The 288,358-nt window shown below is 43.8% G+C and overlaps 1 protein-coding gene across 3 annotated transcripts; it reads left to right on the top strand.

Annotated features, from left to right (window-relative positions):
- The first annotated feature begins 162,712 nt into the window (after window positions 1–162,712).
- On the top strand, window positions 162,713–280,478 carry TECRL (trans-2,3-enoyl-CoA reductase like). Of its 3 annotated transcripts, none has more exons than XM_050948310.1 (12): window positions 162,713–162,978; window positions 187,193–187,244; window positions 232,131–232,175; window positions 236,466–236,554; window positions 259,370–259,485; window positions 261,668–261,773; window positions 263,965–264,037; window positions 266,276–266,319; window positions 272,125–272,182; window positions 275,937–276,022; window positions 277,111–277,156; window positions 280,311–280,478. In XM_050948310.1, exons 1-12 carry the CDS (start codon window positions 162,745–162,747, stop codon window positions 280,436–280,438), a joined length of 1,077 nt encoding a protein of 358 aa, XP_050804267.1. In that variant the 5' UTR covers window positions 162,713–162,744; the 3' UTR covers window positions 280,439–280,478. The 3 variants fall into 3 exon arrangements, with proteins under 3 accessions (XP_050804267.1, XP_050804266.1, XP_050804268.1); XM_050948309.1 differs by having other exon boundaries at window positions 236,466–236,569; XM_050948311.1 differs by lacking the exon at window positions 232,131–232,175 and having other exon boundaries at window positions 236,466–236,569.
- The last annotated feature ends 7,880 nt before the right edge of the window (window positions 280,479–288,358 follow it).

The following is a 288,358-nucleotide window of genomic DNA, read 5'->3' as shown; positions in this document are numbered from 1 at the left end:
GTGGGATTTTCAAAAGAGCTCATCGCACTGGGTCACAAGGGCTGAGCAGTTTTGAAAATTAGACTCTTATGTGGGTGCCCAGATGGAAGCTGAACTCTTCTAAAAATCTGGCCCTTTGTGCTTTTGATTGGTACGCCCTTCCTGCTACCAATTATCTTCCCAAACCAGAGCACTTAATAAGTTTCTGATTTCTTCCCCCATCCCTCCCCCCAAAATAATCCTATTATGCAATAAAAGAGTGAGGGCTCTTAATTCTACAAATGGAAGAAATCATAGAGAGCTACTCACTAAACTACTGATGGTCTCATTTTATTGTTTCACCAATTAACTAAGCCGGCGAGCCTTTCGTGTATGAGCTGTGATAAACTCTGTTTGACACAGTGCTGTCAGGCACCATCATTTCCAATGAAAAGTGACAGTCCTAAGATTAAACTATTATTTCCTTAAAAAGACAGGAAGCCACATTTACTTATAATTAGTGTGCAGACTTTGACGGGCCAGACATTTGTAGCACAACTTCAAATTACCACAAAAAATAGACTTATTAACTGCAGATTAATATTTATGAATTGGCCGAGTGGCTAAATTTGACTTCCTTTAGTGAAGGATATTTCCATGAAGGAATAGTTGTAGTCTTTCATGGAAGATTATTTAAAACAAAACTTCTGGCTTCTTGTACCTATTTTGTTTGACACATTTATAAATTCTGTTTATCCAGAGAGAGACAAGGGAAATGAAGTAATATCTTTTATTGGACCAACTCCTGTTGGTGAGCGAGACAAGTGTTCAAGCTATACAGAGCTCTTCTTCAGGTCTGGGAAAGGTGCCAATGGAAGATATTACCTCACCCACCTTATCTCTGTAATATCCTGGGACCAACACGACCACACCAACACTACAAACAATGCGGTTGTCCAGAGGCAGGAACAACTGTGTAGTTTAATTGGAATAATTTAGTGATACAATTTCAAAAGCATTCAGTTTCCGCTAAGAACCATGGCTTAGGACACTGAGCTTATTTCAGAATCCAAGCGGGAGCTGAGAGCTTTGGAAAACCTGGTTCCAGTGCTAGGTGTCATGTGATTTTGAAAATCTCTGTGCGAGAACAGTGTGGGTAGCAGGGAGGAGGAATGGTCCCGGGGTTAAAATACTAACCTGGGAGAGCTTGGTTCAAGTCTCTGGATTCCTGTGTGACCTCAGTAAAGTCTCAGATCTCTGGAGCTACAGAGGAACTAAGGTGTTTAAATTCAACTTTTAGATTCTGCTGAGATCCTCAACACCTTCCTCCCCCCTTCTGTGAATTCCTAAATGCCCAAATTCCCTCAGCACAGCACTTATGTTTCTCCTGGCAGGCATGTGCAAGACCACCTGCGTGCTGAGCTGCATGGTGCCCGCATTCACACCTAAGCTCCTGTGGGATTCACAAAGTAGGTGTTGCCCTGCCTATCTCCCATCACATCTATTAGAACATCCGCCACACAAGGTAGAAAGTGGTGAACGGTGTGTATGTGTGTGTATCCCAACCACAGTGATTACAATGCTCCTCTGCAATGTGGGAGAGAGAGACTTCTTGGAGCAGGGATTTGATCCTGACTCTCTCATCCTGGCTGAGATGATTTAGTTGGGCATTGGTCCTGCTTTGAGCAGGGGGTTGGACTAGATGACCTCCTGAGGTCCCTTCCACCCTGCTATTCTATGGTTCTGTGATCCCAGATGAGTGCCCCAACCAGGGGATTAGAAAATTAGAAAGACATTATCTCTCCAGCTCAATTTAATGTTTTTATTTATTTCACAGGTACAAGTGAGAGAGACCCACATCAGAACAGCCTGTAGTTTGGATTCTAACTATTTTGGGTGGGAGCGTGTTGGCAGTAGGCCCAACTTTCTCAGCATCTCCTGCCAGCTAGCTTAGATGGTTTCCTGCTCAGCTAGCTGGCTTCTGAGTGTCCCAATAATTCTTAGGTGCCAACTCTTCACTGGGAATGAGGGCACCTAAGAATCAGGTGTTGCAATGCCTAATCCCCCCTTAGGGACTTTGCCAGGTTGGGTCAACTGAGTGCTCTAGCCATGCTGTTCCAAAGAAAGTGTGTTACAAAGATTTGCACAGTGTGGTGATTGTAATACATTCACGGTTTTCCTTCTTCAGTCACTATGATGAGCCTCTGTTTGAGAATAAATGGAAAATGCATCTTCTCTAACCCAATCACACCATGGGGATATGATACCAGGTGCTATGCCTGTAAATTCCTCAGTTAACCATGCTAATTCCTGAAACAATGCCAAGGACAGGGGGTCAGCAAGGTGCAGTTATCCATTTTAAATTAGCGATTGAATCCAGGAATGAAGAATGTTTGCAGAAGCAAGTTTCAAAGGAGCCCAGGTGGCAATAATTAATTCTTAATTTCATCCCTTCATCAGTCTGACCTGGCTGAAAAGAAATCCTCTAAAAGAGAGAAAAACCATTAGCTATTCTTGTAAAGTGCCTCTTATGAGATAAACTGTAATGGAGAAAGGCAGAATAACTGTTTATTCTGATAACCTTTAGATTCATCACTCTGGGTCATATATTTAATTTAGCCGCTTTTGGAGTCAGTGCTAAAGAGGGAAGGGCAGGTAGGTGTATGCAGAATTCCCTGAAGAAACACGTGGATTTAGCAGTTGAAGGCAGAGAAAATGACATGACTATCACAGAAAGATCTCTGGTCAGATGCCAGGGTGGTGTGAGTCCACATACACCCTTTGACTTCAATCACACTAGGAAGATCTGAGGACCTGGCTCTTGATTTGTTTGTTGACTTTCAATGGGAAGTAGGTTCACAAATCACGTAGGTACTTTTGAAAAATGTACCCATTGACCTTAGTGTAAATAATTTTCATGCCCCAGCACTCAACTGACGCTGACTTTGGATCTGCTATGTTTGGTTTCGGGAACATCCATTTTCTAGTTTCAGCCTCTCTATCACGGAAGCTATATATAAATTTGTCAGTAGAGAGGAAAGACGAGCCAGGGATGCTACATTAGGGGCATTGGCTCATAGAAGAACTTGCTGAACATGTAGTTCTGAAAATCAAATGCAAAAGGGTAATTTATATTGCTTAAACTGGAAGCTCTTTGAGGCAGGGGCCATCTTTTGTGTGGGGGGGGGTTCCATTGTGCTAGGTATTCTATACACACACACACACAATCTCTGACTGGAGCCTCTCAGTGCTATTACAGGACAAGTAATAAGAATAATCAAAGATTTAAATACAGTGGGCAAGTGACCAGTGGAAATATGATCCCACTTACTCCGTTGTGTAAAACAGGTCCCCTGGGAGCAGATTTTTAAAGGTGTTTAGGCTCAAAAAGATGCTGCTGGTGGCCTAGTGGGATTTCTTTTCTTTTAAAGCACTTTAGCTGCCTAAAGTGCTTTAAAAATCTGGCCTGTGGCATCTTGAAATAGGGGGCCAGATTCTTTCTTGTACCAACATTTGCTCAGTGAAGATTGAGGGTGAGCATCAGGGTGCTGTAATCGATTCTGCAACTCCTGCCCTAGCCCAAGTGTAGGTTAGACACCCTCTCTGCAGGACCATAAATCTATCAGTTAAAAATTGCCCTAGTGTTGACTTCAATAGGACATTCGAGTGCTAACTGTGAAGCAGGTGCACCAGCCTTTGTAGGACTGAGGCTGTACTATACCACATCCTCCAGAGATGTGTCTGAGGTTGAACAGAAGATGGTCTGATGCTTATTTTTTTGAGAAATATCAGATGAACATGTAATTTAGGAGACTGTATCATGCATTCTGTGGGGCAGAATTAATTTGGTATTTTCAGGAATGAATTAAGGATATCCACTAACATAGGCACATCCTACACTGTGGCTCCACACCACATATCAGAGCCCAAATGAATGGGGCAGTTCTCAGCCCACAGAGCTATCATTTCAGGCTGTCCGCAGATTCAGGCAGGTCCCTGTTAAACTTATTTTACATTGTCAAGCTTGTGTTTGTATCCAGGTGGGTGTGACGGGGCATGACTCAACTCTGTGGTGCCTCCTGCTGGCCATCCTGGGAATTAACTCTGGTTTGCTGGTGCACCTTCATCTAGTGGCATCTCACCATCATCTCTTCTATCATCAGGACCTGTGACATTCTCAGGACCATGGTGTCCTCTTCTGCACACAGCCCTCTGGCTGTGCCCTACTCAGTTCTCTCTCTTTCCCTCCCAGGGTGGGGGAAGGCAACTGTCCTCTGCCCAGCCACTTGCCTCATTGGCAGGCTGCAGTCCAGGGTCTAGCCTCCTGCGTCAGTGGCAACAGGGGCAAAAGAGGGTGCAGGCAGATATGCACTGCATCGCCTCCAACCCCAACTGTCTGTTTCCCTGGCCATCTTCCCCACAGCCCTAACACCTTTCTCTGCCCTTGTAACAAGGCCTCCATCTGGCAGTGGTTGGCCAGGAGCTCACTCATGCTCCCCTGACCCGCTCAGCACTGCTCTATGGTACCGTGTTTTCTCCCTTCTTCAGGGCAGCCAGTCTTCCCTCCTCAAACTCCAGGGAGTGACTGAAGCTGCTCTGGTCAGCAGCCCATTTTAAAAGGCCCAGCCTTGCCCTGATTGGCTGTCTCTAAGAGCCCTTTCCTAATTGGCTGTCTCCTGCGCAACCTCCCTGGGGATGCTTTAACTCCTCTTCTGCCAGTACAGGGAAGACACCCCACCACAGTGGGTTACAGACTTCTTTGTTTTAAAATGAAAGCTGAGATTCTAATCTCAAAGCTTGACTCCAGGAGCTGGGCCATAAGCACGGGACTATCTTGTTTTATGACTTAATTCAACCTTCAATGTTTGTATCAAAGAGTTTAACTGCCCGGGAGTATGAAGCTTGGTTGACTCGCCAATAATTGGCAATAGCATATATAATCCATAATGTGGATCTATTTGATTAGAATCCATTGTCACTCCCTTTCACGTACACTTTAGACACTGTGAAGGAGAGTTTCTTTGCTGCAAACCTTAGAAACTAAAAGTGCATCTTATTATGACAATTCTATCCAAAAAATAGTTATACCTAGGCTTGGTAGAATTCAGTTTGTATTTTTTTTTTAATTTTCATAAATCGTTTTAAAGCATTTATTTCTATTTGTTTCAATTTAAATTTTCAAAGTGCTGGAAAATTGTTAGACAATGATTTAATGACAGACACGGAGATTCAAAAAGTTAAAGCTTTATAAACATTAAAACACAAATTGTCAAAATATACAAAGTAAGTATCCTTAAACTCAGTTCTCAAGCAGCATTTTACTTACTTTGCCTATCTGTAAATTTCAATTATGGATGGAAATATTTTTGTCAGTGGTCTGGGAATGATGAAATCAACACCTACCAGCATTTTCTGATAAAAATCTAATCCTCCAACCCTAGATGTATGTGCCCTCTATACAGTTAGTGAGCCATATAATGGTATATAAAGGATTGAGAACATTCTCCATACGTCTACAGATTTGATAAAGTTGTTGTTCATTGCAAACTCCTCCCCGACTGCAGATCTTAGCCCCTTACAAAGTGCACAACAGAGCTACTCCAAAATATTTGAAACCCACAATTGACACAAGTTATGCTCAAAATTTGGAATTCAGTAAAAATCAGGTGGAAACTTTCCACATACCCTTTTTTGTGCAGACATTTGCAGATATTTTTTGACCAGCTCTATAGCTGGTCAATTATTTTTTTTCAAAACACTGATGAATTTTTGGTTGTTGAAATTTTGGATTTTGATGGGAGGAAAAAGTCAGCATTTATTATCAAAAGTTCATGCCATTTTTCAACCAGCTCTAGTGCACAGGAATCTTTTTCTTTCATTCTTTAGCATCTAGATTGGGTCAGGAACAGAGACAAAGGATCCTGAAGAGCTTTTGTTTAAGACACTGATGCACATTACAAGTTTCAGTTTCTTCTCTCTGTCTCCTTTTTTTTTTTCAGTACTCAGAGATGGTAGTTATGCCCAGCATGCCAATCTTTAGCTGTGTGCTTTAAAAGATTAATGGAAAAAAATCCATGCAAAATCTTTCTACTCATGCACACGCTTTGATTTTTTTTGAAAGCTCATAATTCTGTCATGTTACCAATTTGCATTAGAATACTCAATGGAATTTCTCCTCTCTTAAGACTACTTTGATACCAAATTCCATCTCTTTACGCTAGTTTGTTTCTGCCCTGTACAAAAAGATTAGAAGGTTGTGGGGTTGTTTTTGTTTGCTTGTTTTAATAATGTATCTGTTTCACTCTCCTTTTTCCCAAAGCTGTCTGAACAGGCTTTGGTGAAACTGTCAAAGAAAATTTACCCTTTGGAGAGGTGTGGGGGACGTAAGCCTGGAAAATTTCAGCAAGTTTAGGACATCTGCGTAGGTTCAAATCCTGCATAGATGGATATGTGTGCTTATCTCTACACGCTGTGTAGTCCCATTGAAAGCAAGGGTGACATTTCTCAAAGGTTAATATGCATATGCAAAAGTTTTTGCATGCATTTTTCACTAATCTTGAAAGCAATGAGTCAACTCACAATTCACCAAGTTAAGCACGTGCATGAATCTTTGCAGGATTAAGATGTTTAGATAATAAAATCTTTTGGGCAAGAACTGATGTGTGTGTAAGGTTCCTAGCACAAATGGACCCTCATCCCCAATCAGCACTTGTAGGTGCTACCACAATACAAATAATAGTAAGGAGAATATGTGACTGACAGCAGATGAGATAGAGTAATAATATCACATGGCCAATCTTAGCTAAAGGGGAGTTTCTGTTCCTGATATAATAACCCCCCAGAAAGGTAGCTTCTTAGTGCTATAGTTGGAGAAGTAGTCCAAATCTCTGCAGTCAGTAGTGGCTAGGAAGCAAATGCCTCCCACACATGAACTCCTGAATGTTCCTTTCATTATGGATCCCTGAGTTGTCTGGCTCCATCTTTAATTAATTAAACGTGGAAGCCATTTTGTCCATGATTGGGCCAGCATCAAAACACCCCTGGGCTGAGTCGCTGCAAACAGCAGTTCAATCCTATCTCTCTTTTCCTCCACCCTTCTCTTGGGTAACTCAGGTCACTAATTATCTGCAGTGTTTCTGATGACAGAACAGAACTCACACAGCTCTCTTTACAAGTGGCTGTTTTCACAGCTTTAGTTTATTTAGTGGGCTTTCCAAGAAAGTGGTGCTTTCTGCTGACTCCACACTGCCATGTTGTCTGTCATCTTGCACTGGCTACACTTTGTAACTCCATGTTTTAAAAGCAGGCATTAAAAGAGCACATTGCTGATAAAAGTGTTAGGCCTGGTGTTCGATAGCAAAAATATTTTGCTGCTAATTAGGGAAGTTCGTTAATATCCTGATAATTAGTAAAGATCCTCAGCTGGAATAAAGTGGCATAGCACCACTGAAGTCAATAGATCCATACGGATTTAAAGCCACCGAGGCTCTGGCCCATTGATTTAAATGGAACTATGGTGGGTCTGGTTGGGCAGGAAGCAGTGTGCATAGGTCTGGTGCTTAATCTGGATGATACTAAATCCTTGGTGATTACCATCAAGCAGCCTCCAGGGCCAGGTTACAACCAGCTCACTGTTAACCTGTCCAGATGGGACGTCCAACAGGTGGCATTTGTCAAATACTTGGGAAGCGTCATAGACAGCACTGGACATCTATAGAGCAGCAGCTGTAAGGATGTCATGACCTCAAGCTTCCTACAAAGCTGTGGGTCTATAAATCTATAGAGATACCAATTCTACTGTAAGGCAGTGAGACATGGGTGCTGAGGAAGAGTGAAGAACACCAGACTGACATTTTCGATTCTCATTTTCCATATCAGCTGATCCATGTTAACTGGCAGGACAAGCTCAGCAATGAGTATATTTGTAGCAGAATCCAGCAACTGCCTCCATCAGCCCTGGTTTGCTTTCAGCTTCTTTCTTGTTAGGGACATATTAGGAGGGAAGACCAATGAATTACAAAGAGTGTTTACCAAGAGAGGCTGCTATGGGCCAGTGAACGCATGATCACTAAGTGCTTCAGTGGTGCAATAAGATTGTCAGTGTTGGACGTCAGGTGGTCTGGATGGATGCGCAGTTTAAGGACAATGATAGAGATCGTTCTGGGTGCGTTCTGGGTGTCACTCAATGTGCAAAGAGGTTAAGTCCACTACGATTTGCAACAATGATGATTTACACCAGCTTAGGATCTGGCCCCCTGTATGTATTGAAACTAGTAGGCAATTCCTCCTCTTCCTACGTTTAGAAGATTTCACATTTTACTACAGTGTTTAGCACTCCAGTAACAGGTGTCATACAGGAGGTCAGACTAAATGGTCACAGTGGTCCTCTTTGGCCTTAGAATCTATGACAGGCTTCTTCTGGCTCCCACTGAAGTCAATGGGAAAACTTGACTTTATTGGGAGCAAGAGATGGCCTAATAAATGCTAAATTGCCTATTAACATAACACGCTGGGCCAGAGTCTGAGCTGGCACATAGTGATGTAGTGCCATTGAAGCCATTAGAAGCGGATGTGACAAAAGGAGAAGCAATTAATAGTGGCTATTATTATTATTATTATTATTTGTGTGTGTGTACAAGGCTCACTGATCTCAATAGAATCTGGGGCATGCTCAGTGCCTGAAAATCAGGCCGTGTATTCGGGGTGGAATTTTCATAAGTGCCTAACTAATTTAGGCGCACAGGTCCCATTGGCTATTGAAGGGATTTATGTGGCTAAATGGTGTAGGCGCTTTTGAAAATCTCACCGTTAGATACCTGAATATGGATTTAAGTGTACAACATTATGCTGACAAGTTGAAAAATACTGGCCTTTTGGTGATATTTTCAGAAGCACCAAAATGATTTAGTAGCCTAAGTTCTATTTCCAAAGAGGCTTTAAGCATTTACTAACCCAATTCCCATTGAAGGTGACTGGGACTTAGGTTTCCAAGTTCCTAAATCACTTTTGAAAAATGTTAGAAATCCTTTATTCATAAATCTATCTTCAGCCAAGGGACGGAGACAAATTTTTGTCGATATCAGAAATATCATTAGAAAGTGTGTAAAAAAGCAACCACGTTATAGTCACTGTGTAAAAACAAACTTAAACTACTGCAACTTAAATCAGTGGTTCTCAAGCAGCAGTACACGTACCCCTGGGATACTCAGAGGTCTTCCAGGGCATACATCAACTCATCTACATATTTGCCTAATTTTACAACAGGCTACATAAAAAAAAGCATTAGCCAAGTCAGTACAAACTAAAATTTCATACAGGCAATGACTTGTTTGTACTGCTCTATATACGATACACTGAAATGTAAGTACAATATTTATATTCCAGTTGATTTATGTTATAATTATATGGTAAAATGGAGAAAATCAGCAATGTGTCAGTACTAGCATGCTGTGGCACTTTTGTATTTTTATGTCTGATTTTTGTAAGCAAATACTTCTTAAGTGATGTGAAACTGGGGGGCAGGGGTGAAAGTAACTTAAAGGACTTACTGGTACGCCGGAGTTCTGAGTGGGAGCGTGGCCTCAACCAGAAGAGGTGGGGCCTTTCACGGTTGAAAGGACCTGGGGCTCTGGCTGTGGCTGGGAGCCTCATGGCCTTTAAATCACCGCAGAGCTACCAGCTGTAGTGGTGGCTGGGAGCCCCTGGGCTCAGAGGCGAATTAAAGGGCCCGAGGCTCCAGCCGCCATGGAGCTCTTGGCCCTTTAAATCACTACAGGATCCCTGCCGCCGCTACCTCAGGACTCCTCCTCCTCCTCTTCACACTACCTCCTCCACTGTGGGGAGCCCCGGGCCCTTTAAATCACTGCAGGAGCTCTGGCAGCAGGACTCAGGCAGCACTTTAAAGGGCCGGGAGCTTCCTGCAGGGGCTGGAGCTCCGGGACTTTTAAATCCCCGCCTGAGCCCAGCTGCCGGAGCTCCAGCAGTGATTTAAAGGGCCCGGGGCTCCCCACAGCAGCTGGAGCTGTACCAGCTTACTTTCACCTCTGCTTGTGGGTAGGAAAGAAAAATCAGAGTCCTGAAGGGGGTACAGTAGTTTGGAAAGGTTGAGAGCCACTGACTTAAATACTGATGAACACAGATTTTAAGGATAGACTGAGCGGAACAATAATATGTGACTATGGTGACCAATCACATAGCACAAATAGCATCTATTTCAGACGAATAGTCAGAGCAAACACTTCCTCGGCTGTGGTTAGGCTGAAATATGGTTGCCTAAAACACTCGCTGAATAATGTAGAATAAGAAAAAATAACAAAATCAGTTTGTAAACAGTGTGGAGTAAAGGTGTAGTTGGATCGAGAGAAGAAAGGGCTAAAGGAGATAAATTGTTCATTACAAACAGCTCACCCATTATTGCTATTAGTGTGATACAGAGATACAGCAGGGCCCTGGTGCACTAGACAGCATACAGAGGTAAGAGAGGGGAAACAGAAGTGCAGAGAGCCTAAGTGACTTGCCCACAGTCATCCAGGATGTTAATGTCAGAGCTAGGAATAGAATGCAGATCTCCTGAGTTACAGTTCAGTGTCTTAGTCACTTTCTCTCAAACTTAGCTTTCTTTAAAAAAATAAAACTAAAAAATATGCAGAGTGAAGAGTTTGCCGATTACTCTGATGGGATGACTAGGACAATACCATTCTGCAGAGCCGTGCTCTTCTAAAACTCAGAAGACTGATTAGAACAAAAGTTCCTGTAGTATATTTTTGTGGTGCCATTTGTTATCCTGCACTGTTTGACACAGTGTAGTATATTGCACCTATAAATCAGCTGCAGCAAATTATTTAATGATGCATTAACTGTAGAATTCCACATATATTACAGTTCTTTAGCCAATGCTGAATGCTTTTTCAATAGCTTAATCCATCCCAAAAGTAGTGAAGCAGGCATATTCATCCATCATGCTAGCAAACATAGTTTTCTCGTTTGCTCTTTTTATTTTATTAAAACCCTCAATCTACAGGCACAGCACTAAATAACTATCCCAAGAACCATTTCACCACACAGCATTCCTACCTCTTTCCTCATCTTTGCCTTACAGGGATCTCTCTCTTAGAATCATAGAATATCAAGGTTGGAAGGGACCTTAGGAGGTCATCTAGTCCAACCCCCTGCTCAAAGCAGGACCAGTCCCCAACTAAATCATCCCAGCCAGGGCTTTGTCAAGCCTGACCTTAAAAACCTCTAAGGATGGAGATTCCACCACCTTCCTAGGGAACCCATTCCAGTGCTTCACCACCCTCCTAGTGAAAAAGTTTTTCCTAATATCCAACGTAACCCCCTCCCCCACACACTGCAAATTCATAGATTCTAGGGTCAGAAGGGACGAATATGATCATCTAGTCCGACCCCCTGCACAAAGCAGGCCACAGAACCCTACCTATCCACTTCTATAACAAATCCCTAACCTACGCCTGAGTTATTGAAGTCTTCAAATTGTGGTCTGAAGACCTCAAGCTGCAGAGAATCCACCAGCAAGTGACCCATGCCCCACGCTGCAGGGGAAGGCGAAAAACCTCCAGGGCCTCTGCCAATCTGCCCTGGAGGAAAATTCCTTCCCGATCCCAAATATGGCGATCAGCTAAACCCTGAGCATGTGGGCAAGACTCACCAGCCAGCACTCAGGAAAGAATTCTCTGCAGTAACTCCGATCCCATCCCATCCAACATCCCATCACCAACCACGGGGCATACTTATCTGGCAATAATCAAAGATCAATTGTCAAAATTAGGCTCTCCCATCATACCATCCCTTCCATAAACTTATCAAGCTTAATCTTAAAGCCAGATATGTCTTTTGCCCCCACTACTCCCCTTGGAAGGCTGTTCCAGAACTTCACTCCTCTAATGGTTAGAAACCTTCGTCTAATTTCAAGTCTAAACTTCCTAGTGTCCAGTTTACACCCATTCGTTCTTGTGTCTACATTGGTACTAAACTTAAATAATTCCTCTCCCTCCCTAATATTAATCCCTCTGATATATTTATAAAGAGCAAGCATATCCCCCCTCAACCTTCTTTTGGCTAGACTAAACAAGCCAAGCTCTTTGAGTCTCCTTTCATATGACAGGTTTTCCATTCCTCAGATCATCTTAGTAGCCCGTCTCTGAACCTGTTGCAGTTTGAATTCATCCTTCTTAAACATGGGAGACCAGAACTGCACACAGTATTCCAGGTGGGGTCTCACTAGCGCCTTATATAACGGTACTAACACCTCCTTATCTTTGCTGGAAATACCTCGCCTAATGCATCCTAAAACCGCATTCGCTTCTTTAACGGCCATATCACATTGGCGGCTCATAGTCATCCTGTGATCTACCAATACCCCAAGGTCCTTCTCCTCTGTTGCTTCCAACTGATGCGTCCCCAATCTATATCTAAAGTTCTTAGATATTTTGAGACCATTACTCCTTGTTCTATCATCTGGTACCACTGAGAACAGTCTAAATCTATCCTCTTTGGAACCCCCTTTCAAATAATCAAAAGCAGCTATCAAATCCCCCCTCATTCTTCTCTTCTGCAGACTAAATAATCCCAGTTCCCTCATCTTCTCCTCATAAGTCATGTGCTCCAGCCTCCTAATGATTTTTGTTGCCCTCTGCTGGACTCTCTTATTTTTCCTCATCCTTCTTGTAGTGTGAGGCCCAAAACTGGACACAGTACTCCAGATGAGGCCTCGCTAATGTCGAATAAAGGGGAATTATCATGTCCCTTGATCTGCTCGCAATGCCCCTACTTATACAGACCAATAAGCTTCTTGTCGACAAAGGCACACTGTTGACTCATATCCAGCTTCTCATCCACTGTAACCCCTAGGTCCTTTTCTGCAGAACTGTTGCTTAGCCACTTGGTCCCTAGTCTGTAGCAGTGCATGGGATTCTTCTGTCCTACCGGCAGGACTCTGCCTTTTCACTTTTTTTCTGATAGATCTAGAGGATAGTGTGTATAGTATATTTAAGCCAATTCAGTATTTAGTTGTGCAGTTGGTTTGTAACCACTGGCTGGATTCTGCTTTCATGAGGATATGGTCTTCTAGGTAAGATACAGGATTCAACATCAGAATATCTGGGTTTGGTGCCCATCTCTGCTTCTGGTGACCTGGGGCAAGTTGAAGAACTTCTCTGGGTTCCATATAAAATGAGAATAATAATACTTCCTTTTGTCTTGTCTATTGAGATTATAAATGCTGGGGGGTATACAATGCCTATACCCAGCATAGGTGCTAGTTGCTAATGGAATATAATGCTGGGTCTGCCCAAGGACACTGCCAAACTGATGGGGAGGAGCAACAAGTGAGGAAGAAGGCATGATGATGGACCCCCGCCCTAACCCCCCTGGGATCCCACCCCCTGATCCAACCCACCCTGCTCCCTGTCCCCTGACTGCCCTGATACCTATCCACCCCCCAGCCCCTAACAGACCCCGGGAATCCCATGCCCCATCCAACCCCCCTTGCTCCCTGACTGCCCCCTCTAGAGACCTCCGCCCCTAACCACCCTCCCAGGATCCCATCCCCCCATCCAACTCACCTTGCTCCCTGTCCCCTGACTTCCCCCTTCCCCCTTATCCAACACCCCCCCCGGCCCCGGACCCCTTACCATAAGGCTCCCCGCTCATCTGGAGCCCCGCCGCCACGTGCAATGCTCTGGGGGGCAGTGCGGGACTGCGCATGGCAGCAGGGCTCCAGATGAGTGGAGAGCGTCTTTCCCTCCCATGGAGCCAAACGCTGCCCTGCAGAAGTGCGCAGCCCTGGTCCTCAGAGCTCTGCGCGCACAGCGGCAGGGTGCTGGGGGAAGGTGGGGGAGGGGCCGGCTCTTGCTGCACTCGGCCCGGCCCTCCAGCCCAGGAGCACGGACCCTGCGGCTTGCTGCATCGGCTGGATTTTTAATGGCATACTGGGGTCCCAGCAGACCCCAGCGTGCCATTAAAAATTGGCTCGCAGTGCCATCTTTGGCTCGTGTGCCATAGGTTGCTGACCCCTGCTCTAAAACTTTATGGAATCTTTAAATACTATGGAAAAAACAGTATTCTGTATTACGAATTAGTTGTGGTAGCACCTGCAGGTCCCAGGTGTGATTACAGCCTCATAGTTCTAAGTTCTGTAGGAATATGTAGACCTTGTCTAAATACAAACATTGATATCCTTTACTGATACAAGAATAGTTCAAGAGGCACAAACCCCTTTAGTGTAGACACAATTACAGGTATAAAGGTGCTTTTATTTGTATAGTTTATTCACCTGTGGGAAATGATATATTCAATTATAATAGTTATAGTGTTAGAAAAGTTATGTATAGACCAGGCCCTACTAAGCGATTGTCCTGGCCTTGAAACCCTAATGATCTAAATAAACAAGAGATGCAACAGATAGGAAGGGAAATAGCTGCACAGGGGGTGAAATGACTTGCAGATTGATGGAAGATCCAGGAGGAGAACCCAGTCAAACTTTTCCCTTGCTCAGTACCCTGCCCCCTGGGCCAAGCTACAGATCCAATATGGCTTTTAGAATCATGTGTATATAGAAACCTATCAGTTGGATCCTGATGAAATTCTATAGTACTGTGCCATAAGGGATTATTGAGATGTTTCATGCAATGTCTAATGCTTCAGGTACTGCACTGTCACGCAGCTCTGCACTTCACTACACCCCTGAAGGTGCATGTTAATCATCAGTATCTGATATTCAGAATCTTCTCTCCATGCTCCTTCAAAGCACCTTTAGCTCCCCACAACTGCCATTTAAAGCAGCTTCCATCCCAGGGAACAGTGTGGGGAATAAAATCTACCATCGGTGATGATGGATCTCTGCACCGATATTTGTCATCACCGGCACAGAGAGGATAACTCACCTGTGGTTACTCCACTTGGCAGCTGTCTCTCCTCTCCTGACTCGTGACGATAAATATTGGCATGGCAGAATCGAGCCATCCGGTAGTCTTTCCGCACAATGGGAAGTGCTTTGTGTTAATATCAAAATACATATCTCCCTTGAACTGTTTTTTCTTTCATTGCTAATATCCCAAACTCATTTTGTTTTGCATTTTCTCTTGCTTTTATTTATTATTGAACATGACCTCCTAGTGCAATGCTGAGGCTAAAAGGGCTAATGCAACCCTCAGATATATACACGAGAATAGCAAGTAAGGAGTAGAGAGGTTATTTTACCTGTGTTTTCAGTCCTGGTGGAATAGGAGGTCTAGACCTAGTGTCCACAGTTCAAAAGGGATGTTAATAAATTGGAGAGGATTCAAAGAAGAGCCACGAGGATGCTTAAAAGTATTGGAAAACATGCCTGATAGTGAGAGACTCAGGGAGCTCAATCTGTTTATTTTATCAAAGCGAAGGTTAAGGTATGACTAGATCACAGTTTATAATTATCTACATTTGAGAATAGGCTCTTCAGTTTAGCTGACAATGGTCTCACGTGATTCAGTGGCTGGAAGTTGAAGCTAGACAAAGCTTGAATGGAAGCAAAGTTTGCATTTTTAATGCTGAGAGTAATTTTTCATGGGAAAAACTTACCAAGGGCTGTACCAATTCTCCATCCCTGGACATTTTTAAATCAAGATGGGACATTTTTCTGAAAGATCTGCTCTAGTTCACACAGGAATTATTTTGGGGAAATCCTATGGCAAGCGTTATGCAACAGGTCAGACTAGATCATAATGGTCCCTACTGATTTATAATCTATCAATTATCATGTTTTCTGATTTAGGAAAGAGTAGAGTTCATCTCTCCAGCAATCGTCACAGGTCTGCAGCGTCTCATTAGGCCGGTGCTCCAGAGCATTAATTTGACAAATTGCATCACTCTGGGCAGTCAGTGTGGTCCAGAGGATAGATAAATGGACCAAGATTCAGGAGGGCTGGATTACATTCTCTACCACTGACCAGCTGCGTGATTTTTGGGGAAGCCACTTCATCGCTTTGTACTTCTGTTTCTCCCCCTTGACCACCCTTTTCCTGCTTGATCTGTTTTGGATTGTAAGGTCTTTGGGGACAGGACTCTCTTTTACCACATTTGTACAGATCCAGGAGCGGCGCCAGGGTTTTTGGTGCCTTAGATGGGGGTCCTTCTGTGCTCCCGGTCGGCGGCAATTCAGCGGCGGGGGGGCCTTCTGCGCTCCGGGTCTTCGGGGCACTTCAGCGGCGGGTCCTAGAGCGAGTGAAGGACTCGCCGCAGAATTGCTGCCGAAGACCCAGGAGTGCGGAAGGACCCCCCACCGCCGAATTACCACTGAGGGCGGCAAAATGCCTCCCCTCAAATCCTGGCGCCCTAGGCAACCTCCTAGGTCTCCTGAATGGAAGCGCCGGCCCTGTACAGATCCCAACAGAATGACCTCAGTAAGTACAGTGTGGATTCCTGTAACTTTCTTTCTTCAACAGCCTCTTCCTTTTCTGGTCATCTGAAATCTCCTGATCAATCTATTTGGAAGTTATAATCTATCCAGTCACTTTTCCAGTGCAATGTTGTCACTCATTCAGTGTATCCAGCCTCACTACTCTGCTGTGACAGCATCAGCAATTTAAATGCTATTTATATAATTCACAGCGAACTGGTCCCTTTGGACCCAGACTGTGTCAATTGTCTCTGTGAAAATGCATCAGTTCAGGCTTAAAATGAACAGTTTTCAGTACAGTTTGGATGCAGAGTGATCTGGTAGTCTTTTAAACTGCAATTAAGCATATCACAGAACAAACTGATTAGCTGTGTCCGAGAAGAACATGCAGGTAGTGCATATGACCTTCCTGCTGGAAGAAAAACAAAGGCTTAACCAACCAACCAATCAGACAAAAATCAAATAATTATAAACCTGAAATCTCCATTTCCATCACATCTTCTTTTCATAACGTTCCTTACCACTCTTCACAAATGCACTTTGCTTCAGTCAGTCACATGCTGACATCTCAAACAGAGCGACTGTAATGGTGCTGAGTGTGAGTCATAAAAAAATGATTAGATTGTACAAGACCCAACATGTTGGGTGTGACTGAATTCTGATTTTCTACAATTGAAATCCTCTTCACAATTCCATAGGGAATAAAGGATATTAAGCTAGATTGTCTGGCAGGTTTTTTTTAGGATTTGACTTATTTGAAAGGTAGGTGTCCTATAAAGTAGGTTCTTACTGCTTACAGTTTGCAAGCTACTCCTCTGCTAGGATGTCCCAGATCATGTTGAACCAGTTTCCCAGAATGCTAACAAATTGATGGATTTGTAGCAAAAAGCAAGCAGTTGTCAAACAGGGACGTAGATGCAGATCAACGTACTGGAGAGGAGGGTATCTTATGCCTAGACATAGATTTTTTAAGGCCTGAAGGGAACAGTATGATCATCTAGTCTGACCTCCTTAATGCACAATGCACTTTATGGCACTGGAAAATCCCAGCGAGTTTGGTGTACATATGTGTGTAAAAATGATGACAAGGCCAACGTGGTTTTTTTTTCTATCTTCCCAAATTCCCAATAAAGAATCTGACAATGGGAAAAGGTTTCTGATGCTGCTTTATATAACTCATTGTTAACCTGGTTTTAAATCCTGTTTACACCTAATTTTTTTCTCTCTCCGTAATAACCAAATTACAACTTTGAATGCATTACTGAAGGCTTAATATTGTTTAGCCTTTGGATCTTCTTTTTGCAGAAGCTCGGCTTTTTCCATGTGATCAAGATCAATCACTTGCATGGATTGAGGCCTTATTATTAAGAGGATCTTTTAAATGGTTAATGGGATTTATGTACATTTCTTGTTTCTGTACTGATGGTTTTTCATGTTTATGAATTGTCTGTCATTCTAAATATTTGAGCGGCTGGAACTCTTGGGTTTCAATCCTTCTGGTTCCTTTGAGCATGGTGAGTAAGCCAATGGACATTACCAGGGTTGCTTGTGTGCTTTCAGTCAAGTGCATGGGTAAGTGGCTGAGGGATTGGAGTTCTGCTTTGAAGGTTGTCTCGTCATCAGTTAGGCAAAAATCGCTAAGTCTGAAAGTATTTACGGATGTGTGAACAAAAGGGTGACAGTCCCCCAAAGTTCTGAGAGCTGGTGTGCTCTAGTGATTACGCCACTCGACTCAGGGCCCGGAGATTTGAGTGCTGGTCCCAGGTCTCTCGCTGACCTGCTGTGTGGCTTTGGGCAAATCACTTGGCCTCTCAGTGCTTCTGTCTTTTTTCCTTTAGCTCTTGGAGACAGGACCTGTCTCTTGCTCAATATACGTACAAGGAATGGTGCAGAGGGTCTTTTGCTGGCCTTGTGAGCTACACAGGGGTTGTGTATGGGGAATGTGTTGAGGAAACAGTTTCTGCAAACACCCCATGTAGGGTGACTAGACAGCAAGTGTGAAAAATAGGGACAGGGGTGGGGGGTAATAGGAGCCTATATAAGAAAAAGACCCAAAAATCGTTACTGTCCCTGTAAAATCAGGACATCTGGTCACCCTAGCCCCGTGTTGGCCAACATGGAAAGCAGTGATGGGAGTGGGCTCATGTTTGTATGGGCCCAGTGCTTTATATGCAGTGCTTTTTGTCCCTTCTCCACTAGCGCTGATCTCTAGGGGGCCAGTCCACCTCTGCAACCTTTTCAAGCTCTGTGAGTTTGAATACTCTGATTTGACGTGCGAGACACAGATTTCCTTATGGGTGTTCTTAGTCATGTGGATAAAGTTGTGTCTTTTAACATTCAAATAGCCTGAGACGGGCAAGGCCCTGTTCACTCCAGTCTTCGCATGAGAGATATGTATGTTTTAAACTGTTGCCCCAAGCTCCCTTGCCTACCTGGAGCTCAAAAGGCATCCCCCACAAAGGAGAATGTGAGCCCTGTTGGTGCTGTCCTCCCTATTGTTTTATGCCCTGTTTCTTACGGTCTTGGTGGGCACTTCGGAGCAATATGGGCTTCAGAGATCCCATCACTTATTTTTCATCCCCGTCAAGAAAGAGCCAAGCTAGGTCAGCCCAGAGCCCTGCTGAGGGAAAGCTAAGCTGGAGGATTCCAGCAGAGCCTAGTGGCGTAGTCGACCCCGCTGTAAGAGAGCCAAGTTCATGGAGCACAGTCTTTCCCTGAGAGCACACAATAATATTTTAAATGTCTGCTAGAGCTGGCTAATGTGTTTTTGCTTGTTTGCTTGCTTGCTTTTTTGTTTAAAAACAAAAAGAAGACCAAAAAATTCTTTTCTACCAAAATCAAAATGTTCTCACACACATCTCATTTGGGTTGAAATCTTCTGGTTTTCCATTAGAAAACGAGAAGCCAGAAGGCATTTTTTCAATTATTTTTGAACCCCCCTTCTCAGTTTTCAAGTGATTTTTTCATTGAAAAACAGAAAAATGTTCTCAGCAAACTTAAAAACATAAGCATGTTAAAAACTGTCCTGGATGAATAAATGGCATTTGTCACAAAGCTGTGACATCTGCACTATAGCCTGAGAGTGACATCAAACGTGGGTGGAGCTTATTTTGTGGTAAAAGCTTGGAAGGTCAAACAACTGCCTTCCTCTTGACCTTCCCCAGCCACATTTGACTCTTATCAACTCCTTTTGATCAAGTAGCTCTCTGCAGCCCACCAGCCAGTGCTTCAAGGACGGTCACTTGGAATCTGCTGGCAAAAGCCATTAGTTGAAATTGCTTGATGCGAATAGTTCTTCTATTCTATAGGATTCTGTGTGTCCCCTTTCCACATGCTCCTCTCCTATCTAATGGGGTCATTTCTAACCTGACAATTCAGGTGCCTCATCTCAGCTGAGCATATTTTGCAATGTGTCACTGAATTGGTAATTCATCTCCTCCTTGTCCTTTTCACTGGGTATGGAACATTTAATAATTGACACTTTACACAGCCAGTATTAAATCATTTTGGCAGCAGTCTTTCATTTATTGGTCTCCACACAATCATAGCTCTCTCTCTCTCTGTGTTTGGCGGGTGGAGGTGGGGGTAAGCCAAATCTGTGCCATCTGAAGAAATGAGATTTTGCAGCACACTGAAGTGACAAAAGGCCCTTGGGTCTGTTCTTCTCTAGGGAAAGTCTTACATGACACAAGAATGTCCAGCAGCAGGTTCAAAAATTCTGGGCCAGATTCTCTGCTGGTGTAAATCATCTTCACTTTACTTAGCTACGCTGATTTACACCAGCCAAGGATCACTCATTTCAGCAGGAGCCCAAGCCTTGTTTTCCCACCACCAGTTAAGAAGCAGTCAAGTCCAAGAGGACCAACAGAGCATCTGAAAGCCTTAGCCAGAGTTAGTTCTGAAGGCAGCAGGGAATCTGAGCCTCACCAAGGGGGGAGCTCAAGGAGCTGTCCAGACATGCATTAGAACATCATGAACACCTTCACACCAGGTATGCTTAGCCCTGCCTCAGCATGGGGATACGGACTAGATGACCTGTTGACATCCTTCCAGGTCTCCATGTTTATGACTCGATCATCTCCAGTGGTGGAATTTAGACGATTACCAACATTTCCTCCCGCCTCCACAGTTACTATATTTTTTTATTCTGTAAGACAAAAGGTTTATGTTCTGGCATATGTAGACTGGCTTTGCTGGCTTATGTTGAATTTTCAGACCATAGTGGTAGCTCCTGTCCTACATTACATGTTCTCAATAGAGCTGGTTTAAAAAATATGACCAAAACAATGGCTCAAAGAAAAATGGAGTTTGAATATTGAATATTCAATGGCATTTTTGCTCTGTCAGTGTTTCAGTTTTTGAAAACTAAAAACTTCTTGGGTTGGATTTTGGGATAGAAGGGCTCCTCCCTCTTTCCACTTTCTTCCCTGTTTTATATTAGGAAAAATGGGCTGGGGTGTGGGAGGAGGGAGAATAGAAAAGGAAGGAAAAGATGAAGAAAGATTTTTTTTCACTTCCGCTACCTTTTTCTACCCTTCCTCCCCCTCCCTTTTTCAGTGGTAAAGAACATTAACTATTGTGAGGTGGGAGAGGGAATTCCCATGAAAATCAAAACCCTAAATGTTTTTTTTTAAGTGAATTGAAAATTGCAAGGCTAAGCAAATGGGAATGAATATTTCAGTTGTTGAAAACTGAAAATGTTTTTGTTTTAATGAAACTTCCCCCAAGTTTCAATAAATACCAATGGAAATTTTCACCAGAAAAATTCCATTGAATCAAAAAACCATGTTTCATTTAAGAAAACAGTGATTTATTTATTTTTTTTGGTGACCAGATGTAGTGGTGAGGCTGATGTGGTAATACGGAATTCCAGAGCCTTAGTTCAGGGGATTCCAGTCTACGTTCTGTCAGCAGGTATGTCTCGTCCCCTGCTGTCACCAGACAGACACGCTGTCACAACAGCACCAGGCATACTGTGTCACTTTATTGGTAGCGATACAGATGGCTCACTCTGAGCCTGTCATGAGTGAGGCTGTATCTCTGTCTTTTTCTCTCTTGCTAGAGAGGCACATAGCCTGTGTATATGTGTGTCTTTAGACCTACATGTGGCTTCTCTATCTCACTAGTTTGTATCTTTTGCTCTCACTAGATTGACAAGAAAATGTCTTTTTTTTCCCCTTGTCATTCGAAAGTCACAAAAATCCACCCACTGCTAAACAGGCAAACAGCCCTGGACATATCTCCTCTCCCATACATACAAAATGTTAATTCAGTTCAATACAATGAGACTTTGTTGACATTAGAAGCTCTGCAAGTGTTACCAAAGAGTTAAAAAAACAAACAGATCCTCGAGGTATATGTCGGGGGTGGGGATAAGGACAACTCACTCAGCATAGGGTAACAGACTGTATTTGGGATCTGATCGCACATGTTCATTTCATTACTGTCTGTTCCCGATCTCATGGCAGGTTGTCAAGGAAGGCAGTTCTTCCTAGTGGACAGAGACTGAACTATTAAATAGAAGATCTTGGTTTTAAGCCCAGTTCTGCCCCAGCTTGACAAATGACCTTCGCTAAGTTACTTCATCTCTCTGTGCATCAGTTTCCCCATCTGTAAAATGGGCATAATGATATTGCCCTCCTTTGTAAAATGCTTTGAGATCTACTGATGAACATGAGCTAGTGCAATGCCACATCTCCTTCTCTCTCTCTCTCACACACGCACTCTCTCTCTCTCTCTATATATATATATATATAAGGTAAAAGGAACGTCAGTGGAATTGGCAATAGCTCTGAAACTAAAACGATATATCTATATAACAAACTCATTAGCCAGAACTCAATCTGATTCTGGATTCACTTGCAACTCTGAATATGCTAGAGCTGATTATTCCTCAAATATCTTTGGCTTGCCAAAGTGCATTCATTTTATTACTGGGAAAGTTACCATTTGAATCTTCCATCTCTAGTGAAAGACATAGTTTGACTTTATAGTCTTGCAAATATGAAGATTTGTTTTCTCTCACATATTGATAGAAGCTGCTTTGGTCAATATTCACTGTTTGGTTTAAAAACCAAAAAGTCTTGATTTTCATTTCAGTAGATTCAGACAGCTGCTTGTACTCATTGCACTGTAGAAGCACAAGAATAGCATAACGCTGCCTAGGCAGAGGAAGAAGAATTATTATTTGTATTACTGTAGAGTCTCAGGGCCCCATTGTGCTAGAAAGACAGCTCCTGAGCTAAAGAGCTTATGGTAGAAACAGGCAAGAGTGAGGCCAGGTACGAGGGGAAGGAGAGGTGAAAAGACTTGCCCAAAATCACACAGCAGAAATAGGAGTAGAATCCTCCCCCCCTCTATTTTTTATTTCTAAGCCCTATTGGACCACGCAGCCAGGGGACTCCCATGTCTGAACAGGAAGTGAAGTCATAACCCCATTCACCTTGGTGTACTATGGGAGGGGCATACTGGCTCTTGCTCTTCTGCCCTCATCTTTCTAGAGCTGAAATAGATGCACTGCAAACACATTCATTCCATCAGGAGCCCTTTCCTGTGCTGTGGGAAAACGAACATTCATTTGGCCTGGCATAAATTTGCATTTCTCAACATGCGGAAAACAAACAAACACGCTACCTTATTAATTGGTGCTGCCACACAAATGTGCAGGACAGATATTCTCCCCCACCACATCCCCCCAACCCCTTTATCAAGCTCTCCCAAGTATTTTTGGAAGGAAAATTTAGAGTGATTATTACCATCAGTTTTTAAAATGATTTAAAAAATGAAAAGCGGAAATATTTTGGCCAAAACCCTGCAATGCCCGTATTCTGAAATGGCCCCACATTTGTAGTTCAGCTCTGTCATGTTCCCATTCACCTCTGTTAGTGAGGCCCCCTGGTTGGACTACAACCCCCATGATAAACCATGTTTTCCCCTCTTGGTGAAAAAAGGCCAGGCATGATGGCACTCACACAACCACAGCACAACAAGGAAGATGCAGTCTGACCAGGGAGTCCAGCCAGGGCTGGCCTTACCATGAGGCAAACTGAAGTGGCTGCCTCAGGTGATAGACTGAGGGGGCGCCGCTAGGCCCCAGAGTGTAGAAAATTGTGTCTGGTGCTGGTGCATATGTATTCTCTCTGCTCTAGATGCACAGAGATGGTGGAGTGCTGTGCTGGAGGAAGGAGGGCACAAGAGACATAACAGAGAGGCAGGAGAAAAGGTAAATGGGGATAACAGAAAGCAGCAGGAGCTGCAGGGAGAGAGAGGAGGAGGAGCCTCTTATGTACGTCTCTAGCACCCGCAGGAGCCTGGACTGATACACACCAGCTTCTCAGGGAGCTTCCTGTTTTCTGCTGCTTCTCTGAACCCACTTGAGGAGAACAGACAGTCAACTGAAGTAGTAGGAGCCAGTTAGGCCCTTACGACGCTGATATCTTCCCTCAGTCAGGCCCTGCTACCAGCCTGCTTATTTGTCCCTGCAATGGTGACTGTCAGAGAGCATTTTCTAGAATTTATTAACATTGATGATACTACAGGAGCTGGTGTGACAAATGTGCTTCTTAAAAAGCTGGAAGATATGGGAATTGCAATAGCTGACATGGGAGGTCAGGGCTACGATAATGGTACCAAGATGAGAGGAAAGAACAGAGAAGCGCAGACATGGATCCGAGAGTTAAACCCTTGAGCTTTTTCATCCCATGCAGTTCTCATTCATTGAACTTGGTGATCAGTGATGCAGCATCAGCTTCTAATGAGGCTGCTGAATTTTTTAATGTAATTCAAAGCATCTATGTATTTTTCTCTGCATCACCTCATCAATGGCAAATTTTGAAGCAACATCTGGGAACATCCTCTCTGACACTGAAACCACTGAGTGCCACATGATGGGAAAGTCGAGTGGAGGCAATAAAGCCTATCGAACACCAACTTGGGAATATAGATGATGCCATAGTTACCATTATGGAGGATAATGCTATGACAGGAACTGTTCATGGGAGAATAGTGGCAGAGGGAAATGGAATCACCAGAAACATACATAACTTCAAATTTCTGTGTGGCTTAGTGTTGTGGCATGACATACTATTTGAAATAAATGTTGTAAGCAAGAGACTTCAAGGTGTTGACCTTGATATATCTGGAATAATGGAACAACTGGACAAAGCAAAGTCTCATCTACAGTCTTACTGTCAGATGAGGGATTTCAAAACATTCTGAAGAGTGCACAGAAGTTGGCAGAGGAACTTCACACTGAAGCTATTTTCCCACCCATTCAAGAATATAAGAGTCTCCGAAGAAGAAGACGGCATATTGATTTACGAGGCACAGGATAATCCCATAAGAGACCCCAAACAACAATTTAAAGTTCAATTCTTTAACCAGATGCTAGATTGTGCAATACAGTTAGTTGAATGTTTCATGCAGCTCAAGGAACACAGCAGTATATTTTAGATGTTGTATGATATTCCAAAACTCCTCACTATACCTGAAGAAGACCTACACCAGCAATGCAGGGCACTAGAGATAGTGTTGACACATGATGACGTGCGATATTGATGCGAGTGATTTAGGTGATGAACTGAAAGCCCTTTCAAGATACATTTCAGCAGGATCAACTCCAAAGGCTGTTCTGGAATATATGTGCACAAATAAGATGACACCCTCTTTCCAAATGCTTTTGTTGCTCTGTGCATACTTCTAACACTTCTGTAACAGTTGCCAGTGGAGAACACAGCTTCTCCAAGATGAAGTTAATAAAAACACATCTATGCTCCACAATGACACAGGAGAAGCTGGCTGGCCTTGCAACCATCTCAATAGAGCATGAGCTGGCCCAGACTGTGGATTTTCAGCAGGAAGCCATTCAAGTCTTTGCAACCGAGAAGGCATGGAAAACACCACTTTGATTATTCAAACAGATAAAAATGCCAGTGTTTACTATACAGACAAGAAAAGTTAAATTTGCTGTTCAGGTGTTTGAATGTCAAGTGTTACTTACATTTTTTGAACAAGGCATTTTAAGTTATTAGTTCTCCTGTATTGGGTAGGTAGCAGAGCAGCACCATGAGAGGAGTAGAACAAGAAGAATGCAGAATTGAGACCTTTCAAAGTTTTGGCCAAAACGAAGGGGCATGAGGGCGTCATTTGAGCTCCTTGCCTCAGGAGCCACAATGTTGTGGGCAGGCCCTGAGTCCAACCCACAGAGGAGAATGGATGTAGGAGGCAATCAAATGACAACTCCCAAAAGGAACCAATGCAGAATTTCCGAATCAAAACATTTTATCAAAACATTTTTGGTTTTGGCCAAAAACTGAAAACTTTTCCATTTTCAGGCATTCAGATTTTTTATGAAAATTTAAAAACTCTGTGCAAAAAAAAAAAAAAAGTTGAAAACCAAGTTTTCCATCGAAAAAGGTTTTGACAGATTTTTTTCATCAATCCTAGATCTCATGCACCCTCTAATATACACCAGCTGAGGATCTGGCTCATATTTATTTTTTTCAACCCAGCTGAGGCTCCAGGCAACTCCCAGGGGATTTTGGAAAATTGCATACTGGCTGAGTTAGAGATAGAATGTAACCATGTGAAGTTAGTTCTGGTCATTTGCTGAAGTTCAACATGTGATGCCAGAGTCCTTCAGAAAACAAACAATCTACACTCAGAACTGGCGTGTGCTTAAATTGCATTGTAAGAAAGTCTTTTGAATCCTTGCAGTGTAGGCAGTCTAGGGAAAGGGCTCTTTTTTGGTCAGGTTATTAACACCGATGGAGAGTGGGTGCCTCATTCTTTTTCTCTTTTGCACTGTAAAGCAAGGACTTGATTTGCCATGGCCCCATGTATTTTAACAACCCCTTGTGTCAAAAGCACGATCAAAGTCTTAATGAATATCCATTGTGTGAGCGAGCACGCCTTACCTGTTAGAGCAAATCACTGGCTTTGGCGTTAGCATGCAAATCTTGATTTATGACCACTGTCATCACCTCGTTAAGCTGAGACTGTGATAAAGGGGCCCAGAACAACCTTTGTTTGCTGTGCTGGTTTGGATTATCTTCCTTCCTTTCGTGTGCACGTGTGCACTGAGATTCTTGTCCCAGGCATTTATTTTGTCTTCACCACTCAATGGCTATTGCTGGATCAAAATACTTACATCTCTTTTAGGACCCTCAGCTGCCACCCGCGTGGCATTTAGATGACCTTAGCTTCATTGGTATTCAGTTAGTGTCAGAGACATGCTTGCCTCAGCTGTTTGGGCCTTGGTGAGCAGGTGGAAAAATGACCAGTTGAAAATGAGTTGTTAAGACCATTACAGCGAAAAGATTGATGCAATTAATTTTTCATTATGTACAGTGTCTGCGGATTGTAATCAGTTTGGATTGTTCCTCCTCTGAGACACAAATAAAATGCAAATGGCTTTAGAATGAAAGGAAATGTTCTTTATGATGTACAGTGCTATTCAGAGCTGCAAATGGCTTGGAATAAATAGGAATTGTGAGCATTATGCGATGACTCTGCCTAGGAGAATCTAATATAAGTTTTGGTGTGGAAAAACCTCAGCTGCATTTGCCCATCAAGTGGACATTCTACCCATCAAGCCACAGCGCAAGGCTATTTAATAGTATTAATACCAAGCTCTTACTGGTAGATCGCAAAGAATGTTACAAAAGTGGTCTTTAGCAGAGGCAGAGAGAGGGGAAGTGACTTGTCCAAGGGCAACCAGCCAGTGGCCAAGCCACAACAAGAAGCCAGGACTTGTAGCCCAGCACACTGTCCACTAGGTCACACCTTTAATAAGGAAGGCATAAGGGTTTGGTTTAGAAAAACCCACTATGCAAATTGTTATGGTGGATGAAATAACCATATTACACTAGAACCTCACCAGAAACAACCTTTTGCCCAGCTAGACACGAGCAAGCCCTCGTTTATAAATCCCCAAAGATACATGGCCTATGAGACTGTCTTTCCTTTCAGCTTGTCTCCACTGCTGCTGCCACACGGAGGCCAGTCATATTGCAAACACCGCGCCTGGGGATGGCCTCCTGATGTACCACACCTGTGTCTTTGGTAGGGCTAGGGCACTGGACAACTCCTCGGGAGACCCATGCTCTGTTCCTGGCAATGCCACTGACCTGCTGTGTATCTGAGCACTGCAACAGCTTTCCCAGCCGCATGTGTGAAGAGAACGAAGCAGGCCCCTGGTTTTGCCGCAGCTCTGAGTCCCCAGGAGGTAGCCTAAAGCAAGTCGGATGCGAATATAGGCAATGAGGTTTTCCCCAGAGCTCGATAGGTTGGGAGGGCTGGAGACCAAAAGTAGGACAGGAATCCTTTGACTCCCAACAAAGAGAAAACAAGGGCGAGGATGTAAGCAGCAGGCATTAGCCGGGGTATTGGGAATGGATGTAGCTCAGCTGGAAGATGGTGCAGATATTGTATGGCGCAAGCAAGCAAGAATACATGGTAATTAGATGCAGTGGGTAAATCAAATGACCGGTGAGGCTGGGAGGGTGGGAATAAGGCAATATCCCCCTAGTAAAATAGCACAGCGAAACCATACATGTCAAAGTCATAAGGGATAATAAACCCCAGTTAGCTCCTGTCATCCCTGGGGTGCAGGGAATATTCAAAGTGGAGCTCCTAGAGACAGCCACAGGCTCAGGTAGTCTTGTAGGGTGGGAGCTGGATAGAGCCCCTAGCAGCTTCTTTCAAATCTTATTCTGCTGTCCTGGTTGCTGTAAGGGGAAGGGGAGAAGGACCAGCACATTAGTATCCCAGTAATGAGAAAGAGGAAGTGAAGACAATAGACAGCATTCTCTCTGCTTTGGGTGAAAGCTAAAGTGACCCCAGTATATGCAAGTTTTACTCACAGGCCCAGGGTCATATAATGTACGAGCATCCCAGGAATTTATTGCAGGCTGCCTGACAAGTCCTACTTTTTCATTTCACTGGTGAAAACGTTTGGAGTTTTCTTGTTTTGTTCAAGACATAGTGCTATCCTGGGTAAAAATTGCTCTGTGCCTACCAGGAACAGCCACTCCAATGGCATTAGTTCTTTACTGTGAGGAACGCAGAGAGAAGTCAGTCCAATGAACATAGACGCTATCAGAGCTGCTGTTTTGCTCAAACTGAATGTTAATGACACTTGTTCGATGTTGTGCCAGAAACTCATTCACCTCCACGCCTTCTCCCATGCTGTCCTTCAGACGTAACCAGGGCACCTGTAAATATCCACAAAATCTTCTTCAAATCTCGCCTTAAAATCTCCTCTGGGGTGATGCCTTCAAGAAACTTGTCAATGCTTAGGAAGTTGGTGTGCTGAGACCAACAGCTTCCATGCTGACCAGTAACATCTCATTATTTCCTTTTGCTGCCCTGTTTGCTTGTTGCATTCACCCATTGTCTTACACTTTGTAAGCTCGGTGAGGCAGAGACAGATTTTTTTGTTAGTACGGGGCCTAAGACAAAGAGGCCCTGGTCTCTGGGCGCTATTGGAATACAAATTCATTATTATTGGGATTATAACATTGAATTAATAGAAAAAAAAATTCCTCCACTCTGACAATATGCCTGTGTCAGCTCACAAGGTGGCACTGGTGACTCTTTTGGATAGGTATTTTATGACCCTAATAAATGCAGTCGCAAAAGTGTCCTTTTTTTATTTGGAAAATATGGTTTCTAACCTTAGGTCCCAATCCAGCAAACTTCATGTGCTTAACTTTATTCATAATCCTGTTTACGGCAGCAGGTGCACTCATGTGAATAAGGTCACATGCCGGATTGCAGGATTTGGGGCCTTCGTTTGTTCTTTTTTTAATGAGGAATTAGCCTAGTGTTTTGGCCTAAGAGCTGACAGCTACAACTATGTTTTGGGAAATAATGATGGGTGAGGTCAAGTGACCCGTCACGTTGCCAGTTCTGTGTGATCTAAGCAGTGTTTGATCATGCATGTGGTACACACAGGGTGGGATGTCCAGAAGGGCTCAGAATTGACCTAACATGGCTCCAATTGAAGTCAAAGGTAATGGTATTAGTGTCAGTGGGGGAAGAGTTAGGCCAATGTGCTTTAGAAAAATCACACCCAAAATGCACCCAGGTTTTTCTCTTCTGCCCGTTTGAAGGCACTTTGGGTTTTTAGCAGTGTGTGACTTTGGGCTTGTCTATGCTGGCGGCAGCATGTAGGGTATGTGTAGCACACCACAGTGAAAAGCAGGCTGTGTCCACACTGTGATGTGTTGCTACACGGGGTAGTGAAAGATTTCGGTAGTGGGGAGTCTCATGGGGCACATAGACCCTATGAGGGCCCGGCAACCAAGGAGTTAATGCAGGTACTGCCAGCCCATGCTTTTTAGCAGCCTCACAGCAGCTGGAAGAATAAAGGAACTGAGAAGCAGAGGGACCAGGGCAGCTGCCAGAGAAACAAGCAGGCCAGAGAAAGAAGGTCCTGCCAGTGAACTGGTGCAAAGTTGCCCTACGGTGACGACATGAAGAAGGGACTATCTGGCTGCAGAAGTCTACAGCACCAAGGGAGGAGTGAAGGGTACAAATTCTGCCTTCCTGGGCTGTGGGCCACGAGCTGCAACCCAGTGGAGTGGGGGGAGGCCTGGATTTCCCCACTGCTCCCTTAACAGAGATTTTAGAGTCAAAGGAGGGGCCAGGCCCCTTAAGGACAAGGACAAGTGAACCCCCTCCCCAAACATCAGAGGAAGTCCGTACACCACAGTGAGATTAACCTCCTTGCCTCCAGAATAGGACTACAGAGACTCAGCTGAGAAGAGCAGACTGACTGCCCCACCAATCTGAGTAAATTCTGCCTGATGCCATGTCTGACCAAAGGGGGGCAATGATGCCCTGGGTCACCAGCCCACATGGAAGCAACAGGGACAGGCTTTGGCAGCAGGGAACTGCTGGATCCTTTCACCACCCTCTGTGCCTTTCCAGAGTCCTTTCCCGCAGCAGGGAATGGCCCAGTAGTAGGGATCCTGCGGAACACGACACTGCTAAAACTAGCAGTGTTGATGTAGGAGGCACTGCTTGGGTGCGCAGAGAGCTGGATAGGGTACATACCCTAAGCAGGTTTCTACTCTGCTCATCGAGGCAATTCCTCGTCACCTACACTGCTATTTATACCCATGCTGGCGGACGAGCAGTGTATGAACCCCACGCAGAGCCAAAAGTGTCAGCATAACCTTTGGAAAAAAAGCCAGCGACCTCCCCCCCACCCCACCCACAAACACACAGAACCCAACAACCCAGAGCATTTCACTGCAGAATTTGGAGCCAGAGGGGAACTTCTTATTAGGAATTTGATTGTTCCTGTACTCTTTATTTAATATTTTATTAAATGACTGTATTTTGACTTCTCTGATTGCATTCTCTGGGCCTGATCCAACAGCCCACGACTGTCAATGGGAGTCTTTCAATTGACTTCAAGAGGTTTTGGCTCAGAACTTGCCTTCTGAAATGCCTGCTAGCTGCATGGCTACTTTTAAAAAACCCACCGTTATAGAGGCTCAAATGTCACATGTCCTCAAATGAAACAAACACACACAAAAGTGAGACAACCCTGGCTAAACAGAGTAAAAGAGGCTATGAGGAACAGACATCTTTTCAAAATTGGAAGTCAAATGCTACTGAGAACATAGAAAGACGCATGAACTCTGGTGCATGAACTTGAGTGTAAAAGTCTAATTTTAAAGAGAACAAAAAAGAGTTTGAAGAGCAACCAGCAAAAGACACAAACTAATAGACACTTTTTAAAGCACATCAGCTGCAGGAAGCCGGGACACTGGACGATCGAGGTGCTAAAGGAGCACCAAGGGAAAACAAGGCCATTGCCGAGAAGCTACATTAATTCTTTGTATTCATCTTCACTGCCGAGGATGTCAGGGAGATTCTCACATCTCAGCTATTCTTCTGAGGTGATAGTTCTGAGGAACTGTCCAAGCCTGAGATGTCTATAGAGGTGGTTTCAGAATAAATTGATAAATTAAACAGTGATAAGTCACCCAGGACCAGATGGTATTCACCCAAGAGTTCTGAAGGGACTCAAATATGATATTGCAGAACTGCCACCTCTGGTATGTAACCTATTGTTTAAATCAGCCCCTGTACCAGAGACTGGAGGATAGCTAATATAACAGTGATTTTTAAAAAAAAGCTCCAGCGGCGGTCCTGGCAATTACAGGCTTATAAGCCTATCCTCAGTACCAGGCAAAATTGGTTGAAACTATGTGTCTGAGAATTCTGTTCTTCACTATAGATGAAAATGATATGTTGGGGGAACAGTCGATGTGACTTTAGTAAAGGGAAACCTTGACTCGCCAATCTATTAGAAATCTTTGAGGGGGTCAACAAATATGTGACCCAGTGGATATAGTGTACTTGGACTTTCAGAAAGCCTTTGACAAGGTTCCTCACCAAAAACCGTCAAACAAAGTAAGCAGTCATGGGATAAAAGGGAAGAGCCTCTCATGTTTAAAAGACAGGAAACAAAGGGTAGGAATAAATGGTCTGTATATACAGGGCCAGCGCTTCCATTTAGGTGACCTAGGCGGTCGCCTAGGGCAACAGGATTTGGAGGGGCGGCATTTTGCTCTGGTGGACCTCCCGCAGGCATGCCTGCGGGAAGTTCACCGGAGCCGCGGGACCAGCAGACCCTCCGCAGGGGCACCTGTGGGAGGTCCACTGGAGCCGCGGGACTGGCGAGCGGCAGAGCACCCCCCGTGGCGTGCCGCCGTGCTTGGGGCAGCGAAATGGCTAGAGCTGGCCCTGTGCCTAGGGCGCCAAAAACCCTGGCACCGCTCCTGTGTATATACAGGGCCCCTCAAGGATCTGTACTGGTACCAGTGCTGTTCAACACACATTTGTAAATGATCTGGAAAAAGTAACCAGTGAGGTAGCAAAGTTTGCAGACCATACAAAACTATTCAAGATAGTTAAGTCCAAAGCAGACTGTGAAGAGTTACAAATGGATCTCACAAAACTGGGTGACTGAGCAACACAATGGCAGATGAAATTCAGTGTTGATAACTGCAAAGTAACGCACACTGGAAAACATAATCCCAACTATACATACAAAATGGTGGAGTCTAAATTTAGCTGTTACCACTCAAGAAAGATCCTGCAGTCATCGTGGATAGTCCTCTGAAAAACAGCTGCTCGGTGTTCAGTGGCAGTCAAAAAAGCTAACAGAATGTTAGGAACCATTAGGAAAGGTATAGATAATAAGATTGAAAATATCATAATGCCACCATATAAATCCCACCCCTTGAATACTATGTGCAGTCTTGTCACTCAATGTCAAAAGAGATATTTAGAATTGGAAAAACTACAGAGAAGGGCAACAAAATTGGTTTGGGGCTCCCTAGAAATTAAAAAAAAAACTTGGCTTGTTCAGCTTGGAAAAGAGCTGATTAAGGAGGAATGTGATAGAGGTCTATAAAATCCAGAATCCTGTGGAGAAAGTGAGTTAGGAAATGTTCTTTACCCTTTCACATAACACAAGAACCTGGTGTCACCCAATGAAATTAATAGGCAACCGATTTAAAACTACATAAGGGAGTATTTCTTCACACAACACACAATCAACCAGTGGAACTCATTACCAAGCAATGTTTTGAAGGCCAAAAGTATAACTGGGTTAAAAAAAAATAGAGATATTCATGGAGGATTCGTCCATCAATGGCTATTATCTAAGGTGATCAGCGATGCAACCTCACCATCTGACTGCCAGGAGGTAGGACTGGATGACAGAGGACTGATCACTTGATAATTGCTCTGTTCTGTTTATTCCCTCCAAAGTATCTGACACTGTCTGCTGTTGGAAGGAAGGATACGGAGCTAGATGTACCTTTGTCCTGACCTACTGTGGCTGTTACGTTAACTTAAGGGCCAGATTTCCCAAAGAGCCCAGCATCAGCATCCACTGTAATGAGTTCTGAGCATTGTTTTTTTTTAAAAACCTAGCACAGCTGTCACTACAGTCAACAGCTGTTTTCATATTGACTTCAATGGGAGCAGAGTTACGTCAGCAGGGAATGGTTTTATAAATCACTTGGTAGGGGTGAAATCCTGGTTCCATTGAAGTCAGTGGGAGCTTTGTCATTAACTTCAGAGGAGCCAGGATTTCACTGTAGGTGTCTAGCACAATGAAGCTGCTATCTAGAGCAGAGCCTTTGGAAGCTACAACAGTATAAAATAGAAACACTAAACTAAATCTTTAAAAGTGAGGGAGCTATGGATACCTGTAAACAGTGTTGTAAATCGTCTTACTCTTTTACATTTTCTACCAAGGGAGACCATTTTCACTCATTTAAAGTAACATAGTATATAAAACAGCATCTCTGTTCTGCTTCCTTGTATGGCGTAGCCAATTGTTCAATTGAACAAAGTGTCTCCTGGATATTTAAGAAATAGAATCTGCATAATTATGGAATTCATACTGACTGCACACAGAAGACGCTCTCTTCACGTTGCACGGGCAGGATATGTAACATCCAGCAAATTGTGAAGAAATGCATGTTCAGAAAAGGGCTGGGCAGCTCTGAACCAAATTAAACTATTACTGGCTGGGAGGCTGGGAAGAAAGGCTCTGTCAACCGAGGGCAAACCAGGGCTGTGAAGTGTAACCAAGTCCCACCTATGACCTGCAAAGTCATCAGTCTATCAGCACGACCCCAGCCCTTTTCTTTATGAGCTGATTTTAATGGGTTTTTTAAAGCACACCTTTGACCTCATCTGAACATTCCCCCCCCTTCCATGTTTTCTGCCCTCATTTTGCCCTTCAGAACCTTGTTTTGTCGTGTCCCGGTCTCCACTAGAGAGACATCTTAGCGCAGCCATTCCTAAGTGCAGTTATATTTGCTGATGTGCCATTTTAACAAGGGGCATTGTTAAAATGAAGTTCTTTAGTATGTAGCAGGTACAGCACATTTGGATATTACCACCCTAGAGCAACCTTCCTCCTTCTAATATATTTCCTCGCAGTATATAATATATATTTCCTATACAATAGGAAACTATCCTATTGTATGGTCCCGGCTTTGAATCACTCACGCGTTAAGGGCTAGAGATAGTTGGGAATTGTCTGTCTGCTAGAGGGTGGCCTGCCCAGTAGGCTGGAGAGCCTGTGGCTAAGCCAGCCCTGACTACAGGATGAGCTCCCCTTTAGAGGAACCAGGTGGTTCCAATATAAAAAGAGTCAGGTTAATCACTGATAGGGGACAGAGCCAGGCAGGGGGCAAGAAGGCTCTTGCCAGGCTCTGAGTCTCTAGGGAAAACTCAGAGCAAGAGAGTTAGTTTTGTTTTCAAAAGGGGACTGGAGAGCCATGTCTCTCGGATGGTTTAGACACAAGTCCTGCATCTTGGCAAGAGGTTAGACTAGATGACCCTTGCGGTCCCTTCTAACCCGTTCCCAGGATTCTAAGGAAAGCCCTCTAGGCAGGGAGAGACCCTGCTCAAGCAGGAGAGAGTCCGGGAAATCCAGACAGGAAATAAAGAGGTCCAGGGAACACTGAAATATGAGTAAAGGAGCAGACCTTGCTGTGCAGTATAGGGCCCTGGGCTGGAATCCAGATTAGAGGGTGAGTTTGGGTTCCACTACTGGCCCTGAGGAGGGGGCATACAAGCCCTCCCCAATGGTTGCTGAGTCCAGCAAGGGGGCAGCAGATTGAGTAGAGGATTGTTGGAGGAAGAGCCCCAGAGAGGGAGGAAGGATTTGTATTTCTATTAAAGACAGTTTGGGACTTCTAGTCTGGACAACTGTGACCTCTGAAGGTGTAGACAAAAGACTGTGACCTCCTTGGAGGGCTGAGTTACTGTCAGAGAAACCTCCACAAGGCCCAAGTGACCACTGGTAAGGGACTAGCCCAGTGAGAGAGCTGCAATGCCATGCCTCCCACAAGGGGGTGCCTAGTGGTGAATGGACTCTGTTACACTGTCAGAGTGTCTTCTCTCAATGGAAAATCCAATTTCTGTAAATTGGAATTTTTTCTGTGTTGCCAAACTTTTTTAAATGTCCATTGGGAAAATCTAACAGAAATGTTCATTTTTGGGTAGGGTCAATCCCTAACTGAAATACTTTGTTTTGTCATGCTGAATCAAAACCTTTAGTTTTGGATCAGTTTGGCAGCTGTCTGATTCTGCCTAAGCCACTGCCATGATCCATGGGAATTGAAGTCTGGGTGCCACATGCCTCTGTGGACTGGGATCCCTAGGTGAACTACATCTCCAATAAGAACAGGAGTACTTGTGGCACCTTAGAGACTCACACATTTATTTGAGCATAAGCTTTCGTGGGCTACAGCCCACTTCATCGAATGAAAGCTTATGCTCAGATAAATGTGTTTAGTCTCTAAGGTGCCACAAGTACTCCTGTTCTTTTTGTGGATACAGACTAACATGGCTGCTACTCTGAAATCTAGCTCTCCAGTGATGCACTTAGGTCTCTCCTCTGGTAGAACTAGCACAGTGCATGACAGGGAGTGTCATGACCATTGTGCATCATGGGACTTTTAAGAACATAAGAACATAAGAACGGCCATACCGGGTCAGACCAAGGGTCCATCTAGCCCAATATCTGTCTACCCACAGTGGCCAATGCCAGGTGCCCCAAAAGGAGTGAAGCTAACAGGCAATGATCAAGTGATCTCTCTCCTGCCATCCATCTCCATCCTCTGATGAACAGAGGCTAGGGACACCATTCTTTACCCTTCCTGGCTAATAGCCATTTATGGACTTAGCCACCATGAATTTATCCAGTTCCCTTTTAAACATTGTTATAGTCCCAGCCTTCACAACCTCCTCAGGTAAGGAGTTCCACAAGTTGACTGTGTGCTGTGTGAAGAAGAACTTCCTTTTATTTGTTTTAAACCTGCTACCTATTAATTTCATTTGGCCACCCCTAGTTCTTGTTTTATGGGAATAAGTAAATAACTTTTCCTTATCCACTTTCTCAACATCACTCATGATTTTATATACCTCTATCATATCCCCCCTTAGTCTCCTCTTTTCCAAGCTGAAGAGGCCTAGCCTCTTTAATTTTTCCTCATATGGAAAGATTTAGACTAATCAGGAAGCTAGGTAACTGAACTACAGGTCACATGAAACACCATGGTAGCTCAGGAAGATACAGTTCTGTGTCAAATCAAGGTGAAACAAAACTTCTCTGCATTTCCAAATCTACATTTCCTGAAAGTTCTGTGAAAATGTTTGCTATTTTGACTTTGCAGCCCAAATTGGGATAAAAACAAATGTTGAAATATTGGAATTTTCTATGGTACAGGAGTTCTGAAGTTTGTTTAGCTCTGTTAAAGGACAAACGCAAATAGACAAATTAGTACTAAGGAGAACAAGAAAAATCACTTTATATGCAATTTACTGTGGGCTACTTGAAAGAAATACACTTTTAAGAAGACTTAAATATGGAGACTTGTCTGACTTTTTCTATGAAAATCTATGTTTCGTGTTTTCAAGAGGTTAGGCTAGACAATCATAATGGTCCCTTCTGGCCTTAAACTCTATTGGTGAAATCCTGGCGCCATTGAAATCAATGGGAAGTTTGTATTGACTTCAATGTGGTCAGGATTTCATCCGGTGACTATGTTTTCAAGAGCACTTTGGTTTGTTGGGGACTATTGATTTGATTGGATTTGGCCTCACTTAGTTTTATTCCACTCCTGGGTATAAAGCAGAAAGTTGAGAGGTCTCTATAGGAATGTGTGGTGAAGAAATTAAAACAGACCTCAAGGAGCTGGTCCTCAGGTGGTGCAAAATAAAGTCAATGGAACTATATTGAATTGCACCAGCAGAAGATCTGTCCCAGATAATATTTTTTCCAAGAGACGTGTCAATGTCCCAGACAGTCAGCAGCACAAGCAGAGAAACCATGCTGTCTGCCTGAGACCAGATAGCTGGCTGTTTTAAAGGAGAGTGTCTTCATTGATATTTCCATCAATACACAAGGGGTAGGACCCATCTATGTCACAATCCATAAACAGTTTTTACGAACAAAGACTAGAACATATAAAGTATCCAGCATTGTTATACTCTTTATTTACATTGCTAGGAAGCAGCCAAACCACCTTTCGGTTTTGTAATGAACTTTTTCTAATCATTTGTTCTCTCTGCTTTTCCCTTGGACATGTTTCTATGGCACTCAGGAATCACGTCAATAATGTCAGGATACATCAAATCACAGTACAGCTATTAAGAATAAGTGTGCTAAGAAGCTACTCAGGCTTCAATTAGGCAAGCAATTAGTAATAAGTTTGGGGCACCATCCGCAGCACATGTGGGGGGGGTTGTTCTTTTTGCAGGAGTGACAATTTGTGAAGCTAAACAGGCAGTATAAAGAGCAATAAGAATGTGTGGCCTGGCTTTCATTGATAATACTTGAATGAGCAGAGGTCCCCTCTGTTGAGCAAAGACAGCAGCAAAAGGTGTTTCTTCCATAGAGTTTCATTTGCTCATCTCCATGCTAAGAGGTTTCAGAGGGGTAGCCGTGTTAGTCTGTATCAGCAAAAAAAAAAACCAACCAACCAACCAACCAAAAAACGAGGAGCCCTTGTGGCACCTTAGAGACTAACAAATTTACTTGGGCATAAGCTTTCATCGGTTAGAACCCACATCTGATGAAGTGGGCTGCAGCCCATGAAAGCTTATGCCCAAGTAAATTTGTTAGTCTCTAAGGTGCCACAAGGACACCTTGTTTTTTTTTTGGTTTCCCTTGCTAAGAGTTTACTATTTAAAGCAATTGAAGCAATAAGCAATAGGTTGCGGTGGTCACTGAGGCTGGTCAGAAACTTTTAGTTGACATTGATTCTCAATGAAAAATACCCTTTTGTGGTGAAAATCAAAACTTGTAGAAAAAAAATAATTAAAATTTTGGCCAAAACGCTTATTTCAGAGAGTGGGGTTGAATATGTCAACGTATCCTGTTTGAGTGTTTGGGAATATAATATTTCAATTTTTCATATCAAAATTACTTTTAAAGAAGTATTGTATATTAAAAACAAAAATATCAAAATCAGGAATGAAATGTTTTGATTTTTATCAAAAATGATTTTTTAATTTTTGTTCTGATAGTAATTTCAATTTATTTTGTCTTCTTCCACTTTGAATTCACAGAATTTCCCATGAGATGGAAAATCTTATTCCCATCCAGCTCAAACAGAGACATTATCTTGAGTCTAACTTGATGTAACAACTTGAGCAGCTTGATCCATATTTATTGAATAGGAAATTCAGTGTCTTTGGAGGGGTTTCCAACATTGCAGTTAGCTGGTGGCCCAGTCCTGGTTTCTGCCATTTGGTATGCAGAAATTTTTCAGATGGTAAAACCACTCCTCACACTGGTTAGCAGGGACATCCAAGAGTAGCCCCATTTATTTCAACAAAAGAGATCACGCAGAGGGATGTGGAAGAAATGAACGCCACTCTCAGGTTGGAAGCAACAAAATCAGACACAGCTTTATTCAAACAATTGCAAGGGCAGAATACAGATGGTAGAGAGCATCTCTGCCTCAGTTTCTCCAAAGTTCAAGCAAAATCACACAAGCATTTATACCTATTTGTGACGTGCATTCATTAAAAACATCTGCCTTTTATTTAGGCTATTTGCTATCTATTCCAGTATTTTCTCACTTTCTCTTCTCAAAACATTGTTATCTCAAGGCTAGGTCACGCTGACTATTCTGCTGTTTTCCACTCGCTTCTGACGTGAGCCCTGCTTCTACAAGTCTCGCAATATTAGGCTAAGACTTAGCTCAACAGTTGCTCTGTCTCTGACACTTAAATGGCTGCACTAAAACCCTCTCTTTCTTTCCCTGCTTCCACAGGGAGGATGACCTTGTGGTTAAGGACCCGGATGGCGACTCAGGAAACCTGACTTCTATTCTTGGCTCTGCAAGAGTCTTCCTGGATGGTATGGACAAGTCACTTAGTCTCTCTGTTTTTCACACCCCTATTTGGGAAAAAAATGAGACACTAGTATTCCCTTTGTCGGTTTTATCAATTTACATTGCAAGCTTTTTGTGTATGTAGATTGTCAAGCATAACGGGGCCCCAATGTCTCTGGGGGCTTTAGGTGCAACGGTATGACAATCAGTGCTATAAAAGTAATTTTGGGAGTAACTACTCACCAATGTAAGTAAGGAGTTTACAGTATGTCCATTGATGAATATCACAGGTAAACAATTGGCATCCTACCCATTGTTTGCTTGCAAAGATGATACATTCTGTATGCAAGCTTACCAGTTCGTCTCCCAAGTCACATGGTCTTGTGGCTTGTCCCTGATTGGATGACTTAAACTTTAACAGGAGACTAGTGAAAGAATAGCAAAGATCAAATAATGTACATCCAGTAGAAATTCATGAGACTTTGCTGGTCTGTGAATAATTCGGCCACCGATCTATTTGTGACTAATGAACGGCAGGATCCCAGGTATACCAGTCCATTAAATTGGAGCTATTTGTTCATGAACCTGCGCTTTCTTTATAGGCCTGATGCTTTGTCCGTTCCAGTCAATGTCAAAACTCCCACTGATCTCAATGGTGTAGAACCTGGTTCTATCTGATGCGTTCTAGTAACTATTCACTACCCAGAAGATTATCAATAACGGGTATTGCGAAGTCCTTCTGCAGCTGGGCAGTAGTTATGGTGGCCAAACTCTATGCAAGTGTTACTTGTGGAAGTCAGTGGTGTTATGCCAGCTGAAAACGTGGTTCTGTACATATCCTGAAGCGCTCAGCACTGTTTTTTGAAAATCTCCTGCCCCCACCTCCTGTATTTTGTACTGTGGGTTTTTGAATGAATCCCTGTTAAAATTGAGTATTAGCAGCACAGTAGACATCAGGCCAATAATCATATGCTTGGCGGGCTAACAAGCCTTGGAAACAAATTGTCAGAGGTGAAGTATGTGCTAAAAGTAACTAACCTGAGCGGTTAACAGAGACTCGTTCTCATCATAGCAATTTCAGTGGGGGCAAAGCAACATTAATTGTTTGTCTAGAAAGGTGGGAGGCCTCTAGTCCTTGCTTAGTCTGTGTCTGAAATAAGCTCATCTGAGATCAGTGCACATGTAGTAGATTGTGTTGCAGTGTCTGTAACAGTTTAATCAGACTAGGTTCGGCACTCTCTCAGCAAACAGAAATGATTCTTCAAAATCCGTGGGAGGTGACTACGCTGCATACGTTACCTGCGCTTCCCTCAGGTCCATGCTGGATAGACACACACAGGTTTGCTATTGCTCAGTCTAACTCTCCCTGACACTTGTTCATTCGCCCATTGTGCTTTCTCAGATTAAGGGCCTCATCTCTATTTGTCTGTCACAATATTTCCCAATCAGCAGCATGGTGCGGACAGTTCCAAAGGGGTTGAACAATAATTATGCATAAGTGATGGGTGTAGATGGCCCAAATACTTAATGCCTCCTCTGTATTCCATTTGCCTGCTGCCTATCCCATGCCGCGTGGATTAGTTTGCTATGGTCTGCTGGTGCCTTTCTATCCAGACAAAACATCCCTGCAGGAGAAATGGATCGAATACCTTTGTTCCACAACAGGCCAGAGGACCTGGCCACAGAATTCTTATTCATTCTTTTTCTTTATAAATGTCTGTGAAATCTGTTAAATAATTGTCTTTGCCATTTCAGTGAAAGGTTATTGCAAAGCTTATTAGCTGCAAGTGGCCTCTTTCTGGTACATGCGGTTCTCATGGGAAACACAGTAGGATTTTCAAAAGAACCTAAGGGTACAGTGTCTACACTGCAGTAGGGGAAATTTTCAAAAGCATCATAGTGATTTAGGAGCACAAGTGACTTGCGCTTCTAAATCACATGGTGCTTTTGAAACTTTTTCTTAGCGAGAACGGATAGTTGTGAAGGAAGTAGAGGTGCTTGGTAAGGGTTACTGATCTGTGCTGGCATTGCTGAAGAGTCATTAATGCTGCTAGCACTGCTGTTCTTAGGGCTCGCAGAGCGTGCCGCTGGCTGACTCAGCAGACCTCAATGTTGTTCATAAAGGGAGATAACAGGCTCAGTTTGGTGGCGATGGCGCTTGGCCAGGTTTATTGTTGACAAAGCACAGTCCTAGTGCCCACAGGAGCTACAGGTACATTAACACATGGATGCCTGTGCCAAGGTACCAGTTCAGTCAACATTACCGTGATGCTGTCCCCTAGACAGGCCGACTCCAGGTTTTCTGCCACCCCAAGCAGCACTCTTCGGCAGCAATTCAACAGCGGGTCCTTCGCTCCGAGAGGGACTGAGGGTCTCACCGCTGAATTGCCGCCGAAGACCCAGACGTGCTGCCCCAATAGCGGCCGGAGGGCTGCCCCTTGGTATTGACTGCCCCAAGCACCTGCTTCTTTAGCTAATGCCTGGAGCCGGCCCTGCCCCTAGACCAGTACAAAGATGCCCATCCTCTGACTTCTCCTCTTTATACATTGATACAACCTAGTTATGGGTTACACTCCAGATGTTATTAGTTACCACCCTTATACTGTGTTTGAACAAAACACTCTTATCCAGTATCCTGTTGTCTCCTCCTTATTTTTATGAGGGGTTGATGTGTTCCTGTGCAATCTCTTCGGAAGGCATTTATGTAGTTACTTGAGAGCTGCGTGGTTTTGTACCATCCTCTTCAGTCCGGTATTTGCTTACTTCATTAGGTGACACCTACTGTGTTGCTATTCTGCCAAGGACAGGCCTACTCTGGTTTACAGCCTTCGGTTCACACTGCTCGCTATCCTTAGGGCCCCAGCAAGGCCTACAATCTGGACTATGAGAGGTGAGCAAACGGCTGCAACACAGGTAGGTACTGTCACAAGGCCACTGGTAGTGAGTCAATAAGGCTGAATGGGTCTGGATATCTGAACGATAGAGCAACCATCATGGAGACATTCCCCAAGATGACCTGGCTAGCCAACTGGGAAAACCAGTCTGAGGCAGCAGGAGGACTTCGCACCAAAGCTCCGTAACAAGGGTATGGAAACTGGGCTCAGGCTCACAGAAAAGGCGGGGACCTTCAAAAAGCTCAGCTACTCTAAGAAAACAGGGAACCCACTAGTGGGAGACAAAATGAGACCAGTCTGCATCCCAGAAGCTCCTTAGCTTCCAAAAAGAATAGAAGTCCATTCTACTCCTGTAAATTATGAGGAAATCCACTCTAATTTAGCTTGTAGGCAAGTGCGATATCAGATGAGGCTACATATGCCTGTCAGCTCTTTGTTGTTTTAAAATCCCCTTTTCTCTAATGCTTTGCTAAATGAAAATACACCAAATTAAGGGTCTTTTGGTCACTATAACAGTGGTTACAGGCTCAGAAAGGGAGAAAACCCAGCTGGACCTGCAGGGTGATAGGCAGTTGGAATACTAAGGGTAATATAACCAGAGCCTGGTCTAAGAGGGGGAGAATTGCAGGAGTCCACCCTTAGGCAAGGGAGGCCAAGAGGCAAGGTGGGTGCCATTCAGAGAGACTGGAAAGAGGGCACAGGTGCAGCTTGCTCTGTAACCCTGACAATACGGACAGGCAATTTGTGTTAATGTTAAATGTAAGAACAGCTAAGGATGGGGAAAATAGCCCAACCTTGATAATACAGTATTTCCCTGATGTGAGGCAGTGTGTTCAGGGGCTAGAGCACTGGACTGGGACTCTGGAGACCTGGCTCCTATTCTTGGTTCTGCCACTGGGTTGCTGGATGACCTTGGGCAAGTCTCATAGTCACTACACTCCCCCTGCAGTGTCTGCGCTGAGAAGTTACAACACAGCACTTTGGTGTGCACTGTTTTCACACCCGTGGTCCAAACCCTGGAGCAGAGTAGACGTAGATTTAGTTAAGTGCCTGTGGGACAAATGTTCCTATTAAACAGCTTTAATTTATACCCTGCAGGCTAACTAGAAAGACTGAAGACCCTCCAGTTTGTGGTGCCTTCAGTTTAGACATGTAGATGGAGCTCACTGAGGGGAAAAAAAATACAAAAATTCTTGTTTTTTGTTAACTTATTTCTCCTGGCTTAATCAGTGTGTGGGAGTGTTGCTGTTTGCAGCACAACTGCCTTTGCTGTACTAGTTGACTAAATAGAGGGCTTCAGTCCAGGGCTGGAATCCTTTGTAAGTGACTTCAGATGAAGGATTTTGAGCAAGAAGAAACTGGAGGGGGAGAGGGCCCTGTCGAAAGTCCACTGAAGTCAGTGGGAGGCTCTCCATTGACTTTGCTGGGCTTTGGATCAAACCCATAAATTGTATAATTATTCATAATAATTCGTGTTATCATAGCACGTAGGAATCCCTTGTGCTAGGCACTGTACAAGCTCAGAAGAAAAAGACAGTTCCTTCTCCAAAGAGCTTACAATCCAAGTACAAAATAGAGACAACAGATGTATAGGCAGAATATGGGGTGATACAAGGAAAAGATGAGACAATAACTCATAAGACAATGGATTCAATAATAAACTCTAGTGTTCTTACATGCTTCACAGCACCATGCACACCAATGATCTCCATAAATAGTTGCATTGATCAGAATATGGGGTTTCATCAAAATCATAATGTTTTTTTCATGTGAATGTGTTAATTTCAATGACGTTTTCTGTTTTTGTTTTTTTTTTAAATCAGAAACATTTGAAATAAAACTTTGCACTCTGTATCAACGTTTCAAAATGTCAAAAATGTTCATGGTTAGAAAGAAGCTACATCATTTCCATTCAAAATGTTGATTTTTTTTTTCATTCTGACATTTCTGAATGTAGGGTTTGTTTTGGAGTTGTTCTTGCTAAAAATGTTCAGTGTTTCAACTTTTTGGGAAAAAAAGTCAAAATATTGGAATTTCCTGTGAAATGGCAACCCTGTTTTCCCAACAGCTCTGCTAAATCATAATCACTTTGCTGGGATTTCTTATTAAAATATTGGAATCGTTTACAATTTGATGCATGTCAGTTTACATGTTGAGCAGTATCTTGTCTGATTGCTAGGAAAATGCCTTGCTTTACTGTATTTTTTTTTCTTTTAAAGATTAAAACAGATCTTGCTCATGTGGAAAGGAAATTCTGAAAGAGTCCCTGATTCAACCAGATAATTAAGCAGACATCTAACTTTAGGCATGTGAATATCCCCGCTGAAATCAATGCTGAATTAGGATCTCAGAATATAGATATAACCTCTTATCTGAATCTACATGAAATAGCTAGTCTTTAGCCAGGGTTCTCTCTCTCTTTATTATTAGACCATCACAAAAATTGTATGTGGGTTTGTACTTAGTCAAGTAACGGATCATAAATCCTAACTTCCATTATAGGATATTACATATAAAGTACTAAAGATTCTAAACACCCATCACACGGCTTTTTTCCAGCTTTGCCTGTGGAAGTGGCGCCCTCTAGTGAAATAAAGTGGAAATTCATGATCTGTATTGCCCAGACCTACCCGGCAAGTTAACTTGTCTACAACTCTAGAGGGATATTTGTTACATCCAATAGATTTCTAAGACACCAGATTACTTCCTTGAGACTTGCAGCACATGTGTGATGTATATTTTAAGTGACAAATCTATACATGGTTTTTATGATGTAAGAACCCTCCACGTTGGTTTCAGTGGCCACAGAAGTTTTATGCATTACAGTGACAGATGAATAAATTAAAAAACCAAGCTGTGCAATCAGTAAATTCTCCATGGCATGAATTTTATCAAACATCAGATCACATATTTCTGTGGGCCATAGGGGCAAGATTTTCAAAAAAGCTCAGCATCCAGTAATTCCCACTGTTTCCAAAGAGTTTCTGCTTTTTGAACATCTGGCTACTTATTTAGATGCTGAGCTCTTCAGAAAAACAGTCTGGGTAGTACCTGTTCCTCTGCTGGTATAAATTAGCAGTGCTTCATTGAAGTGCATGGACCAAATCCAAAGGTGGTGTAACTTGACCTAGCTCTATTGATGTCCCTGGAGTGATGCTGAGGATCTGGTGCTATATCTGGACAATACCACAAAACACTGGCTTGGATAATAGTAGCCAAACTACATTTGACAGGAAAATAAAGCAGAGAAAAATGGCTCCAGGCTGTTATATGTAACCAATAGCCCTATGGGATGAGTTTGATCTAGAATGAGCATTAGCAAAGTATGTCATGAGCCAAAGGCCAGGGTATATTTAGAACAAACATAACCCAGCATAGCATAGCATACAGCAGCCCAGGATATTAGTGTTATGATTCAGTGTCAAATAAATGAAGATTCTGGGCCCCATCCTCCTGTCAGGCAAGTCCCTGTCGAAATTCCAGCTGGCATCACAGACCTGGAATCCAATCCTCATTGCTGCTGCCTCTCTCTCTTATACAAAAGGGTGTGAGTATATGGGAAATGTGCAGGGGAAAGCCATCACACAGCCAGCTTGGTCCTCAGGCTTGCTGTTTCTGCTGCATAGCCATCTAATCTCCTGGTACTTTTCTGCATTGTTCAGTGTGGAAGAGAAGTAGTAGAGGTGACTGTGAAGAAAAGGGGAGATGCTTGCCTTATGCACCACCCAGCAGCAGTCATCTTTGTAGGGCTCCAGAGGAAAAGGAAGGTACACATTTATGGCACACCCTTATCAAAACACTCGAGGCAGCGTGATGTAATGCAGTATTTCCCAAAGTTTTCAGATCAGAATCATAGAAGATGTGAGTTGGAGGAGACTGCAGGAGGTCATCTAGTTCAACCCTCTGCTCAGAGCAGGACCAACCCCAGCTCCAACTTGAATAAGAGCAACCCCTTATTCAAAGTCAAACATTTTCATGACACCCACCTTACATTTACCTTCGGAGTCAAAAATACATCTATGAAAACATTGATAAGCCTGTACAATTTATTGGTATGTATTTTGGGAGGTTGATAGTAAGGGTCAGAGTGTGCAGTGTGTGTGGGAATTAGATTTTCTTTCCCTTAAATTATAATATTTTTTTCTATACCCTACCAACCCTAGAACTCAGAAGATCTGGGTTCTACCCCTGGCTCTTACACCAGCCTGCTGTGTGACGGTGGGCAAATCACTTCACTTCTCTTTCCCCTCCCATCTTTTTTACTTGTCTGTTTAGATCGTAGAAGTTGTTTCTGAGTAAATGTTCATACAATAGGGCTCTGATCTCCAGGGGCGAGTCTCTGTGTTACCATAATATAAATAATAATAAAAACACTGAATTTTCTTCAGTTAGTCTTTATGGATAGTGCAACCCTAAGATGTACCTAACCCTTAAATTTAACAGTATTTGTGCTTAAGATATTAAAACAAATTTAAAGAAATGACCTGATCCTTACACTGGTTAAAGAGGTAAAATATTCTTAGATTTTTTTTTTTCTTTCCTACAAGTAGCTAATGCTAACATTGAACAATAGAGAAATGAAGATGTCAGTGGTTTCTCTCTAGTTTTTTTTTTAATGGCCTTTAAATCTAATTGCACTTTTTTGAAATCTGAAAATGAACTCAGCTTTGATATTGTCGATAGTAGGCCTCAAGTTTTGTGAGAGAGACATTGGCTGAAGACACCTTCATTCTGAAAACACAAAAACATTTTAGAAGCTGTCAGCAGCTGTGAAAAAAATAGATGTATTTATTCATAAATTTATGTGACATCAGCATTCATTCCAGCTGTTCTCACTGTGATCTGTTTGTGAGCTTTCTTTGCAAAACATCAAAATGTTTCCCTTAGAAGGCAAACATGAGATGGCATGCTCACGAGAGGTTCAGCATGTCCCTGTTAGTAGCAGAAAAACTTTCACTTGGTCCACCTACCTCTCCAAAGGGATGAGGTTTACAAGATGGGTGCAACAGCATTGGACATCCACCATGCATTCTGGGATACAGGAAGTCTTGGAGGACGTCTTGTACCTGGATTGCTCCAGCCTCTCACTGAGCTCCTGCTAGGTTCACCTGGCAACCAGCTAATGGCAGATCTAGTTGGGGTCCAGGGATGCAATTGCACCGAGATATATCTGGCCCAGGTGTGCACTCACACAGCAGGGCCACCTGGGGAAGAGGTGAAAGGGGCAGTTTACCCTGCCCCACCCCCTATTTCAGAGGGTCCCAAACCCAGGGACGCCATTTAGGTGGCAGGAGGCTGGGCATTGGGCAGGAGGAGGCTCAGAGCAGCCTCAGCAACAGCAGCACCTGAGGAGGCTTCACCTTCTTCAGGCTCCTTCCTGAGAGCCTGGGGCTGAGGATTTTCAGTGGCTGCAGCTGGGGAATGGGCTCTGTCTTGGGTCTCATATTCCCATGCAGCCCCTGGACTCCCTGATGGATGTTGTCCCCCCACCATTTGAAATCTGAAATGGAGCCCCTGCTCCACCCATAGAATTCGAGTGAGTGGGAAGGGACAGGGTACTCACTGAATTGGAGGTTACATCCCTCCCTGTGGCCGTCTTGACCAATTGATCAATCCTTGGTCTTCCCTCACCACATGGCAAAAAGGTTCCTGAAAGGCATCTCAAGACTATATCTGCTGGTCAAGGATCTGAACTTGGTCCTCTCAGAGCTGACGGATGCTCCCTTTGCAGCTATGTGCTGTGGCCTCTTAGCAATCACATCTGCCAGGGGAGATAGGGAACTGCAGGCTCTGATGGCAGAGCCACCTTATACTGCCATCTATTGTGACAAAGTATTCATGAGATTGCACCCTAGATTTCTTCCCGAAGTGGTGTCAGACTTCCACACCAATGAACTCATCCACTTCCCTGTGTTCTTTCCCAAGCCTTGTTCTGGAAGGGCGGAAGAGAGGCTGCACACGCTGGATGTGTGCAGAGACATACTGTTCTATCTGGATAGAACACAGTCCTTCCAGAAATCACCCAGACTCTGTCTGGTCCATGTGGAGGGAGTCAAAAAATATCAAACTGGATTGCCCAATGCATCAGGCCATGTTACCAGCTAGTAGGCATGCAGCTGCCTAGCTGAGTATGTGCTTACTCTACCGATAGGCAGTCTGCCTCTGTGGCCTCTCCAGGAACCTTTCTGTTCAGGGTATTTGCAGAGCAGTGACCCAATTGTCCATACACACATTCCTGAAACTACAGCACAGATGCAGGCAGCCTGGGACAATGGGAGATCCATATTACAAACCATATTCACAGGCTCTCCTCACACCTGCCCACTGTGAGTCACCAGCTGTGGAATATGTATACGGACTGGCACACGACGAAGTTACTTACCTGTACAATAACTGGCGTTCTTTGAGAGGTGTAGTCTGTGCACCTGTTTCACACCTCACTCACCTTCCCTCTTACTTTGACGTCCTGATGGCATGATATCTCATGGTGATGAAGGAACTGGGTATGATGGGGTGACCCTACCCCTTACGCACTCGCAGAGCTCAGGATGAAGGGAAAGGCACATATGCTTCCTCCATAGATACTTCTGATTTAGAAGATACTTTGAGGTATGTGCACTGGACATGCATTCACCAACTATGGAACATGTTTACTGATGGTACAGCTCAAAGACATTCAGTCACTGTACAGGTAAGTTACCTCTTTTTAAGGGTAACATTTTCAAAAAAAAAAACAGTAAGGGAATGAAGTGTCTAATTCCTATTGAAAGTCAATGGGAGTTGGGTTATTAACTCCTTCGAGCAATAAACTCAAGATTTTCCAAAGTGATTAGTGATTTTGGGGTGGAAGCTGAATGACAAACTTAACATCTTATGGGGCCCTGGCCTTCAGGAAGAGCTGAGCACCTGACCTCTCAAAATCAGGACCCTTTAAAGGATTATAAATGGGGCACCCCAAATCACTTCCGAAGATTGTGGCTTAAGGGACCGATCCAATGTCCACTGAAGTCAATGGAAAGACTCACCTTCCAGGGGCTTTGGATCAGACCCTAAGATCTAACCCTAAATGCAATGAAGTTTTCTTTCTTTTCAGAGGGTAAGAAACAGCTGAAATGAAATGGAAGGGGGAGAACATCAGCCAGAGATTCACAGTTAAATAGAGCCCATTTTGCAGATGCTAGGGTTAAGGTGCATTGCAATCAGTGCAGCTGCCATGTTTTCCTCTAATTGTCATCCCTGTTGTTCTTTTATATTCAGCCCATATGTTGTAAGAAGAAGTGAAGAGACAATTTCATATCGGCTAATTATGATGTTGATGTTATTAATTTAGACTAAGGATAATAATAAGATAGTGTGCACGAAGAAAGAATTCATTATGGAATTAATAGCTCTGATTAGGGGCAACACATGAGATAAGGTTTACATACCATTTAAGAAACAATTAGTTTTGATGGCTATTCGGCAGCTTAAGACATGGAAATCTGGAGTGTGAGTTTTACATTTCTCCCCCGCCTCCATTCATATGCTAAGTCCTCTGGTAAACATCACTTGTGCAAAAGAAAATTGAAATCAGCGGATTGAAGCAAAGCTGGCTAATGAGGTATTATTGATACAGGCTGTAGATGTGCCAATTATTCCTGCCTTCAGTTTGGAAATGATTTCACAAGCAACACTACAAAAATGGGTTTTACAAAGTCAGTTTGAATCTTTCAGTTGTTGTTGGCTTTTCCCCTAGTAGACATGGAAAGGGTTTGATGGTAGTTATCTTTTTTTATGGACACTTGCCCTTTCTTTATATTTCCATTCTCTCGAGTGCTCTCTGGTAGAACAGCACCCTCACTATGTGGAGCACCTGTTTCCAATTCATTGGCTGTACGGGAAACTGAACATGGTTTCATGTCCCTGGATCTTACGTGGCTTTGTTCTTGTTTCCACTAAATTCTTCATGAGGAAGCCAGGGAAAAGTGTCTCTCTCATGCAGGACAGAGAGTGCGCGTTGTGGGTGGGCTCAGCATTGGCCTCATTCTGTGCCTGAAGAAGTCAGTGTGAGTTTTTTTTACCAGGGACTTCAATGGGAGCCCAGTTAGGTCACTGCTGAGTGCTTGTGAAAAATCCCATCCAAAAACCAGGCTCCTCAATCTCAGGAGAGCTCAGGCGTTCCCGGCGTGTTCTGAGTCCACCCCATGCTAGCACAGAAAGGGTTAATTGGAGTGATGGTACCTAGCCAGACATGGAAAGGGGCCATCCCCTTACTGAGGAGTTCCACACTGGGGAGGAGCTGGGGGATAGAACAAAGACAGGAAGCTTGGGGCAGAGCAGGGCTGCATGGTAGGGTGACCAGAGGTCCTGATTTTATAGGGACCATCCCAATTTTTGGGTCTTCTTTTTATATAGGCTCCTATTACCCCTCACCTCCCGTCTCGATTTTTCACACCTGCTGTCTGGTCACCCTACGGCAGGGGGAGCCAGGAATTCTGCAGTCCCTCTCTGGGATTTAGGGGAGATGAAGAGCCCAAGCAGGGGTTTAGCTGAAGCCCAAGAGAGGGATAAAAGGCCACACCTGAACACAGCAGCTCAGGGAGATAGTGGGGCGGGGGGAAGGAGGGTCCTGAATATAGACAGACCTCACCTGGTAACTGCAGGTTCCCTGCTCTGGAAGCCAGAGGGTGGTAGGAAACTGGCCCTGAGAGAAGGACGATGGAGCCCGTGAAAGAAATTTATGAGGACACCAGAATCCTGATGAAAGGACTTTGGATTTTGTTACCCTGGAAGGGATGGACTTAAACAGGACCAGGCTGGAGGGCCCAGTTAGACGAAGAGAGATCACTGCAGGGCCAGAGTGACTGTGGGTAGCGGGTGCTAGAAAGGAGAGAGCCTGCTATGCCATGCCCAGCCATGAAGAGGCGCTCCAGCAGTGAGTCCTTCCCAGTCCCTCACTGGGATCTTTGCCTGCTGTTGTAAATTGGCTCTGAGCAGAATATTTATGCACGAGATTTACCTTCTTCTTTCCATGAGTTTTGTCTACCACCAAATGCCACTTAGTTCATATCTGGAACCAATGGCAGTTATTCAAGTTCACTGAGCAAAGCATATTGTTGCTTCTTTTCCTGACACCAGCATTATCCCTCTGCCAAGCAGGAGCTGAATTCTGAGGCCTTGCAAATTGGCTTCAGAGTGGAGAAGAAATAAGTGATGCACCCCAACCACTCCTGGAACGAGATGGTCAAGCAGCATTCAGTGCACTCCCTTCCTTCAGTTATCTCCTCTATTCAACATGCCCCAGGGAGCAAATTTGCCTCAAGAACCACTCAAATCAGAGTGCAAGGCAAAAAGAAAACTCTCCTGCTGCTCACACAGCTCACTCTCCCCTAAAGTTGCCTATTTCATAACCCAAAAACTCAGAACACAGTATGTCTTCCTATGAATCAAAACTTGCTCGCACGCTAAGGGGAAAGTGTTTGGAGTATTATCGGTAACAGCACCACCCGGTGCCACCTGTCATAACACTAATATGGGCCTGATCCATAGATCACTGAATTCAGTAAGAATCTTTCCAGTGACTTGAAGGGCCCTTAATGTATTTTCTAGAGTTGTTTATTGCTCTGAGTATGGCTCATTAACTTAAATTCATATAAAATACCAAGCTTTTAAAATCACAGTTTGTTCACCTATATGGCCATATCCTTCCATTACCAGGAATAGCTTCTGGAAACATGATAAGAAGAAAATACATAGTTGGGAAAGATATCAACCATAACCACATTCAGAATAAAGAGTAAGGCCTTGGGCTTCTAAGGCTCTTTGCTCCTGTCCCCTAGAACGCAGGCAGCCCTTTCTATAGCAGTTTATGGACCGGCCACTTCCGATTTACTTTCTACTGTAAAAAAATAAAGACCCTAAGCCTGCCACTGGCAGCGCACCTCTGAAGCCAACAATCTACATCAGCAGAGTAAACTGTGGGACTGGGGCCAAAATTTGCAATACTGAATATTCCCCAATAGTGAGCCAAATTCTTCTTTCATTTCCTTCAGTGGAAAACCCTGAAGTCAATGGAGTGGCTGTGGAATTTGCATCAGTGGAACGGAGAGCAGAAGCTGGCTTGCAATTAAATGACTATGAAGCATAATCATCCGATGCTCCTAGTCCAACCCTCAGGAGAAGGTCCTGTAGAAGACATCCCTTGGGAGGGACTTAGTAGTGCTTCACTCATGCAGCACGTTGCGGCTGACTTAGAGCAAAGAACATGGCAGAGAAGCAATGACCAATAGCAGTGCAGGCTGTGGCTAATTTATGTCAACAACCTTCCCTCCTCCTCTTCCCCCACACCATTATATAACAGCAGGCAGCACTGCAGCTGGATACCCAGGTAATAAAAATTACCTGGATGATCAATAGGCTTTCCCGTCTAGTAGGGCTTTGAAGCCTCTGCTGTCATGCTTTCTGCTATAATTAGGCCTTGAAGAACTTAAAATGGTTAACGACTGTGAAATTGCACGTCTGCAGAGACAATGCACATCTAGAATAAGCACACACGGTTCAGCTGCCTCCGGAGCCCCACGTGCAGGACTTCAAATAGCGTTTTCACAGTGAACATGAAGCCGGTTCTTTGACATGCTAATGCCCGTCTTGGCCGTGCCTGACATCCAGACTTGCTGGTGTAATGACAAACTTCAAAGGGCCGAGGACGCACTTCCCAGTTACTGGGGTTTTGCTGGTGGGGAGGAAGTGTAGTCTCAGAGCAGCAGGCAGAGCGCTCGGGACCGCCCCATCGCAATCTCACCTTCTCATATTGAGTCAAAGTAGGAATGGGGAAGGGGGGAGAGAACAACCCGACAAACTCATAAGTGCCTGCTCTTGAGATCAAATGGGCTGGCATGTTTGATGATGCAAATTGTCTGAGTGCAAGAGCAGCTGCTTTGTATATATATTAGAAAAAGACAGCTCTTGGGGCACGAGGTAGGTGGGAAGATGTGTGAAAACTTAATCAATTTCTCCTGACAATTGGCTTTCTCAGAGCTATGGAATGCAATAGGGAATAACTGGAAGTTTCTTTTGTTTGTTTCCCTCTCACACCGAATCTTTTTTTTTTCCCCCACATCCGTTCTACTGTTTTACCAGCAAGGAAATGAAATCTTTTCTCCGTATCAGCACTAGCTGTCCTGTACCACAACAGAATGAATCAGACGTGGAGATGAATTCAGATTTGCAAGCAGCTCAAACCTCCAAAAAACCTCATCTAAAATCAGTGTGGACCTTCCTAGGCACAGACAATGTGAACCTAGAATCATAGAATCATAGAATATCAGGGTTGGAAGGGACCTCAGGAGGTCATCTAGTCCAACCCCCTGCTCAAAGCAGGACCAATCTCCAACTAAATCATTCCAGCCAAGGCTTTGTCAAGCCTGACCTTAAAAACCTCTAAGGAAGGAGATTCCACCACCTCCCTAGGTAACCCATTCCAGTGCTTCACCATTCTCTGAGTGAAAAAGTTTTTCCTAATATTCAACCTAAACCTCCCCCACTGCAACTTGAGACCATTGCTCCTTGTTCTGTCATCTGCTACCACTGAGAACAGTCTAGATCCATCCTCTTTGGAACCCCCCTTCAGGTAGTTGAAAGCAGCCATCAAATCCCCCCTCATTCTTCCCTTCTGCAGATTAAACAATCCCAGTTCCCTCAGCCTCTCCTCTTAAGTCATGTGCTCCAGCCCCCTAATCATTTTTGTTGCCCTCTGCTGGACTCTTTCCAATTTTTCCATATCTTTCTTGTAGTGTTGGGCCCAAAACTGGACACAGTACTCCAGATGAGGCCTCACCAATGTCGAATAGAGGGGAATGATCACATCCCTTGATCTGCTGGCAATGCCCCTACTTATACAGCCCAAAATGCCATTAGCCTTCTTGGCAACAAGGGCGCACAGTTGACTCATATCCAGCTTCTCATCCACTGTAACCCTGAGGTCCTTTTCTGCAGAATTTGATTAATAATTCAATATTACGGTGGCAGGCAAAGGCCCAGTTAGCTTGGTATTGTACAAACACACAGTAAGAGCCTACACTATAAAAGGACAAAGCTGTGCTATTACCCTCATTTTGCAGGTGAAGTTCAGAGAGTATGTGATGCAGGTTAGCAGTAGGGTGACCAGACAGCAAGTGTGAAAAATCGGGACAGGGAGTGGGGGGTAGGGAGTAATAGGAGCCTATATAAGAAAAAGATCTAAAAATCGGGACATCTGGTCACCCTAGTTAGCAGGCTGTGAGAGATAGAGATTAAACACAGATTTTCTGAAGCCAACTTCACTCTCATAACCACCAGGCTCTCTCTTCATTGGCACAAACTATGTCTTACCCTCGACTACACTAGAGTATCCTGACTGGAGCAGCAACATTGAGAGTTGACTTGGGCCTGTTCTCAGGGAAGAAAGGAGTCTTTTTCCCATTCTCTGCCTCTCTTCCCACATTGCATTGTATTTAACATGCACACAAAGGAAAACAACAAATTTTTACTCATGCACTAGCATATGTACATCCTGCAGCCTGGATTTCAGGTAGGAACAGAAAGTTTTCCTTTTATTGCTCACAAAGGTGAACATAGAAATGGCCACGTTGTGTCAGACCAATGGTCCATCTTGCCCATTGTCCTGTCTTCTGACTGTGGCTAGTCCCAGATGCTTCAAAAGGAAAAGGCACTTATTGAGTAACCCATTCCCTGTCGTCCAGTCCCAGCTTCTGGCAGTTAGAGGTTTAGGGACACCCAGAGCATGGAGTTGCATCCTTGACCATCTTGGCTAATAGCCATTGATGGACCCATCCTCCATGAACTAACCTAAGTCTTTTTTGAACCCTGTTATGCTTTTGGCCTTCACAAAATCCCCTGGCAATGAGTTCCACAGGTTGACTGAGTTATGTGAAGAAGTGCTTCCTTTTGTTTGTTTTAAACCTGCTGCCTGTTCATGTCATTGGTGACCCCTGGCTCTTGTGAACAAATACACACATTATTGCTAGCTAAAAATACTGCACATTATTCAGCATAGGGAGGTGCCTTCATCAAGATATTGTATGTGTAGGATATAGACCCTCTCCTGGAGTAGAGAGGAAGAGCTGCTTCAGAACAGACTGTTGGCATGTATATTTCTGAGCCTGTCATTTTTTGTTATGCTGCTTCCAGTTTCTCCTTGCTTTATACAAAGGCCCAGATCTTCAGCTCGCGTAAATTGTCACAGCTCCATTGTCTTTAACTGAACTACAGTGTTTTGCACAAAACGGAGATCAGTTGTGTTTTGTGCCATGCAAATGCAAGGCAGCGTTATGTCAAGGGCTGTGGTCTGGATTTCACAAAGCTAAACCATGACTGCACTATAAGCAGTACTGGATTACGGTTATACTATACCAGAAAAGCACTCCTGAAGTGGATCCACCTACATTGGCAAATCTGTCTTTGTAGCGGTATGCCAGAACAGCACCCCGCAAGTGAAAGGATCTAGACCAATAAACGTGCAGTGCTGCCAGTGTCCTTGCATTGACACCAGGGACTTCTGCTGTGGTCGGCTAGGGATTATGCTGACGGAAACCTGTTGTGTAGCGTGAGGACATGGCTGCTCACTTTTCTTGTTAATTTCCTAACCCCCTTCAGAAATAAAATGCAAAAAAAAAGTCCTCCTGAAAAAAAAAATATTTGTATTACCATAGCTGATGGAGTGTTTCCTCCACACGTGCCCTGAAAGGATTAAAGCAGATGGAGAAGGAGGCTAAGTCACCCAGCAGGCCACAACGGAGAGAAATCAGGTGTCTTGAGTAATCCCCTGCCAGAATGAGGGAGCCCAGCTGAGGAGGAATGAGAAGAGCTGGACATTTAAAGGCAGGAACTTAGCAAAAGAAAGCAGGAGGGCTGCTGGGAAAGTCTGCAGTCACCCTTGGGTGAAGGAAAGCTGCGGAGACACAGAGCCTGCAGTTAATCCCTGGGATGAAGGAGTAGTGAAGCTGGCAATCCCGGGGTGGTGGTGTTCCCGATGGTACGAAAGTCTTCAAGCTCTAGAGGGGAACATAGCTTGGCTGCTGACTACAGTATCCATGAGCTGGATCCCAGAATAGAAGGTGGGCCTGGATTCCCCTGCCAGCCACTGAGGGAGTGGCACCATGGGGCAGAGAGTGGGGAGACTGCTGAAGATTGCGGAGAAAGATGTTGCCATCTTGGAAGGAGAAAATGTGTCTAGTGAGCTGGCCTGAGGGCTGAGTCACGAAGGAGAAGCTGCAGCTCCTGGAGGGAGAGGGGCTGCAGACAGAGAGAGGGACAGCATGATGGCATGCAACTGCAAGCTGGGGCGTTGACCTGGAGGGATATTCCCAAGAGTGACCAGGAGGAGGCGCCATCCTAGGGATGAGTGAACATCCCTGTCACACCATAGCCCATAGAAGCTCTAGTCATGGACCACAGCTCCATTGCTCTAGGTGCTGTATAGACACAGAACAGAAAGATGGTCTGTCCCCCAAGGGACAGAGGACTTAGGCTGTTCCTCTGGTTTGAATAGTCTTGTGGTTCAGGCACAGGGCTGGGAATGAAGAGATAAGAGTACACTTCCCAGTTCTGCCCAAAGTATCAAGTGTGAGCCTGGTTAGACCCTTAATCTTTCTTTGTGCCTTGGTTTCCCCATCTGTAAATTATGTGAAAAATACTTCTCTACCACACGAGTATGATGAGGCTGCATTTAGGGCATTCTCTTACTATGGTGCTGAGAGGCAGACTACTGCCTACCAGTAACGAGACCAAGGATGACCCAGTGGTTAGGGGGCTACCTTATGACCCGGGTTTAATGCCCTCCTCTTCCAGTTCTTCATGTGTTACTTTGGACAAGCCACTTAGGTCCAGATCCACAAAGGTGTATTGTTGCCTACTTCCCACTAATTTCAATGGGAGCTAGGCACCTTAATATCTTTGGAGACCTGGGCCTCAGAATTGTGGGCTTCCATTCCCCATGTGTAAAAAGGAGATATAGTATTTCCCAACTTCACAGGAATGTTGTGAGGATCAACACATTAATGACTTTGTGGTGCTCAGGTGCGATGGTAATGGCAGACAGGTAAGTTCCTTAGATAACAAAATATGTATTACCACAAAGGCTTTAAAGACATGATCAAAGATTATCTCAGGCAGGTTGTAGCAAAAATGTAATATTGCTTGAGAACTGCTAGTGTATGTCATGTAACTAAAGATTGTACCAGAAGGTGTACGAACAAGGGGCCAGAATTAAGGCTGTGCTCTCAACCTTTATAACCTTGAATGAATATGTCATGCAGCTGGACCTTTGGAGAGGGTGAGGGCTGTACTAAGTTTTGAAATGTTATGATCACTTAACATTTTAAAACCCTAAACTATTCTTAGATTCTATTACCATTTGTGTGATGAATCCATATGTGTATTTTTACAAAGTGCAAAAAGCACTCTTTAGAAACACAGTATCAAAACTACCCTTGGTATCTCTGGGGGAGCATGTCTTACATATTCCCAGTCCACACTAATTCCTCCCCTCAATCCCCCCCCGCCCCGCAAAAGTGCTTTGAATCAGCAGTGCTTGCATCAATTCCTGGCACATGTGTACTGCACTACAGCCCTTTACTAAATGCTGTCACTGCCATTTTTAATTAAATCTCACTATGAACAAAACAACCAATGATAGAACAGCCACGTGACACCTCGCACCCCTAACACACACAGTATCCAGTCAGTTGGGTTGTTTGCATTATTTCAACTGTTGACAAAGAAGAGGCCAGGTCCATGCTCCAGATCCATCCATTGATGTTGATATATGCCAATTCACAATACAGACCTGATCCCACACCAAGGGAGTTATACCCTTGACTTCAATGAAAACAGGATTGAAGCCCCAAATGAGAATTTGGCACCCCATCTCTGTGTGCAAATGTAGGTTATCTTGCAAAGAATCTCTTGGACCATTCCTTTATAAAGGCCTGAGAGTGGACATCAAGGGCTATGGCCTATTAGTCGAACTGAAGCGAGATTAAATGAGAAGCAGAGCTGTGCAAAACCTTTCCTGGTAGAAATATGGCTAATACTTACAAACGTGTGTGTAAACTTAGGTAGTGAAACTGTTTTTTGGTCCCCTAAATAAATGATTGATTGATAGTTCTCAGTGACTGGACAATAAATAAGGTATTGGGGAGGGGTAGCTCAGTGGGCTGAGCATTAGACTGTTAAACCCAGGGTTGTGAGTTCAAGCTTTGAGGGGGCCATTTAGGGAACTTGGGTAAAGATCTGTCTGGGGATTGGTCCTACTTTGAGCAGGGGGTTGGATTAGATACCTCCTGAGGTCCCTTTCAACTCTGATATTCTACAAGTTCCTGATTTTCAGCTCCCACCTGGGCACCAAAATAATTGGCCAGATTTTCAAAAGACCTCAGGACCTAGCATTTCCTATTGATCTCTTTTGAAAATCTGGCCAGTTATTTAGGTGCCCAAATGGCAGCTGAGCACTCTTTGAAAATTTGGTCTATACTGCAAACAATCCATATCATCTGCTCCCAACAGGCATACATTATAATAGGCTTTTTTATCTCATGATCACATATTCTATTGTAACATCATTCAGTATTGTCCTACATTCTACAATTTAGATCCATATGGACAGTTTAATCTTCCAGAGAGTGTTAGAAAGTCAAAGGACACTGAAAATAATATAAGGATATAATATGCTACATCTGTGTATTTAAGGGCTTGGTTGTGCCTTGGACTGCATGGCTGTGGAAGGGTGTAAGCAACTAACCTGTGGAACTCATTGTCATGGGAAGTTGTGATGTTGTAACTGTGTTCAAGAAAGAAATGGATAAATTCAGTGAGGAAAGGTCCATCAATAGCTATTAGCCAAGATGGTCAGGATTGTAATCCCATGCTCAGGACAACCCTAAACCTCTGACTGTCAGAATCTGGACATGGAAGAAAGGGATGGATTACTCTAAAGTTGCCCATTCCTGTACTCTCCCCCTGAAGTTCTGGTATGGGCCATTGTTGGAGACAGGATACTGGGTAAGGCAGAGCACAGTCTGACCCAGCGTGATGGCTCTTATGTTCTGATGAAGAATAACCCACCCTTTACACTCCTGAATTGCTTGTCTGGATAGCTGAGCAGGTGGATGGAGAATTGGCAGAGTCTTGGCGCTACAGTACCCAGCCAGCAGAGCTGAGCTAGCTTTAAAGCCATCATCTATTGTTGCTGTTATGGACCAGTGGTTAATTACAACCCCTTTCCTGGAGCAAGGAGGGAATCCTACCCCCGCTCCGTCATGCAGCATTACCGACTCTCACCCTTTTAGCACAAGCGTCACAACATTGGGTGTTTTTTTTTAATACTTCAGGAGTCAAGTGAGTACATGAAAATCCCAGCTTGCTTTTTCATTTGTTTACTTTTGAAGGCCTGACTCCACGTTGTAACCCTTGGGCCTGGCAATATTGATTATGGGCTCGACCGTGCTTTTCGGCACAGCTCTGAGCAAGGGGCAGCTTCTAAACAGCATCAGCCAGGAGTAGCATAAGGGTGGCACTGTGGTTCCGAGACATCCTCGGGAGTCAGTCTCCTCCTCACACATGGAAGGTAATTTGCTCCTGGCCTCTAGCTGCCACTTAAGCAACACTGGCCAGTGAGTAGGGTGACCAGATGTCCTGATTTTATAGGGACAGTCCCAATTTTGGGGTCTTTTTTTATATAGGCTCCTATTACACCCCCCCCCGTCCCGATTTTTCACACTTGCTGTCTGGTCACCCTACCGGCGAGTCAGGGGGCTGGAGCCAGGACAGCTGTATACTCATCTGCATCAGGATCCAAGTGACCCATGTGAGGCCGGATTCATACCTTCCCTGCTCCCTAGTACAGGGGCAAAGTCTGACTCTCATAGTCCAGCCAATAAGTAATAATTCTTGTATTCAGCTAATTAAGTGCGTGGATTAGGCCCATTAATTTCAGTGGAGCTATGCTGATTTACACCAGCTGGCCTCTTATGCCTCAAAAGATTCCACATGAATAAAAGGTTAGATTAGCCCTCCACACACACACACAAGCGAGCACAGTGGTATCTTCCTTGGGAAGAATTTAATGGGGTGGTTTGTTTGTTTTTAATCTCAAGGTGACTTAGTGCCTGTTTTTCACTAATGAGAAGTGGAGGCCTTACTTCAATAGCTTTTATTAGTGTCAAAACATAGGCAACAATCAATTTTTGTAATTGACTAGAGAACATAATTTACCCTGTAGTCTGCTTGGAAATGATGCTCTTTATTAGGAAAAGGGGAGGAATGGGAAGGAATGACTGGAAGCGGGATTGGAGAAGGCCTTTCATGCACTATGAAACAAGCTGTCTGGAGTGGAGGGCAACAGCCTGTTAGACGTTGTTAAACTTTCCCTCTGTGCACTTTGAAAGAAACTGGCCCAACCCTCTCTGTGGCGTGAAACCAGCTAGCAGGCCAGGCTCTGGCCTGATCTCATGGAGGCTAAGTCCAAGTCTCCGATGTATGTGGGAAGCCCTCCCGGGGCAGCTGCATAGAGCCTGTGTGGCCACTAAAGTGCGACACTTAAGCCTAGGCCTGCCCACACTGGAGACTGGCATCAGGAAGGCAATTGCAGATCCAATGGCTCCCTATACTTGAGGCCTTGGCCAAAGCCCATTGACAGCAAGGTCTGTGGGAGGAAGGGGGATCCCCCTGGATTGAACGGGTCTGTTATGCCAAAGAGACCAGTCCAGCATTGGAGCAGTCAGCCTGGGCAGAAAATGGCACCCATCAAAGTAAAAACTTCCCAGAAGGTTACAACCCCACACCCACCCTGGCAATCCCCCGGGTACATCACAGGACAGGACAGAGACCAGGTTGCAAGAAGGGCTACCCAGAGTGGGGATTGAAGTGGGATGGGATGGAAATCTGTTCTATCCCTGGTTTTGTTAGCACAGTGCGTATTAACTGTCAAACAGGCCACCTCTTGACTGACTGATTTCTAGAGGAGAGGGAAGGCGTGGTTCACAGTAGATTGCAGGAGTATCTGAAAGCAGGGAATAAATTGTCCCTGCACATTTAACTAGCATCAGCTTCGCAGTGTTTAAATTGCAGATACCATATTATTGGCACGTCCCGTGCTGTGCAGCTTTAACATTGCACCTTGCTCCTGAGTTACTTCTTGCTAATGATGCCGTGAATGCATGCAGTTAATGAGCGAGAGAGCGACTTTACACACAGTGGTGAGCCCAGGGGTGCTGTGTCGAGAGTTACATCCCAGCAGTAGCCACGTATCTTAGCGCCTCTTGAACACAAAATTCCTCCCTGGCATTGAGGAGCGGGGTGATACTTTACTACTGCCTTATTACAAAACGAGCACCCGAAACCTCAGTCCGGCTCCTCCCCTGTGCCTGTGCTGGCTCAGGAGGAGTCTGATCGCTTAGCCCATTCCCTACACCTCCCACAGTGTTTTCTCCTGGAAGTAAGTAGATGAATGTCTTACTTACTCTTACCCCCTTGGGCCTCAAGACTGGTGAAAAATGCATATTATTGATTAAATGACTAAAATGAAAAATCCCTCCAAAAATTAATTTTGGGTCAACCGAAAATATTTTTTTTCTTTTCTTAAAAAATTAAAATGTTTGGGGTTAAATGAAGAAGTATTTTTGTTTGGACTGGACACGAGTTTGTTATGTTGATCCCAGTTTGTTTTTGTTTTTTAAACAACTGAATACAGCAAAATTTCTAAATAAAATTCAAAACATTTAGAAAATGTCACAACAAAGTTTGTTGGGGGAAGGTTCAGTCTCTCCCCCACCCCCACTTAACTTTTTTAACAAATCTATTAGCTGAATTTGACCCAACTTCTTGAACAGTTTTGGCCAAGTCACAATTGCTTTTATTTATTTATTTATTTTTGGCAAATAAGTTATTTGTCCAAATACACCACTCAGTTCTGGTTCTTGTTTCCCCCTTGCTCAGGACCACAGTCTGAGTCAAGATCTAGCTCTTTTCCAGTTCAGGGCTCAGTTCTGGCGCATGTACATTGAACGACTTGGGAGATAAGATATTGTACAATATGGGTGAGGGCAGCAGAATCAGGCCTTCTGTGTTAATTGAATGTGTATTACATGAAGGGCCTGATTCTGCATTCTTAATGCATCCAAAGCTCCCAGTGAAGTCAGTTCCAGCTCCTGATTTGCATCCATCAAAACCCAGTAACTTTGACACTGTTTCTACGTAGTCAACAAACATGCAGGTGTGCGCCGAGCACTGCAAGGATGTAATTTAAAACAAACCAAAACGTGACTGAAACGACTTAATCAACCTGAAGAGAGTAAAACCATGACTAATTTAATTTTGAAATCTGTGATTAATGCATTTCTCAGTTGTAAACAATGTACCAATTTAATACAATCCTAAACTGTGTCTTGACTGTCTTAAATAGCATTCAGTTGTTGCTCTGTAAACACACACTTAAAATGTCACATGAATTTAGTATGTCATGAAGGATAATAGACATCTCTAACATCAAGGGGCCTGATTCTCACTCCCTCCTAGTATAACTTCAGATCTTCTGCTGATGTAAGTTCACTTCAATGAAGCTACCCCAATTTAAACCAGCTGAGAGCCTGACCCAATGATTTCCAGAGTTATAATGGAATATTTTAGTTTTTGTTTTGAATGTCTTCCTTCAAAAATATATACATAAAATAGAGCTGGTTAAAAACTGGAGTTTCCATCCCATTGCAAATTCCCTTATTCTGACACTTGTTCTGGGCCTGGATTTTTCACAGAACAGGAATTTCTGAAATGCTCCAGTCCAGAGATGTTGCAACATTGCCTCCTGCCCAGAGTCTGCTCCGGGTTCCCTAGCCAACTACACCTCACAAGATGTACTTCTTGTAAGATGCGTGTAGTGACCAAAAAAGGGCATTACGGTACGATGTGGCATAACTTACTTTCTTTGGTATGATGTTTGAAAAGCAATAGGCTGAGATTATAATTGAGTCTTGAGATTTGAAAGCCATTCTAATTGTAAGCGGGGGAATGGTCTCGCTATTGTGGGGAACTTTCCTGGCTTCTGCACTACCACGGTGAAGTGGGCTAGCGAAAGGATCTGAGTCTTTGCTCCCACTTCCTTTCCCCAGAGGCCTCCCTGCCCTTGAGGACTCCCCTTCCACTCTCCTGTCTGGCAGAGTCCCCGTAACCCCAACAAGGCTGGAGCCAGGATTCCTGAGGGGCTCAACCCCCAACCCTGCTGTGGTCACCTAGGACAGGGGCTAGGGTGTCCTCACTCCGGGGTACTCTCTTTGCACTGTGCACCTCCCTGATCCACTGATCACATCATACAATTTAAAGCAAATACAAGTTATTTAATTAACAATTAATTTTAAAAAAGAATAAGGAAAAATGGGAAAGGTTAAAGGAAAACACATCACCCCACTCTGTGGCAGGGACCATCACAAACAGTGTCTCTGGACATCAGGGCACTTCACAGTCTGTTCCTTGTAGGTCCCAGGCCTCCTTCTCAGGCCCTGGCTGTGCTGTAGGGACGCTGCAGGTTGGACACTTGCTCTGGCGGTGGCCACACACTCTCTCATTCTCTGGGTGGCAGGACCCTTCTCCCCAGTGTCACCCCCACTCTGTCAGGGTTATGATCCCCCTCCAAGTCTGGCCTGCAGAGCCTCTTGGCTGAGGCATCTCTCTATGCTGGGCCCCCTGTCCAGGGTCCCCCTTGCTCTCCCCAGCTGCTCACCACACCCAGCTCCGGACTGCTCCAGCCCCAGCTCCACACTGCCTCAGCACGGCTGCTGCTGCTGCTCTGCCTCCAGCTCCCTGGCCTGCTTCTCTGGCCTCTCTGGCTCCAGTTGCTACAGCTCTGCTCCCAGGGCAGGTCTGCTCTGCAGGCTGCTTCTGTGACTCTCTCTCAGCTCTCACCTACTTCCTGGGCTGCTTGTCTGGCCCCTCTGGCTCTGGTGGCTGCAGCTCCCCTCCCAGGGCAGGTCTATCTCTGGGCTGTGCTCTGGCTTTTTGGGCTGCAGCTCTGCTCCCAGCAGCTTAGCTTGGGCCCCTACTCTCACCTTAGCTCGGCCCCACTCTGTCTGACCCAGGCAATTCCAGCTCATACGGAGGACGGGACCCACCCTGGCCTTCCGTCTCCTTGATTAGCCTGCCTGCCCTGTCAATTAGGCTGACCTGGAGCATTGGCCTCTCGCCATTGTTCCTGGAGACTGTCAGTCTCAGGGTCCTGATTTGCCATCGATCCCTCCCTTTTAGTGCTGGGAGCTAGCAACCAAAACACCCCCACTGAATGTTAGTAAGGGGATAACAGTCCCTGTACATAATGCTTCCGGGGTAGCTAGGTGGATCCCCGTTATGCCACCATTTTAAGTGTGAATGGGGCAGTGTTGCATAGTTTGTACCTCACCAAAGTTGCAATTTGGTGATTCATTATTTTTAAAAAAAATTTTCCGTTGGTGGAGAAGATACCACACCTTCTGCGTGTTGTCTGAGCACAGTTGAGTGCAGTCTGCTGCCTACAAGGAAGGCAGAATCCTAGGACGACTTCTATTGGATCTTCAATCAGGTCTTTTTTTGCGACATCACAAGGAGTACACAACTCAAACCAGAGAGGGCTGGTATGTTTTCCATTGGCCTGTAATGTTGTCTCATGTATCCACAAAGACGTCTTGTAGTGCAAGGAGTCAGTGTCTTGAGTTCACAGAATTGTTACAATTGTTGGATAGGCCCTCAGTGTTGAACTGCATGCTTTGTATTGAGGACCTTATTTGAAGGAAGGTTTGGTCCTGACAAGGGCCATTATTGCCATTGCTTTTTTGACTGGAAGGTCCTTTAAGGGTCTCCGATCACTGGTTTGATGACATTCATCACACTTTCGCACATAGAGGGTGATTGCATGAAGGCTGTCATCTCCTCCCCTGGGGGTGTAACTAAGACACACCAATAGAAGCAGTCTTGTGTGGCCACTTTGGGGAGTGGGAGGATAGAAGTCTTCAGCATTGTCTTGGTGAGGATAGGCTTGTTGGAGATGTCCTGGGTGACCACGTGGGCAGTTCATTATCACACAAAGGGGAGGAAACATTGACACCAATGTCCATGGGTTCAGAGCTGGGTTGGCACCATGGGGCTGCTGAAGGTGGTGTGTTGGAAACACAGTTGGGAGCAGGGCTTGGTCCTCAGTGACTTGCGAGTAAGTCTGAAGCGTAGATAACTAGAATTGCTATTAGAAGCCATACAGCTGGTACAATCATAACCAGAAGCATCATGTTACGAAATCCTGGGCCAAGTCCTCAGCTGATGTGAAGTGGGTACCTCTATTGAAATTAGTGGAGCTATGCCACTTAGCACTAATGAAGGAACTGGCCCTCTCATTTTAGCTAGTCTGATGGCTACTTTGAACGTTTTCTTAGGACAGTAGAGAGACGAGGGATAAGACAATATCTTTTATTGGACCAACTTCTGTTGGTGAGAGAGAGAAGCTTTTGAGCAACACAAAGCTCTTCTTCACGTCTGGGAAAGGTACTCATTGTCACAGCTAAAAACAAGGTTGAACAGATCATTTATTAGAAGTAGTTTGCACATATTATAGGGGACCATTGAAGGTGATGTAGCCTGTTAACATCCCATAGTCATAGGACAAAAGGGGAGTTAGTGGGTTACAGATTGTTGTAATAAACCATAAATCCAGTGTCTTTATTAAGACCATGATTTTTAGTATCTAGCAGAGTTATGAATTTAAGCTCTCAGGCTCCTCTTTTGAAAGTGCTGTGCAGATTTCCTTTGAGGATGGTGAGCTCAGATACAGAGTGATCACTTTGTGAAAAGTGTTCACCCACAGGTGACAGGGTGTTTTTGTTTTTTATCATTTTTCTGTGAGTTAATTTGAGAGCGCAAGGATTGTCTGGTTTTACCCCATAGTTGTTATTGCAGCTTTAATGCTCAGAATGCTGTGACAGTCACGTGTAGGAACCACGTGTCTAGAAAGGGGGGTTGATCATTGTAGCAGTGGAGATGTCTCCAGGTTTTCCGTAAGTTGTTCTGGCAGCATCTGTTGCCGCTTTGAGTTGGTGTATCCTGGTCTGTGGGGAGCTTGCTTCTGTTGATGAGCATGGAGAAGTTGGGGGGTTGTTTGAAGGCCAGAAGAAGGGGTTCAGGAAAGATTTCTTTCAGGATAGGATTCCCGTTGAGCGTGAGTATAGTTATTTGATACCCCATATGAGCTCCAGTGTGGAATGGTAGGTGACAACTAGTGGTGTGCAGTTAAAGGAGGTTTTATTCCTGTATTGAAGCAGGTTCTCTTGAGGGTATTTTGGTGACTCATTCCATAATGCAATCTACTTCTCTGCTAGAGTGTCCTTGTTTGATGAAAGCAGTTTTAAGTGTGTTAAGGTGTCTATCCCGGACTTTCTTCTTGAAGTATTTTCTGTTGTATCTGAGTTCCTGGCTGTATTATACGATTTATTGGTGTGTTTGGGATGGCTACTGGATCTAGGAAGGTAGGTGTGGTGATTTGTGGGTTTCTTGTATACAGTTGTCCGTAGAGTTCCATTGTTGAAGCAAACCATGGTGTCTAGGAAGATGATTCTAGTATGGGTCTGTTCCAGAGAGAGTTTAATGGACCACTGGGGGTTTTTAAAGTTGTGGTGGAAATCTGAGGGAGTTTGTCCTCTGTGCAGAGGATGAAAATATTGTTGATGTGGCTCACATATACCATTGGTTTTGTGGTGCATTCGGACAGTAGTTATTTTTTCAGCAGCTACAGTGTGCAATGGAATAAATACCATTAAGCATCCACTTACATCTACATGAAGATTTATTTCTTAAATTTAAAGGGGGGAAAAGACTTGACTGTGGGATTTTAATAGCCCACTTGTTTTTGGTATCTACCTTCTACTTTACCTGGTTGCTAAGTGCATGGCAATAATAAATGAAGATAGATAACCCAGGGGGAACATAATTGCACTGTAGAATAGTTCAGCCAAACTTTATTTTTCAAGCAGTTACAGATAAAGCTTCTAAACTTAATATGACCTAGAAACTGCAAATTACCCACAACTCCCAGCAGCCCTAATTAGTGGGTGAAACTGAGCATTTTACCGCAACCTTCAAATCATCTCTTTGAATTCACTCTTTGCTTCTGCATCTCCCGAGTTTCCCCAAGTGTTTCGCTTGTCTCATTTCATATAGTTAATGAAACAACTCAATCAAGGAGCCGACTTCGTACGTGAGCAGATTTAACCTGAATTCCGAAGGGCTGCACTTGAAAATAACTTCTCTACTCTTTGCCTTCCTCCTTTTAAAGCTGGGCATTGGGTCTTCTTTTAACTATTACAGGTTTGTCAGGTCTGAAAAGCTGCATCCTCCTTTTTCCTCAAGGGGATACTTTCCGTCTGACACCTCAGATGGAATCCACAAGAGCAGTTATGTAAAAATGGGAGCCCCAAGTGATTCAAACCTAATGGCCACAGAGTCGACTCTTGAGTTTCATTGCTCTTCTGCAACCCCACCTTGTGTGATGTGGAACCTTGCTTCATGCCTTGTGTCAGATCGTGTGTCTAAGGTGCAATTCACACTTGTCATCATGGCAATGGCTGTGGAATGGAAACACATTTCCAACTATGTTTCTGTAAAACAAATGACACCAAAAAACTGTAAGCAAGAATTTTAGCCCTGGGAATAATAAAATCATGCTTAGCAAACATTTTCTTTCAGGTCAGTTTGACCCAGATCAGCATATCTGGTTTTATCGAATTGATCCAAACTGGTTCATTTTTCAATGGGTTAAAAAAAACTCCCAAACATCAAACAGTGCACCCACCTTGTTCAGCTGGGCCTGTTTTTCACTGTGGGAAACATAGTTCTCTAGGGATCCCAACTCACAGAAGACAATAGGGGACCAAATGCAGCTTCATGTTGATCTGAATTGAAAAGGGAATCTTGAGTCAAATGAACAAATGAAATGTTGAGATTTTAGGAATGTTAAATTTTTTTTGCTAGAAAATGTCAAGTCCAAACAGACAGACAGCTTTGTGTTGATGGCCTATCAAGGACACTTAGCTCTCACAATGGGCCACAGAAGAAATTCATTCTGCCCGCAGAGCTCTTCCTGTGGACGCTGCAGCAAGAATGTGGGCAATGGATACCCGCTGTGAGTCATCAAGCCATGGAAGGACATGTGCTATGCTCATGTGGCCCTGGACTCCATCTTGGACCAGTAACTTTCCATTCACCTGGGCTGTGAGCTTTGTTTGAGACAGTAAATTTCCATGCACATGGCAGAGGGTATAAAATACCCCTGAGATCTCAAATTTTTTTTTTGCCTCTTTCCTGCCCTGATTCTCTGGACTGTGGATTTACAACTTAAAAGAGCATATTGGACAATGGACAGAGGCCTTCCAGTCTTTTGGAAGTTACCAGAGAGACTTTACAAGCCAGCAGTCTATAACATCACTGCTACAAACCTGGTCTAAGGACTTCACAATTATTTGTATGTATATGATCTATTAATCATTATTAACTCTCTTCTTTTTTTTCCTTATTACTAAAGAATTGGTATCAGCATGATTAGTGGGTAAGATCTGAGTTATATACTGACCTGGCTAAATGCCTGAAGTTGGTCACTATAGACCTGGGCTTTGCCCCATTTAACTCTTTCTTCCAAGCTTGACACCTCTTGCGGGTGTAGCAGAGTGGACGGCTCTCTTCAATCCCTTTTTGGTCAGCGTGGAGTCTGCCCACCTCATTACACCCATTTTCTAGCTAAGATCATAATATCTATTGATCATTTATTAACCCTTTATAAACTAGTTACACGCACCCTTTGACTGGTTAAAGGAACAAGATGACTCTCACCACACATTCCTCCTATCCATCCTTCACAACAGTGCTCCACTACTCAGTCATCCCCTCTCCTTCTACCCCAAGGAACAAGGTGTCCTGTAGGGACTCCACTTCCTTGTGGGTGGAAGAAGGGATGGGATGGAATTGGCTGGCTTACAAGGACAATGTCCTTCAGCTGGACATGAGTCCCAACAACTCTTCTCTCTGTCTTCTAGAGGAGCGTACAAGAGAGAAGGAAACTGCTACAAGTGCTGCAGCTACAAAACAAAGGAACAAAAATTACATTTTATAAAAGTGACAAACTAATGAAAATACCCAAATCCTGCTCCTGACATCCTTGAGCATAGCAGACCCAAGCCTCCCTCCACCATGGCATCTTCATGGATGGTGTGAGGGCACTGTAGGAAATTACATTTTATGTGTAAGTGTGGAGCCTGGTGCATGACAAAAGCACTGAGAGCATCCTATAAGATTGTTTTGTAGCCACTTACCCAGTCTGGCTTCAGGCTAGTTGTTGCTGCCTCAGTTTCCCCTCACTCAGGTTCGATCTACCTACCTTCTGGCCTGGTTTAGGTGCTTCAGTGACTTGGCTCTCTAGCTAACCCATTAAATAAAAACTCCACCCCTTCTAAGAGATCTCAGAACACATCCACTAACAACCAGCCCTCCAATACAAAGAGTCCATCACCCCAGTGTCAGCCATGACCCAGCCCGTCCTTCCTGAGGATCTGTCTTTGCTTTTCAGCCCCTCCTCAGCTCCCTTGAGTCTTTCCATGCTCTCTCCCAAGCAGCAACAACCAGAACTTCCTACCCAGAGTATCCCATCTTTCTCTCTGGTTTGCCATGGGCTTATCTCTACCTCAGGAGACCAGGCATGTCATATAGCTAAATGAGGCATGTCACTCTTATTCTCTCCAGCTGGGAAGATGAGCTAGGTGCATCACAGGTGGGGCTGAACCATTCTTCCCTTTGTGACCCATCCCCTGCAACAAGTTAAAAATTTGAGCAAGTGCAAATGGTCACTCAGTACTATAGATATTATACAACTGCTCCAGGGGCTGACTCGGGTGTGGGGAAAGAGGTGCACAAAGCCACAGACCTTGCAACTCTCTGTGGGAGTGCTGTGTGTGCACATGGGGAGCAGGAATAACACGGGTGCACTGCACCATTGCAGCATGCCCTGGTTGCGTCACATGAATGCTAGTCATGGTGGTGGTGCCATTCTCAAGTGTAGGCAAGGGCTAGCTCTCTCATTTCCGCTTCACGTTTCCATATAGTAGCCTACAAGTATATTCCTTTCCAGCATCTCCCTCTCCAGTACCTCAGGCCTGGGTTCCATGTCTATAACCACCAGAGTGTGCAGCCTACTGGTGATTTAGACTCTGGGGCCCAAGATAGTTTGTGACAAGAGCTGTAGTTCTGGATAACAACATGTTCTCCGAGGTTGGGAGTTGATAACGACATAGTTATAATCTTCTGCCTCCAGTCTAACAAAACCCACAGCCAGATGAATTATTATAGAAATCTACGCAGGAGCAGAGATCGGCACTGGCCCTGACTTTACATCACCTGAAACAAATTTCTCCATAAAAGAGATGCCAGGTGTCTGCAGTGCATCCCTCCGACAGATAATAGGCAGTCTTTACGTGATGCCACTTGAGCGGGTGCCAGTGCCTTGCTGCTTTTTGCATGCAAATCTCCATCTCCCATCCCCACCTCTGTATATGTGTAGGCCTCTCCCAGGCCAATTAACTGCGAGAAGTGTAAGTGCCACAAGGCTATAAGCCCTGTGATGACCACTGTGTGCAGTGGCTCCTTTAGGATCGGACCCTCCTGGAAGCAGGCAGGCCAGTGAGATGATAACAAGGTCACTATGAGGCAGTTCCTTTAGCAGGATGGAGGCCTGTGTGACTCCCCAAGGACTCAGTGAGTCATTAGAGCCCCCCAGGAATGCTGGTGTCTCATGGGAAATAGCAAAGCTTTCCCTGCTATTCCGCCCAACTCTATGGAGGGTCAGTCTTGAATGGTGAGACTGAATGCATCGTCTGGGTAGCCACTGAGGTCAAAGCAACAGCCGCTCTTCTAGGTACTCTGACCTTACTTCATCCAGCCAGCCAGGAAGAGGAGGCAATGGTACAGGAATAGAGGGCAAGACCATAGGATTGAGACTGCGTCTCTCCTACTGTAGCCTTGGCACCCCATCCTGTCCCTGTTCAAAGTGACTGGAAGACTTTCATTGTCTTCAACGGAAGCAAGAGCTGGACTCTGATGAAAAATTTCACAGCTTTGTGAGTAGTCTGGAGTCCCTCAGAGGGGCTGGAGGTTGAGGAAACTCTCTGGACTTAGGTAGACTTCCTCTTGCAGGACCTTGTCCTGGCCAAGGGACCCATGATTACACTCTCCGCTCCAGAATGTGATGAGTGAACAGAGAGTATTTCCTTCTCTGCAGTAACTTTTGTATTCTTGAAGCCCAGTTGGTCACTCATTCTGCCCTAGTTCTCCCCCCTCACCCCGCCACCTCCAATTTGGTAAAGAAATAAATGGAGGGGGAAGGAAGGGGTCAAGGCTCCAGGCCAGGGGTGAAAGTCATTTAAGGGACTTACAGGTATGCAGGGCAGCCAAGGTCCTCAGCAAGGTGTCTGTGTGTGGGGGGAGCAGAGCGGGATCTCAGCAAGAAGGGGAGGGGCCGGCTTAATTTCACCTCTGTTCCTGCGATGAAATACTGATCCCACTTGTTGGTATGGGACCAGAATTTCACCTCTGGGGGATGTAGCAAAATCTCCCTAGGTGATACATTTTGGTGAATCCTGGATACTCTGTGGGCTTTTCCCACGTGGAATTTGACCTTTTAATCTCTCTCTTTTTTAACAAAAGTGTGGCTGTGTCTAGCTGAATTTTCATGTGTAATAACTCCCAAATAACTCCTCAGAGATGCTTTGGGCTTCCTGCAAATCCCCATGAGCAACAGAACTAGGAGCCATAAATACACACTCCATTGAAATTACTGAATGTGTTTGTGTTCCTGCTGCTGCACAACCCAGGAAGTGAAGCACTCGAATTGTTACTGTACCAAGCCTGCCACCTAGTGGTGACTGAGGACTTCTGCACTCCACCCATTGCCACAGTGAAAAATGTTTGGCAAACATACAGTAAGTACTAAAGAACTCCGTATAAGACCATTTCTCAATACTGACATTGTGAGGAGAACTTTTTCTCTGCTTTATTGAGTTGGCACACCCTTTTCAGCTTTTTTTAAATGAGAAACTGTAATGAAAGGGTTAATGCGACGTGCAAAGGCCAATTGGCCGCTGGAGGGATGAGTCCCAGCTGGGAGAGGAGCTGAGTGGTTAGTATAAATGCGTCTGTTGCAGAAAAGGGCTATAAACATAAAGACTGAAGTGCTACTCCAAAGTTCTGAGCGTCTCAGTGGAGCACTTGTATTTAGACTATTAACTGGTCACGGTGGGTCGAATGACAATTTGTATCTGTTGGCTAGACACAAAGGTGGGTTATGTAACACAGGTAAGGTTAAAGAACCTAGCTGATCACCTGAAATGGGAATGCAAAAAAAAACTCTTTGTGAAGAATTTTGATGCCTTAAGGCAGGCCTGCACAGTATGCGGCCTGCACAGGCTCACTGTGCAGCCCGCGGCAGGATTCAAAAGGCTCTGAGCTGCCCGCAGTGGCAGGGAGCCCAGAGTCATTTAAATCTCAGCCGCGGCAGGGATTCAAAAGGCTCTGCGCTGCCCACAGCGGCAGGGCGCCCAGAGCCATTTAAATCCCAGCTGCGGCTGCGATTCAAAGGGCTCTGAGCTGCCCCCAGCGGTGGGGAGCCCAGAGGCCTTTAAATCTCAGCCACCAGGGCCAGCTTTAGGCCAATTCAACCAATTCCCCTGAATCAGCCCGCCCCTAAGAGGGCCACATGCCCAAGCCCCAGTACGGTGTACCGGCAAATGCCAGTGTGCTGTAGCGGGGTGGTCCAGCTTCCCCACTGTGGCTGCCAGGCCCTTTAAATTGCCACCAGAGCACCACTGCTGGAGCCTTGGGGTAGGGCTGTGGGGCTCTGGGGGCTATTTAAAAAGTCTGGGGTTCCCGTCGCTTTTACCGCCCCGGCCCTTTAAATAGCCACCGGAGCCCCACCACTTCCCCAGGGTTCCCGTGGCTATTTAAAGGGCTGGGGCAGTAGAAGAAGGGGAGCCCTGGGGCCTTTAAATACCCCCAGAGCCCTGGGGTAGCGGGGAGCTCTGGGGGCTATTTAAAGGGCCGGGGCTCCAGCTCTCTCTACTGCCTCGGTCCTTAAATGGTCGCTGAAGCAACACCGCTTCCCCAGGACTCCCTTGGCTATTTACAGGGCTGGGGCGGTAGAAGCAGAGGAGCCGCGGGCTCTTTAAATAGCCCCCAGAGCCCTGGGGTAGCGGGGGGGGGGGGGTCTCCAGATGCCTTTGCTGCCCTGGTCCTTTAAATAGCCCCCGGAGCCCCACCACTTCCCCAGGGCTCCTGCAGCTATTTACAGGGCTGGGGCAGTGGAAGCAGGGGAGCCCCAGGCCCTTTAAATAGCTCCTGAGCCACGGGCTGCTACCGCTACCCTGGTGGGGGAGGCAGGAGGAGGGGGCACTCATCATACAGGATGAGCTGTACCCCCTGTACCTGCACCAGTTGCCTGCAGTCAACCCCTGCCGCACCTCCTGCCCTGCCTGCACCAGTTCCTGTCTGCAGCCAGCCCTGCACCCGCTGCCCACAGCCAGCCTGTCTCCAGCCAGCCCCTCACCCCCTGCCTTGCCTTCAGCCCAGCACCAACCCCTGTCTCCAGCCAGCCCTGCACCCCCTTCCCTGTCTCCAGCCAACCACTGCCGCACCCCCCTGCCTGAAGCCAGCCAGTCCTGCACTCCTTTGTCTCCAGCCCTGCCAACCCATGCAGCACCCCCCGTGGCCCTGCCTGAAGCCAGCCAGCCCATCCCACACGCAGTCTCCAGCCTGCCCCACACCCCTTGCCCAGCCTGCAGCCAGACCCTACCTCCAGCCACCTCCCCCCCACCTCCAGCCAGCCCCATGTGCACTGGTGCCCTGTAGTTCCCAGGGAAGTAACCCTGCACACCTGCTTCAATGAGGTGGGCAGGGAGCAGCTGGGACCCACACGTGCAACCTAGCACACCCTCAGGGAGTGGCGGAGCTCATTTCTAGTTCAGACACATCTTTTTAAAAAAGAACTTTAGGTAAGGTTAACATACATCTGTACTTTCCCGGATATGTCAGGCTTTTTGGATCTTAAATCGCCATCCAGGAGGAAAATACGGATGTATGGTAAACCTATTGGTACAAAAAATACATACTGTGGCAGAACTTTTTATAGGGAACCGGTTGCTAAGAAATGAAAGGTTTTTATCTTACTTTTTTTTTTCTTTCAGTCATCCCTGCCGGGGCCCCACCGAAAATGTTCGAATTGGGCCCCGCACTTCCTAAAGCCGGCCCTGCCAGCTGCGGATGGGATTCAAAGGCTCTGGGCTCCCCACAGCTGTGGGGAGCCCAGAGCCCTTTAAATCTCAGCCGTGGCCGGGATTCAAAGGGCTCTGAGCTGCCCACAGAGATTCTCGGCCGTGGCTGAGATTTAAAGGGCTCAGGGATCCCCGCCGCCATGGGCAGCCCAGAGCCCTTTGAATCCCGGCGGCGGCTCCAGCGGATGCGCTGGGGCTGGGATTTAAAGGGCTTGGGCTCCCCTCAGCAGCAGGAGCTCTGGGCCCTTTAAATCCCTGCCCCAGCCCCACAAAGCCCCAGGTTCCCACAGCCGCCAGAGCCCCGGGCCCTTTAATTTGACCCTGAGGGCTTCCAGCCAGCTCTTCAGCTGGGTGCCCCCGGTTGATTTAAAATCAAGTATCACCTCCCCACCCCCAACCTTCCTTTTTGGCCCACAGCTGTTTTGGTGGGGCGGCACTGGGAAAGGATGGTTTGTTTCTGCAGGGCTGGGCGGTGCTGGGGCAGAGTGTTTCCAAGGGCCGGGGGGTTTCGGCCCTCAGCTGTTTTCTTTGGAGTAATGTGGCCCTCGCCTCTTTATGAGTTGTGCAGGCCTGCCTTAAGGTGACGGACAACGCTATGAGGGGTTTAGTGCATGTCAGAAAAGTGGGGTGACGCTAAAAAAGCTCTGCTAGATTGTTTTAAGGACACAGAGAGGGGTAAGAGAGAGTAGTGGCATGAGTGTATGAGGAATCCAGTAGGAGGTGATAATAGACTCAGTAGTGGAGTCTGCTTCAGCATAAAGCATACACATAAGAAATGGGCTGTAGGAAGAAATGTTGTTGTTGTTGTTGTTCTCTGGAATGAGATAATGGAGAGACTGAGAGGGCTGAGGAGGATGCTCAGGGGAACTCCTGAGTAGCAAAGTTATGAGGCCAAGAGAGAGATAGAGACCAACCACCAGGATGGAGCAAACTCGGTGGTGAGGGGCCCTGGTAATAGGGCAGGATCTGGACTTCCGGGCAGAGTCCTGGGACATGTTCAACTGAGGAACAGAGAGGGATGAAAAGTCAAGCCTGAGGATGGCAGAAGGGGGCTTAAGTTTATATTTTTGGTTTGGGATTTATTAGGGGTCTGGGGGAGAGCTCTGTGAGTCCTGGCTCTGAGAGAGGGGAGAACTTGGAGAGATCTTGGGAAAGGCCTGCTGGTAGGCTTGGTAGAAAGGAGTCCAGGGAAGTAGCAGCAAGGAGTCTGGAGGGCTGAACTGTGACTGCCTGTCCTCCCGTTTCCTGGACTGGAGCCTAGTAGAGAGGCTGGGCCTGGATTACCCTACCAGTCACTGGGAAGGTGACTTAACGCTGCTCACAAGGAGATAATGCAGCCTTGGGAACAGTGTGTATGAATTACCGGGCCCAGGGTCAAAGGCAGCAGGCTGGATGGAGCAGTCGAACTTTGGTTAGTTGTTTTTTTTGTTACCTGGGAAGGGTTGTGATTAAACCATGACTTGGTTGGAGGGCCGAGGGAGGAGAAAAGTGGACTGGAGTGGCCTTCAGCTGGGGGTACTCGATGCTGAAGAGCTGCCACACCACATGCAGCTGCAAGGGGGCACTCTAGCATTAAGTCCAATAGCACTTCCAATAAGCAACCAGAAATGCCTCTGACACACCTCCCATGTCAGATTAGGTAGATTTGTATCTGACCTGCAGAGTAATACAAGAGTCTAGATAAAACAGTATACTAGAGAGAAATGCCTGCAGGAATTGTGGATACCAACAATGTCTGGATCAGTTTCTGCATCCATTTCCACTGGTGTCACTCTGGAGTAACTTCCTTGAAGTCAGTGGTTGGTCTTCTAAAGGACTGTTTTTAAATTGCAATTAAACAGCCCAGCTGCAAGAGAGAAGATATAGCACCTGAGCCTAAAGTCACATCACCCATATATGAAGCGTAAATAGTCTATTGAAGCCAGTGGAGCTACATTGATTTCAAACTGGTATAAGTGGGCTGAGAAGCGTACTCATGGGGACAAGTATATCCCGGTATAACACTACTGGACTTGCACCAGGGATGGTTTTGGTCATGAGAACGTTAGCCTATCTGGAGACTGTCCAGGATCTCAGTGGGGGGCAGTGAGGTCTGTTTGCTGGCCCCACAATGATGACTGATGGAGATGGCAGGCCATTGGTCCTTCCTGGCAAGAAGATAACAGCAGGCTGGGTCGAATGAGGACTGTGAGGGGACAGAGGGCAGCCTGGCCTGATGGGGCCCTCCGTAGGTTTAGATAGCTTTGAGATCCTGTCTCCATGGTGTCTGACTATGTTGAGGCTGGTTGAGTATGTGCCTTTACATATACCGGCAGGTCTGTTGTGAGCTTGGACACGGATTTTGGCGCTAGCTAGGCTGGTTTGCAGCACATCTCCACCCATAGGTTGGCTATGGTCGCTGTAGGACTTTACAAGATTTGTTAGCTTATTTCCCCTCTAATCCTAATGTACAGGAGATGGCAATCCGCGTGCCTTAGTTATGCTGGAACGGGCGGCTCCTGGGAGCAAGTTGGCCTATCCGCTACACAGGTCACAACACTAACCATTATGACCTCTGAGGGATGGGGTCACTGTTTGGTATGGATCACCATGCCAGTTATGCAAGGGGAACTTGGTCCCACACAGCTTTCCTGGCTTTTGTCCCCACCAGGCCAGGTATCTGTATAGGTCCTATGTTATAACTGAGTGAGTTTCTGCATGCTGTTTCACTACTCCCCATATCGTTCCCATGCTAGCTATTGTGGGTAATTTCATGCAGAAAGTTTGAAAACATGAAATTACAAGTATCACAATGTCCTGCCTATGTTAATTTTGGAAGCACAGCAAAACACCGCAGCAAAACTCCCATGATCTTCAATAGGGCCAGGATTTCACCCCTAGATCACAATGAAATTCAGTAAGAACAGAAGGTCCTGTGAGGCAGCATGCCTGGTTATTAGACCAGAGGAAAGGGGAACCATGGCTCCTGGGTTCTGAGCCCAACTACTAATGTCTCATTGTATGAGCTTGAGCAACTGTTGTAACCTCGCTATCTGTCCTTCTCAGTTTACCCATCAGTAAAATGGGAACAATGGTCACCTATATAACAAAAATGCTGTAAAGCTTAATTTACTGATCTTCGATATGATAGCATTTTCATTCAAGGATCTCCAGGCATTCTAGCAAACAAAGCATTATTATTATAACACAATTTCTCAGGCAAGAAAAAAGGCAGTTTTGAGTAATAAAACCTGCTTTCTCTTTTTATTCACATTGGACTTGTGAATATTTACACGAAATCCAACTTTTGGTTATTGCTGATTTCAGCATGATGCCCATTCTTTGGGCCAAACATGGGGGATGGTGGAGTGGGGCTTTCTGGTCATGCACCAGCAGAGATGAGCTCAATTCTCTCATAACTTGCTGTGAATCAGAATTTGAACTCATATCTACAGAGATTAAATCAGATGCCCTTTCAGTGGCCATCAGACTGTCTATTGCCAATCTGGAAAAAGTGGCAGCATAAAGATCTAAATTGGTCGTGTGATGTTTGCAGTCAATGAGGCAACAATCTTTATCAGATGAATGAGCCACTAGAGATAGCCATGACTCCACCAAAAATACAATGAAAGATATAAACACATCTTTTCTCTGCATGTACAGGTCACACTGACTTTAATATTTACCCCCCTTTATAATCATAAAGATGAAAAGAGAAGCTCTAATTCTGTGATTTCCAACCTTTCTTTTCATTTGTGGAGTCCTAAAAATTTTCAAATGGAGACGCAGACCCCTTTGGAACTCTTGGGCATAGTCTGTGGACCCCCAGGGCTCCATGGACCACAAGTTCTAGTTCAACTGAGGGTCACACCAGATGAGCATTGTGGTTCTGTGATGGGGATTAAGCCCCATCACCTGTTAGGTAAAAGAGAGAACCTAATTAGGGATGCTCCACCATCGGGAGCTGATTGATTGGCTACTGGCCAGAGGAGGTGGGGCTAGGTGGCATAAGGAGCTGAGGGGGCTTGTATCTGGAGGACACCCAGGAAAGAGAAGTCAGGGAGAGTTGTCTTTCCCTGGGAGAAGGCCTGCAGGAATGTCTGATAGCTTAGGCTTGTTTGTGGCCCGGGGAGGAGCTACTGGAATAGAGTTAACTCCTGCAGTAGGGCTCCTAAAATAAAGGATCCATGAGCTAGGATTTGTGAAACCCAAGGAATGAGGTAGAAGCCCTGAGGGGCTGACAGCTGAGTGAGAGGGTACTTAGACTCCCTGCATGGAAAAGCTTAGGTGGCCAGCACCCTGGTGATGAGTGGAGAACTGGAGAACCAGGAGGTGTCAAGGGCTTGCTGTTTGGAGGTGAGCCCAGGATGGGTGAGTTTTAGGGCTCAACCCAAGAAGGAGCCTGAACTGTATGTGACTTGGCCAGAGGGCTGAACCAGAGAAGACTCCGCAAGGGAGTCCAGAGAAGAGACTGGCTGGGACTTATCCTCAGGGCCAAGTACATGGCTTCCAGAAGGTGTGTGAGGCAAGTCCCCTGCAATGCTATGTCTGGGCATGAGGGGGCACTCCAGAGGTAGGGATGTATAGTTATAGCTCCCCTCTGGTTTTAAATCTATGCATCACTTGTGGCACCCCATTAATTTAGATATGATGCAATGAAATCCATGAATGAAATGGATTTTCATAAATCCACCAAAATGCACCTCCATGATTTCAGGGCTATGCAATGTCAAATTTCAAGACCCTGCTGTGAACTATAGAGGTAGAAGATATATATATATATATATATATATATATATATATATTATAATGGAACATGTTAGATGATGTAAATATATATGATATTCTGTTAGGATGAAGGGAGTACTGGCATTTGATTTTAAAAGACATATTGGAATTGCAAATCTTACTTTTTTTTAATTAACTTGAAAATCCATTAAAAATTTCACCTGCTGTTTACTTTGCAATGGAGACATGATTTTTTTTTAAAGGGCAGAGTCTTCAGGAGCCGCTAGTGAATATAAATACAAATAATATGACTATGGTTGTACTTGTTTTATAGTATGAAGCCATTTTGCTGCTGTTCTTTAAACTAATTGAATACTCACTGGAAAGCCGTCGTTATGCTACTATTGATAGGATCCATCTAACACCAGCTTCCATTGGAATGAAGTGGCTTATTTTTATTAAGGTAGTGCACAAAGCCCCATTGCATGAATTTAATGACAAGGTTTCATTTAAACCTTCGAGATCTCCAGGAAGGTTGTCAGTCCTTCTGAAATGATGTCATATTTGGGCATCTTTGTTGGCCAAAGAATACTTTAAAGGTAAAAAACCCTCAATATGAAAAAAAGGGCTAATCATGAACAGCCACCTAAATAACTTGTGTTTAGAAAATTACTCTTCCAGTGTCCGTGAGACAAGGTGAATGAGGTAATCTCTCTTACTCCACCCACTTTGTGTCTCTAATATCCTGGGACCGACATAGCTACAGCTACATTGCATACAGCAATGGAAATCTTCCACTGTGTAACCTTTTTAATGAGGCTGAGAGGCAGTGTTGTTTGGACACCTGCTTTTGTCTCTTGAAATGAATCTTTTACTTCCTGTGGTGGGGCAGCTGCCCCACCCTCATGTGAGAGGGGGCTAGAATGGACCAGAGAGGCTGCGCAAGCTGGCATCCAAGCAGGAAAGGGCTTACTGAGAGCCAATCAGGGCTGAGATTGGAAACAGCCAATCAGGGCTCAGCTTGGCCATATATAAAGGCTGCCCAGAAGAGCAGCAGGCAGTCTTGTCCAGACCTTCAGAGGAGAAGGTCTGTCTTGGCAGGCTGGGCTCGCTCGCTCAGGGGAGCAGAAGGGAACTCCAGCCTGTTACCTGCCAGGCTACAGGCCCTGAGGGAAGGGCCTAGTTGATACAAAGGGGCTGAAGGGGGAGCAGCCCAGGGAGAGAGGTGCACAAGGGGAGAGGAGGAGGCTGCTACTAAAGGGTCCCTGGGTTGGGACCCAGAGTAGTGGGTGAGCCTGGGTTCCCCCTTGTACTGCACATGGCCATGCAGTAGGGTGTCTGAAACAAACTGCAACTGGCCCTTGAGACAAGGAGCTAGACTTTGTAGGTTGTGGTTGGCCACTGAGGCCAGTGCAAGGACTGTTGCTACCCCCCCCCTGGAAGGGGGTGAGGATGGTCTAGGGGCACTGCTGGAGGACAGTGACCTGAAGAGGACACCACTGAGCAGGGAGTAATGTGGGTCCAGACACCAGCAAGGAACAGATGGCGGAGAGCACACCACCAGCAGAGGATGCTCCCTATGAACTGAGCTAATTCCCAGAGGTAACCAGTGGGAGGCGCCACGGTGGTGAGTCCTGACCCCATCACACTTTCCTATGACTTTTTTGTCCTTTCAATGTTGACCTTTAAATGTTGTCCTCTGTTCCCCCTCCCCTTAATTGGTTGCCCAGTTGCTTATATGCCACATCTGCTGCTCATTGTTAGTCTTAGTTGTAAATTTGTGTGTATGTGGGTACTACTGCAGCCGGGTGGTATGATTGCAGCACGTGCACATGCTCAAGCAAGCTTTGATCTACAGCAAAGCCAGCTTGGGTAACAATAGCAGTGGTGCCATGCATACACTAGTTGGCTCTGCCCATCCAGGACTCTGGTATGTTCTCAAGCAGCCACTGCTGAGGGTGACCAGATGTCCCAATTTATTAGGGACACTCCTGATATTCAGAGATTTGTCTTACATAGGTACCTTTTAATCCACACTCCCTGTCCCAGTTGCTCACATTTGCTATTTGGTCACCTTACCACCACCTTTTCTGATGAGGCTTCACTGCTGCTGTTACTTGAACAAGCATTGATCTAGCTAGACAGAATGCCAAGATTTTCTTCCCAGGTAACCGCTTTCCCACAATTGTGTGGATGTCCTTTTGCAAAAGGAAATACGCTATTGTTTCTATTAGTCCAGCCATATCAAGTGGAAATGGAATGGCCAAAGTAAAAGGATCCATTTGTTGTGGGTCAAGCAGGTGTGGAGAAATCCTAGTTTTCCCTCAAGGCTTTTTATGGCATGTAGGGAAGGTGAGCGTTTCCTCTGCCATCCTCCTGTCTCAAGCTATGGCTGTACGTATTGTTGCCTCTCTTTGACTCAAGTGGCTAGTCAAATTTCAGGGGCCTTGGGGGACATTCCAGTCAGGGGTAAAAGTTGATAATAGAATCTAGCATGTTCTTTGTTATAGTCTTGTGTATTTACCAGGAAGGTAAAAGGTTCTGCTTCTTCAAACACAGGAGGAACAAGAAACAGAAAAATAGTATCTTAGCTTATAACCTCCAACCTCTTTAGCCTACACAAGACCCAAAAAGGCTGCTCCTTGGTTTTCTCTCTCTCTTTTTTACCTCCCTTTCCCAGTTTCCAGTCTGCTTTCCTTTCCCTCACACATACCTTACCCGAAACAATACTCCACAAAATACTCTACCCACCCAGTGAACTTATCCTAACAGCTATGTTAATGGAAGAGTGCATTCAGACCCGATCTCAAGGGTTTGTGACCCATGCAGTCACCAGGACCTATCAGTGTAACAAAATGAGTGCCATACTGGGTCAGTCCATGCTCAGTCTTGCCCAGTATCCTGTCTCAGACTGTGGTCCAGACCAAAGTTTCAGGGAATTTGTGCAGAACCGGGTCACTCCTGGCTTCTGGTAGTCAGAGGTTTATGGTCATCCAGAGCACGAGGTTGCATCCCTGAGCGTCTTGGCTAACAGCCATATATGGACCTATCTTCCATGAACTTATCAAGTTTTTCCGCAGTTTATACTTTTGACTATCACTGCATCCCATGGCAATGAGTTCCACCAGTTAGTTATGTTACTTTTTCACACTTTTCCTTCCGTATGTAATAAACCTTCTATCTATTAATCTCATCAGGTGACCCTGGGGCTTTGTACTGTGTGAATGGGTAAATAATGCTTTGCTAGTCACTTTCTCCACACCATTCATTATTTTATAGACCTCTCTACTATCCCTCCACTATTTATTTCTTTTCTAAGATGAACAGCCCTATTCTGACACTTATGTACAGAGGGATGGAATCTCATTTACACAAATGGCTCCCTTACATCACCCTGACAATGAAAAGGGGCCTAAAGTGGGAATAAATCATAATTATACCCACACTATGACTACAATGGTGTAAAGAGGCCTTAATGTAGAAGAGAATTGGGCCTTAGCTGAGGAAGGACTGGAAGATCAGGCCAAGAGATTGTCTGAGATGTTTGTGGCAATCCAAGGCCTTAGGCATGCTTTCATATGAGACCCCCATCTGCGGGTTCCACCATTCCTTTTAGGGAAGGCTGGATGTTTCTCTCTCCCAATCTCCCTGGACCACTGATCCCTGCCTTCAGGAGGGATCAGGGAGACAGGTAAATCAAAGGAAGGTAAGGGCACTGGTAGAAATGCCGGCCCCTACCAACACCCACTCTTTAAGAGTCTATCCATTTTTGTAGCCCACACATTTATAAATATGCTGCCATTAACTTAGAAGAGGAAGTAATTCAGGGACATCTAGACCATGGATCAGCTCAGCGTGCTGAGCTCCACGCAATTTATCAGGTTTTAAGGCAATATGAAAATTCCCCATGGCCCATGTATATTTATGGTGACAGTGACTTTTTTGGGTGAAGGGGATACAGTTCTGGATACATAGACTCATACTCTAGGACTGGAAGGGACCTCGAGAGGTCATCGAGTCCAGTCCCCTGCCCTCCTGGCAGGACCAAATACTGTCTAGAACATCCCTAATAGACATTTATCTAACCTACTCTTAAATATCTCCAGAGATGGAGATTCCACAACTTCCCTAGGCAATCTATTCCAGTGTTTAACTACCCTGACAGTTAGGAACTTTTTCCTAATGTCCAACCTAAATCTGCCTTGCTGCAGTTTAAGCCCATTGCTTCTTGTTCTATCATTGGAGGCTAAGGTGAACAAGTTTTCTCCCTCCTCCTGATGACACCCTTTTAGATACCTGAAAACTGCTATCATGTCCCCTCTCAGTCTTCTCTTTTCCAAACTAAACAAACCCAATTCCTTCAGCCTTCCTTTATAGGTCATGTTCTCAAGACCTTTAATCATTCTCGTTGTTCTTCTCTGGACCCTCTCCAGTTTCTCCACATCTTTCTTGAAATGCGGTGCCCAGAACTGGACACAATACTCCAGTTGAGGCCTAACCAGTGCAGAGTAAAGCAGAAGAATGACTTCTCGTGTCTTGTTTACAACACACCTGTTAATGCATCCCAGAATCACATTTGCTTTTTTTTTTGCAACAGTATCACACTGACTCATATTAAGCTTGTGGTCCACTATGACCCCTAGATCTTTCTGCCATACTCCTTCCTAGACAGTCTCCTCCCATTCTGTATGTGTGAAACTGATTGTTCCTTCCTAAGTGGAGCACTTTGCATTTATCTTTATTGAACTTCATCCTTTTTACCTCAGACCATTTCTCCTATTTGTCCAGATCGTTTTGAATTTTGACCCTGTCCTCCAAAGCAGTTGCAATCCCTCCCAGTTTGGTATCGTCCGCAAACTTAATAAGCGTACTTTCTATGCCAACATCTAAATCGTTGATGAAGATATTGAGCAGAGCCGGTCCCAAAACAGACCCCTGCAGAACCCCACTTGTTATACCTTTCCAGCAGGATTGGGAGCCATTAATAACTACTCTCTGAGTACGGTTATCCAGCCAGTTACGCACCCACCTTATAGTAGCCCCATCTAAATTGTACTTTCCTAGTTTGTCTATAAGAATATCATGCGAGACTGTATCAAATGCCTTACTATAGTCTAGGTATATCACATCCACCGCTTCTCCCTGATATAGGAACGGGTGGAGAGCAGCAGATGGAAAGGATATTGCATATTCAAAGAAATGGAAATGGATTTACCAGTGGGTAACAAATAACCCTAAACAATTAAAGATGTGACATATAAACAAACGGGTATGAAGACCAATGGGAATAATTGGGTAGATACAATAGCAGTTGTAACCAAAGGTCAATAAAGGAATGTCTGTGTTGACAAATCAGCGCCAACAATGGCATTACAGACCACCCAAACAGAGTTCCAAAAAAAATAAGAAGACAGGAGTTGTTTAATGTAGCCCATCCATTTATGCATGAAGGAGTGGAAGGGACTTTAAAAAGGTTAAAGCAAGTAGCAGAATGGGAGTGTATGGAAAACTAAAAACATGGGTGTGAAATTGTGTGTGGTGCTCTCAGGACAAAGCTCATCATCCACACTGGCAACCCATGATGCACCAACAAAGACTTGGGCCATGGCACAGGGTTCAAATTGATAAATTGCCAAGGAGTAAGGAAGGAGTCCCGTATTTATTGGTAGTAATTTATTCTGTTTTGGGATGGGTGGAGGCATTTCCTACTAAACATAATAGCACCAGGGTAGTAGCCAAAAAGTTTTCTAATGAGGTACTATGTAGATATGGCACCCCCAAATGGGGAAGCCTCTGTGTGTTTGGGGGGGTGGGAAATCTTTACAACAATAAAACAAGCCTGGGGAATTAAACGAAAGCCCCATATACCATACCAGCCTCAGGCCAAGCAGAGCTCATTAACTGTACTATTAAGGAAGTGCTCCAGAAGGTATTGCCATAAGTGAGCAGGTTTATATAAAAAGCATAGGCCAATTTAGGCTACGCAGCACATAATCTAATAGCATTTTAATACATACTGATACATGCATAGTATGGCTAATACAGATTGGTAATATGTGCTGGGCTAGCATGTATTTTTCAACATGATTGATTGATTTGTATTGCAGTAGCACCTGTGATCCTCAGTAAGGGGTCAGAGCCCTACTGTGTTAAGCGTGGACCAGCTGCAGGACAATAGGATGGCTCCTGCCACAGAAGGCTTGGAAAGGCCTGACTTTCTTGAAAGAAGTTCTCCCCGTCCCCTGGAACTCAGGCTCCTCTCAGGTGTCTCAGGTTGGGCACTCAAAAGCTGAGGCGGTCAAAAGGAGCAGCCCCTTCTGAAAGCCTGGGCTTTGACAAGAGTAGTTTGTGGGTTTTGCCCATACTTCTTGTAACTTACTATACTTCTGCGCCCAGTAATGTTGTTGCAGCTAGTGCCATCGGTTGGTTCCTAGTGTTATAAAAATCATTTTTGGAAATGCACTGGGAGCAAATAAATCTGGAATTATTTGTTTTTAGAATGTATCAAATGCAATCTGTTAAAGTGAGCACATCCAGGCATGTTGTCATGAGAAGTAGGTAAGGCGTGCACAGATCAGCCTGGCTCCGGTTCTGCTCTAGGTTACCCATTCAATAAGGAAACTTTTGCTTTTACGTTCAGTGGATAGCAGATGCCCTCCCCCCAGCCAGAGTTCTTGGTCTTGGTGCTGTTAACTTTACTGGGACACCTCCCAAATGTTTGTTAAGGAGGCAGACTTGATCTCAACAAAGATCCCATCATTTGGATTATTGAAGTACCTTGAGGCCCCAACCAGTACTGGAGAGAGCAGGGAGAGCACACTAGATAGATTGTACTCTGGCTGCTCATTATCAACAGAAGTGCAAACTTAGGCCCCCAATCCAGCAAAGCACACATGCATCCTTTGTTGTGCTGGAACAAAGCCTACATTCCAACTGTAAGGGCAGACTCTGCTTTCACTTACACTAGCGCAACACCGCTGAAAAATAACTCAGGGCAGAATTTGACCTGCAGGATTGTCCCTGTGACTCGTTCACCACCAGAAGCAAACGGTATGTCTACAACTGCAGTTGGATACCCTCACTAGCTTTGCCCAAGGTAGTGTGCTAAAAATAGTAATGTGGATATTGCAGTATGCATGGTGGTTTGGGCTAGTCACCTAAACTCAGACCTAGGGCTTGGCGTCAAGCAGCTAGCGCAAGCCTCTGCCAGGGCCACAGCATCTACATGCTATTTTTAGCACACTAGCTTCAGTGAAGCTAGCACAAGTCTGTCAACCCACCCAAGGGAGGCATGTTTCCTACTGCAGTGTAGACACACCCAAAGAGCTCAGCTTGTCTTTCTGGTTCTTGTGGTGATCTGCAAGTTTCCTCACTTCGCATATTGAAAGATTGTTTCTAAATGCTTGAAGTGGCAATCACTGCTGGGCTGCCAATCCCCATGATTTTTCACTCATGATCTTTAGTATTTTCCTGAAAGCCCCTGTAATAACCTTAGTCCCAGATCTGGACCTTAGCGTCCAAAATATGGGGGTTAGCATGAAAACCTCCAAGCTTAGCTACCAGCTTGGACCTGGTACTTGCTGCCACCACCCAAAAAATTAGAGTGTTTTGGGGCACTCTGGTCCCCCTGAAAAACCTTCCCTGGGGACCCCAAGACCCAAATCCCTTGAGTCTCACAACAAAGGGAAATAATCCTTTTTCCCTTCCCCCCTCCAGGTGCTCCTGGAGAGATACACAGACACAAGCTCTGTGAACCCAAACAGAGTGAATCTCCCTCTCTGTTCCCAATCCTGGAAACAAAAAGTACTTTCCTATTCCCCCAGAGGGAATGCAAAAATCAGGCTAGCAATCCAACACACAGATTTCCCCGATTCCTTCCTCCCACCAATTCCCTGGTGAGTACAGACTCAATTTCCCTGAAGTAAAGAAAAACTCCCACAGGTCTTAAAAGAAAGCTTTATATAAAAAGGAAGAAAAATAAGTACAAATGTTCTCTCTGTATTAAGATGATACAACACAGGGTCAATTGCTTAAAAGAATATTGAATAAACAGCCTTATTCCAAAAGAATACAAATCAAAGCACTCCAGCACTTATATTCATGCAAATACCAAAGAAAAGAAACCATATAACTTACTATCTGATCTCTTTGTCCTTACACTTAGAAACAGAAGACTAGAAAGTAGAACTACTTCTCCAAAGCTCAGAGAAAGCAGGCAGCCAGAAAACAAAGACTCAGACACACACTTCCCTCCACCCAGAGTTGAAAAAATCCGGTTTCCTGATTGGTCCTCTGGTCAGGTGCTTCAGGTGAAAGAGACATTAACCCTTAGCTATCTGTTTATGACACGCCCCCCAAATTGCAGACAGTGGGGAAGCTCACTGGCGGCGATTTCCTTGTAGAACTTGAAAATAAACAGATTAATACAACACATACACCTTTACATATACTCCTAAGTATATAACTAACAGACTTTTACATTTTAAGCACACTTTTTAACTACTGAATTCTGGGAAACTCTCACGGGAGAGTGTATCAGCAACTTTATTAGAAGCTCCTGTGATGTGTTGAATTTCAAAATCTTGGAGAGCTAAACTCCAACGAAGAAGTTTCTTGTTGTTCCCCTTGGCAGTGTGAAGCCACTTTAGTGCAGCATGGTCAGTTTGTAGTTGGAACCGCCGTCCCCAAACATATGGGCGTAGCTTTTCCAGGGCGTACACAATGGCATAGCATTCCTTTTCACTGACTGACCAGTGACTTTCCCTCTCAGACAGTTTCTTGCTGAGAAACACGACAGGATGGAAGTTGTGATCTGTTGCTTCCTGCATGAGCACTGCTCCTATACCACGCTTAGATGCATCGGTGGTTACTAGGAATGGCTTGTCAAAATCCGGGGCCCTGAGCACAGGGTCAGACATGAGCGTTGCCTTAAGTTGGGTAAAGGCCTTTTGACACTCATCAGTCCACTTAACTGCATTTGGCTGGGTCTTTTTGGTCAGGTCGGTCAGTGGGGCAGCGATTTGGCTGTAGTGGGGTACAAATCGCCTGTAGTATCCGGCCAAGCCTAAGAAGGATTGGACCTGCTTCTTGGACCGTGGGACAGGCCACTTTTGGATAGCATCCACCTTGGCCTGTAGGGGGTTAATGGTTCCTCGACCCACCTGGTGCCCCAGGTAAGTCACTCTGTTTTGGCCTATTTGACACTTTTTGGCCTTAACAGTTAGTCCTGCCTGCCTGATGCGCTCAAAGACCTTTTCCAGGTGTAGTAGGTGTTCGGGCCAGGAGTCAGAAAAAATGGCCACATCATCGAGGTAGGCAACTGCAAATTCTCCCAGTCCAGCTAGTAGACCATCTACCAGCCTTTGGAAGGTGGCGGGTGCATTACGAAGGCCGAAAGGAAGGACATTGAATTCATACACCCCCGCATGGGTGACGAATGCTGACCTCTCCTTGGCAGGTTCATCTAGCGGTACTTGCCAGTACCCCTTGGTTAAGTCTATTGTAGAGATGAACTGGGCACGTCCCAACTTTTCCAATAGCTCATCGGTACGTGGCATTGGATAGTTGTCCGGACGAGTTACAGCATTTAGCTTATGGTAGTCCACGCAAAAGCGTATTTCCCCATCTGGTTTGGGTACCAGAACCACTAGAGATGCCCATGCACTGGTAGATGGGCGGATTATACCCATCTGTAGCATGTTCTGGATCTCCCGTTCTATAGCAGCTTGGGCATGAGGAGACACTCGGTAGGGTGGGGTTCTGATTGGGTGAGCATTACCTGTATCAATGGAGTGGTATGCCCGTTCAGTCCGTCCTGGGGTGGCTGAGAACAATGGGGCGAAGCTAGTGCACAGCTCCTTGATTTGTTGCCGCTGCAGACGTTCCAGGGTGGTTGAGAGGTTGACCTCTTCCACGCCACCGTCTTTTTTCCCGTCGTAGTAGACACCGTCAGGCCACTCAGCATCATCTCCCTGGACTGTAAACTGACAAACCTGTAAGTCTCTGGAATAGAAAGGCTTGAGAGAATTAACATGGTACACTTTAGGCTTTAGTAGTAGGAATTGGGAAATGCTATGAGGTAGTTTACAGCTCCCAGGCGCTCTTGGACCGTGAATGGCCCTTCCCATGATGCTTCCATCTTATGGGCCTGTTGCGCCTTCAAGACCATAACCTGGTCTCCTACCTTGAAGGAACGTTCTCTGGCATGTCTGTCATACCAGGCCTTTTGCTCTTCTTGAGCATCCTTTAGGTTCTCTCTAGCAAGGGCTAAAGAGTGTCGGAGGGTGCTTTGTAGGTTGCTTACAAAGTCCAGAATGTTAGTTCCTGGAGAAGGCGTAAACCCCTCCCATTGCTGTTTCACCAACTGTAATGGCCCCTTAACCTCGTGACCATACACAAGTTCAAATGGTGAAAACCCTAAACTGGGATGTGGTACAGCCCTGTAGGCAAACAGCAACTGCTGCAACACTAGGTCCCAATTATTGGAGAATTCGTTGATGAATTTTCGTATCATGGCCCCCAAAGTTCCATTGAACCTTTCCACCAGGCCATTGGTTTGATGGTGGTACGGGGTGGCAACCAAGTGATTCACCCCATGAGTTTCCCACAGTTTTTCCATGGTCCCTGCCAGGAAATTAGACCCTGAATCTGTAAGGATGTCAGAGGGCCAACCTACCCTGGCAAAGATGTCTGTTAGGGCCAGGCACACAGTGTTAGCCCTGGTGTTGCCTAGAGCTACTGCTTCTGGCCATCGGGTAGCAAAGTCCACTAAAGTCAGTACGTACTGCTTTCCTCTGGGCATCTTTTTTGGGAAAGGGCCCAGAATATCCACAGCTACTCGCTGAAATGGGACCTCAATTATGGGGAGTGGCTGGAGAGGGGCCTTGACCTGGTCTTGAGGCTTACCCACTCTTTGGCATACCTCACAAGACCGGACATACTTGGCAACGTCCTTGCCCATCCCCTCCCAGTGGAAGGACTTCCCCAACCGGTCCTTGGTTCTGTTCACCCCAGCATGGCCACTGGGATGATCATGGGCTAAGCTTAAGAGCTTCCCCCGGTACTTAGTTGGAACCACCAACTGTTTTTGCGGCTGCCATTCTTCCCGGTGTCCACCAGAAAGAATTTCCTTGTACAAAAGTCCTTGGTCTATAACAAACCGGGATCGATTAGAAGAGCTGAGAGGCGGTGGGGTGCTCCGTGCCGCCGCCCAAGCTTTCTGAAGGCTGTCATCCGCTTCCTGCTCAGTCTGGAACTGTTCCCTTGAGGCTGGGGTCACCAGTTCTTCCTCAGACTGTGGACTTGGGCTTGGTCCCTCTGGAAGCGATGTAGGTGATAGGGTTGTTTCCGTTGCTGGTGAACAGCTCTCCGCTGGTGCACCTGAGGGTATTTCAGGCTCTGGCTGAGCCTTTTGGGTATGGCTGTCTTTTGCTTCTGCCAGTTCTGGCTCGCTGGCGCCCTCTGGCGTTGAGGTTGAAGATGTGGTTGCACTTGCTGGTGCTGGTTGCTGTTCCAGTTCCGGGCCTGGGACTGGAGATGCTGTGGCTGTTTCAGTGGTAGGCATGGAATCCGGGTCCTCTACCTCTGTCTGGGTCTCTGGTAACACAGACGGGGCCTCTGTGGACGGTTCAGGAACAGGAATGGGTCTGGAAGCTTGCCTGGTTTGGCTACGTGTAACCATTCCCACTCTCTTGGCCCGCCTCACCTGGTTGGCCAAGTCTTCCCCCAGTAGCATGGGGATAGGATAATTGTCATAGACTGCAAAAGTCCACATTCCTGACCAGCCTTTGTACTGGACAGGCAGTTGAGCTGTAGGCAAGTCTACAGCTTGTGACATGAAGGGGTAAATTGTAACTTTGGCCTTTGGGTTGATGAATTTGGGGTCAACGAAGGATTGGTGGATAGCTGACACTTGTGCCCCCGTGTCTCTCCACGCAGTAACCTTCTTTCCGCCCACTCTCAAATTTTCCCTTCGCTCCAAGGGTATTTGAGAGGCATCCGGGCCTGGGGATCTTTGGTGTGATGGTGGTGTAATGAATTGCACTCGCATGGTGTTGTTGGGACACTTGGCCTTGATATGTCCCAGTTCATTACACTTAAAGCATCTTCCATCTGATGGGTCACTGGGCCGAGGTGAGTTACTGGAGACTGGTGAGGTTGAAGGGTAGGGTATCTGTGGCTTTACTTGGGTGGTATGTGGGGTCTTTGGCTGTCCTCGGTGGTAGGGTTTATGGTCTGTGTGCCCCCTGGGGTAATCGTTCCCCTTGACAGTAGCTTTTTTGCTTTTTGCCAGTTCCATCCATTTGGCTCCAATCTCCCCCGCCTCAGCGATATTCTTGGGGTGTCCATCTTGTATGTACTGTGTGATGTCTTCAGGAACACCATCCAAGAACTGCTCCATTTGTATGAGGAGGTTCAGTTCTTCCAAGGTTTGAATGTTGTTTCCTGTTAGCCAGGCCTCATAGTTTTTTGCAATGTAGTAGGCGTGTTTGGGAAATGACACCTCTGGTTTCCACTTTTGAGTTCTGAAGCGCCGACGGGCATGATCTGGGGTTATCCCCATCCTGTATCTGGCCTTGGTTAGAAAAAGTTTATAGTCATTCATTTGGTGCTTAGGCATTTCAGCTGCCACCTCTGCTAAAGGTCCACTGAGCTGTGACCTCAATTCTACCATGTACTGGTCTTCGGGAATGCTGTACCCAAGACAGGCTCTTTCAAAATTTTCCAAGAAGGCCTCGGTGTCATCACCTGCCTTGTAGGTGGGAAATTTCCTGTGCTGTGGAGCAATAATTGGCGCCGGGTTGTTAGGGTTGGCTGGCACATGCAGCCCAGCTTTTGCCAACTCCAGTTCATGTTTTCTCTGTTTTTCCTTCTCTTCTTTCTCTTTTTGTTGTTTTTCCATTTCTTTTTGGTGCTTTTCCATTTCTCGGCGGTGGGCCAACTCTTCTTCTGCTTGTTTCCTTCGGTAGGCCACCTCTTCTTCTTCTAGTTTTCTTTTGTGTGCTGCCTCCTTGGCTGCCTCTTTGGCTGCCTGTTCTCTTAGGTAGGCTGCCTCTTTGATCTGTTCTTCTCTTTCTTTCATCTCCATCTTTTTGTTTTATTTCCAGTTGTCGCCTGTGTTCAGCTTCTTTGAGTTGTTCTTCGGCGTCAATTTTTGCCTTAGAAGTCATGGTTCCTGTTTTCTTGTGTTGGGGTGCCCTCCGGTGTTTATCTTCTGAACTGCAGGTTCTCTGTTGCCTCCTGAAGTCTGCCTAGCAACAGTGCCTTTAGTTAATTTTCCTTTTCTCTCTCTAGCTAATGTTCAATGAAGGGAAACCAGAAAAACCACTTTATTTGCATGCCTATAAGTGCTGGTACTTGCCTCCTAATGGGAGGGCTATTGCATGACAAAAGACCCTTAACATGCAAGCCACAAACTGCCAGAGAGAGCAGAAAAAAAATTCTCTCTGGTTCCCTTTTAAAACCAACTGCTTCTCTCTGCTAAAAAGCCCTTAGCAGAGAAAAGAAAAATATAATATTTCTACTGGCTTCTGAATTCTGTCTATCTCCCACCAGCTGCCACTCATGTAATAACCTTAGTCCCAGATCTGGACCTTAGCGTCCAAAATATGGGGGTTAGCATGAAAACCTCCAAGCTTAGCTACCAGCTTGGACCTGGTACTTGCTGCCACCACCCAAAAAATTAGAGTGTTTTGGGGCACTCTGGTCCCCCTGAAAAACCTTCCCTGGGGACCCCAAGACCCAAATCCCTTGAGTCTCACAACAAAGGGAAATAATCCTTTTTCCCTTCCCCCCTCCAGGTGCTCCTGGAGAGATACACAGACACAAGCTCTGTGAACCCAAACAGAGTGAATCTCCCTCTCTGTTCCCAATCCTGGAAACAAAAAGTACTTTCCTATTCCCCCAGAGGGAATGCAAAAATCAGGCTAGCAATCCAACACACAGATTTCCCCGATTCCTTCCTCCCACCAATTCCCTGGTGAGTACAGACTCAATTTCCCTGAAGTAAAGAAAAACTCCCACAGGTCTTAAAAGAAAGCTTTATATAAAAAGGAAGAAAAATAAGTACAAATGTTCTCTCTGTATTAAGATGATACAACACAGGGTCAATTGCTTAAAAGAATATTGAATAAACAGCCTTATTCCAAAAGAATACAAATCAAAGCACTCCAGCACTTATATTCATGCAAATACCAAAGAAAAGAAACCATATAACTTACTATCTGATCTCTTTGTCCTTACACTTAGAAACAGAAGACTAGAAAGTAAAACTACTTCTCCAAAGCTCAGAGAAAGCAGGCAGCCAGAAAACAAAGACTCAGACACACACTTCCCTCCACCCAGAGTTGAAAAAATCCGGTTTCCTGATTGGTCCTCTGGTCAGGTGCTTCAGGTGAAAGAGACATTAACCCTTAGCTATCTGTTTATGACAGCCCCTGCTCCAAGAGTTACGTAATTACATGAGAATCACAGGTTTCGTTTGCAAAAAGTTTCTATCGCTCACAATTGCAGAAAGAAGCTTGAAAATGTGAAGTGTAAAAGGTCCAAAAACTGGTAGGGAAATGAAAAGATCCCTACTTTGGCTTACAAATCTGATTATAATTAAAATTAATATCTGATTTTGGGGTCATGCCTTTTGATTTTTGAATGCTTGGGTTTGGCATACTGTCACTGAAAGCACAGCAGATCTGGAAACCTACAGATTCTTCAGAGAAGAACTATGCTGTATGCATCTCTTACTCCCACTTTCTCCTTGCACAGCTACATGTTGATAACATAACTTGAAATGGATAGGCGGGAGCTATACCAGCAGTTACATAGTAATTAACACCAGCTGTAACTCCTTATGTGTTATGGATTCCTGGCACTGCAAAGCAGTATGCCCACACTTGTTGCTGATTGGAAATTGCTATGTACGGAGCAGTATGCTGGGGAAGTGGCATCGTGATGACATAAGATACCACTGCAGTTGTTATGCATTTTGCATGGAAATCTGGCTGTGTACTGATCTATAAATTGTTTCATTCTGCAGTGTTCATTCTTTCCAATCTGTTCTTATTTCCCCTAACCAGAGACACCCAAGTGCACCAGTGTACGTACATCCAGTTTTCCAGACACTGGCTATATTTCCTCTGCTGCTTCTGTTACCTTAGTCAGATGTCTGTTATCCAAACTGAGACCATATAGTTGATTCTAAAATGGCTTGATTTCTCCCCCTACCCCACTCTGAATTTGATTTTTTTTTTCCCCCCACCAGCACAGTTGGTTACATACTTGTATAACCCAGAACAAGTGCTGAACGTGACACATTAATCAAATCCAATATAGGCAGATTTTGGGAGTGGGGCGGGGTGGAGTTAAATTTCAATAATACAATGTTTACATAATTTTGCAGTGATACAATGTTCCCTATCCTAGTAAAGAGAAGAGGATAGAAACTGATGAAATACAGTAGAAACTGAAGAGAAACAATCAAATGAAGTCAGACAACTAAAAAGTGACAAATTTTACAAGTACTTCTATACAAATGGTAGAAGTCTAAATACTAAGATGGGTGAACTTGCATGTCTGGTATTAAATGAGGATATTGATGTAATAGGCATAACAGAAACTTGGTGGAATGGTGACAATCAGTGCGACACTAATACCAGAGTACAAAATACATAGGTATGACAGAGGAGGTTGTGCTGGTGGCAGAGTGGCACTGCAGATGGAAGACAGCATAGACGCAAATATAGTAAAAATCTTAAATGAATCAAACGGTACCATAGATTCTGTATGGATAGAAATTCTATGACTGAATAATAGTTCAGTGGTAGGAACATACTACTGACCACCTGACCTGGATGATGGTGATTGTGGAATGCTCAGGGAGATGAGAGGCTACAAAAACAAGGGAAACAAATCAATAATAATGGGGGATTTCAGCTAGGTACATGTCACCTCAGAATGGGATGTGGAGACAGAGGTAGAGACACCATTAATGACAGCTTCTTAGAGCAGCTAGTCCTGGAACCCATGAGGGCAGAGGGAATTCTTGATTCAGTCCTAAGTGGAGCACAGGATTGAAGATGTGAATATAGTATCAGAGGGGTAGCCGTGTTAGTCTGGATCTGTAAAAGCAGCAAAGAATCCTGTGGCACCTTATAGACTAACAGACGTATTGGGGCATGAGCTTTCGTGGGTGAATACCCACTTCGTCAGATGCATGTAGTGGACATTTCCAGGGGCAGGTATATATATGCAAGCAAGAAGCAGGCTAGAGATAACAAGGTTAGCTCAATCAGGGAGGATGAGGCCCTTTTCTAGCAGCTGAGGTGTGAAAACCAAGGGAGGAGAAACTGCTTTTGTAGTTGGCAACCCATTCAGTCTTTGTTTAATCCTGAGCTGATGGTGTTTAAATTTGCAGATGAACTGAAGCTCAGCAGTTTCTCTTTGAAGTCTGGTCCTGAAGTTTTTGTTGCTGCAGGATGGCTACCTTTAGATCTGCTATGGTGTGTCCAGGGAGATTTAAGTGCTCTCCTACAGGCTTTTGTATATTGCCATTCCTAATATCTGATCTGTGTCCATTTATCCTTTTCCGCAGAGACTGTCCAGTTTGGTCGATGTACATAGCAGAGGGGGATTGCTGGCATATGATGGCGTATATTACATTGGTGGACGTGCAGGTGAATGAACCAGTGATGGTGTAGCTGATCTGGTTAGGTCCTGTGATGGTGTTGCTGGTGTAGACATGTGGGCAGAGTTGGCATCGGTTTGTTGCATGGATTGGTTCCTGAGCTAGAGTTACTATGGTGCGGTGTGCAGTTACTGGTGAGAATATGCTTCAGGTTGGCAAGTTGTCTGTGGGCGAGGACTGGCCTGCCACCTAAGGCCTGTGAAAATGAGGGATCATTGTCCAGGATGGGTTGTAGATCCCTGATCATGCGCTGGGGGTGGGGGGGTAGCTGGGGACTGTATGTGATGGCCAGTGGAGTTCTATTGGTTTCTTTCTTGGGTTTGTCTTACAGTAGGAGGCTTCTGGGTACACGTCTGGCTCTGTTGATCTGTTTCCTTATTTCCTCATGCGGGTATTGTAGTTTTGAGAATGCTTGGTGAAGATTTTGTAGGTGTTGGTCTCTATCTGAGAGGTTGGAGCAGATGCAGTTGTACCTCAGTGCTTGGCTGTAGACAATGGATCGTGTGGTGTGCCCAGGATGGAAGGTGGAGGCATGAAGGTAGGCGTAGCAGTTGGTAGGTTTTCGGTCTAGTTAACATGACCATCACTTATTTACACAGTGGTGTCTAGGAAGTGGACCTCCTGTGTAGATTGGTCCAGGCTGAGGTTGATGGTGGGGTGGAAGCTGTTGAAATCGTGGTGGAATTTTTCCAGAGTCTCCTTCCCATGGGTCCAGATGAAGATATCATCAATGTAGCATAGGTAAAGAAGAGGCGTGAGTGGACGAGAGCTGAGGAAGCATTGTTCCAGGTCAGACATAAAAATGTTGGCATACTGTGGGGCCATGCGGGTGCCCATAGCAGTGCCACTGATCTGGAGGTATATATTGCCATCAAATTTGAAATAGTTGTGTGTGAGGATAAAGGCACAGAGCTCAGCAACCAGTTGTGCTGTGGCCTCATCAGGGATACTGTTCCTGATAGCTTGTATTCCATCTGTGTGTGAGAAGTTTGTGTAGAGAGCCTCTACATCCATGGTGGCTAGGATAGTGTTTTCTGGAAGGTCACCAGTGCATTGTAGTTTTCTCAGGAAATCAGTGGTGTCACGGAGATAGCTGGGAGTGCTGGTGGCATAGGGTCTGAGTAGAGAGTCCACATATCCAGACAGTCCTTCAGTGAGAGTGCCAATGCCCAAGATGATGGGGCATCCAGGATTTCCAGCTTTGTGGATCTTGGGTAGTAGATAGAATAATCCTGGTCGGGGCTCTAAGGGTATGTTGATTTGTTCCGGTGTTAGTGTAGGGAATGTCCTGAGTAGATGGTGCAGTTTCTTAGTGTATTCCTCAGTGGGATCTGAGGGAAGTGGCCTGTAGAATAGAATATTGGAGAGTTGTCTGGCAGCCTCCTTTTGGTAGTCAGACCTGTTCATTATGACAACTGCACCTCCTTTATCAGCCTCTTTGATGATGTCAGGGTGGTTTCTGAGGCTGTGGATGGCATTGTGTTCTGCATGACTTAGGTTATGAGGCAAGCGATGTTTTTCCGCAATTTCTGCACACCAGCGGAAGCATTCTATGTATAGGTCTAGATTGTCATTTTGACCCTCAGGAGGAGTCCATGTGGAGTTGTTCTTGTGCTGTTGGTGGGAGGGTAACTGTTTATCAGTGGGCTGTTCAGTGTTATCCTGAAAGTATTCAGGAGGTGAATATAGCAACTATAAATTAAATGCTACTGTGGTGGGCTTCTTTAGTATTTCCCCCCACAAGGGTGTTAAATTAACTTCGGAAATGGGAACTACACAAAAATGCGGAAGTTAGTTAAATGGAGATTAAATGGAACAATCACAAGTGAAATGCCTGCAAACTGCATGGACTTAAAAAAACCCCCACCACAGTAGAAGCTCAAATGAAATGTGTAGCCCTCCCCCCCCCAACAAAAATCTAAAACACAACAAAAAACAGTAAGAGGACCAAAAAATGCCACTATGGCTAAACAGAGTAAAAGAAGCAGTTAGAGGCAGAAAGGCATCCTTTAAAAATTGGAAGTCAAATCCTATTGAGGAAAATAGAAGCATAAACTCTGGCAAGTCACGTGTAAAAGCATAATTAGGTAGGCTAAAGATTTTGAAAAGCAACTAGCAAAGGACTAAAACTAATGGCAAATATGTTAACTACATCAGAAACAGGAAGCCTACCAAACAATCAGTGAGACCACTGGAGGATCAAGATGCTAAAGGAGCACTCAAGGGTGATAAGGCCATTGCAGAGAAGCGAAGTGAATTCTTTGCATTGGTCTTTACTGCAGAAGATGCGAGAGAGGCTTCTACTCCTGAGCCATTCTTTTATGATGACAGATCTTAGGAAATATCCCAGATCGAGGTGTCAGTAGAAAAGGTTTGGGAACAAATTGTTAAATTAAACAGTAAATAACTTACTAGGACCAGTAGTATTCACCCAAGAGTTCTGAAGGAGCTCAAAGATGAAATTGCAGAGCTACCAACTGTGGTATAAGCAGCAAAGAATTGTATGGCACCTTATACACTAACAGACGTTTTGGAGCATGAGCTTTTGTGGGTGAATACCCACTTCATCAGATGCATGCATCTGACAAAGTGAGTATTCACCCATGAAAGCTCATGCTCCAAAACGTCTGTTAGTGTATAAGGTGCCACACGATTCTTTGCTGCTTTCACAGATCCAGACTACACGGCTACCCCTCTGATACTTGACAACTGTGATATGTAAGCTATTACTTAAATCAACTTCTGTACAAGATGACAGCTAATGTGATTGCATTTAAAAAAAAAAAGGCTGCAGAGGTGATCTGGCAATTACACACTGGTAAGCCTAACTTCAGTACCAGGCAAATTGGTTTAAATGATAGTAAAGAACAGAATTCCCAATTTTGGGGGAAGAGACAATATCCCTTTTGTATTGGTGAAGCATGATTTTCTTATCTATTGGAATTCTTTGAGGGGGGCCAACAAACATGGTAAAGATTGAGTGGATATAGTGTACTTGGACTTTCAGAAAGCTTTTGACAAAGTCCCTCCCCCAGGCTCTTAAGCAAAGTAAGCAGTCATGGGATAAGAGGTAAGGTCTCTTCATGGCTCAGTGATTGGTTAAAAGATGAGAATAAATGGTCAGTTTTCAGACTGGACAGAGGTAAATAGTAGGTCCCTCAGGGATCTGTACTGGGACCAGTGCTGTCCAATATATTAATAAATGGCTTGGAAAAAGGGTTAAACAGTGAGGTGGCAAAATTTGCAGATACTAAATTACTCAATATAGACGAACCCAAAGCAGACTGCAAAGAGTTAAGAGATCTCAGAAAAGTGGGTGACTGGGCAACACAATGGCTGCTGAAGTTCGATGTTGATAAATGCAAAGTGATGCACATCAGAAAACATAGTCCCAACTATACATGCAAAATGATGGGGTCTAAGTTAGCTGTTACCACTCAAGAAAGATCTTGGAATCATTGTGGATAGTTCTCTGAAAACATCCACTCAATGTGCAGTGGCAGTCAAAAAAGCAAACAGAATGTTGGGAATTGTTAGGAAAGGGAGAGAGAAGAAAACAAAATATCATATTGCTTCTCTATAAATCCATGGTACGCCCATGCCTTGAATACTGCATGAAGATCTGGTTTCCCTCTCAAAAATATGTGAGAATTGGAAAAGGCATGGAGAAGGGCAACAAAAAACACTAGGGGTATGAAACAGCTTCCATAGAAGGAGAATTTTAAAAGGTTGGAACTCTTCAGCTTAGAGGAAGACAGAATAGGAAGGGGGGATACAATAGAGGTCTATAAAATCATGAATGGTGTGGAGAAAGTGAACAGGAAAGTGTTATTTACTCCTTCACGTAACACAGGAACCAGGGGTAACCCGATGAAATTACTCTGCAGCAGATTTAAAACGTACATAAGGAAGTACTACTTCACACAAGATGCAGTCAACCTCTGTAACTTGTTGCTAGGAGATATTTTGAAGGCCCCAAGTATTAATGGATATAAAAAAGAACTAGGTAAATTCATGGAGTACAGTTCCATCAATGGCTGTTAACCAGAATCCTCTGGGACACAACCCCATGCTCTGGGTATCTCTAGGCCCCTGACTGCCAGAGGCTGGGGCTGGAGGATAGACTATGGATCACTTATCATGATTGTCCTATTCTGTTCATTCCCTTGGAAGCATCTCGAATTGGCCATTGTCAGAAGACAGGACACTGGGCTAGAAGCACCATTGGTTTGATCATGTGCGGCTGTTCTTATGTTCCCACAACTGAGGATTTCAAAGCACTTTTACAGACGTTAATTAAACATAACTATTTCCCAACAGTATAATGAAGTAATATTCTTCAGATTTTCCTTCTGGGGAAAATGAGACAGGTTCTGTGACTTGACTAATGTCATGAATATTGGTGACAGAATGAGGAACAGAACTCCAGAACGCTTCTTCCCAATTTCACCTTGTAGATAGCACTCTTTCTCAAGTTTTATTTTCTACCAAATTTTAACAAAGGACAAATTTCTGCCACATTTACTTTCACTGAGTAGTACTTTGTTCTGCACTCAACGCATCTTCCAGCTTTCCTCTGCAACCACAAGGCCTAGAGAACTCCTTTTAAAAAGAAATGGAATCCAGGTTTCTTACCTAATCAAGGTACAGGGATTTTAAGATGGCTATCACAAGATTCACAATAAAAGCATAAGAGTTGACAATGGTGCTTTATCCCAAAGAAATTTGCCTAGCAGACCTCCCCACAGTCCTGGGTTTCATGGGGCTGTCCTGCTTTTTACTGCCCCCACCTCCCATCCCATCTGAAGAAGAACATTTCCCACAGTAACCTTGCTATCTTAAACTTTCAGATGAGCTTCCATGATCCGCATGGAAGAGGGCAGGGTAAGGGCAGTGGCTTCATGGGGTTTCTCTTTCCTTCAGGCATGCGCAGCCCCTCCACATGTGTTCCCACAGGCCACAGTGGGAGCTGGAGCTGCAATCCCCAATACAGCCCCAGCAAGGGCATGGGCAGTGTGGACCACCCCACTGCCCACTCAGGTTCGGCCCTAGTGCCCCATCAATGAGTTGTGAGGAATGGGGCCAAACCGGAGTGGGCAGCGGGGTGGCCAGGGCTGGTTCTCCTTGCTGGAATGGCTCCTACATCAGTAGCTGCCTGCATGGCGGAGCCAGCTGGGAAAGGAGTGGTGGGTAGCCCTAGAGGTGATTCGCTTGGGAGGGATGGTCCTGCAACCAGTGCATTGCTGGTCTTCTAAACTTCGCAATATGTGGAATCTTGCTGGGTGATGCACAGGCCTGGACTGAGCCACCAGTCAGCCAGAAGTTTTCCTAGTAGTCCTGTCCCCTGGGAAACCCACAGGGCTGCAGCACAAGTGGAGCTCTGAGTCGCTGTCTACTCATTCTGCCTCGTAGGATAGACCAGCCCAAGGAGACAGAGGGTGGATCAGGGCCCCTGCAAGAGAGCTATTACTGGGCTGACCTTGCAGGCTTCTCACTGAGGAGAAACATCCAGGAGTCCTCCCGGCCCTGGCCTTCCATGTTGAGAGTGGGAGAGGAGATCATGGGAAAGATGCTACTGGACACGTTTGGTGCACCTGCCTTTCTGGGGAACTGGAAGGCTCCTGCAGAGTGAGGAGAGAGCCATGTGGGGAGATATGCCTGCAAGACTCAGGATTGGTAAAGCTCCTGTGGCTAAGCCTTGCACAGGGGAAGGACCTCTGGGGATAAGCCCAGGAGGCTCTGATCATTGCACAGAGCCCAGGAAGGGGCAGGGGAAAAGGCCTGGAGAACTGCTGATGGCAGGACGGAGCCCAGGGAGGCATCGACAAGGTGTTCGATGGAGCAGATGGTGGCTGCTCGTCTGACAGTCCCTAGACTGGGACTCAGCATAGAGGAAGGGCCTGGGTTCCCCTACCAGGCACTGGGAAGGTGGTGTGGAAAAAGGATGACTGAAAACCGTGAGGGGAGGCTGTAAGTACTACAATCCCAAGAGTTGGGGCTAGGGACCAGATGTAAGGACACTGGATTTTGTGTTGGCCTTTGTTACCCTGGAAGTCTGTGCAGCAGAAAAGATTGTGGAATACCCCAGGGAATGCACAAGATGACCAGATGATCAAAATGGGGAGCCTGTTAGCCAGGCTTGCCTCTTCCCTGCATGTTGGGTTGATACTGGTGCTGCTGGCTGGGCCCTGCTTTTCCTAGCCTGGCAGTGTTGGGCCACCCACTGGGTCCTGGAAACAGTGGCTAGCTAGTAGTTCTGTCATGGCACCCTATGGCTGCCCTCCCTAACAACTGGGGAGAATTCACAGTGCCTGCTATTGAGGGGGAGAGTGAGGGAAGCTGCTGACTCTGAAAGGGGACATGTGGGTTCGTGGTTTAAAGACTCAAATTTCCAGGACAGGCTGTTGGGAAGAGGAGGCATCTGGTCACTTGAAGGGGCAAGTGCTCATCATTCTTAGGACACTTCCAAGTAGATGCCCAAGTCTGAGATTTTTAAAGGTGCTGTAGCAAGGTGGACCCCTGCTCCTGCCCTTAAGGGTTAAAAACAGCCCTGGGTGGGGGCTGTGGCTGGAGAAAGCAGCTTTTAGGCTGCACTGATTGGGGGAAGTGGCTGCAGCTAGGGCCATGCCCCAAACTGAGCAACAGGGTCTTATAAGAAGGCCAGGGAAGCCAGGCCCATCTTCCTCTGCCTGTAGAGGGAGATGGGCCTGGCTGCAGGGAGCTGGACACAGGGTACCTGAGTGAGTAGGGCTGGGGAAAGGTTGAGGAGCTGGGGAGCTCCAGCCTGGAAAGCCCCAGGCTGTGGCCTAACATTGGGCTAACAGGACTGGGGGTTGCAGGGGGCACCCCAGGAGTAGGCCAGGGCAGCAGGTCCAAACCCTCCTTGCCAGTGATGAGTAGGCTGATACTGCAGTCTGCCCCAGGGTGTGGGGCTAGACAATGACTGGCAGTAGCTGTATACTGAGGCAAGGTAGAGAGAGTGGGTGGGGGTTTCCCTGGGGAGAGGAGACCCTGAGAGAAAGAGGTTACTACCAGGGGGCAGCACCCCATGTAAAAAGACACTAGGTCCAGGGAGGGACATGGGGGCCTGAGGACAGGTGGATCACTGCCCTGCAGAAGGTGCTCCAGAGCTGAATCGAGCTAATTCCTGGAAGACACCAGCAGGAGGCGCCACAGGGGTGAGTCTGCTTGTCTACAGGTGCCTAAGGGAGTTGGGCACCCATGTGATTTGAATGCCTAATTCCCTTAGGCTCCTTTGAAAATCCCAGTCTGTGTGTATTTAAGTGCTTGAGTTTTCTTAATATGAAAATATTGGCTTTCAGAATAAAATATTAGCTGCTTTAAAGAAAAATCAATAACTGAAATGCTGTTTCCTCCCCTGCCTTCAAGCAAGAATAGATGAGCAAAGCCTGACAAGCAAACAAATAGGCTGCTAATTCAGCAGTGAGAAGGATAATTTCCATTGAATTCCTGTTTGCTCCTGCTTATGGAAATATACATAATAGCAGAGCAGAACATGGGAGGACTCACAAGCTTTTGAATAATGTATCTGCCCACAAGAGGGCACTGCTGCCTCACAGCATAGGAGAAGTGAGCGCTTAGAAGAAGGAAAAGAGAAATAGCAAATGTTTGGTTTCATTCCAAGCTTCTTAGTGAAAGGTTTGATTTGTAATTCAGTCAAGTCATTCCACTGCTCCGCCCTCACTTCCTATTTCTTAAAACAGCCCCCTTTTCTGGTGCGAAATTCCCTGGCATGTGCTCAAAACAAGGCTGGGATTTAGAGCAACTCACGAGGGCCAGAAGGGTGCTGCTGTTCCTAATGTACAAAACTAATTATAAGACCTGGGAGAGGAGAGCAGATGGGGTGGGGCCCCTGGGATGTTCAGTGACAGGCCAGGGTCCTTGTGAGTTGGACCATAGAGGTCAGATTGAAGCCATTCCTGGTGCCTTCACAGAGGTACAGGGGGCCTCCTGTGCCTCTCTCAATAGATGTAGAGTACACACATCTGATTATTTCTACTGATGTTGGTGGCTGGCTGCAGTGCTGGGAGTGAATTGCGTCAGATGAAATGCAAAGCTGTGCAAGTCTGCTATTCTGAGGGAAAACTTGCTGCGTTTTCTACCATGGGAAGAAGTCAGATGTTCCCTTTGTTTTCTAATGTGACAGGGCTAAGTAGTTATGAGGAGACTATGCATGTAAAGTCCCCATTTTTTTTTAATAGGCTATGCTGGAGAGTATACCCCATTCTGAGTGGGTTCAGGGGAGTTGGTGAACTGAGCTAGAATACCTTGTGGCAACTACAGGTCACGTCGGGCTCAATTAAGGAGGAGAGCTTAAGCGACTAATCTAAAAGAAGGGTTTCAGGACAGAAGAGAGAGGAAGTTCAAAGAGAATTGGCCTTGGGATCCTCCCAGCAAAGGAAGAAGCCAAGGGAAGCAGAAAGGAGTCTGAGCAGACCCTGACTGCTCCCTGTAGGATTCCTGGACTGGAACCCAGAGTAGGAGTGCCTGGATTTCCCTAACAGCCACTGAGAGTGTAAACCCCGATTCAAGGGGTAAGGAGTACTGAAAGCCAAGAGACAAGGGGTGTCAAAGCCAGTGGGCCCAGAGTCAGGGGTCAAAGACCTGACACACTTCATTGTTACCCCAGGAAGTGAGGGGAATGGGACCATAAAAGACTTGGATGGAGGGCTGTCACAAGAAAAGACACCCCATTGCAGGTGTAGCAGGGGCCACTGGAAGAGGAGAGTCTGCTGCAGCACACCAAGCCATGAGGAGGCTCTCCAGTCAATGAGTCACTCTGACACCTCGAGCCTAAAGCGAGGCGTTTAGGGTAGAATTTACAAAATATGGGTTCAAGAGTCTAACTTCAGGCTCTTCTTTTGGAAAATCTTGGCCACGGTTCTGGGGGCACTCCCTACAAATAACACGTCTCATGATAAAGAACCCTCAGCTTAGCAATGTCCCCTGTGAAGGGAAGGCTCTTCAGTGCCACTTGTGCAGCATGCCCAAGGCCGTGGGAGAAACCAGCTGAGTTCTAGTGCAGTTCCTGCTCTGAAGGGAAAAGGATCGGGTGGTGGGGACGTGGGTTAGCGATTGGGGGGTGTTGTATGCAGTGTCTGAGGTGCAGCATGCAGATCCAACCCCAAAGAGGGGGTGCAGGGCTAAAATGGCTTCTGTGCTTTTTTTCCCAGGGGTTCCTGTCACAACTTGGGTAGCATTGGGGCCTAACTTATAGCAGCCCATCCCCAGCTGTGTATGGCCAGCAACACTGTCCCGAATCTCCACAGGGCATCCCAGCCTCTCTCCGCCCTCATATGCCCTTCCTCACACTGACATGCCCTGAAGAGCGGGGCTTGGTCCTGTACAAGGCCACTAGGGAAGCCGAACACAATGCTAGTGTGGGGAAATTCTCTTCCAATGAGCAAAGAGTCCTTTCTGGCCCCTGTACATTGCCACAACAGCACCGAGGGCCTGGAGGGGTAGAATCTCCACCAATATCTTGCAGCTCCCCCAGCATTTAAATTCCTTAGCAGTTCTTCTAACTGCAGCTACTATAATCTGGAACACAGGCCTGGGTCGAAGAGCTCAATCTTTATACTGTTGAGGCCTCCATTTGTCACCTGAAGACCTAGAAACGCCATTAACAGCCTTTGGAAACATTAGGCCTGTCAGCATCTGTCATAAACAGATAGATGAGGTTTAATGTCTCACCTGGAAAGGGGTAACACCAGTAACCTGAAACACCTGACCAGAGGACCAATCAGGAAACAAGACTTTTTCAAATCTGGGTGGAGGGAAGTTTTGGGTGTGAGTTCTTTGTTCTTTGTCTTGTGTCTGTGCTCTCTTGGCTCTGAGAGTGATTTTTCTATCTCCTGGCTTTCTAATCTTCTGTTTCCCAGTTGTAAGTACAAGGATAGTAAGACAATAGGTTTATGTTGTTTTCTTTTGTATTTACATGTGTGTAGTTGCTGGAATGTTTTTAAATTGTATTCTTTTTGGATAAGGCTGTTTATTCATTTTTCTTTTAAGCAATTGACCCTGTATATTGTCAACTTGATACAGAGCCTATTTTTAAAGTCCTTTTTTCTTTTTATATAAAGCTTTCTTTTTAAGACCTGTTGGAGTTTTTCTTTAGTGGGCACTCCAGGGAATTGAGTCTGCAGCTCACTAGGGAATTGGTGGAAGGAAAAAGTCAAGGGGAAAATCTTTGTGTTAGATTTACTAAGCCTGACTTTGGATACCTTCTGGGTGAGGGGGAGAGATTAGATCTCTCGGTACTTGTGTTTCCAGGACTGGAAGTAGGGAATCCCCTAGGCTCGTCCAGGGAGAGGAGCCTGGGAGGAAGTAACAAGGAAACAAGGGGAGGGGGTTATTTCCCTTTGTTGTAAGACTCAAGGCATCTGAGTCTGGGGGTCCCCTAGGGAAGGTTTTGGGGAGACCACAGTGAGCTAGGCACTGTATAATCCCTGGCTGGTGGCAGCGTTATCAGGTCCAAGCTGGTAACTAAGCTTGGAGGTTTTCATGCTAACACCCATATTTTGGACGCTAAGGTCCATATCTGGGAAAAAATGTTATGAGAGCATCAGCTGGCGTTCCCCAGTGGGGACCTAACAGGGCAAGTGTGTTCAGTCTTCTCTGATCCTGTGTCTCCACACGAACTGGCTGAAAAGCTGAGATGCTCTTATGAAAAAAAGATCCTTTTATTTTTGTTGAACGTTAATCATTTTTCAATCCACCCTAGTCTCCACCTTAGTGTCACTGTCATTTGGCTGATCTCTGTCCCAGGGTGAGCTGCTCTTTAAGGGTGGCAGAGGGGTTCAGCTGCCCCTGTGCCAGACATAGCTTGCCTCCCCAGGTAAAGGAGATCGGTGACTGAAGATAGGTCTGCTGGGAAAATTATCTTGAACTACAGGCTGCTGGAGAGAACTGAACAGAAATTCAGGGAGAGGAGACTTGTGGATTGGTTCTCTGTACAAGTGGGAGTACTGCAGGGAGTCTACTTTAGGAGATCAAGGGGAGGGCATTGGAAGTAGGAAGACCTTCCAGTTGGGTGGAAGGCCTGACTAGGGATATCTGTTGTGTAGACAGCAGCAGAAACCTTCTGAGGCAGCAGCCTTAGGATGGGCCAGGTGGTAGGACCTGGATTGCCAGTTCTGATGGATTTTGAACTGCATATGACCAATACATCCATCTCTGGGAAAGAGGAAATAAAAACTGAGACTGGTGGAAGCTTTGTTGGTGCACTGGCTACAGAGGAGGCCCACTGATTTACATGAGTGCGGAAACTGAGGCAGAGGTAGGGTCTGATGCTGAGTGAGGAGGGTCCTTGCTACAATGTGCCTGGAGCTGTGCCGCTCTTTAGTTTTGCAAGAACTTCCAAACAGAGCACAGAGCTCCACAGTGCTGTCCCAAGCCCTGAGAAGCTGGGTTGGGAGTATTACTTGCAATCCTCTACAATATCCAGGAATGTGGTAATCAACAACTCTGCTGCTTTCTTTGAAAATTGGATTCCTGGAACCACTTACTATGCAATCAATGACCCTCTTCAACTTGAAACGGTTTACAGTATCCCAAGCAGCAAATGGTCTAATACTCTGGAGACTGGATTAACTATTAATTACAAGACTTGTCAATTCTGGGGTCAAAGATGGGATACTGCCTTTAAGAAGCAGCAAAAGCAAATGGGAATGATCCCACGTGAAGATCTGTAGGTGCTTTAATTGCCCTCATTCTGGACCTTGCGTCAATGCAAAGAAATGCAAAGCAATGAATATTTCCGCCAATGAGTGAATGTTACTGCATCTGAAGGCAGTGTTACAGAAAGCAGCATTGCTTAAATTGCAGGGTCTTCACTCACCGGCATCTCTAAATGGAACTCAATTAATGGATCATTGCTGGGTGTGCCTTAGGCAAAATAAATACATCTGCCAAGTGTAGTACATGCGACAAGCTGCCAGATATTGGAGTTAGGCTCTCAGAAGAGAATTCAGAACAATTAACTCACTCATTATGGGTGAGATTGTGAACCCAAGGGGATTACTTGTATGAGCAACTGCTCACCAGTATGAGTAAGAGGGCTTAATTTCAAGCTTACCTGTTCTGTGTGGGCAGACTAGAGAATTTCTTCATGTACCGTAGTTGTCATAAACAGATATGTAAGAGTTAATAGAACAAAAGTACTTCATCTCTCTTTTGCCTGTAAAGGGTTAACAAGTTCAGTGAGCCTGGCTGTCACCAGGACCAATCAGGGGACAGGATACTTTCAAATCTTGAGGGAGGGAAGTTTGTGTGTGTGCTGTTAGTGTTTGGTGGTTGTTCACTCTGGGGGCTCAGAGGGACCAGATGTGCAACCAGGTTTCTCTCCAATACAGACTCTTATAAGTTCAGAATAGTGAGTACTAGGTGATAAGGCTAGTTAGGCTTTTGGTTGTTTTCTTTATTTGCAAATGTGTATTTGGCTGGAAGGAGTTCAAATCTGTATTTTGCTGAAAGGATTTTAATTTGTACTTGTATACTTAGGCTGGGAGGGTATTCCCAGTGTCTATCGCTGAAAGACCCTGTAACATATTCCATCTTAAACTTACTAAGATAATTTTTACTGTTTTTTCTTTCTTTAATTAAAAGCTTTTCTTGTTTAAGAACCTGATTGTTTTTTTTATTCTGGTGAGACCCCAGGGAACTGGGTCTGGATCCACCAAGGAATTGGTGGGGAGAAAGGAGGGAAGGGAGAGAGAGAGGTTGATTTCTCTCTGTGTTAGGATTACTTTCTCTCTCAGGGAGAGTCTGGGAGGAGGAGAGAAGGTGAATTTTCCTCTCTGTTTAAGATTCAAGGAGTTTGAATCACAGTGCTCTTCCAGGGTAACCCAGGGAGGGGAAGCCTGGGAGAAGCAATGGTGAGGGAAAGGGTTTACTTTCCTTGTGTTAAGATCCAGAGGGTCTGAGTCTTGGGGTTCCCTGGGCAAGGTTTTGGGGGGACCAGAGTGTACCAGGCACTGGAATTCCTGGTTGGTGGCAGCACTACAGGTACTAAGCTGGTAATTGAACTTAGAGGAATTCATGCTGGTACCCCATCTTTTGGACGCTAGGGTTTAGAGTGGGGAATTATACCATGACAGTAGTGGATTAGAGAAAAGAATGTTAGGAGATAAACCTGGACATGTATAGGATGCTAATGTTAGATTCGCCCCCCCCCCCCCCATCTATCAGTAAAACTGCATCACCTGTGTGGCAGAGCTCTGACCTTGCCCCTGTGGGTCCTGTGCTTCTAGGCAGTTTATGCTAGCCTCAGTGGCTCACTGTGACCCTCCACATAGCCTCTCTCTCTAGGGCCAGAGTTACAGTCTACTGAGCCCTTTTCATCATAGGCCAGCAGGGAGATTGTTGAGAGAGCTCCCAGTCTCTGTCCCTGGGGGATTATTTCAGAAAGAGTTCAGTCTCCTGTCCTGACAGGGGCCTGACTTCCTCTCCCAGGAGATGTTCCTGTAGTGGTGGGTTGGGGGGAACCCGGGAGACCCTCTACTCTGGGTTCCAGCCCAGGGACCCTAATGGTAGCAGCTGTTGGCAGCCAACCTTTCACTGCCAGAGTTGCTACATTTCCCTGGGCTACTTCCCCACAGCTCTCCTGCTTCTCTCTTCTTCACCCATACCTTAGAGCTCCCTTACCAATGGTTTGAGGGTGTCTTCATTAACCAGCCTTTCAGCTGCACTTCCTCTTCTCTAGGTCCCTGGCTCTCCCCTGCCTGGCTGGAGTGAGCCCTTTTTATAGTATGAGCAGGGCCTTAATTAGAGTCAGATGGTCACATTAACTTAATGGTCTCACCTGACTCTTTGCAGGTTAATTAGAGTCAGGTGTTCTCATTAGCCTGGAGCAGCCCCTGCTCTGGTCAGTCAGGGAACAGAAAACTGTTAATCCAGTGGCCAGTATATCTGCCTTCTGCTATTCTGCTGTACCCAACTGCCCTGGGTCTGTCACACCTGTTAAAAACAAATGTCTGTGGGGAACTTTTCCTGGGTTGCTCATGGCCTATTTCCTTAGCATCCCTTGCTGTGATTGTGATCCTGTAAGATCTTAGAGGCTAAGACAAAAGTTACTGATGAAAGAGTAGAAGGTATCTTTGAGGTATATAACAGCAGTAAAAAATCACATTCTGATCTTACTCACTCTCGTGTAAATGACTTCAATGGATTAACTCCACATTTTTACTGGAGCAACTAACAGAATTTGGCCACATGACCTAATTCAAGTTTTGTGTCAGCAACTCCAGAAAGTTAATGCCATTATCCTTTGCAAATGCCTTGTACCTTGATCATTTTTGCTTCTGTGAATGATTGTCTAAAGATGTGGAAGACATCCTTTAAGGAGGTTTTTATTTGTGGGAGGAGGCAGTACTGATACTTAGGCTCCAGCTTCACAACTGGTATAAATCAGTGCAACTCCGATGACTTCAATTAAGTGATACTGATTTTTATCAGTTGAGGATCTGCCCTTTAGTTTTTTGGGCACCTGGTGGGTCAGGTGAGCCTGATTAGAAGGTGGCTAGAGTTGATCAAAAGATGGAGGTTCTGTCCTGTGCAAAATTCCAATATTAATAAATGGGGATATCCTATCTCCTAGAACTGGAAGGGACCTTAAAAGGTCATTGAGTCCAGCCTCCTGTAGCAGGACCAAGCACTGATTTTGCTCCAGATCCCAAAGGATTGAACTCACAACCCAGGGTTTAGCAGGCCAGTGCTCAAACCACTGAGCTATCCCTCCCCTCAATATTTAAACACTTGTTTTCATTCTTCACCAGGATGAGCAATGAAAACAGCTTTTGGCAGAACAATTTAGAAATGTCAATGTTTTTATTTTGACATGTGCAATTGAAACAAAACGTTTTTGACATTACTGAAAGGAAACACTTTCGTTTCAACTCCGTTCATATTAGTCGCTGCATCCTCCCGAGCTACTGCAATGTTTAGCCAAAGTTGGAGTTTGAGGTCCGTCATAACCCCATTCTGCCCTCTGCCTTTTGCTCTCAGGTAGACTACATTTCCCATGATGCATGGGGGTCTGTGCCTGTGGCTGAGCCACTGCAGTGCTTCATGGGACTTTTGGGTTGCCACACTGAAAGAAAACACTTCCAATTTTTCTCAAGGAAAATTCCACCAGAATCAGTATTCCCATGGGATACTTCAGTTAGAAAACAGTGTTTGTCAAAATTGGAAAATCTTATTACAAACTTTTGAACCAGCCTCCTGATGGATATTTTAGTGTGACCCACAAAAGGTTGCAGAACAAAAATTCCAAAGAAATCTCTTCTCTAAAGCAGACAAAGAGTAAAATGGCCAGTTGTGAAATACAGTTTAAAGAGATGCCACAGAACACTGAGCAATTTTTTGTCCAGTTCAGCTTCTTTGCCTTCCTCAGCAAGTTTCTCTTGGAAAATAAGAGTTGAAGGGGAAGAACAGAAAAAGAGGGAACTGCAGAAATCACCATGCAACAAAGGATGTCATCAATGATGGGTATTTATGCAACATTAAAGCAGCATTCAAAGTAGCACAAGAACGGATGTTTATGGTTCTCTGATTTTCTGCGTGAAACATTAGTGTGTTATGGATCAGTGAGGCTAGTACAATTGAAGAGGCAAAACAAAAATGAAGTATGGAGACCAGTGAGCATGAAAAAGGAAAACAGAATGATCCATGCCAAGCTAATTAAAAGAAAAATCACTGTCTCTTGCAGTCGTTCTTCCAGTACATTAGTTGTTGCCGTTAATGCAATCCATCAAAGTGACGGGATGCTCCGCATCATTTTAAGAACAAATTTAATCAAATGGCAAAACAAAAGTAATGGTTAAGCTACATATCCAGGAGTGGTGTTTGCCTTTGAAATGGGACTTATAAGGATTACTCGATGGTGCAGCAGATTGGCAAAGTGATCAAGTTGGCATGCAATTGTCAGTTTATTTAATAGATTAACACGATTTGCTTCTGTGGCGTGTTGATATTAATTTACTGTAATTTCTTTCTTATGTAAGAGTGGAGCTGGGCAAATAACTGAATATTCAGTTTCCTGGCAGTTCTGAAGAATAAAAAAAAATGTGGTTTGGATTTTTTGGCAAATAGGAAAGTCTGAAATCTTGATTTGGGTCAAATGAAACATTTTGTTTTTATTTCAAGCATTCTACTTCCCTCTACAAAAGCCTGGGGGATGGAGGGGTGGTTTTAACAACACCGGTGGGGATATCTCCTTTGATTCCCAACTGCCCAGTAGCTTGGGCACTCATCTGGGAGGAGGAGCTGGGTTCAAATTGTTGCTCTGGAGCAGGGACTGGAACCCAGGTGTCCCGTTCTCAAATGGGGAATTAAGGGGGACACCACCTCCTCCTGTTATATCCAGAGACTGAAGTCCTCAGTGAATCTAGCCCAGAAAAGACCTTTTTTGGACCAAAACTATTTGACCAACTGTCAAGTTCACAGATAGTTCTGGTCGATCCCAAACTGATTTTTGGAGGAGTGGGAGGCAAAAAAGCCATTCGTTGGAGAAGTGTCACCCAGCTTTAGTTAGGGGTGAGCTTGTGAAACATGATCTATGAATGTATGTAACTGTTAAATATTAGGGATTTAATTCATACTGTACGTACAGTTATACTGTTTGTTGAATGTTTTTTGAAATCAGGGTTCTCAAGAAATGAACACTTACAGATAGCTAACAAATGGCACCTATTTGTTATCCAACCTAGGGATAGCTCATTGGTTTGAGTATTGGCCTGCTAAACCCAGGGTTGTGAGTTCAATCTCTGAGGGGGGCCATTTAGGGTTCTGGGGTAAAAATCTGTCTGTGGATTGGTCTAGTCCTGAGCAGGGGGTTAGACTAAATGACCTACTGAGATTCATTCCAACCCTGATATTCTATGATTCTAATCACCTATGTAGACCTAACTGGAATTAAGGTTGTACATAGGTAGTAGTAACTTAAATGAACATCATACTTTAAAGTAAACAACTATTAAAGTACCGTACAAGTCTTGTTAAATAGACAATCCAGCCCCGAAGTTTCAGTTCCAGGCTACAATCACAGATCCAGTATTCTCTGCTTACATGGTGATCTGTCCCATTGACTACAATGAAAGAACATAATTGAACTATGTCATGTGAATGGTAGAAGAAAGTTTTTGCCCACTTATCTTTAGAGCTTTTGAGCGTTTCTAACTTAATGCAATTATTTGTGTCCTGCAACATTATGTCCCAGAGAAGGAGGCAACAGTGACTAAAAGGATATCAAATCCTAGTGTTTGCCATTGGAATATTTGACTTAAATAAAAACAGATCTGTTACATCCAGATCCAGATCACAATAACTTGTGCTTAAACTCATTGATTATGTGTGGGTATATTTTTAGATCAGTGTGTATATTAGTGTGCTTGATTAGACAATTAACTGCATTATTTATTACAAAATCAAGTTGGGAATTTGGGAAGTATTACAAGTAGCAAAGAGATGAAAAGGCAGAAGAAAAGGGAAAGAAGTGGAAACCAATTAAAAACACATCTTTCTAAATTGGACTGCATGACTCTGAAGTCAGTGAAGAGAGTTAGGCAATTTCTGTCATTGTATCATGTATTACTAGTGGTTGGGTCAAGCTTCTCTGCCATCGAGACTCCTGCTAGCTTTGACCCAGATCCTGCAAAGGCTTCAGCACATGGTTAAGTTTATGTTCTGTGAGTTAGTTTCACTGAAGTCAGTGGGACCACTCAAAGCATAAACTTAAGCACATGCATGAGTACAGCTGTTTGAAAATGTGTTTTTGTGTACACAGCTTTTTGACAAAAAGAGAATGTCCCATTAACGTTTTACTCCTTGATGTGTGTGTGTGGTGGTTTTTGTGTGTTTGGTTTTTGTATGAAAACCTATTTGGGTTTTGGTTTTAAAAAAAAATCCATGTTTTGGTTTTATAAAAACCAGAACTTTTTACCAAAACCTGACAATTTGTCCTAAAATGTTTGTTTCAGGTTTGTCCTCAAAAACGATGCTTCTAGGAAACTTAGATTTTAAAACTATTTCAAAAATGTCTGTAAATGATAATGGGAGTCTTTGGAGCCGCTGTGTGGGGAGTCTTTACAGGATCTAGCTGTTTGGTAGCAGTGAGCAAAGATTTAGAGGAGGACCAAACTGTCCTCTGAATGTTGGGGTTATCTGGGCACAGCAAAAAGGATATTGAACTGGGAACTGCTTCCAGCACCCTGGCTTTGAGGCCAGTCTCATGCTACCCCCAGGGGATTTGGGGAAGACCTTAAGCACGATGGCTCCAGAAGGTCTCCAGTGCACAGGGCGGTGATTGCTCCAGGTCCTTGCTCAGGGTTACGGCAAACATTTATGTATCCTTCACTGCTCTGCTTACTCACACAATGGACTATCTAGCCTCCATAGTTCTAGGAAACCCTCTTTGCCAGTTCTCCCTGAGGACCTGATCCAAATCCTTCTGAATGGGAATCTCTCCAGTGAGTTTAGTGACCTTTGGATTGGGCCCATATTGAGTATAACTAAAGAAATACACCCTCTTATGATGCTAGGTGAAACACTTCACTTCCATTGTTAATGGCAGCGGAAGGACAAGGAGTTGATCAGAACTGTGTGGGTGCCATGGGGCTCTTTAACAATTACAGCCAGATCCTCCCAAAGGGAGAGTGGGTGAGTCAGGAAATCGAGACCGTGATTTGTGTTGGAAGAGAAGTCTGGGACTATGCTGCATGCCTGTCGTGCCATAACGATGTAATTAATGTGTCACCTGTGTAGCAATGTGAAATACGTTGCCTGTAAAATTAAGATTGACAAATTTTGCAAATTGAGGGGGCAGGGCAGGAATGGGGGTTGGGCAGCAATCCACATTCTGCAGTTCCAACATTTGCTGTTTAAAGAGAAAACAAAATCCAGCTGTTGCAAGGCCGGGGTTGAGAGTCAGAGGGGAAATTGCACCTGCTGCGAAATGCTGGCTGGCATGCCAATCACAGGTGTGCCACCCTTCCTTTTAGTATGGCATGTGCACCCCTTCAGGAGAAGCGCTACAAGGTGCTGCAACTCAGAGACCCCTCCGAGGCTCAGTTCCTCCTCTCCTTCCTTCTCTAGTGGTGGAAGATGGCCCTATGACACTGCTGGCCTCTAATATTAAATTACAACTCGTCCTCCATGGCAGATCAGCCTGCCCTAGCCAGCAAGTGTGTGTGTGTGTATGTCTGAGGGGCGGGGGGAAGTAGAGCTAAGGCGCTACTCATTTTCCTCCCCACCCACCAGCTCCAGGAGGCATAAGTAATAGCACCTTTTACTCCTCCACACCCAGAGCCAAGTTCCGAGTAGCCCGTGATGAGGCATCAGGGGCTTGCTTATTCTCTTGCCTGGGCGTGTAGGCCAACTCATCACCTAGTGCCTAATATTTAACCCATCCCTCATATTTACTTGCAACTTGCCCATGTCACCCTGTCTCCACAAAAGCAACAAGGAGTCCAGTGGCACCTTAAAGACTAACAGATTTATTTGGGTAAAAACCCCACTTGTTCAGGCATCTGTTAGTCTTAAGGTCCCGCAAGCCTCCTTGTTGCTTTTGTGGAGACAGTCTAACACGGCTACCCCCCGATACTATCTCCACCAAATGTTTTTAGACAGCAGGCTAACATGGTCTGAAGCATAGGGAGAAAAGACCTACAATACCCCCCCCCCACACACACATACTGTTGCTTTTCCTATAGTAACTGGTTCTGTATTTCCTGTCTCATCACCTTTCATTCCTAGCCACTCTCTTTTGATGAACTTGTCTGTCCTAGTCAAACACACTTTCTCAGCGCATTTGCCAATCTGTAACTTACATCACTGTTCATCTTACAGTACATGTAACAAAATCCTCCTTTTTTGTCTTTCTAGTTTTCCTAGGCTACAAATTATTTTCAAGTTCTATACAATGCCTCATGGCCTTCGCAAATCTCTTCTGTTTAAAAAAAGAAAAGAGGAAAAAAAACCACTATGTCTAGGAACGGGAGATTTCTGTCATGTGGTTCCTGTATTTCAAGTGGTGCTTGTTCCCTTCTTGTTGTCCCTACCCCTCCCCAGCTTCCTGCCCCTGTAAATAACATATTGGTCACAGGTCAATGTGGTTCAGTAATCTTTAAATACCTTGATCTTCATTCCACCGGCTCTTTGGTCTGCTAAGTCATCAGCTGGCCAGGGCACCCTTAAGCTACTAGAGGACTTGAATTGCCTACAGGCTTAGGTAGCAGCTGGACTTTGGCATTGAGAATGTCAGTGGTGCCTAAAGGATGGATTTAGTTACGTTAGCAGTCAGTAAGGCCCCAATAACTCTTGCCTTCAGTGTTGTGGCTGCCACTTATGATAGCATCTCACGTGAGGGGGCTGGACAGCTGTTCACTGGGCAACAGGCACCTAAATCTCATACACCGTCAGCAGTTAAGAGGTCAGTGACTGTCTTACAGTTACTACCAACCTGATCTGGATTTGAACCCACAACCTAGGGGTGTGGGGAGAGCATGGTATCCTGCTACCATTTCCTTCACCTTAATGGTCACACCCACATGTATGTATTTGTAATGTTAAATGCCATTCTGATAGACACGGTATGTTGTGTAATGATCAGGGAGCTTAAATAAGTAGTAGTCATGGTGGAATTTTTAAATTCCACTTTTACACTTTTCCAGGCCTGTCATAGTCAAAGAAATTTCCCCATCTGGCTACATGCCCAACCTCAGCTACAAAAGTCTTCCTACCTATTGATATATCACCATAGCACTATTTGTCACTTGTTGTTTAACGATAAATAAACAGCACTTAGGGAGCCATTAAAATTGCCCTATATTTAATGGGTTTAAACTGGAGGATGAGTTTATTGACACATTCTTGCTTGCTGTACCACTAGATGGCACACTTGCTTTAGCCTACTAGATACTGCGGCTAACAGAAATCAACAAGCAAACTGTCATCCAGAGATGTTCCACTTAAATTGTTTTCCATCATAAATGTATCTATTTAATCAATTAAAGGAATATAGCCAACTAGTACAGTACTAAGTGGGAATGAGCAGGACATGCAAAATGCGTATAAACAAATATAAGGTACTTTATGACTATAATCAAAAATATATTTATCCAGATTTATTCCTTTATTTTTTCATTACTAGACTATCAAACTTACCCTGAGTTTTATAACACTTGATATTGACTGTTCCTGTTCCAAGGGCCATATGATGCTCTTGAACAGTGTTCACATCTCCCACTGACATCAATAGGTGGCTGTAGGTGGATCTAGGTCAGCTGGTGTCTCCAAATGCTGGCTCTTCCTTATTCTTTACTGATCTGATAAGCCAGCTCTCAAGGCCCACATCCAGCAGAGCACTTGAACATATGCTTAGCGTTAAGCGCCGGAGCAGTTCCATTGAAAATGAACAAAGATATACTTCTTCCAGCTCCTTTTCTTCCAGAAGCTCTTTGGAGAGCTCTCTGCATAATGTAAATAGGGTGTCGACTTTGTTAAGGGGATATTTATAAATAGTTTATAAAGGTTTAATCAATTAAGACTTAGTCTAAACTTACGATGTTATGTCAGTTAGGAGTTTGGGTAAAATCGTCCCCCACTCCAGCTGACGTAGCTATGCCGGCAAAACCCCTGCTGTGCAGGCAACTATGCCAACGAAAAAGTGCTTCTGCTAGCTGAGGTGGTGTAGCTGGGTGGGCAGAACTCATTCTTTTGGCTTATGCTGTGTGCCCTCTAGGGGGCTTGGTCAGTAAAGCAATACTAGCAAGGCTCTCTAGTGTAGACAACCCTGAACAGAGGTTATAGACAAGAATAGTATGTTGTTGGTGGTTAGCAGTAGAAGATGTTACAGATGATGATAAGCCATGATTATCAACCATCTATTGATATGGTGAATTTAACGAATGGTTAGTAGCTAGAAATACCTAAATACCAATTCTTACTGTAATGATGATCTAGAATTAAGTTTTCCTGGTAATCTTTGGAAACTATGGAGTCTCTCCCACTACGACCAATGTCTTCCGTTGATTAGATGTTGTGCAGTTATTCAGAATGAAATCTCAGTAAAGAAACCGTTCTCCAACAATTCTGCCCAGAGAGTTAACTAATTGAAAGAAAAACCCCACCTGTGGCTCAGTTGAGTCCTAGTCCTGTAAACAGTTGTATGCATATGCTTAATGTTAAGCACGTGAATAGACCCAGTGAAGTCTTGTCTTCACCCCATCCAAAATGCTGTGGCCAAAGTAATCTTTTCTGCCCATCACTTTGACCATCTCATTCCTCACTTGGAAACACTTCACTAGTTCCCCACTGAGCTACACATCAAACACCAGCTTCTTGCCCTTCGCTTTCAAGACCCTTTGTCAAACTGCCCTTGCCTAGCTTTCTCGCTGGGTCTCCTTTTGCAATGCTCCCCACCCACTTCAGTTTGTTAATGAGGGAGGAAGGATGGTCTTGTGGCTAAGACACAAAAGCGGTCTGGGTTCGGAATCTAGTTCTGGCTGGAAGTTAGTAAAGCTGATGCAATGGAAGAGTAGTGGATCTTCACCCCCATTCTGTCATAAATAAGTGAATCACTGTTATTGATAACATTAGCGTCTATAAGGCTGGTGAGAACCCTGACTAACACTTCTCATTAACTTGTTCGATGACCTTTGGTTTGTTCAGTGCCGTGGTAACTTCAGTATCAGAACAATAACTGCTAAATATAGATAGTGATGGAGCCATGTAGCAACATGCCCAGAATTGGTATCCAACTCTGCCACCCTCACTCATGCTGAGTTGTAATTCACTTTGTGTTCAGTCATGTGAAATTAGGGTGATACAATCTGGCCCTTACTGTCTGTGGCGTATTTAGGAGGGGATGTTGCTTCTGGTTTTGTATATATCATTTCTCTTCTAGTTTTGCATCAGTGACTTAACCATTCCTTCATCTGCCTCAGGCTTAGCCCTTTGACTTTTAAAAGTACCAGAACAGCCTTTTAGTCTCTCCTCTTTACTTCACTTATTTATGTGCTTTCTGTTTATTTTGGTACTTATAAGTACCTGTGCACCTCACGGTCACCAATGCTTTAATTCTCACTGGGCTGTATTTTTGTCTTTGTAGTGCTATGTGGAAAATTTTACTTTCATTCCTCAATTTATGGAGAAAATGCTTCTTTAAGCTAATCTGATGTAATGTGCACCCACAGGTGAAAGAATGAAGTGAGCAAAGAGTCCAGAAAACAAAATATTTTCAGTTAATCTGTGGGAGCATTTTTCTTTGGATACATTTTGTAACTGATTTGGGATCGCTACTTTCTTTCCCTCAACCTGTCATCATGGAAAGTGACCAGTGGTCAAGAGACTGTCACCTGGGTAAGGATGGAGTGATAAGGACAGATTATTATTCAGATGAGAATAGCCAGTACATTGATATAGCCTTTTACCTCTTTGTAGTGCCAAGCAACAGTAAACTAAAGCAATGGAAAACCATTAACCAGTGTTTCTATATAACATTACTTTCTGTATAGTTCTACTTTGAAAAATCAAAGCTGTGATGTTCCACTTCAGTCTAGTAAATAAAATGAGTGCAAAAATGGGGAAACAAACTAAATGTTGGTGGGTTTTTTTCAAATTTTGAAAGTCAACCTCAAAAAACAGTCATTTGAAAATTTCAACCAGGTCTGCAGTTGGTTGAAAAAATGGGAAGATTTGATTGAATTTCCCCCATGTTTTTTTCCCCAAAATTCAAAACATTGCATCCCTCTCATCTGATTGAAGCATATTTGGTTGCTGAATATTCACAGGTCAGGACTAGCATTCTGTAGATTTGAGGCAGGGTTTTTTGAGTTCTGACTGCACTCTGTAGCGTGGGTCCAAACAAAATGTCGACACCTCAGGGGGAAGACTGCACTATAGGAGGCTTCGGGAAACACTTTCGAAAACGTTAAAGCAGGTTAGGATCTGAAGTCCCATTTCTGAAAATGTCTCAGGCACTTAGTGGTTTTTAATGAGACCTGGCTCCCAAAGGCCACATTTTTAAAGGCATTTAGGTGTCTAAAGATGTGGATTGGCCCCTCGGGGAATTTTCAAAAGCACCTAAGAAGGTTAGTTGCCTAACCGCCATTGACTTCTTCTGAAAACCCCATTAGGTGCTTATCTTTGTCCTTAGGTGGCTAAACACTTTTGAAAATCTGGTGTAGATGTGTAAATCCCTTTTGAAAAGGAGACCTAGGATATGTCTACCCTGGGATTCCAGTGGCTAAATGTACTGGAGCTAGCTTTAATCTAGCTAGCTCCAGTCCCGAAGCAATGCAGCAGCATGTGCTGGAGCATGGCCTCTACAACCCCACTTGATCCTTGGGTAATTACTTGTGGGGTTAGCCCACCCGGAAGCTTGCACTGCTGTGGCATCCCTGCTCCAAGATGCAAGCTAACTGAGTTAAAGCTAGCCCAAGTACGTCTACATGAGCTGTAATCACACCCCGTGATTGCAGCATGCACCAGGGCATAATGTGTAATGAAAGAGGTGCCAGGGCTCAAGCAATTTTTTTTACATTTATAACTGATGCAGCAAGCCTCGAGGTGCCGGGGCTACGAACTGCCAAGCCTCGAGGTGCCGGGGCTACAAACTGCCAAGCCTCGAGGTGCCGGGGCTACAAACTGCCAAGCCTTGAGGTGCTGGGGCTATGAACTGCCAAACCCTGGCACCAATTAAGCAGTTGCATAGACACATCCTCTGGCTTCTAAGTCACTCAGGTGCTCTTGAAAATGTTCCCATTTGACCTTTAGATAAGAAATGGAACTGAGTTCCCACCTCTCACTGGTAGTGCTGAAAGGGAGGCTACTGACAATCAGCACATTCTGAAAAGAGTCCAGAATATTTCTTGTAGCCCACATTCCACCTCTTAGGACAATAGGATATAGCTGTCTTGTCTCTGGAGGTGCAGCCTTGTAGGTCAGGGGTGAAGCTGAGTCCTGGCTACTGAGAGGTCATTAGTGACAAGAGGACACCGTACACAAGACAGGCTAATCTCCATTTTGGGTAATGTTGTTGCCACCTCAGTTCACCCTGCTGAAATTCCAGGAGGTTTCCTCGATTGAAATGCTCTGTCATGTTTCTGTGTACCATCAAAGAGACAGTAGACCCCCCCGCCCCCAGAGCAGCTGCATTTCAGAGGTAAGCAAGGTAATTCCTGTCTAAGTTGGTGGTAGAGTACTTCTGGGTGTCTTCAGCAGGAACCGAGCTGTACAAGTGTCTGATATTGTTATTACACAGCCACTGCGCTGCCAGCGTCCACCCTGTTACTCGTGAAACCCTTTGAGGTAGGCAGAGAGAGAACCACACTTGAGTCTCTTCTTTTATGGGTCGGACCAGATGCCGTACTCTCCTTGCTACAAATCCAACTCAGCATGGTTCCATTTTACAGTCTGACTCCTACCTTCGCTCATTAGTCTGCCAGCCACGAGCAGCCTGTCTCCCTTCTCTTTCCAGAGACCCCATGGCTGTTGAACTTCCCCAAGTGTCCTTCCAACCGCACCTTCCTTTTGCCTGCCACCACCTTCCTCCTGGCCTGCTCATCGCCCTCTTGCCCTGCGTTGTTGGTGTAACTCCATGCTTCTAGCCTGACAATCTTCTTTTCCAGCTGTGCTGTAGGCCAATGCTGCCAGCTGTTTACGGGCACAAACTGACTGAACCAGGAATCACAATATTGTGCATTTTAAAGGGTCAGCGAGATTTTAAAGTATGTTCTTGTCATACTTTCCAAGGGTGTTTTAACTCCTTTTTGTTCAAGGTTACCCCCAGCGTATCACTCACCATCTCATTTTATAGACCCTGCACAATGTTCCCTAGACAGAACCCATCTCAAAAACAGGTTTGACCTTGCTGGTGACGTACTGCTTGGACAGACATTTTCACAGTTTGTGGCCTCTGTTGCTTGGATTTTGTGTTTGAATGCTTGCAGGTCTGGTGGCAACGGGGTGTACTATTTTATTGTTTGCATCTGATCTGTGAACAGGAATGTGAGGTAGAAAACTGCAGGGTTCACTTGTTCAAAGCTATATTGCCTAATGCCTGTAAGAAGCTGGTGAATAGGCCAGGACGTGTCTTTCAGAATTAGATGGGGACTTTTGTAGGGGAGGGTCAGCTTAGTGGAGACAAATATCCGTTTGAAAATGGCTCCAAGGGATGGACAGGCAATGCCTAGTGGGCTCAGCCGTCTCTCACATACACATTGCATTCAGACCCATTCCCATAGCATCTTAGTGACTCGAATTTATCTTCATGACACCTCTGTTACCCACCCTTGAGAAGGAAACCCACTGCTACTCCTTCCACCCAATGGGGCATACGCCACACTATGTGGCTGGCCTCACTTTCTCCCCTCCCACCTCCTCCGGGATTTCCTGTGTCCCATTTAGTGCACATAGAGCAGACCCTAGACTGCGAAGACTGCAACTGTGGCCCAAAAGGGGGCTGCTTGCCCCTTCTCAAGCCGTGATTACCCACTAAACATTGGGTTGAATGGTTACCAGAAGCAAACTGTTAGCAACTCCTGGGAACAATATGGACCTGCGGGTAGCAGGCAGGGAGATCACACTGGTATAGACCAGGAGTGGGCAAACTTTTTCGCCCAAGGGCCACATCTGAGTATGGAAATTGTATGGCTTGCCATGAATGCTCACGAAATTGGGGGTTAGCATGCAGGAGGGAGTGAGGGCTCCAGCTGGAAGTGCTGGCTCTGGAGTGGGGCTGGAGATGAGAGTTTGGGGGTGCAGGAGGGTGCTCCAGGCTGGGACCGAGGGGTTCAAGGGTGGGAGGGGGATAATGGCTGTGGCAGGGAGTTGAGGCACAGGAGGGGCTCGGGTGCAGGCTCCGGGTGGCACTTACTTCAAGCAGCTCTCAGAAGCAGCAGCATGTCCCCCCTCTGGCTCCTATGTGGAGGTGTGGCCAGGCAGCTCTGCACACTGCTCCATCCACAGGCACCGCCCCTGCAGCTCCCACTGGCTGTGGTTCCTGGCTAATGGGAGCTGCAGGGGAAGCATGCAGAGCCTCCTGGGTGCTCCTACATGTAGGAGCCAGAGTGGGGATGTGCTGCTACTTCCAGGAACCGTGCGCAGTGGGGCAAGCCCATGACCCCTCTCCCCAGCTGCAGCAGGGCAAGCCCCAGACCCTGCTCCCCGGTGGGAGCTCGAAGGCTGGATTAAAACATTTGGAGGGCCAGATGCAGCCCCCAGGCTGTAGTTTGCCCATCCCTGGTATAGGCTAAAGCAGCTGGGTGGATTCCTCCTTGCCTGTCATCTGGGTCCTCAAAGAGCTGAGCCTGTGGTGACCATATAAAGTTCTTCCAGCAACACGCTCCTGGCAGGTTAATGCAGCAGAACAAATCATCACCCACCCACCTTTTGTTTCTTTTTCTCTTCTACATGGTAGCTTCCTGAGCCATTCCCCTGTCCCTCCCTGTGGTTACTGCTTCATGGGCATTAATTCTATCCCCAACACTCCATGTGTGACAGGCACTTATCTGTCTAACGGGAGTGCTCCCCAGACTCATGGGAACTGAAAGTAGAAGAAATCTGTCTGGAGATGCCATGGGTCTGGGATCTTAGACTTGTTGCAGATTGATGTCATTCTGGGATGAGAGCGTCTTGTCACCTTTACCTTGATAAGCCTGTGAGTGTAAGAGACATAGCACAGGCAGCTTCTGTTGTGGAGATCACTAGGAATCCACCAAGAAAAGAAGCGATAGACTACAGAGGGAGTGGGCTCACACAGGCCCTGGAAGGGATAAGCAGTGCTGCTTTCAAAGCATGAGCTGTGCCCCTAAGAGGGGTTCAAGACCCTGCTTTGTCCTGTGCCTCATTTTCTCCAAGTCAAGAGACTTAGTTATGTGTTCCAGATCTAGACCCTCTGCTTCAAGAGGAGAAAAATGTTTGTCCCTCCCCCACAGATAAAATGATATATTGGAAACACCATAAGGGGAGCTGATGGATTTTCTTTGCCCACTACCATCCCTACCAGTTTTGTTTCCATGGTGGGGGTGATATTACCCTGAGTGAGGATAGCAGGATTGGGCACCAAGTCAATAACACTCAAAATACTTCAGCATTGACCCACGCTCCCACACTTACATAGGAAACAGTCTCCTACTTCTTGGGCAATGGTACCACTTTACCTGGGGCAGACACTTCCTTCATTCCTTTACCTTGCACCCAGCAACTTCATCTCCGGGTAACAACACTCTCCCCTCCTAGGTTTATTGAGTTTGGAATCTGGGCTCTGACTTCTTAGCTGGGCCTCAATGTTCCTTACCTCCCGTTGCTTTGGGTGCACGTCCAGTAGCAAGACAATTGACTGATAGCGAATGACTCAACTCTCAAGGAAGGACTAGGGTCCAAAGATGCCATGCAGGATTTCGCCTCTCTTACAGAGCTAGGAGGGCAAATAGAAAATGGCTAGTTTTATGAGAGCATCTCTAAGGCCTTTGTGCACCAGAGCTAAAAGTAACGTATTTAACATCACCATGCAGCACAGTGTTCAATAACACCAGTTAAATTAGGGATTCTCAAACTGGGGGTTGGGACCCTCAGGGCGTTGTGGGGTTATTACATGGGGGGGTCACGAGCTGTTAGTCTCTAAACCCCGCTTTGCCTTCAGCGTTTATAATGGTGTTAAATATATAAAGTGTTTTTTAATGCACAAGGGGGGGGTCTCATTTAGAGGCTTGCTGTGTGAAAGGGGTCACCAGTACAAAAGTCTGAAAACCCCTGGTTTGGAGAACTCAAACATGAAGATGAAAATTAGACAAGTTAATGGCACATTCAGGCGTCAATAAAAGGCTTATGCATTATTAGATTCAACAAAAATAATACTGTAGTAATAAAAATCGAGGACAGTGAGCTCAGAGTTCTAGAAGCTTCTGTCCCATGTTTACCAGCACAATGCCATGGTATATGGCCTGTGTGACTGCCATCTACTAAATCCAAAACTTCAATTTCTGAAAAAGGTGACTGGCTGAAATAAGTGATCTAAGGTAGATTTCTGTTTCCATTTTACCTCTAGTCTCCGTGTTTGGTCATCAGTATAATGCTAAAATAACATCCTTACAGCTAAGCAGCATAATTTCGAGAATAAACATCAGCTAATGTTTACCTTGGCAGGAAGATTGGAAACAATCTACGTGTGTCAATCAGTATGAAAATGTAATTTAATTCAATGAGACAGAAATCAATTTTTCTCCTAGGATCTGAGAGAGCTAAATATCACCTGCTCAGTTTAATTAGTTTCTCATATTTGTACAGTCTCACCTTTCCACTATGGAACAACATAGCTTTCTGGAGTTTCTTTCCTTTCTTCCCCTCGGTCTTGAGGGCCCAGCTGAAGAGTTGGTTTTTATCTTTGTACTCATGAATCAAGTCTTACCAAAACTTGTAGTCTCTCTTTAAAACAGGAACAAGGGATCTGTAACACTCCGTCACACCATTGGTCCATCTAGCCAGCATCTTACCCCCAGCAATCGCCACTATCTGGTGCTTCATAAGAAGAAAAATCTCTCCTCCATGTTTATGTGCCTAGTGAAATGGGAACAAAGGCATAAAATCTGGTGAGTTTGCAAAGCCGTTCTTTGGCCCTGAAGGCACTCCAAGAATCTGCCCCACCTGGGAAGGCTGTGGATGGGGATCTGTAGAAGGCAAAGCCAGGGATGATGATGATTTTGATTCATGCAAGCACTGGAGGCCAGATCCAGTGAAGTCAATCAGAGTCTCTCCATTCTCTTCAGTGGGCTTTGGAAACAGCACTGAAAAATATGCTTAGCTCCCAATGAAGTGAGTGGGACTTACACATGTGTTTAAAGAGCTTTTCTGAATCAGGGCCTCAGACTACTCCTACCCCCAACAGAAATGGTGCGGGAGGATGACAGCATCTGGGTAAATCCTCTTTGTAGCACAACAGGCTCTGCAGGTTCAGGGAGTTGTGATCCTCACCCTCCTCTGTGCCAGCATTTCTGGCATTTGGTATGGCAGCACCAAGGGGGGCCAGTCAAGGATCAGAAGGGGACTCGCAGTGCTATTTACCCTACAAATAGGCAGCAAAATGTCAATTACTGCCCTGAGGAGCTTGCAGTCACCCTGGTCCTTCAACTCTTCCCTCCTCTGCACACCCCACAAGGACAATATGCATCTACCTGTTCAAATAGCAACCACCTTGGTTCTCAATCACATGCAAAAATGATGGCGTTGACATGAAAGCAGGAGAGATGTAAACTCCTAGCAGTCCCCAGACTGGATCACTCAGGGGTCCACCTAGTTCCATCTCCTCTCTAACAGAGGCCAGCACCAGCTGCTTCACAGGAATGTGGAAGAAAACCCTGCAGCTAAGGCTGACCTGCCTCCATGGAAAGTCTCCTCTTGACCCCCAACAGATGGTGATCGTCTTAAGCCCCAAAGCAGGGAGATTCATTTTCCTTTCAAGACTCTTGGTCCATCTTTAAAAGTTTCTGTTATAATTCTGAATATTCTTGTAATCCTGCTGAGCTCTTGGCCTCAATGGCATCTTGAGGCAGCGAGTTTTACAGGCTAACTGTATGTTGTAACATGACTGGCTTATTCCACACATTTATTTCCATCCATCTTAGGTATTTATATGGCTCCCCTTACCATAGTTCTGAGTGCCTTTTTTAATGTATTTAATGTACCTCACCCCTGTGAGACAGGGCAGTGATATTATTCCCGTTGTACAGATGGGCAACTGAGGCACAGAGAAACTAGGGGATAGATTCATAAAAGAATTTATGTGCCCGTCACTTTGAGTATGTAAATTCAAAACTTAGATTCTCAAAACCCCCCACTCAGCTGTTGCTTAACTCGGTAGGTACATAGAGTGCTAGACGCTAAATTTCTGCCAGTGGCAGAACTCAAAAGCCCTTTAATTACATTCACTATATTTTTTCCACCTCTTTTTTTCTCATTCTGCTTTTCTCCATTTTGGTTATTGGATTATTCTGGATTTAAGATAGAGCAGAGTCACCTTTGGCAACTAGTTTAATCTCTCAAACTGCCGATTCAGATGGGGGGCAGGGAAAAGCACTCGCCCACACATATACAAACACCTGTCAAATGCCGCTGTGTGTGTTACTGCTAGATGGTGGTAGCCAGCTTCTCTAGAACTTCCTAACAAAAAGCTGCATCCCTGACTCTAGCTGGATGAAGAAAGGCTGACTGCTTGGCGCACAGACCGATGACTGTCAGTGACATCACTTCTATGCAGTGTACTTGTAGCTGTGTGTCAGTCCCAGGATATTAGAGAGACAAGGGGGGAGTGAGGGAATATTTTATTGGACATCACTTGTTACTCCTCAAATAGACCCAGTAGTTAAAATAATAACAGGAAAGTGCCCCCCGCAGTAATTGGAATTGCGTCCTTGTCTGTGTTGCTCTTCAGATGACACTGCAATGCTGCGTCATTTTCTTTCTCCAGAAGTGCTTATTTCATTCGCCCCTGCCCTGCTCTTTTATAAACAATCAGTGGAAGGAAATGTTTTGTTGTGAAGCATGGAAGTCATCAATATGGAATCTATGCTTTTTGAAACGACCATTTTTTTTCCTTTTTAGCTGAAAGGCAGGCAGATTGATTATACCCTTGTGAGAATGCTTTCTCTGCAGAGTCCATTCTTAAACGCCAACACAGAGACATCAGGACTTCAGACTTCTAGAGGGAAAGGGCCAGATTGTCAGTTCTACTTACAGCCATGTTTGCACCATTCAGGTTCTATAAAGGGGCCCAGAATCCGGCAGAAAAGGTCCAGCACAGAATTTTCCTGTTGGAGGGGAGCCTCCTGCTCAGGCATCTGCCACTGCTGGGCCCTGCACCTTCCACAAAGGGAGGGTCCTGAGGACAGAAAATGTAATGCCAGCAGTGAACAGAAGACAAAGTGGTGCTTAGCTACATCTAAGGATCATATACTAGTGGTGGAATTGGTCCAGAGTCCACTAGGACCCAATAATAGTGGTGGAAGTGAGCTCTGGGAAAGCTCTGAAGGAGGCCCAGCCCTGAGACTCATGGAGTCATAACCAGCTCCCCAGTCTGTTCTGCCCTAAAGCATCTGCCTCAGGACCTCGACTGCATTGACTCCCCTGCACTGTGAACATATAGGGAGGGATTTCCCAAGCGTAACTCTGCACTCACTGGCCACACTGGGAACAGAGCTTTGTCAAGACTGACCGCTTTGAAAAATTTCATCCATGCTCTGGCATATCAGCTGTGCTCCCAAAGTGGTGAAGGCTAATGTGAGAACCTAACTAGTCGAGTCCAGTCCTTGGATCAGTCACTGTTCTCAGTGGTAGCAGATGACAAAAGGCGTAATGGTCTCAAGTTGCAGTGGGGGAGGTTTAGGTTGGATATTAGGAAAAACTTTTTCACTAGGAGGGTGGTGAAGCACTGGAATGGGTTACCTAGGGAGGTAGTGGACTCTCCTTCCTTAGAGGTTTTTAAAGTCAGGCTTGGCAAAGCCCTGGCTGGATGATTTAGTTGGGGGTTGGTCTAGATGATCTCCTGAGGTCCCTTCCAACCCTCATATTCTATGGACATTCTTGGAGCTGGTGGGAGAGCAAATACTGAACAGTTGAAGAAACGAGAATTACGGTGAGGGACCACACTATGACCCAGAGCTGGATTCTGACCTCTGTGATTACACTGAGTAACCCCTAACCTCAGACATAGACCCATGTGCTGTTCAACCTGAGTAAAAGAATCCAATCTGGGACCCAAATGTACTAGGGGCATTACCCAACACCATGAGGTCGTCACTGGGAGGTTTCATAAGGAGCTGATCTTCTGTTCTTCAAATAAGATAAATTATTAAGCAAAATCAGGAATGCAGCTATTTACTGACAAATTCATGCCAACTGTTACTTATCACCTTATTATCTTCTAAGTGTTTGCAAATTGATTGATTGCTTAATTATATTTGCTCCATTATCTTTCTGGGAACTGAAGTTAAGATGACTGGTCTGTAATCCCCTGGGTTGTCCTTATTTCCCTTTTTATAATTTGGCACTATATTTGTGCTTTCCCAGTCTTTTTTTATGAACCATCCCAAATAGTGTTAGTCCAAATTTTATTGTTAACATTTTTTTCTATAGAAAATACTATTTTTAATCTAAATTGGACCATTTTGGGGGAAAAAAGTGTCGATTTAAGATGAAAATTCTGATGTGGGAATAATATTTCAAAAGGGAAAACTTTTTTTTATATTGGTTTGGAAAAGTGTGTTTTTTGTGTGTAATGGTTTTTGTTTTGATTTTGGTTTTTCTGGAACTTTTCAAAATTTCATTTCAGAATTTTGTTTCAGATTTTATTTTTCATTATTTGGAATGTGTATATTTCATCACTTGTAGGCATACAATGCACAGCTGTAATATGTAACATGACTGATGTCATAATAGTTGAAATAGTCTCCTCTTGTTTTTATTTTAAATCATTAAGGGCAACTGCAACTCAGCACTAAGTGAAACAGCTTATGAAAGTGTTTCCTGTTTGTGTTGTAATGAAACAGTCTGACACTGTGTGTCCCATGGTTCCCTTCTGAGCTATGCTTCCTCTAGCCAATTTCACAGGATGCCCTGCAAAATGTGCCTTATCTCAGCAGTGTGGAAAGGCAGAATTCAAACAGTATCCCCAGAAATCAGATAAGTAAAGTCACTATCTCTTGTGTTATGGTCATGAGAGTACTAGCAGATAATTGCCGTTCGCTTCGCTATACACACAGACTGCTTGGATGTGTTGACAGTTGCAGCCCTTAAGGACGGCCCTGTCTGTTGAACTGTTGCTAAAAGCTAGTTCAGCTGTGTCACTTCTGCCTGAATCTGTTTACCGGCAGTGTATCCAAGAGTGTTTACAAGGCCTCACTCAGCCATGTCTGTTCTCTTCCTTGGAAAATGTCCCCCCTGTGCTTGGTGGCTTTAATACCCAGCTGATGCCTGACTCTCATTTCTTTTATCTGGTTCAGGCCCCTGAATTCTATATTGTGAAAACTGACCCCTCTGTCCAGAGCCTGAGCCACTGCAGTGCCTTAAACCTACAGGTTTCTAATGTGTGTGTTCCTTGAACAGCTGCACAGAATGAGCCTGCTTCTCTTTGACCTCTATCCTCACTGCAGCTAACACACTGCACTGGGAGATTGTATTTGTTCTTGACAGCAAAACTCAGAAGGGATGTGACACCATCCATCTGCTTTTGTCCACAGGGCCCGCTCCAGGCACCAGCAGAGGAAGCACATGCCTGGGGTGGCACATTCCGGCCATTCTTGGGGCAGCACAGTCCAGGCGGCTTTTTTATTTTTTCGCTTGGGGCAGCAAAAATGGCAGAGTCGGCCCTGTTTCTCCAGGAAGGAAGCTGAGTCTAAGAGCTACCAAAGCCTAAAGCCATTTTCTCCTGTCAGTAACACAACTAAAGGCAATGGAAGTGATTGAGGATAGAACTGGATTGTATGTTGAATTTAAAAAAAGTACTGAACAGTTCAGTCCAACAGGTGGTTGTCAAAGGCCTTTTTCCTTCAACACATGCAGGATAAAGGTGAGCAATGTACAGATACATTTAGTATCTGCTCTGTATCCAGAATGCCTGCGATTGTTTAAAGAGTTTTTAAACTTAGATGGTCTTTACATATCTGAATTTTTAGCAGTAGCATCAGCCTTGCGGTAGCACTTTTAGATGCCTCAGTCATGGACCAGGAGCACATTGTGCTAAGTGCAATACAAACACACAGTGGAAAAGATGGTAGATGGTCCTTGCCCCAAAGAGTAAGTAATAAAACAATCTACATTTATTTGATCAAATTCAAATTATGGAACAGACACTTCAGTGTGTTCCAGAGACTAATTCTCACCATCTCTCCATGAGTTATTGGATGGGAAAATATGATATTGTACACCTTGCACCTGTATTTTGGATACAGATGACACATGGCCCTGATTCTCTTGATGGAATAGACAATGATGTTTTGTTATAACCTCAAATGTTCCCTACTGAAACTGGTTGAGTGCATGTTTCATTAGACCACACAGAGGTCTTGAATACTGATGCATTTTCTGATGCATTTTAAAAAAAAGGAGTATTTGTGGCACCTTAGAGACTAACAAATTTATTTCAGCATGAGCTTTCGTGAGCTACAGCTCACTTCTTCGGATGCTGAAATAAATTTGTTAGTCTCTAAGGTACCACAAGTACTCCTGTTCTTTTTGAGGATACAGACTAACACGGCTGCTACTCTGAAACCTGTCATGATGTATTTTAGTTTGTCATTGCATTATATAGGGGGAAAAATACAAATTCTGCCTGAGGTGATAGGCATAGGCAGAAAATAGCAAAATGAAATTCTTTTGGCGAAAAATGCCTTTTTTTGCACGAGTTAAAAACAATCTGAAACACTTACAGACCGTGGAAGGGAGAAGACGTAGGAAGCAGGGGCGCTGAAGGAGACCTGAGAGTGATAGTGGACAAAAATCAGTCATCCATTTGGAATGCACTAAGAGAGACCAATGCAATTTGGATCTGCAAATGCAGAGCTATATGGTTCTGGTGCAATCACTGCTGGAATGCTGTGTTCAGTATTGGGCACTGTGTTATCAGAGTGACACTGACAAACTGGAGGGAGAACAGAGATGAACCATCTGAAAACGATCACAAGGTTAGTGACTCTCACGGTATGAGAGAGATTAAAAGTACTTAACATGTAGGGCAGATCTTCATCTGGTCAAAATTAGCATAGCTCTATTGAATTCAAAAGAGCTGCAATGATTTACACCAGCTGTGGAGCAGTCCTGTCTACTTTAACTTTGGCTACTGGCCAACACAAAGTGTGAGAGAGGAGCTTAGGAATCTACAAATAATTAAAGGGTATGAAATATCAAGGAGAAAGAGTAATGAAACAATGTAGTACATGGAGGTGTAACTAGAGGTAGTTGGATGTAATAAAAGAAATGAAAAATTCAGACTAATACCAGCAAAACCTCCTGACAGTGGAATGTAATAGGTTTTGGAAGCACCATCGCTGGAGACTTTTTAAAACTAGATGAGATTAAATGCCAGTACACATTTTCTGTACGGAGCGATACTGCATTTGCATGGAGTTTGACTTCAGTGGGTGCTGGGGATACTTAGGATTGTGTCCATAATAATTAGCCCTTCCCCAGTAAACTAGATAAATAATGCGTGCTTCTCGCCATATGCACGTTTACTGCATGCCTCTCAGGTTCATTAACACATACCCTAAAATAGATATTTGCTTTCTTTTTAATAATCAAGTATTTGCCACTTTCCGTTCTGCAAAACTAGTCAATGGAACTTCTTCTCGACAAAGGAAGCTCACCAGGGTGAACACTGTGTTTCTAAGATAAACTGTTTCCAAGTGCTGAGGGAGCTAAAATGCGTGAGAAAACTTTACAAAAAGTCAAGATGTGCTTTTCTGGATCCCTCGTAGCTTTAAAACACTTGTTCTGATTGATCTAAAACGTCCCAGGAAATTTCTACCCTGCCAAAGGACTTTACATGTCAGTTTTCAGGTGGCTTGGTTTAGTTCTGGCACTAACTGAGGATGAGGAGTGGCGTTAGAACAGAGCTTTATAAAAGTGTTGGAAAATCTGTCTTAATGTAAGAGGCAACATAGGCCAAGGTCCTATCCAGTGGACCAAGAGTCCTGGGTTCTTTTCCTGTGGTTTGCCCTTGGACAAATCACTTTGCCTGTCTTGTCTATTTTAATTGTAAGCACTTTGAGGCATGGATTCTCTCACTATAGGTATGTCTTCACTGCAGAGTTAACTCAGGTTATTGGCATCCGTGTTAGCCTACCTCAGGCGAGAGCAGCCGCGCTACAAAGCCAGCTGCATTCCCCCATGTGTATTAATAGGACTATGGGGGGCATATCCTGTGGTTCTTTGTGCTGCAGTCTCTGACTGTTTCCCAGTGAATTGTGGGAGAACTTGTCAAGGCAGACAAGGGGAATTGTGGGAAGGCACTGGAGGACTATCAGCACTCAAGTGATTTAGCCTGCATTCTTGCTGCAAAGCGGGTACGTTGCCAGCCCGAGTGAAGGCAGAACCCATGCTCTAACACCCCCACCACCACGCTGGCCAGGCCAGCCAGTTTGAGTTTAAAGCACCACTGAACTCAGGCGAGGGGGCTTTATGTGGATAGGAGAAGGGGTTAGCAGTAATGCTAGGCAACATTTTTTGGACAAACTTTTTTCAACAAAAAAGTGCACGTTTGGGTTGACCAAAACCAGTTTGAATCATGTCAATTTTGGTGAATTTTTTCAGTCCCCTGCCACTCCCCCCCCCATCTCTTAAAAATCCCCCTAAATCAAACATTATATCATTTTCCAAATGAAACAGAGATTTTTATTCAAAATGATTTTTTTTACAAATTTCCTTTTGATTTTATTAAAGAAAAGAATAACATTTCAGAAAAAAGCTCAGAATCAGAACACAACATTTTGGGTTCAATGAAACACTTAGTTATTTATCTATTTTATTTTATATTTTTTTCCTCCAGGATTGCCAATGAACTGAAAAATCCATTATTCACAGTGCTGTAATTTGGGAATGGCCACAGTGGAGCTGGAGGTGTAACGTCCAATTCAGGTAGGCGTACTCATGCTGGTTCCGATTTGACCTACTCCACTAATACTAGAGTATGTTGCTGCAGCGGTGGGAGGTATGTGGGTAGGGTTTCTGATGGCATCATACTCAAGTGGCGAGCCCAGTCAGCTACTTGCACCCCTTGTTTTTAGCATGGTAGCTCAATTACACCTCGCATGGGTATGTTTCCTCAAGGTGGACATTAGACCTCCAGATGTACCCTGAGCAAGAGCCCAAGCTAACGCTGCATTGTGTCTCCTCAAGGTGTAGCACAGTGGAGTCCTGAACTCAGTGCATCCCGGCATTCTCCGAATACAAATAATAGCTATGGAATCATTACTGCTTCCCCATCATGCATCCAGGAGCAGCAGAATGGGGTGTTACATTCCCATTTGTGAACAAACTGTAAATCATTAGCCGTGACACTTGAACGGAGATTACTCTGAATTTACTAAAACGACCAATTCTCAATTTACTTTACAGCTCATTAGAGAGCTGTGTATAATAAATTACCCAGCCCTTCATGTTCAGCTAACGTGCCAGTCCCTGGTTCATTTCATGCTCTGGATTATTGAATGTGGAGAGGAGATGCTTAGTCTGCCTTCATTACACTGTGTGCAACTGACAAACAATGGCTTGACATGGCTTTTCTCTTTCTCTACTGCTATCCCTAGCCCAAAATGACCTCTCTGGCAGCCAGCCCACAAAGGATCTGTGATACATGGGAGGCAGCCCCTGACTCAAAGGAAACACAGCTCTCTCAGCAGCAGGCGTCCTGCTGATTTCAGCTGCATGTGGCAGGCTATCACAAGCTCAGGGGCTGAGTGCGAAGTGGAGAGTTTGATCACTTCCTCATTACACCTGTTATCTGGGAATAAAGGAGCAGCATATCAGAAGCCCTCTTCTTTGTCGGCAAAGGAGCTCAGGCCCGGGACAGCACTAATCACACTGAAGATCTTTTTGCTCTCGCTAACAGTGAGCTAGAGGTGTAGAGGGATGATGGTCTCCATAGCAAGGCCCCAGAAGTACAGTGGTAGGAATGGCAGGAGCTTTCCTGAGTCTTTGAGATTGCAAATCAGGGGTGGGAGATTCTCCCTTCCCTCTTCAAAACTCAATGTGTGTGTATTTTTCTGAGCAAAGATCGTGAAGAAAACAAGCCCTGGGCTAGTTCCCTTAGACCCTGTAACATTTTTTCATCTTGACATTACAGAGATAGAAAAGTAAAAAATTATCTCTGTAATGTCAAGATGAAAAAATGTTACAGGGTCTTTTAGCTTATAGAGACTAGAGAGAATCCTCCCCCCACCACAATACAAGTTGCAGCAAACAGAAATACAATCCTTCCAGCAAAATACACATTTGCAATAAAGAAAACAATTAAAAGACTAAACCACCTTTCTAACTAGTACTTACTAAATTGAACAGAAGAGATTTTTTTCAGAAAGATTGGAGGAACCTGGATGCATGTCTGGCCTCTCTTAGCCCCCAGAGAGAACAAAGCAAAACCTCAAAAAAACAACCAAAGGCTTCCCTCCACCGAGATCTGAAAGTATCTTGTCTCCTGCTTGGTCCTCTGGTCAGGTGTTCCAGGTTTACTGAGCTTGTTAACCCTTTACAGGTACAAGAGACATTACCCTTTACCATCTGTTTGACACCTTCCCCATGACGGAGCTGCACAAGGTGATTAATCCAGTCTTGGTCTCTAGTAACTACATGACCCCAGCAGACTTGGAGAAATAAATGGTAAATGGAAGGAAGTTAGATTCCTCCCCACCCAGCTACCCCCCTCCATTGCAGAAGCTCAATGGCTGGGACATTCAAAGGTGCCTAAAGAAGTTAGGAGGCCTAATCCTGTTGAATTGCAGTGTGTGTTGGGCATCCTGAGAGTGCAGTGTTACAATCCTAGCCTAGAAGTCCCGGGAATAGAGCTGTTGTTTGTTGTGCAGTCCAAGCCAACCTGTATTCTGTTCTATAACGGTTCTCCTATTGCACACCTCACCATGGTCTCTGAGCACCTTCTAATAGTGCATTAAACCACATGACTAACATCTGCCATGTGTTTGTTCTTTTAACCTCTTGCCGGGGGAGAAGTGTGTGCCTTGGAGTATTTTTGGTTGGGAATTATTAAAAGTAATGTGGAGAGAGATCCTCGTTCCTATACATCTGTTAGAAAAAGGAGCATCAAAGGCGAGGTTCCACATTAGGGGTCCTCGGGTGTTCATCTCCCAGGTCCTCCCAATACCAAATATGTATATGTTCTTCCATGTCTAATCCCATTCTCAGGAGGTTATGGCAAGAAACCATGACTGATTTGGGGACAGCGGGAGTGGATTCTATCTTTATACTCAAAATCAAAATTTCAGAGATACCACTTTTAGGAATTTCAACAATGTTGACCAACTCTAGTTCCTTGTCATATCTCAGTGTGACAGAAGAAGGGTATCTCTAGAGGGTGAAAAAAGCTCCATGAAACTGTTGATTGTACCCTCCCTGACGAGGATGGTTCATTGTAAGAGCTGTTTTTAAAAAATCAGATCTTTTGACCAAAAATTGGGGAAAAAATTTGTGAGAACTTTTTGCTGACAATTTTCCCATTTTCCAACCACCCCATTCATTGTCATGCCAACAGGCCTATTCCTTTTCACAGGCTGATAACTCTAGCTCTGCAAGGGGGGGGAGTGTAATTACTCCTTTCTCCCTCCCTTCATGGTAGCATTAGATTTGATATATATACAAAGACAGAATGAATTTAACTAAATCAGTTTCCAAACAGAGTTAGTAAAATCAGGACCACCCCCTGTGGTAAACACATTTATTCTGAATTTCAGAGTTCCCTATTTCAATTTCGTTTAGGACAATAAAATAACAAATTAAGCAACATCAATATAGGGTTCTCTTAATCTAAAATCAATGTGTCTACATTAGGAAGTTGTGTTGATTTCACTAAATCAGATTTCAAAATCAATTTTTAGTTTGGCGCTCAAACTATGCGTAGATCAACTCTTAAGCGTGGTCTACACTCCAGAGTTTGATTTAAGCTGTCTTAAGTTCACCTATCTAACTCTGTAAGCGTCTACATTAAAATGTAGTCCCACCAATGTAAGTCACCCACTAGACCGACTTAATAACACCACCTTCGTGAGAGGCATACCACTTAAGTCAATACAGTGAGGTCAATGCAGTGTCAGTGTAGACACTGCTTTCTTTATACCACCTGTTGCTGCCTTTCAGGCTGTTCTGGCTCTCAGTCCCTAGTGGCTGACAGGCACAGTGGTGGAGTTTGGGCTATCAGTGCCCCACAATGCGCCACACTGACTGTTAAATGGGTGTGAGCACTCCTAGTGAGGACACACACCACTGAAAGAAGAAGCATAGTGTTGACATACAAAACCGATTTACTTACTGCAGTGGCTGTTGGCTGACAACTTAAGTCAACTTAATTTTGTAGTGTAGGTGCACCCTTTGACAAAATCACAATCTAGCCTTTACTTTGCACTGAAATATTACAGGCATCATTGCTGTTCAAAAGTACCTGAAAATATTAAGGCCATTCAGACCCCAGTTTGAAAAACATTGCTCTAGTAACTGGACTGGAAGCACCAATTCATTTCAGAGATCTCTAAAAGCCACCCTCAGCTACTGACTGGTAAACAGAGGCAGCATGGTCTGTTGGATTGGGTGCTGGACTGGGACTTATGATATCTCCATTCTAGTCCCCACTCTACCCTTGGGCAAGTCCCTTCCCCTCTCTATTTCCCCCTCACTCTGTGTCTGTCTGGTCGATTTAGACTGTAAGGTCTTGGTGGTCAGGGAATGTCTCTTACGATGTGTTTGTACAGCACCTAGCACAATGGAGCCCTGGTCTGGGTTGGGACCACCATAATTATTTGATAATAGCAGCAACAACTTTCAGTCACTATCAACTTAGGTTTAATTTAAATTGGGCGTCGAGCTGTGAAAGGGAGACAGGTTCTAAAAAGAAAGCAGAGCTCTCTTACTAACAGATGAGCTGCTTGAGGTATTTCAGGCTGAAAAGAAACTAAACCAGAATTGAACGGTTCTCTAAACAAAACCATGTTTCTTAAAGGGAAAAAATTCTTGCACCGTTTGCTTCTCCCCACTTCCTGCAGGTATTTCCAATGGCCCTTTCCATTATGTGACATTCTCAAAAGGAAGTGTGCAGGGGAAGGGTTTGCTTTCTAGGAGCAAACCAACAAGAATTATCACATTCAAAGTACTTGTCCATTGCAAACTTCCAGCATCTTTCTGATCTGGGCAGTCTGTGCATGAAAGCCTCAGTATGTCTCTGGGGTAAACACAATATCGTATTTATTTCTTCGCCTGCTAGAAGAAAGCCCTATATTTTCTTTAGGTCTTCCTTATTCATGAATAGCGAATTCATCTACAGCACAAGCAATTAGCTCTGGGTAGGAATATTTCTCAAAACGTCCTTTGGTGATCATTAAATAAAACAAGAGATCATGCACTCATGGGAAACAAAAAATGTTTTATTCGAGTGCCTTCCCATAAATTTCCTGTTTTTCCACCATCCCACTAATAGAGTAAATACATTTGCACTTTACTCATTGCAGTGTTTTACATACCACACTCAGATTATATTTCTGCTTGTCTTTGAAATAACTATAAAATGCATTAAATAATCACAATAAACCATGTTTGTTGATAAAGTCATCACTGGGCTGTACTGAATTTTTCATATCAGTCTAACATCCTATCACGATATTGGTACAGTAAAGCAATTAAAGTAGGCTGTAGATATATAATTTGGAGAAAAAGGAAATCCTATTATTCCCTCCCCTACTCTAAACATAGTTAGGTGAGAATCATAACATATTGGTTAAAGGTCTGTGAACTGATATTTTTTTTTTAAACTTAACATTACTATAAATTGTATATGGTGGGCAATCGATAAATGATTGTATAACAATACCTACCACTTATATAGTGCTTTCTATCGGTAGATCTCAAAATGCTTTATAAAGGAGGTAAATATTATCCCCTGGTTGCAGGTGGGGAAACTGAGGCACAAAGTGGCATGGTTTGCTCAAGACAGGCCAGTGGCAGAACCAAGAATAGCACCCATGTCTCTTGAGCCCTAATCCAATGCTCTAGCCACACACACACACACACACACACAGCACTCAGTTCTGATTTAAATATTATTGTTCTCTACAGGTGCCAAGCACTTTTGAAAATCCAGTCCCTCCATCTCCCCGAGGCTACTGAAGCCAAACCAGGAAATTTTAGGCAGGGCCGATGCTCCCTGCCTACCCTGGCCCCGCGCTGCTCCCAGAAGCAACCAATATGTCCCTAGGGGCCTCCATGCGCTGCCCCCGCCCCGAGCACCTATTACGCGCCACCCATTGCCTGGGAACTGCAGCTAATGGGAGCAGTGGGGGGTGGTGCCTGCAGGCAGGGGCAGCACATGGAGACCCTCTGGCCCCCTCTGCTTAGGACCCACTGCCAGAGGGCTGTGCACTCAACTTTCAGGAGCCACTCGAGATAAGTGCTGCCTCGCACCCCCCCACATGCCCCAACCCACTGCACCATTCCAGAGCCTGCACCGCACATCCAAACTCTCTCCCAGAGCCTACACCCCCTCCTGCACCCAAACTCCCTCCCAGAGCCTGAACCCCTTGCCCCCTCCTGCACCCAAACTCCTCTCAGAGCCTGCACCCCCTCCAACTCCCCAACCCACTGCACCATTCTGGAGCCCACACCCCTCCTGCACCCAAATTCCCTCCCAGAGCCCACACCCCATGCCCCCTCCGGCACACAAACTCCTCTCAGAGCCTGCACCCCTTCCAACTCCCCAACCCACTGCACCATTCCGGAGCCCGCACCCCACACCCAAACTCCATCCCAGAGCCCGCACCCCTCCTGCAGCCCAACTCCCTCCCAGAGCCCGCACCTCCTCTCACTCCCCAACCTACTGCACCGTTCCAGAGCCCACACCCCACACCCAAACTCCATCCCAGAGCTTGCACCCCTCCTGCACCCAAACTCCCTCCCAGAGCCCGCACCTCCTCCCACTCCCCAATCCATTGCACCAGTCCAGAGCCTGCACCCCACACCCAAACTCCATCCCAGAGCCCGCACCCGCTCCTATACTCAAACTCCCTCCAAGAGCCTGCCCCACTTCTGCACCCAAACTCCCTTCCAGAACCTGGCAAAAGTGAGTGAGCAATGGAGGGAGGAGCAATGGGGGGGCAGGCAGTGGTGAAGTGAGGTGGGGGTGGGGCCTAAGGCTGAACAGAGGGACTTGGGGAGCCCTGAAAAAATTTAAATCAAAATAGGGTCCTCGGGTTGCTAAAGTTTGTGAACTGGTGTCACATCACAAAAAAGCAGGAGCAGAATTAATCCCAACGGGCAGCCTCATTGGAACTCAGGACAGACACGAAGGGCTGCATGGTACTGATCCCTAAAAGTCGTTTTTCCAGGCCAAGGTTTAGGCCAACTGCTAGGTCGAGCTGTAAGAGAACCAGAGGGGTTTTTTCATTCCAGGAGCAGTTTGGCTGGGGGGGGGGTTGTTTGTTTGTTTTTTACTTCTGTTTCAGAATAGAAACAAAAAAAGTTCCAAAATTTTCCATAAGCCAATTTTTTAATCCGATTCAGGGTCAATTAAAACATTTCATTTTCCCAAAACTGCTGTTTTTTTGTCCCCCACCCAGTTTCAACTATTTATTAGTTAATATTATAGAATATAAAAAAAAATGAAAAGTGATTTTGGAACACAGTGGGAACATTCTGAAAAGATGAAAACACTATTTTTAATCTTTCTTTCTAAATGAATTTTCATCAAGGATGACAATTTCTGCAAAACATTTTGCGTTCAATAAAGCAGCATTTTCTGATGGAAAGTGTTCAGTTAGAAAACTGATCAGCTGTAGTGGAGTGGCAGTAAGGGGGAAGGCTGCATGCTTGCTGCTAGTGCCGGGCTTGTTTTATAGACAGAGAAGACTTCAGTCACCAGAGTTGCCAGTCCAGCATCTTTCGTAAGCACCTCTGTTCATACACACAAGGAATGCGTGTCCCTCTAATGCAATTGTTCACTTGTGTATGTAGGTGACTGACACACTGATATTTATTATTTTAATTGACTTTCATACTTAGAACTGGGTGGGAAATGGTTTTCTCACCCCACAGAAATGTTTGAAATGTTTCCCACTGCAAATTGGAATGGAAAATCAAAATTCTGAAAATGTTTGCAAACAAAAAATTCTCCTATGTTTTTGTTTCAGGTTAAACTAACTTTTATCAACAAACATGGTTTATTGTGATTATTTAAAACAGGCTTCGTTTTGAGATTTTTATTTTTTTTTATATATTATAATTAGCTTTAATTTTGAAATGGAAAATCCTTTTTTGTTTGTTTAGAAAAAGTCAAACTGGGACACTTTGAATGTGAAGCTTAAAAACATTGCAATCTTTTTTTCCTGCAAAAAAAAATTTTTTTCAGCAAATCGGTGTTTTATGCCCCTTGTCCTCTCACCCCCTCCCACCCAAAATCCTGGCCCATTCTGTGCATAATGTCACAGCTATAGGACGTTGCTCATATGGAGTAAGTCAATGTTCTACAGAACATATGAGCATGCTGATACACCACTGGCTGCTTAACAATGTTCATGGGAGTCAGTGTTGGCAGTAGTAATGCAGCAGAAGTGTCTATATTTGGAAGAAAGCTCTCTGCAGCAATGCAGACAATAGTACTACTGAGAGCCTAGGAGATGGTAGGGAGCAAAGCTTTGGCCTCTGTACTGCTAACAATGAGACAATAGAAATGAAGCTACTTTAAAGACTGCATGCATATATTTTTGAAAAATTGTGAGGAATTTTGCTATTTCTTGACTATTATTTTTTCCAGAATTTTGAAACTGGAAAACTTTGACCAACCCTAATAAAATTCTAGTAACACTGTAAATACACCTGTACTGAGCTGATTGGTTTTAGTTGAGTTCCTGTGAAAGGCAAATGAGTAGCCATGGTTTTGCAGACTGCATTTTGAGGTGACTTGATTTGATTTTTTTTTTTGCCTGCAGATGGCACAAAGCCAAATTATCCAGGGCCTTTTCTTGGATTGTACTGAGGCAGAATGCAGTGGCCTGTTGAATGGGGGAGCTGGAGATGGTAGGAATATTTTGAGGCAAACCTCAAATTTTGGTTAAGCTTCTGATAAGGATCTGATCACCTGAATGCTTTTCCCAAGGAGGTCTCCTGAGGTTTGCCCATGCCTGACTGGCATACTATTTCAGGGGGTTCCATTGTGTTATCTCGGTTATAACAATGGCCAAAACTCACAAGGTTTGCAGGACTTGTTTTGTTTTCATAAGCACCCAGAAGTTCAGTTGCTTTTGCAGATCTTCTCTGATCTCTATCCAGTTTGGGTCTGAAATATTGGTTAGGAAATCTTATGAGCACAGGCAAGGCTTCTAGGATCTTCTGTTTGCCATCAGTCCACAAGTGCCAGAAGAGCAGTTTCGCTGGTAGTTCTTGGGCTACTAGAAGAATCTAAAAATTGGAAAAGTGTGCAAAAATGCACACTAATGAGGGCAAAAGTTATCTGGATTTTACTGAACTACAGAATTGTTTGGTATAGGTTCACTTTGAGTTTTGAGGAAAGATTTGGGGTCAATTTTATGGTTGGCTCTTCCTTTATTTTGTCCGGTTCCTTATGGATGCAGTAAAATCCTACACCATTGCCAGCTCATCCATGGGATGGAGAAAACACCAGGTTTGGTTTAGTCTACTGCTGCTTAAAAAATCACCTCTGAAGCACTTTAAACATCCCTCTGCATTAAGCAAGTCCTTGTGTGAATCCAATTTCATAATTATTTTCCCATTCAAAGACAAGTGAAAAAGCATCTTCAGTTTCGCACCCTAGGGGGGCGTGGCAGGGGGACAGTGATAAAGTCTTGATCTAATTGTCTTTCATTTTTCCATTCTATTACCTTTTATTCAGTGCACTTACCCTTCACCCATTAAAATAACTGTATGACGGTGGCATTTCTTGTTGAAATGATATAGATATGCTAAATGGAGTGTGACAGATGAATTCTATAATTTGAAAATCTACTAGCTATTAGGTAGCGAGCAGAGACTTTTGCCAGCTTTATTGACTATTAAAGCCACATTTTATAGCATGTACGGCTCAAACAACTTGATTTCCATCTTAAAAGCCTGATTTTTCTAAATCTACAATAGCTCCCCTTTGGGATCAGGTGGGCTGGGTAATTCTGGGATACTTACACATCCCAGAGAAAATTCTGCATTTAACATTTTGCTATTTCTAGTGTATAGGAGATCAGAATCTCACTCAGTAGCACAGTATACAACTGCCAGAGCTCCTGCTGATCAGAGCATAAATAAAGGGACCGATTCTAAGCCTGTATAAGTTAACATATCCCTGTTGACATCGGTGGAGCTATCCTGAGTTACGACAGCTGAGATTCTGGCTCAAAGTCTCTCTTAATTCCTGTTCTTGCTTCTCTTCCATTTCACTCACAAGGTGAAGGATTTGTTTATCCTCTTTGATAAGTTGTTGATATGTTTTCCCTCAAAGTTGTCCAGTTTTTGTTACCAAATTCTGTCCCTTTATTTTAAGTTATGAAAGTACTAGAAGTTCATCTTGTATTTATTGTGATAGAAAAGACCATAATAACTACCATATATTTATGCATCTTATGGCCGGGGCATTTTAATTAACATTATTTAAAGCCATCCAGTTACCATGCCAAAAAAAATTAATTGTCAAACATTTGCATTTATAGGTAGACCTGTTTATTATTTTTTTTTTGTTTAGTCCTTTACCTTGAACACACACTTCAATTTACTAGGTTTTGAACTGGGATTACTCTTGAATAGAGAGCTGTGAATAGATAATTTTTCAGTTCATTGGCATGTCCAAAAAAAAAAACCTGAAACAATTTTATTTTAAATTGGTTAATCAAAATTTTAAACAAAACAAAACACCATTTTAAGTCTGACCAAGCACGTTGATTTCAAAAAATTTTTTTTTATTTCAAGCATTTGTAAAGGCTTTACATATATTTTTTTAAGAATGAAAATGAAAAATCCAGAGACTAACAATTCAATGAAACCAGCACAAATTTGCAAAATGCTCCAGTCTCACCAAATCAAGGATGACAAGGGTCATCTGGTCTAATCCCCCTGTCAAGATGCAGGATTTGTTGCATTGCTCGATGGCAGTGGTTCTCAAACTTTTGTACTGGTGACCCCTTTCACACAGCAAGCCTCTGAGTGCAATCCCCCCCCCCTTATAAAATAAAACCACTTTTAAATATATTTAATATCATTATAAAAGCTGGAGGCAAAGCGGGGTTTGGGAAGGAGCCTAACAGTTCGCAACCCCCATGTAATAGCGTGATGACCCCCTGAGGGGTCCCAGTCCCCAGTTTGAGAACCCCTGCCCTATGGGGACACTGTGCAGCTGGAGTTGCTGGTATTCAGGTGAGATGAAAGATTAAGATCCCGAGCACTTCCAGTCATTCAAGATTCTGTGACGTCCAGCCTAAGGGGTCTGTTTGTTCGTTCTGCAACCTAACCAATGGAATGACTAGAACAGAATTTTTGTCTTATGGGATATTCTGATATTTTGACATTTGTGTTCATCCTGAATTGTGGAAAACTGCCAAAAGCTCCAAACTTTCTGGAACAAAAAGTTCCAAAAGGTTTTGATTCAGAAATGTCAGAATATTTATTTAAATAAATTTATTTTACTGAAATGAAAGGTTTTGATGTTCCTGAATCAATGTGTTTTAGTTCTGTTTCTCAGCCTGAAACGGGAATCTTTCATTTTGGGTTGGGTTGACATTAATCTCTGTGTCCACCTGAGCTGCCAAATGCCTCATGGGATTTGTAGTTTTGGGACTGTCATGACCCCTATAGGTTTTATCCCCTGGCCAGATTACATCTTCCATGATGAATAGCGGTCTACGCAGCTAAAGAGAACTCCTTGGCAGCGAGTCTCGGAACCCTGATCTACAGACTCAGGCTAGTGCTACCATGCTAACAATAACTGTGTAGATGATCCTGCCTGGGCTCTGAAGCCCAGAAAAGGAGTTGGTTTCAAACTCCAAGCTCCAGCCTTAGTGAGATCATCTACACAATTATTTTTAGCACCATAGTGTGAGGCCAAGTGTTGCTATTAAACCCCTTTTCACCCAGAGGTGGATGCATTACAATAGTGTGTGAAGTAATCCCTGCATCTGTTTATAGATTCCAGGGCCAGAAGGGACCACTGTGATCATCCAGTCTGACCCCGTGTATAACCCAGACCATAGAACTTCCTCAAAATAATGCATGGAGCAGATCTTTCAGTAAAAAACCCTTCCAACCTTGATTTCAAAATTGTCAGTGATGAAGAATGCACCAGCTTGGTAAATTGTCGAGTGGTTAATTGCTCTCACACAAAATTGTATACCTTATGTCTAGTCTGCATTTGTCTAGCTTCAAATTCCAGCCATTTGATTTGTATTGTACCTTTTGAAGGGGTTGATCCTACCAAGGCACAGGTGATGACTATCTGAGAGGACCTCTGGGCCACTATTAGGGCTGTTAAATATGGTCCTTTTTCTTTTTTACTAATGACCCAAGAAAGTGTAGCTAAATCCAGAGCAGCTGGCTGGTACTCTGGCAGAGCTAACAAGGTATCGTGGCGCGGGCTGAGGGACTTACTGGCAGCCATTTCCAGCAGCTCCCATTGGCCCAGAACAGCGATCCGCGGCCAGTGAGCACCGTGATCAGACGGACCTGCAGACAGGGCAGGTAAACAAATCATCCCGGCCCGCCAGGGGCTTTCCCTACAGAAGCAGCGACCCATGTTTGACAAACCCTGCTCTACGGGATGGCATTTATCAAAGAATAATTGGTAATCTGCAGGCATTTCCATGTAATATGCTCACCGTATAGAAACATAGTTCTGAGGCAATGTAACTGGACAAAAAGAACATTATGGAAGACATAGATCTTTTTTTTTGCCTCAGAACTGTAGGCCAAATCTTTACCTGTGCCAAAGTTCGTAGTGCTACACGGACTTACACCAGTTGACCTGGCCCTATAATATTTGGGATTGTTTTATTGGTACAGTTTGGTTTCAGTTACATTGTAAGGTTCATTTGCAAGTAATTACCCTCTTCTTGCAATTAAGGTGAATTGCAGCTTTAATGACACAGCATCCCGGCTGGAGGAATACCTTTTTACTGATAGGTGAACATTGTTTAAATCATGTAAGTGGTTTACTGGTGCAAAATGATGGTGAATAGCTGTTTAAAAAGGTGTGCAGTGTAAGTGTATTTTGTGGTGGCTGCCATGTTAATTTCCTCGCCTCTCAATAAGCCAAGCTAGTCCAAAAAGCAGATCAAGTTCAATTTCCCACTCAACCATAAATTTCTTTTGTGCCCTTGGCAAGTGCCTTATTCCCTCTGTGCTAGAATTGATTGGAAAATCAGTGGTTTTTTTCCATGGAAAATTTAGGATTTTTTTTTTTCATTTTTGTCAAATTTCCACAGAAACGTTTTACTTCTAACTGGTGTTATGTCTCCTGGGAGTTGTAGTTAAGGTGCTTTCAAGTTCCATTTGCCTCTATGGGCTGGGCTCCTGGGCTGGACTACATCTCCCATGATACACCACATTCTCATTTTCGGTGGGGGGGGGAAGGGTACATCACATGAGTCCCTACCTATGACGCAATATGAGAGAGAGACTCTGATCACAGAGCCAGGCAGAATGGAAGCATAAGGCATCCAAACTACAACTCCCATCAGGTCTCACAGCACCATTTTGAATGAAAATTTTTCTGGTCTGGGCTTTAATGTTTGTGTTTGACCAAATATCAAAATTTTCAGTACAAAAGTTGAATCAAGGCCAGAAATTTTACAGGAACCTTGAGGAATTCTTGTACTTATATCAAGAGGTTAAGAAATCAATATGGTAGCACAGAATGAAGGGGAAATCGAGTTTGAGCCTGTTTTCCCATCACAGGCAGTTCAGTGCTTAGCTAGTCAATGTTCATGGCCCAGAGGGAACTAGCCGACAGGGCGTGTGCTACCATTAAGGAGAACTAGGCAGTTGCGTAGGGCACCAAGATTTGAGGGCACCAAAAAGCGGTGCCCCCAATTTTTTTTACAGTGGTTCCTCCCCAAATGCACGGTCGCTGCTCCACTTCTCCCACCTCCCAGGCTTGCAGCACCAATCAGCTGTTTGGCACCGCAAGCCTGGGAGGACAGGAGAATTAGAGCGGGGACAGCATGCTCAAGGAGGATGTGGAGCAGAGGCGGAGGGGGGTGGGGAGCTGCCGCAGGGCTGGGGCAGGGGGCGCAAGGTGGAAGTTCTGCCTACAGTGCGAAACTTCCTTGCACTGGCCCTGCTAGCCGAGTCCCTTTAAATGCAGTGAATTTGGAAATAAGATGTAAATGCAAAAAATAGCAGCCTGGGACAGATTTTTGTGAATTTTTAGCTGATTTATTTATTTATCCAAATGTATAGAGTAACCATCACCATACCATCTGGGCACCTTATTTATATCTGTGTTTTCCCTCTATAATAGTCACAATATGCAATAAATGAATCTCACTAATCATGTCCCCCACTTTGCAATGCATCCTTAATCCTTTTTAGCCTGAATAGGACAGAGTGAAACTCCTGATGCCTTCATACCAAGAACAGTAACAACCAACAGCATTAAGGAGACTCCCAGCTTTGACCAATTCATCATGGAGCTGACAAGAAGCCAAGAACCCTGACACACAGACCAGTGCTAAAAATAATTGTGTAGTTGATCTCACTCAGTAAAGCATATGGACTCAGAATGTGTGCAGTGCCGGCTAGTCGTTTGCTGCCAACAGAACAAAACAGCAAACAGCAACATGGTGAATTTCAGGTATATGGTACTGACATGGATTATTCAGTTTCCTTTGCTGGTAATAAACCTTTTGACCACGTCATGAGAGCAGAACATAGAAGGAAGGCTTTAAACCAAGACTCAGCATCTCCCTAAAAATCATACTCTAGCTCAGTCACAAGATATGGGCTCAATGCAGGATCACTGAGTGACACTCTCTGGCCTGTGTCACGCAGGAAGTCAGACTGGGTGATGATCATGGTACCTTCTAGCCTTAATCTGTGTTATTTACTATGACATCAAAATATCAAGCACTGAGTGTCATTTTCCAAAGTGTTCATCAACTACAAATGGGGCCAGACTTTCAAAAAAGCGTTTCAGTTCATAAAAATGTTCTCACCTTAAAGTCTCGTATCTCAGTAATCTCAAAGGCTATCATCAATTGCAGTGTATCCCATAGGGAAGCTGTGAATTTCCCCTTTCCAATGGTATAACACTTTGATTTCCAGCCCTGAAGAGTTGCAAGATATTAGACCTTAAAGCAGTCGCTGGTCCAAGATTGAATACTGCCTATTCTCTGCCTCCAACTTGGAGTACAAATTCCCCATTTGTTGGTGGAGGGAGGAAAAGAGACTCATGTCTCTAGCAGGTCACTGTGGTGTTGCTTTTTAATGGCACTGGTTTGAAACTGCTCATGGACTTAGAATAAGTCCAGTGGAGATATTGTCTCATCTTATCCACAGGAAGATGACTCATGCAGAGGGCTGATTTGCAGTAATTTAATAGTGAGCTAAAGCTAAACTCAAAATGTGTCTGTCTGCCTTTAAACTTTCAAACAAACACCAACAAAAGAAACCAGTTGGTTGTACAACTGCAAAGGTTCAGTCCAAAGATTAGGCCTTTGCCCAGGTCCAGGGTTAGGACTCAGCTCTTTTCCTGCCACAGCTTTACCCAGCACTCCGACTTAGCTGATGCAGGAAAGCCTTCTTAATCTACCTGGTAGCTCCTGATTAGTTAGTTCCTCCTGGCCCTTCTAGACCCTGGAGGACCAAGACTTGTTGGCTTTTCTAGGCTGGGAGCAGAGAAAGTCGGGTATACCTTGTCACAGTTGGATTAGTGGGAAGAGTGCAGATCAGATGCCCACAGGTCAGTAATTAATGTACTCTATTTCATGGCCCTGCAAATTATGACACAGCTTTCTCCACCACTTATATATACATTACAGTGAATCCCGTACAGCTATATACATCACAGCCATGTTCTGTAGTTGCATTTCTCGGTCTAATGACCAAAAGTAATGTTGTTATTGTTGTTTTTAATAATAGAAGCTATTCTGTTGCTTTGTGCCACACACATGGTGGCTGTCCTGAAATTTATTGCAAAACAGTCATTGCCTGAGTGGGAGCCCTTAGATTTAAAACTAAGCTGTGGAGGCGGTGAGTGACATGCTGTTCCTAATGTGTCAAGCCACAAGTGCTGCCTCTTGGCAGCCTGAGCTTACATATCAGGTCCTGTCAAGGTTTCAGAGTCTACTATGGCAACTGTTTTAGCTGGGTTTGTCTTTAGTGCCAAATTACTTACCACAGAGTTGTCAGACGAGGGCTAATATAAGCAGCAAGTCTCTCCTCTCCATTACGCCAGTGGGCAAGGCAAGCAAATGTGTTGCTGACTTATGCGGTACAGTCAGTTCTTCCCTGCTGGCTTAGCTGAATAGCAGACAGTACTTGAGAATGCTTCCCTCTTTGTACGCTTGTAAACTTTGCAAGTAGATGCACTACAGCCTAGCACAAGTAAAGGGGAAATAGCTGGCCATGAAGAGTGTGGTGAGAAACGTTTCCTCCTTCAGTCATAAAGCTCTCTAATTCAGAGGGATCATGGCATTGCCGGATTTGATTCTTTTCAAGTTATTGGTGCCTGCACTGAAATCTCACTTTTTTCTGAGGTTTATATTAACTCATTCTGCACTACATCTTGGTATAAGTACATAGAATAGGATCATTTTTGTCCTTCCTGGCAAAGTGAGGTTTAAAATAAGATAATGAGGGGAGGAAAGGTGAAGACCAGGTCCTATTTCCACTTCTGCTTCCAAGGAGGCATTGTTGTCATGTGAAAAGGGCATTTCACTGTGAGTGTGGTCACCTTGTGTGGTGGGGGGCACTCACTCTTAGAGTGCCTCCAGGTGTCGTAGTGCAACAATGCAATTACATCTCTGCCTCTTTTCACATAGATGGTTTCAATTTGTCTAATGAGGTTTATGTATATTCAACAGTGACCCTTCAGGAGTCTAGTTTATTTAATCCAAAGGTGGAATATTATGCATATAGGCCTCCACCCGAGTGTCTCTAGCTCGAGGGGTAAGGGGCTGAGTTACTTACCCCACTTATGTCCAGATCCCTTGTTAGTAAGGCCCTCTTACTGTGGAACCCTCTTCTGGAGTGAGCGCCTCTTGGCATCAGCTGGAGCTGGGTCTCTCTTCTTCTGTCAAGGCCCCCACATTTTCAAACCACGATGACTCTTCCTCTGAACAGCATATAATTCCTCTGCTCCGGCTTTGCTGCTCCTTGGTGAAGTCCTTCCAGAGTGACCAGGTTCCACCGAGACTTGTCAGTCCTATCTCCTCCCTTTTAGGAGCCTCCCCCACCTAGGACATTCTCTTTCTTGGTTTCCTTTCCTGGTGAACCTCCTCACCAGGTCCCCCTGAGACACCCTCTCTGTGGGAGCTTTCGCTCTGTTTCTCTCCCCAAGAGCCTTTGTTCACTAGCCAGCCTCCCCTCCCGCACTGGGACTAGCTACCTTTTATCGCACCCATAGTACTTCCCTGCCTAACTAATGGCCTGAAAGAGGTAAGCTCAGCTCTTGACCTCCTGAGAAGGCCAGCTACCCTCTGACACCTTGCCTCTGTTCTTAGCTCTGTTACTGTCCCACCAGGTAACCTCACCTTTGGGTCCCATCCCACACTTCACTGGCTGAGATTGTGAGCTCTCTGCAGGCAGGGCCAACTTCACATGTGTTTATCCGATGCCTAGCCCAATGAGGCCCTGGTCTCACTTGGGGTCTGTAGGTTCCGCTGTAGTCTGAATAATAAAAATAGTCCTGGCTCTGACACAGGCGTCCTATAGAATCTTAAAGAAGACACTGGAACGAAAAAAGCCCCCAGAGCATGAGTTGATCATTCATCTATTTCTAGCACACATTCAGCTGAGACTCTGACTGGGACTTGTAAGTGCTCTTTTGGTACAAATAATAATCAAGAATTAAGGATAGCACAGGAGAGGAAGTAAAACAAAATCCAAAAGCAAGGTTGCTTCAGTCTTTCACAAGTGTGCCCAATGAGGCAGGGCTCCTGTGAAAAAAAATAGTTTGATCATGTGTTTAAAGACGTATGATAATACATATCCAAAAGGAGGCTGAATTAAGGTTGCCAAGGCAACCTTAAATCTAGCATTTCCTAACCTCCAAGTGCTTGACTTTTCAACCTTAATGTTCTTTGGTACACATGTGTATATATAGAATCATATAAATGTGCAGCTGGAAGGGACCTCAAGAACTCATCTAAATCCATTCCCCTGTACAGAAGCAGGACCAGGTACACCTAGACTGTCCCTGACAGATGTTTCTGTCTAACCTGTAATAATGTACATAGTCTTGAGGGCAAGAGTTTAGCATTATTCCAAAAAGGATTAGATATATATATGGATCACAAGAATATCCAGAATTTTAATAGTTAACAATTAAAAACAAACAAAAGCTTTGGAAGGGATTTAACACCTCCTGAATCAGGGTTTAAGGCAATCTCTAACTAACAGTAGTCAGGAGGAAACTTTCCCTGGAGGCAGAGTAGCTCAGAACTGCTACTGTGGAGTTTCTTGCACCTTTCTCTGAAACATCTAGGGCTGGCTGCTGTTGAAGACAGGATATTGTACTGAAAAACTATGGATCTGATCAAGTCTGGTGATTCTTACAGCGCCCCATTGCTCACATGCCAAACTCCAAAAAGAAATTTATTCCACGCCCCTGCTGCATATAATATTCTGATTGGAGCTGTCTAGAGGAAGACCATTCCATTTCACGAGTTTTGAGGGTGTTTTTTTTTAAAAATCATACCTTCTGAATGTTTTTATGCAACAGAATTGTGTCAAAACAGCTGGTTTGGGATCAAAGACATCAGGTGTTTGATCTGGGTCTCTCTCTCTGGTCAGAAATGATCAGCAAACCCTAGACCTCAAAAATCTTCCTGGGGAAAACTTTAACAAAACAGCATATTTTGAGAAAATAAAAATGACCAGCTCTAATTCTGATTGATTGAGCTTCTTTTACCCCAGTCCCATATAAATGGGGTTGGATCTTCGAGTCCTTCTTCTCCATTCCACTTTGTCTTGAATTGGTTCCTCAAAAACTCCACATCTAATCAAATCCTTTTGTGTAACATCCCTCCGTTTAAGTTTGGGCCTTCTCTTACTCTCCAATTCTAAGTTTAACACCTGTTTCCTATAGACTCTTCGTGTTTTGTTTTTTGCATGCCCCTTAAACCATTCTAAGCCTGGATTCCCTTTGCTTTTTCAATAACAAGTACCACCTTCACATTTCCTCTAAACTGTTTGTTCCGAACTCAGTCCATCCATCTTATCATTTTCATTTCCACTGTATTCAGGATCTGCTCCTCTCTCTCAGTGTGCAGCATCTGGAGCTGTACAAAAGTGCAGGCCTCATTACCAGCTTGTAGATCTTGCTTTTCAATTTGATAGGCATTCTTCTATACCCTAATCACTCTGCACACTTCTCTTCATTTAGTCCATGCCTTTGCTGTTATGCTTAAAAGTTTGTCATTGAATTCACCATTATCCTGTACTATGAAACCTAGGTAATTGAACTTCTGTTTTATTTATTTCTGTTGATTTTCATGCCATTTCTTTCAAGTGCACATCTCAATCTTCCATCTTCTCTTTCCTCTCTCCCATGAACACTTTCATCTGCAAAAAAGCATGCACCAGCGTGTTCTCTGTCAGGGCATCGAGCAAAAAAGGACGTGAGCGCTGAGCCTTGATGTCCTTCAGCTCTGACTAGAAACTGTTCAGTTTGTCCACATAGCCTTCCCTTTGTGGTAACAGCACCCTCATACATGTCCTGTATGCGTCTGATTATAGTCTACTGTTATCTGTTCCATTCTCATACATCATCAGATGACTTCTCCTGGAATATGGTCATAAACCTTCTCAAGATGTATGAATACTATGCACAGGGTTTTCCTTGTTTTTCTATATTTTTCCGCAAGCAATCTTAATGCACAGATAGCATCCATTGTTGACTTGCCTGGCACAAATCCAAACTGATTGTCACTGACCTTTATAGTCTCTTAGCAATAACTTTCTCCCAGATCTTCACTATATGGTGTATGAGTTTTTAATAGCATGGTGGTTACCACAATAGCTTGCGTAAAAGATAGCAGATTTTATCTTTGCTACATCGGGATAGGCACATGGTTTTGTCAGTCCTACTCTGCTCCCATTTGTGAGAATGGCTTTGCATCATTGTATTTCTATTCATTATCCTTACTTGGACTTCCAATAATGCAGTTCTTTGATCTGATCCTGTTAAGCTACAGTCCATTATCGGTTCAGGATGCGTTCCAGGATGGAGGGTAAAAAAAACAATACAAAACAATGCTGTCAGTAAAATACTCCAATGAAAGTAAGTGAGGACATGAAGTAAGGTTGCGCTGACACAAAGTGCTGGATATCAGCACCTGTGCCTCATTAATCCACTCAGTCCCTCTCTCTCTACTCTGTGAAGTGGCATGATAACACACAGCCACGATGAAATACATTGGAATTTGCTGTCCGTGCTTTCTGGCCAGCTGAAGGAGACTCTCTCAGCAAAGCACCATGGCATTCACCTCAGTTTGGGCACATGTTACGTGCCGAGATGGGTGGAGAATTCTGAGCTAGAGCATGCATGCTTTCCACAGGCTGCTGAGTTATTTGCACAAGTGAAGTCAACACCACCACTCAAGGGAGGAATTAGACAGTAGCACGAGGAAAAGTCGCCCAATGTTGCCTTTTAGGATGAGCTGAAATGAAGCCAAAATGCAGAAAGTGGAGTTTTGTCTCTAATCCAACACAGTGTCTTATAAGTGTCTTATAATTAGTCAGATTGACAAAGGGACTCAGCGTCTTTATAAAAGCCTGTCCAGTAGCTCCCTCCTCATCAATTAAATGATTAGCAGGGAAAGAGTTTGCAGTTTAATAGACAAGACAGGGAAAGGAAAGACAGGTGAAGTGACAGAACCACCAGGACACATAAACCAGTAAAAGAGCCAGAAATAGAACCAATGTCTTCTCAGTTCAAGGCCTTCCCCCCCTATTGCCCACACTGCCTTTAATAGCCAGCCTTTCTAGCTATAGATGATTTATGCATTGTGGAGCTGGCCTCGTTACCAGCGCTTCACTCACCAGCGTGATTTGTTGACAATGACAATATCATCCCCGAAAAGGTTTGGCAGCAAGTGATAATGCTGACCAGCAATCCCAAATGTCACTCACTGGCTGTGGAGACAAAACATCATAGAGCGTTTTCTGTGGCGAACAGCACGCTGGAGAGCGAGGGAGTGTGCGACAGCAGGAATCTGACATTGTGTGGGGTTCAACAGCAAACGTACGGGCACTGCTATTGCAGAGGCTTTTGTTGGCTGGTTGCCAGTGATAGAATCCATAGGTGGGCTCTGAGATGACAGGGCCAAGATAGCAAAAGTTTTTAATGTCTGCAGTGCTCACAGCTTGGAACACGGCAGGCATATCCTGAAACTCAGCAGCAAGCATCTATTTGAGCACAATGAGTCCTCGGGAACTTCATTCAGGCTCGCTGGGATTTGTCACTGTCTTCTGGTGCTCGCTCGAAGCTGCAGAGTACTGTATATAAAAGGGAATTTCCTTCAGCTGAATCTGTGTGCTGGGCTTTGGTGAATCTTCATTTACATGTTGAGATACCTGCTAGAAAACAAATAGAATCTGATCATGTTTCTCAGAGACACTATTCCTAGATTTCTCATGATGTCTGGGTGGCCGATAGAGTCCTGTGTTTTATTCATACAGCCATAGAGTCTCAGGTATGAATTAAGACCTACAGAGCCCTAGACATAAATTCCCTGACTCTGTGACCCTACCCATGTGATGTGGCCTCACTCCTGCTTGGAGCAGTAATAAGCCATCTATTGGGCTAGTGGAGGAAGGATGCCATCTCCACTCCCAGACCATTGTCAGCAGGTAGGGTTGTGTTGGCAGGGACCATCCCCTTCACCCCAAAGCATTAAGTTGAATGGAGAGTTCAAAGCTCTTGTTATGCTGTCTGCAGTGTTAGGCAGATGTAACTACACTCAGGTCATGTTTCCAATTTTTTTCTTGCGACCATGAGGACTAGAAACTAACATTTTAATAATTTGAGATTCAGAGGTTGTGACAGACTCTAGGCAGAAGGGCCAGGGCAGAGGCCTGTATTCAACCAGGGTTACGCGTACCTCTAGGGGTATACGAGTTTTCATCAGGGGTTTCATGAGAAGAATCCTGTAGTGCTGGACAACGGCTTTTATTTGGTCAGACTTGCCAATCTAATCATAGATATATTATGACCCTATCTCAGATGGGGGTACGTAGTAGACTGCATTATCTGGAAAGGGTACACAGCCTAGAAAGTTTGAAAACCATTCTCTGCCTTAATCCATCCCTGCAGATTCCCATTCTGAGTACCATAGGGGAAGCCATCTATTGGCACTTAGATGGCAAAAATTTGACTGAGAGAGGCTGGCTGAGTTTCATTGTGTGAGCTGATGCTCCTCCTCCTTGCCCTACCAGCTCCATAGCTCTCTCTGCAAAGCAGCTTGCTGTCTTTACAGTAAAAGGAATCCTGCTAGTGAAGGAACAGGTAACCCCAGGCAATGAGGCAGGAGGTGCACCGTACTGCTCTTCTAACAGTAGCAACATCCATGGCCACCTCCTGGGTAACAGCACCATTCAGTTAAAACATTAGTCAGATGGGGGACAAGTTAGGCCTGGCTATTGTCCCCTTAGTGGCTGTGATGTTTGGGATAGCAGGTTACCTGGAGCGCTATAGAGTGCTTCAGTTTGCCAGCCTTTAGCTGCATGTCTGCAAAGGGCAGACATTACTCCTCACTAAAATGAACGCCAAAATCACTGGCCTAGGTTGTCAGAGGCTGGGTTCTCAGCACCCAGACATGAAGGCAGCCAACATCGCTAGTCACCGCTGTAAATCTTGCATGCTATATTGATGAGAATGTTGTTCCGCAGAAGGCAAATAAATAAGTTTAGGTAATTTTGCTTTGATATGTGTAAAATTCATAACAGGCCTTGATACGTGTCTGTTTTGCCATTGTTTCATGACAGAAAATTGCTGGCTTCCTACGTTTAGAGAAGTGTGTTTATAACTTACTGATCAGTGTGGCTTATAGATGACATGTGATACGCAGTCCTTAGAGGATATGTGTCTGTTACAGATTCAGAACTCCACCCCCGAGGCTTGTCAAATCCAAACTGTCTGTCACTGACGGTCTTTAGGCACATATCTTCCTAGTGCTGCACTCTCTGATATTGAACTTTCTCCAGCATCACATGAAACTAGTGATGTTACACTGCAGAATTAGCACACGGGGTAGTGATACCTCTCATTCAAGAAAAACTGCCAAGTGTAATATGAACCATTGCTGCGGACTGGCACTAATTGCAGTAACATTCAGATGGAATTTAATGTCTAGCCATCTTCCAGCTGTCTAACATTTGTTAAATCATACACTCACACCGGGGGTGAGGGTGGAGGAGGGCGTATTGTGTAGAATATCTGGCTGGCTGTCTAGCTATTGGTTTCCATTCCAATCTTGTTTTCAGTTACTCACAACTTTTCATCAACTGAAATTTCCCTTGCTTGGTCTCTGCCTGTAGGTGACTAAATCTTGAAAAATGTTGGAACACAACCAGTTTTGTCATTTGGGGCACAACATTAAATAAATAAATAAACCCCCACAATCTTGCAGCTGGAGAGAAGGTTCACAAGAGGCCCAAGATTAACAAAACCAAACCCACTCTGCTTTTTCGGATTTACGTACACAATTCTTGTTGAACTAGCAGGTGGTAAACCAGCAAAAACCCTGCCCCCTTTCCTTAATGCAAATTAACAGTCTGTGAACTCCCAGCAAACACTGCTCAATCAAATGGGTATTTTGCTTCTAAACCTCATTGGGGGTAAGCTCCAGTTGATTGCTTCAGCTCAGCATGGTGCTTCCAGCTCAGAGTCTGAAATCCCCTGTACCCCTCAACATACGCCATGTCGATGCTGGCACAATAGGATCTCCTGTTAGGACCACTGCTGTGGCAGAGAGGTGGTACCATCTTTAATGGACACCCTGTTATCAAACATCCAGACCCCTACTGCTGATGCACGTGGAGCTAGATCCTCAGCTTCTCCAGAGCATTAGTAGGACGGCTGAGAAGGAAAAGGATGACTGTGCACTACTTTTATATTGCCGGGATACCCCAAACTATGGGGAGCTGGCTTCAGCCGCAAGCATAACTTAGAGCAGCCTCAGAGTTGGTCTATGCTATGCAGCCAGCATGTTCCAACTGTGTGCCTTTCTCCCTAAGCATAGTACCTACTGTCTGGCTGCTGTATCCTTGGTTTCAATGGAGCCAATTTAAGCCAGTACTGAGTGCTTTAGAAAAATCCCACCCTGAAGAGAGAGAGAGAGAGAGAGAGAGTGTGTGTAAATATATATACAATTTAGACATTCTATATAAAAGCTGTGGTGAAAATTGCACGGTTAAGCACTTGAAAATTAGAAAACACCAAAGTATTGTGCAAACATATTTCAATGCAATCTTTAATTACATAATCAAATACTAGTGCTTAAATAACACTGGATAATATTATATACCATTTTATACAACTTTAAATATATGGTATGTATCATCTTGTGATAGTGTATATGCCTCTGTGTAGACAAGTTTCCAGCAGCCTAAGTAGCTATGCGCATGTACACGTTCCTATCTTGATTGTTTCAAAAGTGGATTCTAGTTGTAAAGAATCAACCCACATAGCAGAATCAACAGCGTTTTTAAAGTCATTAACCCAACAGGCATACTCACTCCTAAACTCCTGGCCATGGCAAGTAAAGGGGCACACAAGCAATTTATGGCCACCATTTTCAAACTGAGTGCATAAAGTCAGGGACTTAAAATACGTACGTAGGCACGTGAATAAAAGAGACTTAATTTATATAAAGACTGAACACACAAAACTTACACCAAAATTAATGGCATAGGCCCTTATTTAGTTGCTGAGATATTAATTTGGGTGCCTGCCTAGCTTTAGGCTGGCATGGGAACAGCCATAATTTGGAAACTGGAATCTCTCTTGCTGGAATGGAGCTCAGCAGCCTTCATTTCAGGGGCTCTTGCTAATCAAGATTCCTGTGGGAAAGGAGGAATTCTACTTCCACAGCGCAGATTGGAATGTCGGTGATAAAACAGTGATGGGTGAGTTTGTGCCGACAGGAGCTCTGAGTGACAGAGATGCTGCCTCTCTGCCGCCTTAACAGCCGAATATTGTAGACCAATAGGAAATTCCCTTTGCTCCAGGAGGAGGGAAATACGAGTACAAAAGATTAGCAGATATTATTAATGTTTCAGTAGCACTCAGAGGCCATAACTGAGATCGTTGCCCCAGTGTGCTAGACACTGTTCAAAGACACAGTAAGAAACAACTCTTCCCCAAGAATCTAACTATCTACATAGACTTGACAATGGATGGGAGGGGAAACAGACAGGAAGCGAATTGCCCAAGGTCCCCAGGCAGGTCAGTGGCAAAGCCAGGACAGGGCAGATCTCCTAGCCATTCAAACCTGCTGCTTTTGTCCAGATGTTGCTTGCTAGATACATATTCGTTCATTTCAAGGAACCGTATTAGAAGGCTGCAGAAGGTCAAAACGCTGACATCCCTTTTGTGTGTAAAATCTCAAATTGTTCCATCAGCCTAAACCTGTGGCCTGTATACTGCCCCCCCTGCATGATGCAGAGAGGAGCAGATCCACCTGGAAAGCTGCATATGAGCTTATGTTGCCCAATAGCCAAGTGGGGAAAGCAAGCAGAGCCAGGCTTTGAGAGCAGTGGCATGACAGCCAGCACGCTCCTTCCCAACACTGGCCCGGGTGTGGCAGGAAAAGTTGTAGAGACTGGAAGCTGGTGGAAGCAGCTTCAATTCCAATTACGTGCTCTTTGGCTCCTCCCAGGGTTCCAGAATGAACTGGCATCAGGGAGCCAACAGCTACTGGCCCTTCCAAACCATCATGCCGTGCAATGATAATATCGGCTAATATTGGCTCAATCTCGCCAAACAACTGCTGGGGTTCCATGGGGTTGGGGACATTCCCTTTGAGGCCTCTGGTCTTTTTTCAGTCTGCACCCCCCACCAGTCTTTGGATAGGGAGCATGTGCGTGCACTGTACTGCCAACGGCGATGTCGAATTTGGCTGTTAATACCTCACCCCCACGTGCACTTCTGCACAGGAGGGAAGCATAACTATTTCACATCAAAGCCACTGGTAAAAGACAGAGATGAAATTTAAAGAGTCAGGACAGCCCTTGACATGAGTGGCCAATCAGCTGCTTACTGTACGCCATCTCCCTTTTAAATCTTGGGTTATCTTTTACTCACCCTATCTTTGATTATTTTTGGAAGAGTAGCTCTCATCCACCTTGTACATAAGTGATTTGTTTTCCATCCATCAGTCCCCACTCACTGTTATCAAGGGTGCTATATTCCAAGCCCTGCACCCATAAGTTAAGAGGAAAAGGAGGCGATCAGATCCTCAACTGGTGAAAATCAGCATAGCTCTATTGCCTGCAAGGGTTTAGTGTGAATGTACACCAGATCTGGCCCGATCCAGTTTACCACCAAAAAAATTGATATCCTATAACATTTGCTTACCTTACTGCCAATAGAGTGTTGAAGTAATATGAATACAAAACATCTGTAGATGTTTTACTTAGTGGAAATGGATTCTGATCTACTACTGTTCATTTGTCAATATCAGTTAATAAAATTATGTCATTTAAATGTATCCAGGAAGTTAAATATTTTTTTCAATACAAGCAGCAAAGGTTTTGTTGTTATGGTTTTAAATCTTTGTATTTCATTTTTAAATGTAACTGCATATGTTGTTACACTGTGTTTTTGCTATTCTAATATGTGCATCTGATCTAGTCGTCATTGTCATTATTCTTTCATAGGTCTGTTATTTTCAATGTAATTAATAAACAGCTAGAAGTTTGTTAAGATATATTTTGTATTTCATAGATCGAGAGATTTCAAGGCCAGAAGGGATGACTAGCTCATTTAGTCTGACCTCTATAACAAGGGCATAGAATTTCATCCAATTATCCCCACATTGAGCTCCATAACTCATGTTTGACTAACGCTTATCTTCCAGAAAGTCAGCCAGTCTTCACTGTGTGTTCTCTGATGTTTGCTTTCCTATATTTTCATTTGGTCCAATACAGTTAACACCAATCTGTCTGCTTCCAAGTGATCTAAACAGTTAGACTAAATTTTATCAGATTTGTCCATATTTGTTCTACTGGGCATATTGGCTACTCAGTGGTTGTAATTCGTGTCATATCTATTATCTGGTTTCTGAGCTGAAGGGTGGACCTCTTCATCTATCATAATGTAATTTTCCGTTGGCTAAGAACAGAGAAATATCATTTTTATAGATTTTTTTATTTGGGAAGGTGCTCAGCTACTACTGTGCCGAGTGCTAATATTAGAACTAGATAGATAGGTAGATAGATCTAAGGATATTTTTTTTCTAGATTAACTCTTTCTATAAGCTTTAGACTATGTCTACATTTGGAGCTAGTGGTGTGATTCCCAGTTCATATAAACATACTTGTGCTAGTTCTCATCCAGCTACCATGCTAACAGTAATAGTGTAATAAGGGTAGCACAGGAAGTAGTGAGTGACAGCATAGGTTTGCCATACTGGGTATATAACCAGGTTCTGGCGGATTTGTACTCAGCCCAGCAAGACTGTGTGCTGCCCCAGTTACACTGCTATTTTTAGCATGCTAGCTCAATGAGTATGCCTGCACAAGCTGGAAACCACACCTCCACCTCCAAGTGTAGACACACTCTTAGAATTCTACAGTTCAGTTATAGGCTGAAATTCCTTATCAACAATATCTGCTAGTATGGGTGATATCCTGGTCCCATTAAATCAATGGCAAAACACTGACTGACTTCAGTGGGGCTAAGATTTCATCCTATATTTATTACCTCTACCCAAAATCACATGTATCTGCATTCTAAAATCAAGGGCCTTGTCCAAAGTTAATTGAAGTAAATGAGAGACACCATTGGCCACATAACTGCTTTAGCATCTAAAAATGGGTTTTATATGAGGTCCCAAATGCGGAGAGGTGCCATGACATGTCCATGTATGACATCTGGGGTATTACTACCTTTCTTCTGCTTTGATTCAGGTTAACCTCCATAGTCATATCAGCTAGGGGAAGGATCACATAATAGATCAAGTATCTCTTAGTAATGTACATATTCTTGTTATCCATACATATATTTTGCTTTTTTGTGTGCTCATTCTGTTTCTATTGAAGTCAAGCCATTAATTTCCATGGGAGTAGGTTTAGGCCCTGTTTATTCAGTTTTGTAGTCTCATATCTCTTTGCCATTTGGCTGTAACTGGTAAAGCGAGATCAGCATTATAACAGGAAAATAACGTATACAGGTCTGATCCTGCAAATACTTATGCATATGCTTAACTTTATATACTGTGGATTGTTGTAATCAAGCTAATTGGATTACTCACACATGTAAAGATAAGCAAGATCATGGCCTTGGCCTAGAAATTTTATTTTTGGTATCTTTGCTACTGTCAATATTAATTTTAACACATTCTCCTTTCCATTCTGTTGATTTCCCAGATATTGTGTAATGCTTCTTTGTGTTCAGCAAAATAACTGGTTGACTGCTAAATTATATTTAAGTAATGATTGATTTAAATGTAACAGAGCCTTATTTTCAGTGCAATTGTGCTAATCCTTTATCTTGCCGACGTTTAATCGATACACATGGTGGGTTATCCCACAATGGCGTTCATTGTCCATAAAACAAGTGGGATGACTTTTTTGTGCCTATGCTTCATGAACCATAGCTGCAAGGCTGATTTTAAGGCGTGGGTTGAATTCAGCCCTCATTTAGTGCTCTGCCAGTAACATCCTAGATATTGTGCTAGAAGAGAAGTGTAGTTCCGCGTTTATGGGAGAGAGGTGTTCCTGCTAACTATGTGTCATTTAACAGCATAAAATGGTACAGTTTGGTGAGACTCTTGAGATGGGAAACATCAGTATGGTGCGACTGCTTTGCTCAAATTCTATGAAAAGACGTTCACTGGCAAATGCAGTAGTAGTAAGGGCATGATGGAAATGTGTGTTGTTTTAACCAGACCCTTATTTATAAAATTAAGGCCTCTTTTAGTTCAGTGTGGAACATCAGAAAAAGGGCTAATAAGGTGTTGAATTTAGGCGGGGGAAAGGGTTCAAATTACTAGGACCCAGGAAGATTCTTAAGCGTGTACATAACTTTAAGTACATAAAGAGTCTCGTTGATTTCATTCTTTCTGAGCATGAACGCTTTCCTGAAATGGAGCCTTGCACTGGTATAATTTCTTTGGCTTCAATGGTATTGGCATAGCTGAGAAGAGAATTCTGCTCTGAATATATAACATACCATGCATTGCATTAAATGTAGCTAAATGCCAAACCTTTTCTGCCACCAGGATATGTCAGCAGCTCTCGAGTTCTGCTGATGAAGTCCTGGCATTTTGTTGTTTTAACTTTCCCTTGTGCATTAACGAACAGCTCTAGGTTAGATGACATTTCACATATTTTTCATATATGGACATGTTTAAACACCTAGCCCAGATAGATAACTGTGGAATTCATTGCATTTCATTCCTGATTCCTTTCTGGCCCTGGAATTTCAGGGACTGACTTGTCATAGTAGAGAATCAAGATAAAGGGAGTAAGTAGGACGTGTTATTTCAAATACTGGTTTAAAAAATAAATAAATAAAAGAGCAACACATCACAATAGCAAGTTAAATATAGAAATGGATTAGAGAGCCATTGTTTTCAGTCCTGCTAAATAAAACTGGATTCTCAAAATGGAATGCCACTTGACCTTTAATGTCTCATCAGTCCATGCTTGTATTTAACTGATGCAGGGAGGACACATTTCCCCTTGGAAGTGTCCTATGTCGACATGACAGTTGCTGCTGCTGGGTCACACAATGTACAGAAGGCATAAACCGAGCACTCCAGAACACAAGAAGGACTTTGCTGTGCATGGAGCCACACTGCTGGGGCCACAGAATGACAGAAGGTCTTTTTTCAACTTGTCTCAGCTTGTACTCTCTGCTGGGCAGCTCAGATCACCACCCATACTCAGGCATTCAAAAATCACTTACTTTGAAGTGGAAATCCTTGATGCGCAAAGTAAGAGGCAGATCTGTGTGGTGGATAAGGTGAGTGTGTGTCATTTTCGGCGCACTGTTGAGTGTGTGATTCAAAAGATGCCGTTATGGTTTACTTTTTCCTCTAGTGTAATATTATCCTAACATGGATTTAATCTTGTTCATCCTACTGGGACATACTCAGAATGTCTCCTAATTCACTGTCCTTTGGTTCTTTTTCCTCATGTTCCAAAGCCTTTGCAAATAAATATGTTTGGACTTTTTAAACCTGCTGACTGGTCATCAGAATCAAGCAGATACTTTGCTTAGGTCTTAATGTTTATGAGATTGCAATGTTTATTTCAGGGCCTAATACTTAAACAGGCACTTTAGAAAAGGCAATTCAGTTTTATAAGATATTTGCAAAGATTTGAGTCACTGCAGTAGTATAGGTTCTTTCTAGTGTCCAAATGCATTCAGTGGAAACCTCATTTATCCAAAGGGGAACCAGGATACAGAATAGATTTTCACGAAGGGCAGTTTGGCTAAGAGAGATTTTTGTGTTAATGACGTACATCCTGGGGCTTAAGTTACATTCAAAGTATGGACGAGTGCGGCAAAAGGATGGGATAGGATTGGATTCTACCACATAAGTAAATGCTAGCTTGAGAAAACACCTCAAGAGACTTTATCTAAAAATAAATGTCTTCATCACAGATTTCTATTGCAGATTCAGATGCTGAGTTCCCCATGGCTTTTGGGAAAAACAGGATAATTCATTTTTGCACAGGGAATATGTGACTATGTGGACTCAAGAGTGGTCAAGTCAATGGCATGGCTTAGATGTGTTCTTTGCAAATATAGGATATAAGTACAGAAGCATAGGATTTTCTGTAGCAGAGCTGCCCACTGATACATTCAAAGCTATTTATTAATGTTGGATAACTAAAAATAGAAAAGCTGGAAAAAAATCAGCATTGAGTCAATGGAACTATACAATGACCAATTGTATTTTGCAATTTTCCTTGCAAAATGCAGAATATTGCTTTAGAGTATAGAACATTAGAATGGCACAGCAGAATTATAAAACTTCTCATTTGGCTAAACAGTAATGGTTTATTATGTTCCCCACTGAAGAATCTTGTTCCCCTTCACTGGAACAAGTAACTCAGACTTCTAAAGATATTTATTTTAACATCTTTTATAACTGCAAGCTGGGATGCACCAAAAATTTTCCAGTGTTCATGGTCTTTCAAAGCACCATTCTGTAGTATAGATATGTAGTTCATATTAAAGACATCCATTAGTTTGTATTAATATTGCAAAATATTTAATGATAAAGATATAATAAATTATATATTATTATTTAATGTGTGATCACGTCTGTACTGCAAAACTAACTAGATCTCATATAATAATAATAATAATTAATAATGTAATTTTGAAAATATACTGAATAAAGTCTCCAATCTCCCCCCCAAAAAACACTTAAACATTTACCTAACTTTAAGTTCATCAGTAGTCCCATTGACTTTATGGAATTTACTGCAATGGGAGCAGAGTTACGTGAAAGTTAAGCACCTTTGAAAAATCCCACCCTAAATGACTTGTCTAAACATTACTGTGGTGTTCTGGAATAGCTATGGGCCAGGAGACCTTGGTTTTAGTCCTGATACAGCAGAACCCCGTTTATCTGATCTAATTGGGACTGCGGCCAGATCGGCTAATCAAAAATCCAGATAATCTGGAGAATGGGAAAGTGCAAGGCTGCAGCGCTAAAGGAGAGAGACCCCACTTCTGGATCTGTGTGCACTGGTTGTTCCATTAATACAGAGAAACGAATAATGTAGGGTCAGATAAATGGGGCTCTACGGTACTGATTTTTGGGCTTCCTTGAGATATAACCTCCCAAAACCTTAGGCTTCCCTTCTTCAAGAGAGGACTCATAGTAATTACCCACTTCATACCTGGGTGACGGTTGTGACATGCTCCATAAAAGCTGAGTAAAAAAGGCTCAGTTACAGAGAGGGCAGCTGAATTCATGAGCTTGTGGCGTTCAGTCAGAAAGCCAGGGCCACCTGCGCACTGGCTGCCAGGAGTGCCTCCCCTACCTCGACCTCCAGGCATTGTACAAGAGATCATTGAAAAAATGACACAAGCCTCAGATTTCCAAAGCTGCCTGAGGAGTTTGCATGTCCAATTCCCATTCATCTGCATGTTCAAACCCCGTAGTATACTATGGAAATCCCATTCCAAAGCAACTCAAAGGCAGAGATTAATACATTCATTCTCTATTGCAACTAGAGCTGATTGGTATCAGTGCACCATATTTCTATAGTTTATTACAGCAATGAAGAGAACGTTTCACTAAATTTCACATAACCTGCTGCTTAATTAAATGGAGCATAGACACAGACCTAACATGACACTTCTAATGTCTGCTTTCTATTTCTAATATAATTGCTATTAACTTCACTTCTCAGCACTATGTGCAATTATTTCCTGTCAAGATTAATAATAGGCAGGCACACCATGCACATATTTTAAAATATATATATTCTTATTCCGTCATTGAAAATTGTTAACAATTCAGAGTATACTGCTTAGCAAATGCATGTGTAACATTCCCAGATTAATAAATCTGACTGGAAAACTAAATCAGTAATGACAGAGCAAGTGCCTCTTATTCTCTCACCCTTATGGAGGATCAGGTGGAGGGAACCGATGATTAATCCCTCTGAAGATAAGTACCAGGCATTGCTACCCGATAGGTTAGTTGTCATCATTACACTGGCACAGAAATCCCATTAAAGTTAATAGAAGATCTGTGCATTCAGTAAGGAGAATCCTAGTGCTGTAGACTGTATAACAAGGAAGATAGTCTTGTGGCTAAGGCATCAGAGTAGGATTTAGGAGATGTGGGTTCAGTTAATCACACAGACTTCCTGTGCAATGTTGGGTAAATCATTGGATTACTCTGTGCCTCAATTTGCCTTCTGTAGAATAATAATAATTCCTTTTTCTTGTCTATGTAGACTGTAAACTCTTTGAGGCTGGCTCTTAGTACATGTGTGTAGCATGCCTTGCACAAAAAGGGCCTAATCTTGTTTAAGCCCCCTTTGTTTATTTACTAATAATGATAATGGGATATTTAAATATAGAGATGTTGACTGATTCCTTCTTTCTCTTAATATCTCTGGAGGAAAGATGCCAGACCATAGTTGCACAAAGAATAAAGTTTCTACAGGGAGAAGTATAAGAAAGGAGGGTTAAGAGTAATTCAGCGGTGCCAGTACCAAATATTTAAAAATTGTGAGTCAGGAGTTCCACCCCTTACTCCCCAAAAAATCATGAGATTGGCTTAAAAATCTTGAAGTGTAAACACTAATAATTGTTAGGTTCTTTTTACATTTATTATGGTGTCTGTGCTTGTAGGATACACTTCCTTCAACTTTTCAGGCTTTTCTCTGAAACCATGAAGGCTAGAAATATATCTTTTTAAAGTTGAAATTCTCACAAAATCCCCTGTCTCTGGGAGCTGAGGCTTTAAGAAAAACATCTGATATTGCAAGACTCATGATAAAATCCCAACAGTTGGCTGCACTGGTAATACATTCTGCATAGGCATGTATGCCATAGATGCGCTCTACACAATTAATGATACTTAATACCTAGCTCTTGGGACTCTGCTATGAATGTTGTTATACAAGTGAAGTGAGAGACAGATAAAAATAGCTGCACTCAACGATCAGAGCCCCATCGTACTGTGCACTTTACGCACATATTGTGAATAGACAGTCTGAGACTCAAAGAGCTTACAATGTATATCAGATTTAGCCTACAAGGTGATGAGCATTCAAGCATTGGCATGGTTTGCACCCTCAGCAAGTTTGCAGATGACACTAAAATGGGAGGAGTGGTAGATACACTGGAGTATAGGAATAGGATATAGAGGGACCTAGACAAATTAGAAGATTGGGCCAAAAGAAACCTGATGAGGTTCCACAAGGACAAGTGCAGAGTCCTGCACTTAGGACGGAAGAATCCCATGCACCGCTACAGACTAGGGACTGAATGGCTATGCAGCAGTTCTGCAGAAAAGGACCTAGGGATCACAGTGGATGAGATGCTGGATATGAATCAACAGTGTGCCCTTGTTGCCAAGAAGGCTAACGGCATTTTGGGCTGTATAATTAGGGGCATTGCCAGCAAATCGAGGGACATGATCATTCCCCTCTATTTGACATTGGCGAGGTCTAATCTGGGGCACTGTGTCCAATTTTGGGCCCCACACTACAAGAAGGATGTGGAAAAATTGCAAAGAATCCAGCGGAGGACAACAGAAATGACTAGGGGACTGGAGCACATGATTTGTGAGCAGAGTCTGAGGGAACTGGGATTGTTTAGTCTGCAGAAGAGAAGAATGAGGGGGGATTTGATAGCTGCTTTCAACTACTTGAAAGGGGGTTCCAAAGAGGATGGATCTAGACTGTTCTCAGTGGTGGCAGATGACAGAACAAGGAGTAATGGTCTCGAGTTGCAGTAGGGGAGGTTTAGGTTGGATATTAGGAAAAATCTTTTTCACTAGGAGGGTGGTGAAGCACTGGAATGGGTTACCTAGGGAGGTGGTAGAATCTCCTTCCTTAGAGGTTTTTAAGGTCAGGCTTGACAAAGCCCTGGCTGGGATGATTTAGTTGGGGATTGGTCCTGCTTTGAGCAGGGTGTTGGATAGATGACCTCCTGAGGTCCCTTCCAACCCTGATAGTCTATGATTCTATGAATCCAGGAAAGCTTCTCTATTCCTGTTTAATACTTAACATGTGCTACACTTGAAGCAATTTATGAATATGGGCATAGGACAGGATGGTGAAGTGAGTTCCAAACATTTTATCAGTATGTATTTGTAATGTGTGTATTATTCGTGAATGGTGAAGCATGAGTGTATTCTACAAATGAGTGTCAGTAAAAATGTAGTCATATATTTAAATTAAATCCCAAAACACTTCTAAAGAAGGCGGGGAGAGGAAGGGTTCCACCTGTAGTATCAGTGGTATTTATGGTAGGGAGAATATTTTAGTATTTTTGTATTGGGAAAACCTCAAAGATTAGATGTTATAGGGAAAAGTCTGGAGATTTTTTTGAATAATTTCAAATGATCCTATCTTAGAAATGTTTTTGTCTGGTTATTCTTCAAAGTTTCCCCAAACTTCTCTTCTAGGAGGAGACCATGCACTCAACATTTTAGACACAAAGGGTTTATTGTGAAGACATTAGAAAATTGAGGGGAAGAAAGCCCAAAAAGATGTGCCCAGGCTCAAACAGAAATTCTGGGATTCTAAGCGGAAATCACTGGGTGAGATTTATTGACTTGTATTTGTACAGGAGGTCCAACTAGATGACCATAATGGTCCCTACAGGCCATAGAATTTATGACTCGCTCCCCACCCACTTGCTCACAACAGACTGTGATTCCTGTTCTCCTTCCTAAAGCTGGGTCACAGTCTGCAGGGGAGTGAGAAGGTCAATATATTTTGTTCAAGCTTTTTTTTTTTTTGTTCAATATAAAACAATATTGTCGCCATGCCAAGATTTGTGTTGGGTTTCCTTTTGTACCCTCACTTTTCCCATTTTGGCAGTGAAAAGGTATGGGGAGGAGGAGAGTGAAGAGAAGGAAAAAAGAAAAGAGAGGAAGAAAGAAAATCCCAAAAGCTAGTCAGTATGTATGTACATGGAGAACAAAAAATTGATAATGGGCTTTTCAATCTATCTAGAAAAGGTGTAACTAGATCCAAGGGTTAGAAGACAAATTCCGTGTGGAAATAAGGTGCACATTTTTAACAGTGAGGGTAATTAGCCATTGGAACAACTTGCCAGGGGTTGTGGTGGATTCTCCATCACTGGCAATTTTTAAATCAAGATTGGTGTTTTTGTAAAAGACCTGCTCTAGCTCAAACAGGAATTATTTCGAGGAAGTTGTGGGCCTTGCAGAGGTCAGACTAGATGATAACAGTGGTCCCTTGTAATCTATGCATATACAGTATGTTCTGGAAAGCTAGGAAAAACTGAAAACATGTTGATGTTCAGTTTTCATCTTTTTTATCAAAAACTCAGAAAATTTAAAAATTGTTTATGAAAGTTACTTACCATTTTTCAAACAACTTTATTTGTCCTTTATTCCAAAATCCAGACAGTTTATTTTTAAGGTGATAAATGTGCAGTAGTTTGATTAAATCATCTCAGTCATTTTTGTTTATGCTGCAGCGTTTGCCACATACTATTTTTTCTTCAGATTAACTTCATAGAATCATAGACTTTAAGGTCAGAAGGGATCATTATGATCATCTAGTCTGAGCTCCTGCACAACATAGGCCACAGAATCTCACCCACCCACTCCTGCATCAAACCTGTGTCTGAGTCATCAAAGTCCTCAAATCATGCTTTAAAGACTTCAAAGTGCAGAGAATCTTCCAGCAAGTGACCCATGCCCCATGCTGCAGAGGAAGGCAAAAAAAAAAAAAAACAACAACCCAGGGCTTCTGCCAATCTGCTCTGGAGGAAAATTCCTTCCCGACCCCAAATATGGTGATCAGCTAAACTCTGAGCATGTGGGCAAGACTCACCAGCCAGCACCCAGGAAAGAATTCTCTATAGTAACTCAGATCCCACCCCATCTAACATCCCATCACAAGCCATTGGGCATATTTACCGCTTGTAGTCAAAGACAAATTAATTGCCAAAACTAGGCTATCCCATTATACCATCCCCTCCATAAACTTATCAAGCTTAGTCTTAAAGCCAGATATGTCCTTTGCCCCTACTACTCCCCTTGGAAGGCTGTTCCAGAACTTCACTCCTCCGATTTTTAGAAACCTTCGTCTAATTTCAAGTCTAAACATCCTGATAGCCAGTTTATATCCATTTGTTCTTGTGTCCACATTGGTACTGAGCTTAAATAATTCCTCTCCCTCTCTGGTATTTATTCCTCTGAAATATTTATAGAGAGCAATCATATCTCCCCTCAGCCTTCTTTTGGTTAGGCTAAACAAGCCAAGCTGTTTGAGTCTCCTTTCATATGACAGGTTTTCCATTCCTCGGATCATCCTAGTAGCCCGGTCTCTGAACCTGTTCCAGTTTGAATTCATCCTTCTTAAACATGGGAGACCAGAACTGTACAGAGTATTCCAGATGAGGTCTCACCAGTGCCTTGTATAACAGTACTAACACTTCCTTATCTCTACTGGAAATACCTCACCTGATGCATCTCAAGACCGCATTAGCTTTTTTCACAGCCATATCACATTGGCTGCTCATAGTCATCCTGTGATCAACCAGTACTCCGAGGTCCTTCTCCTTCTCAGTTTCTTCCAACTGATGCCTTCCCAGCTTATAACAATAGTTCTTGTTATTAATCCCTAAATGCATGATCTTGCACTTTTCACTACTAAATTTCATCCTATTACTATTACTCCAGTTTACAAGGTCATCCAGATCTTCCTGTATGATATCCTGGTCCTTCTCTGTATTGGCAATACCTCCCAGCTTTGTGTCATCCGCAAACTGTATTAGCACAGTCCCACTTTTTGTGCCAAGGTCAGTAATAAAAAGACTAAATAAGATGGGTTCCAAAACCGATCCCTGAGGAACTCCATTAGTAACCTTCCTCCAGCCTGACAATTCCCTTTCAGTACGACCTATTGAAGTCTCCCCTTTAACCAGTTCCAGCACCTTTCAATTTTCATATTGATCCCCATCTTTTCCAATTTAGCCAATAATTCCCCATTTGGCACAATATCAAATTCCTTACTGAAATCGAGGTAAATTAGATCCACTGCATTTCTTTTATCTAAAAAATCTGTTACCTTCTCAAAGAAGGAGATAAGGTTGGTTTGGCATAATCTACTTTTTGTAAAACCATGTTGTATTTTGTCCCAATTACCATTGACCTCAATGTCCTTGACTACTTTTTCCTTCAATTTTTTTTCCAAGATCTTGCATACTACAGATGTCAAACTGACAGGCCTGTAGTTACCCAGATCAAGTTTTTTTCCTTTTCTTAAAGATAGGAACTAAGTTAGCAATTCTCCAGTCATACGGTACAACCCTTGAGTTTAGAGATTCATTAAAAATTCTTGCTAATGTGCTTGCAATTTCATGGGCCAGTTCCTTTAATATTCTTGGATGAGGATTATCTGAGCCCCTTGATTTCATCCCATTAAGCTGTTTGAGTTTGGCTTCTACCTCGGATGTGGTAATATCTACCTCCATATCCTCATTCTACCTCATTCCCATTTGTCATCCTACCATTATCCCTAAGCTCCTCACTAGCCTCATTAAAGACTGAGGCTAAGTATTTGTTTAGCTATTGGGCCATGCCTAGATTATCCTTAACCTCCACTCCATCCTCAGTGTTTAATGGTCTCAATTCTTCTTTCCTTGTTTTCTTCTTATTTATATGGCTATAGAACCTTTTACTATTGGTTTTAATTCCCTTTGCAAGGTCCAACTCTACATGGGTTTTGGCATTTCTAACTTTATCCCTACATGTTCTGACCTCACTAAGGTAGCTTTCCTTGCTGATCACTCCCATCTTCCATTCTTTGTAGGCTTTCTGCTTTTTCTTAATCACCTCTTTGAGAGGCTTGCTCATCCAGCTTGGTCTACAACTCCTGCCTATGATTTTTTCCCCCTTTCTTGGGATGCAGGCTTCTGATAGTTTCTGCAAGTTTGACTTGAAGTAATTGCAAGCTTCCTCCACCTTTAGATCCCCAAGTTCTTCAGTCCAATCCACTTCCCTAACTAATTTCCTTAATTCTTTAAAGTTAGCCCTTTTGAAATAAAAAACCCTAGTCCCAGATCTATTTTTGTTTATCCTTCCATTTAGTTTGAACTGAATTAGCTCATGATCACTCAAACCAAGGTTGTCCCCTACAACCATTTCTTCTATAGGGTCCTCACTACTTACCAAAACCAAACCTAATATATCATCCCCTCTTGTTGGTTCTTCAACTACGTGGTGAAGGAATCCATCAGCTATCACATCTAGGAAAATCTGAGCCCTATTATTACTACTAGCACTTGTCCTCCAGTCTATATCTGGGAAGTTAAAGTCTCCCATGATCACACAATTCCCATTAGTATTTCCTTCATTAAAAATATTAAAGAGGTCTCTATCCATATCCAAATCAGATCTGTCTGTAGCAAACCCCAAGCACTATCTCAGGGGAGGCTCTAGTAGCGTTCTTCACCAATGTGATTTTTGCCAACAAATATGGCACAATGTAATTAATGTTGCATGAGTTGCTTTTAAGATAGAATGTGTTGTACAGCATCATTTTGCAGGAGAACTCACCCACTGAAGAGCAACAAAGAAAACTTTCCATATCAAAACCCTTCAAGCTCGACAGTTATGTGATTCAGCATTTTGCTGGCTGAGCTATGCGCAAGGACGCACTCCCAGGGCTTGAGTCTTTTATAGGGCAGGGATGTTTTTCTTGGGAACTTTCTGAGGACTCCACAAGGAGATCTCACTTTCTAAAATGCATAGGATGGGAACTCTGCAAACCTTGGGAAACCCACTTTCCCTCTGCTCTGCAAACCAACCCTCACCAATGCCTACTGCTGCCTCTTCCTCATTGCATCTTCACTGTCCAATGCCATTTTCTACTTGTCTGCAATAAGCACATAAATGTTAGATGCAGCATTGCCAACTGTTGTGATTTTATCACAAGTCTCATGATATTGGGGGGTTTTCTTAATGCTGCTTCTCCTGGAGTCATGTGATTATCTGAGACTCTCAAATTTCTTTTTTTTTTTTAAAGTATCCTTCAGTTCCTCATGATTGCAGAGAAAACTTGAATATTTGTACCCTCAAAGCTCACAAACCAACAGGCAAATAAATAACCCTTCAGATTTATTAGTTGTTGTTATTATTATTTATTAATTTATTATTTATTATCTGTCTCATGCTTTTTAGGACATGATCATGATTTTGGGGGTTGCCTCATGATTTTTGAATGCTTGAAAAGCACGATATAAGACCAGGGTATTATAGTTATGCATTTATTAACATTCAGATGTATGAAAAATATTTAAATTATGGACTAAGCATTGATGTTTCTATCTGCTTCGACTGGAAGCTCTCTGGGGCAGGAATCATCCTTTTGTTTTACATTTGTACAACACCTAACTCAATGGGATCCTGCTCCATGACTGGGGTTCCCCGACATTACAGTAATACAAATGAATAATGGTAATTAGTATTATTATTAATCAATGTAATTCTATGGCCTCTGTTGCTATATGATATGACATGGTGTAATCAGCATAAGCCACAAAACAACATGAGGCCTGATTTTAATTTCACTCACAGCAGTTTTGCATTGGTGTAACCCTCTTCGCTTAACTAGACTGTAATCTGGGCAAGGGGCCATTTTTTTGTTCTGCCTTTGTACAGTAGCTCACATTAAGTGGTCCTGCTCCATGGCTAGGCCTTCTAGGGCTACCATCATCATCAACATCATTATCCGGTGGAGTTGCTCCTATTTTATACTGGCTTGAGAGCACAATTGGGTCTCTTGTCTTTATTTTATAGAAACTAGAGCTCTGGTGTCATATCCCACCCAGAAGGAACCTCACTGATCTCCGCTCTTTGAAGAGTGGAATAATAAAGTAGCTAATTTCCTCCATAGCTCACAAGCAGCCAAATAAAGCAGGCATGAGTCAGGCATGTGTAATCATCTCTAGCAAGTAAAATTAACTTCTCACACTCTGACCTGTATGTTATATTTATAAAAATTGCATTCATTTGTAACTGAGCAATTGCTACCTTTAAAATAGGGTATTGAGTGTTCTTAAAGCTATTCCCTGCAATAACATGACATTTCCTTTTACATCAGACTCTCCTCTACAATGCAGCAGTGATGGGCTAGAAGAAGTAGTATTGAACAGCTCCTTTTCCAGGAAATGTACTCAGGTTTTCTCCTAACGCAAGAGCAAGTTTTATAATAGCTGCCAACACTCATGATCTAGCAGCGACCATCACTGGGAACAGCAGCAGTGAAACAAAACCTATATTTTCAGGACCACTAAAATCCAGATAGGATATTTGCATAATACTTTGAAAGATTCCATAGCCATTCTGAACATAGTCAATTCTGGGGTTTCTCCAGCTATTATAACTACGAACTGTAAAACCGTTTTCTAGTATAATTTAGTTGCCTTACAGCTATATCTGTGCATGCACTTCACAAATGAAAAAAATGCAATTAATTTCAGTGGAACATCATGAACGCCAAAGGTCTTTTTAAAGGAATCTGTGCTTTATTAAACAATGGAATTATTAGAAACCTTTCCTGATACTACTTACAGTACCGTGCAGCCCTTGATTATCCCTTTGTTAATTGTCCCGAATATCTTTTAAGATAGCTTTTCTATCCAGGAAGTGATTATGTACTAACTTTTATGTTCGTTAATAGAGCTAGGACAATGAGTTCAAATGCAATAAGAAACTGTCTGAACCTTCACAACAAAATGCACCTGGGACTGATCCAAAGATCATGGGAGTCAGAAGGAAATGAATCTGTTTGGATTGAAAGGAAGGGAAGCAAAGGTTGGGAATGGAAGAAGGACAGGTTTCAAAAGCCTCTCCTTCAACACACAAAAAGAATGAGAGACAAAGAAGGAAAAGGAAGACCTCAAATGATGTATTCAGCTAGTGGACCTGATTCTCCATTGTCCCACAACTTCTGCAGGCCTCAAGGCCAGTGCAGAGCTAATGCAAAGGGAATATAAAATGGTACCGTTGTGATCTGGTGCTGTTTTACGTGTACTTTGCACTGGTGAAAATGACCATGCAAAGGGCAGGGTGGTGAAGAATAAGGCCCCAGGGTGGTGAAGACTCAGATGAACAGAAATGTTGGAGGACTAAATTAGGGGCTCTCATCCAGTGCAAATCACCAAATCCGCTGAGTGCCTCCCCGGTGTTTGTTTGTTTGTTTGTTTTTTCTTCTTCTTGCAGTTGTAACATTTCCTCTGACAAGGTTCTCCTGGGATGGCAAGCCAGCCCTCAGGAAACACACTGAGCCTGACTGAAGTCAGCACTACTTCCCCAGGTTTGGGTTCATGTACGATACGTCTCACTAAAGAATCACCAACCTTTCCCTGTGGCAGCGCCCTGCCATCCAGCAGTGGGAACAGCCTGCCTGCCTTGCAAAGACCAAGATGCATTCAGAAAGCACGCACCTCACTCCACTCCCACATAGAGCATAGCCTGTGTGCTTTTGCTCTGCTGCTGGGTTCGGGGGAGAGCGTAGAATCCCATGAGAGACCATGCAGTGGCACTTAGCCATGTACAATGCAGGACTCCACAACAAAAAGGGGTGGGGACAGGTCAAGGACTGGCTGGATGCAGATCCTATTCCCTGGAGATGGAGTGCTTCTTGGCTACAGTGCCTAGTGGGGCCTGCCTTCCATGCCACTCCCTGGGGAACCACCCCGTGGCCAAGCCTCGCTCCGTAGCGTCAATGCTGGAATGAGGATTTGGAACAAACTGCTTCAACTTCTCAACATCCTGCTCTAGCAAATAGGGCTCAGATAGCGGAGGTTCTAGTCTCGGCTTGGCCACTGCCCTACTAGCCTGCCTTGGGCAACTCACTGGAATGTGCGTAACCCTCCCACGCCCTATTTTCAATATAAGCTCTTTGGGTCAGGATCTGTCTCTTACAATGTGTTTCTATGGCATTTAGAACCAAAGGCCACTGACCTGGGCTGAGGCCTCTAGGTTCCACTGCAATAGAAGTCATAATTCATTTACAAGCATATTACAAGCAGACATTTGCAGTGTGACCTAGTGGCTAGAGTCTGGGACCAGACTGGAACTCAGGAAACCTAGGTTCCATTTTTGGCTCAGGCACTAGGCAGCTGGGTGGTTCTGGGCAATTCACTTCACCTCCCTCTGGCTCAGTTTCCCCATCTGTAAAATGGGGATAATGACAACTCCTTTGTAAAGTGCTTTGAGATCTACTCATGGAAAGGGCGACCTATGAGCTAGGTATTATTATTGTTAATTTATTCAAAATTGAATTCTGCTCTAACCACTAGGTATGGAGGGGAAAACCCTACTCTGGGTAGCTAGTTGAACTTTGCAAAATACCGTGCAGGTGAACACACTCAAGTTCTATTATGCCAGAATCATTGGACTCTCATCTTCCTACTCATAGACATGTCAATACTGTAACTGATAGCTTCATGTCAAAGGGGAGATTCGCATGCATTATTTTCTGCTTGCTCTTCCCTTTTATTTCTCTTGTTCCGATGTGGGTTTGGACACAGAATACCTGGGAGCAGCCTCTGAAGCTATTGATTTATTTAGCGGAGATCAGATTTTCTGCTAGGGAGAGAGCTGGTAACCTTGGGGCATGCAAAAGTTGGTAAAGTGGGTAATTTCGAGAATTATAGAAACCATTAAAGAGGAGTCCTGCTTTAAATGATAATAATTTCCAAAGTTCGGAAGCCTCTTTTAAATGTCAGGGTTTTACTTATTCATTTCCTACTTTAGTGAGAAGACTCTTTAGACCTGAAAAAAAATGAAATCCAAATTTTGAGGGCCTGATTCAAATTAATCCCTTTGACATCAATGGGCTTTTCATCAAGCTGTTCATGAGAGCCATCATCCTGGCTAGGAACAGTGGGTCATCTTCCCCCCTGACAGAAGTCTATGAAATTAAGAGGAGTTACAATCTGGATGGATAGGGCCCAGTATATTTTTATTGGGACAGATCCTCAGCTGTGTAAAGCTGAGGATTCAACCATTATATTGAGGATAATTATGGGTAATTGCAAGTTATGTCTGTGTGCTAGCATTGCAATATTATAGGGGGCCTCAGATGCCATATTAGTCTAGTGGTTAATCAGCAGAACCCATGATGGAAATGTGGTTGTATGATCGCCTCCTATATGTGCATTACTATAGCATTAAAACGTACCAGGGTATGATTTATTGGTACATGTTTGAGGTACTTTCTGAAATATGAGGCCTGTGGTACTTCACAAAGTACCTGAGCCATGTACTAATGGACTATAAATAAGCCCCGGAATATATTAATACTGTAATCATAATATGACTTTCTAAGTTTAAATCATTCTTTTTTAAAACTATCTTTTAAAAACCATTCTCTCCTTTTTAATGTGCTTCCAGAATTTAAAAAAAAAATGAGTTGAAAAGAGAGGCAGCAAACATCTTTTGTTCATAGTCTTTGGTATTGTAAACAAATATTTGAATTTCTAACCACACCAGTCTTAGTGCTGATTTTTAATCCCTGTTACATTTTCTCCTTTATTTCCTGCTCTCTCTTGTCTCCTTCTCCTCTTTTTATTTTCCTGCAAGGACCCTAGGGAATTTGCTGTCAAACTCATAAGAAGGCAAAGTGCCTGCTGGAGCAATCTGTGAAGGGAACACATAGTTAGAGGCAGGCCTGGCCCAAAAGAGCAATGATGGGTGAATAACTGATTTTTCAATTCTCTGTCTGTTCTTCCTCCCCCACCCCCCCCAAAAAAAGTTTGCAAACCATTCCCCGCCCCCCTCCCGAAGATTTAATACATTGAAAAGTTGAAAAACAGTTCATTTCAGGTCACAGAAAATGATTTGGTCCACCCAAAGCTAAAAATTTTATTTCAATTTTAGGCATTTTTAATATTAAAAAGAAATAAAAGTAAGATAACTTCTAAATGAAATATTATTTCAGCATGAAACATTGAAATGCTTCATTTAAAAAATGCCAAAACAGAATGTGTCAGCTTTCCTGGAATTTGATTTTTTAGTTTGACTGGAACAATTTGCTGAACTCAAAACAAATCCACAACATTTTTCAGTTGAGTTGAATCCACATTTTTGGCCAAAAAAATCCCAAACCAAAACAAATTTTGTCTGAAAAATTTCTCCCAGCTCTACTCATAGACTCACATACTTTAAGGTCAGAAGGGACTATTATGATCTTCTAGTCTGACCTCCTGCATAACGCAGGCCACAGAATCTCACCCACCCACTCTTGTAACAAACCCCTGACCTACTGAAGAGTTTACAGATTAAACAGACAAAATAAGAGAAGAACAGGATTATTATCCCTATTTTACAGATGGGGAAATGAGAGACAGAGAGGTTAGATGACTTGTCCAATGTCACACAGTAAACCTGTGTCAGAGCAGGGAACAAAACACAGATCTCCTGAATCCTCTTAATCACAAGACCTTCCTTCTGAGCCTGCAATGTGAACTTAACCTTGGTAGTGTCCTTTCTGTATGACGCTATGAAGTGATGCTGCATAGCAGGGCTGATGAGGTTTGCTCAGAAATGAGCATAGTAAAGTCAGGAATGGATTGAAAGCTTTTTAAATGTTAACAGATTTCTTTCTCTTTCCATTTTACCTTATCCCACCCCAATGCCTTAACTATTCTCCTGCATTATCTGTCCTTTGCTTTCAGCATTTTCCTTGCAAAGAAAGACTATTTGAAGTGCCAAGATGACACTGGGAAGGTAGAAAATAATGACTGCCCCATAGTATTCAGGTATTCTCAGCCTCCTGGTGCAAAGGGATTCTGTAACTGTAAAGGAAAGTGAAATTTCCTAAAGCATTATTAATAGTTGTGCACTACTTCCACCACACTTTTCAAATATGGATTTGATTGATTCAAAGTTCTCCAGGATGACAACAACCCTTTGTTTAGAGCATCTGTGGAAACTGCTACCGAATATATTACCTAAATATAGCTACTACTGTGATATCAATCTAGTATACCTCTGGGACTAAATACTGTAATGCTGTCAATCGGCACAGCTCTGCAGAAGTCAATACATCTGTGATGATTTGCACTAGCAGAGAATTTGGACTTCTATTCTTGATATTTTTGTATGCTGTCTGCAAATGAAATTAATTCAAAACCACAAAGTCTGTCATTCAGATTATTTTTTATGTCAAAGCCAATCGGAGCACACAATTATTGGTAGTAAATTACTAATTGTGGTCAAACAATACCCATGTAGGTGATAATGGGCCTGACCTAAAACTATAGTTCTGAACATCTGTGAATTCTGGGAAAGTCTGGATCCAGATCTCACTTTAGGGTATTTAGGCTCCTAACTTCCATGGATTTCCATACCTGTGTGTGTCCGGGCCTTAGTGTATAACTTCCACAGCAATCCATGGGTAAGGTGTCAAATTCCATGATAGAAGCTTTAATCACTGGCAATTACTGAAGATATTTTGTTACATGTAACCACTTATCTCCCATAAGCATGGGACTGTGGTGAATAATACAGTGTTTGGAAGTGATTATCATCATACTCGTTCATGGCTCATGCTCACATGGGGTCATAGCTGGAGAGTGTGTAGGGAGGATTTGGACAGTGCAACATCTTTTTTAATACTCTGAGCACAAAGAAGAACAAATCAGCTAAAGCTAAGTCAAAGTTAAAAAAAAATGATGAATTAGAATGGCTCTTTCTTCGCACTGATTTTCCATCAATTCCTGCTGATCGCACGGCATGTGCCCTAGGCAAGGGCTGTATATGAAAGCAGTAATGAAGAGATACTTGTTGCATGCTTCATTTTAACAAATAAATGGCATTCCCAGTAGTTATTGTGATGAGGCACCCGCCCACTTCCCGGAACCCAATAGGACTGGCCCTGGGAGGGATAAAACCAGCCTAGGGAGGCTGAGCAGCAGGCAGCCAAAGGAGTGGCTGCAATGGAAACAGCCAATCAGGGCGGCAGCTGCAGACAGTTAGGGCGGTGGCTGGACTAGCCAATCAGGGCCCAGCCGGCCCATATAAAAGGGAGCTGCAGATCAGAGCAAGTTAGTTTGCTGCATGGAGCCCTAGGGAGAAGGTTGTTTTTTTAGGGGACTCCTGGTGGGCTGCCAGGAATTACAGGCTGGAGGCCCTGGGAATAGGGCAAAGGAGCTGGAGCCAGGGGCAGGAGCCGAAGGAAGTAAGACTCTGGGGAAGTAGACAGTGAGCTGGAAGGAAGAGGCAGCAGGAAGCTGCTGGGCTGCCCCCCACCCGCTACCTGCTGAAGGGGCGGCCTGGTTGTGGACTGCCAAGCTGCTGTGAGGAATGGCTGGGGTCTTGTTGGAGGAGTCCCCCAGAAAGGGGGGGTACCAGATAGTGAGACGGCCAGGGGGCTGTGCCACGAAGCAGACACTGAGAGGAAGAGTCGCAATGGGCCTGGAGGCAAAGATGGGAGAGCCACCACCACCACCTGGGGATGCACGTGCTAGGACCAAGCTAATTCCCCAAAGGCCCAGCAGAAGGTGCTAGTGTGGTGAGTGACCCCATGACAGTTATTTATCTATTTCTAGGCCGCATCCTCCGCTGGTGTAAGCTGACATAACTCTGCTTGAGCAGATTTGCGCTAACTAAGGCTCTGGCTGTCTAATGTTAATGAACAGCGTGATGTATTGTGATTTGTACACAATTTTCAAGCCACTACTTTAAATCGTAAAGGGTTTCCTGGTCCTTCTTGCAGGCTAGGGAATTCTGGGGAAAGTGTGTGGGGTGTGATCAGAGTCAGTCTGCAAAAAGCCAGCCTAAAGCAAGATTGGGTGAGTTTTGGCTTTCTCTCAAAGGGAGCAGCCTGCTTCGTGTCTCTCTGTTTTTGGTTCATGTGTGTTAAGGTCCTGGATTCTAAGAAATAAAGTCTTTACATTTCCACCTTTCAGTGAGAATTTCTTTTAATTTTCCAACATCTCTGTTTTTATACCTTGAATATAACAGACAATTCAAATGGTGGAGTTTCAGAATTTCAATAGCCATTGAAAATTAGTACATAGAGGAGGTGCATAGTTCAACAATGTTGGTTTTCCACAAACTTAAAAAACTAATTAAAATTCAACTATAATAATGACTAGGAACCATTTATTTGTTCAAATTCTATAACTCAAATTGTTATTGACATTCTTTTTAACCTTAGCCACTGAAAATAATCCTTCAGCACTAGAAAGTACATAATTGTGTTGCATCCATCAGTAGACTTATTATCTTTCCTCACCCTATAAATGTGAAAGATGCTATGAAAAAGGGACAGGTAGCATTTGTGATCTCCTCTCTGTCTAAAGTACTTCTATAATAACACCCCACCTCTTTCCATCCATAGATCTCAAAGCACTTTACAAAGGTGTTTGGTATCATTTCCCCCATTTTACAGAAGGGGAAAATGAGGCATAGGGAAGGTGAAGTAACATGCATAAGGTCACTCAGTGCTCGATCTGGGAATTGAACCAAGATCTCTAGAGTCTTAGTTTAACATGCTATCCTCTAGGCAACACCTTACTGTAATAAGGGATCCTCTAACACTCTTCAGTGTGTTTCTCCTCAAAGCACCCCTGTGAAGCAGGGAAGCACTGTTAGCAGGGCCAGCTCCAGCTATTTTGCCGCCCCAGGTGGCGAAGCCAAAAAAAAATAAAAATAAAAAAAAAGCCACTATTGGTGGCACTTCGGTGGCAGTTCTACTATGCCACTTCATTGCTCGGTGGCAATTCAGCGGCGGGTCCAGAGGGAGTGAGGGACCCACCGCCAAATTGCCACCGAAAACCTGGACATGCTGCCCCTTTCCATTGGCCGCCCCAAGCACCTGCTTCCTTTGCTGGTGCCTGCAGCCAGCCCTGACTATTGGCCCCATTGTACAGATGCATCCCTGAGGCACAGAGACTAAGGGTGGTATGCTCAAAAGGTGAGGGCTTTTGAGCATTCCACCTCAGGTGAATTGCCTCATATCATTGAGGAAGTCTGAGATACTGTACCTTTAAGAGGCTCCTGTTATGTAACACAGAGGCAGAGGGGGAAACTGAGACATTGAATGAAGCAGACCTCTGTCCAGTGCCTTGTGCTCTGATGGACACATTGACACCCCAGGATACAGCAGAGAGCTAAACCCAGTTTACCCACCTACAAGCCTACTGGACCATCTTCCTTCCTGGAGGTGACACCTGATATACGAGACCATTGTGGTTTCTCATAATGACAGGTGAGGTTGCAAAACACTTTCCACTATAACCTTGCTGTGATGTGGTGTATGAAGCCCATACTGATGAGGATAGGGTTAAGAGGAATCAGAGAGCCCAATTAGCCCTTTCTGTGGCACCTGGAAGGGAGGCAGGTAATCAAGGATTAGTCCCAGCTGAGGAGAACCAAACTGGGTGGCTCCCTATAAAGGAAGGACTGAAGAGTCACCAGGGAGGAGTGGAAGAGGACAGCTGTTGTAGAGATTAGCCCTGGAGTGCAGCAGGGGTTCCAGAGGGCTGTCAGAAAGTCTAAGAGAGATCCTGAGGAAAACTCCTCAGCAAAAAACTGGGAAAAGCTGCACAGAGAGATGAAAGTCTAGGAAGAGAATTAGAGAGAACAGAACCATGGCAGATGCCTGCGAGAAAACCAAGGTAGGAAACAGCCCAGGCAGCCAGTGAGGGTTCATCAGAAACAGACGCTAGCTGCTCATGAGAAGGGCCTGAATTTTATGCTTTTGTTTGCAAAATATTTATCTCTCAGGCTGCAACTTTCTACACATAGGCCCCTATCCAGGAAAGCCCCATCTGCTTAACTTTGAGCACATGCCTAAATACCCTAAACTCAACATATTAGCTGTTGAGTTATGCAAGAATATACAGTACATTTTCCAATTGTGTAATTTAAAAATCCTTCCTTCTCCCAAAGAATATGGGAGAACAACTCAAGAATGGCTAAATCGTCAATCGTACAATGGAAGCATGCAAAGGGTTGGGTAATGTGGTTGGAGTAATGAGGCAGGAAAATGACCTTTGTGTGGATCTAAGGGTAGGTAACAAGATGGCACTTTTCATGGCCGGAAAGCAGAAGGTTTTCTTCTGACTACATCAAATAAGAACTGCTTTTAAAATTAAAGGCATTTCTTTTTTAAATAGGCCAAGTCTGGTCTTTACTGTGTTTTGACCTTGGCATATTTAACCAGCATGAATTGGAGTAAAAGCAGGATTATCACCCTTCCCAAAATAATTTAAAGGGAATAAAAGGGGAGAAGAAATTAAAATTGTCACAGCATATTTCAAAATGTTTTTATTCAATTAGGTACAGTGGGGAACAAGGTGGTGTGGTGTTCAAACCTTACAATTCCATTTCAAGTTCCATTGAACAAAGAAAGGAACAAAAGGTAATTAATGGAGCATGCAGAGGACATTCTGATTTGTAAGATGTCTCAGCATCATCTCCAGGCTGATCAATATTGCAATCCATAACTTCACTGGTTGCTTTATGAAGTCTTTTTTTAAGACAGTGAGTCACAAAAATTGTATTTAATCCTTCTATAGGACGTGTCATCCTTGCCTCTGCAGGATAAAGAGACACTTTGACTCCTAAATGTCCCAAATCATCCTGAAGGGAAAAATGCCTTTTCTCCTATTCTGCATAGTTTCTCTGAAGTATGGAGAAATCATTGGCTGGTAGTCAACTGACCCACAAAACAAATCTTTCTGCCTTCTAGCCTCATCAATGCTCCGGGCTCTCCCAGGTATAAAAGCATGATGAGTCTGACTCCAGATCTATTAATAGCCTGTCCTCTTTAAGCAATGAGCACAATGGTCATAGGGCTAGTCTACACTAAGATGCGGGGGGGATATCTCAGTGGTTTGAGCACTGGCCTGCTAAGCCCTGAGTTGTGAGTTCAATTCCTGAGGCGGCCATTTAGGGAACTGGGGCAAAAATCTGTCTGGAGATCAGTCCTGCTTTGAGCTGGGGGTTGGACTAGATGACCTCCTGAGTTCCTTTCCAACTCTGATATTCTATGATACTCAGATGCAGCTGTAGCACATCTAGTGAAGAGAGCTCTCCTGTTGGCATAAAAAATCCAGCTCCATGAGAGGTGGTAGCTACCTTGGTGGGAGAAGCTCTCCCATTGGCATAGCACCGTTCACACCAGCACTTAGGTCAGTAACTTAAATTGCTCCAGGGAGTGGCTTATTCACAGCCCTGAGTGTCATAAGTGGTAGCATGTATAAGCCCATAGTTGCTTGGAAATACACACTAGAACCTCAGGTTCAATAGGTATCTCTAAATATAGACCCCAGCCCTGAGTCCATCACTCTTCTTTAAAAGCTTCAGAGCTGGTCCGTGAGAGCTTCTGACTAAATGTTTTTGGGCGGAAAATGCTGACTAATGAAAACTGAAATTTTTCACGGGAAAGGATTGTTTTTGATTAAATTCTTGTTGGGAAGTTTTTTCTCAGGCTCCAGTTTCTGGTCAAACCACCTAAAAATTGCTCATTTCTTAAAACACTCACCTGCAATGCAAAAGACCTAGGTTTTGGTCCCAGCTCTGCCTGATTCATCCAGTTGGAGGTTGAACTCTCTTTCTGCGGAGGGTGGGGCATGTTATGAAAAACTTTGGGAAGTCTTTGTCCTGTCCCAGTGTGGAACAGGAAACTACAGGAACTATCAAACTTTCATGGGATGGGGAAACCATTTTCTTCCGAGCCCTATCTAGAGTAAGGGTCCAACCGTTAGTGGCTCAGTTCTTTCCCTGGGACGCATCAGTGGAACGTCCACCGACTTCAGCCGAAAGAGCTAAAGTTTGAAAAAAGGGGCTTATAAAGGGGAGTGTTTAGCACCTCAGGCTACAGGCATCAACCCTTATGCTTAGGGATGGCACTGAAAAACCTCAACCTGTCAGAAATGTTTCCTCATTTCTTCCCAACTTTGGCAGGTCTCCCACAAAATTGCACTGCTCTGAGGTACGAGGGAGCCAACATTCACTCCTGGACAAATGGTAGCGTTGAGGTGCATACCTCCTGACTAATCAGGGCTCAAAACAGGAGCTTTTTTGTTGAATGAGGGGAGGCAGCATGGTCATTTGGATGAAGTGCTGTCTTGACTGGGAGTCACGAGGCTTCCATTCCTGGCTATGCTGCTGATCTCTGTACCTTTGTTTCCCTTTGCCCAGTTTGATCATAGGCTCTTTGAGGCAGCAATAATCTATGTGTTTTTCTTTTCTTTTCAGCACTTGTCCCCAGTAAGGCTCTGCTCTTGGGTGAGGCTGCAGACATTAAGGGTATGTCTGTGCTACCCACCGGCTTGGCGAGCAGTGATCGATCCAGCAGGGGTCGATTTATCACGTCTAGTCTAGATGTGATAAATCAATCCCCAAGCATTCTCCTATACTCGACTGCTGCGAGAGGTGCAGGCAGAGTCGATGGGGGAGCGGCAGCAGTTGACTCACCATGGTGTCTTCACCACAGTAAGTCGATCTAAGTACGTTGACTTCAGCTACGTTATTCACATAGCTGAAGTTGCATAGCTTAGATCGATCTTCTCTCCCCCGCCCACAGTGTAGACCAGGCCTAACACAAGTAATTAGTGCCTTTAAACATTTAGAAAGTCAGGACTCCTCCCTTTCCAGTGTAGGACCAGACCATGAGAAGTAATGCCCTCATCTTATGACAGGGGTATAAACCTTTAGAATCTTGATCTGGATCATGTCTCTGAGGTCAGAAAATAAAATGTCCAGAGTTTAGTCTGGCTTCCTGTGTTTCAGACCCTTACTTCTGGATATACAGCACTTGCTTCTAACTCTAGGAAATTTCAAGCTTCCAGATATAAAACATTGTGTGGGGAAAGGTATTTTTGGTACTTTTTAGATATTTCTAAAAAGTAGTTTAACCTTCCCTCTCCTTTCAAGACCTCTGCAGGTGCACTCATGTAACAAAGGAATGCTGGCCTTACATAAAAAGGCAGAGGGCTACTGGAACCAGACCAATTCTGAAAGCTCTTTGAAGCATTTATGTCGTGTGTGTGTGTGGATACATTATAGGATGACATGGTGTCCTATAAAGGTCCTTTTGGTACTGTTATGTAATGGCTTCTGTACACACCAGTTACAGATAAAATGTTTTCTTTTATCATTTGTAGCCACAGGGTAAGATAATGCTGGTGCAAGAACTCCAAAACAATATCCAAGAATTCAGGACCAGACGTTCCTCTCATGTACCTGGTTTAATTTCATTGGGTGAAATTCTGGGCCCCACTGAAGTCAAGAGGATGTTTTGCCATTGACTTCAGGGACTTCACCCAGTGAATTCAGTGGTTTTACAGCCCTGACTACAGAGCTGGGTGGTGAGATGTCCTTGTGGGAAGTGGGGATGTTATCAACTACAGATAAAAAGAAAAGGGGAGGGCAATCAAATAAGTCTGACCACCACTGATTTATTCCTATGGAATTTAATGGAAACTATTTACTGTTCAACTGGAACATATGGTTACATTGCTCTGGTCTGTCAAAATCCAGACTTAGTTGACTGTCTATTCTATATTTTACTGATTTAGAAATGTTGATTTATCACTTATGCGAAGGATGAATTCATTTGGTTTCTGTACTGAGCTATAGCTGTTGGTTCTTGATCCTCTTATTTCCTTGGATGAATATTTCTCCCCATTCTTTTCAAAGTTGGCAAGAAAGGAAGTCTAAGATACTTAACTGGCCCCATTCACATGGTCTCTGAGCACCGAACACCCCTAAGAGTTAGACAAATAGCACTTTCCTCATTTTAAAGACCAAACATCTTGGTGATTGTTCTGCCACAAGCATCTGTGGAAACTGAGAATGGCAAGTGGGTCACTGACGTGACAGGCTAAGACTCTAACCACTGGACCATCCTTCCTCTCCTACAGAATTCTATTTTTTATAAGCCCCATGTAGGAAAATGCGGCCTTCTGCATACATACTTCAGGTTTTCCGTAACTTCAACCATCATAATTTAAATTACCCATTTTTAACTTACTGGAATCACCACACAAGACTCCCTTCTACAGCCCAAACTAAGATGATCCCACCCTAGCCACTGTATCTTCTGAGACCTTGAAGAGCAGCAGTTCTGTCCTCTCACTGTTTCACAAGCATGTAGATCCATCTCAGCCAGAGCCAGAATGGCCCTGGAAAGGAGGCTTGCAGTAATGGCCTATTGACAACAAAAGTAATGTAAGCAGTTCTCTGGGAAGCAATATTCCACTGGAACATTGACAACTTGCACCAGCTGAGGAGTCTCTGTTCTTTGTGTCTCTGCTTAGATGACCAAGACAGGGTGGGTGGTGTTCGCCTACCAAGAGCTGGACTGAGAGTATTCACGTATCCTCCACAGTCTCTGCTTTGCATGGACATTCCCTGAAGAAGCTGTAGGCAAACTGAAGTGGCCACTTGTGAAATGAATGTCTATACGTTCCCATCCCTAGACTAGAAGGGGAGTAAAAACTAATCTGCTCCTGTCTGTTTCTCTTTCAGGTACCTCCATCATCCACCCTCCTTGATGTAAAACATAAATTTCACAAAGCATGTAAGTACTCTGTACATCCATCTGGAAGCATGCTTGGGGGGGGGGGACTTAATGCTTGGAAAAGTTTGTCAACTTAACTTTCATGACACTTCACCCCAGGGCTTAGATTGGCCTGACAGCTGTTTTGGAGTAACAGTGACACCGTGGGAGTGCTGTGGCCTCCCAGATCTGTAGGAGGGTAATATAAAATGCAGCTGACTCCCTAAAAAGGGGGAAGACTTTTCAGGTCTTGATATTATAGTAGCAACTAAAGGCCACCACAGAGATTGGGCCCTGCAGTACGTTGGGTGTTGTACCACAGATAGGCAAGACAGTCAGTGACTATCTAGACTCCATTCTTCAAGGTGAAGGAGGTAGTGTTTAGAGTGGGCTGGGAATCTTTTGCTGAAATGTCTCTTCCATCACAATGCCAACTTGCCAAAATGGAAACGTTTTGCAGACAAATATCAGTTTTGATTAAACCTTTGTTGGGAAAGCTTCAATTCCAAGATGCAATTTTTGGTCAAAACCAGGGATAGGCAGGGAGCTGCCACCCACCTCCCAAATAGTTGATGGCAAGTGGTTGGGGCATTCATTTGGGAGGTAGGAGAGTGGCACCTAAGTCCCTGTTCAGAGCAGGGACTTAACCTGCCTCTTCCACATCCTGCATGAGTGCTCAAACTACGGGGCTATTGGCTATTTAGGGTAGGTCATGTATGTGAGTGCTCTCTCTGGTTCATGAAGAAATTAAAAGGCCTTGGTTTCATCCTGATGCTCAACAAAACCAAATGTCAAAACCTCAATCTTTCATGAAATGGAATTCTTGCTTTCTGGCCAGCTCTAGTAGTATTGTCTCCATTTTACAGATGAAGCAAGGCACAGAGGTCAGGTGATTTGCTCAGGGTCATACTGTAAATCTGTTACAATCCAGAATTACATCCTCTCTTTCTAGTTCCTTTAGCATCGGACAATCCTTCCCCTCTTCTAGGGTTGCTCTTCTTTTGGTCTTTTTCACATAGTTGAGTATAAAGCAATGGATCTTGTTTATTTGTACATTATAGAGCTGGTGTAGATGTAGATTCAACTAAGAACAAGCTTACTTGAATCTGCATTCCCTCCCTCTCCACATGCACCTCTAAAAATGAGTGGTGATGAAAACCTGGGAGTAGGAGCTGGGAATGCACCTAGACTCCAAAGCTTTGTCTAAAATATCTATGGAGAATCCTGATGGGTGTGAAAGGAACTGTGGTTTGCATCGTTTTTACCTCTGTGGTATATGAGGCTGTCCCTGGCTCACTTCTGCAGCGTGAGCATTAACTATTTCCCAGAAGAAGTGATTTGACTTTTTGTGTATATGTCTTCCAAAGATAAAACAAAGGAAATATTTGGCACCTAATTATCTTCCTTCTGCAATTGCTGACTGTAGAGGCAATGATGCAATATGTCTTCTCTACCTCTGTTGAGCTGTTGGGCCAAATTTGGGAGATGGTGCATTTGAAAACAATTGGAAAGAAAACTAGTAAGTGTATTCATCTGTAGCAGGCCTCTTATTTGCATTTCCTTTGGTTTAGCTGAGGCTGTTAGCCTGTAGATCCTCAATCAGATAATATCCTGATGCTTATCACTGTTTGTGTATATAAGCATCTTCTACATTGACATGGTCTTTCTGAAGGTGGCTATGCCAGTCTGACTGGACCATGACCCATCAAATAAATGCCATGTGTGCTTGTGATGCCATTTAATGTATGCTCTTGATGTGAGAAAACAGAATGAGGCCACTTCAGCAACTTTTATATTGAATAGTATCTTCAGAGCCTGTCCCAAAGCTCACTGAAGTAAATGGAAATCTTTCTACTGAGTTCCATGGACTTTGATTAAAGGATATGACCCATAGGTAGCTCCACTGTTATCCTGATGTACAATGGTGACAAAGCAAATATCACTATAGTCTATAGAATAATGCTCAATCTACAGGTGCTTACTGGCATATGTCCTTTTTCAAATAGGGTCGCCACAAGCAAATATACTGCAATGTCTTTTTTAATTCTGAATTGTGTCTCCAGATAATCACAATGTTGAAATAAATAGGTCCTGATTCTGCCGCCCTTATGATGGTGCCTTCCTCCAGCTCGACTCTCTGAGCTCTCTGAGAGTAAGGTACTGCTCACGATGAACTAATAGAGGTGGTCCCTTAGGATTGCAATCATGCTTCAGACATCTCTTTGCAATTCCCATTCTCTAGAATAAGAGCTCAAAATTAGGAGAAAATACCTGGTATTAAAAGGCTCTTGACTCCAGGGGAGAAAGGCAATGCAAGAACCATTGGCGGGAACTTAAAGCCAGAAAAATTCAAAGTAGGAATGGGGCACAATTTTTTTTCAGCAGGGAAAGGGATTAACCATTAGAACAAACTAGCAAGAAAAGGGGCTGATTTTTCCATTGTTTGATCTTTTCAAATGGAGACTGGGTTTTGCTCTGGAAGAGATGTTTTTGCCAAACACAAGTTATTGGGCTCAACACAGGAGTAACTGGGTGAAGTTCTATGCAGAAGATCAGACTAGATCTAATGGTCCCTTCTGGGCTTAATCTCTGAATCTCAGGGCTGAATTTGATTGTGAACACTTGCAGTTGATTATTTTAAACATCCTTTATTGTGACTGCTCTTAAATTATTTCTTTGTCTCTATAAAGCTTTGAGAAATTCAGAACAGGAATGGCTTGAAAACTGTTAACGTTTTTGTGAAGAATGTTGTGGACAGCTGGGGGTTGTTTCTGTTCAATGAAAGGTGCGATTTATTTTTTTCAAATAAATTCACTTAAACTGGTGCAAATTCCTGTACAGACGCTTAAATTGACTTAAACTTGGTTTATATTGTTCAGACATTAATGCTAAAAATTCCACACAAGGGTGTACACCAGTTTAACTAAGATCAAGTTGGAATGTTTTTTTGTTTGGTTAAAGCTTTGCAACCTTGTGTGAAACCAGGCTTGTGACAGCATTCATTACACCTAATAGTACCTTATTCTTCATGTACTCCTAATGACATGGATGGAGCTATGCATGGAGTATGTTGTTATTTAGCATGAGTAAAGGTATGACAATGTAGCTCTATATTGCCCACTGGGCGAGCTTTGTGACCCAGCTTTTCCTGTAAGTTTTTGTTCCTCACTACTCTATTACTTCTGTCTAAGAGCTGGGTTGTTCTCTTAGGGCTGGTCTATACTATGGGGGAGGGGAGGGAGAAGAGAATCAGTCTAAGTTACATAGCTTCAGCTACACAAATAACGTAGCTGAAATCTACATACTTATATCTACTTATCATGGTGACTTCAGTGCAGTGTGTCGATTCCCTTTGCACTTCTCGTTGAGGTGGAATACCGGAGTTGACGCTAGAGCGATCGGCAGTCAATTTATCACATCTATACTAGACATGATAAATCAATCCCCTCCCCGCCCCCAGATCAATCGCTGCCAATCGATCCAGCCAGTAGTGTAGACAAGACCTCATTTGAGCACTTCTTTCCTACCAGTTCTGATTTTCTATTTTTTCCTCAATCCACCTCTGTCATATTTGGTTGAATTTCATCCCTTTTCTCCCACTTATAGCTGCTAGCCTTCATGTGTGTGCACATGCATGGATGAACAAATGGGGCATGAAGGGAAGGCAATCAGTAAATACAAACCTTTTACGTGGGGGCAGAAAATAGTTGCAGTTGTAGAGGCTACATTTTCAATGTGGTGCTTTCCATAATGGTCAGTCTATGTGAAATTGTATCTTCACTGTAGATAACTGATAGTATGAAATATCTCACTCGCTAATACTGTCATTCTGTGGTTCCCAAAAAAGCATGCATGTGCCCCTGCTCCCTCTTCATCCATTTCCTGTTGATCACTCTTGTTAAGTTCTCTCGCTAGCTTGTACCCTGCCTTAGTGAGCAAGTCATCTCTGTTCAACACCAATCCTTTCCTAGTAGTGATCAGGATCTGTTTCATTGCCCACCACAATGAAGAAGGGAGTGGCAACTGAATTATAGATTTATTTATTTTAAAGAGTGATGGATCATAATCGTCAGGTTACAAATTGTTACTGTTTTTTGTTTTTTTAGATTCTAATTGCAGTAGATTCTAACTCAGTCTCTTCAGGAGCTCATAGGAACACATTCTGAAGTCCGTTTTTTGTCCTCACTCAGGCAAAACTTCCAATGGCTTGACAGTCCCATTGAAGTCACACTTAGCAGTGTTATAGTTTGTTACATTGATCTGAATGGAGCAAACCTGGTCTACAGCAGCTGAGGACCAGGCCCTCTAGCATCTATGAATCAGGGAAGAGTAGAGCTACCCTCCCCTCTCAGGTTCAGAGTTTGTTCTACCAAATCTGATGCAAGTTGAACACTTGGATCTTCAGGTTCTTAACCCTAGATCATGTAGGATAGTCTCACATTAATACCTGGTGGTTAGAGAGAGCTTCTCAGCCGTAGATCTCAAGGCACTTAAGAAACAAGTATCATCGCCCTTTTACAGATCTAACTGCTAGCATCTCCTTTGAGTTTAATGATTCTAGCAGGAAGTGTAGCCTAGTGGATAGACCTCTGGAGTTAGACCCAGAATGCCATTCTTCCTGGCTCTTCCACTGGTCTGCTGGGTGAGCTGGATCAAATCACTTCACTACCTCGTGCCTCAGTTTCCCCATCAGTAAAATGGCCATAATGATACCGTTCTTCTTTGGAAAGTGTTTTGAGAGAAGAACTGAGTGTTACCATTTTGTATGGGCCCATTATGAGCAGTAGAGGGTAACAAAATCAAGCATTGACAATTAAAACATATTCCTTATGTGCTTTGTCTAGTGCAGTGGTTCTCAAACTTTTTTCTGCCATGTACCTCTTTGGTATCTCACTAAATGTCCAGGACCCCTTTTACGTCCAGTATTACTGGAATACCTATGTCAGCACGATCTCTCCCAGCTAGTACGTGACAGAGGGTGCCATTTTGTTCTCCAAACTGCTGGAACTCCGTTCGGGCCCTAGCTAAGGGGCAGTCCCTCTCCCTGTGACTCACAGCAGTCTCTTTAGGGACCCCTCTTTAGGAACCATGGGTCTAGTATGTTTTGTCAGACTTTGCTTTTCCTTTTGATCTAAGCATGGTTTGGTTACATAAAAACAGTGACTTGGAGAGGAGGCTAAACTTTTGGAGTTGATGTCCGGGGCATTCTCTCTAACTTTTATTATTTTGCAAAGTTTTGTTAGAGTTGGGAAAGATGCTTGAGGATTACAAAGTGGAAAATGTAATTGCTCAAGGATCAGGGAACCAGTCTCCAGAACAGGTGATAAAATGGGGAAGCCATCCAGCATACTGATCAGGGAAAGGATTTCAAGGTTATGGGCAGACATTGCTGAGGAAAAAATGGTTGCATCAGCAGAAGAGTAGAATACTGGAATGATATTGCTGGATCATAAAGCAACATAGCCAGCCAGAAGAGGGCTCGATAACCTCCATGGGACAGGAAAGGGGAGACCTGTCTGAGGTCATGGGACATGACTCAGGAGTGACCCATGGGCTGCAAGTGAGCTGCAGCTCTGGTTGGAGGCGGCAGCAGCTAGCGGTAAAGGGAGAGCTGGAGAGCAGGCCCCTGGGGAGATGGGGCTGGATGGCCTGAGAGCTGGACAGAGTCACTCCCTGTTGCTTGCAGGGGACTAGCCGGAGCTGTAGAGGGAGTGGAAGAGTCATTGTGCACCCAAGTGACCTTCACACCACTGGACTGCTCGGCCCCTATGGCCTGGGTTGGAAACTGATGGGTTTATCGGTTAGATGTGACTGTTAAAGCAATCAAGGCCTGGGTGTCTCCACCTTTCATTTCTGGCATCCCTGGAAGAAATCTCTTCCTGGACTGAAGTAGTCTAGGGAGTCTACCCCAGGCTAGACCCCACACAGCCCAATGCTTGGGGCATGTATGGAGCTGACACACTGCCAGACAGGGAGAGGGAAGTGGGGTCAGTTACAATATGAAACAGGCAGTAAAGGAAGATTCTGGCTGGTGCGGGTGCCACCCAAGCACACATTGGCTACAGTCTGTCTCCCTCAAGTCATGGCTGGGCCAGCTTGTGATTGAGCCTGCTACAGCCTTGCTAAGAGATGCATCTCTCAGCACAGGCAGCAGAGGCTTATGCTGTAAGCTGAAGAGATCTCAGGCTTGATTCCAGTCGATGCTAAGCAGGGTCTGTCTGCATTCTTCTTGATCTAACAAGTGTTACTAGAGTGAGCTCAGCAGCGTGAAAAACAAATGAGTGGACTAAAATCCTCGTCCTCTAGCTCAGGGTTTCTCAAACAGGGGTCGCCGCTTGTGTAGGGAAAGCCTCTGGCGGTCCAGGCCAGTGTGTTTACCTGCCCCATCCGCAGGTCCAGCCGATCGCGGCTCCCACTGGCAGCGTATCGCTGCTCCAGGCCAATGGGAGTTGCTGGTAGCAGCAGCCAGTACGTCCCTTGGCCCGTGCCACTTCCAACAGCTCCTATTGTCTCAGAGCAGTGATCCACGGCCAGTGGGAGACATGATCCACTGGACCTGCAGACAGCAGGTAAACACACTGGCCCAGCCTGCCAGGGGCTTTCCCTACACAAGTGGCGACCCCTGTTGGAGAGACCCTGCTCTAGCTGCAAAACCTGAATCTGCCATCATTTGAGATAAAAGATGGTACAAGAGTGCTCTTCAAATGAGAAGTTTATGTAGGTAAATACTTAGCAGATGCAGCACCAGTAGATGGTGCTCAATAAAATACAAATAAAGCTTACAGCTGATTCTAGGACAAATAAAATGAGTTTCTGTGTATTGCAAATGGCTTCCTCTGTGCAGATGTTTATGTGGGGTGCTGAATGGAGGAGATCTCCTTTAGTGCTTGTTCTAAAAACTCTGGAAGCTGGTGAAAAGATTCCCTTTGACTTCACTTGCTTTGCATCAGGTCTTTAATGCATGGTAGTGTTGAGTACCCTCTCCTGTCTGTGGTTTGGCAAGCAGAAGGTAGCAACAACAGCCACACAGACATAGGAGATCACAGCTCTGTGGGCCTCTATCCACCTCCCTGCTGGCTTCTTTCTGACCATCCAAGGCTGTCTGCCAGCTCTGCTCCTACAGTGGCTAGTCTTGCTGAGCTGAGCACCACAGAGAAGCCAGAGTGTGGGGAATGCAGACTGTTTGGAAGAGGAACAGCTCATTTAAAAACTGCTGCTTCATGTCTGCATGCAAGCCTGGGCCAGGTTTACAAAAGGGGGCAAGGGGATGTGTGGGTCATGTGGGGGAGGGGATATCTAGGGTAAAGCCTTCCCTTCTAGCAGCTGCACTAAGGCCAGCCCCACACAGAATCATAGAATATCAGGGCTGGAAGAGACCTCAGGAGGTATCTAGTCCAACCCCCAGCTCAAAGCAGGAGCAACCCCAACTAAATCATCCCAGCCAGGGCTTTGTCAAGCCAGGCCTTAAAATCTCTAAGGAAGGAGATTCTACCACCTCCCTAGGTAACCCATTCCAGTGCTTCACCACCCTCAGAGTGAAATATTGTTTCCTAATATCCAACCTAACCCTCCCCTACTGCAACATGAGACCATTACTCCTTGTTCTGTCCTCTGGTACCACTGAGAACAGTCTAGATCCATCCTCTTTGGAACCCCCCTCCAGGTAGTTAAAGGCTGCTATTAAATCCCCCCCACTCACTCTTCTCCTCTGCAGACTAAATAAGCCCAGTTCCCTCAGCCTCTCCTCATAAGTCATGTGCCCCAGCCCCCTAATCATTTTTGTTGCCTTCCTCTGGACTCTCTCCAATTTATCCACATCCTTTCTGTAGTAGGGGGACCAAAACTGTATGCAATACTCCAGGTTTGGCCTCACCGTTCCCGAATAGAGGGGAATAATTGCTTCCCTCGATCTGCTGGCAATGCTTCTACTAATACAGCCCAGTATGCCATTAGCCGCCTTGGCAACAAGGGCACACTGCTGACTTATATCCAGCATCTCGCCCACTGTAATCCCCAGGTCCTTTTTTGCAGAACTGCTGATTAGCCAGTCAGTCGGCAGCTTGTAGCGGTGCATGGGATTTGTCTGTCCTAAGTGCAGGACTCTGCACTTGTCCTTGTTGAACCTCATCAGATTTCTTTTGGCCCAATCCTCCAATTTGCCTAGGTCACTCTGGACCCTATCCCTACCCTCCAGCATATCTACCTATCCCCCCAGTTTAGTGTCATCTGTAAACTTGCTGAGGATGCAGTTAATCCCATCATCCAGATCATTAATAAAGATGTTGAACAAAACCAACCAACCGCTGTTCGACAATTGAGTCAGGTGCAGCCAAAATCATGAGATGAACTTAACAAAAAGTGGAAACTCGGTCAAAATACAAAGGATGAATATAAACAAATAACACAAGTATGTAGGGACAAAATTAGAAAAGCCAATATACAAAACAAGATCAAACTGGTTAGGGATATAAAAGGAAACAAGAAAACATTCTACAAATGCATTAAAAGCAAGAGAAAGACCAAGGACCGAGTAAGTCTGTTATTCAATGAGGGGGCGAAAGACAATAAAAGAAAATCTGGAAATGGCTGAGGTGCTTGATGATGTCTTTGTTTCAGTTTTCACCCAGAAGGTTGGTGGCGATTGGATATCTAACATAGTGAATGCCAATGAAAATGAGGCAGGATCAGAGTCTAAAATCACCAGGGCCTGATGAAATGCATCCTTGGATACTCAAGGAGCTGATTGAGGCCATGTCTGTCCCATTAGCAATTATCTTTGAAAAGTCATGGAAAACTGGAGACATTCCAGAAGACTGGAAAAGAGCAAACATATTGCCCATCTATAAAAAGGGAAATAAGGACAACATGGGGAATTACAGACCAGTTGGCTTAACTTCTGTACCCAGAAAGATAATGGAGCAAATAATTAAGAAATCAATTTGGAAACACCTAGAAGAAAATAAGGTGATAAATAAGTCAGCATGAATTTGTCAAGAACAAATCATGTCAAACCAACCTGATAGCTTTTTTTGAAATGGTAACAAGACTTGTGGATGAGGGGAGGTGGTAGATGTGGTATATCTTGAGTTTAGTAAAGATTTTGATACTGTCTCGCATGATCTTCTCATAAACAAACTAGGAAAATACAACCTAGATGGAGCTACTGTAATATGTGTGCATAACTGGTTGGAAAATCATTCCCAGAGAGTAGTTAACAGTGGTTCACAGTCATGCTGGAAGGGTATAACAAATGGAGTACCACAGGGATCAGTTATGGGTCCGGTTCTGTTCAATATCTTCATTTTATATAATGGCAAAGAGAGTACACTTATAAATTTTGCAGATGACACCAAGCTGGGAGGGATTGCAAGTGCTTTGGAGGATAGGATTAAAGTTCAAAATGATGTGGACAAACTGGTGAAATGGTCTGAAGCAAATAGGATGAAATTCAATATGGACAATTTCAAAGTACTCCACTTAGGAAGCAACAATCAGTTGCACACATACAAAATGGGAAATGACTGCCTAGGAAGGAGTACTGCAGAAAGGTATCTGGGGGTCATAGTGAACCACAAGCTAAATATGAATCAACAGTGTAACGCTTTTGCAAAAAAAGTGAACATCATTCTGGGATGTATTAGCAGGAGTATTGTAAGCAAGATACGAGAAGTAATTCTGCTGCTCTACTCCATGCTGATTAAGTCTCAAATGGAGTATTGTGTCCAGTTCTGGGTGCCACATTTCAGGAAAGATGTGGACAAACTGGAGAAAGTCCAGAGAAGAGTAACAAAAATAATTAAAGGTCTAGAAAACATGACATGAGGAATGATTGAAAAATATTGGGTTTGTTTAGTCTGCAGAAGAGAAGACTGAGAGGGGACATGATAACAGTTTTCAAGTACATAAAAGTTTGTTACAAGGAAGTGGATGAAGAATTGTTCTTCTTAACCACTGAAGATAGGACAAGAATCAATGGGCTTAAATTGCAGCAAGGGCGGTTTAGGTTGGACATTAGGAGAAACTTCCTAACTGTCAGAGTGGTTAAGCACTGGAATAAATTGCCTAGGGAGGTTATGAAATCTCCATCACTGGGGATTTTTAAGAGCAGGATGGACAAACACCTGGCAAGGGTGGTCTAGATAATACTTAGTCTTGCCGTGAGTGCAGAGAACTGGACTAGATGACCTCTCGAGGTCCCTTCCAGTTCTATGATTCTATGAAAATGACTCTAAAATCACACATTTGGGATCTTTCCATTTCCTGTCTAGGGGTCAGCCCCTTAGGGTATACCTCTTCAGGGCTTTCTCTGCAATCACAAGGACCAGGGACTCTTAAGTGTAGACTGAGATTCCACCTAACTCCAGGAGCTTGGTCTTTAAGGAAAGACACCAAATAGGACACAGATAACAATAAAAGCTGAAAAAACTCCAGTTATCAGAGAGGATGAGTATTCTTAATACATCAAGTAATTCCATTTGGAGAACAGGCCTGATACTAAGCTACATAGTCTCGAGAGGTAACCAGGCATGCTCTGGGGTTTTGTCATTAAGAATGTCATGAAAGAGGCCAGTGGTTGCTCAGCAACACCTTGCCTATCAGTTCGGTAGAAGCAGGGAAGTCTGATAATAGTTTTACTAAGAACCTGCAATTCCCGTGATCTTTCCATGCTGCCTATTCAAGCTGGAGTCTAAGGTGGGAGAAAGTTAATGAAATCTGTCAGTTTGGATGCCTGGAAAGACAGATCTGCACTATGAATACACCTGCTGGGGACTCAGAAGCTAAATTGTGCTATTTATGGCTCCCCCAAACCAGTTTTGTAGTCTAGGCCTGTCAATCAGCCAGGGAGCCTTCAAATGTCACACAAGCTGAAGAGACCCAAATAAGCTGTGTCTAGGACATGAAGGCTCACAGCGGGATCTTTCCTGCCCTCTCCACTGAGGAGAGCAGGTTTTTATTTATATAATACGAAGGGGTTTTTTGGAAAAGTGACCTGATCCCATCCTGGGGCCAGTGGCTGGGGCTGGATTCTCTCTCGGGACAGAAAGGTGGTTGTGGAGGGACAGTTTGTAACAATTCACACATTCTCCAGATAGCTCTTGCCAGTCCGAAGCGATGACTGCAAACCATCGGCTTGTATAGGGCAGCCAGAATCCCACTGACTAGGTTGGTCGACTGCAAAGCCAATATCCGTAGCATCCAATCCCCAGTGCAGAATTACAGATCATATGGGTTTGGCAATCACTTCCATCCGTTCTTTTCAATAAGACTTCCTCCGACCATGCCCATAGTGACTCAGGTGGAAATGCACAATGAAGTGTGTTCAGTGGAGACAGATTGTTAAAGCAAAGGAAGTGAAGAATACAGCAAGTTCATTGGGGCAAATTATTCATTCATCTTTGTTGACCTTGTCAATGGAAATGGTTTGATTGGGAGAAGACATTTGGAGGTTTTGGTGCAGATTAAAGATACTAATAGAAACGTGTCATGGTGAATTTCTGTACCACATTAATGAAAAAACATTAAAGGTCTGTACGAGAATTCCTTACAATGATCTTTCTGTCTTTGCTGAGACAACTGCATTTACTGAGCAGGTTTTAACAAACACTTGGATGTGTTTGCTATTATTACTGTAGCATCTATAAACCTGAATTCAGAGTGGGGCCCCTTACTCTGTGTTTGTGCTACGTGTTGTACAAAGTAAGAGACAGCTCCTGCCCCAAAGAACATACAGTCTAAATGGGAGGACAGATAAATGCTTTGATATCATCATGCCTATTTTACAATTAGAGCAGAGAAAGCAAGGCCCAGATCTACAAAAGGATTTAGGTGCCCAAGGGTATGTCAGCATTAGAGCAGCACAGCTACAGGGCTGCAGCTGGGCCGCTGTAGTGCCATAGTATAGATGCTTCCTACATTGCTGGGAGGTGTGTGTGTGTGTGTGTGTGTGTGTGAGAATGTTGTTAATCCACCTCTCTGACAGGCGGAGCTAGATCAACAAAATAATGTCCCCTTCAACTTAGCCGCATCTACACCAGAGGGTGAGTTTGAGCTAATTACAGCACTCAGGTTGTGAATTTTTTCACGGCCTTGAGCCATTAAGCTAGGCCAGTCTAACTTCTAGCTGTAGACCAGGCCTAAGTCTGTGAGGAGGTGGAGCTAAGTTAGAAGTTTGAGCAACAAGGGTGATGTCGTGGTGGGAGTCTGCTATAGACCACCAAACCAGGGGGAGGAGGTGGACCAGACTACTGTCCAGCAACTAACAGAAGTCACTAAATTGTGGGGGGGCTTCAATCACCCTGATATCTGATGGAAGAGCAATACAGCACTGCACGAACAATCCAGGAAGTTTTTGGAAAGTGTAGAGGACAATTTCCTGATCCAAGTGCTGGAGGAAGCAACTAGGGGCAGAGCTCTTCTCGACCTGCTGCTCACAAACCAGGAAGAATTAGTAGGGGAAGCAAAAGTGGATGGGAACCTGGAAGGCAGTGAAAATGAGATGGTCGAGTTCAGGATCCTGACACAAGGAAGAAAGAAGAGCAGCAGAATACAGACCCTGGACTTCAGAAAAGCAGAATTTGACTCCCTCAGGGAACTGATGGGCAGGATCCCCTGGGAAAATAATATGAGGGGCAGAGGAGTCCAGGAGAGCTGGCTGTATTTTAAAGAATCTTTATTGAGGTTACAGGAACAAACCATCCCAGTGATGTGTAGAAAGAATAGTAAATATGGCAGGCGACCAGCTTGGCTTAACGATGAAATCCTTACTATCTTAAACGCAAAAAAGAAGCTTACAAGAAGTGGAAGATTGGACAAATGACTAGGGAGGAGTATAAAAATATTGCTCAGGCATGCAGGAGTGAAATCAGGAAGGCCAAATCACACTTGGAGTTGCAGCTAGCAAGAGATGTTAAGAATAACAAGAAGAAAGTCAAGGAAAGTGTGGGCCCCTTATTGAAAGAGGGAGGCAACCTAGTGACAGAAGATGTGGAAAAAGCTAATGCACTCAATGCTTTTTTTGCCTCTGTCTTCACGAACAAGATCAACTCCCAGACTGCTGCACTGGGCAGCACAGCATGGAGAGGAGGTGACCAGCCCTCTGTGGAGAAAGAAGTGGTTTGGGACTCTATAGAAAAGCTGGATGAACACAAATCCATGGGGCCAGATGTGCTGCATGTGAGAGTGCTAAAGGTATTGGCAGATGTGATTGCAGAGCCATAGGCCATTATCTTTGAAAACTCATGGCGTTCTGGGGACTTCCCAGATGACTGGAAAAAGGCTATTGTAGTGCTCTTTAAAAAGAGGAAGAAGTAGGATTCGAGGAACTACAGGCCATTCAGCCTCACCTCAGTCCCTGGGAAAATCATGGAGCAGGTCCTCAAGGAATCAATTCTGAAGCACTTAGAGGAGAGGAAAGTGATCAGGAACAGTCAGCATGGATTCACCAAGGGCAAGTCATGCCTGACTAACCTAATTGCCTTCTATGAGGAGATAACTGGGTCTGTGGATGAGGGGAAAGCAGTGGATGTGTTATTCCTCGACTTTAGCAAAGCTTTTGATATGGTCTCCCACAGTATTCTTGCCGGCAAGTTAAAGAAGTATGGGCTGGATGAATGGGCTATAAGGTGGATAGAAAGCTGGCTAGATCGTTGGACTCAATGTGTAGTGATCAATGGTGCCATGTCTAGTTGGCAGGCGGTATCAAGCAGAGTGCTCCAAGGGTCGGTTCTGGGGCCGGTTTTGTTCAATATCTTCATTAATGACCTGGAGGATGGCGTGAACTGCACCCTCAGCAAGTTTGCAGATGACACTAAACTAGAAGGAATGTTAGATATGCTGGAGGGTAGGGAGAGGATACAGAGGGACCTAGACAAATTAGAGGATTGGGCCAAAAGAAACCTAAAGAGGTTCAACAAGGACAAGGATAGAGTCCTACACTTAGGATGGAAGAATCCCATGCACTGCTACAGACTAGGGACCGAATGGCTAGGAAGCATTTCTGCAGAAAAGGACCTAGGGGTTACAGTGGACGAGAAGCTGGATATGAGTCGACAGTGTGCCCTTGTTGCCAAGAAGGCTAACAGCATTTTGGGCTGTATAATCAGGGGCATTGCTAGCAGATCGAGGGATGTGATCATTCCCCTCTATTCGACATTGGTGAGGCCTCATCTGGAGTACTGTGTTCAGTTATGGGCCCCACACTACAAGAAGGATGTGGAAAAATTGGAAACTGTCCAGCAGAGGGCAACAAAGATGATTAGGGGTCTGGAGCACATGACTTATGAGGAGATGCTGAGGGAACTGGGATTGTTTAGTCTGCAGAAGAGAAGAAAGGGGGGGATTTGATAGCTGCTTTCAACTACCTGAAAGGGGGTTCCAAAGAGGATGGATCTAGACTGTTCTCAGTTGTAGCAGATGGCAGAACAAGGAGTAATGGTCTCAAGTTGCAGTGGGGGAGGTTTAGGCTGGATATTAGGAAAAAAACTTTTTCACTAGGAGGGTGGTGAAGCACTGGAATGGGTTACCTAGGGAGGTGGTGGAATCTCCTTCCTTAGAGGTTTTTAAGGTCAGGCTTGACAAAGCCCTGTCTGGGATGATTTAGATGGGGTTGCTCCTGCTTAGAGCAGGGAGATGGACTAGATACCTCCTGAGGTCCCTTCCAACTCGGATATTCTCTGATTGATTGTTAGGAATCACCCCCCCCCCCCTCAGCATCTGCTATTCGCTAGCTTAGGTGGTGCCCCGATCCACCTCACGTAGTGCATTGGCTGTTGCCCATTCTTAAGCACGAATCTCTCCCATTCATTGTACAGGGCGTCAAGGGGCCTAATTCAGGCTTTGTGGATTCCACTGTGTGGCTAAGCACGTAAAAGCTATGCATTGCCACACTTTGCATTGCAGAGCCTACGTGATTCATTAAAGGACACAGCCTATCGGTCTCAGAGCGGAGAACTGAATGCAGAACTCCACATGGCCACTCGGCCTCTTATGCTTTGTTTTCATCCACACAGCAAGAGATATGAGGCTTCACGATAGGTTCAGTTCTGGACACATCTGCACAAGCATGTTTGTATCATAGACAAGCGCCGGCCTCCTGGTATAGGCTTGTGTTAGCTGAACTGGGGGCTCATGTGTCCGAATAAGTGCTTGTGGGAAACTTGGTTTTCATTTCATTTATTTATTAAATGAAGTCCATACAGTGGAGGGGCTACCACTGATGTTGCTTGGTTTTTTTTTTTTTTTTTTTTAAAAAGCTAGTCTGAATGATCAGTTCTGAGACTTTTCCTGAAAGGCATTTTAAATGTTTAGTTCATACTTGTCCTCCACTGTGTTTGTGTCTCTTCATGCACCTAGGTTTTATCTACAACTCATTTTGGACAGAATTTGCATAGCGAGGGTCAGTGAAAGAAGGCTCCAGCTGCTACTGAAGTATCACACTTGTCTGTGTGTCTCAAGAGTGTGCATGGTGCATGTGTATAGAGAAAGGCATTGGGGTAACCAAGTGAAAAGCTTCTTTTGGTACCCTCCGTTTCTTTTTCATGGAGAGTTTGAATTGTGTTGGGTGGAATGATTAGGACTAGCTATTTGATCAGATTCAGAACACCGGATTAAATATTCTTGGAGTGGTGTTTTCTGCAGGTTACAAGCTATTCTTCCTCGAGAATATTTATGATTTGTTTTAACTCATGACACTGGTGAGGCAATCCTGAATTCCTCAGACAAGGAGGATGGCGTTGTGTTTCAAATGCTGGGCAAGGATTTAGGCTGTCTGGGTTCAGTCCCTGATTTTGCTGCAGACTTCCAGTGTAACCTTGGGCAAAGTCATGTAGGGTAGACATTTAAAGGTATTTAGGTTCCTAACTTGAATAAAAATCTGGTCCTTAGTGCCTAATGCAAAATGCCTATGGGAGTCATTTCACTATTTGAATGGGTTTGGTTCAGACCCTTTCTCTTTCTTTGACTCAGTTTCTTCTCTATAAAATGGCAATAACTTTTTCCCATCCTTTGCCTGTCTGATCCTGTAAGGAGATGTTGGGACTTTAGCACATATTTAGAGTTAGCGTGTGTTTAAGTGTTTTAGTGACTCTCAATGGATTTAAGCACATGCTTACGTGCTTTGTTGAACTGGAGGAATCTAGAAGAATGGAGATTTCTGAAATCCAAACCCTACTCTGCTGATTAAATGTTTGTGAAAATAAGACCTTGATAAACACACAAATATTTCAGCATTTAAACCATTGATAGAACAGTCGAGATCATCTCAAAAACATTAATGCAAATGAAAATTGTTTTCTTTTTTGGCAGCTGCTGCTTTGATTTTTATTGCACTGCATTAGCAGGACTACAGATATTTCTGATGAGTAATGTAGTAATAATAATAATAAAAAAGGCAGTGAATCTATTGAGATATATCTTGGAGCAGAACTGGTCCTCTTTGCTCTCTGGGACATTTTTCCTAGCTGAGATTTACAGAGCTCTAACACTGCATCATAACGACATCCTATGTAAACAATCTCCGAACAAATGTAAGATGTCATTTAAATGCTTCATTAGGAAAAGGAAATTTCATAGATTATTTGATGTTGTTGTGACTTTTTTATTGTACTTTTATTAATGTATGTTTGCATTTGCAGGGGATTTAATTGACAGATATGCAAGAGAAACAACATAACTCTTTTCCAAGGCTGCTGTACTGTGTCCTATTTATTACTGAAGTGCATAGGAGCCATCTGAGAATGTGGCTCCATTGTAATGGGTGCTGCATAAACACGTAGTGAGGCCTGAGGAGTTTACAGTTCTGATCACAGTGCAGCAGATTCAGGCCTACAAAATGCTACCAACATAGCTTTGATTCTTTTAAAAAACCTCCTGGACTAATTTAGACTCTGACCTTCAATGTTTCCCTAGTAACAGACATTGTTGGGATTAAGCCTGTGTTCTCAGTGGGCATGTTGGGACAAACAGTGGACCCTGGGAACAAACAGTGTAATGAAAGTTCAACGGCAGAGCTGCTGAGCCAGGAGAGGAATCCTGGCCCCAGAGTTGTCAATGGCAAAACTCCTAGTGATTGCAGTGGGGTCAGATCTCTCAGTGGGCTCAGTACCTATAAACGGGCTGGATTTCCCAAAGATCTTCGCTCCGATGGAGGCACCTGAATGAGGTGAGGAGATTTGCAGAAGAGCTCAAGACTCAGCAGTTCCCCAGGGGAGCTACTAAGATCTTCTGCAAACGTAGCCGTATGTGACATGCCAAGTGATCTGCCGAAAGGCACAGTCCTGCAGGTGTTGGTGGGATACAGAATCCCGAGAGACATGGTGAAGATCTCCCCTTTTAAAAGTTAAGACAAAGGAATGATCTCTCTGTTCTGAGCTCTCACAGGGGCCTACCAGAGGAAGAGGAAATTCCGAACTGACTGTAAGGATCCTAGTGCAGCCTCTGGTGCAGGTCAGAGCAGAATCACATGATTCTCTTGGCAGTTAGGCCCAGAGCCACAAAGGCTCCTAATGTTTGGCTAAATCAAGAGAATTTAGGAGCCTAATTTCTTCTGTGGCTCTGGACCGTAGTACATAACCAGCTGAAGTGCTGGTCCAGTCCCAGCACCCTGCTGCTGAAGCTATTGCCAGCCTGTCCTCTGGAAACCTCCTGCTTCCAGCAGGCCAAGCAACCAAAGCTCTGGGGTAGGCTGAGACAATGGAAAATGGAGTGAGGAACAGGAGAGCATGGACTCAGGGGCCTTGTTGGGCCACTGTGAAGGGGGTGGAGGGGAAATGTGCTACAAAGGGGTAAGCTTCTGGTGAATGTTTATATGTAACCGCTCCTGTACGTCAGTAGAGAATAAGGACGGACCAGTGGTTAGGGAGCTAAACTGGGACTTAGGAGACCTCAGCCCAATTCTCTGCTTGACCACAGGCTTTCTGTGCAAATGTGGGCAAGTCATTCAGGGCCAAGTTTGTAAAGGTATTTAGGTGCCTAAAACTGCCACTAGGCACGTGGTGGAGTTCTCAAAACTACTTAGAGTATGTCTACATGACGGGATTATTCCGATTTTACATAAACCGGTTTTGTAAAACAGATTGTATAAAGTCAAGTGCACGTGGCCACACTAAGCACATTAATTCGGTGGTGTGCATCCATGTACTGAGGCTAGCATCGATTTCCGGAGCGTTGCACTGTGGATAGCTATCCCGTAGCTATCCCATAGTTCCCGCAGTCTCACCCGCCCATTGGAATTCTGGGTTGAGATCCCAATGCAAAAACAGTGTCGCGGGTGATTCTGGGTAAATGTCGTCACTCAATCCTTCCTCCGTGAAAGCAATGGTAGACAATCATTTCGCGTCCTTTTTCCCTGGATTGCCCTGGTAGACGCCATAGCATGGCAACCATGGAGCCCGTTTTGCCTTTTGTATACCCTGAAACACCCGGGAAAATGTTTTTGACCCTTCAGGCATTGGGAGCTCAACCAAGAATGCAAATGCTTTTCGGAGACTGTGGGGACTGTGGAATAGCTGGAGTCCTCAGTACCCCCTCCCTCCATCCATGATTGTCCATTTGATTCTTTGGCTTTCCATTATGCTTGTCACACAGCACTGTGCTGTGGCCTCTGTCTATCATAGCCTGGAGATTTTTTCAAATGCTGTGTCATTTCGTCTTCTGTAACAGAGCTCTGATAGAACAGATTTGTCTCCCCATACAGCGGTCAGATCCAGTATCTCCCGTACGGTCCATGCTGGAGCTCTTTTTGGATTTGGGACTGCATGGCCACCCATGCTGATCAGAGCTCCATGCTGGGCAAACAGGAAATGAAATTCAAAAGTTCACGGGGCTTTTCCTGTCTACCTGCCAGTGCATCCGAGCAGGGCCGGCTTTAGGAAGTGCGGGGCCCAATTCGAACACTTTCAGCGGGGCCCTGGCAGGGATGACTTAAAAAGAAAAAAGTGTAAAAAAAAAAGCCTTCCATTTCTTCCATGTATTATTTACTTTCCATAACTATATCAATAATAAAATTGTATATTATGTACATTGCATCATATATGCTGTTGATTGGTTATTAATGACTGCCATTTCACATGTGTGGGTCCCCGCCACTCCCTGGGGGCGTGCACATGTGTGGGTTCCCGCTGCTTCCTGCCCCCCTCATTGAAGCAGGTGTGCAGGGTTACTGCCCTGGGAACTGCAGGGCAGCAGTGGACATGGGGCTGGTTCGAGGTAGGGTCTGGCTGCAGGCAGGGCAAGGAGTGCGGGGCTGGCTGGAGGGGAGTGTGGGGCGGGCTGGCTTCAGACAGGGCCACAGGGGGGTGCAGCAGGGGTTGGCAGGGCTGGAGACAGGAGTATGAGACTGGCTGGCTTCACACAGGGGGGTGCAGCAGGGGTTGGCTGGAGACAGGGCAGGCAGTGCAGGGCTGGTGCAGGCAGGGGTGTGTGGCAGGGGTTGGCTGGAGACAGGGCAGGAGGTTTGGTAGGGGCTGGCTGTGGGCAGGGGGTGCAGAGCTGGCTGCAGGCAGGGGAGCGAGGCTGGTGTGGGCAGGGCAGGGGGTGCAGCAGCGGCAGCTGGAGCCCCGGCCCTTTAAAAAGCCGCCAAGCTCCCTGCTATCCCAGGGCTCTGGGGGCTATTTAAAGGGCCTGGGACTCCCCTGCTTCTACCCCACCCCGGACCTTTTAAATAGCCGCGGGAGCCCTGGGGAATGCATGGGGGCGGCGGGGCTCCGGCGGCTATTTAAAGGACCGGGGTGGCAGAGGCAGCTGGAGCCCTGACCCTTTAAATAGCCCCCAGAGCCCCCTGCTACCCCAGGGCTCTGGGGGCTATTTAAAGGGCCCGGAGCTCCAGCTGGGGGCACGGGGCTTGCGGCGCTCCAGCCAGGACAGCGGGGCTGCAGGGCTTGCGGCGCTCTGACTGGAGCTCCAGCCGGGGCCGCGGGACTTACCGCGCTCCGGCCGGAGCTCCAGCCGGGGCCGCGGGGCTTGTCGCGCTCCGGCCCGAGCTCCAGCCGGGGCCGCGGGGCTTGTCGTGCTCTGGTCAGAGCTCCAGCTGAGAGAGCGGCGCTTTGGTCAGGGGAGCGGGGCCATGGAAGACCCCGGAGCAGACCGCAGCCAGGGTAAGTAAAAAAATTTAAAAGGTGCCTAAAGCGCAGGGCCTGATTCCCAGGAGTCGGGCGAATCAGCCTAAAGCCGGCCCTGCATCCGAGTTCAGATTGCTTTCCAGAGCTGTCACAGTGGTGCACTGTGGGATACCACCCGGAGGCCAATACCATCGATTTGCGGCCACACTAACCCAAATCCGACATGGCAATACCGATTTCAGCGCTATTCCCATCGTCGGGGAGGAGTACAGAAACCGGTTTAAAGAACCCTTTATATCGATATAAAGGGCCTCGTTGTGTGCACGGGTGCAGGGTTAAATCGGTTTAACGCTGCTAAGTTCAGTTTAAATGCGTAGTGTAGACCAGGCCTTAGGCACCAAACTCCTATTGCTTTCAAAAGGGACTTCCATTTGAATGTGTTTCAGTGGCTAAGCCAAAGTAGTTAAGCTGAAATGGAGGGAGAATTAATCCGTGCCAGGTACGGAACTGGTACAGATTGCTTCCCCCTGGAACAAAGGGGAGCTGGGTGCCTGACTCTGATTCAGAGTCATAATCTGGACCCAGATCTGCTGCTAAGGCAGCACAGATACATGCTGCCCTTCACTCCGGGCTTGTGGCAAAGCTACAATTTAGCCCTATGCTATTAGCTGGAATTAATTTTCAGTGTAGTGAATTAAACAATGAATTAAAAGAATTTAATTTACAGTATGCAAGAAATAAGGTCAATTAAAATGTACTCAGTTAACTGTAGCAGATGTTGGTGCAGCTATGTGATGTTTGAACACTCTGCCATTATGGAAAGTGAATGAATGCATCATAATTAGATTAGAGATTAGTTTTATGCTTTAGTCAGTCAAGCAAATATGGAAGTATAACTACAGTTTTACCTCTATTAATAACTGCTGATTGCTTGAGAGGTGGTGTTTTAAAGACATGGGGCCAGATCATTGGCTCTAACCTTTCTGTGCTGGTTGGGTGAGGACTGTAAAGGTGTCTTTAATATAGTTAGGCAGGAAATGGCTTTACTATTCCTCTAATATTTTTTGGTTCAAATTTTTTTCCCATCTCAAATTGGGCTGGAAAGTTGAAATCTCAGTTTTTGCAGAAGCAAACAAATAAATATATTGTTTCTGGTCTATTGAAACATTTCACTTAAAAATTATTTCATTTTGATTTATTCCTTTTTTTTTAGCTTTTTTTGTCTCATTAGCTTAAATTTTGAAATGAAAACTTGCTTAGAGTAAGAAAACTGGAATTATTCACTTTGAATCATTTTGTTGTGACAATTCCGAAACTTTTCTCAACCTTTTTAACTTGAGTCTAGAGATTTGTCAAAATGGACCTTAATTCTTGAATTCTCAGTTTTGACAAATCCGCATTTCTGCATTTCTGATTGGGGGAGGAATTTAGAACATAAGAACGGCCGTACCGGGTCAGACCAAAGGTCCATCTAGCCCAGTCTCCTGTCTACCGACAGTGGCCAATGCCAGGTGCCCCAGAGGGAGTGAACCTAACAGGCAATGATCAAGTGATCTCTCTCCTACCCTCCATCTCCAACCTCCAACAAACAGAGGCTAGGGACACCATTCCTTACCCATCCTTGCTAATAGCCATTAATGGACTTAACCTCTACGAATTTATCTAGTGTTTATCCAAAGTTTATCAATGTTTATCAAAACATTCTTGACCAGCTCCAATCTTTGTCACCTTTACTCCACCCTCATGCCCTAATTCTCTCCCCGTCCCCCATATTTGCTGATCCCGGGGAGCAAGTTGCAATGTAGAGAAGCCCTAAGGCTACTCCGAGCTATGCAGCTGCTTATGGCGTTCCAGCAGATGGCAATTGCTGTGTAGAGACAAAGGCCACACCCCCTTTTGGTCATTCACTCCCCTTATGCCAGTGGCCACTACTGTCCCTATACCATCCAGCAATTTCCCCACACATGGGGAATCCTCAGGCAGCTAAATCCACTAGCATCGTGGCTGTTTTGAGTTGAGGGACTGGCCAAATGTCCATGAAAGAAGGATTGCACATATCACCATCTGAAAATATCCCAATCCATGTGGTAGGCAGAAAACAGACACTTTTAGTTTTTTCTAAAGCCTCCAGTAAAAGGAGCCCATGGTAAGAATTCTACTGTTGTAGGTCAGTTGGAACATGTTTCATTAACTCTCCCACGCAGCTTTGAGTGAGTGTGGAGATCAGTCAGCACCTCCTCGGAGGTGGTCAGCCCTGAGAATGTGCCACTTATCAAGAAAGAAAAGGAAGAACTCAAAGCTGAGATAGGGCTCTGTTCTCTTGTCCTCGCTGAGTGTGAACTTCCCAACAGAAGTAGCCTTTCTGGGAAAGACAAGTAGAGGAAAAGGGTTCTGCCCGGTCTGATTAAATTCTTATCAGCTGTGTGTTCTCTGCCTATAGCTCTGTCCAGAGCTGCTGGGTAAAAAAATATTTCGCAGCCTTAAAAATAAATGGTAGTGTCCAAAACAAAGCTTTTTGCAGCTCTGATAGTGGGATGAGGGCATGTGCAATCAGTGTGCTGGGAACAAAGCATTATCAGAGCAACACTTCCTCAGTGCAAGCCACGGCAACTCTTTGTTCTGTCTGAAACTGGCACCGGTTGAAACTGACCCCAGATTTTTTTTAAAAGTAAAAATAAACCTTTATTTCACAGTGTTGTTTTTGAGTCCAGGTGGGATTAGTCTAGGGTATTAGTCTAGGGTTTGAGAAACACGGCTTCAATCTCCTACTCTACTGTCCATTTCCTGTGCGTGGGCAAGAGTCAGACTTCCAAAGCTATTCAGTCGAAGTCAATGGGAATTAGGCACCTAACCTGCTTAGGCATTTAGTGCCTATCTAAATCTTTAGATGCCTAAAGAGCTTTGGAAATGGGGTATTATTCTCACTGTGCCTCAGTTCCCCATCTGTACCATGGGGATAATAGCACTGCCCATCCTCCCAGCGATGTGAATGGATCACAGATTGTTAGATGTTCAGACACTATGGTTATTGGGCCATATAAGTACCTTTGTTTGGTCCATAGTGTGAGATCCCTGGTATTTTTGTCACACTTTGTACCAAGGTTCCATTTATAAAGGGTTAATAAATGATTAATGTCTATTATACACATGTTACAGGCATGAACAATGCATTTTACCAATGGTTCTAAATACATCAGTAGAAGAAGGTGTCAGAGATGGTCATAAGCAACCTGCTGACCTGTTGGACTCCTTAACAGCTGAGTAAGCATTTGTTAAAACATCTATTACTCATTTAATGACCCATTATAAACACATTGGAACACAACCACTGCTCCTTGAGCCCATTGTTTTTTCTAGGCCATGTGGAAAGGTATCAACTTTAACAGTGGGTCTTCATCCTGATCCCTCTGAGCTGGAGAGATTCAACTTGCCCTTGACTTACCCAACAAGATCATGGTCTATCCTATTTTAGTTCTTTCCCCAGCAGGGTATATCGGCACCAACTTCATCATTTTCAAAGGTTTTCCACAGATTTGTAATAGGAAAGCCCAATACAACCTTAGCTACCATGGGACAAATAATCTCTGTTGTGAATGTAAGTCTCCAGCATGTACCAGTGCTACTGTTTTAATTGTTGCTGCTGTTTCAGAGTGAGCAAAGGCAGGCCTCTGCAGAATCAGTTCCATCAGTCAGGTATGCAAAGGACCTGTATCTCCTGAACTGCTGAATAATGAGGTGGCCATCAGCTGTCAGCGCTGGTGTTAGGTGTTGATTTTCCTAAAGTCACGACTCTAGCAGGCAGTGGCAGTGTTAAATGGATTGATTTATAGCTACAACCACCACTTCAAATGCCAGTCCCGTCAGAATATCTATGTTCCTGTTTTGCCACATCCCACTTTGTTTGCTATTAATGCAGTAAAAAATCATTTAAATGCAAATGCATGCCTAAAAATTCAAAATTAATTATAGCTTCTGCAGGCTACATGGGAAATTAATAATGCATGGACTTGGCTTTTTCTTTAGACTTTACAAGCTGAAAGAAGAAAATAATTTAATAACACTAAAATACACAGCTAAATGTTTGCTTTTTTCTTTTTTTTTTGTAATCTGCTGCTGAAAATGTGGGCATCAAAAATTGCTTTTAGGGTCTTATTGCTTTACATCTAAAACAGAATACTAAACACAGAAGCGACAAACCGATAGGAGCTGCTACATGAAAAGCAGAATGTTACTTTCTGTTACTTATAACAGCTGACCTTCATCAGATCAATTTATAGTAAATGTTTCCAATAGGTTCATTATTCTTTAGCTACAAATGGACAATTTTCAATCTTAAGTATTTTTACTTCTTCCTTGCTAACAGAGTATTAAAACTATATTCAAATAAATCAGTAGACTCTAGAGCTAAATGAGCTACTGTACCTGATTCTTCTGAATTTGTGGGGTCCTGGTTGGACTAGAGCATGAAGAGTCAAAGATTCGAAGGCCATTGTGATCATTAAGTCTGACCTCCTATGTAACATAGGCCATAGAACTTCCTCAAAATAATTCCCACACTATAACTTTTAGAAAAAAGATCCAGTCTTGATTGAAAAATTGTCAGTGAGGAGACTATGCCATGACCCTTGTAAATTGTCACAATGGTTAATTACTGTCAGCATTGAAATGTTCACCTTGTTTCCAGTCTGAATTTATCTAGCTTCAACTTCCAGATCCTGTTAGATCTTTCTGTTCTTTCTGAAGAGCCCACTGTCAAGTATTTGTTCCTCACGTAGTCTTGTATATGTAATTGTCACCCCTTCCTTCTCTTTTTTTAAGCTTAATAGATAGACTCAAAGAGCCCAGTCACTACAAGGCAGATTTTCTAATCCTTTAAACATTCTCTTTGCTCTTCTCTGAGCCCTCTCCAATGTATCAACATCTTTCCTGAGAGTGATGCAAGTTCATGGCTGCCCATGTGTTCCAGAATAAAGAGGAGAATAACCATTTACAGTTAATGTCCAACTGCACAATGACATAGAGTTGTAACAGTTGCTGTCACGGCTAACCTAAGTCAGCTCCTGCTCCTACACTCTGAGCTGTACAGATGGACATGTGTACCTTGTACAGAGCCCCACTGATTTCACTAGGGCAGGACTGGCACTAATGAGGCATATTTGTTCCTTTGCTCACAAAACAAGCCCATCCCACGCTCAGCAGGAATTGGCCGGAGGATCCCCCATGCCATAAATTGGGGGGTTGGCAGTGGACTCATCAGTCCAAAGTCTTCAACACGTGCATCCACATGAGATGCCCAAGCCCGTTCTGTGTCTATAAAAAGGCAAAGCCTCCTACTGGTGGATGCTTACGGCTAGACATACAGGGCCCTGTGTGTGCAGATTTGGCATTTAGCAAGTGTTTGGGCCCATGTGTGAAAGGAAGGATGGCTGGGGAGATACAGGGCCTGCTGGAGACTTGTATTCTGATCCTTCTTCTATCCCAGATATCCTGGGTGATGTGGGGCATGTCCCTTATACCCAGAGCTTCCAAGGTGTTTAGGTGCCTAGCTGCCATTGGTAGCAATGATTTCAATTGGTATCAATAGACTCTGCGTCTCAGCTCCCCACTTGTACACTGCCTTATCTCATGGGGATTTTACGAGGGTAAACACACTGAAGAGTATGAGGTGCTCAGGTGCTGGGGGCCAGATAAGTAGCATAAATACTTTTCGAAGCCCTTTCTGGTTTAAGAAGTAACCATGGCTGAGCATGTGTATTGTAAGCGTTCCCTCCTGGTCCCATGTTATGTTGATAGAACACTATTGTATGTTTCTGCTTACCGCATGGATTGAATTGACCAGTCTCCCATTTTCAGTCACCTGTCACCATTCCAGTACTGCCGACCCAAAGGAAAACCATGAAACAGGGCCCTCAACATAATGAGATTACAAAAGAGAAAAATCTCATCTTTTTGAGCCCAATAGTACATTTTGGTGCCTTGCCTCCTCCAGTTTGGGAGCCTTTAAGGGGTGCTTGGGTCACATTTCTCCACAACCAAATAGGTTAGAAAATTACTGAAAGGAGACAAGTGAGATGCTCTCATCGTCCATTACTGTAAGAATTCAAATTTTCAGAAAAACATTAACTGTCATGCTCAAGTGGTCGCCATGTCCCTCCTCCAGCTATGTAAATCCCTCCTCCATCACCCACCCTGCCCAGGAGGGGTGGTCACCTAGTGCAGATCCCTGTTGCTGCATAGCGCCACCCACTGGTCAAATGCAGAAGCAACACTCTATCATCCACCACCCTCTAGCGTTTGTTACCCACATTGCTGCTGCTGTTTTCCCCTTCCTCCTTCACTAGTGCTGCTCCTTGCTGGCACTGATGGTGCTTCTGGCACCTCCTTGTTCTCTAACAATAACAGCTGTGTGGTAGATGACCCTCTTCCCTGTCAGCGGCAGCTCTTTATATATCACAATGGCGGGTACACATTCAGCTGCAAGACCATACGCCCCTGCGTCACGTATAGAGGTGAGTTCATACCATTGTTCTTCCTAGTCACTAATCCAGCCTGGCCTTTGTATCTGATTGCACTGCAGTACCTATGCTGTCATTCAGGAGCTGAAACGTGCACAAAGTGTCCCCAGGCATGGCACATTTCCATTACTTAAATATCCATGCTTAATGCCCCGTGTCGTCCCTTCTTATCTCACTGCTTTCTGTGCTGATGTATTTATTATAGGCCAAAATTTCCAACTGATTGCACACAAGCAGACTTCAGCACCCACTGTCTTCTGGTTGAGAAGCAGCACCCTACTCCTGCACTATCAATTGCAGGATTACAGCCTTTGTTTGAGAAAGCCAGTGATTTTTAAAACGTTCTCCCCATCTCAACCTGCCTCCTGCTGCTCTCATCCTCAAAGCCATCATATGACAGGGTGGAATGCAGGTCTCTTGAGTGCTAGTCTAATGCCCTGTCCACTGGATAAAAGCTATGCAAAGCGTGTCCTTTACATTCACTCATCAGAAAGGATTATGTGGTAGACAGTGACTGGCTCAGCTAGAGTGCACTAGAAGGAAGTGTAGAGTGTAGGAGGTGAAACTAGAATGACCAAGCAACTAAAAGTACAGTGAATTTTTCAAGATGTTTCAGGGCAATTTTACAGTGTTAAATTGTTGCTGTCAACCATCCACTGCCTGAGGCTATGTACTGTACTGTGGTTGTTGCTGAAGACTGCAAAGTCCATTTTTCTTCTTTCAAAGATGGGTGCTGATAGTTTTTGTCATGGTATAATTCCCCACTCTGAACCTTAGCGTCCAAAAATGGGGTACCAGCATGAATTTCTCTAAGCTTAATTACCAGCTTAGAACCTGTAGCGCTGCCACCAACCAGGAATTCCAGTGCCTGGTACGCTCTGGTCCCCCCAAAACCTTGCCTAGGGACCCCCAAGACCCAGTCTTTCTGGATCTTAACACAAGGAAAGTAAACCCTTTCCCTCACCATTGCCTCTCCCAGGCTTCCCCTACCTGGGTTACCCTGGAAGATCACTGTGATTCAAACTCCTTGAATCTTAAAACTGAGAGGAAAATTCACCTTCCCTCCTCCTCCTCTCTCCCCCTCCCAGACTCTCCCTGAGAGAGACAGTAATCCTAACACAGAGAGAAAATAACCTTTCTCTCCTCCTTGCCTCCTTTCTCCCCACCAGTTCCCTGGTGGATCCAGACCCCGTCCCCTGGGATCTGACACCAGAATTAAAAAAAACAATCAGGTTCTTAAATAAGAAAAGCTTTTAATTAGAGAAAGAAAAACAGTAAAAATTATCTTTGTAAATTTAAGATGGAAAATGTTACAGGGTCTTTCAGCTATAGACACTGGGAATACCCTCCCAACCTAAGTATACAAGTACAAATTAAAATCCTTTCAGCAAAGTACAAATTTGAACTCCTTCCAGCCAAATACACATTTGAACTCCTCCCAGCCACATACACATTTGCAAATAAAGAAAACAAACATAAGCCTAACTCGCCTTATCACCTAGTACTTACTATTTTGAATCTATAAGAACCTGTATCAGGGAGATTGGAGAGAAACCTGGTTGCACATCTGGTCACTCTCAGAACCCAGAGAGAACAACAACCAAACACTAACAGCACACACAAAAATTTCCCTCCCTCAAGATTTGAAAGTATCCTGTCCCCAGATTGGTTCTCTGGTCAGGTGACAGCCAGGCTCACTGAACTTGTTAACTCTTTACAGGCAAAAGAGACATGAAGTACTCCTGTTCTATTAACCCTTAACTATCTGTTTATGACAGTTTTAGATTGTCACAAGTAGATATTTCTCCATGCCTTTCTGTGGGAAATTTGTGCTCACACATACAATTAACTGGTCCTCTTGCTCTGCCCAGACAGCATTATGTGAGCACTGGAGTTTAATGTTGCCACTGCTGGATTGTAACTCTAAAGAAATTTTACTCATTGCTCTGGTCAAAGGCCACAATCAATACTTTGGGGTAGATGCTCTGTCGTGTTTCCCTCCCTTTGTACTGCTCAGGCTAAAGATCAGAGCAACATAATATACCAGGCCATGAAGCCATCAGCTCTTAGGAAACTCAGCAGCATGTCTCCTCAGCAACAGGGGCTACCATGAGCACCTCATGCATGTTCTCTGCTCCCTCCTCTGGCTTCCCATGGAACAGCGAATCAAGTTTGAGGACTTGGTCCTTATCGTCAGGACGATCCATCACGTGGGCCCAGCATATCTAAAAAAGCCTAAGTGGGATGAAGAATGGTCAACAACTCCACACCTCTGGCACAATGGAAGTTTCTACCACCAGGGTAAAACTTGTCTGTGCAGGAGTCAGACATTTGTGAGGCGCCAGTCAGGGATCATGGACTGAACTCCACCAGGAACTGAGGAACATTCTCAAACCTCACCACCTTCCACCCCAAGTGCAAGGGGCATTTCTTCCACCTGCCTTCTCCAACATAAATATGTAACAGCATATACAAAACAAAGCAAAGAATCCCTGCCAAACCAGAACCCTCCATTGCACACATAATTCTCCCCTTGGGGAAAGGATGGGAGAGAGAATGCATGGCGTGTGACAGGTATTGACCATGTTGCTTGGATGCAGTAGTGGGGGGCCCTCAGATACTCTCGTGATGAGAGTGGGATAAGAACCTGAACAGAAAAGCAGAGAAGACACAGCAGGTACTCAGGTCACTCACATTGGATCTGCTTCGGGGGCAGGCCAGATTCAAACACTTGCAGGGGGCATCTCAGCGACTACACTTCCATTCTGTTATCTAATACACATTTTCTTAATAACAGCTGCCCATGGTGGACCATGATGGGTGCAACTGGAAACGGGGTCAGGTTTCATAAGGGAGCTAGGGTAGTGTGATGCCAGGGGCTCAGCAGTGCAAGTGGAGCTCCGGCTGCTTCCCCTCAGCCTCAGCGTGTAATTGACTTCTCAGCCTATGGAGTGAACAATGCCGCCTGTCTGCTACATCACTTCTGGCTAATGAAACACATAGAAATCATAAGTCATAGCCTCCAGGGTTGGCCACTACTGTCTTAGGCTCAGGTTATGTTTATACTTGGAGCGAGGGGTGGGGTCCCCAGTTTGAGCAGATGTACTTGTGCCAGCTGTCATGGAGCTCATGTGCTAAAAATAATAGTGTACCTGCAGTAGCATGGGTAGTGGTGCGTGGCAGCATGGGCTAAGTACCCTGATCATGTACCCACAATGTCCACATGGGTATGTACTTGGGTCAGCTAGCCCGTGTCTCCACTGCCTGATCTACCCCAGCTATGTTACTATTGTTACTATTTTGCCATTTCAGTGGCAAGAGTCTCTTGCAGATTGTGGTGTCAAGCAAATATTCTTATTTCCTTTTATCCTTGTACCACAGCCATGCTTTATCATGGCTTCCTTCATGGGTGGTTGTGCTTCACTTACAGTTTGCTGCCACGAGTCCTATGCATAGTGGTGGGTGAACCTTTATAGGTGAAGAAGGTAGATTTGGCAAGACTAAAACATTTTGTGAATTGGTGCCTGTTTCACCAAATAGTCTGTGTTGCAGGAGGGCTTTTTTTTTTCCCTAATGTTCTGAATTGAAACACCTTCATACCGTCAATTTTTAATGTTTTTTTAAAAATAAATTTAGAAATTTGAAATTGAAACAAAGTATTTCATTTAGAGTTGAATGAAACATGCAAAGAAACATTGCATTCAATTTGAATTTTTTTTCAGTTGTTCAATTCACAGAAAAAGTTGAAAACTTTCATTTTTATGTCAACCCTAATTAATTTCTCCCCACTTTTTCAGAACTGCCGCCAACTGACAAATCAGTTACGTGATATTAGCAGAATAAATCTCTAGGCTTTTTCTCAAAATGAAAGTGGAAAGAAGAAACATCCAGTCATTTCAGCTGCTTTCTGTGAGCGTTTGTGGCGCCATGAAGCAGTGATACTCAAACTTCCGTTCAGCAGAGGACTCTGTTATCAGGATGATGATATCTTTATCTGCTCCTGGTTACTCTGAACTGTTCTTGAGAATTCTCAGATGCTACATTCCAACCAATAGATGTGGCATTCATGACCTCTGCTGTTTAAGGGTTGAGGATGTGAATACCAACATTTGCTCAGCGTTCACTTGTCAGGGAAAGACCTTGAAAAGTTTAGTTGTCAGATAAACTGTGCATCACCAGAGTTTGTATACACCATTGAATCAGCTACGTTCCAGTCATGGGAGTTTCATAGCAGCATAGTGCCAATGATTTGTAGGTATTAGATCTACACCTGAGTTAAGTTACCTTGATGAGGTACGTTAATCAGGTATAGTTGAAGGGTACTTTGTGGGAAAGTCCTGTTCTATTTCTCAGCTGGTGAATCCCAATCTGTGATCATATGATGGGATGTTTATGAGTTGCTGCTGTTGCAGCATACCCCAGGACATCCTGTGTTTCTAAGGTTTTTTTAAAACATGCTGCTGCTGATTGATTATAGTAATTTTGTTGTTCATATTGTTCTATTCATATCACAGCAGGTGCTGCACATAATTATGAAGCCTCTTTGTTATTAGAGATGCATGGGTAGTAAAATACAATCAGAAGCAAACAATGTAACTGATGATAAAATTAGCAGTTCATGGAAAGTCAGTCTGCTAAATTATCTCCGAACAGTGTCCATCAAATCCATTATCTGGTTTTTAGATGGTTTATTGCTTGAAGGAGTAACTGTTGAAGGGCCGAATTTGAGGGAAAATGCCTAATTTCACACAGGGAGACACATTTACTATACTTTTATATTTTCTGTGATATACATTACGATTTCTTCCTTAATGCTGTGTAACTAATTAACATCCAATCATATAATTTATGACAGAATGAAGTAAAGCACCAAGAGAACTTTTCTTACCATTTTATGAAATGGTACAAAATGATAATGTTGTTATAGGGACCCCTCAATTACATAGTGGCAGGAAAAGTCACAACACTTACCTTTGATCTTTCAAAGCACGCCGTGGGGCTTTTGCCCAGAAGCACCCATTAAAGTCAATTGGAGTCGTGCTGCTATAATACCATTGAGAGCCTTTAAAATTTTATATGAACCTTTAAAAATGTCACTAGTTCCTATGATTTTAGGATGACTCATTTCTTGGCCTTTTTAATCCAAAAGCACACACAAGTGAGTCAATGGCATTGCACTGCTGGGAAGGTATGGTGCCTTTCTGTATAACACACTCCTCTGGATACAGCTTAACCTTCTTGCTACTTTCTACCTGCTTTGAAATGGGATCTGTCCACACTTTGATACATGAGTTGTTTGTTTGTCTATCATCACGACCGCTCCATTAAATGCATATTATTATTGTTGTTGTTAGAGACAAAGTAAGTGAGGTAATAGCTTTTATTGAAGCAACTTTTGTTGGTGGAATGGACAAGCTTTCAGGCTTCACAGAGCTGGAAAAGGTAACTGCAACATCCAAGCTGAATACAGGGTTTGACATATTGGTAAGTGTAGGGTGTTCATGCAGCTGTAGCTGCAATTAAGCATTAGGCAGTAAGGTGTGTTACAAATCATTGTAATAAAACCAATGTCTCTGTTAAGTCTGTGGTTTTTAATGTCCAGCGGAGCTCTGAATTTGAGCTCCCAGGCTCATCTTTTGAAGGTGTTGTGCAGGTTTGCTGCGAGGATGAGAGATCAGATATTCAGGGATTGTTTTGTGAAAACTATGGGAGATAGGGTGTTTTGTGATATTTTACCATTTTTCTGTTTGAGTTCATTTGAGAGCATAGTATTGTCTGGTTTCACCCACATAGTTGTTGTTGATCACTGGATAAGGGACACCACATGTGGCGATAGGCATGTGTAGGACCCAGGGATCATGAAAGATGTGGTGTGGGTGATACAGATCGTTACAGAACTGGAGATATTTCTGCAGTTCTGGCAGGGCCTGAGTTGGAGAGTCCTGGTCTGTGGGGAGCTTGCTTCTGATGATGAGCTTGGAGAGGTTGTGGGGTTGTTTGAAGGCCAGAAGAGGGGTTTCAGGGAAGATTTATTTCAGGATGTGGTCCCTGTTGAGATAGGTTGTAACTGTTTGTTTAATGAAACCCCATGTGGGTTCTAGAGTGGGGCGGTAAGTGACAACTAGGCATGTGTGGTCAGGATTTATTCTGTATTGAAGAAGGTTCTCCCAGGGTATTTGGGTAGCCAATTCCAGAATGTGTTCTGCTGGAGTGTCCTTGTTTATTCAGGATGGTTTTAAGTGTGTTTAGTTGTGTATCTCAGACTTTCTCTTTGGAGCATATTCTGTGGTGCCAGAGTGCCTGGCTGTAGCTTGCAGATTTCCTCTAGTGGTTGCTGAGGTGTGATGATCCTTGGGTTTTTTGTATATAGTTTTTTATGGGGGTGCATTGTTGCAGCTGACCATGGTGTCCAGGGAGTTGATGCTATTATTCTTGTTGTATTTATTTGTATTATGATAGGGCCTCATCATGGACGAGGACTCCATTGTGTGTGGCATTGTACAAACACAGAACAAAGAGATGCCCCTGCCCCAAAGAGTTTACAATTAAGTATAAAACAAGAGGCACCAGGTTGATACAACAGACAGATGATGTTGCACAAGAATATTTCTAGACCTCCTTTTGAAATGCTAGTTGTGTAAATCCCTAGCGCAATAACCTTTAGTGAATGGGAACACGTACCCCTCCATCTCCTGAGGCTAAGGCACTGTATCTACCTCCGCTTTTAATGGGTGTGTTACATGAGATCTTTAGCCTTCGCAGTGTTGTTGAGAATGAGACAGAAACTGTAAAGCCTAGAGCTAAAACTGAAAGTCCAGCTCTATAGAACCAGACTGTGACTCAGGAGACCATGAGTTCTATTCCCAGCTCACCCCTGGGCTGCTGGGTGACTTTGGAGAATTCACTTCACTGTCCACTGCCTCAGTTTTCTCATATGTTACTGACCTCTTTATAAAACATTTTGAGATCTACTAATGAAAAGTGCTATATCAGAACGAGGTATTATTGCCGCAGTATATCACTCTTTGGTATGTCTGTGGGTTGTTTGTTTGACTATTCGCTCTCTGTGTACAGGCTGTGTAACTATTTGAAGTCTCTGAGAGGTTCATTGGTCACTGGTAGTGAGGGGCAGAGCTGAGCAAAGCAGGTATAAAAAGTCATTTGCTAGGCGAACTCAAGAGCTTCAGACAGAGGCAGCTAACGTGAGAGTTTCAGAGGGAGTTGAGAGAGGGAGTGTGAGAGACTTTGTGTGAAATTTTGAGATGCCCAGCGATGGGACAGTGGTGATGACCTGCAATGGATGTGCCATGTTTTCCTTCCTGCATGACGCCAGAAGGGGACATCCTACGTGTGAAGTGCAAGTTGCTGGAAGATTGTCTGTGCTGGAGGAAAAGATTCTTGGATTGGAAGGGCAAGCAGAGATGCTTCTGAAAATGAGAAAAGCTGAGGAGCCAGGTTCAGGAAACATCGATACCCCAGGTTCAAAGAATGAAGGAGCTGGCCTCCAAGGAGTCAGACAGGAATCCTGTCAGTTTGTAACCATCAGAGGCAAGAGGACACACCACTGGGCAGGCTGTGGCCAACAGAAAGGAGAGGACCTTGAGGAATTTCTCACAGTTAGAAGTTTCCAATCAATAACAGGTCCTCAGTGTGGAAACTGGAAGTTACTTCTCAAGATCTAGCTGCTCCAAGGGAATGGAGAGATGTGTGGGACAGACCTGTGAGTGGCAGCTCCACCCAACCTGTAAGAAAATCAGGCTTGTCCACAAAGAGTTCTTCAACCATCCAAGCAAGACAGGCAATCCTTTTTGGGGATTCAATACTCAGAAGAATTGAAGGAACATTTAGCAAGGGACTGGTGGACCACAGGATGATGTGCTGCCTTCATGGAGAGGTGTCACTCTAAGATTGCTTAGGTTTTGAAATCGATGGGAAAGGATCCCATTGCTGATGGTTCATATTGGCACTAGGGCAAAACATCAGACAGATAAAGATCACTTCAAGGAATTTGGAAGAATGCTAAAGAAGGAGAATGTCCAAGCGATCTTCTCTGAGATCCTTCCTCTTCCATGAGCAAAGAAAGAGAGAAGGCAGAAGATTCTTGGAAGTGAACCACTGGCTAGGTAGAGTGGAAGAGTTTGGTTTTTGTGGAACATTGGTCCACCTTCCACAGGAAGAAGGAGTGGTTTAGTTTGAACGGCCTGCACCTCAGTAGAAGGGACACCAATCTCAGTGGGGACAGGCTGCCTGGAGTAGTCAAGAGGAGGTTAAACTAATAGCAAAAGGGAAGGGTAAAATAGTGAAGATCTGAGCACTCAGCACATAATCAAGATGTTGAGACCAAAATTAATCAACAATCAAAGAAAATCACCAGAAGATCCTGGGTAACAAACAAGAGGAATTGGAATTTCTCATTTATGAGCATAAATTTGATCTAGTTAGTATAACTGAAATCTGGTGCAATGATTCCCATGACTGGAATATTAAAATCAGTGGTTATAATCAATTTAGGAAAGATTGGTGGGGAATGAGAGTGGAACTATTGTATAAAAATACCATTTCCTGTTTCCAAGTCGTGGATGACTCAGCAAAAATGCTTTTGAATGTTTTCAGATCAATATCCTACCAGATAGAGCACAAGATAGGGTATTAGTTGGTGTCTGCTATAGACCACTGAATCACACTATGGACCGAGATGACCAGTTCCTTACATACCTATCTATAATATGTTGGGGGAAAAAGCTGTATGATCACGGGGGACTTCAATTTGAGTGACATATGCTGGAGCTCCCATGCTGCCAGTAGTAAAAGATCCTTGGAGTTTCTAAACATTATAAGTGAAAATCTCCTAACTCAAAAAATGTTGCATGCAACACAGGGGAGCTCTCAATATGAGCCCTTGCCTTGACAGATAAAGAGGAACTGAAACAAATTATATATACCTGGTGCTATAAAAGTGCCAATTTCACAAAGCTGAAAACAATTCTGAGGCAAATCAGCTGTAAGGAAGAATTTAATAAAAAAAAATGTGAGTGATAATTGGAAATTATTTAGAACACTTTAGCAGATGTGCAAAAAGCCACAATTAAGGAAGAAGACTGTAAAAAGAAATGGTTTGGAAGGGAAGTGGAGGTGTGTATATATAATCAAATTCAAGAAAGGAGAAGTAGATAGTAATGAATACAATTCAGAAGCTAGGAATTGTAGAAAATTGACAAGAGAAGCAAAGAGGCACAAGGAGAAATCTATGGTCAGCAGGATGAAGGGAATAAGAGAGAATTGATAAAGTATATTAGGAATAAATCCTACATTGATCCATTAGTAGATTGAAATGGAAGAATTATTGATAATAATGGAGAAAAGGCAGAAGTGTTCTGTATGTGGCAAAACCCCCAGATTTTATGGTCATATCATATGAAAACATTTTTTTCCTTTCCATTAGTACCTGAGGAGGATCTTAAACAGCATTATCTAAAATTACACGTTTTTTTAAATCAGCAAGTCCAGGTAACTTGCAGCCAAGAGTTTTAAAAGAGCTGCCCAAGGAGCTTGTTGGACTGTTAATGTTGATTTTCAGTAAGTCTTGGAACAGTTGGGAAGTTCCAGAAGGCTGGAAGAAAGCTCATGTTGTGCCAATATTTAAAAAATGTTAACAGGATGGCTGGGTAATTATAGGCCTGTCAGTCTAACATTGATTCCCCGGCAAGATAATGGAGTGACTGATATGGGACTTGGTTAATAAAGAAATAAAGGTATAATTAATGCCAATCAAGATGGGTTTGTGGAAAACAGATCCTGTCAAACAAACGTGATATCTTTTTTTTAATGAGATTACAAGTTTGGTTGACAAAGATAATACCCTTCTTGTAATATACTTAGACTTCTGTAAGTCATTTGACTTGGTATTACATAACATTTGATTAAAAAACTAGGAAGAGATCAGGTTAACATGGCACACGATAAATGGATTAAAATCCGACTAACGGAGAGGTCTCAAAATGTAATTGTAAATTGTGAATCATCATAGAATGGGTTTGTTTCTAGTAGGGTCCTGCAGGGATCATTTATGGGACCTACACTATTTAACATTTTTATTAATGACCTGGAAGAAAACATAAAATCATCCCTGATAAAGTTTGCAAATGACACAAAAGTTGGGGGCAGGAGTAAATAACGAAGACAGGTCACTAATATGGAGTTATTTGGTTCATTTGATGAGTTGCAAGCAAACAATATGCATTTTAATATTGCTAAATGTAAATGCATACATCTAGGAATAGAGAATGTAGGCCATACTTACGCAATGGGGGATTACATCCTGGGAAGCAGTGATTCTGAAAAAGATTTGGGGTTCAGGGTGGATAATCAGCTGAACATGAGCTCCCAGTGTTATGCTGTGACCAAAACAGCTAATGAAATTCTTGTATGCATAAACAGGAGAATCTTGAGTAGGAGTAAAGAGGTTATTTTACCTCTGTGTTTGGCACTGGATTGACCACTGCTGAAATAGTGTGTCCAGTTCTGCTGTCACTATTCAAGAAGGATGTAGATTAATTGGAAAGAGTTCCAAGAAGAGCCATGAGAATGCTTAAAGGACTAGAAAACATGCCTTATAGCAATAGACACAAGGAGCTCAATCTACTTAGTGTAACACAGAGAATGTTCAGGAGTGACTTGATTACAATCTATAAGCACCTACATTCGGAATAAATATCAGGATCTTCAATCTACCATTGGATCATATAACACAGTGTTTCCCTAACTGTGTTCCGCGGAACACTGGTGTTCCGCACGATGTGAATAGGTGTTCCATGAAAGACTCTTGCACTTGATTTTTGTACTACTTTATATGCACTTTCCAGTTAGAAATTGTTAGTTCAAGTTATTTTAAATTTGTATTGTTGCTTTGTTTTATAAAATAAAATATATTTGAGCATAAATATCACAATTTTTTACTTGAAAACCAAACGACTACAAAATAATATTATAAGTGTTCCGAAATAGGCTAAAAAGTGTTCCGTGGCCAAAAAAATTTGGGAAACACTGTTATAACACGATCCAAGGGCTGGAAGTTGAAACTTGATCAATTCAAACTGGAAATCTGGCATAAATTTTCAACACAGAGAGTAATTTACCATTGGAACGTCTTACCAAGGATCATTGTGAATTCTCCATTACTGACAATTTTCAAATCAAAATTGGATGATGATCTAAAAAATCTACTGTAGGAATTGTTTTGGGGAAGTTCTCTGGCCTGTACTATACAGGAGGTCAGACTAGATGATCCCAATGGTGCCTTCTGGCCTTGGAATCTATGAATCTAATTAGCCTCTCCATGTTAAATAACCATGGTCACCCACATCAGTGCAGTCCAGTTCTTTGTCATCCTCTAGTCACTCAGACACCTAAGAGGATAATAAGTTTGCTACATCCTTCAAGCTAAGAGTATTGGCTCTTCAGCCCAGGCAGTGGAGATCAGAGAACCTAGATTCAGTCCCTGCAGATGACCAGCCCAGGAGCATAAAAAATCTCATCCGATTGAATATTCCTCGATGGTGTGTATTAGTTTGGTAGGGCCAAATCCTGGCAAAATTCCCATTTGCTGCAAGACGGCCAGGCTTAGCTCTCACAATGAGCTCCTCCGCTGGTGCCAGTAGGTGTAGCCATGTAGGACTTCCATGGAGCTATGCCCATTCATGGCAGAAGAGTCTCTGACACTTAATGTTTAAGAGGGCCAGGTAAATACTCCAGTATCCTGATTGTACATTTGTCTCTGGAAGGTCTGTTATTAAGATGATATGCGGGACGGGTTGAGATTTTAATGGAAATAATGTTAGCAAACGGGCAGAAGAGTAAGGGCATCATCATGTTCATGGCTTCTACTGGCCTCCTATGTAAAACTGAAGCTTCTGTCTTTGCCTTCAAGGCTCCGCGTGTCCCAGCTCCTGACTATGTCTCTGCTGTTATCTCCATTGACTCCTCCAAGCTGCACAACAAATTAACTTCCTTCTCCAGTTCCCATATCTGGGCTTTCTTCCATACAGCTCCCTGTACCTGAACTCTCCCCCTCTACCCGCTATCTTGACCTGATCTGTCATAATGCCATCCTCTGTCCTCCAGGTCCCTCTCTAAAACAAACCCCTTCCAAATGCTTAATGCTTTGTCTCCCATGTGTAGGGCCAGATAGCAATTCCTAACCTATGTTGAATAGTACCTTACTGCTCAGATAACCCCTTTGGGGTAAGATGCTATTCAGAATGGAATAGGGTATCAGAATCAGGCCCATAGAGGCAGTAGCTAATCTGATGTCGGGCCCTCAAATCACTATCTAATAATCAAATAATGATTTAAAAAAAAAAACCTCAAAACACATGGTTTGTCTGTGTCATGGTTCAATAACTTTTCAACCACTGTTGTTGTTTTACATGTTTAGATTGTAAACCCTTTAGAGCAGTGACTTTGTCTTCATAGCTCTTTCAAGTATCTAGCATTCTGTTGTTGCTATGCACATAATATATTACACAAATAATCATCATAACATGCAAAGGGAATGGAGGTTTTAAAATCTACAATGGGAACACAGGAATTGCCAGACTGGATTCAACCCAAGAACCATCCAGTCCAGTTTTCTGCCTCAAAAGAGGGTGCAAGGAACTTCCTCATTTCTAGTAGTTGGAGATTGGTTTAAACCTTGAAGCCTGACAGTTAATATCCCTTCCAAACTTTGTTAGTATATTTGTGTTAGCATACACACATTTATTAAAAGCAGCAAAGAATCCTCTGGCACCTTATAGACTAACAGATGTTTTAGAGCATGAGCTTTCATGGGTGAATACCCACTTCGTCAGATGCATGATGGGTATTAAGTGGGTATTCACCCACGAAAGCTCATGCTCCAAAACGTCTGTTAGTCTATAAGGTGCCACAGGATTCTTTGCTGCTTTTACAGATCCAGACTAACACGGCTACCCGTCTGATACTTGACACATTTAATACCTTTTGAATCTTGCTTAGTTGTTAGCCTTGATGGCATCATTTGGCAATGAGTTCCACTGTCTAATTAGGTGTTGTGTGAAAAAAAGTGTTTCATTTTCTCGGTTTTGAATGATTTTTCTTATGGATGTGTGCATGCTCCTCTAGACGTGGGAGAGGTAGAGACATCCCTAGGTGGGCAAGCTAGAGAAGGACAAAGCAAGCAAACCTGCAAATGGAAATGATTACTCCATGAGTGAGGTGGGCAGCAGTGGTTCAGTACATGCAGTAGCAAAGACAATCACTTGCAGACAGCACCAGAAGTTAGTGAGGAGTGACTAAAAAATCATTGTTCCAAAGTCATATGCCTGAGTGTCTAAATAAATCTACTTATTTGGCAGGAATGCACTCATGAGTTTTGAAAATCTCTCTATAAGCTACCTCCTGGACAAAACATGCATTCCTCAGTATGTGTCATCTGAGTGATATTTGGAAATATTTCAAGAATCAAATAAGGCCAATATTCATCCTGTTCAGGAAATGTATTATTTGTCTTGCCAATCTCTAATGGAATTAATACATCTTTTTTAAAGGGTTCTGCATTGTAATTTTTCATGGTAGTCAAATTTTTTCATCTGAATTTTGTGTGTATGTTTTAAAAAATGCCTTTTTGACAAAACAGAAATTGTGATTTGAAAAGTTTTTGGGAAAAAAATCAGTTTTCATTATCCCCATGAAAACCTGAAAGATGTCAATGAAAAATGTAGAAGGTTCATGTCAAAAATTTTCCTTGGAAAAGAACTTGTTTGTGACCAGCTCTAATAATTTAGCTTTTATTGTAATTCTGCTCGACCAGTGTGGTGCTTAGATTAATGTGCTGAGGCTTTTCAGAGCCCCGTACAATGAAGCTTTGGTCCATAACGGTGGCTATGAGGCTTTGCCACAATACAAATAAATATGAGAATGATTGAAGGATTGCAAAGCATGCCTTGTAGTGATAGATTCAAGGAGCTCAATCTATTTAGATTAACAAAGAGAAAGTTTGGAGCGACGTGATTCATTTATAGGTACCTACATGGGGAACAGAAATTTGATAAATATAGGGCTCTTCAATCAAGCGTAGAAAGGTATAGCAGGATTCAATGGCTGGAAATTGAAGTTAAACAAATTCAGACTGGAATTAAGTGGCAATTTTTTAAAGAATGGGAGTAATTTACCATTGGAGCAACTTACCAAGGGTCATAGTGGATTTCTCCATCACTGGCATTTTTTAAATAAAGATTGGATGTTTCTTAAGAAGATATGCTTTAGTTCAAACAGGAGCTCATTCAGGAAGTTCTATGACGTGCTATATAGAAGATCAGACTAGATGATCATAATGGACCCTTCTGGCCTTATAAATTATAAATATATATAAAAGTATAATTATAGGGATGGGCACACTCGCTTTGCCTGATTTTATACCCACCTGAACATCAAGGGTTAAAAGGTAGGATTCAGACACATGTTTTAGGGATTGTGTTTAGACCGGAATAGAAGGCTCAGAGGAGGAATGCTAATGAAGAATTACGTGGTATATAAAATTACGCATTGTACATGGATATCCCCTTGTAACAGACTGGAGATTGTCTGCATTGTTCTTCCAACCCGAAAACATAACACAGGATTCTCTATAGCTAGAATGTCTCTCTCTCTGGAGCCAACAGAACCCCATTTGGATTAAGACTTCCTTGAAACAAAAATGTCTCCTTTCAGTTTTGACCAAACAGCATACTTGGCTGAAATATCATTTTTTTCCAAAATGTTCTTACCAGTTGTAATTATGTTAGCACCTATGAACTAGTCATGGAGCAGGGCCCAATTGTGCCAGGTTCTGTGCAAACACAGAACCAAGAGATGGTTTCTGACCCAAACACCTGAAAATCGAAGCAATTAACAACTTAGTCTCTGCAATATTCTACAGCTTGTGAAGCGCCCATGGAAAACATAAACAGCTTTTCCTTGTGGAACCTGAGCAGCACAGTCAGTAGAGATTAGCAGCATAGCGGAGTTAAGCCAAAGATCTTCTTGCATGGAGAAGGTGGAGTTAAAATGATTGTCTGTTTATAAAGCAATGGTGTGCTTGGGATAATGCTCTGAAATGTAGGATTACATGCCTTGAAGCACAGCCTCTGTTTGCCCTATTGAAGATTATGAGCTGTGCCTCAAAGCACAGAATCAGGCATATTGCTTTTATTGAAACATACAGTAATGCAAGGTGGAAAAAAATCAATTTAGCACAAGCACATTGCATTTTAGGCCCCAGTAACTATTGATAGCTGCTGTCCTGGAGCAAATCATATCCTCCGCATGTCTGTTTCTCTGTCTTCCTTTTGTTATCGCTAATAGCCATGGTCTGTTCTGCTACCTTGAGAAAACTAGTTGGTATCTATCCTAAAATTAATTGATAGATAGAGTTTTTCTTGTGTTTCTAGCATCAGTTTGTGGATAATTTTTTGGCCTGCAGAGATCAAAGCTAAAACTGATCTGGGTCATCGGTACACCTCATCTAGTCTAATGCCTGTACTCCGCTACTGAGCTCTCTGACAAAAGTTACTTACTCTCTTTGCCATAAAACAAGAGAGTTCTAGGCTGTAGTCTTATATTTTAGAGACTATGTGCATGTAACTCTGCTCTCCACGGCTTGTCTAACTGCAGGAGCAGGGTGAATAATGTATATTTTGGTTTCTTGACTATTTTTAAAAGTAAAAGAAAATATCTGGGGGTCAGACTGAAAATGGTAAATTTTCAGGGAATCAAAAAGTTGGAAAATAATTCATTTCAGGTCAAACGAAATGTTTCATTTGACCGAAGAGAAACATTGTACACCTCTACCTTGATAGAACGCTGTCCTCGGGAGCCAAAACATTTTACCACGTTATATGTGAAACCGCGTTATATCGAACTTGCTTTGATCCACCAGAGTGCACAGCCCCGCCCCCCAGGAGCACTGCTTTACTGCGTCATATCCAAATTAGTGTTATATCGGGTCACGTTATATCAGGGTAGAGGTGTATTTCAATTTTAAGCATGTTTAACCTTAAAAAAAATTTTTTTTGATCCAAAAACAAAAACTGTCAAAATGAAAATTTTTATATTTCTTTCAGATTTTTTCTTTCAAATATTAATAAAAAAACTGTCAGAATCTTCATGAAACATTTCAGTATCAGTGAATATGCATATTTTATTTTAAAAAAATTGGACACAAAATTTTGTCCGGCTCCACCTGCTTGTACATTTTTATTAAGAGCTTTGGCAAACAAGGATTTTATTTTGCTGTCATCTAGCCATTACAAACACCTTGTATGTCTCTCCAAAGTGTTCAGCTTCTATCAGTTTCAGTTTGACCAGCACCACCAATTTAAACAACAACATAGTAACCAAATGATATTTCTATCCTCCACAATCCCTGTGTTTTCTCACAGTAAATAACTTTTCATGTCTGTTAACAGATGTATCACAGACCTAAAGAAAGGAATGGCTGTGTTTGAATTGAAAGGATTGGGTAACTGGCTGGAAGGGAGAGCCCTTTCTACGCCATGGAGCCAATTTAAAGTCGCCGGGATTACAGCTTTATTTTCAGAAAATTTGACTCCTGATGTGTTTGTTGTTAAAGACAGGTTATTGCTTTAGATCCATGCTGGTGCATTTGGATCAATATTTATGCCCTTGCTGAGAGGAAGGCAAAATTACACAGCTTTAAAAGCCTGGCTGCTCCTTTAGGCCTTGTCTAGGAAAATAAGTTATGCTTAAAAAATACATTTGCTAACATGTTTCAAAACCACAAATGAAAACGAGGGATTAATAGCTTTAAAACATGCTAGATGGTTGTGATCAACCCTGGAGGGATAGGGGGATGCAGCATTGATGAGAGACAGCTAATATGTGTTCTACATAACCTAGACATGGCCGTACCAAACCACCCAGCACATAAGGTTTTGCCTCTGGAGCCTGATTTTTATTGTGCAGTTGATGAGGGCACCAACAGAAAGCATCCAGATCCTCACCCATTAGTTCCTGCACAGAGGCCTTCTGTTTTGTTTTGCCAGTGACATAACTGATGCATGAAGGGATTTTAACAGGAAGGAGAGAGTGTGTCTGGGTGACAGCCCATGCTGGTTTTTCACCCTCAGTGAGACTGGACAGTTTTAGGTTCTTAAAATCAATTATAGCCATTGCTTTTAAGTCAGATTTCCCGTAGGAGTTCTGTAATCACACTCAGGGTTGTTTAGCCTGGTCTCCATCCAGTCTGCCTCAAGGTTTTGAAGGCTGATCCACCCTCTGCCAGCAGACAATGGCTGAAAAGCGCTGCTGGGCTCTCCGGAGGACAGAGGAGAACTAGATGCACCCATTTCCCCAGCAAGGTATCCTTCACCTGCCGTGGGGGAAGGGGCGGTATAGGAGCTCCTCAGTGGTTCCATGCTACTTGATGATCCTTCTACATGGGGGAGCTCTAGGGGCTGGATTAGGGGATTAGAAGCACTTTGCACTGGAGGAACGTCACAAAGTAGGGCCAAAGTCCCTCTCTTTTCCTTTTAAAATAATAGGCTGCAGAGTCCCTCCCAGGTGCAGTTTGCAGGCTTGGCAGGTGGAAAATGCAGATGGTTGAAATTTTTCCATCAAAAACTCTTGTTTTTTTAAATGGAAAATTGGGTTTTCAGTAAAATGAAAATGTTCACAGATGTCAGCTTTCCTCATTTTTTTTAATATTTTTGTTGGAAACCCCCGAAACTGAAAAAAGGGGGTGAAAAATGAAACATTTTTCTGTTTTTAATCTGAAAACCAATAGGGTTGCAGTTTTTGAGGGCTTCGGGGGCATTTTAATAAAAAGTTTAAATTTTCTGCTGAAAAGTATGGTGAGAACAAGCTTTTACTGAATATTTCTGCAGGGGAAAAAAGAACCTTTTCCACATAGCTCAAGTAGAAAACTCAGCTTTTTTCCTTGGAAGTTGGGTGAGAGATGGAAATCAAAGAAAAGGCTAAAATAAACATGGACTCCTTCCCCCTCCACTCCACACACTCACACTCCTTGGTACAGTTATGCCACAAGGCTTGGGCATTCACACACACGACACTCATCGGATGACATTCAAACTGAGCCAACCAGATAGTTTGAGGGTGGGCAGTTTCCCCTATAACCATATGTACTGTACTGCGTGTTCATTCCATATTTCTACTGTATTTGACTTTTAGAGTTAAAACACATAGACAGTTTTATGGTCTCACGGTTCTAGCTGTGATCGAAAAGGACACTGTTGCTACTAATAAGAAATGAGGTTTAGAAGCTACACCATGAAATTAAATGTAATTCTTTATGAATTAAATAGGTCCCCAGTGGAACCCTTCCCGTATTGGCCTGCGACTAGAACGCAGTAAGTATTTATATGGATGTCAAAGCACCTACTAGTATATAGCTGGTGTTTCTTCCTAACACTATAACACCATATGGGCTAAGCCATTAGCACTTTTGCTAATTAATATGTATGACTAGCTAATTAGATTTCTCCTCAATTAAGGAATCTGTCTGCGGAATTTCACATTACCCTAGCTCAGTATGCATTCTCATGGCGAATATTAATATTAGTATGGGACAGCAGTTTTCAGTGGAAAGCTGCCAGTCAGAGGTGAAAGTAAGCTGGTCCAGTCCGGTACAGCGTACCGGCAAGAGCCAGTACACCTTGCTGGACCGCACCAGTTTCCGCGGCGGGGATTTAAAGGGCTCAGAGCTCCCCGCCACTGCGGGCACCCGAGAGCCCTTTGAATCCCTGCCACGGCTCTGGCGGCCGGGCTGGGGCCAGGATTTAAAGGGCTCGGGCCTCCCCTCAGCGTCAGGAGCTCTGGGCCCTTTAAATCCCTGCCCCAGCCCCGCAAAGCTCGGGGTTTCCCCCAGCGGCCGAAGCCCTGGGCCCTTTAATTTGCCCCTGAGCCCTGGGGGGCTCCCAGCCACCTCTTCAGCTGGGAGCCCTTGGTTGATTTAAAGGCCCTGGGTCTCCCAGCCACAGCTGGTGCCCCAGGGCCTTTAAATCGTGAGAGGCCACGCCTCTTCCGGTTGAGGCCATGCCTCTTCTGGATGAGGCCATGCCCCTCAGGACTCTGGCAGTACCGGTAAGTCCTGTAAGTTACTTTCACCCCTGCTGCCAGTGCAAAACCACTGCCACCATCAGGAGTGGATTTACCATAAAACAAACCGTGTGGTGGCACGGGGCCTCCCAGCAACAGGGGGCCCCCAAAATGCAGGACAAATATCTGTCAACCTGCCCCCTAGTCCCAGCCAGCAGTGCAACAGGGCTCAGGCAGGCTGTCTGCATGCCATGACCGATGTCCGCAGGCTGCTCCCAGAAGTGGCCAGCTGCTGGCACGTCTTTGTGCACCACTGGCAGGTGGAGGAGGGAGCTCCGCGCTCTGCCTCCACCCCTGGGCAGTGCACGGAGACGTCCTCCCAAGGGGCGCACAGAGACGTGCCAGCAGCAGTGCAGCATGATTAAGGCGGTTCCCTGCCCACTCTGCCTCTTCCCCTCTGCTCCACTTCACTCCTGGAAGTGTCTGGCATGTCCCTGCGGCCCTGGGGCGATGGGGGGTATCTCTGCATGCTGCCGCCGCCCTAAACACCGACTCCGCAGATCCTGTTGCCCCGGAACTGCAGCCAATGTCACCTGTTGGCAGCGGCACAGAGACCCCCTGCCCCCCCTGCCTTGGAACTGCTGCCAGAGGGGGGATGTGCCAGTCACTTTGGGAGCTGTGCTGCCCAAGGTAAGCGCTGCCCCCCTCCCACACCCCAGCCCCCTGCCTCAGCCCAGAGCCTGCACCCAAACTCCCTCCCAGAGCCCAACCCCCTCATCCCTCCTCCTACACCTCAACCCCCTGCCACAGCCCAGGTCCCACTCCCAAACTCCCTCCCAGAGCCCGCACCCCTCACCCCCTCCTGCACCCCAGCCCCTGCCCCAACCAAGGTATCTCATTTTATTTTCATTTACTTCCCATTACTTATAATATAGGAGGAGGATGAAGAAAAAAAGGATGGAAAAACCTGGGAGGGGGGGTAAGAGAGAATGTTCTTTTTCTTGGCTGGGTCCTGAGGGGGCTCCCTGACAATGACACTGCACACAGGGCCCCACTAACTCTAAATCCACCACTGGCCACCATCCTGGTTGACACCAGTCATCACCCTTCTTGGCAGCCGAGGACTGAATGGGTCATTGAGAGCGGTCTATGGGCTCTCTCATTTAAATAGTTCTTGAAGGATATGGGCAGTGAGGGGAATTTGGACTGCTAGTGCCCAAGCTGCACCTGTGTGAATAAATAAAGGACTTCATATGCCAGTGATGTCAACCTGTATCTTTTACTTCCACTGGCTCCCTCGCAGAGTAGTGGGCACTGTGTTTGCATTCATTGTCCCTCATAATTAGCTGTTCCTTGTTTTTCTGCTCCTTGTTTTTCATTTTTGTTGAGGGATGGCTGCGTGTGGGGGGTTTGAATGGAGTCCCACCCATATCTATAGGGGTCAAGTAGGTTAGACCCCTTAATTGCATTGACTCTTCAGTTCTCTTCACGGAGCCGTGGGCATTGTCTGAGGTGGTCTACTTCTGCACCCCTGATTGTGAACCTGTGATTCATCCCTCCTTTTTTTCCATTTTTTGTTCCCCACCAGTTAGGTGATCCTTGGTTTTCTTCGTGACACCTCTCTTTTGTGGCATGGGCAGCCATTATTGTTTCACCCACCTCTGGTGCCCTTTATATGTACCTGTCACCCCACAACCTTCCCTGCACTGTTCTGATGTGTCCCAAGCAATCTGTTCCCCTTTGTCTTTCACCTTCTTTGTTTTGGAGGTGGAAACATACTGAAGTGTCCTCAATTATGTATGAGAATTGTTTGGGCTTGTTAGAGGGTTGGCCAGTTTGGTGATCTGTGTAAGCAGGCCACTGTTGTTTCCAGGGTTAGGCCCTTCTGAGAGCTTTGCTTCCTCGCACAGAACATCAAACTGGCCAACGCTCTCTCAAGCCCAAACAGTTCATACACAGAATTGAGGATCCTCTAAAACAAAGAAAATGAAAGATAGAATGCAGACAGGACTGCACTCTGTTCTTGTCCTGTATAAGGAACTCCCATTGAAAGGGACTTTTTATGCCAAAACAGTGAACAGAATGTGGCTCATATTTAAGTGCACCCAAACTCACGCACTAGTCTGAGATCTAGCCCTATCCATAGAGTGTGGTTTTCCTCGTGGAGTGTTACTCACTCTCCCATTGATTTCAGTAAGATTACTCTCAAGGAGTAAGGTACTATGCCATGTAAGTAATGGTGGAAAAATCTCACGTCTAGCTTGCAAATGCTTCACAAAGTCAGAAAGAGACAAAACCCACTGGATTTTGCACTTGACAAATGCTTTATGGGCACCATTTATTACAAGGTAGATAACAGAAATCACAATAGCCCGCTGACTTAGATGATATGTAAAGACACTTGCACTTTCTCCCGAAATATGCACCAATTTTTTGGAGGCTCAAATGGTTTTGTCAGTCTGCTGGTAGTAGTATTCCAGTAGTAGCCCATTGATGTTTAAACATATAATGAGAGAGAGACTGTGCCCTGAAGAGCTTACAAGTTAAATTGACTAGAAAGACAAGGAGAAATAGATGAAGTGACTCAGCCAAGGTCACACAGGAAGTCAGTGGCAGAGCCGGGAACAAACCACAAGTCTCCTAACTTTCAGTCCACTGCCTTATCCACTACTTCCTAAACAAACTATATTACCTCCCCCACAGCTGTTACTATATTCTGTACATGCTGGATTCAGCAGGAGTAGAAGCTGGTGCTTGGAAGTACAGTGAGAAAAACTTTCTAAGCCCAGACTCAAAAAGTCTGACGAGGTCCAAGAAGGTTGACATAGAGATCTTGGGTTATGAGATCTTGTCCGAACAGAAGCTGACTTCGTAATCTCTGAGTTCCACCCATCACTAGCTACCACTGAGCATGAAACAAGCAAACATTTGACCAGAAACATATCAGGGATTCAGAGACAGAGACATCGTCTCACATGGTGCCTTTCTGTTAAACCTTCTAAGGCATGATCTAAAACTGCTTTACAGAAGGTTTTGTAAAAGCAGCAAAGAGTCCTGTGGTACCTTATAGACTAACAGACGTATTGGAGCATAAGCTTTCGTGAGTGAATACCCACATGCATCCGATGAAGTGGGTATTCACCCACAAAAGCTCATGCTCCAATACGTCTGTTAGTCTATAAGGTGCCACAGGACTCTTTGCTGCTTTTACAGATCCAGACTAACATGGCTACCCCTTTGATACTTGACAGAAGGGTTTGTGCAATTCTGAACAATCTGTCCCTTTATAGAGACGATGCACATGAGTCAACCCCATAACAACTATTGTGCGTTGTTTCTCAATGCAGTGTCATCGTCACACTTGCATCATCAGGAGGATAAAATCTAATACAAATCCTGAGCGCTGGACATAGAGAGTAAGAACTGAAAGCACCAAATACATCAGAAAACAAGGGGTTTCCTTTTCACTTCAGGCCCAGTTCATGGGGTGGAATGTGAATTATAACCATTGCTTAACTCCTGTGTGTCTTGCATTTTATGCTGAGTCATTGCAGGGGGGTGTATTATTCAAACCATTTGGTCTTGCTTCTTTGTCATTCTAGATGGGCCCTATCTGAAGGATTCCGCTAGCATTCAAAGCTTGGCAGTTTCGTCCATCATTACGCTGTATTTCACAGATCTGGGTCAGCAGGTCAGTTGGACTACAGTAAGTATGTCCTTGTAACGATCAATGCGATAGATCTTAATGTAAAACACATTTAAGCTTCAGATTGCTCCCGTTTCCTTGGCCTGTCCTTCTCCATGTCAAATTGCCTAATTATTTTATCATCCCTCAAACCTGAATTAAGTGATAGTCAGCCAAGTTAGCAACCTAGTCACTCAGACATCCAGTTAAAGATTAGAGGATGGACATAACAATAGTGCCTGAGGGGGGAAAATCAATTTTTAAGAACAAGTTTATCTTACCTTAGGCTAACATACCACTGAAGGACCTTTGACCAAAGATATTCACTTACTGCACAGGCTCTTTGGGATTCAGAATGAAAGGCTATAGATATAAAACTTTACTAAAACAGGAAGATAATCTGATTGCAGTAGCTCAGTGCATTTACCCATCAGTTTGCCTGAAAGGGGGATAGGAAGGATCAAGCTATAGATTAAGTTATGAAGCTGATTAATGAGGCGAAGGATTCCAAGGTATTTTAACCTCTTTGGTACGGGTTGCCACAGTGACAGAATTAATTTGCAATAGATACTGAAATGTACTTTATGAAATAGCAATTTAGTTATATTACAGTAGCACCTGTTGGGGCTTACTTACCATTGTGCTAAGCACTGTACCGACATATACTAAACGGCAGTCCTTGCCCCAAAGAGATTAGTGTCTAAATAGACAAGACACTTAAAGGGTGGGAGAGGAAATGTAGATATACATCATGTTGGTGTAGAGGTGGGATTAGAACCCAGCTCTCCTGCATTCAATCCAGTGCTCTATCTACTCCACCATGCTGTCATACCCTGTGGCTTGTCTGTAAGGTCTGAAATGTGATTTTTGGGAGCCCTAAACCGATCAGCAAACAGAGCTTTTTGAGGAGGGAAGGGGAATTCCTGGTTTTTGCATGCAGAAACATACGTTATTTAGAGTTGCTTGGTTTCTGAAAGCAATAAGAGGAAGTATGTAGTGGTTCATAGCAATTAACACTCTCTGTAAATTACTTACACTTCTTTTAATGTTGCATTGTAATTAGTTTTTAATGGCCATTGAGGAGGAAGGACTGGATTCTCACAGCCTTTTCCATACTGAGTATTGGACTCCTAAGCAGTCAGAGAGTCAGAATTAAAGCCCTTTTCAATGGACTAGGTGGAGCCATACTGCACGTGGGGCAGTGTGGAAATGCTGCCTCCCAGAGGCAGCCCTGGGATGGAATTGTGACTCCAGGAGCCACTCACCTCTCGCACAGGAGGGAGTGAATGACTACATGTCTTACAAGGGAACAGCTTCCTCTGCCCATGTGCTGAGGCAACTACTCTTGACCCCTTCCCAGCCCCCTTGTGGGGATGGGTGTGCAACAAGAAAGCAGGGCCTCCACTCTGCACCAAGCCGAAGATCCAAGTGGGTCGAGCCAGGGAATGGGAAAGCAGGGGAATGTGACTGTCCTGCTCGCCTTGAGCATGGCCAGGGCCAGGTCTAGCCCATGGCGAGGAAGGCTGTGAGAATCTGGCCCTTAACATTTCAATATGTTGGTCAGAATCAATAGGAGAAGCTAATTTTCAGCTAACTTGCATGTAGCCACAGCCCTGCCACAGGGCAAGAGAGCATTGGGAAGATTCCCACCTTAGAGAAGTAAGATGTCTCTTAGAGCTGCTCACTTTCACTGTGGGAAATTAATCTATGATGCCCCCTCCAGGGACACAACACACTCCCCCCACCCGCCCCCAGCTGTGCAGCTCTTCAGCTGGTGCACAGAGTGAAAGAAGGCTGAGCCCTGGCTGGCTCCACCCACTTTCTGAGTTGCTCCCAACCAGATACTAGCCCTTGTGCTCCCTGAAATATATGGGCTGCCATTTCGGCTAGTCCTTGCAGGGTAAGTCTTGCTACCAAGCCTGGGCTAGCTTTGTACACGTGGAGCACCCCCGTTGCAAAGTGCTACCTGTGCCTGACCCATGTAACTGCATCCACGGTTCTGTACTAGCCCGTGTGCTGGGATGGAGTTCTGGGGTATATCCTATGGTTCTTAGCGGTGCATTAAAGTGGGCTGCTCTGTTAATTCATTCACAGGGCTCTTTCTCTCTCACCTCGCAGGGAGCTGCTCTCTGTGGCAGGGACAGGGGACAATGCTTTATGAATATAATCTCCAAGTGGGGTTATTCATTGTTCATGCAGATAGTTCTGAAGGCGAAAGCAAACAGCATTTGGCAGCAAGGTCTTTTAATGAGCATGTCATCCAGGAACTCAGTTTGCAAACCACCAAGTGGGCCATAGCTCGCTCGACTGACTTCTCGACCTCTCCATTTCTTTCCTGTCCGCCACGCTTAGAAATGGATCTTCACATCACAACTTCCCCAGGGGGTGGGGTTGAGATTCTGGACAGCTGACAGTATGCGGGCAGGACGATTTCTTGGATGGCATCTCTGCTTGCTGCACTTCCACAGCCTTTGAGCCGGCAATGGTTGGGTTAAGACACAGTGCAGAAACAGGGCACAGTTAGACAGAAATCTACAACGCCGGTGGAATTGTGAAATAGCACTGGAGGACTAACAGCACCCACGCTTGATTCGCGTTTATTCTCACTGCAAAGTAGGCATGTTGCCAGCCCATGAAGTGGAATTCTAGCTCAAGCCTACACCCCCAGCTGTCCCTGTTAGCTCAGGCTTAATGGACTCGCCAGCCTGGGTGTGAGATTTTCCTGTGTGAAGAGATGGGAGAATTAGGGGCGACACATGGGCTCTCGCTGGGCTCACTGTGTAGTCAAGACATACCCTCACAAGCAGTGCATGCATAGTGGCTCCTCAGGGCCTCCCCTGCACTGCTGCATAAGGTGTATTGGAGCAGGGATATGATCTGCCCCTCAGTAATCCGGGTAGCTAGCAATCACTGCGCATTACTGCAAATCACTTACAGAACTGACCCATTTTTACTGTGCCTCAGCAATGAACTAGTGCTTTGCAGACACACTGGCAAAAGGCTCGTTACTGCCCGACTTTGGCCTGGTCAAGGGCAGCTTCTGGGTCAGAGCTGCAAGATGGCACATCTCTTCCCTGCAGCTTGTGATGGTCTCACAGTCCTAGCCCTCTAAGCTCTCACCTGTAGGCATTTGTAGCTGTCCTGCTGAATGAGTGCCACATAGATCTTTGCTTACCCTGGAGGGCAGAAGGCAACACCCTGAAAGGTGATTTCTTGGAGTTTGAGCTGAGAATCGCAGAAGCATCTGCCCAGTATGCCCTTCCCTTTGAGTGTCTAGTCCCACTACTTCAGCCAGATCCTCAACTGGTCTAAATCAGCATCAGTGTGTTGACTAGGGTTGCCAACTCTGACTGACGCTATTCTGGGAGACTTTTTTCCCCAACATGACGTAATGTCATTTTCTTAAAATATCCTATTAAAATCTCCCAGATTGCTTTCAATAGTCACCGGGAGATCGATGCTGATTCTGGGAGACTCCTGGCCACTCCTGGAGGGTTGACAACACTAGAGTTGACTTCAGTGGAGTTAATTCAATTTCCCATATATTGTCCATTGACTTCCATAGAGCGATGCTGATTTACTCCAGACAAGGATCTGGCCCTCTTTCTTTTTCAAGTATCCCACTCATGGGAAGGAATTGTAGAACCTCCCTGCAAAGTGAAAAGTGCTTCTGATGCTGTTTCATGTTTGTTACAACTAAATAATCTGCAATAACCATGTTTAATCTCTTCCTTCCCAGTGGTTTATGTCACCTAAAACAGTAGCATAACCAAAGTTTAATTTCCCATTGTTAATAATGAATTTATAGCGAGGCAGCAGTACCACAGGCGGTAGCATCTTTTACTATTTAATCCATGTGTAGAAAACTCTCTCCATGGGTTTCTCAATATTCATTTTACCACATTGTGGTCCATATACTAAAATGTCTCAGTTCTCAGCAGGAGGAATATTCTTCCTCGCTGTGCCATTAGTTTAAATATTCAGAACTTTTATGGTAGAGTTATTCTGTAACAATATAGTTACAGTGTGTAAACTATTGTATTGTACAATAAAAGGCATTTAAAACTTTTATTTATTTAAGGTTTATGATCATTAATGATTGTAGCCAAATGGGGTAGAATAGGGATTTGAGCACCTGACTGCACTGGCCACTAGGCTTCTGAATATTCTGCAGTGGGTTGGCCCCCTATGCTGGTTTTTCATGAGAAAGGGCTGACTTGATTGGGCATGGCTCCCAGAGAGAGTTCATGGCTGAGAATCCCAAGCCGAGATTGGCATCTCCCTTCAGACCATCAGTCAGTCATCTAGAGGGCCAGATCCATGGGAGTTAGGCACCTTTATGAATCTGAGCCCTAAATCCCATCTCTTCCCTCTGCATGTCAGGCCTTGTGAGCTTAGGCAGATCTCCACTTTCTTGGCTTCTGAGCATCCTTCTGTCTAGGCACCTACGTCTCCCCATGCGTGGTATGAGCCTGGGCACCTAACTTGGAGCTGAAAATTCCACCTGGACACAGGGCACCTAAAAGTTAGTGGTTGCAACTCCTAAGCCACTTTTTGAAGCTAACTCCAAGTGATTTAAGAGCCTAAGTGCCATTTTCAAAAATGACAAAGTCACTTCGGACCCTAAATCTCATCAAAAGTCAATGGAGCTTAAACTCCTAAGTGCTTTGTCACATGAAGTACTGTGATGGGGTCTCACTGGGTTCAGCCTCCTCATCCCACTCCCCAATGAGTGAGGACCACTTATAGCTGGTGCAACACCCATACTCTTTATTCCTGTGTCCAGTCCCCACCACCAAGCTCCAACTATTTACAGATTATTTACAGGTTCGGCCAAACACAGGCCTGAATAGCACCAGGCTCCCAACTCCTTCTGTGCCTACTCTCCCCTTCCTGGTCTCCATCCCCCTGGGCTCACTTCCTCCCAAACTTTTAGCCCCTGTTAACGAGGTGGGCAGGTGTGGCCAGTTTCCAGGCCAGTCCTAGCTAGTGACAAGCCTCTACCCATTTCCTCTGATTGGGGCTGGAGTGGCAAGAGCTGATTAGGGCATTCCCTGCAGCACTCTGCAACCAGTACTCAACAACAAATATTCCCACTGAGAAGAGTTCTTCCCCACAATCCAGTCTCAATGGGTGCTGGAAATCTGGCCAGCTGATTTAGATGCCTAAATGGGCACTGAGCTCTTTCAGAAGTTGGCCCTATGTGTCTTCCAAGCAACTAACATACTTTTGATCACTATACAGCTACTCTTAAGAGGTTTCTTCTGTTTGATCTGGAACCAATTCCAAAGCAATTCCCCATCATAAGTAAAAATAAATCATTATCAGACCAAGAGAATTTTGCGTACCAGAAAGAACTTTTAAAGTATAACCAGTGTATGTAAATAATATAAAATTAATGATTTGTTCTCTCAGTTTATACAGTAATATTCCTTTAAGAAATATTGGGGGGACATTGTTCTCTTCCAGCTGTCTCTTCTAGTGCTGGGTGAATGAGGTAATATTTACTAGACCAACTTGTGTTGGTGAGAGAGAGAGAAACTGTTGAGCTCCATAGAGCTTTTGGAAATTTGCCTACTGAGTTGGTCAGAAAATGTATTATCTATTCCTCAAAACAGTTTGAGATTTATTTATCTGGAGTTGTTTAAAAAAAAGTGTTTATTTTTTGTTTTGTTTTGTTTTTTTAACAAAATGAAATTCTGGGGAAAAAAATTGGTTCAGGTCAATTATTGGATTTTTTTTCCCTTAAAAGAGCTGCTCTATGAACTATTTTTGAAAAATTCTTTACCCTGTGTTAAGCAGGAAGACGGACTAGATCAGGGATTCTCAAACTGGGGGTCGGGATCCCTCAGGGGGTCATGAGGTTATTACGTGGAGCATCACGAGCTGTCAGCTTCCATCCCAAACCCTGCTTTGCCTCGAGCATTTATAGTGGTGTTGACTATATAAAAAAGTGTTTTTAATTCATAAGGGGGGAACATACTCAGAGGCTCGCTATGTGAAAGGGGTCACCAATCGAAACGTTTGAGAGCCACTGGACTAGATGGTCACAATGGTCTTTTCTTGTCTTAGAATCTGTGAATCAAAACATTTTATTCCAATGTCAAACATTGTTTTATTTTTAATTCTGTATATATACAAGTTTTGAAACAAAAATCAAAACTTTTTATTCTAAAAATGTCAAAACAATATTTTCAAAACTTTTTTCAACATTTTTCTGAAATAAAATTTCTTCATACTTGACACAATTTTGTAAAACATTTCAGTTTAATCAAAATGGCTTTTTCTCACACGAAATTCCATCTCTAGTCTCTTCCCATCCTGGTTTCTTATGGAACTAAAATGAGCACAAACGTGTAATTTACTTCTGTGCAAGCATTGTTGGTTGTTTTAGCTAAGCACTGGGAGTAGAAAGGGTTAGTTTGCTGCTGCAGAGATGCTAGTGGGAGCTGAGTTCAAGATCGTTTTTATATGGCTCCTGTAAAAATGCTACCTTGATGGGTTTGAATTCCTCATTAATGGGGTGTTGGGGTTTTGTTTAATCTATGACTAATTTTGGGCCTAATCTAGATGGCAGAGACCCCTTTTATGTATTGCCTTGTTGTCTGGCTGACAGATAACAAAACACAAGGCTCTTATTGTAAATCAGGCTCAAGCCACTCCTCTGTCTATCTAATTCAGGTTTTTGTTAAAACTCTCCGTATTTGGGCAGTGATTACACAATCAGGTTTAGCTGGGTCATGTTATCTAGCCACTAAAAGTGTCAGGTGCCATTATTATCCTCATAGTCAGAAGTGAAGAAAATATGATAAAAGCCAACTCAAAGAGGTGAGAATGCAGCTTTATTAATTTGAGGTTTAAGTCTGCCAGTTTAATGAAGTTGTTAAGACCTGAAGACAGAACTTCATTTAGGCTTCCATTCAGCAATGTATTTAAGCTTATGCCTACCTTTAAGAACATGAGTGCCATTGACTTCAAAGAGATTATGCATATACCTAAAGTTAGGCAATTTCTTAAGTAATTTGCTGTTTGGGGGAATTAAAATGTTTGGTTTAACAGCAGAATTGGAACACTTATTTAGGGTTTGTCTATACATGTCACTCAGGAAAGTTAATTTGAATTAACTAAAGGTGTGAATTTAAAGTGGATTAGAGAACCTCTGTTAAACTTCTAGGTGTATGCTTTTATTCTGAAATAAAGTGGATTTCATTTGATTTAAATTAATTCACTTTTTAATTAAAATAAATTAGATTAAGTCCAATTTAATTCTGAATAAGAGCATCCATGCAGGGGTTCCATGTGATTTAATTAATCCACTTTAAAGTTAATTCAGACTAATCTTTCTGAGTGTCCCCAGGTCCATGCCTTAGATTGTAATGATTTAGATTATAAACTCTTTGAGGCAGGGATTGTCTTTTTGTTCTGTATTTGTGCTGTGTCCAGCACAATAGAGTCCTGGACTTTCATGCTCTAACTTGACTGACTACTGCACACTACAATGGGGGTTTGTAATTATAAATAATACTGTTGGTTGAAAATGGGAACTATTTTAGATGGGAATTAAATTCTTTTGATCATTTCCCATAAAAATCATTTTTGATAGAACACCGAAATGCATTTTTTTTCCTCTTTGAAAATTGTTTTTCTTTTCAATAAAAAAATTCAGCATCTGAAAACAAAGAAAAAAACAAAAAAACATTTTTACCAAAAAATGGAAAAAAAAACAAAAAAAGTTCAGTTTGGTCAAAGAAACATTTTTTTGGTCAAAGAAACACAGAAACCTACAGTCTCAAATGATGGAAACATTATTCAGTTTGGTCCAAGAAACATTTATTTATTTATTTTTACTTGGCGGAGGGAAACCCACCTACAGTCTCTAATAAATAATGGAAACATAATGAGGATGCTAGCACTTTTTGTCTTAAACATGCTTTCCAAACTAATCAATCTACACCACATGCCTTTGGGGCAGATAAATAATGTTATTGCCAATGTAGAGACATGGGAAACTGAGACAGAAACTTTAAATGGTTACAAAATAACAAAGTATAATAGCTGTAAAGCTATCCCTCCTCTGACCCCATACATGTCTGGATAATGCAACACCATGCAGGAGGAGAGGACATGGTTTATAGAAAGGATCAGGTATTCCTGTTCCCTCAGAGAGGAAGAGACAAGTCACCTGGTTCTTCTCCTGCTGAGCATGCACTCTTGCCTGCTAGTGATGGCTAGGTTGAGGAGTCTGCGCCAGCCTTGATTAATGGGCGGGGAGGTGTTATTTAGCTCAAGCAGGCTTGTGTTTCATGATCCTGAGTTCCCAGGTTCAGTCCCCTCTCCAACAACAACCCATCCAAGTGAGTGGTGGTACACTGGTGTAAAGTGGGAGTAATGTCATTGAATAAAGACATGAAAAGTACTTCACTTAGGAAAGAAAAATCAAATGTATGACTACAAAATGGGAAATGACTGCACAGGCGGTAGTACTGCTGGAAAGGATCTGGGGGTTATAATGGACCACACACACAATATGAGTCATCCATGCACTGAAGCTGCACAAAAGGCTAATATGATTCCGGGATACATTAACAGTAGTGTTGTATGGAAGATACAGCAGGTATCTGTCTGGCTCCGCTCAGCACTGGTGAGGCCTCAGCTGGAGTACCGTGTCCAATTCTGAGCACCACAATTTAGGAAAGATCTGGAGAAACTGGAGAGAGTCCAGAGGAGAGCAACAAAAATGATAAGAGATTTAGAAAACTTGACTTAGGAGGAAAGGTTAAAAAAACTGGGCATGTTTAGTCTTGAGAAAAGAAGAATGAGGGGGACCTGATAACAGTCTTCCGATATGTTAAGAAATATTATAAAGCAGACAGTGATCAATTGTTCTCCATGTCCACTGAGAGTAAGACAAGAAGTTATGGGCTTAATTTGGAGCAAGAGAGACTCAGGTTAGATGTTGGAAAAACTTTCTAACTCTCTGGGTAGTTAAGCTCTGGAATGAGCTTACAAGGGACGCTATGGATTTCCCATCATTGGAAGCTTTTGAGAACAAGTTGGACAAATACCAGTCAGGGGTGGCCTAGGTTTACTTGGTCCTGCCACAGCGCAGGAGGCTGGACTTGATGACTTCTGGAGGTCCCTTCTAGCCCAACATGTCTATGATTCTATGAAGTCTGTATAATGAAATTGGAGTATGTAAGAAGAGAATCAATCTCCAAGGCCTTATGTTTCAATGTGTTGTGAGAGGAAGTTGCCAGATCCCCAAAGAGCAGCAATTCTCAGCCTTTTCCATAACAGGACCAATCTCCTCCTCTCTAGTCCAGACCTGTTCAGGACCACTCTCCCAATGTAGCCATATGGGAAGATACCTTGATACCTGTTTGGGAACTCCTGGGGCAGGGCTGCTTTCCACAGGCTGAGAATCTTTGCCATAGAAAAAGCAAATTATTTGGCTTGAACTCAATATGAGATTGTGAAAGAGGCCAGGGAATGGGCTGGTATACATTACTGCAGTCCAGAGGCCATCTTCTGGTAAGAGGCAAGATAAATGAAGTGCACAGAGTATGGGGAAGTAATGGGGGAATAGGAGTCCTAGCAAATTTGTGTGATCAGTGTAAAGAGGAGAAAGAGAGAGCAGGAAATGAGATGCTGATAGGATCAATGAATGGGAGAAAAATTGAGTTCAAGATAGAATAGGTGAGCTGATGATTGGGAGGATATGCCAGTGGATGACTAGAAGAATGGATCATATATGAGCCTAGGCCTTGGATTCTGTGGTCAATTTGACTACAATTATGTGGCAAGGCCCTCTGATTTCTGTAATGCAGCACCAAGGAATTCTGGGGTAAATTGAACTCTGCAGTAGTGATAATAGCAAAAGAACATACAATTTGTTTTAACTAGTTCTACATGCTCAATGTCCTTAGTATACAATTGTCTTAATGCCGACTAACGCATGAAGCAGCAAAGCAGAGGCTACCCCTCTGATACTTAACGCATGAAGGTATCATAAAGCCACATTTTGACAAAGCTTTCTGATTTATTACACCCATTTACATCACTTGGGAATCTGGTCCCAGGAAATAGATATGCTGAATAAGAAGGTGGATTTTTTACAGTCACTTTTCTGACCATAATTTCGAGACACAAGTGACCTCAGACACTTGGTTCATGGCTGAGATTTCTGAGTCAATGCATAATGTTACATATAATGCATGTTGCTTTACCTTGGCACAACTGCACAAGCCATGAACTAATGCGTGTCAACACTGTGAACTCTGAAAATGTTGTAGCCTTTTGCAAAGGCAAGCTGTACACACATAGTTGGTTTTGTTCTTTAGTTAATTAAGTCAAATAGTTTTCAACTTCCAGAGCTATCAGCAAGGAACAGATTGAGTTTGCCTGACACTGTGCTATGGTAAAATGTTGTTTAGGCCTTTCTTTGGCCCACATATATTGTCGGCCCTTTGTTAGGGCCCAGCGGCTTCAGTGAAATCTACTGATAAGGGAAGCAGGGACCTTCCTGCTGTTGAAATTGGCCAACTGGCTGATCATAATTCATCAGATGCCACTGCTAATAAGGGCAAGTAGAATGCTATGATTGTTTTTCTCTCTGTCTAAGGAGCAAAAGCCACAAGCATATGACTAACCTTGCCAGAATGTCAGTTCTGCAGGAAAGCAGCTGGGAGCCTAGTGAATTTTAAGAGAGGCGAACGTTTTATGTTCAGTTGAGCATAGCACATGTGGAAGAATGAGTGCATACGTATTATAGGCCTTCCCTTGTGGGTTGTTATTGTTGTAAGGGCGTAGACAATGTAGACAGAATTCCAAGTAACTAAAGTAGCCAAGTCATTTTCCTAATTGCTAAGTGCTGATTTCTATTCCCCTGACTCAGAGTAGTGCATTACTCGACTGAAACCAATGAGATTACTGGGAAGGTGGGGTGCTCCTCACTTCGAGGAAGGCTGATAGACTCTGGCCATCTGACCTGTCTATATTTGGATCATTTTGTAGGAACTGTGGCTCAGTGGGGTGGATTTCCAAAAAATGTTCAGTGCGGGTGTACCTCTGGCTCCTGTCGATGTTGATAGGTTTGGTATTCATTTCATTGGTAACAGAGGTAGGCCAATGCTGCGTCCTGTTGTTTAAAGGTCTCTTCTGGGCTCTTATGAACGAGGAGTAACTGGGCCCTGCTCAACCAACTTCATACAACTTTTGAACAGTGGAATATGGAGTTGCTAGACACATTAGCTGGTGACTCTTAGATGGCCGCCCAGTCCAAGTCCAGGTCCTGACCCCACTCATTCCCTTGAGATATATGGGAGGTCTCAATGAGAGTTTTTGGTTAGTAGGACAGGATAATTTAATCTATATAACACAATGGCAAACATCTTTATGGAACACATTTAATATGGCACTCAGGAGAGGTATGTGCTTTTAGAAGTAGGGGTCCCATAGCTAATCCCAGTTGCCCACGATCTACCCAGAGGCATGGGCATGTGTAACAATTATATAAATAGTATTACTGGCTGGGAATCCCCAGTGCCTAAGGGACCCAAATCCTGTTGAATTCATTCTTGGAAAATCCCATTCTCGTACTCGTGAACACATTCTTAACTCTAACAAGCTGTATGCACCACAGTATTTTCCATTTTTGTCTAATTGTGAGGGTTAGATTCTTGTTACTGTTCATTCTATACCAAGTCCATGTCAAACGTAGAATATTAGACCTAAGGAATGCTGCATGACTTCTGATTTATGCAGCAGAATAGCAATGGATTTTGTACAACATGTTCACTGATCAGAAAATCGTTGGATTACTGTGAATGCCCTTGATTCTTTGTATTGTAGCAGAGGAATGCCATGAGGCTAAAGAAGTGGTTGGGCATGCGAGGGTGCATGTACATAACAGTGGCTTGTGACCGCCCACAAATTTGAAATTAACAAGAGGCTGCAAATAAACTGTCACTCTCTCCCATGCTCTGCCCAAACATCCCTTCTGCGTTCTGGCTGCAGAGTCTGAAAGCCATTTGGAACAGCAAGCTACTGGCTTCTAATCATCTCTGTGTAACTGAAGTAGAGTCACATCGAGACCACTGCTCTGGCATGGGCTGAATTGACTCTCAGTTTGGGAGCATCATAAAATGCTAGTATTAGGGATGTGGTTAATAGATTCTTTAGATCCTCAAAAGTGTACTCCTGTGGCTTTTATCCCAGATCCATGGAGTCCATTTTATATAGTTCAGAAAGAGCTTGCCTGTTTAAGGACAGACTAGGTAGGAATTTAGCCCAAGAAGTTATTGTACTGAAGAACTGATCTATATTTTAAGTTTAACTATGGCCAATGCTCAGCACCAGATGAGCCAGATTTCCAAAAGATCTTAGCACTCAAACACCTTCCATTTAGGTACCTAAATAAGAGAGGCAGGGTTGCCTAGTCAATAACATACTGGACTGAGACTTAGAAGATTTGGGTTCTCCTTCTGGTGACCTCAGGTAAGCAGCTTAACCTCTTTTTGTCTCAGTTTGTGAAATGGAGATAACCCTCCTTTGAGACCTCTAGATGAAAAGTTCCATGGACATGCTACTCACTGTTCTAAATGACCAGGTTTTCAAAAGGGCCACTTCATTTAGGTGCCTATAGGGGAGCTGATGAATGCTGAATTCTTTTTGAAATCCGGCCCACAAATACACCTAGTGCCCCATAACTGCCAGTCATTCTCTGTCCATGTTGGAGCTAGGTTGCAGATGGGTATGCGCGTGTCACCTGGGTTGTGCCTGAATATAAACAAAGCTAGAATGACTGTGCACTGATTTGGAATCACTTGTTCTTTTTTCAGGGGCTGGCAGGTATGTGTCCTAATGAAGTGGCAGAGAGCCTTAATCCTCTGCAAGGAATGGGGAGGGCTAGTAGCATCCAGCATCCCAGGACTGGGGAGAGAAAACCTGGGACAGGCCTTCCCTCTTTTCTGCCATAGCCAGCAGAGCAAGCCTGGTACAGGGTGGGAGCTGCACTCGTTTTGCTGTTCACTCCTCCAGTGATTCTGCGGGGGGGGGGGTTCTGACTGAGTCTGGAAGAATTCCTCCTTGGACGGCTGCTCCACCTCAGACACTTGCAGCACCAGCCAGGATGCAGCCTTAAATAGCTAGAAATACTGCTTCGCTGTCACGGTAACCCCAGGCCAAGAAACACTGGTCTGAGCAGACCCTGTCTTCAGGAGTTAAAATATAGCTCTGCGGATTTGGGGAAATGTTCAGGTGTTGGGGACAAAAAGTTGTTTGACTATCCAGCTAGTATTGCAGGACTTTACTGTCCACTGCAAACCTGCCTCCAAAACCCTTAACAACAGTTGAGATAAAAGGTCAAAAATAGAGATCATTTGAAGATATTGCCAAAAAGGTTCCTTGCTGACTTTCCTGAGGTAGCAGAAGTATAAGTGGGGGTAGAAATTGGTCCAGAAGTTAATGCTGCATATTAAGATTTAACACAGTAATACTTGGAGATGGGATTTTTCAAAGGAGTTTAAGGGAGTTAGGTATTCAGTGCTGTAGGATTTGGGTGCCTGTGTTTTGAGTGCCTAACTCTCTTAGGTTCCTGAGAAATCCCAGCCACTGTCAACACACACACACACACAGAAAGTAATGGTCTCTATAATGTATATAAATAGAAGATATGCAGTATCATATTTTCTATGTAGTATGCACTGTATCCATTTGGCCTAGACTCAGAATTGTAGACCCAGCCACCCTCTGTCTTTCATTTGTCAAAAAACTAAACTCACTCTTTTAGATTACTTATATACTGCAGCTGTGGGTTTTTGTCCACATGATTGCCCCATACATGCTTAAAATATGTCATAGCTATTGCTTTGCTCATAGCCTCAGGCAGTGACCCAAACTCATTGCTCCTAGCAAGGGTGCTTTCTCAACCACTCCCATCAGCTCCCATCCCTGTGTACACAGTACCTTGTTAACAGCTCTCACTGATGGAAGTGTCACCCATGAACTGGCAAACTACCCTTACATGGCATGGAAAGAGCCATGATACATAGCTGAATAAGAGCAGCAGGGAAAGGTTAAATGGCCTCTCTGGAGTCCCATCCCACAGCTCACCATAAATGAAATAATACTACACTATTCCAAAACGCAATCTGATCCACACTAGGGGTCTGTTCCATGGCAGTAGAGAAAGGGCACGTCAAAAGTGTTATATAGAGGAATCAGCTAGTATATGCTCATAAAGACTTATTTGTGACTCTGTGGGCTTCTAGTTTATATGTATGGGATTTTCCTGCTATTTCTTATTTCATCAAAATAATGTTTCTGCTTTGGGCTCCACGCTCCCCTCCCCCAATTCATCTTCTTTTTATCTTTTGATTTAACTAGTGCATGCAGTGCTATTAACTGGCATTAGAAATCCTGTGATCCCCTCTGGTGGCCCCACTGGGCTCATATCAAGGCTCTAATCCAGCTGCATCAACCAGTCAGATAAATTGTCTCATGTCCCTGCCACATTCCATTTGGATTACAAGCAATGAATAACTTTAAGGAGCTCCTTTCACCTCTTCTGCAGTCATGTCTCCTAAATATACTCACTACCTCATGCAGTTTGGGATTATAATCCCTGACCTGATTGTTATTCAGGGCAGTCAGGCTTTATTGGCATGACACACAGTACAAATGCTACCAAAGGGTAAATAAAATAAAAGCCAGACCCATAGGGACCTGTCAGAGGCAGGAATAATCTGATCCATGCAGGATAAATGAGAGATCAGGCTGTATATGAGGCCTCCTCCCCTGTGTCCCTTTGTCATTAATCTCCATTAATGCTGATAGAATTAATATGCTAGGGGCTACTAATGTTCTATAATCACAGATCACTTTTTGTGATATTTTTAGTAGGTGCTGTCAGGTCAGAAGTTATTGACTAACCCATTAAGCGTCTGATGTTCAGACATACTAAATGCCCAGCAGCTCCAGCTGAGACCAATCCCAGCTCTGGTTCCTGTGAAAATGAGGCACTGAGGAGGTGCGCCATTTTCAGAAATGTGTTGCGCCTGCTGGCAGAGAGTGGCTCTTTGTCTGCTCCTAGTGGCTGGACCACAAGTGGACATTTATGAGTCTGCAACTTCCTCCAAGATAACTGGTATGGTCTTGTAGCTCAAGGTGTACAGGCTTTAGATCCAGAGCTTCCAAATTCAGTCCCTGCAGCTGACCCCTCCTGTGGCTTTGTTATAAGTGCACCAAGGCATTGTTTGGCCTTTTATTTTCAAAAAGGAACTAGTGGTTTGAAAAATGTTTGAAAATAAAGAGTTGACTGAGGGGAGAGGGGGCAGGAGATATCCTAGATGATTCCTTCTCATCCTATATTTCTATGGTTCTATGCACATAGAATTGGAGTGTTCTCACACAACCAGTTGTGGCTACACATCTGATTGTGCCAGTGGTTAACCAGGCAATGGGAGATGGGGTGAGTAGGGAGAAATAGAGGCCCCTCTGATAGAACAGTGAGTAAAGATGCTCCTAAGACCCTGGTGATGAGCTCCTGCTCATAATGGGTTTGCCAAAAAAAATAGACTTCTTCAATGCCTCCCAGAAAAAGGGACAGTTGGGGGATGGGGACAGTGACAGATTTGCGGCATACTGGGAGGGAACAAAAAAGGAAGGCAGCTATCCCCTGCATGGGATATGAGATGGGAAACTCATAGTGGGGACGGAAAAGGAGGGTATGACCCTTCTGAGAGCAGTCCACACTCCTACAGAGCAGCACACACTATTGTACAGGTGTCACTATACGTGTCCCTGGCAGAATCCATGTCCAACACAGGAATGTTTGTTGCAGAGCACTCTCCCTATCGTAATACTAACTATAGAGCAAGTCAATATTTTTAGGTGAAAAGGAATTTCCCCAGTTTTTTTTAAGGCAAACTTTTGCAGAAGAAATTCATTTTCAGTGATGATTGTTCTCCAGGTTTTCAAAGACTAAAACATTTTCTAAAACACCAAACATTTTCTTGGGAAAAGATTTTCAGTTTTTGAAAACTGATTTTTTTTTTTTGTCTAAAGTGGTTTTCAAAAACCAAAATATTATGGTTTTTGGTTTAAATTTTTTTATTGAAAAACTCACTTTTTGAAGGAAATTTCAACAAAAAGAAAAAAAGAAACCAGAATATTTTCCAGGAAAAAAAAAAGAAGGTATTTTTATCAGCTCTAAATAAGAATACTGCAGGTGATCCCCAGCACTTATCCCATATGCTGCCCCATGCAGCGATCTGTATCTATGAGAGGCTTGTTCCTCGGGCATATGAGATCAGCTAGCCCATAGCTTGTAGATTGCTGCTGCTTGGGCAAAGTCAGGCTTGCTCCATACTCAGAGCTTGCCTGCTTCTCCTCCTCCTGGCTGAGTCTGAAATTGACCAAAGGCTCAGGAGAGAGCATGTTTCTGCTGCAGTGCTAAGTTGCCACAAACTGCTGCCAAACACTGCTGCTCTGTCCCTGGCTACTCCCCACAGAACAGCTGCTGTGAGCTTGCTGCCTAGTGCAGGCAATTACCGGCTTATTTTTTTAGTGCACACCTTGGATACTAGTGCAGAGAGGCAATGAGATCTGTTCCGTAAGGCAATGAGCTGGGATTCAGGGATTCATGCTGAGTGATCTCAAGCAAGCTACTCACCTCTCTCTGCCTTTCTCCTCTGCCACCCTTTGTCTATTTAGTGTATATGCTTTTCCTGGCAGGCACTGTCTCCTGCTATGTGTTTGTCCTGCACTTAGCACAATGGGACCCCCAGACTGTTAGACGTCACTGTAATATCACTTATAATCATTCTCACTTCCACCTGGGCACAGGGCTGCCCAGAGGATTCAGGGGGCCTGAGGCAAAGCAATTTTGGGGGCCCTTCCATAAAAAAAAATTAATACTCTACAATACCATATTCTCGTGGGGGGCCTGGTGCAAATTGCCCCACTTGCTCCCCCCCCCACAGGCGGCCCTGGTAAAAATAAACCTTCTGCATCTTGGCACAAACCCAGTTTTGAGAAAACTTCTTTACAAAGTATCACTGGTTCTCAGCATCAGCTAGTGCTAAAAGGCACTAAAGCTCATTAAAAGGGTTGGACAAATATTTTTCGTCAAAACTTTTTCTGGATCGAAAACTAGGAGTTTTTAAAAAGCAGAAAAAAATCACGGACAATGTCTGCTTTCCTTCAAAATTTGTTGTGATTTTTTTAATTGAAAAGCTGAAATTAGTCTGCCAAAACCTGAATATGGTTTGGGGTTTCACAAGTGTGTGGCCAAATATTTGCTGCTTGCTGTGATTGACTGTTTAAAGAAACAATAAAAAATTTCTGCTTAAAAAAAATCCAAAACTTTTGAACCACCTCAGCTTGTGACCAAACACCTGAGCCCATCCAGTCAGAGATTTTTCCAGGTGTCTGATACTCTGCTGGCTTCCTTGACTCATACCTGTCTCCATAACTTTGGGTTCATTTAGGTTAGAACGTAAGAACAGCCATACTGGGTCAAACCAAAGGTCCATCCAACCCAGTATCTGTCTACCGACAATGGCCAATGCCAAGTGCCCCAGAGGGAGTAAACCTAACAGGTAATGATCAAGTGATCTCTCTCCTGCCATCCATCTCCATCCTTGGACAAACAGAGGCTAGGGACACCATTCCTTACCCATCCTGGCTAACAGCCATTAATGGACTTAACCTCCATGCATTTATCTGTTTCCTAGGGACTGGCTCCATGGGGTCCCTCACAAACTGGAGACAGTTACTGTGGGTTTGTTTTTAGTATAGCTTATGTACATACTCCACGAACTGAGCATTTGAGCTTGGTCCCGAATCTGGGATGAGCCTATGTTGTGAAAACTGAAATGCTCAAAATAGCACATGCATGTGAATGGACATAGGATGCTAAAATTAAATTAACCCAGGGGTTCTCAAACTGGGGGTCGGCACCCCTCTAGGGGTCACGAGGTTATTACTGGGGGTTGCGAGCTGTCAGCCTCCACCTCAAACTCTGCTTTGCCTCCAGCATTTATAACAGTGTTAAATATATAAAAAAGTGTTTTTAATTTATAAGAGGGGAGAGTCACACTCAGAGGTTTGCTATGTAAAAGGGGTCACCAATATAAAAGTTTGAGAACCATTGAATTAACCCCTCTAGAGCCTCAGAGAATGTGTGTGGGGGGGTCTCCCCTGGTAGAGTTGGGAAGGATATTGCTCTTCTCATGTGATCCCTCCCCCAGTGGCTAATTTTAAATGAAGCTACTCTCCCCTGCCGTGAATCTCCCTATCGCACTGAAATTAAGAATAGGCTATAATTTGGTATTTGAGAAGTGGAAGGGATGGTAGCCCTAATAGAAAAGCTAACAGCTTGGCTCTTCTGCAAGCCTCAAACTGCTGAATGAGCTTTAGGGTAGAGAAGGCTGTGCCTCCCAAACAGCCTGGCCCTGCCCCCTATCCAACCCCCACCCACTTCCTGCCCCCTGACTGCCTGCCCCCCCTCAGAATTCCTGACCCATCCTCTCCTTTTCCCTTCACCGTCCCCCAGAGACCCCCCACCACACCGGGACCCCACCCCTGCTCCCTGTCTCCTGACTGCCCCGACCCCTATCTCCCCCCCCCCGCGGAGTCCTGACAGACTCCCTGAACACCCACAATCCAACCCCCCCATTCCCTGTCCCCTGACTGCCCCCCCAACCTCTGCCCCCTCCCTGTCCCTGACTGTCCCTGGGACTTTCTGCCCCACAGCCAACCCGTCCCCGGCCTGGCCCCTTACCCCAGCTCCCCCCTCACTTGGACCCTCAGCCCATCCAGGAGCTTTCCTCGACAGAGGCAACGTGGCTCCGGTGGGGCCTGAACTCTGCCCCGCTCAGAGCCACATGGCAAGGGGGCGGGGCTGCGAGCTCCAGGCTGAGCGGAGGGAACTGAGCTCAGGCCCCGCTGGAGCTCACAGCCCTGCCCCCTGACCATGCGGTTCTGAGCGGGGCGGAGCTCAGGCCCCGCTGGAGCCATGCTGCAGCACTGTCCAGGGATGCTGCTGGGTGCACAGAGGCTCCAGGAGAAGGGCGGAGACTTTGTCAGGCCAGGGACGGGGACGGATCCTCAGCCATTCTCGTGGGGGCCCCTGCGGAGCCCAGGGCCTGGGGCAAATTGTCCCACTTGCCCCTCCCACCCCGGGTGGACCTGCCTGGGCATGCTGCACTGGGAAGTCCATGATGAGCCTGTTTTCTTGAGGACACCTTGACCCCTCACCCTCCAGACACATTCACTCCACAAACTCTGACAGCCTCAGTTCACTTGGGGATGAAGTGGCATGAAAGAGGTGAACAGCGCTCACACTGGCCTCTCTGCACAGCCGTGAAGTTCCCCCAGCTGTGCCCTCCTTTACACAGACTCCGTGTTTTTGCTTCTTCCTCCCTGTCTACTGACAGCCGGAGTTAGGGAAACACTTATTTGGAGAGAGGGGAATTGTACACTGGCCTAATTCAATGGAGCAAAACCTTCTGAAAATTGAGCCTTACCTTTATCAGCAGAGATTTTCAAAGCCACTGCATTGAATAGGATGCTCAGTTGGAACGTTAGTGGATTGACACCATCAGAGAATTTGTCCCATAGCAGCTAACAGAGGAAAAAGGAAGAGTTTTAATGTCCCAAAATAAAAGCTATCTCAGTTTAAAGACTAGCTCTCAAGGAAAGTCATTTATAAGCGCTGCTAGAGATAGATTTAAGAAACAACGCATGGGAGAGGGGGTCCATTGATGGATTGCCAAGCACTATTTGGAGAAAGCTATTCAAATTTAAATTGGTTTAAACCACAAGCATTTAACATTTAGAGTTCTAACACCCTGCAAACAGCCACCTTTAAGGTAAATCAGTGTTTCTCAAACTAGGGTTGCTGCTTGTGTAGGGAAAGCCCCTGGCGGGCAGGGCCGGGCCGGTTTGTTTACCTGCCCCATCCGCAGGTCCGGCTGATCACAGCTCCCTCTGCTGGAAGCGGCAGCCAGTAAGTCCCTTGGCCCATGCCGCTTCCAGCAGCCCCCCATTAGCCTGCAGCGATGAACCACAGCCAGTGGGAGCCGCGATCGACCGGACCTGCGGATGGGGCAGGTAAACAAACCTGCCCGGCCCGCCAGTGGCTTTCCCTACACAAGCGGCAACCCCAGTTTGAGAAACACTGAGCTAAATAGTCCATTAGTTATGAATCTATATCCCTTATACTCCTTTCTGCAGTGTTATACACTTGAGTTACAATTCGCTCATTACAGTCTCTTGTAAATATCTAGTACTACATAGTTTTAATCCTGGATTTCATTCCAGAGAGACTAGACGATCACATCCATGCTCCATGTTGTTCTGGTCTCATCATATTTCCCCCAGCAGGGATTCTCTAAAGCTTTGTGTCAGTATCAAAGGAAGGCTGTTTTCCATGAGCTGGACTGCCCTGAGAAAAGGGTGATGCATAGCTGCATCGCCCAATGGAGAGACTAGAGAATGGAGTGTGACTGAGCCTTGGTCTATGCTAGGAAATTAGGCTGGTATAACTTTGTTGCTTAACTGAATGCTGCAGTTAAACTGGCCTAACCCCCAGTGTAGACGGTGCTAGGTCAATGGGAGATTTCTCCCGGCAGCCTAGCTACCGCCTCTCGGGGACGTGAAGTACCTGTGCCAATGGGAAAAACCCTCCTGTTGGTATAAGTGGTATTATCTCTGAAGCGCTACAGTGGCACAGCTACAGTGTTTCCAATATAGACAAGCTCTTGGAGTCCCAGTGACTTCCTGGCTTTCCCCTTGCTGTGGGGCAGGAGTAAGGCCTGGTCTACACTTAAAACATATACCAACATAGATGTGTCAGGCAGAGGTGTGAGAAAAACAAACCAACCCAGCAACATAGCCATGCTGACAAAATCCCAAGTGTAGACGCAGCTATGCCGACAGAAAGTGATTTCTGTTGGCATAGCTAATGTCGGTTGGGGAGGTGGAGGTTCCTACGCAGCAGATCTTCTCCTTCTCTAAGTATGCCGTGTCTACACTGGGGGCTCTGCTTATATAGCTATGCTGGCATAGGCGCTGTAGTATATCCATAGCCTGAGGGCTGGTCTACATGGAACACTTACCCGGGCATAGCTACATCTTTAAGGTGTGTGGAAAATTCACACCCTTGAGAGACCCAGCTCTGCTGACTGATCCCCCCAGGATAGACAGTACAATTCTTCTGCCAACCTAGTTCCCGCCTCTCAGGGAGGTGGGTTAGTGATGGGAGAACCCTTCCCGTCGCTATGGTGACTGTCTACGCTGAAGTGCTACAGCAGCTAGACGACTGCATCCAGATTTGCGGAGTAGCTTGCTTCCACTCTGTGCACCCAGGCAACTACTGTGGCTGATGAGTGGGCAGAGAGGAGACAGAGCCAGGACTCCACTGTTCACTTGCTCACATTGGGGATAGAGTCGTGGGCAAGCAGTCCCCGCTTTTCTGCCTGTGGCAGAAGTCACAGTCTGAGTGGGGCTCAGGAGGATGGGGCTCACTTCATCTTACTGCCTCCAGAAGCTGAAGAAGGGCTATGACCATGTATCCAAAGGGATCTACTTTTCTGAATGTCCTTTCCTCTTAAAATTGTGGTGCTATGTCAGCAGAGCCCACTAGTGTAGACACAGCATACTCTGACAGAAGGAGGAGTGCTGGTCCTTATAGACCTCTATTGACTGTCTGTGCACATTTCTCTCCAAGGCTTGGGAGTGCTATCCCTCATCAGTGATTTCAGTTGGAGGCTTTCACTGAATAAGGACTGCAGGATGGGCCCCAGACTTCATATGGCAATGAGCTATAAATGGCTAGTTGAAGTATGTTGTAATAACTGCTGCTGGGTGGGAAAGAGTTTTCCCATCCTGCAACAATTGTCAAGATTTCAAAAACTTTTACTGTCCCAAATTAGAATGAAAAGTCAAAGTCATGCACATTTTTATGAAGCAAAAATTCAAAATCAGATTTCAGGTTGGGTCAGTCAAATCACTTTGTTTCAATTTCAACCATTTTTGAGGGGTTTTTTCCCCACTTGCTTGTATGATAATTAGCTCAAGTTTTGAAATGAAAAGTTATTTTTGAACTGGAAATGAAACCTTTGGACAATTTTGAAACTTTTTTCATTTTTTTTCCAGTTGAAAAAAATGGTCAGAACTAATCCCAGGACTTGAGGGATGTATATTCCCAGCTTCCAGCAACAGAGACTAGGGACATCATTCCTGCCCATCCTGACTAATAGCCATTGATGGACCAATCCTCCATCAATTTATCTAGTTCTTTTTTGAACACTTTTATAGTCTTGGCCTTCACAACATCCTCTGGCAAGGAGTTCCACAGGTTAACTGTGATTTGTATGAAGAAACACTTCCTTTTGTTTGTTTTAAACTTGATGCCTATTAATTTTATTTGGTGACCCCTAGTTTTTGTATTATGAGAAAGAGTAACACTTCCTTATTTACTTTCTGCACACCAGTCGTGATTTAATAGACCTCTATCATATCCCCCCTTAGGCATCTCTTTTCCAAGCTGAAAAGTCCCAGTCTTATTAATCTCTCCTCATTCAGAAGCGGTTCCATATCCCTAATAAATTTTGTTGCACTTTTCTGTACCTTTTCCAATTGCAATATATCTTTTTCATGATGGGGTGACAGGCAGTATTCAAGGTGTGGATGTACCACTGGCCCCTTTGCCATGGCAGATCAAATACTTAGGTCTGCCTAAGAACTATGAATTCTTCTTATTCTTATTATTTTGATGTTCAATTCCCCACCCTGAGAAGTCTTTTTCATTTCTAGGTTTTTCTGACTGAATACAGTGGGCCTCTACTAATCTACTTGCTCTTTTACATTCGTCTCTCAAGTATTTATGTTGAAGAGGAGAGTACGGAGAGCTTCCGCCACCCAGTAGTTCAGTAAGTGCATGAACCAAAGTCTTACAGGATGGTAAGCCATTCAATGTTCCAGATGAATGAATAATGAGACACTGTTGTTTCTGTAATGGGAGAGCCCAGAGAGGGCTTGACCCTACATTCCTTCCACATCCAAACCTCTCCTCTCTGAAGTCAATGAGAGTTTCAGGTTGTTGTTGTTAATTATGATTTGTATCACAGTAGTACCACCCCAAAATGGAGCCCTGTTGCATTAGGCATTGTGTGTGCGCGTAGTGGGAGACAGTTCCTGCCCCGAATAGTTTATATCTAGACAAGTCAGACAAAAAAATGTGATGGGAAAGCAGGTGGAAAGTGAGTCACCCAAGGTCACACAGTATATCAGTGGCAGAATGAGGAGTAGACTCCAGGACCTCAGTCCAGTGCCCCCTATCCATTAGACCAGAATACCTCCCAGTATCCAGATGAACTCTGGATCAGGACCACAGCATAAAGGAGGGTATTATAAGATTAATGGTATCAGTCTTCAGCAAAGAGGTTACCCATATCTGCTCTTTTCAGGTAGTAAAGAAGAAGCATTGTCAGAGATTGGGGTGTCAGAAGTGAACATTCAGAAATAAAGTGGTGAATAAATGGAGAGTTTTTCAAAAGGATCTAAGACATTTAAGTGCAAGGCTCTGATTGAATGAGGCCCGTGCTCCTAATTCCTGTCGGTGCTTTTGAAAATCTCACTCTAAAACTTCAACCTGGACCAGATGGGATCCGTCCAAGAGTCCTGAAGGAGCTTAAGAACAGTTTCTGAACTACTAATAAAAATATTCCTTTGCCATCAACAGAGCAGCCTCTGGGCACAGTAGTCTTTTTGTGTGCTATCGGCTGTAGGATCAGGGGAACCTAAATAGACAAGCCAGAGAAAGGTTGGGAGAAAGGAAGTACTAGAGTGGGAGGGACATAGGGAAATAAGACACAGAGAGATTGAGTTGGGAGAACTGTGCATAGAAGCCAGAATAATTCCTGAGTAACACAGTGCCACAAGACCACCTTTCTCCTCTGGGTTTCACATTTAACAGGAGATGGAGGGTTTTAATGGAAGAGAGTCCAAAATATCTGCATTATTTATTTGGGGGCTGGGATGCAGAGTCTTTCTGCTGATCCCTTTAAAGCTGTTTTGTTGTGGTCCCTCATGTAAGCCAAATATTTTTTAAGGAAAGTGTGATTCAGCCTTCTGCACAGTCATTAATTACCTGATTTTCCTAAGCTCAAACCTCGCTGATTTAATTTCTTCAAAATTGTTTAATCTTTGACTTTTATTGGGCATTTTGTACGGTGGCCAAAGTATCTGAAACTTCACACACTGAAAATCACTTTTCATTTATGTCTCATAATTGGCTTTCAGTAAGACAGGCACAGCCAAAACGGTAAATACAACCAAGATAAAATGCCATCATAAATCACTCTTGACATTTGTTTTTTAAACCCAATCTTTATGAGCTGTGGCTCGTTCTCTGAAGCAAATCAGAAGTGCTGGTTGTTGTTTCATAATCCTCCTCAAAAGGGAATCAGTGTAATACATTCTATAACAATTATCTCGTTCCATTGTAACTTGGAACAAAAAAGCCATCGCAATGGATTCACTTTGCAACAAAATCTCGTTTTGACTCCACAAGGAAATGAAATACAAACTACCTCTGCATAGTTACTGTACTTATTAAAGGACAAGCGAGCCATTCAGAATGTTTTCAAATGTCAGACACATCCTACGAGAGCATTAAGATATCCCTAAAATGTGTGAGCCGTCTGTTTGAAACATCGCAGGCGCCTGCTTGTATACATAGCTGTACTGTTTTAATCGACTATCATAGCAGTACATTATATTCTGAGCATGCTGTGTCCTTTTTAATTCAAGGTGGGTAAAATCTGTTGCTTCCGCGGTAAAATGGATACAGTGTTATATAAGTCTGTGAGAACGATTCCATTCATCTCGGGATTCAGTTGCTTTAGCTAAGGCAAAGTCTATGCCCAGAGATTTCAAGCATGACTCTTCAGTTCTAGACTATTAGTCCTTATTCTTTATGTGAAAATAGAGTGTGATGTATCAGAAAGTGAGTGTGTGGTTTTTGTTGTTGTTGTCTTTAAAAAAGATGAAACTGACCTCACCTCCCATCTTTCATGTACCTTCATTCCCCTTTTTTCATTGTTTTTCCAGTTTGGCCTGCTTCTGTCATTGTTTACACTATGCCAGATATCTTCTAGAGACGTTATTTGTTCACAAGATTTCTGGAGGGCACACGCCTCTGAAAAACATGATAAAGGTGACAATCATGTTTATCATTGTATCCAATATAGAGAAGTACCTCATGCTACCGGGGCCCAGAACGATGACAGGAAAAGAAAATTCATTTGTTTTCCAGGTCCAGTAATTATGTTTCTGTTACAGTATTTAAAGTCTCAGGGCCAGATTTGTAGCTGGTGTAAATCATAGAATATCAGGGTAGGAAGGGACCTCAGGAGGTCCACTAGTCCAACCTCCTGCTCAAAGCAGAACCAATCCCCACACAGATTTTTGCCCTAAATGGCCCCCCTCAAGGATTGAACTCACAACTCTGGGTTTAACAGGCCAATGCTCAAACCACTGATCTTTCCCCCCCAAAATTTTTTTTAGACCTGGAAAGCTCATTGAGTCTAGCCCCCTGCCTTCACTAGCAGGACTAAATATTGATTTTTACCCCAGGTGGCCCCCTCAAAGTGTGAACTCACAACCCTGGGTTTAGCAAGCCAATGCACAAACCACTGAGCTATCCCACCTTCTCTGATAAGGGGACTTCATCAGAGCTGTGTTGATTTTTTATTTACGCCACCTGAGGATCCCACCTTCAGAGGGCACAGCATTTCTTGAACTGAATGGTATTGATTTGCCATCATTATCTGTTTATGTTAATAACTGGAGTTCACAGCTGAAATCAGCCTCTACTGTGCTATTTTCTGTGCAAACGTGTAGTCAGAGACAGTCCCTGCCTTGAGGAGGTTACACTCTAAAGAGACAATGCAACTGAAGGATTATTATCCTTGTTTTAGAGATGGGGACCAAGGCAGGGAGAACATCATGTGACTTTCCCAAAGTCATTTAGGCACTTATGAGACTTGGATCCTATAGTAGTTTGGGTAAGAAGTGAACTATTCACCTGGTCATCTATGAAAGATTACAACTGGGTTATTGTATAGTATCCTCTCTTTCACCCCCATCATTTCACTTCAATGGGGTTTTCTTCAGTCACCATCACACAAGTGACATGCTCCTGCTGCAGAAATGGCTGTGTCTCATGGGTGGATGAAGTGATGCTGAATACATAGGATCAGGTACAGTGCAACTGAGTTAGTTTCAGTGGAACTGCACCTGCCCCCATCAGGGCCAGATCAGATCCATAAGACCCAGTCCTACAACAAATTCCATGTGGGTTGCTCCTTGTTCCCACACCAAGTCCCATTGACTTCAGGTTGCTGGGAACGTCCAGAATGGAACTAATTACCCAGTAAAGTGCTTTGGGGTCCTTCTTGTTGAAAGAAGTGATATACATCTAAGATAGCGTCAAGAAAACTTTAGCTATAGATTAAAGGTCTTTGAGGCTGGGACTGTCTTTTTCTTTTGTGTTTGTATGGTGCCTAGGACAAGGGGATCCTAGTCCATGGCCAGTAATGGTCATGCTACTATGGCAAGACAAATAAATAATAATTAATAAATGTTAACTCAGTTACACAAAAATGTGTTTGGGAGATTTCACGTGCTAATGCATTTTACCCGAAGAAAACATACATTTGCTGAATAAGTGACTCTACAGGAGTCCCTGATGTTGGACAAATAGCACGAACTAAGTTTTGTCACAACCGGTAATACTTTATCCAGGAATAACATTCCACCCAGTGTAGTCCCCAAAAGGGAACTTATTTGCATATGTACTTCTTTGTGACTTGCTTTTTGTTGCATTTGAAGTTTTACCTCTACATGACCATTGCTATCGCAGTTTGGAACCTAGGATTTGAAAACAAATTACAGATTGACAAATTGAACCTATCTACGATCATCTCTTACAAATAGATTTGAGATCTGTACGAGTCAGAAAGAATATGCCTGTAGCATAGTGGAGTCTGGCTATATTGCACTCTGATAAAATGACACTCCTTTTATGGGGCTAGGTCATTAATTTACCGCGATCTCTTGGTAAGGGAAAGAACAAAAGTTGTGCTGCTCTAGGAGCAGGCCAAGAGTCATTTAACTCACTGTTAGAAATGTGCCTCTAATTTCCAATTTGGACTTAATAGTGACAATAATTTTGAAGAAGGAAGAATATTATTACTTTTTATTAATGAATCATTAAAAAAAAAAAAGCACTGTAGTCATCTGGACTCAGAGCACTGCTGCTAGAAAATGTATATGAAGTTATAGATTTGAATTTACCTGTAGTTTTTCTTCCTAAAATGTATCTTTTTTTTTCTTTTCTATTCCAGGGCTGTGCCTTTTACTGGGGATTTACTTCTTGGATTGCTTACTATGTCAATCACCCTCGATACACTCCACCATGTATGTACCATGAAAATGACATTGTTTTGGTTTTTTTAAATCATTCTGGGCCCAACCTTGTGCTCACTGAAATCAGTGGATGTTTGGGGCTCCACTTCAGTGGAAGCGGGATCAGACCATTTGCCTGCCCAAAACAAAGGCTTGCATTGTTTCTCAGTAGAAAGATTAATGGAAGCATCAGTCTGGTACTATGGCTGTGAACATATGTTACTGTTTAACCCAGTTTAATCGTCGCCGAGTTTTGTGAACATGGAATGTTAATCAGTTGAAAGAAATAGCGTGATAAATATTATCATCACCTCTGCAATATGTTTACATTAAAACATATACAAGGGGACAAGAGGTGGATGAGTATTTTCAAATGAGAACATTCTTGCTTGATATAGAATCTGCCTTTTTATGAAAACTAAAAGGTTTGTGAACCCAAGAGGGCTTTGTTAAATATTTGCAGCAACATTGGGAGGGGGGGAATCTTCATTCCTCCTTTTCTTTTTCATGAACAATCGTCATTCATCATTTTGTACTTTTCTTTTTCTTGTGTTCCATTGTCGCACCGCTATTGTTTCTGGATGTCTTTTTTGTCCAGTCATTGAAATTCTCTTTGTTCTTTTTTGTGTTCAGTGATAATCATCAGAGTTTTCTTCTGTCCACGGGCTTGGTTGTCGCACTTTTCTTCAGCTATTTCTTTTTGCTGGCATTCCATCTTTGTACTACTCCTTTCTATTTTATTTTTGTTGTGTGTGTGTTGTCAGGGCCCTGTCTGTGGGTTCGGGGAGAATACAGGATCTGCCCTGCCAATTTCAATTGCTCATATTAGTGTCACAGTGGGATATTTAAAACAAAAAAAAAGGTTCAAAAATGGCATATTTTCAATTTTAAAAAATGATCACGTTTCATTCTGAAAAACGGCATTTGCTCAAATGACCGTTTACGTTTGTGTGGAAATGGCAGCAGTGGATTGAACTTCCGTGTGAAAATGAACTCTTAGATTCTGGATCATTGAATCAGCAGGCACTGAACGCAAGTATTTATTTGAAATGCGCTTTTTTCCCACCTTAGAATAGGGTGAGGCTTTAATGCCAAGGGCAGCCATTTTGTCTATTCCTTCTACATTTCTCAGTGGAGGTATCTCCACATTGGGTGCTCTTATTCCTGAAACTAATGCTCTTGAAAATGTTGCTTCTGGAATAAACCTCAGTGAGCTGGATGGTACCATACTCAGATGGCTCAGCGAAGAATGATATGAATGTCAGGCCCTTCCTTTTGGGAAATATCCGTGGGTAGATCCCTGAGTCTCAGACCCAGAGACAGTTTCTTTGGTGACACATAGGTGATTGGGGAATAGCAGGCAGGAATAACAATTTGAGCTAGGGTGAAACGGGAACCTTGAAGAATATCTGATTAGCAGCCACGTGCTCAGCAGTGGCAGCTGTGCTGGCCGTCCTGGCAAGTGCTGTCATGGCATGTCACCCTTGTCCAACTGAGGTGCTGCATGTCAGCCCAAGTTGAGACGAGATGAGTTTGGGAAGGAAGAGAGGCAGGACAGGGGAAGAAGCTGCAGAATCAATGACCATGAGCATGATCTATGCTCCTAAAAACACATTTGAAGTTCTGGAGGAAGACTGCAATCCTCTGAGACGTTCCTGATGTAACACTGTCACGATGCATGGATACCACAGGAATAGGGAAATGTAGGTTTGGGTAGCTGAACATTGTAGAGACTAAATGTATTTATTCAGGTGAGCTGGCTGAGTTGCTGGTGCTTGATATATGATGCCTTAGTGCTACAGAAAAGAAGGGCAGGATACATCTCAGATTCATTAATAGTGGAGGCAGTGTGGACTAAATGATTAAAGCACCTCTGTTGGAAACAGAAGATCTGGCTTCTAGTCCCACTACTGCCATTAGACTTTGGGTGACCATAGGCACGTCTCTGTGCCTCACTCCTCCATCTGTAAAATGGGGAGAATGCTGCTTGCCTCCTCTGAAAAGAGTGCTGAGATCTGTGGGTGAAAGGCGCTCTATGTATCACTACTAATTAGTGACAAAGAGACTGGCATTGACCCAAACACATTTGTTATTTGCATAATGCTTAGACAGTGTGGGTGAAATTCACCCTTGTGCAAAATCCCTGAGGGACATAAGCATTTCTAGCACTCTGCACCAGGGCGAACTTCACCTACAGTGAACTGTGCACATAGACTAAAGTGTAACTTATTATTTCCTTCTGTTTTCTAGCATTTGGCAACAGGCAAGTTATTTTTGCTGCCCTCGCTTTTCTGGTAGGTACTCAAATAAAGTATTAAGGATGCTTATGGAATAAAACAGAATTGTTATTTGTCAACAGGAATAACCTTGTGTGAATGAAGATTAACGCCTGGTCTTGCAGACCTTCGGGATGTCACTCGTCTTATTAATGTTAATGGATCTATTGAGCTTTCTGGGGCAGGAACAGTCCTTATGCTATTTGTGTGTATATTGCCTGCTATGTTGGTGCCGTGTTCCCTGGTCTGAGATCCTTAAGTGTTACATCATGATGAAAATGCAGAATTACATCCAAAGTTGAAGATTTAGGCAATTGCTATCACTTACCATAATTTCTCAAATGCTGTGATAGAGGTTTTTAAGTGACGAAGCACTGACTGGGATGATTTAGTTGGGAATTGGTTTGAGCAGGGGGTTGGACTAGATGACCTCCTGAGGTCCCTTCCAACCCTGATATTCCATGATTCTGTGATCATATGGAAATATATCCCATACTGGTTTTCCAATAAAGTTGTCTTTCCTAAATAACATGCCTGCTATCACCTGGCAACAGATTTTTAAGAAATAGGGGAATCTATGGATGAAGACTGGTGAAGATTTGTTTCCTCACCTAGTTTTCACCTTATTTTTCCATTGATGGGGCTGCCATCTTCCCAGTATTTATGTGCCTAGGTGCTATTTTTACAGAGTAGGAATATTTCAGTGAAGCTACTTCGGCAAATCAGAAAGAAAGGCCTGTGCTCTGTAATACAACAGGAAGGAGATTGTGCTACTGGGGCTGGTTTTGTAGCATAGCATTAGATCTGCGCCCCATGAGGGGCTAAAGTTCTGAATTACATACTTCTGAGCTGGTGATTTTTCTCCTCTGGGTCTCATCCACTCACAAATACAGTGATTTAGGAGCAGAATGGGATAAAAGTGCCGAGGTCTCTCCAGGAGAAAAGCTTCTAGGAGCCAGGAGTTAACACAGAGCTCAATTCTTTCCTCAAATACAGCTGTACATCTCCCATTTAAGTTAATGGGAATTGTACATGTATATCAGAATGTACAGTTGGTCCAATACATACTAGCATAGCGGGTCCATATATTAGTGTCTACTAAGTGAGATGGAGTGGTCCAGGGAGGTATATGAATGCACTAGTGTGAGAGCGTAGAACTCTGAGGAAGTTGAATGCGATGTTTGATTATCACAGCAGGAGCACTGGGGATCTAGTTAAACAGAAGAACGCTCATGGAAGCTTATTTTCTGTCCCACACAATACTGGCCTCCTATTCAAAACTGCTGAGCATCCACAAATACCAACAAAATCATAGGCAGCTAAATGTGCTTATCCCCTTTGAAAATCAGGATTCCAGAGATGCAAAAGGAAAAGAGGAGAGTGACTGATTTAGACTGACCCTGGAAAGCCACCCTAATCTAGGAAGTGCTTCAGCATATACTTAACATTAAGCAGATGTGTAAATGCTTCCTTGAATCGGAGCCATTAAGATCACAATTTTGGCAATGTTCAGATCCTGGAGACTCAACTACACTCCACGTTTTCCTCACCAGATCCAGGCTAGCAAAGTAGAGCTGGAGAGGAAATAGTTTTTCCATCCCATGAAGATATCTGAGATTTCAGAATATTGTCTGTTCCTTAGGGAGATAAAACCAAGACCTTTCCATTTTTTTCCACAGAAAAGTCCATATACAAACACAGAGACAAGAACAGGCAGGAAGTTAAGGCACTCACTGGGGTCCTAGGTTCAATTTCCTGCTCTTCCTAATGGGAAGTAGGGATTTGAAACTGGGTCTTCTTTAGTCCAGGTAAGTGCTTTAACCACCAGGCTATCTCTCTCCTTTTGCTTGACCACATGTTCCATCCTGTACCTGAGAAACCTTCCTGACACAAGTTTTGTGGGAACTTTTCTCATGGAACACTTTGGTTTCAATGAATCAGCATTTTTCAACAACAAAAATTGCATTGAAAAATTTCCAACCAGTTTTCTAGCAAAGGCAGACAGTATACTTATGTGAAGAAAGAACTTCATGTAGTCACTGAAACCCTGAGGCTGAAAGCAGTAAGTGCTTAACTTAGTGTGTTGTGTCTGCAGGGGATCATGTGTTAATCCAGTGATGCATACAGTACCTTACTGCCGCCACGACTATAGCAGTCTGTATCTCAAAGTCAGTGGAAATGGATTACCAATGCAGCTTATGTTAACAATGAAAATAGTACTTATCCAAAGTAACAGCTTAGTAAAAGCGACCCATTTCTCCCTCAACTTAAGTGGAATATTCTGTTTATCATCTTTTATGGTTGATTTCCTGAAGAAATGGTTTTTCATTTTTTTTTCTGCAAAATATTTCAGACAGCAGGCAGTCCAGCGACAGGACCAGGTTTCAGGTCTGAGATCCAGGACATTTATAACATTTAAAAGGGAGCCATCTTCCCAGATACAAATGCTTGCTTCTAGTCTTAGCAGGTTCTAAGACACTGAAGCCTAAAATTGCAGTATGTATGAAAAATCTATTTGAGGTCATTTTTAAAAAGAGTCCTAAAATATATGACTAAGGTTTTTCTTCCTTCATGGCTTGTCTTTATCAGATACCTCTGATTTGTTTTAAGTATGTGATTCTACATTCACGGTAAACAACAACATGGAGTAATTTAAGGAGCTCAGCAGGCCTTTCTGAAAGATGTTTCTATTTGGAGAAATAGAAGCAAGCCAGCCAAGAGATAAATTTTCACATAGGGTGCATTTGAAATTTAAGATGAAAAAAAATGTATGTACAACTCATTAAGGAGATAGAAAATGGTCACACATTGAAAATCAGAAGTTTTGCAAATTCCCAGATTTTAAATTTTTAAGACATTAGCTTAAGGGCTGGTTTATATTTAGCAATACTTCTCCATTTGAAGGATTACCAGCCAAATTTTAAAGAGGGAGATAAAAGCTAATTACAGCTGACTGCAGCTGCAACATCAAAGGTAACCTAATAAGAATCCTGGCAAAAATGCCCCTTACTTGCTTTTACTTATAATAGATTACAGAATTAGTGGGTGTTAAGTAAAATTTATGAATGGGTGGTGCTGCACAGTCATGTGTGTGTAACATATTTGCATTTGCGTAGTGTTTCATGTAATTACTTTTAACTTTGAAAATTTTGTTTTGTAAAAGAAAAAAAGCTGGGTGCTTATATATATATTTTCAATATTATTTTTGTCTGGAATATACCAATTTTAGCCACTTTTATAGTATTCTGGAATATTTTTTCCTCTTCTATCTATTGGCATTTTTTGAGGTGCAGAGGTTTTCCATTTTTTATTCATCATGGGTAAAATATGCAGAAAAAAAGAGCTGGGTCTAATCCTGAAGTTCTTACAGAGCCAAAATTAAACTTTTAAATAGATCTGATCAAAATGCCCCAATGAAAAACTTATCTGCTGAAAAGTGGGGTTACTTCAAAACTGATTTTTTTCCACATTAAAATGCCTTTTTTTTTTTACATTTTTTAATTTTTGATGGAAAATTTCACAGTGAAATGAAGCAAAATCTTGCATGTTGTTTAATTTCAAATTGAAATTTTCATTTCATTTTGGTTTTTGAAAATTGAAATGTTTTTGAAATGTCAGATTTTTGGTTTTTTGCTTCTCCCCTCCTTTTTCTTTTGTTGCCACTGAATATCGCAGAATGAACGATGTTTAGTTTGTTAGTTTGTTTTCCCCTCCTTTTCCTTTTCTTTCCTTTACCACTGTAACTTTTTAATAATTCTCCCATCATAAAAGTTAGAGTATTAAAAGAAATATGAAATAATGTAAATGTGTAACATTTCAAAAGTTGAGAATTTTTCAGTTTTCAAAAACATATATGAAACAATTTCAGTTTAAATTGACATGAAAAATGTGATCCATTTTGTTTTGATATTTTCTTGTGAAAAATTGCTAAGAAAAAAATAGAACTTTGTTGTTGCTCTTGCTCAGAATTTTTCACTGGAATTAAATGTCCTTTTAAAACAAACAAACGAACAAACAAACAAAACAGCACCAGTTTTCAATAGCAGCAGCATTTTGTTTACTAATACTTGTATAGCAGTAGCAGTTCAAAGCCTCAATTGAGATTGGAGCCCCATTGTGCTAGGTGCTGTACAAACAGTCTCTGCCCCCAAAGAGTTTACAATCTAAATAGAAAAGATAACATAGGGGAGAGCGAGCAGAGATGAAGTGATACAGCCAGTCATTGGCAGAGGGGGGACTAGAAAACCCAGGTTTTCTGAAGGCTGATCCACTGGATCCATTCACTGCACCATACTGCCCGTCATGGAGCAATTCCTTCTGAGTAATATTTGACAAATATTATCCAGCCCATTTCTTTTCATTGTGTAACTCATTCAGCACATGGTTTTTGTGATCCTTGATCAACACAAAGAAAGGCTTGAAAACATGGAGGAAGAATGGGCATACATAATATTTGACAGTGAGACAGGGAGTTAATCACTTAGGTCCTGATTCTGCTCCCACTACAATGGCTGAACTCTCATCAGCTTCTATGAGGCAGGATCAAAATGTCATGGACTGAGGTTGTGCCCACTCTTGGCTCCATACGGTCCTGGGGGGAACCCCCTTCAGTGTGACAGCCATTCTCGGGGGTCCACTCTCTCCCGGGGGTTAAGCCCCTCTGCCTCCTGGAACTGCACCTCTCTGAGCCTTAGCACGCCTGTCTCTCCCTGTGGGACCCTTCAGGGAGTCCATTCACTCTGGACCCCCAGGGCCTCCACTCCCAAAGGGAATAATGCAGCCCTGTTCTCTGGACTGGAGCGACTCTCAGCCAGCGTAAAACATGAGGGTTTATTGAGTGTCTGAACACAGCATAGGAAACTCTCAGGGGCCTCAGGCCTGGCCTCCCTCAGCACAGCACATCTAAGTCTCCCCTGCATCTAGGTGGTCTCCGCCTGCTCTCTCTCCCCCGTCCAGAGCCCCTGTGCTTTCTACCTGGGCATCCGATATCACCACCCCCAAGCCCAGCCTATGTCCATTGCCTTCTATCCAGGTAAACAGGGTTGCCTGGGCATCCTCTCCTCTCAACCATTCTTTGCTCCCCTCTGGCTGGAACCAGCTGGTCAGGTCACCGGGGTCCTCTCTTCACAGCCCATTGTCCTCCCACTGGCCGGAACCAGTGGTGACTCCTTAGCTGGACCTCTCAGTCACCAGGTCATCAGTCGCTGAGGTATCCATTCTCTAGGCCATTGGCTGGGGTCCCAAGTTCCATCGCTGGTCCTCTGTAACAACAAACTCCCTCTCCCATCACCTTGTTAAACCAGTAACACCCAGAGAAACTGCGTCCCACCTTTTCTGCATGCAAACCACTGAAAAAAACAAGAACACCCCCACACACTTTGTCACACAAATTCACAGCCAGGAGGAGCCAGAAATGTGTCTTGCAAAATCCCTTCAATCAGCCTATTGTGGATGATCCCAAGGCTGTCTCTCCTGTGAGATCAAAGAGTCTGCTGCTATCTTGCAGGACTGCACCTACACTTCTCTCTGGAACCAAGGGTAAAATCCTGGCCCACTGAAGTCACTGGGAGCTTTGCCGCTGTGTTCAGTGGAGCAAGGATTTCACCTCTACAGTTCACCCAGTGCATGGTTTTCTGGGGCATCCGGGTTCTCACAATGAGTGTAACATATTTCCGTTTGAATGGGTTTCTCAATATTTTTTTTTAACGCTCTGCTGTTCTTTTGAATGCAGAGTTTAATCCTACTGCTGGAATCAACCAGTCATGCAGTTATCTGGTAACATCCTAAATGTGTAACAGTGACCATGCTTTAATTTTTTTGCAGATGTGTGAAGCTGGAAATCATTTTATCAACGTCGCTTTAGTCCAACAAAATCACTCAGGTTTGTCTCCCCTTTACTTTCCCCCACCCGACCTACTTCATACTGAATTGCACTTTATATAGGGACCTTTTCCTGATATACTGTAACTATATGTCTGTCTACAAAATAAAGAAAGATGAGCGAGATATCGTGGCATTATTATAACGTCTGCTAATTAAATGTGGTGATATTTGTAAGATTTGTAATATTGCTGTTCTAAAGCTTGCAGCAAATTTGTCTTCGTTATAAATATCAATAATTCAATTTTTGATTGGAGTGTTTAAATGTATTAAAACATGCTGTCGACTGACAATGAAGGATTTAATTTTAATGAAGCTTCAACAAATTAAAATAACTAATTTGCATAGTTTTCTGCTGTAAAATCGGTGTGTGCACAAACGTGCTGTTAAAATGTGCTCCACACCTCTCATTTTTGCAGAGCATTTTGGATTTAGGGCAAATAATTATAGCTACAGTACATTTTCTAGAAAGAAACATGTATTGTACAATAATCATTGTTTTTCTTAGCATAGGCCCCATTTCAAGAAAACACTTATTCACATTCTTAATTCAATTTCTATGCAGTAAAGCAGTTAAGCATGTGCTTAAAAGGGGCCACAATGTGCAGTAGAAGCAGCAAATCAACTTATTTATTTACATACACAACCGCATCTCTAAATACCATTACAGTGTCGACAACATTATGGCCCATGTGAGATCTGAAAGGTATTTGCATTAGTCTCACACGTTGCATTTTGTAATAACAACATTAGCAGTATGGAATGAAAATGTCAGGTTCTGGAATATAACATTATCTTATTGTATTATTGTTGTTTTATTTTATTATTACTGCAGTGCACTTTCTTTCTGAGTCCTGACTATTTTCCTGGGAAATTCTGTTACTATGACATGAAAATTGTTTTTTTAAGAAGGCTGGAATTCCAAAAGGGCCTACGTGATATAGGCATCCAGTTACCATTGACTCTGAGAAGCTCTCACCAGTATTGTACCCCTCTGAATGTCATTAGTGCCCACATGGGAGCCCTATTGGGTGCAAAGCGCCAACCAGTTGTGCTGAGCCACACCAAAGCAGTTTTGCAGCACTTCTTTTAAACTCTAGAATGGTTTCCAATAGTCCTAACAGGGGTGCAACAAAGGGGGACCCTTGGCCAGCAGCTTCTGCCTCCCCTCCCGGCCATGCCCAAGACAGCCTGTACAGGAGGAAATTGGCCTGGCACTGGGGCCTGGGACATAAGTGCTGGAACATACTGAGCCTAAGGAAGCACTGGGATTTGCTGAGCCTGGTACCACTGCAGGAGAGGGCACAGCCTGTAGAGTGAAGAGAGAGGTACCACAGCCTCCCAGCACCCCTGCTCTGCATGGAAAGTCCCTGCTCTCAGGGTTCCTTCCCCACTCTGAACTCAGGGGTACAGATGTGGGGACCCACATGAAAGACCCCCTAAGCTTATTTTTACCAGCTTAGGTTAAAAACTTTCCCCAGGCACAAATTCCACCTTGCCTTGAACAGTATGCTGCCACCACCAAGTGATTTAGACAAAGGATCAGGGAAAGGACCACTTGGAGTCCTATTCCCCCAAGCCCTGCACCCCTGTCAAGGTTTCTTCCCCACTCTGAACTTTAGGGTACAGATGTGATAGACCTACATGAGAAGCTCTAAGCTCAATTAACATCTTAGATCTGGTCTGGCTGCCACCACTCGCAAGCACTACTTCCCTTCCCTGGGTAGCCTTGAGAGATTCGCCAATTTCCTGGTGAACACAGATCCAAACCCCTTGGATCTTAAAACAAGGAGAAATTAACCATCCCCCCTCCTTTCTCCCACCAACTCCTGGTGGATCCAGATCCAATTCCCTTGGATCTTAAAACAAGGAAAAATCAATCAGGTATTAAAAAAAGGCTTTTAATTAAAGAAAAGAAAGGTAAAAGAAAAAAATCTCTGGGAGAGATTAGCATACCAGCTACTCTCACAGACAACAGATTCCAAACACAGAGGAGCAAAAACTTAGTTACATAAAAAAATACCCAAATACTCAATTTGACTATTCCTCTAATTGCACACGACAGGTTACAAAGAAATAAACATAAATCTATTTATTTCCTTCACTAATACTCACTACTCAATAAGAGGCTGAATTCTGGAGCTTTCCCACTCCAGTCAAAGTGAAACTGACTAAACAAAGGAAACTTCCCTCCTTCCTTTTGAAACATCTTGTTCCCTCATTGGTTCCTCTGGTCAGGTGTCAGCTAGGCTAGGTAAACTTCTTAACCCTTTACAGGTAAAAGAGGCTCCAGCAGACCACCACCCAGGTGTCCGAAAAAAAAAAAACCCAGACGCCCTTAACTATCTGTTTATGACAACCCTCTTTTCTGGGGAAGGCTTGAGAATAATATCCTCACCAATTGGTACAGGTTAACACAGACCCAAACCCTTGGATCTTAAGAACAATGAAAAATCAATTGGGTTCTTAAAAGAAGAATTTTAATTAAAGATAAAGGAATCACCTCTGTAAAATCAGGATGGTAAGTACTATACAGAATAACAAAAGATTCAGAAACACAGAGGATTTCCCCTCAAGGCAAAACTTTAAAGTTACCAAAACAGGGATAAACCTCCTTCTTAGCACAGGAAAATTCACAAGCTAAAACAAAAGATAACCTAATGCATTTATTTGCTATTACTTACCATTTCTGCAATATTAGATGCTTAGCTTAGATATACCTTAAGGAGATGTATTTTCCCTGCCCTGGTTCCTTGTTGACTCTGGGAGACACAGACAAAAAACCTTTCCCCACAGATTTGAAAGTATCTCCTCCCATTATTGGTCCTTTTGGTCAGGTGCCACTCAGGTTACCTGAACTTCTTAACCCTTTACAGGTAAAAGAGGAATTAACCCTTTACAGGGTGAAGAGGGATTTTATGCTACCCTTAGCTGTATGTTTATGACACCTGCATTCAGTCTGCAGCTCCTCTCCACTCCCCACCATTGCTGCCCCACCCAGGGCGGGGGGTGGGGGAAGCACCGGGACCTCCATACCCAGCTCACAGCACCAGAATGACCAGGGATGTGGGTGCCCTAGCCTGTTTCCTCCTGCATGGGTGGCAGGTCCCCAGCTGGGTGGCTGCCCTGCACTGCTGTCTCCATCACAGCCAGGAAAGAAAGCTGCAACCTCCTACTTTGTTGCACCCTGCCCCTGCCTCCCCTATGGCCAGACCCCCATCTTCTCTCCTTTTACCGCTCCACAGGCCGAAGGGTCCTGGCAGGAGTATAGTGCCCCCACATCCCTGTTTGCTGCCCATGACCAAATTGATCTGGACTGGTGTCAGCAGGACTTCCATGGAGAAGTGAGTTCTGGTACTTCTTTTTTCAGGACTCAAGCACTGGTGCCAGCAGGTTCTGTCAGTCCTATGGTTACACCTGATGGCAACTTCAGCCACCAGCATGAGCCTAATGGTTCTACTTTGAGGCAGTGAATGGTCCCATGCTGAGAGCAGTGTCTCGCTGCATGTTTGTAAGGCGTATGTGAGACCCACTGCTCAGCGTGTTGTATTGGTCCTCTGAGCCCCAGAGCACAGGAGTCTGTTTCAGCCCCAGCTCGTGCTATGGGGACTTGTGCTTTTAACTCTGGAGGTTCCTTTCTGCACCTGTGTGTCAGTGCAAATGGTGGCCATCATATGTGCAATGAGGTCCTCTTCCCCGGTGATCCCTGCTGTACTTACATTGTGGGTTTATTTGTGTTTTCTTCTTTCCCAAAGGGAATAAAGCCTCTTTTCCAAGTCCAACTTACAACCCCTTCACATGGCTATTCACACTGGTTTCCTGTCCCAACTACACATATGAGGTATGCTGTTTTCTTCTCTGCATGGGGGAGGGGCAGCCCGGTCAGGTTAGAGCCCAGGGTGCACCAAGCATGTTCACGGTGAACATCCCTCCTCTTTCGTGCAGTCCCCTCGACTTCAGACACATCGCAGGCCACAGAACCTTGCCCACCCCCTCCTGTAATAGACCCTTAGCTTCTGGCTGAGTTACTAAAGTCTTCAAAGCTTGATATAAAGACTTCAAGTTACAGACAATCCACCATTTACACTAGCTTAAATCTGTCAGTGACCCATGCTGCAGAGGAAGTCAATCCCACCCCACCCCCAAGGTCTCTGCCTAACTGACTTGGGGAAAATTCCTTTCAGACCCCAAATGTGGCAAATAGTTAGACCCTGAACAAGTGGGTGAGACCCACCAGCCAGACACCTGGGAAAGAATTCACTGTAGTGTCCATCTATTGTCCCATCACTGGCCATTGGGAATTTTTGCCACTGGCAGTCACCGATGGTCCACATGCCATTGTAGGCAGTCTCATCATACCATCCCCTCCATAAACGTATCAAGCTCGGTCTTGAAGCCAGTTAGGAGTTTTGCCCCCACTGCTTCCCTTGGAGGGTGTTTCCAGAACTTCCCTCCTCTGACGGCCATTTGTATATATGCATTTGTTCTTGTGTCCACATTCGCGCTTAACTTAAATTACTCGTCCCCGGTATTTATCCCTCTGATGTATTTATAGGGCACAGTCATCTCTCCCCTCAGCCTTCATTTGGTTAGGCTAAACAGGCCAAGCTCTTTGAGTCTCCTCTCATAAGGAAGGTTTTCCATTCCTCTGACATTCTAATAGCCATTTTCTGCATCCTCCTCCCCAGAACAAATACTCCCAGTTGACCCTCAAAGTCACCCCCACCCTTCTGTGCAGATGATTCCCTCGCTCCCATATGACACATTCGATGCTCACCTTTTATCCAGCCACCCAACATATTCTACCTCCTATCTTCAGTGTAGTAAAGACAGCAAACCTTCTCTGCTTCCAGTGGATGGCAGTGGGAGCCATTGTGTACAGAGTACAGTTAAAACCTTGCCATAAACAATTCTTCTTTCTTCATGTAGATTGGGTCTTGGATTAGTTTTACGGTGATGACACAAACGCTGCCAGGTAAGACAATCGTCAACTGGAAGCGAATGAGATGTAAATGTGTTACTGGCAAAAGTGAGTTTTGTAAACCTAAAATCACCCCAAAGAATAATTGATGGACTATCACCACCAAATCTTCTTTTGTACCCCTAGCACATTACTCTTTAAAGTGTCATCTTTAGGAAGCTGGGTATCTGGTGGAGCTGGTCAAAATTGTCGAAAGAAACAGTTGTAGTGGTGGTTGAAAACCTGCCTTTTTTGGACATCAGTGATTTGTGTGAAAAATTATTCTTTTAAAATATTTTGCAAATAAAAAAATCTGAGATGTTATAAAAAATTCTATAGAATTTTTTTTTCATTTACCATTAATCATTTTTCAAGTATGACATTTTCTGTTGTTGTTTTATTTTATTTGGACTTTATTTAAAAGAAATTTCACCAGGGACCAGATTTCCAAAGGCAGTGAGGGCACCTAAAAATGCAGATAGGCGCCCTTGGGATTTAAAGAAGTGCTTAAGTGAGTTAGGCACCTAACCCATTGAAAGCCTGCATAGAATCTTTTGAAAATGCCACCAGGGGCCTATCTGTGTCTTGAGGTGTCTAAATTCCTCTGGAAATCTAGCCCCATACGGCTAAGCTGACCAAGAAATTAATATAATTTTTTTGTTGTTGTTGTTACCAGAAAATAAGAAATGCCACATGTACAATTTTGCAATTAAAATAGATACTTTGAAAAATTAAATAAAAGTAATTTCAAGACTGGATGAAAATTTTCATGACAATCTAACTGAATAATATTATTTTTTTAATTTATCACAATGTAAACAAAAATATTTTCCAAAGAGCTTTATACATAGTTACTGGAGGAAAGACGTGAATGTGTAGTGAGGGTCATGGTGCTATTGAGATAAGAGGCAAGTTATAGAATGAGCGGCAGGATACTTACCCTTCCCCTGCTTGCCCTGAGGTACTCCAGACATCTCTCAGCAATGCTTTTTGTTTTGCTAAATGATGCCGTGGAGTTCACATCTGATGCCTTGTGCTGTTCTAATTCTTCTTCCATTAATTGTATTCTTCCTTGCGACACTTTCCACTTTCTTGCCTTTTTAACACCTAATATATTGTGTTGAAGCACTTTCTGGAAGCCAAATTAATGAACCTGCAAAAGCCTCCTCAAAGTGGCTACCTATTTAGATTTAAACAGATTGGTGTAGTTTGTGGCAACGTAAGTGTACCATGACACTGGTACACCTGTATCCCGATATAACGCTACCTGATATAACATGAATTGGGATATAGAGCGGTAAAGCAGTGCTCCGGGGAGGGGGCAGGGGGCTGCGCACTCCGGCAGATCTAAGCATGTTCGATACAATGCCGTTTCACCTATAACGCGGTAAGATTTTGTGGCTCCCGAGGACAGCATTCTATCGGCGTAGAGGTGTATCCCTCCACCACCACAAGGTGCTAATGTTTCTAATACCTTCTGCCTTGTTTGATGTACACTTAGGGTATGTCTCCACTGCAGTCCGTGGTGTGACTGAAGCATGGGTGCACAGACCTGTGCTAGCACAGCTCAAAGCAGCAGTGTAGCCATGATGGTTGGGCTTTAGCGCAAGCTGTACAAGCATGCTGGGAACCCCAGGCACAAACGTTACTAGCCCAATGTCCATGCCCCCAAGGCTACACTGTTATTTTGGGATGTGCTGGCATAGGTAAAGCTAGTGCAGGTACGTCTACTCATGTTGCAATTACCCCTTGGACTGCAGTTTAGGCATACCTTAAGGTCTCAGGCTTTATACACCTGGAAGTAGGTTCCTTTATCAATGCCAGTGGTCTTTTTTCTCCTGGCATGTTACCTTCTGACAGACTAGATTGTGCCTTTAGGGCCTGATTTAGCACCCACTAAAGTCAATGTGACTGTTCTTTCACTTCAATGGGCTTTGGATGAGGGCCTTAAAACAAGAGTCAGGGCACACTGCCACAGAGAGATCACCCCTCAGAGAGGCACATTTCCTCCTTTCGGGCAGGAAAGGTAGTAACTTGCCACACCCCTTGATGGGTGAGAATTCTTAGCTTCAAGCACATGAAATCCTGGCCCCAGTGAAGTCAATAGCAAAATCCCCATTGACTTCAGGAGGGTCAAGATTTTACCCCGCGTGTCTACTCACATGCTTAAAAATAAGCAGTGTTTTTGTTTGTTTGTTTGTTTTTCTTTTTTTGTGGGTTAGGGCCTTGACATAACTGAAAAACAGAATAAATAGTCCAAATTATATTTGAATATAATCCACAACCAACAAACCAGAGAATTCAACAGCTCACATCAACCTCCCCGTGTAATAGTTCTCATGCAAATTGCATGGCTATTCAAAATAGTAAAGAAGAATTGTCCAGTGTTTAGGGCATTAGTCTAGGACTTGAGTGACCTGGGCACAAGCTCTCCCTAGCCACAGACTTTCTGTGTAACCTTGGGCAAGTCACTTAGCCTCTCAATGCATCAGTTCCTCATCTGTACAATGGGGATAATAGCCCTGCCCAACCTCACAGAGATATGGCAAGGATAAGTACATTATAAGACTGTGAGGTGCGCAGATACTATGGTAATAGCGCCGGTCGTGAATGTCTTGATGAAATATTTTTTCATCAGAAAATGATGCTTCTCAAAAACCAAAACTTTTTGCAGGAAAAGGTTGGTTTTGATGAGTTTCCCATTTGGAAATCATTTATTTGGGGAAAAAATAAAGCTTTGAAATTGTCAAAATATCCCATTTCAACATTGGCAAAACAGTTTCTGATTTTGGTGTGAAACGACTTTTTGTTTCAAATGTAAGTTACTTTACAGTGAATGTAAAAATATGTAAAAAAGGTTAAAATCAAAGCTAAATGTTTCAGTGGACCCAATCCAATTTTTTTTTTTATGAATTCTTTTTTAGATTTTCAACTTTTCATCCTAATTTGAAACAGGAAATATTGTTAAAGTCTCAAAAATTTTCCCAGGATGGGAAAACCATTTCCTACCCATCTCTAGACAATGATGGGGGTATGTAAGATACACAGATGTGCTCAGGAAATGTAATTTAAACATCGGTGCTGAGAGTGGCTCGCGCTGTAGAGATCCACCTTCCATTTTATTCATGGTAAATATGAATGTTGTTGACACACATTTTCTTTGTTGCAGTTGGAATTTTTGCTTTCCTGATGGCCATCCAGATGTCCCTCTGGGCCCAAAAGAAACACAGGCTCTACCTGAAGAAATATAATATGGGTGCGCTTAGGAAAACAGCCATGATTCCATTCATCTTCTAAGCTCTTCAAGCACTAGAAGCCCATATTCACTGTTTGAGAACTGTTTAGTAACCAAAGAAGGCTTAGGCAAGAATTGCTGGGTATCATTTTCAGACAATTAACATCAGAAGGGGGTGTTTTGAATTAAGTGAACAGAATCTGGCTTTGACCCTTGGTTTGTGTTAGAAGATATGATTGAATTAGATTTTGTGCAATGGAACTAATCAGGAAGACAGGAAACTCTGCCTTGTGAATGTTGGGCCAAATCATCAACTGGTGTCAATGGGTGTTGCTCTGTTTCAAGCCCATGGGATGATGGTGATCTGCTCCCTGGAAGGAGCTGGCCCTTTTAAGGTTCAGTAGCAAATGCAGATCAGATTCTAAGCCTTTTGCATTGCAGGAAATGCCACAGCTTTAACTGTATTCAAAGCAGCATGTTCTGCGTAAATCCCTCTAAGCTGTACCACCAAACAGTGTTGGTTTATAGAGTATTAATTAGGGTAGCTTTGCAGTTTTGTTTTACTGAACCAATTCCTGACAACTGGCAAGTTGTTTGATGATGCAAACTGACTTAATCTCAGCACTGTGGAGAACTCTGTTGTTTTTTTTTCCAGGAGGCAGCATGGCCTAAGCGGATTGAGTGAGTATCAGGCAAATGAAGTTCTAATTCCATTTTTATGAACACAAGCACTGGCACAATGGTTCAGACCAGTGGTCCATCTAGCCCAGTATTCTGTCTCCAACTGTGGCTGGTACCGTAGTGTCAGGGGGAGTGCTCAAAACAGGGCAATTATGGTGTGATTCATCCTTCTCTTCCCCTCCTGGCTTCTGGTAGTCCCAGGTTTCAGTTTTTTTGCTGCAGGATGGCCACCTTAAGATCTTAAGCAAAAAAACTTCAGGACCAGACTTCAAAGAGAAACTGCTGGGCTTCAGTTCATCTGCAAATTTGACACCATCAGCTCAGGATTAAACAAAGACTGTGAATGGCTTGCCATCTACAAAAGCAGTTTCTCCTCCCTTGGTTTTCACACCTCAGCTGCTAGAAGAAGGCTTCATCCTCCCTGATTGAACTAACCTCGTTATCTCTAGCCTGCTTCTTGCTTGCATAAATATACCTGCCCCTGGAAAGTTCCACTACATGCATCCAACAAAGTGGCTATTCACCCACGAAAGCGCATGCTCCAAAACATCTGTTAGTCTATAAGGTGCCACAGGACTCTTTGCTGTTTGTGCAGTAAGTTTCTACTCAGTGTGAGTAATGAGATCACAAATTGGTCTGTAACCTCTCAGTGCCTCAGACGTTCCATCTCAGGCTAACACTTATCCTCTATTTATAAAGCACTTTGAGATCCTGAGGTGTAACCTGTACCTAAATACCAAGTATTCCTGAAAGGGAGAGGATCCCCACCAGAATTCAGGGCCTATCTTGGTTCAAACATGCCAGGACAGGTACTCAGCTGGTGCAAATGGGCAACGCTTCATGGATCTCGTTTGGCATCGCCTGCATCTTGAGGTTGCTTTTGGAAATCAAGCCCTGGTTTGAGTTGCTTAGTCAGTTCTTTCTTTGCTTTTCTTTTTTGAGTGTCATTATTCATTTGAAAGGGAAGGTCTTTTATTCAAATCCCTGGAAACTCTATGTAAATTAATTTGCAGGTCAATGACTCCTTTAGTACAGAGTAACACAATTTTTAGAGGCAAGGTATGATGGAATTGTAGTAGCTTTGGAGAGCAAAGGGGCCAGAGTTGCCTCACGAAGCATTAATGCACGAAACCTCACATCTTCAGTTCTTCATTCTCTTTATTTGGCACCTTAATAGATGCTTCTCACATCCTTACGGCAGGTTAAAAAGCCTGGCTGAAAATTTCAATGCTGAGTGCAGAACCAAGCCACAGAAGCAAAGCAGGACAAGTTCAGGCACTGAGAGAAACTGCTCTCTTGCCTAGCAGCACTGTGCTCAAGTGCTCTAACAAAGTTAATTTGCCCAGTAAATTGGGTTCATATCCCTCTTCAAATGTCTAATCTACAGGCTTGCAGTGTTTATCGTGTTAGCAAGACAAGCAACGGTTTATGTGTGTTGACTGTAGCGTCTGTTATAAATATTCAAGTGAAATAGTAGCCAAGGCACATTGTAAGTTTCAGCAATTCTGGTAGGCTGGTAGGTAGAGTGGAATATATTGTTTTAAAAACTTGGACAGGAAGAAAACAGCTAAGTTTGGTTATATGGCGAGGGTAAGAAAGAGAAGGAAATAAGAAGGGTTGACTTGAAAATTGTTTAAGGTAATGATGAAAGGGAAAGGCATATATGAATTTTTGCCTATGACAACATCTTTGGTGGACCCATAAATCCTGGGAGATGCACATATCTTAGTCCTTTCAGTAAAACACAGCAGATTATACTGAAACAGATTAGAAACGTGTGGTGACATGGCGTGTACCAAATAAATCCTGTGTAAGGATGATATATGTGAAGAATCATTGCATTTAATTTTGGTAATGTAAATACATAATTTCCCATATATTTTTTTAAACCGGTGAGCTGTTAACATCTGGCATTTTTTCATTGCTGCCAATATATACACCAGAATCACTGTGAGCAACCAATTAGCTAATATTATGTCCCATAATAAAGATCTATTTTAGAAGATGGTATTTACTGTATGCTTTTGTGTTCCAATTTCGAATTACATTCTTTGTAAGGATGTGGTTTATACAGTCTTACAAATACAGGGTTCAAAGGGACCTCAAAAGGTCCCCTAGTACATCCCCCTGCTCTGAGCAGGAGAAAATAGACTAGACTATCACTGACAGGAATCCAGATCCTTATGTAGAGGGGAATAGGGCAATTGCCTCCTGATTACATAGGCAAAGAAAGAGGGCTAAATTAATTTGAATTCTATTACATATTCAAGGCAGAGTTGACACTGATACATCTCACCCCACCCTTCACCGGAAAAGTCATTCTCAGCAATCAGCTATCAACAGAAGACAGGCTTAACTTTGGAAGGCAACCAAAGACACTGAAATCAGATCCTGTTAGAAGCAACTAGTAAATAAATGCAGGTGCACCAGACTGCAAAGTGGCTCAGCACAATTCAATAATAGATGGGTCCTTCTTGTCTGCCCAAGAGGCAGCAACGCTGTGAACTTACTGATAAGTAAATGAAAGAGCAATCCCTTATATGCCAGGTTGTTGCAGTTAATTGTTCATATACATCTAAGGAGATTCTTCACCAAGCCTCTAGGGTTGGGAAACATTGGCAGTGACAGACGCTATGGGCTGGGGGGTCAGAACCAAAAACACCCCACAAAACTTCCCCACATGCCTCGCAGATGGGTCTGTAATCAAAAAAGTGATACTTTACATGATTAAAAACCTCCCCCAGACTTAAGAGAAGACCTGAGAAGCAGCTCCTTCTCAGACGTTCCACCGCCCTCTCTCAACTAGCTCTGGCAGCCCATTTCTGATGATTTAGCAGCCCACAGATTCCCAGGCAGTTCTAAATCCTGGAGCAAATTTCTCATTGTGTCATGGCAACGTTGGATGCAACTAGGCAAAACTTTGCATCTTAAAAAGAGGGAATGCCTGCTTCAGTGGGTTAGAATCTGGCCTGGCCTGCAATTTTCCACAGAGATCTCTTCATTTCAGCCTACCAAATGGCGAACCAAAGTTTCCCAGAAGGGAAGGCTTAAAACTAGGTCTCTAAAGCAATATATTGCCACACGTGCAGCTGGCCAGATTGTTCCAAAGTTCTCAACCTCCAGCAGCTGTTATTGAAAACCATTGGAGCTGCTTGGTGCTCAGCATGTTTGAAAAGGGGCCGTTTACTTAGTGTATGTATGTGCTGTCATGAGCTACGTTCAGGACCCTGATTTGAAAATCTTAGCTTGGGGTGTCTAGTTAGATGCCTGCCATACAAGACACACACTATATCCTCTGCTTTCCATATTAGCTGACGACAAAGGAATGAGAGTAATAACGTCATCCTTTTATGGTGAAAATATAGCCAAAAAGAGGCCCAGTAGGATGAATGAATAAAAGGAGTTTCCCCTCCCTTTTAAAACTCGTATTATCATCAAAATACTCTTCATTTCACATTGTTTTGTATCAATTCAATGACTCTGAACTGGCTTTTATCACACTTGGAACTAGGCTAAAGCAGCCTGATATCAAAGCAAGCCTACTGTGATAGTTAAGTGTATTAAAATAAAAATCACTGAATGCAAAGACCTGTACATCAATATAGAAGGGAAAGAAAACACAGATCCATTTATCTAGTTACAGTTGCTACACGTGCTGCTAAAGGCAAAGCAAATTCAAGCCATAAAGAGTTTTCCAAGATGATAATATTTTCTGTGTGATGTTTTATTTGCAGATCTTTTCTGTTTTTTAGTTAGCTGGGAGATTTCTCTTGAACGCACATTCCTCATCAGCAGACTCCATTAAAGGTTTCAGAGGAATGTGCAATATGCTAATTTGAGGATTTGCATAAATAAACTGAAATGGAATTTTAGGTTGTGATTGCATCAGACTGGATATCTGCTCTTTGTTCTTACTGTTGTGAAAAGTCTTGCTTGAGTCCGCTAGTGCACATAATTAATAAGAATAAGAATAACCTTCACAGAGCAAAGGATTTGTGGGAATGTTTGCTCAGTGCCACTGTGGTTTGATAAACTTATTTTAAAAAGTCCTAACATTTATCAGCCTGAGTTTTCCTTTCCCTGCACACATGAATCTTTAGCCTCTTTGTTTGACACTTTACACGCTTCGGCTCAGCAGGTGAAACGAGAGAACTAGCCGGTCGTTTGGTTATTTGTATGTAGTAAAAATGACAAAATGCTAAGCACCCCACAGGGCTCTGGGCATACAAGGTGCATCTGCTTTGGTCCATCCGACAATTGATTTGAAGACAACGGAATTAAGAAAAACTGCAGAGGCATTTACAGTTTAAATAGCTATGATAAGGTTGGGAAATTCCCAATGGAATGATTGATGGAAAAATGCCTTTTTTGCAAAAAAATCAAAATCTTTTCACCGGAAAATTTCAATTTTCTGGAAATTTTGTTGTTTTTTTTTCCCCTCAGGACAATCAAACTGATGGCTGCCAGGTCAGAAACTGCTTGCTAATTTCATTTTCCCTCTGCAGGGAGACCATGAAATTGACAAGACCGAGCAGCTGGCAAGCCAAAAGATTCCACTTGCATGCTGTTGAAAATGTTTTTTTTTTTCTGGAAATCCCTTCCCAGGAGATATTTCACATTTCTGACTTTTTGTCCTGATTCAGGGGAAAAAAATCAGTAACAACAATTTATCAATGATAGGGATTTCTGTTTCCAGCTTGCTCTAGTACCCAGCAATATTAGTTAATTTCCTACGGAAAAAGCATTATTTTATTTTAAGAAAAATGCAGTCTCATTAGCTAGCTCCCTTCTGAAACTCATATTCTTAATGGTAAAAACAGTCCTTGCCAGCCCATCCTATTTTTGTTCCAAATATCCTACCATTCTGCTCAGGGAAAAAACTTTAGTTTCAAAATTGCAGCTCTAGTTATGCTTGGACACTTTCTTCTGCACCATTACAAGGCAGGCTGCAGTGGAAATATTCCACATGAACATGTTGTCTGTTCCTGACACTGATCTCCTTGAAATGCTGTTGCTCTTTCTATTTGCATAAGTATTATAGCTGAAAGACAAAAAATTTTTTAGTAACCATGAATTTTAAAAAATGGTAGTTTGCTAAGTTTTTTTTTTAAATGAAGCCATTTTCCAGGTTGAAGGGCATTACCACACGAGGAAACATTGATTGGAGGGTGTGAGGGACCAGAATGTGGTCACAGTGCGCTGTCAGGGATTAGTGAATGTGTCTTTTCGGAAAGAAATTTTACTTTTTCTGACAATAGAGCTTGACAGCAATGGATTAAAAATGACACATCTCCAATATTATATCTAATGAAATGTACCCGTCCTTAACCAACAGGGAATATTTGTCACACACGAGAACTTCGTATTCTTCCACTCTTTGGCTTACATCACATCTTTTCTCAGCGCCCTTTGTGTGGCCTTCTGAAGTTGGAATCCTACTAACGTCCTCTCTGCAACTATGACACAGCCTATAGGGCCTGAGCCAATAGCTAGTGAAGTCAGTGGAAAGACTTCCATTCACTTTGGAAGAGTCTAACAAGAAAGAAGCCATCAATGTGTTCTTATTGCCCTCACCTCCACAACATATGATCTTTGCATAATCATTAATGGATTTATCATCATAACACCTTTGTGAAGGAGGGAAGCATTATCCCCATTTCACAGCCAGAGCAGTGAGAGTGAGTCACTCACCTAAAGTCACACAAGAAGTCAGTTGACTAGCAGAGAGGTAAATTTGTGTCTGATGAATCACAGTTGAGAGACCTATCCACTCTGCCATCCTTCTTTGAGAAAAAAGACATACCCCCATCTCCTTTGAGCCTCCCTCTTCAGCATCTACTTTCCAGACTGGAAACCATTTAAATGATTCTCTGTCCAAAAACATTAAAGCTAATTCTTCCAACACTGCTTGGCTACTTTTCCAACATAGTCATATTGTACCTTAGCTCTGTGACAAGATAAGCCAGAAAGGGGGATGAAAGAATTATGGTTGATAAGTTCTTATTTGTGGGCATCTATTATTGTTTTTCTGGGTAACCAAGAACCCTCTCCAATAGAAGATGGGCTGGAAATATCAAGGCCAGGATTTTTTTTTCAGATATGAGTACAGAAAGTCAAGCTTCTGAAGCCTTACATGGGCACCTAAGTAAATGGCCTGTTTTTTTTCAGAAATATTGAGTGTTGACAAGCTTTGGTACAAGTCACTGCTGGGTTTCTGCACCCTCTTCTGAAAGCGTTGTTACCTGCCATTGTTAGAGAAAGGATCCTAGACTAATTTGTTCAGAGGAGTGAGCCAGTATGGCAGTGGCATTCAACCATTCTTCATTTGTGTATCCCTACAGAATTTCAAATGGAGGTGCAGACCCCTTTACACATCTTAGATATGGTCTCCAGACATCTGTGGACCACCGGTTGAAAACCAGTGTGTCTTTGCCTGTGGTGCCTATATACACGTTTTTTGCTCCTCCAGCCTTAGTGGTGTCTGTCCTAACAAAAGCTACAGAAAGGAGCAGTTCCAGTTAGTTAATACCCACGTTCTTCACAACGCTACTTATAGTCCTGTTCTTTGTTTTGTGACATGCCAGGCTCCCTGCCACGGCAGCTCGTGCACAAGCTTGACGTGGCTTTAAGGTTGGTATAAATCTCATATGGACTTAGAGCCACTCCTGCTGCTACAAAGGCTTTTAAAAAGAGGAATGGCCGCAGCAACTGGAAATACAGGATTTTCGTTTTAGAGCCCATGTTATTAAACGCCTGGCTCCCATTTGGTAATAAGAAGGCAAAGCACTGCACCACACCGCAGAGACAAGGCCAGTGGCTCTATATTTACAAAACAGTTTAATAAGATGACTAGTGAGCTTTAGGGGTTGGGGCAATGAGCTTGGAGTTGAGAGGGCTGGGTTTCTAGTCTTCGATTTCCTCATGCGTTGTTGTCTAGCCTTGAGCAAATCACTGCTTTCCTTTTGCCTTGTCTATTTAGATGGCCTCTGCCCCAGAGAGCTCGCAATCATTCCCTAGTATGTGCAAAACCTGGCAAAATGGAGTGTCTAAGTGCTACCATGATAAAAATGAATATGGGGCAAAGCAGCCTCCTGCTCAGATGTGTCATTGATTTTCCAGGCCAAAGCTACTGTAATCTGCCAAACTGTAAAGTGATGGCTTAGAAACAGTGGAGCAGACATTGCCCACGTCTGCAGCATGGACCCTCAGCCTGATCCACGCTACTGCCGAGCTTCAGAGACACTTCACATTGCTGGTTCCTATGGCCCAGCCTCCCCTCTCAGCAGGGATGCAGCCTCTCC

Source organism: Gopherus flavomarginatus, chromosome 3 (assembly GCF_025201925.1).
Source record: "Gopherus flavomarginatus isolate rGopFla2 chromosome 3, rGopFla2.mat.asm, whole genome shotgun sequence".
Classification (NCBI taxonomy): domain Eukaryota; kingdom Metazoa; phylum Chordata; order Testudines; family Testudinidae; genus Gopherus; species Gopherus flavomarginatus.
This window is presented reverse-complemented; position numbering and strand designations above follow the sequence as displayed.

Bases quoted from the DNA above. Each gene is read 5' to 3' on its own strand.
- TECRL (XM_050948309.1), top strand. From the start codon at position 162,745: ATGTACAGAAGGCATAAACCGAGCACTCCAGAACACAAGAAGGACTTT. The intron at 272,183-275,936 runs GTTTGTCTCCCC...TCTTTCCCAAAG, and splicing joins AGTCCAACAAAATCACTCAG to GGAATAAAGCCTCTTTTCCA. The intron at 276,023-277,110 runs GTATGCTGTTTT...TTCTTCATGTAG, and splicing joins GTCCCAACTACACATATGAG to ATTGGGTCTTGGATTAGTTT.